Below are 237,335 nucleotides of genomic sequence, written 5' to 3' on the forward strand. Positions count from 1 at the left end.
CACTCCACTTCTATTGACACTCGCTACCCTGCAGCTCTCCAAAGACCCGAGGAGAATCCACTACAGTGATTGTCTGTGCGAGGGGAGCCTGCAGAGACAAAGGGGATTATATAATGCACAGGCATAAAGAACCATAAGTGATCGGATTTAGCGGCTGTTTGACTTCTTTTCTTGACAATCCTCAATGGGCAAAAGAGGAAAAAGATCACGGAGGGAATGACATCTGAACGGTTTGAACCTGTCTTTCAGGCCTTGAAAAAAAAAAAAAGAATCCTCAACATGCATCAATATGTAAATTAATTTTCTTCTTCCTGGTTTTTCTCACACCAGGAAGTGCATTGGATCTGTGCCCACCACTGTCACTGGCCAGTGTAAGTGGGGTCAGGAGCTCAGGGTCAACTGAGAAGAGGTCAAAGGTTGTAGAGCAGTGGGTCTTGTTAAAATACCTTTTAGCCTCCTTCAGGGATATTATGTAATGGCTCTGGGAATAGGTTAGGCTCCACGTTGGCTGTATTGTGGTGGAAGTCAGTGATATATGCAATCTACTTTATGCCAGATGTATATTCATTACCCTTTTTAAAAAATCAGAATGCAACGGAAGCGCCGGAAGGTCAAGAGGGCTCACATATAAGAGGTCACATTTATGTGGGTTTTTTTTAAGTATCTTTGCTTTGGAGGAAGTATCTTGTACGAAAAACACCTCTGAGGGGTTCTCAGCTTGTGTGGAGGGCCTTTTTATTCTGTCACAAATCAAAATCTTTAAGAGGTCCTTATGCAAAACATGCCTTTTTTCTTCAGGGTTACAGCGAAGGCTCATCGAGGTTAGGGTAAAACTGGGTTGTGCTGATCAATATATTGGAGACATTTGAATATCAATACAATGAGAGCACTGTCTTCAATCTTAATTTTTAATAAGGTGATAATAAGTGTATTAATTTTCATAACTTTTGTTCAATAACCTTGGGATATGAGCGATGGTGGTCCATTTTTGCACAGCGAATATGCATCTCCCTCTTCTGTGTTGCCATTGATCAGTCCTGCACCGTTTCTCTCCCCCTCGCTTTGTCCTCCAGACTCCTTCCCCTCACACCCTTGCACTGTAAAATTCATCCTTATTCTCCGCTTCAGCAACCTAACTGTGCGCACTACCTTTTATCAGTCCAGAACTGTTAAATTAATAAATTGATATTGACGAGCTATCAGCCGTGGGGATAAATTATTTGGGAGCAGAAGGCGAGGGTCACATGACTTTTAGTACCCACGATTCTGTAATTATTCCCCATGAGAAGAATCGTGGTGTGGTGCATTGCCCTTCCCCCTCTGAAATGAACCAACATGCATACACACACACACACACTATCACATGAAGAACTATAAATTTCCTTACATACAGTAGATTGCAGGGGCCATGGGAATACTCACGATCATTACTACTATCATAACCGTCATGATACTGGATGTTAGCCTGCTGCTGATTGCATTTTATCATCACAATTTGCACAAAACTGAGGTGTGAAACCAGGAGCCTGTAGACGATGTAGCACTGAATGCAAATTATACTATATTGAGCTTTGCATTGCCGTGAGCATGGAGTAGACTACCTGCTGAAGCACAATATAAAACTGCAGGATGAAGCCCCTGCAGCTGATGGTCTCCTCCCGATAACAAATGCAAATAAGAGGTGCAAACTAGATGGGAGGTGAGCCCTGCAGATGAAAGCGGCAGCGAGCATGTCAGAGTGCCAATCATGAGAGTGTTCTTGTTGCCCTCCGGCCATCACTGACCTTTTGGCCCTGGCCAAGGCCTAAATGTCAGAGGTCACCAATCAGGGTCATCGGGGATCACTGCAAAACCCTGGCCTGGGATGCATTGCCATGGCAACACTCACTATAAGAGAAGAGATGGGGGTGTTATGCATTCTGTATGCTAACATCATGCACACGGATACACACGTATACACATCAAGTTGAGCATCACTTGTGTGCAGCTGTTTTTGGACAAGATCCAAATAAGCTTGGCATGAACGTTAAGAAAACTGACTGGTTTGTCACATCTTCACCTACCCTTTCAAGGTTGATGGGTCCCCAGACTGCGAGCAGGTAGATTCTGTTTAGAAAACTATAAAAAGTGCGGCACCCCATGAGCGACTGGCACCACTGAGAGCGAAAAGGTGAAGGATTATTTTGCTTTTTTTCTGCTGCATCGAGAGCGCTGACCATTTTGGAAACATATATTAAGTCTCTCATTTAGACTTTTGATGAGGCTAAAAATGAATGTTTCAAATCTGAGTCTGAGTCTGAAAACTGGCAAAACTGTCTGATCGATGGAGGAGCATGGTTGTTCAGTTACAACTAACAGGTGTTAAGCTGTTACTGACTGAATTTGTATGTTTTTTCAGGCGGAAACTGAGAAAAAAAAATAGCCTAAGGGGTTATAGACTTATGGACCTATTTTATCTGCTATGCACATGTCTGCCTTACAGCTCCATTTCAAGGGTCCATGTCAGTGTGGATCTCAAGGGTAGGACGATCCATTTAGAAATTATTTTTATGAATGAAAATAGAGCAAAAAATGTACATTCATAGCCAGTTCAGATTAAGACTTCTGCTTATTTAGAATAAATGTATTATGCTCAACACAATATCGAACACATTATATTCTAACCGGAATGCGTGGACGTGATCATGGGGTAATCGAATTAATTGGCCAAATAACTGTAATGATAAAAGTTTTCCATTCACTTGAGTTGAATAGTAGAAAACGCTGCTGAAAATATTCGCTTGCACCTTGCGTCATCTAGTGGTGGGATCACGCCTCCTCCTCCTCTTCCTCGATGCTGCCGCTCGGCTCCTCTGCGCGGAGGAAGAAGGGGAAAAAACCCCACTAGTCTGCTTTTGTCCCCGGGGAGCTCCGGTCGATGCCTCGTCCCACCATATGTCTGATCGCAGCTGCCAATCAACAGGTCAACGCGACCCCGGGGAGGCAGACACTGGTGGGGAGAGATCAAACAGTGGACCTCGGGGATGACAGATGCAGATGGAAGAAAAAAAGAAAAGAAAAAAAGGCAATGAAACATTGCTTCAAAGGTGGCAACGGTGCACTGGGAGGCAAATTATTGTTAACAGTAATCTGCAGAATAGCGCCTCGCATTCTGATCGATTGACTATTACGGAGCCTTTGAAGCCGAGGTAACACCAGGCTATTGTTCATAGTGGGACCCAACCAGAAAATAGTGGCTGGTTTTGGTTCAACTGTAGCGCTTCTTAAGCCTTAAATACTACTTGCCTCTATGCAATCATGCTTTCTAATAGACCTGCAATTTGGGTTCCGCCAGCCCTCAGGCCTATTGAAAGTTATTCATCTGCAGCCGCATCACGACGAAACTTCTGAGATAAATAATTAAATGAATGTGGTCCTGCAAACACTACCCAGTTCTACAGTTCAGCTCAGCCTGTTTTACAATGAAGCGTTTTCATAACCATATTTCTTCTTAGAAAATCACTCAGAACCCTGTTTGCATTGTAGAACATTTGTTATAAAATTTCTTTTATTTTTTTCTTGAACGAAAAGAATTTCTAATGTGGATAGAAAATTAGTGATGGACTTGAACGTTTGAACTGGCATTATTTCTGTTGGATGGCCCAGAACTCAAGGAGATGTCATTTCTTAAAGTGTTTAAAGTGTTTTTTTAATGTTTAAACTAGGTACAAAATCCTTTTTTTTTTCTCATTTTGTTCAAGCTTTCAGGTTTGTTTCTTCTTGAGCTGAGATCATAAATTGTGTAAAACTGAACCGACTTTTAACTAGTGTGACGTTAGTCAATGCGTTGTCATTTAGACAAAAGCAGGGACACTGCAGTGAGTCATTCCCTTCGACTGATTAACTGAGCTGAATAGTCATTCAAAATGTCATTCATATCACACACAGCACACACACAACAGAGGTTACAAGCTGAAATCCAAGATCCACCTTCACCCAAATCAAAGCAGAATCCCCTCTTTCAAGTGTCCCTCTTTCATCTGTTTACACACAGGTTCAGGCTGTGCTATCTGTTGTCTGCGGCATCTCCTCTCAGATCACAGAGTTACATGCAAGTTAAAGGGAATCAGCTTTGGAATGCTGCTGTAAATGTGGTGTATTAAAACATGGCCATAATGTTTTCATCGGCAACTCAGCAGGACTGATCTTCTTAGCTCACTCTCTGCTAATCAGCAAAAAAATCTTTTGGGCTTTAATCTACGGCCCCCCAGCACCCCTCCACCCATCTCATTAGATTAACAAAATAATACGTTTGAATGCACACACTCACAGCTCTTGACCTCAATCTGATTCCCCTTAAAAACAAAAAAAAAAAGGTGACAAGTTTGGTGTGATCGGGATGTTGTTCGTGATGTTTCAAGAGGAAAACACTCAAAACATTTGCTCAAGTGCCTTTGTATCACTCCAAGTGCACATCACTTACCAGCTCACAGCTTTAACATTTTCCCATTTGAATAACTATGTTTAGTGTGTGTTTGCTTGAGCAGAAAAATGACCATGTGTGTGAATTGGACGTGTTTGTACGCCTGTGTGTGTGCGTGTGAGTGTGTGTGTGTACAGCAAACATATGCAACCAAATTAAAGCCGTAAAGCTGGTGAATTGAAGAGGATTTCACGCAGAGACCTGTTCATGGGAATTAAGCAAATTAGGTCTTCAATTAGCCGCTGACATTGAATAGGAAGATTTGGCGAACAAAAATTAATTAGATGGATTTGTCATTGTTCTAATGAACATCACCAAATACTAAGTGTTGTTAATAACACCCGATCTCTCTGCCTTTATCCCTCTGACATATTGTTTGTCTATTCAGAATCTAATTTAATGTCAAATACTCCCTTATTCAAATATTCAATAATTTGCAAATAAGAAGCCCACATGAGCTGAGACAAACAAACTTCAGAAAAGTCAATGTATGATCTAATCCTCTTAGGCTGCAGCACTGTGGATGTAAATGCCAACCTTTCCAAGTCAGAGAGGAATTTCACTATTGATGTAGAGGCAGATAGGTGTGGATTTCCTCTTTCAAAAAATATCAGGCACTGAAGGCAAAAACAATATTTTTTTTAGCACTGGTCAGTTTTTAGATTTTTGCAACATCTTCTCTCTGACCAAATTTGGAGCTTGTAAATAGAGGATTCCAATGAAAATGTGTAGAATCTTACAGCTCGTGTCTTTAGAGGATGTTTTTGAAGAATTTGTTGAACTGTTGGGCCAGAAATTTGCACTTCGGTAGCACTTATATTTCGTCTTTTGATGACTTTGTACATATTTCATTCAAACCTTGATTAATGGAATATTCTATTTCATTTTTGAAAAATTTGATCTTTTTTTTTTTTTCAATGGTTGTCGGCAGTATTCATCGGTTCTATGGAATGATTTTTTAAAAAAAAAACAGCTATAAAAATCCCGCTCTGTGAAAAACTGACTCTAATATGTCCATATAGAAAAAAGGAATTTTGAAGCAGCCTTTAATCAGTGCTCAGATTTCTGTTTTGGGTATGTGATTGACTTTGGTCCACATCTAGCAACATAGTATCAAAGTAAATTTAAGAGAACCTATAATATGAAAAATAATTGTCTTAATTATTAAATTATTAATTATTCGGAAATCTTCATGAGGATTTCTATTTATTAATCATTTATTCCTTTCCACCTATACTGCTTCCCCTTAAACAGTTCAATTTATAAATATTGATATTGTTTCTGCTTCCATACTGTACTCACTGACTCTGGCTATTTGTTTATATCTGTTCAACAAATAAGTTGAACCTATCAGTTATATTTATACATATCCTTTAAAGGCCCTCTCCAATAAATCAGTGCTTCCTTCCCTCCCTCTCTCCCTGCCCCCTTCCCTTTCCTCCACTCCCTTCATCTTGGACCACCCGTGGTCCCCCTCTTTCTGCAGCAGCGGCTGCAGATTACACAGTGTGATAAGCTTCCTATTTCTTGAAACTATTTGGGATTGCTGAGATTATCTGGCCTCATTTCCGTAGGAGTCCTCTTTGGAAAGCCCAATTTAGTCTCTTAAGGCACAAGATTTTGCATCCCGACAGATTTGATTAATTAGCATCTAACGCCGGGTGGTATTTTAGCAGTGGGCTCACTTTTAGCTAAATCTGCACACATGGGCAAGCCCCCGCACACATCTTTGTCCAAGTGTCTTTGTGAGGACTTTATGCTGACATAATCCATACCTTAGACACTTACCCTAATTTACAGTTACAAGTGAATCCTTTACCCAAACCCAATTCTCAAATGTACAAAAATCTATTGTAGAATTGATGCAGATGATTAAGAAAAACAAAACACATAGTGTTAGATTCAGTATTTTTGTGAGATTGTGACAAAATGTTCAAAAAACATTCAGAATACAAAAGAAAGAAGTGCATCAGCTTTAAAAGATTCATACATTTTATTGTATTTAATCATTAAAAGTCCTGAGTTGAGGAAGAATGTAATGTCATACTGACCAAATCAACTAAATTTTAACGTCAACTAATGACACAGTGATAAAAAAATAAGATAGTAAAGCAGTAATTTTGGTTCAGAACTCTAAGTATTTTTACATCTTAGCAATACAAGCACTCTCAGGGTACAGAGGCATTGAGGCTCAGGTGGAGCCCCACTTGTGGCTGAATGTTGGACCAAGGCCAGTAGAGTCTAGGCATCAAGCAGGAGAGTGCCGGGACCTGAGGACAGCACCAACAGGTTGTTCTGTTGGGGACTGTGGTGGGATGGTAGGAGGTCAGGGAGTGAAGGCGGAGTTGTCCTGCCATCCTGCGTACTCTCCGCCGTGCCCTCCGGCATTGGTAGTCCCCTTTAGAAAAGTCTTGATAGTTTGCTGGGTGAATTGCCCAGAAGTGGCCTTTACCGTTGTCGCTTCGGCCTGCTTTGATGAAGCAGTCGTTGAGTGACAAGTTGTGGCGCACGCTATTCCTCCAGTTTTTATCCTGTTGGAGCGATTAAAGACAATAGGTCAGGTTAAGACAAAGTCTAAAGGCAAACAATGGGTGTCTCCAACCGAAAATGAACCTGTGAGGCCGCTAAGTGTTATTGATCACCTTCAGGATGTTCTGTAGTGGGCAGCGTGCACCGTTATGTGCTATGAGTGCATATGATCGCAGTAAAACACGACACTCGGAGTTACCTTTTTAGCACGTCAAGCAGTGCTCAGCTTTAATCCACCAAGCTACATCCAATCTGTTGTAGCACCTGGTGAAGGCAGAGGCAGTTTGCGACCTAGCAACAGGATTACTTTATTCGTGAATTTGCCAACAAGGAGATCATCTACTGCCCCTGTGAACTACTAAGAGCCCAGACAGATTACCTGAGCCAACAAGGTTGCTTTGCCTCAGAAAACAGTTGCTACGAATTCTCCACGTTTACGGCTTTGTGCAAACATGCTCTGTCGTTTATTGTCCTACGACTGGCTTAACCGTATTTTCCATCAACAGAACATGCTTCATTTCGGAGACCTCCCAGACACACACCACTCCCCTGTATTGTTAACCATGCTTCACATAATCACTTAATTTGACCTTCTTTCTTCACAATAAAGCTTTCGATTTTACATGTGGATTTCTTCCTGCCATATAAACAGAGTAAGACAAGGCATCGACGTACCTTACTCTTGAAGTAAGGGTAGTGGTCCATGATCCACTGGTAGATGTCACATAGCAGCAGTTTCTTCTCCTCAGACGCCAGAATTGCCTTGGAGATGAGAGCTATGTAAGAGTGGCTGGGTTTGTTCGTAGATTTTTCTAGATTGCTGCTTGTTGTGGCAGTGGTCACTTCCTCCACCTCCTCCCCTTGTTGCTCTTCATCCCCCTCTTCTTTACTGGCTTTGCTTATTTCAGTCTCTGCCCCTGACTGCTGTTGACCATTCCCCTGTTTCTCACGGTTGATCCTCACCTTTTCGAGTGTAGGATTCTGATGATTTTGCACGTTGCTCTCTGTCTGCTCTGCCGCATGGCTTTCTGTTGCTTCTTCCTTAGAACCTTTGACTCCTCTATTGAACAGAAGGTAGTCAATAGTGAAACTCAGTCCCAGCCTGTCTCTGCTTCCGTTGCAGCCGCTTCTGCTCTCCGTCGTCATTTCTGCATTAAGATATTTCAGACTCATTGCAGAGCTTTGTTTGGTTCCACGCTGAAAATGCCTCTTCCGAAAGTCTTCTTAGAATTGTGACTCAGTGGTTCACAGCATGGCTTTTTTCCTTTAAAAATAGGACCCTTAATCAAACGAATGCCTCGATGTCACTTGACTCTCGACAAAATCTTACTGTTTACACGATCACAGATAAGATGAGCCTCTAAACTGTTGTTAACCTTGACACGCTCACGTCTGACACAATCACAACCTGTAGAAATGACGTCAGACTACAAAGCTAATACGGTCACTTTGTTTGTCGAAAAAAAATGTAGTTAGATTTGAGGGTGTTTTTTTCTCTCTGGTAAACCTGCTGATAATAACTTCTCTCTAGGTATCCAACTGCCTTTTTTCCTGCATCAAAGAATTGTGCTTCACGGTTGTGAAGGTGTCTATTTATATGACCGTGAATTTATCCCTTCACAGAAAGGGGCAAGAAGGCACAGCGGAGGTCCAGGTAGGGGGTCTCAATTGAGGCGGATTATTTTTATTAACCTAAGCAAATCTTTGTAATTACGGGAGATTAAACACTCAAGATTTAGTAAGACGTGGTGTGCCAAGGATGAATGTTATAGAATCAAAGACCTTTTAGATGCCGTAGTTATCCTGTTTAGGATGCTGTCCAAAGAATTACTTCAGTTACCATAGAGCACAATTAATGGGTCAAGTTCAGTGACTGGGAGTTCATTCATGCCTATTTATCAAAGAGAGCATAAATAGTATTTTGCTGCCACAAAGAGTTAAAAGCAAAAACTATGACTCATTAAGATTGACTAATTTCCTGTTTTTGACAAGAACCTTTGTAAATAAAATCTCAGGGTTATTTTCATTACAGATTTGACCAACAAGGTATCATTATAAAGATGTTGTTTGTTTTGCATTAGCAATAAGATATTGGGCATTTTTCATTTGCAACACAGATATTCGTTTTGTTTTTTTCACCTACCCAAAAAATAATTGGGGATATAATTACTGGTTGAAAATAAACAGCTCTTAATTCTACTGTATAAGTCTATGATTCTGTGTGATATTTTACTGCTGATTTACTTGAAAAACACTGATTTTATGCCCCCATTAAAAAGTTGCAGCACCCTAAATTACTTTAGCTAAACTTTAGCTAATTCTTTTACAGAATTTGAAATGTTATAATAATAGCAGTTACTTATATTTCTTCAATTCTAAACACCAAAGACTCCGCTGTTCCTTTTTAATGATCACTTTATACTGTTCAGAATATTTAACTTTAATAAAGTAAATTTCTTTATGTTAAAGTGTCGAGATCAGAAATCTACAACTAAAAGTCTTTTAAATGGTAATTCTGCATGATGACAGAAGTTGAGGATGTCTCTTTAAACTCTTCAAAAAGATATTCAACAATGGAATTAAAGCCAATGTCCTTCATGTGATTTTGACAAACCTTAAGAATCCTTAATGCACTTCATCTGCTTTTAAACTTAGTGTTAGTTCAACCACTTGATTTTGATTTCCCAATCAAAGTCACAGAAAATGTCCTTTAAATAATTTTACCCCGGTACCTGCATATTATCTATTTGCTTTGTGGAAAGGACTGTAGATCCTTAGGTCGCTGGTTCGGATCCGGCTTGAAGGAGCGTTATGTTAGAAAAATTCTCTTAAAATTAGGCTCAGAGTCGCTGGATACGATCAACACAAAACATTTATTTCTTGCAAGAAAGAGACAAGTCCTCACAACCTGTCAGGAAGATGGCTCAGAGTTGTCTCCCCGACAAAATGGTGCTTCAGATATTTATGTTGTTTATTCTTGCTGATCACACAATGTTATGAGAAAAGGCGCTTTTCTCACCATTCATTATTATGGGAAGGAACATTCAATGTTATGGGAAAAGGTGCTTTTCTCCACATTCCTTGTTATGGGAAGGAACATTCAATGTTATGGGAAAAAGGCATTTCTCACCAGTTAATATTATGGGAAAGACAAGTACAAGAGTCAAAACACTTTTGCTTGAATCTTAGAAAAAGAAAAGATGGAGGGACTCTTCTGTCATAGTATAACTATATAATTTTTCCAACAACAGCACTTCTTTGAATCTGTGTCACACTTGTGTGCATGAAATGTTTAAATCCAAGATGTCACTTCATAGATTAAGTTTGCAACAGTTTCAAAACAATTTTCAAAATACAGTTTATTTGTGTCTCTTATGTTCTCTTAGCTCTGACACAAATAAAAGTCTAATTTTAATTGTGACTGTGTCCAAGCAGCCTTTACTGATCGACTTACTAACTGTGTAGTTGTGGAGATGTGAAGAACCTCCAAATTACACATAATTGACCCACACCATGTGCCTTGTGTCATCACTTGCCGTATACAATAGCACAGCGTCTAGATAGATCCGCTTTGTTCAGTCAGTTTAACAGAGAAGGTGAATTAAATCACGGTCAGTTCAAATCATGGACCATGTTGCCCTCTTCTGTTTAAATAATGGAACAAGAAATGTATGCACAATGCAGAGCACTACTATTTGCTACCTTGTAAGAGCTTTCATAATCAGTATCCTATATTTTTATGCTGGCTGTTATGTTCCAATAATGAAAAAATAGGAGACAATGTTTAAATTAAATTATTAAAAAAGCAGAAATAAATGTTAGTCTGTACTTTGAAGTTGTGATTTGGATGTGCATTGATTAGCCACAAACAGGTGTGTAAGCAACTAAACTACTAGAATCTTACTTTTGGTCTATAACTTTTAACTGTAGATAATGTGAAGCATAAATAACCTTTCCCAGGAAACACCAAAGCTTTACTTTTACTAAAATTTAGGGTTCTTATTGACATTTCACGTCCAAAATGAAGCCCATAGAAAACACACCACTTTATTACACGATAATGCAATTTCCTCAATTGATTTTTTTGTTTCCATGAGGCTATTCTTTGCCCAGATATCAAGAGCTGTTACAAAAACAGGGCTGGATCATCAGGGGGATTGTACATTTTCCTTAACACATTTTTTCAAATGACCATTTCAAGATGATAAAACGTGATAATTGTGTTTTAGAGAGCATTTGGTTCCCATGCACTTTGACGTGCGTGTGCGTGTGGGTACGAATATTTATTCAGACGTTTAAACTTAATTGTGAAGATATCACAAACAAAGCGTTACCTTAACATCGGACGGCTGGGTGTAGAACCTGAAACGGAATTTTTGCTTGAACGGGATTTAAACGGACCATCCGACCTAATCCACTTGACACCCCATACTTTACATCTACGTTGAATTTAAACGGTCTCTAAGACATGGGGTCAAAATATCTCAATATTATAAAACTGACAAGTGATTATTTTCAAATTACTTTCACACGTGGTTTCATTAGGGAACACTGAGGCCTATTAAAGAAAGCAGACCTGTCTCTGAGTATTTTTTTAAAAGTTGTACTGTATCTTTAAAATTTGATAGCTCCTCCTATTTTGAACGTCCGTATTTAGTTACTGATGGAAATTTCGCTCTGATTGGCTAAGATTGCCCGTCAATCAAAGCAGTCTTAGTGTTTCATTGGTGAAAGACTAGTCGTCATTTCTGACTCTCGCGGTACTGCTGCACGAAGATGGCGGCCGAACTGGTGGAAGCGATGGTAGGTAGAGCTTGGATGGCTTTTGCTTGATGTGAGACGGGTGCGGGAGTGTGAGTTGAAAGTCACACCGGTTGTGGGATAACTGGAGGTGGTATAAACGTATTGTTAAAAGTATATACCCTTACAAATGTGGTGTATTGTAAACACGACGAAACGAACTAGCCTGTAAGGCTAATGTAGCTACCCTGCTAGTTAATGTTAACCAGGCAAGTGCGTTGCTTCAGCTAGCATCATGCTCTGAAGGAAGACAGAAAATGAATGATGCCACTCTACAAGCATCTGAGTGTTTGCTGCTAGCATACCTCCTGTTGTGTCACCATTTTACGCTATTTGACTGACAATTATGTATGTCTTTAGTTAGCGGCTTTGTTTTTGAAGCACCTGTCAAAATGTTCATTAGCCATTATTGAGCACCGACAGTCCAGTCTGAAAAGAGGCTAGCCTGCTGATAGCGCTATGTACATGTTCAACTGAGACTGAACAGACGTAAGTGATGCTGACTTTATGACACAGTTCGTCCATCAGAAGCCGAATGATAAACATAAAGCTTGTTGTGCAGATTTGATCTAGATACAACACAGTTATCCACTGATGTCCAAGTGAACACAAGCAGACAAAGTAGAGGCATGTCAAAGGTTCAGGATTTTCCTGCCACAATAACATTTGGAGTTTGGCGTGCGCTCCACTTTACCTCTCCCTTTTAAATTTACACCCTCAGGCAGTGCTGGTTTTTTTGTTTTGTTTTGGTCTCATGTGAAGATAAGTAGATGGATACTTTATTTATCCCGAGGGAAATTGAAGCTTCAGCTGCTCCATGTACCTTTTGTGGCCTGCTTTGAGATGAACTACTCCACTTACTCTAGAAGTATTGTGCCTTTGTATAGATACGCATTGATTACTGCACATTTAGGGTACTTTTTCAAGAATCATTATAAGTGTTTACTTTTCATTTGATTGTGCCAACTACACTTTCACTGTTTTCAGGCTATAAACATCTGTGCTTGTTCTTCTTCTGTATACATTTTGGCTGTTAGCTGCATACAAACAGGTTAATCGCTATCTCGCAGCTAAATTCCATTAGTGATTGCTCAGGATTTAGCTGACATGCAGGCTAACAGTTGTGAAAGTGTAGATTGTTACATGTAAATAGTGCTGTCATTATCATGAAATATTTATTTGTTTGGTTGAAATACAACATCTCTGTTAGGTTTAAGTTAATGGTGTTATTATCTACCGACAAATGGTATACATAATAGTCCAACAAATTGCTTCATTCGCGGCTTACCTTTGTCATCTGGCTCAAAACCAGAATCTCCCTTCATGTGGTGTTATGCCTAGCAGCAAGAGTATGATTGGATGCTGTAGAAATTAAAACGGCTCAAGAGAAAGACTTGGTGTTGTTTAATTTCATTATTTAAAATGAACTGACATCTCATCTCATTTAACCTAGCATTTGTGCTTAAGTTGAAGATTCTAGTTTTGAGTTATTTGACTCATTTTGATGCTGTTTTCCAGGCGTATAAAGTTTAGAAACTTGAAGACAACTACCAGAGAAACCAATAGCTTATCAAGCAAATGTGGTAGATTGTATTTTTTCATACTTGGAACATACGGTTAAAGGGATTTTTGTCGACTTAATGAGACTCCAGTCATAGAAAATCCGAGTAATCTAAACCAGTAACTCTGTAGCAATTTAGGGCTTTGCATTTCAGTTGGGCACCTGTACCCCAGTTGAGATTAAGCAATTGAAAAAACGCAGGCTTGTTGGTTTGGTCATCATGTAGTTTCTCCACATCACCTAACTTTATTGTCTCCGCGATGCTTTTTGTCTTGTCTTCCCTCTAGAACATGGTCAAGAGTTTCCGGGTCTCAGACCTGCAGACACTGCTAGCCTCAATGGGTCGCAGTAAAAGCGGGCTGAAGCAGGACCTGGTGGGGCGTGCATTGAGGCTGGTGCAGACCGAGTACAGCCCAGAACTGCTCAAGAATGTCAGGCAACTTTATGAGTCACGGTTTCCCAAAACCTCTGGTTGGCTGGCGGCGCGGCGTCCAGAAGGTGTCCCAGTTGCATACTCATCTCTCAGCTCCTCCCCCACTGCCACCTCTCAGGGCGCAGACTACCTCAACGGCATTTCCAAACCGCTCCCCGCACCTGCAGCAGAGGTCAAGCTGGTCCCACTGCCCTTCTACCAAACTCTAGAGACACTGCTGCCACCAACAGAGCTAAGTGAGTCCAGACCATTTGTTGGTTCTTTGCTCTTGTTTTTAGATTTTGTAAAAATGGTTATTTTGCTGCTCTTTGTGTTGTTTTTATCATGTTTTTTTTCCCCACATTTTATTTCATGATATATATATATTATTTTGTAGTTGCCCAGAACAATGAGAAACTGCAGGACAGTCAATGCATCTTTGAATTAACACCGAACCAAGCAGACCAGATCAGAAATGCAAGGTGAATTTAAAAACCGCAAGATCTGCATTTTTCATTCATCCTCTTTTTATTTACATTTGTTATAGCAATGCTTAGTTAACTTGTGACTGTTTACGTTCTTAGTGAGCTTCGTCCAGGAATCAGGTCAATCCAAGTTGTTCTTAGGTAAGTATCCGGATATTTCTCAATCCTGTTGTCTGGAATGTTGTGATGCTGTCTGTTGCCTTGCTGTCAGTAAGATTTTCTCTTACACACACGGAAGAAAGGATAAAGCAGTTTTCTTCATACTTATTCTCTATTGGGCAACTAGTCATTTATTTGGTGCCATGCTTTTTCTTTCTAATCACTCTGTACAGAATCTGCTACTCAGACTCCATCGGTGTTCAGGAGGACCAGTATCCTCCCAACATTGCTGTCAAAGTCAACCAGTCCTACTGTCATGTGCCGGTGAGTTGATTCAGATATATGCCACACTTTCAGACTATAGACTAGACTAAAACTTTGTTTATTTTTCTGTTGTCAAAGAATTTCCTCCGTCATGAGGCACAGAGCTCGCTCATCTGGAAGAGCATACATATTGTATATTAAAGACGAGCCTGTGACACTATGGCTCAGCTTTAACTCCAACCTTTGCTGCACGATACATCAACCTTTCCTGTCTGCCTTAAACAGGCTCTATGTAATATAAAGCCCACATATACGTCATTTAATGTCCTTGAGTGCATAGCTACTTTTCCCATATGAAAATCAAAGAGGGGCTGAAAATTCTCCAGTTGCTTCTCCACACGTGTACTTCACATGAGGTGATTATCCACTTCTGATGCGTTTTCACAGCTAGTCGTACTAAATCATGGTACTGCTGGGTTGTTGTCCCGAATGTAGATCTGTGTAGAATAAAGATAACCAAGTTCACACAGATATGCGCACACGAATGTATCAACAAACGAGCAAGACTTCAGCAGAAAGTTGTTGTTTTCTTCTAGCTGGTAGTCGCTCCGGGGCTTACAAACTGTTGTGGTGGGAAGCCTAAAGATCCACACAAAGGTTTGCTTTGTTGTGTTCACAAGGAGTGTTGTCAACAATCAAACCAGAAAGACAGCAGTTAAAAATCATTGCTGTGAAAACAGGAAAGGGAATTAGGTAGTTTCTTGTGTTGTAAAAGGTTGCTATTGAAGGCAACCACACACCTTTGATGTCAGTTTCCCACCAACACGAGCGTTCTGCAGTTAAACCGTGTTGCTTGATGGCCTTTTGTTTTTGGGGCAGATCTCCCTGACTTGTTTGGGATAGAAGAAATGGAGATAACAAAATTACTCTGAGCCATTAATAAACATTTATTTAGCTGTCTTATTACAGAGCTAAATTAATAGGGTGATTAATGCAGACATTAATCTAATTCATTCCTTTTTAAATGAACAAAAGAGCTGCTTCTCACTTTGTCAGATATTCCATTTTCTGCTTGAAGTTTTGGACTGATGGCCAGCTAAAATAAACTCTGATGATATGACAACAGGCTCTGGAGCCCTTTTCTCAAATATCTTGTGCTGTTATTTCACCGCCTCTTTACACTGTTGTCACTCGCCCTCATTCATTCATGCTGTGCAAACATAGACCGTCTCAGTTTGTGCATGTTGATAACACACTGGCATCGCAGTATTGGAGATTTGACCACTGGTGACTGATGCCTTATGTTCTGCTGTGCCAGCTCTTGCCTACACAGCTGTAGATTTGGCTTTGTGGCACCTACATCAGGTGGCTCTGTTGTGCATCAACTTTGCCCCTTCATTTCGTCTCTGTTCCCTGCAATTGGGCAAGTAAAGCACATCAGTCCTCCATTAAACAGGCTTCTAGAAACAGAGTTAAAGACTTTATATCTGACTGTTTTCTGACAAAGAAACAACTGAGAAAATATTGAGTGCCAATGGTATGGTTGGAACTAAACATCCTGCAGGTAGACTTACAAAGTATACTCTTACATTTGTGTAACTAAAAGGGATTCCTGCAGAAAGGCTGAGGAGTCCACATACGATATGACCTGTTCACCTCACATTCGAATGTCAAAATAAACACCAGCCAGATGAGAACCAGAATTTTCAAACTCCTGCAAGGCTTCTTTTGTTTGACGTAAAAATAAGGCGAATAACTGCTCATTGTTACCACTGAGTGACCTCACATGAATTCATGGACCATCACCGGGGGATTTCCACCACCCATCGAAATAGATGCGTCTCATATACCGATCGGTAGTCTGTGTTCTTCTTGCACTTAACTTACACGCCGACACAAATTCCCCACAACTCCTCTCTGTGAGCCACAGAACAGATGAGAGCTGCCGAATGCCTGCTGGAAAATAAGACTTCCCTCTTGAGAGGGATTTGAAACCCCATCGACATTATTAAAAAGAGTTTTGATTGTTGGTAAATCGTTTCTGTTGTGTTGGATGTGTTTATGGTCATTTCTGTTTCTGTGTATTTGACATTTCCATTGTGTGCTTACAGGGATATTACCCCTCTAATAAGCCTGGCGTTGAACCCCGTCGTCCTTGCCGCCCTGTAAACATCACTCCCTGGTTGCATCTCTCCAATATCACCAACAGAGTCACCATCACCTGGGGGAACTTTGGCAAGGTCAGAGTCAGTCGTCTCATAGCTGTTATCTTTGGGCAAAATAGTGGTGCCAACATAGTAAGCAGAGCACAGTTTTTTCCCCCAGCACCTCTTCACAAATTTCATGCTGCACCAAGGCATGTTGGGACTTGCGCATATGTCAGTATTTCTCGTGTCTTACCGAGATGTGTTAAAACTCTTCAGGGTGCTGACTTGTAATTCTGTGACTGAAATATTGGATTGTGAACTGAGCAAACATTTAGATTATTGCTTAAAAGTTGAGCGAAATCACGTGGAACGGATTGAACAAAATGTCAACAATCTCACGTAAACTATGACTTGATTTAAAAAGGTTGCAGTTTTAGAATTCAAACTATTGATGCTCAGTTTTGGACGGCTACCTTTTGAAAATTAAGGCTCACAGCGTGTGACTCCTCTTGTTTCAGCGCTACTCTGTGGCCGTGTATTTAGTGAGAGTCTTCACTGCAGCGGATCTCTTCAACCAGCTGAAGCTCTGCTCTGTTGAGAGCGCAGAGCGCTGTCGCGAACGCAGTGAGTGACACTTTTAACGCCTAACCTTCCAGTTGCTGTGTTCAGAGCACTGATTCCACTTTTCTTACAATTTATCCACAGTCCAAGACAAACTTCGTTTTGATCCGGAGAGCGAAATTGCGACCACGGGCCTCAGAGTTTCCCTCATCTGTCCAGTGAGTCTGTCTACAGAAATCTACAAACCTGATATGTTTAGAAGCAAAGAATTCAAAATGCACAGTGTTTTAATGCGACGTCCTGTACCTCTCTCACGTCCCAGCTGGTGAAGATGCGGCTCGGTGTACCGTGCCGAGTTTTGACTTGTGCCCATCTTCAGTGTTTCGACGCAGTCTTCTTCCTCCAGATGAATGAGAAGAAGCCCACATGGACTTGCCCCGTCTGTGACAAACCTGCCCCGTTTGAGCTGCTCACAATCGATGGGTAAGAGACGTGCTCTGACTCGCCCTGCTTCAGCAACACGGTCTCACTTTTTGGTGTTTTTTTTGTAATTTAATATAACCACGTGTTGAAGCCCGCTTACATTTTTTTCATCAAAACAGCACAGATGCCTTCAGAGCTTTTTATAAACCACACACCAGACTACTATAGTTTAATTTTAAAAGGTTTGAATGGCCAAGACTTCTGATCCTGTAAATGACTTTGTTTGTTGGCTATTCAATCTCCATGTTGTAATGGTGTTATAATGTGGAGAACCATGTAATCCTGGGACTTGAGAACTTGTTTTGCAAATTTGAGACCTTTAATCTGTCAGAAGTGTTTCTAGGTTCTCTCTATTCCTTCTTTTAGGCATTACATCACTAACACGATAGCATTTGAAAAATAAAAAAACTGTGATGTAAGCAGCCTGAAAAATCTGTGACGGACACATTAACTTAGGCTTTTAATTTCCTTTCCATTCTGAGCTCAGATGCCTTCAGTTAGACTCTGTTACTTTTCTAAAGAATAAAATTTTCTCTTAATACGAGGCAAGAAAGAATATGTCTTTATCCCAATTGTCTTCATAGAGATTTACTAACAGTGTGTAGAAGCGTTCTGTGAGTGAATCCAGTCTGTAGGCAGCAGGAGTAAGAAAAGCAAAGAATTTGAACTCAGCTGACTTCTGCTTGGGAGCTGTATTCGAGTGGTATCTGCTTTGTGATGTGTCTCTTGCCTCCACTGCGTATTTCAGGCTGTTATCTGAGATTCTGAAAGAGACGAGTGAGGAGATTGAGGAGATCGAGTACTTAACAGACGGTTCCTGGCAACCCATCAGCGATGACAAGGAGCGGGACAAAGAAAGAGAACGCAGTCACACACCCGAGTACCGTGTTGTTGATATATGTGAGTGTTCAAACCCTGTCAGTGATACCCTCCTCTTCTGAGGAGGAGGAGGTGCAGTAGTAGTTTACTTTTGGCGATCATGTTCTGAAATGCGTTCTCCTTGAACAGGCATTCCTGAAGCAAATGGTCATTCACCGGCCCACAGCAGCACCAGCCTGTCGGGCAAATCTGGCAGCGGCTCTGTTGGGATGGCTGGAGTCACGGGAGGACCTGCGGCGGCACCAGGAGCAGGTGTAGTGGTAGATCTGACTCTGGACTCCTCCTCTGAGGAGGAAGGGGGCGGGGCTGGAGGGGACAGCGAGGACACAGAGGACAGCGCCGACAGTCCCGCCCCCAAGAGGGGCCGATACAACTACGACAAAGACCTGGTCACTGCGTACTGACCCCGCAGCTCTGTCCCCTCATAGACTGACACGCAGAGACAGAGAGGCAGGGGGCTTAAAACTTGAGGACAGGAACACGGTAATCCATTAGATGCAACAAACCCTCCCTTATGCCCAAACATCAGAGCCTTTTAGCAGCTCTGGTTTAAATCCAGACAAAACAAACACATACTCAAACCTGCTCTGTCAATGAATCTGAAGTATAGAGTGATGAGGATTCCTCTTTTTACTGTACACCACTGGAAGCAGCTCTTTTTTTGGCCATTTGTCACCTTACAGTGAGTATCTATACTGTCCTGCCTCTGCTAAGGAGGCTGAATGGGTTGGGCACCCCACCACCACCACCACCCTTGCTCCTCTCGTCCCAGACTATTCCCTCTCACCATCCCTCTTTGTATAGACTTGAAATGACAGGCTCTTTTAGCCACGGGCACTCGTTGTTTGCATCAGAGCTTTGTCACGTTAGTGATGAAACAGGCAGGTCGAAAAATGGAGGCTCCTCGTAGTTTTTGGTTGAAGGTGGAAAAACAACAAATGAAAAGGCCTGAAAAGATTGGAAGGACAAGGCAGAGATACCTGGAATGTAATGAAAATTCTACAATTCAATTGTTTTCTTTTATTCAAAGCTTGAAAGGTTTTTTTTTGTTTTTCAGGATTTCACCCTCTTAATTATGAAACGGCAGAACACAGTAGTCGGCATGTGACGCCTTCCATTTTTATTTTGTCCTTGGATAAAAAGCACCTACCTCAGTCATAAAAACTTTGCAGACTGACCAGGGAGTAGCTTTGAAAGAAGTGGAGGACAGAAGAATTGACAAGTCTTGAAGCCAATTTTACACTGGAGATTGTTTTCCTGCGTTTTCTTTTTTTTTTTTTTTTTTTTATATTTTAATTTAATTTGTTCCATTCATCTGTGTTCCCTCTGCAGCAACAACATGTCTGAAGGATAGTTAGTTTGCGGATTACCAGGTTAAGTGTAAATGATGCCAGCAAGGGAGGAAATGTGGTCACTCTGTAAGACATTACTGAAATTATTAAAGATTTATCAGGGCTTGATAAATCCATGTGGATATAACCGATCACAGTTACTGTGTGGCTCCTGTGCCAAGGCAGATATTTTAAAAATCCCCTTCAATAAGATGGTTATGAGGTCGTGGTGCCTATTATTTTGTTTTTGGTTGTTTGTTTTTCTTTACTTTTAAGCGGAGGAATTTGGAGCCCATTGTTTAAAGGCTAACTAAACTTGCCAGTTGGTGAAAAGTCGGTAGGAGGAGTTCTACTCGATTCGTGATCGTTTTTTTTTTTTGTTTTGTTTTTTTTTTTGAGTCAGAGGAATGAACAGGGCAGGATTCAGAAATGCTGTTAATCCTTTTACACTGCGTTACAGAATCCTCATTTGAGAGAGTCGTATTTATTTAATTGCTTCACATTCTCTTAACAGTTGTTTGTGGTAGTTTACATAACATTTGGCTGCAGCTCCGTAACTGTTGTTTGCAGACATCAGGGCACCCCTGCTGCTGAGCGTAGACATGTAACTGATCCAGGCTCACGGCTCTTCTGTTAGTGAATGCTGCTTTTCTTCTCCTCTGAATGGCTCCGACCTGGGTCAGAGCACCATTCGGAGTGTGTGTGTTTTTTTTTTTTTTTTTTTTTTCTGCAGTAGGTTCAACACAGCTGACACAAAGAAACGTAATGAAGTGTCGGTAAGTGCAACCCATCAAATTTAAAGTCACTGATTTGATTACAAATGGGCTGGTTTGGAACAAGCAGGCATGCTTTGTCCAGTAATCGCTCTCAGCTAACTCTCGGTGTCGAAAAGGTCGTATCTATTCGCCGGTTGAGTCTAACTTTAATTGGTCCACGCTGTAGGTTAGTGACCTATATTCCTCCCCACTTGAAGTAAGTGTAAGTACGTGATGGATGATCTTGACTAGAAATGCCGGCTTCGGATTCGTTTTGTTATTAAAACTTGTTACTAGGGCTGCCAGCACTTTCCTTTTGATACTTTCAAATGGTGATTTGTTTGAAAAGCCTTGGTGTAGTAAGTAGAAATCAAGGATCCAAAAAAGCATCAGATTAAAAGAACAACAGCCCTGCTCCACTTTAAGAAAGCACGATGGGTTATAACGCAGAGGAATTCGGTTACGGTTTTCCTTTTTTCGCCTCATGTACAGAGGAATGACATTTCAGCATCGATCTGGGGCCTTCTCGCATAAGTACACCCTCGGACACAGCTCATGATTGGAAAAAAGCAGACGGAGTCGAGTCACGTCTTCCGTTCCTTTGACATCGTATAAATCAATAAAAAGATAACGGTTTGGGAATCCACACGAAACTGATGGGACTTTACCTGTCAAACAGAAGTCCGCCCCCGACTAAAACCTTCTACATAAGGAGCTTTGAAGCAAAAATAGATGTACAGAGCAAGGCAGTTTGAATTTGGAAGTACTGGTAATACATGTTAAAAAAAAAAACGACACTTTAGATTGGTCATTATCTGGGTGGGTCTAACCTTTTTATTGCCTTGTGACTAAAGATGAGGTGGTGCAGGTTGCTACTGTGGAACTGAGCCAGATACATTTGCAGGTAGGTTTGGGAGCTAGCGAGAGCTAAGAGTCTGGTCTTTCTTTTTTTCTTTTGTAGTGACATCTCTTCTTATGATAATGCATAAGGTAGCATGGGCAGAGGCTTACAATCCATGATGTACATGTTTTGTTTTGTTTTGTTGTTTTTTTTTTTTTTTATATGTTCATATTAAAAGACAATAAAATTTAAATAATATTTTATTAAGCCTTCAATTGCCTCCAGTTCTTGTAGGCAAATGGACAATAAAAAGCTGTTGAGGGCAACGGCACTGGAACGCTGATGCCACTGAGAACTGGGAGGACTGCTCAAAACATGGATTGTCATGTCCTGTACCGAACGCTGAGATCTGGGGACACATTTGATGCCTGTTGAGGATGAAACTGTAAAATTTGAAATGATCGTATTCTAACAGCTGTTATTGACGTGTTGAAATAATTAAAATCGGTTCTTAAAAACCTGCCTGTTTGTATTTTTTATTTGAGCTTGGTCAGTCTTTGGTTTTACTCCACTCTCCAGTCAGAGTGGCTGCTTCTCTGTCACTTATGGCCTTGTGTCAGGATGATGGAAGATACCCATTTATCACTGTGACCGCTGTCTTGTATCAAAGTCGGTCCCACTTATAGCATCAGATTTCAAGAGAGGCATGATCCCTCCTTTTGCTTTGGGTCAAAAAGCGTCTGCCAAATTCATAAACATTACCTATAAAATAGCTTTACTGAACAAGGATATCAGCAAATGTATTGTTTTGCAGAAAAAATTGCAAAAATAGAAATGAGGCAGCAAGTCTTAACCCTTTCAGTGATCATTGTAATAGTCTGGGGGACAGGATATGTCCACTCCTCGTCCAAAATTTCTCCAGCTGCAGCCTTTTCTGCAGAAAATTTGTTTGCAAAGCACTCTGGCTTAGTGGGCAGACATATTTGTGTATAAAAGTGAGACAGATTTCATATTTGTTTTGGAGTCTTTGCCAGGAATTTAAAAAAAAAAGGGGCACATGACACGTTCAACAAATGCAGTGTAATGCAAAAATGTTAATGCTTTGTATTATAAGCTACATACAATGTGAGGTGACAGACCTATAAGAGCAATTCCACTTTGAACTTAGTCTTGATGCTTTCTGTTTTAATTTTATAGAACTTTTTTTTTTTTTTTGGATAAATTACTGGTGGTTCTGGTGGTTAAATCAGTGGTTCTGTGCTGTTAGAGATATTCAGTTCCCTCTGGTCGCCAGTGGGTGGCAGTAACGTACCTTGCTGCGTGTGCATCAACTGATATTAAACGCATAAGAAAGCTGCAGAGAGAGAGAGAGAGGCTCAGAAACGGTTGGTTGAACTGGGCTTGCACGTCGTTAAAAAGAAAAAAAGAAAACTTTACCGGAGCTGTTATAAACCACACATATCGTACATCCCTCGTGGGATTTATTTTATTTGACATAACTCGCATGAACTTGGTTGACAGTTTCAGTCTCGCGCTATTTATGCAGGGCTCATACTCCCTGTGGGTGTCGCACAGGTCTGGTGCTGTATGTGCTACAGGCAGCTGTAGTTTCCTGTATTGAGGCTCCAGCGGTCAGTAGCAAAGCCCTGTGCGTTTCAGAGCCGCGCGCCGAAACACGGAGAGATTACTGTCCGGACGCTGTAGGGAAGTCAACAGAGTCAGTCTCCTGGTGTAGCTGCCGGTAAAACCGAGGCGCACAGTGGACTCGTAGAAGCTCATAGGCGAGCGGGCTGCAGCACAGACTGAGAGACGCAGAGCACGATTTTTCCAGGAGCTAGCACTAGCTACTAGCTGCTAGGTGGCTAATGGGTAGCAGCAGCAGCAGGTAGATAACCCTGAAGAAGCCGGATAAAAGAAACGTGTTTATTTAAAATTTATTAGAAAAGAAGACTTTTAAAGGGCTTATCGGCATGATACCTTTGACCAAACTGGCAAACTGACATGCTACCGAAAGTACATTAACTTTGCTAACGCTAGCTAGCATCCTTCCCTAGCCACCTGAAGCGGATCCTGTTGCTTTTACAGACTGACTTTAGAACAAGGAACAGGTTAGATCAGCAGCTGCCCAGCTCTCTGCAGGAAAGTGTTTTATTGGGAAAGTCGTTGAGGCCAGGTGTTATTATAATGGCTCCCAAAAGAAGACCCGTTCCCCTGAACATTACGCCCATTGGCGAGGGACAGGCCACCTCCAATACCATCGATGCGGCATCTGAGTAAGTACCACGACTGTAAGTTAAAATAAGTTGTGCTCGTGTTACACAATGTGTTTTCTTTGGTATGTCCATATAAGTTAACTTTATCTAGAGGGGACTGCACAATATGGTGTTAACGAGGTGCATAGCCTCAACAATTGAGAAGATGTAAAAGAGAATACATCAAAATGTAATAAAAAATCCACCAACTTAATGAAATGCTACTGTTTTTTTTCTTTTTGTGTATATTCACTCGTCCTGTGTTTTGGACCCCAAGGCTATTGCAGAATAACCAGTGTCCACCTGTGTATTTACCTTTATTTATACAAATGTCTCCTCCTTCAAAGAGCCAACCTCGAGGCCTTACAAAAGAAGCTGGGTGAGTTGGACCTGGATGAACAACAGAGGAAACGACTGGAAGCCTTTCTCACCCAGAAAGCTCAGGTCGGGGAGTTGAAAGATGAAGATTTTGACCCCATATGTGAGCTGGGTGCCGGAAATGGTGGAGTGGTCAACAAGGTCCGCCACAAACCTTCGGGTTTGGTCATGGCTCGAAAGGTGAAGCTTGTCGGTTTTTGTACTTCACCAACATGTATGAGGCTCCTTTGACTTGCAAAGACAAACTCATCAGCAGGAACCATGTATTGCACAGAAATATGAAAACAATAGAGGTTAATTTTAATCTATTAAATATAAAATGTGAGCTTTAAGTTATCTGATTACAACATCAAACTGAAAACAACAGTAGCTGTAGTTGTAGCTAATACATATTCCTTTTTTTTTTTTTTTTTGCTTTTGTGATGAATAAGAAAATTGATGATGGAAATATAGCACATATATCTTGAGGGCATTTACCAGCAGTCATATCAGGTTTATTTCCTACTGTAGGGTGTCAGTTCTCATGTTAAAAATAATCAAACCTAAAGCTACATGTGTAACAATGGAACCCCTAAAACCTGCCTGAGCGGCTGATTTGATGATAAGTTATTTGACCTCATACACACTCTGCTGCAGCAACTCAAGCAAGCTCAGACTTGTAGGCTCTCGAGTGTTGGCGTGTGTGTCGGCATGTCAGTTGAGTTTTTTTTCCTAAAAATTGTGGAGATGCTGGGAAATGATTTGGGAAATGTGGGAACTTGTTTTTCGTTAATTGTCATGAGACATCCTCAATGCAGATTGATCAGTGTGTGCGCTGACATTGCTAACACTAGGCATGATCTAGCTTAGCTTGACACCATTTCTTAAGTTTTTAACTTCAGATGCAGTCGCGTCATTCGTGACCCCAAATTGAACAGCGTTTCACTTTTTCAAAAAAATTTTTTTTTTTTTTAATTAATTAATTTATTTTTATTACCTTTTCCCTCCTCAGTTGATCCACCTGGAAATAAAGCCTGCCATCAGAAACCAGATCATCAGAGAGCTGCAGGTGCTGCATGAATGCAACTCTCCCTACATTGTGGGTTTCTATGGAGCTTTTTACAGTGATGGAGAGATCAGCATCTGTATGGAGCACATGGTGAGAGACACAAACAGCCATTGATGGGTTTGGGAATAAGTGTTTTGATAACAAGAAAAGACTATTATTCAGCTGTGAAAAGCATGTATTCTGAAAAAGCCACGTATTGTTTCTCATCAGTCCCATTAAGTCACTTTTTGACCTCTACAGGATGGCGGATCATTGGACCAAGTGCTTAAAGAAGCCAGAAGAATCCCAGAAGATATCCTTGGAAATGTTAGCATAGCTGTATGTACATTATTCATGTATCATGAATATTTCTTTATATTTTTTTTGTACATTTTAAAACTATTTATTTTTACCAGATATAGATTTGTAATTTTTAAATGTTGTTTGCAGTATTTTAAACGTTGTTGCTGAATTAGGTGCTCTTGCAAAGATTTCTGCTTAACATTTGAGATTAATATATTGCTGCGTTTGCATGGCACAGTGTGGGTGTGTGTCTTGTAGGGTTGCTTGACTTAATGTGAGCTGTCCAGTCGTGCAGCAGGACTTGCCATATTTTGCGCCCTTTACTCTTGCACCATCTTTAAAGTGTAATAGTGGAATCACCAGAATGTTAATTATTTATTGTTATCAGTACAAGAGAAAGCCTCGACGTTGTGCCTCGTGTGTACTTGTTTGAAATGTTCTTTCTCTGGTTTATAGGTGTTGAGGGGATTAGCTTATCTGCGGGAGAAGCACCAGATTATGCACAGAGGTAAGAGCACTCTCTGATCTCAGGCTGTGTTTGCTATCACTCGCAGCCTATCTGGTCTTTATAAAGAGCTAATGGAGAGACGGGGATATATGGCTGCTGATTTATTTTGGACACTACTGGAACGCAGCAGTCCTTCAAAATTGTTTGTCAGATTTTCGGTACCATTACCAAAACGCCTGCAGGGTGGGAATGTGCCAAGTCCGAGATGATGGACAACACAAGTTTGGTGTTTTTGATCAAGAGCATGTTGTAATTGGCCTTTTTTTCAATTACGGTCTCGGTAATTTACATTTCCCTCAAACTTCTTTCTGCAGCATCTTATGGCGGTGCAAAAGGAAACAAAACTGGAGATCAATTAGTTGCGAGCAGAATTACTTGGTTGTGATGATAGACATTCACACATTCAGACAAATTTACTGTTTTGATACATTTATATTGTAGTAGGTCAGTTAAATCTCATGAGAAATGCTTTCGGAGGGAATGATGTAAAAAAAAAAACAGGGTGCTGTATATTCACCTTGTATGGACCGTTGAGTCCATTATGAGCACGACAGAACACACAAAGAGCAACATTTGTGGTTCATGCACTCTAAATGATATTTTATGACATTTGCAGCCTCTGTAGCATTAATGCAATCTAAATACTTTCAACGATGTTTGCTGGGGGGAGCATGATGATTCCCAATCCTTCTAATAGTGGTGAGACAGCCAACAGCAGTTCTGATCATGTTACATTGCATTTGGGCGGTTAAAAGTAATGAAAAAGAACAAATTATCCTGCTCTTTTCTGGTCACTTCTTAATGGCACTCTTGCTACTTGGTGCCAATACACAGACTAGTTGTGTGACACAAACCATTTGATGCGTCAGGTTAGCACATTTGAACTAATAACACATACTGGATCGATTCCAGTGTTGCCTTTTCATTCAGGTTCATATTAACTTTCTTCCTTTGTTTTCCTGGATATCTGTTTCGACTTTTTTTTTTTTACCGCGCTCACCACAGTGCAAGCTTTCGTGTGGGAGTGTTGCCACGTTTGTAGCATATTACATCTGTGCATTCAAACTAAATCACAAGTCGCACCTCGTGAAGTCGAAGGCCGGGAAGTTTTTCCACAACACCAGCGAGGAGTCATGGGTGTGCTGTTTTGAGGAGCACTGTTGAAGGGAGCGGTCAGACGGGCACGGTGCAGGACTGTGAAGTTTGACTGCTTCAGGGTCAGTGGTACTCCAGGATAGAGTTGTCTGCGCTCAGGCGGTAATTACAGCCTCTCAGATGTGATTATAGAGCAGCCGCACCCTGTTGACCCCTCCCTCTGTGTCTCTCTCAATCCTTCTCCCACTCTTTTATGCCTCCTTTTTTTTTTTTTTCTCAGTCACTCTTCGTATGTCCTTGGTCAGTAAAGGGGGGGGGGGTTACACACACACACACACCGCAGAGGACAGATTACAGGGCTCAGCCTTTCTTTTTTTTTTTTTTTTTCCTTGAAGGATGTTTTTTTGGTGATAAATGTGGTATGTGGAGGACTGGGCTTCTCTATAACAGGGACTCAACAAAAGCAGTGGGGGGGTGTTGTGTATGTCACCTGCAGCAGTCATGGTCGGCTGGAGTCTTGCTCTGAATCCTCCAGTGCTTTTTTTTTTGGTTTGTTTTTTGGCTCAACGTGAAAAAAGCGCATCGCATCATTTGGATGTAGTCACACGTAATCTCATTCATATACATCCACATATCTCCACCGGTTCTTCCATACAGGAGCTGAAACAGTATTGTGGAAATGTTTTGTTCCCTTTGGAGGTTTAGATTCTTACCCGTTACACAGTGCCATCAGAGAAGCATCTGATTGGTCCCCAATGCATTTGTAGCACGGAAGAGTTGACCTGCAACAGACTCTATGGCCTCCTATAAACCTGATCTCAAAATCGCAGCAGTTTAGAATTAGAATGGATTAGAAACTGAGATTGCAAAAATCCAAAGAGGAAATATTGCTAGAAATCCAAGATGGATGAACACCACACCTGCCAAGCACCCTGCAAAACTGTATCCAGTTTGTATCCATGATGTACCCTAGATACATGTGCATGTACAATGATGCGCTTTTATCAAAGGTTGGAAGAGAAAAATAAAAGATGCTTGATAGTTTGTTACTAATTGATCCGAAACTTTAGTATTTTTCGTTCGATATGAGTTTGCCACAGCATCGCCACCAGTGTCGCTATCTTCGCTGAGCTCTTGCAGGTGTCAGAACTTCCAGCCCCGCTGCAGGCAGACGGGCTCACAAACAGTTAAAACTGCCGGCTGTCCGGCGAGCTGCCGGGTGCTCCCACTTCACCCTTTGAACTATGTCGTATTTTTCAGGTAAATGATCGTTCAGGCTCTTTTGTGATACAAGAGTTAATGGGGGTAAGTTGTGGAATCAAGCCTTTTGGATGAAAGGTGAAACGCCTTTATGATCCAAGAAGAAGTCCAGTTGTCCTTATTCAAGCTCTGACGATTAACCATGACTGGGATAACTGGGAATCTTCATCAACGTCTTTTGCAGACTTGACCTCAAACAAAAAAATGACTCTCGTGGAAGCACTGAACAGCAGGACACATGAACTTCACTGATAAACTGCATCACTCCTCAGTTTTCCTTTTAAAATACAACATGAGTTGGGTCATTCCTGCGAGTTGTCTGTTTATGACCAAATAGTTGATTTCATTGCTCTTGTTTGAAATGGGGAGAACCAGAACTGCACCGGGGAAATGTGGAGGTGGAAAGTGTTTTTATGCCTCCGTGCAAGTATTCCTTTATTATTGGTAGCAGCTACTATCAAGACAAGCCGACCTGCATTTTGGAGAACTTGGCGCAGCTTATATGAAGTTGGGCGCTAAAACTATTCATAGCATCGTTTTTAATTACAGCCTGTTTTACTGGCACTGTGGTGCATTACCAGAAAAGTTAAATGATGTTTGTTTGCTGCTTCTTTAGTTATGTCACCTTCCTTGTACTGCTCTGTTTTGTTTTTTTTCTCAGTAGAGTATGAAAGTGTGAGTTTTAAGTGTCTCTCTTGTTTGTTTGTCCCCCCCCCCTGCCGTATAGACGTGAAGCCCTCCAACATCCTGGTCAACTCTCGTGGGGAGATCAAGCTGTGCGACTTTGGTGTGAGCGGCCAGCTCATAGATTCCATGGCCAACTCCTTTGTTGGAACGCGCTCCTACATGTCTGTGAGTCAGCACTGCACGCCTGCGCCCCCACCCCTTTTCCTCTGGCCCTATCCCCACTTTCCTTCTTCACTCCTCTCACATTGCTCTCGTTCACTGGTTCTACCCTCCGCCTTCCTTTCCTCTGCCCCTCCCTTACTCAACCTGCCAAGAAGCGAGGGCTGTGCCCAGGAAAGGGCTCTTTGGCAGTTAGGGAGACAACTGTTCTTGCGTTCTCGTTATTCTATCTCCCCAATCTTAAACACCTGGTGGGTACAGTGCCACAAGCTGCTTCTCTTTCTCATCCTTTACCCAGAATCATCACTGGAGTAGAGGTCTTTGCCCCGGGATTGTAATTCTTAACACGCCCATACCTGTCCTTGTTCAACCTTCTGACTAAATCTGCTCTTCCCTTCCTGCCAAACCTCCTCATTCTCTGTCCTCTTGCCCTAACCACACCTCACCTCTTCTTACCATATCACCCCCCCCTCCCCCCTCCTCTCCCCTTCCCACTTCTCTCTACTTCCTGTACATTTTTTTCGCACACGCTCTCGCCTTCCAGCATCTTGGCTCTACCTGCTTTCTCTCTGACGTATTTGCGTGTTTCTCAACAGCCGGAGAGACTGCAGGGCACTCACTACTCAGTTCAGTCTGACGTATGGAGCATGGGGCTGTCCCTGGTGGAGCTGGCGATTGGCCGCTACCCCATCCCCCCACCAGACGCCAAAGAGCTGGAAGCCATCTTCGGACGTGCCGTTATGGATGGGGCTGAGGGAGAGCCTCACACCAACATGCAGAGACCCAGGCCACCTGGCAGACCTGTTAGCGGTATGAAATGCAAAAGGATCGGATGCAGAGTTAGCAGTGACAATGTTTTGTTTGTTTAGTTTTTTTTAAATCAGGTTTGGAAGATAAAAGTCCTCTCACTTGATTGAATAAAAGAAGCTTGTCTTACATCTGATTTACACTGTTTTTTCATGATTTTAATCATTTAAAAAACCAAACTCAGTGATGTCTGTTATATGCAAACTCACCGCAGGACATGGGATGGACAGTCGACCTGCCATGGCCATCTTTGAGCTTTTGGACTACATTGTGAATGAGGTCTGAGACATAAACTGCTTTGAAAATATTAACACTTACTGTCAGTTGTTCTATTTCTGATGTTTGATTCTTGCTTCTTCCTCAGCCGCCACCGAAACTGCCGCACGGTGTCTTCACCAGTGACTTCCAGGACTTTGTGACAAAATGGTGAGGAATCCATGGAAGTTCTCCGGTCTGCTTTTAAAATCTGAGTAAAACATAATTTCCCTTCTGAGTCCGTCACATCACAGAAAAGTGTGTGAAGCGCTTTGCTGACCTGATAAACGGATCTCGGGTCACGTGAGCCACGCTAATGAGTCAAACTGAGCTCGTTTTAACCAAAGCAAACTCTCAGACGTCAGATCATGGACACACACTGAAGATATTAAATATTTCAGTCACCTTTTAAGCTTTGTTGCCAACGTTGTTAGATTGTGCAGCTACAAATTTATCCACCAAGCAGTTACTGCAGAAACTTTTAGTCTTAGAATAGGTGTGCAGCCTTAATCTACGATGTGCAACTCCAGGGATTGTGTTCCCGTAAAGTTTCATAACAACCACGGTACATGTGGTTAACCTGCCTCTATAATTCACCTGCTGCAAATCTGAGTCTCTCAACTGGTGTGTCGCCAGATCTGCGATGGTTACCCCATTTCAGCCTTTTGTTTTTTAACTAAATGACTTCATTTTTTAAAAAAAAGTTTTTATTTTTATTATTCACACATTACTTAAGTGGACAGACCAAGTTCTGGCATCCAGGCAAGACTCATGTCTGCGTTGAGGAAGACCTGTTAGCTAGCTAGCTAGCAGCTAATCTGAAGCTAAAAATCAGTTTAACAGCCCAGCACAATTCAGAAAAACAGTTTCGTATTTTAACATGTTTTAAGGAACTATTGTCTAACCTTTCCATGCAAATCTCTGAATTTGCTTCCCTCTTGTAAAACAAAATAGCATAATAATTCTGAATATAGCATGCTTCAAATTTCCACAAGACTACATGTAGTGGACTTCCCAACTACTTTGGATGTAACAAAATCCTCTTACAGAGTCTGTAAACCTAGAAGTGTGCTTATTCTGTACGTATGTTTCACTGTACAGTGAAAGTAAAACGATCAAGTAACAATGACTAAAATACTTTCTTTATAGTGGATGTGAATATTAACAAGATAAATGAATGTTTGACTCATATGTTTGGTGTTCTCTGTGTCTGCAGTTTGATTAAAAACCCAGCTGAGAGGGCAGACCTGAAGATGCTTATGGTGGGTAACTGAACAGTCTGATCATTTGCTCTCTCGTTTATTTGGTGAACCAACATAGACGGTGCTACCTTTGCAAACACAAGTTTCCTTGTGGTTTCAGAGTCACACGTTCATCAAGCGAGCAGAGGTGGAAGGAGTGGACTTTGCCGGCTGGTTGTGCAGAACGATGGGCCTGAACCAGCCCAGCACTCCCACCCGCACCACTGAGTGACGCCCCCCCCCGCGCCCCCAGCACTACCCTTACACATACATATACTTTGCGTACACAAGCCACACCACACTTTCTGGCACTTTTTCCATCTTGCTCTTGGGTAAAATGGTTTTGGCTTCCTTTTCATTTATTTCTTCACCAGCAGCAGGGCCCATTTAGTCATTGTATCGTAAGACCACAGCTCCACCACAACAGTGTCTCGAGCTGCCGCAGCTCATGTTTTCACACTGGTACAGAAAACGTAAAGCACTGAAGGGCTGCCATTGTGTCAGCGGAATCTGCATCGACAAACTTGTTTTGTATGGTTGAATATTCTGTATTTATGTTTCCTATAGTAACGGTTGGTTGTGGCTTGTGGGGCCTTTTATTAACCTGCTGAAGAGATTTGTCGGGCGGTAAATGAGAGGGAAATCTGAACGCATTACTTATTCGCAAACTCTGTATAGGTTTGCTGGAGGCGAGTGCAACTATTTTGATTGAAAAGTCATTTTGTCTGAATTATTCATGCTAAAATGGTCTCGGCAGAGACTTCTCAATCCCCTCCAGTACAATACTGTAGTTTGCGAGCGGAGTGCAGGACACACGTTTAAGAAGTCGCGTCCACTTTTTGGCAGATCGGCGCTCACTCTGAAGATAATTTCTTTTTCGTAAAGTGTCGCAAACCAAAGAGGGCACTCGTGACTACTAAAGTTTGTTAAGTTAATGGTTGGTCTTTTTAAATTCCTGAGCAGTATATCGGTGTACTTTGAACGTTCTGAGTTTTCATTCAGTGATCTGTATACCGGTTGTGTTGACATGCTTGTTTCCTTTTTCCCGTGTACATTTGAATTCACATCTTGCGCTGTATGTCTCACATGAGGAGGGGGAGGCGTATCCTGTGGAGGCCTAATATATGCTAGAATGTCATTGACATTGAGAAAACAATGATCAAAATGTATTCATGGGATGATATAGCATGGTTTATTATCTCTAATACTGTATGTGTATTTTATTTCCCAAGATCACGATGGGGGGGATGTAAGCTGGTGTTTTTATCAAGCCTGAATCTCTGCGATGTCGATATGAATTTTCAATCACGTTGACGATTTGACTTTTTTTTCTCTCTCTCTTTTTCTTGTTGTTCTGTACTTTCTCTTAAAGCGTATTTGGTTATATTTTCATCGTTCTGCTACGTGTGGCGCTCCAAGCTATTTCTTGGAACACAAGCAACCTTAGGGGGCTCGCTTGTGGAAAAAGACTTGGGTTCAAATACTGTTTAAACTCCCTTCCATGTGATTTAACCCAATTAATTTTGGTGAAAAAATGCGGATTCTGAAGTGAAATGTCAGATCTGCCAAAAAAAAAAAAAAAAGAAGGTACAAAGAGTCCGACTGAACATTTTAACCCAGGTCAGTGTTGGTCACATGGTGGTGGTGTTACCTGCTAGCCTGCCGTCTTGCTAGAGCTCTTGTATTCTCTTTGCTTATGGCTGCCCTTTCTTATTCCCTCCCCTCCGAAATGTGCATTCGTTAAAGGCAAATGGATGCGTTGTCACTTGTATGTGTACAAAGCTATATACAAAAATTACAGGAGTACTATTTTGCAGTCTTAATATACAAATTTTTGATTTATGTAAAAGACAAGGAGAAGAGTCATTTTATGATAATATAAAATGTGTTGGATATGGTTATGTGTATAAAAAAAAATTTAAATAAAACTTATTTGTGAATGTATTGCCAGCTGTGCGCTCGCCCCACCAGTATGAATCCATACGCAGATCTTCTGTGAAACTTGAATTGAGTCATTGATGTTGTCATCACTGCTGTAACCTTTGGGTGGAATTTGGGTGTTTAAGCAAGGAGGATTTACCGTAAAACCCTTGCATAATATACAGAATCATTCCAGTGATTTTATACCAAATTTGCTATTTTTTTTTTCTCTTTTTGGACCTTTAAAAAAAAAAAATGTCTCAAACATTCAGACAGTTGGAAAAACTAATTTGGACCATGAACAGGGAAATATGTAAGGCCTGCGGCAAGTTACTGTTAATATTAAGCAATTGAACAAGAAACAAAGCATCCAAAGTGGATCATCAACATGTAGCTCAGGCCGTGCATGATTTCAGACAGCAAGGCGCTGCTGCAGGTGATCAGAACTGCTTGGAAACATCATCAGGGAGCATTTACTGAGCATGTCTGCGGAGTGTCCGTGTGGAGCTGCGAGGTGCTAAAATCCACACACCTGGGACAGCTGGCCATCACAGGCGAACACGCACAATCACAATCACTTCTCAAGTTTTCAGGGTTTTCTTCGAAATCCTCATGGTATTAGATTTGGTAACATCCTGACTGCACTTGGATGAAGAGTGTGGAACCTACTTGACGGTTTTTTTTTTTTGTTTTGTTTTGTTTTATGCCAACTAATAATATGTCAACAATGCGCGCGTGGATGCGCGTCTGTGATTGGCGGATGTTCGGCTGACCTGCGCTGTTCCGCCGCACCACTCAATTCATTAGTGCTTCGAACCATAGCAACTAATAGCGTCAGGCAGCTATTTTTTCTTTTAATGGACGTTGCCAGCACATTTTGGAGGCGAATAACGGGCTGAAAACGCCGTATAAAACCTAAAAAGGGTGAGTGGCGTTCTTAATGTTTGCAGATGAATCTATTGAAATTTCCTGCCTCTACGCTCTTTGCTACACTGAGAACACGGACCACGAAGCAGGCTTGATTTTACATTTAATTTACAGTCGAGACACTTTATGGACTCACTTATTAGAGTGAATTTTAATTGTGTATGTTTTTTCCATTATTTTATGTTATTGGGCCCTTGCAGTCAACACATTGGCGAATACGTGAGTTAAACTTTGGTCTGCTACAATGAAATTAAAGTTGTCATTCACACACCAGTTATTTTTTTTTGTTTAAATGTATTATTATTATTATAAAAAAAAGTTTTCACTTTGACCTGGTCAAGCACAGTATGCTCCCTGACTTTAGCCAACACCTTTGGCAGAACTTTCTTTAGATCCAGGAGGATCAATTGGGTCATCAGATTTAAATAGTGAACAGTTAAAATACTTCTGGGTGAAGGGAGGTACATACAGATTTATGTTGACATGTTCCCTTGTGAGTTGTACATACAAAGAGCCAAAGAGAGTGTGCTTAGAAATAAAACATGCTGTCAGAGTGTCAGGGAGGAGTATTATTGGACATTAACAACCACCAGCACTTATTTGTCACTGCTAACATAAAGGTAGGCCAGCAGTTTTATACACGTCTTTACACTCATATTGAATATATCATCCATTTTTTTTAGGAGGTAATGTGGCCGTGTCTTTACAGGGACTGTTGTTTACTGTCTTCTCTTTCGGTTAGAATTAATCAAAACCATCATTCAGACAGTAATGACAAATGCAGATCACACGTGGGACGTCTGGCAGGGAAGTGGACCAGTTCAAATTGGGCTGAAAGGCGACGTTGCTATAAAAATATCTGACATCATCTCAGACAGCCTCCTACCGAAAACAACTCATTTGGACTTTGGATAATTTGGCATAACTGAACAGAAGGCATCCTGTAACGATATGCAGTTCATGAGAACATGTGGAGTTTGAAGTCTTCATTTCACTCAAGCACAGCTTACCCACCTGCATCCTTTTCACTTACTTTTGTAGATTATAGCAACTGCAGACATCAGAAGTCCACACAATGCAGTTCATGTGCTTTTCTAAGAACCTAAGTAAAAGAAACCCCATTGTGCCTCTGCAGAGACAGAGCTTAACAGCGCCCTCTAGGCAGACAAAGTGTCACCGCCTGTTCCGGCTAAATAGCACTCCATTCCCCTGCATGATTGTCCAATGCGAAGGCAGGCCAGTGTCGAGATCTGCTGCACCATGGCACTGCTGTGGCTACCTGCAAGATTGAAGCCAGAGACTAAGTGTGTACAAGCAGCAACATTCTGCAAAGCATCTCTTCAAATCTATACTTAAAATATTGCTGAAAAGTGCAGACAGAAGGTCAATTGCACAGCATTGGTTCATATGACTTTGAAATACAGTCCGTTGCAAAAAAATTGCAATTTATCTGTGAATAGTGTTTGTATTTAGTGTTTGTATAACTTGATGGATTGCGTTTCTTGCGTTGCTTCCGTTTTAAATGTACGACCACACAGAGGACTTTGCTCTTCTAATGCAAGATGAGCCTACGACTCAAAAGGTTTGTCTTCAGGAGGCAGTGCAAGTAAAAAAGGTACGCGAAGTCCATTAACTATGCGTCAACATCAAAAAGGAAACCATTTTAAAGTTAAAAACAGTAAAACCTCATCGAAAAAACTAGCATTAAAGAAACATGCAGGCATACATTTCTAAAGATGAGTTATTCAGTGTTCTGCAATGCAAATATTTCTTAAAAATGCTTTTGGTGTAACTACAATTGTGTATTTTTTCAAATGTAATCTGATTGATTATTGTGATCTGATTACCTGATACAGATTATATGTAATCTGTTACCACCAAACGGTGGTGGTGGTGCAACTTAACTATCAAATAAATCTTACTTTCCATTCCCTCCCCCCACCCCCTCCCATGGCACAATGGCTGGCTTACAGTCACTGTGGGGGCGTGCGGGTGGGCAGTTGGAAGTGGCGCAACATCAAATGTACTGTAAATGTGCACATGGGAACTTGCCGTTCCCCACAGTGGGTAAGGAACTTTTCGATTGAGTAATGTCCTCACCTGTTGGAGCTTGGCAGATACTGTGAAGAGAGAAGGTGCCGAGCCAGAGTGTGTTTCGAGGGGGTTGCTGGCAGCCCCTACTGTATGTGCTGGAATGTGCCAAGACTTGCTTTTTGGGGTGGGACACCATGACCTCAGGCAATAGGATGGGTGGGTGCGACTTTCATAGAAAAAGGAAAGAAGTAGTGAGAGATGAGGCGGGTGAGGAAAGACAAGACTTACAACTCTGTTTAGCCTTTAAGCATACGTACCGGTGTCCATATGGAGGAATGACAGTCACTGAAACTGCAGAGTGGGCAGACATGGGTTAATGATTTGTGTCGTATCTGATTCAGTTTTTGACTTTTACAGCCGTCCACTTTATGGTGCAAAGAAATTTCCACTTTACTTTTGCTTTACGGTGGGAGGAGGGGGAGAGGCAGAGGGTGAATGCTGTGTCTTTAAGAGAGAGAGTGTGAGTGTGTGTGAGAGAGAGAAAGGGAGGGACCTCTTTGCCCTCCAGAAACCAGGAAGGGAATTGAGTTGATCTGCTGCTGCTTGGTTAGCGCATACGGGGCTTTAAGCTGCACAACAGTGAGAGGGAGATAGAGAGCTCCGGAGAGGAGGAGAGGAGAGGGCTGAGCTAACCCACAACAAGCACCACCACGGCCATCGCAGGTGAGCTAAATGCACCCTGTCATCCCCCCTCTGTCTGCCCTGGGCCTGTCGAACACAGGGGGAGCAGGGCAGAAGAGGACAGGAGAGAGGGAGGAATGAGGGAGGGGGCCAGAAAGGAGAGCAGGGTGGGGGGGTTGGCCGGAGAGGAGAGGTGGGTCGCAGCAGTCCCTAGTCAAGGTTCCTCTTTTTTTTTTTTTTATTATTCTTCTTAAAGTACTTCCTCTGTACAGCTCTTTACCTCTGGGGAATCTTAAGATAAAGTTTATTTGATGTTTTCAAGGCATTAACTTTTCAGGCAGGTGGAAGCACTTACAGGAGGAGGTGGGGGCAGGAGTGGAGGGGTTCTTGAGAGAGGGGGGGGGGGGGGGGGGGGGTGTACTGAACGAAGGGAAGGAGGAACCAAAAATAATTATATTGGTACAAGGCACATGCAATGACAACAACTTTTCGGGACAGCAGTGACAGAAACGCTCAGAGTGGGGAAGGTTGTGTGCTGTGTGCGCAGGGCATGTTGTGGTGGTATTATACTATTTAGAATGGAAATAAGTCAATTTAGGTCAGGAGTTTTAAGTATGTCTGAACTGTCTCAAGAGTGTAAGCTGATGGAGGACTCCGTGTGTAATGTTTCAGTACTCCTGAAACAGTTGAAGCCAAATGTATTTTGTTTTGTTTTTTTTCCTAGCAAAGCTTTGCCCTGTTTGATGGCTGGTCTGTACTTTAATACCTGGCAGCCTGCTAGCAACATACTGTAGTGTATAATTCAGTCCTGAGTGCTTACGTTAGAGCTGACTTCGAGATAGTGGGGGTGGTAAGGGCAGAAAGAGTTGGGACTCGTAGTCCACAATGGGGGCTGTAAACCAGGTCACATGGGGTTGCAGAACTCTGTATCCCATAGTGCCTTGCCCTCGGCCATCCAGGAAAGGGAACAGCCGCCAGCCTATCCCAACGAGGAGGTGTGGTGAGTGAGTTGCAGACAGGCCAATGAGAGGAAGGGATGCGGAGCTGAGTTGTGGGCTGAAAATAGATGGGGGTAGGGTGGCGGTGGTGGTAGATGAGATGGGATGGGATAGGATGGGGGGGTAGGTGTTTGTGTGGGATCAGGCAAGGGCTTGCCTGTATGACTAGGGCCACTCACAAGTTTCCTGTCTGGTAATGCTCTAGCCCTGCCCAGAGACGTAGGCAGCAGAGCTGGCCGGCAGGCACAGGGAGGCAGATAGAGCCCGCTAAACATTTTCTGCCTATTTGGTAAGCACATACACACACTGTGTCTTTAGACTGTGACTGAGAGACAGACCAAAAAAATACCACTGCATGTTGTTGGTGAAGGAGGGTGAGAGACAAGGGGCTTGATAGAGTTCAGAGTTCTTGACCCAGTTGCAAATAAAAGAGGGAATGACAAATAGGTCAGTGCAGATAGTAAGGTGCTGCATGAAACACTGCTCAGTGAAACAGCCACTGTGTTGAAGTTTTTCTTCACGTTAGGACAACTTTCTTTTCTTAACTCTGGACATTCAGGCTAATTGTGCTTTTGCGTTTTCTGTCAGTGTTTTAGTCTGCTACTGTGATTAAGCGGCATTGTTGCTCTTACTAGTTCTGTGAGAGGCTGAAGACGTCTGCACATCCTGTACTGTTGCTTCTGTCGAGGCATTAAAATAACACCACAAAAACCACCAAATCGGATAGTTTGCTGGACTGTGGCAGATGAACCATGCTTGTAGCTGACAGGATACAGGTGGAGTGCTGAGTAATAGTTTGAGACACCCCACTAAGTGACATCTCTTCTTAATGAGAAGGAGAATATGTGACACATCTTGTGACAGCTGCAGTTCACTGGTAGGGTAGGTAAGTCCATGCATTGTTAAAATAAAACTTAAGCTCTGGTAACTTTGTGCACCACTCAGTTTATTTGCGTGCAGATGAATTCAAGTTTTTCTTAGCTATTCCCACCACAGTCAATCTTATGACAACTTTTCCTTGGAGTGAGCTCACCCCCATCCTCAACAGCATCTTGCAGAAAGCAGATAGTGATCTCGGCCGCCATGTAAAACGCCTGTTGTTTGGCTCGTCGTTTAAAGACTTTGCAGCAGTCCTGACTGCACTCCTCGATAACCAGATGCATATTTTTTTTGGCTTTGCATACTTGTTAAACTCGTTTTTTAAACGTGCGGGCACAGAGAGGGTAAAAGAAGAGCACAGTACATGAAGACGCCCAAATGCTGGGAAAGCGTTCACAATGCTGCTCAGAAGGAGGCAAGAGATGAAGTTATTCCTTTTTTTTTAAATTCACTTCAGTGTCACAAAGTATATGAGCTACAGTACAGACTGTCTGCTACATGTGCTACACTCTTAGCCCTTTCTTCTGTGCCACTATGAAAGAAAAAATTTCAAGTACATTCCAGCAAGAGGTTAAACTAGGACGCCATATGCGTTTCTGCGAGTGTGTTTGTGTGCGCACATGCGTACACGTCAGTGTTACCAACAATAGACTCCAGTGGAATTGCAGGGGACTTCAGTGGCTGTGGGCAGGTCCAAGACACCACCCATCAATTTGGCGGTGAGGCTGAATACAGTTTGATATTCCTGTATGTTTGTGCCTACACCACTATGGCCTGAAACTAGCAGGTTCAGGCAGCCTGAGAGGACAGGTTTCGTTATGTCGCCGTGGCAGTTTGAGGCTTTATTTTGGGTTTAAAAGTTGGCTGTATACAATGTGTACATGTATTACATGTAACTGTCAGATTATGCTTTCTCATGTTTTTTTTTTTTATGTGGTTAAATGATCTATTGTGGCTCACGTGGTGGAATTCGGTTGTATTTCATAGCAAACGGCGGCATTTCTATGCTGCTGCTCTACACACAAATGTGCATATGTATAGGTTGTAACATTTTCTTACAGTTTGAATCATTTCATCAGCCTCTTCCTTAGTGAATGCAGCTTCACTTCCCCCTAATGTTTGGTTCCCCTGGTCAGCTGCTTAGTATACCACAGCTTCCAGCCTGGCTAGACAGACAGACCCCTCTCTGTTGTTTTTCTGTTGTTGTGCTGAAGACTAGGGGGAGTAAAGGGGCTTCTTCTGTTCCCTTCTGGGACATTTATTATGGAGAGGCCAACACAACCTGATCAAATTAGAGTAGGAGAGTGAGGTCTGGGATGTTTTTCACAGAAGGAATAAAACTTGAAATACAGGTCATTGACGGTTTTCCAGGATATGGGGGGGACCCATCAATTAGTATACAACATTTGTGAGTATTTTATTGTTACAAAATAACAACAAATGTTTATTGTTATAGTGATATGAAGCATTGCAGCGCAGAGCTCCTTTTAATTTAGAAGAAAGGCAAACCAGTCAGGGAGGTGATATGTGACCAATCTGACAGGCTACGTTTCTGTTAAGTGACTTGGTCTGCAGTGAAACAAAAGAGAAGATGGGTGGGTTGCGTTGAAGGATGGCGAGACAGGGGAAGGTGGGTGGGTCGGCGCAGCTTTGCCTCCTCAGCAGTGGAAAGGGGAAGTGGGTGATGTGGTGGATACTATGCTGTGCAGTCTAAGACAGAGATGGAGCAATGATGAGATGAGAGCGACAGATGAGAGGAAGGGGTGGGGGGGGTCAGACAGTAGGGACAGAGAGATCGAGCAAGCAGAGAGCTGGTCATCTGATAACAGAGCGGGTTCTGTTACATGCCTGCCACAGACTCACAGGAAGTCCTCTTTCCCTGCTGGACTGCGCATGCACAGAGTGGTGCAGCTGGGCCACACGGGGTTGCAGACTGACCAACTAGCGAGCTGGAGCTGTGCTGGGCAGCACTGTGTCGGGGTGTATTAGCGTTTCTGAGCTCATATGTTTTGTTACACTTCCTGGTTGGTAACATGTGCTGACTGATTGGACCAAATAGTCAGCTGGACACTAAAATGTAACTGTCATAAAAAAAAGGAGGAAAAGAAAGTAGTTTAGAAGTTAAAGCTTAATGTATAAAAAAAAAAGGGTGATAAGGCATTTGCATCGTGTACATATGGAAGAGAAAATGAGAGAGTAAATGTAGTTACATGCAACATAACATCAAACCAGAGCCAGAAATTACTCTTAAAGTGAATCATTGTGTGAAGTATTTTTTTAAGACTGTTTGCCAAAGCAGTAATTTACTTATGTTGTACTGTAGTGAATGCCAGTGTTTTTGTTTATATTCCTCTCCACCCTTTATGTTTGCAAGCTTGTGACTATCGAGAGGGTCTGAAAGTCATACAAATTCTCAAACAGATTGAGAACCTTTATCAGTTGCAGCAGCTATCTGGTGGCACAGAACTTACTGTAAGAACACCATAAACCCCCCAGGCAGTTTCCTCAAATTAAACTTTGCCCAACCAGAGGGCTGTTACCTTTCCCCTTACTGTAGCAGGTTACACCAGGTACCTGAAGGAGATGTCGTGAGTTTATCATTGACATCTGAGCTGGATTCCTAGGCCGCCATGTGCTCAGGAGTTATGAGTGAGCGTGTAAGTAAGCTTAATGCCCTGCCTCGCCCACTACCTTTTCTCTGGCTTTGTGTCTGTGTTTTGGCAGCACTTCCTGGTTAGTTTCTAGTGAAAGCTGCCAGGGCAAGACCAGCCCTGGCAACTTTAGTTTTATCAGTCACTTGCCCTCTTCCTGCTTCACTCCCAATATGTCCAATCAGGTTTCCTTCCACTACTGGCAGCAATGAGTCACTGAGCTGTGGCACTTACTCAAAATCCACTTTTCCTAAGAACTGCCACCCCCCCCCCCCCCCCCCCTCCCAATTCTACTTATCTTCAAATATCCTCTCGGTCCAACCTTGAACCTACTTGACCTGAGCAAGATGATTCTCTTGCAACCAGTGGCGAGCTTGTTGCCAGAGAAAAGCAGTTGAGTTACTTTGTGAGATGAAGACAAAGGAGGAAAGAGAAATAATAAAGAGATTGTTATGCAAGCATAGACGAGATCAGAGGGCCAAAAAATTATTTTATTTTTTTAATATTTATATTTTGGGGTTTTATTTACTTCTGGTGTTGTTGTTATTTTATTTGCTAGCAAGTGAGTTACTGAATGCATGAAGTGACATTTATTTCTTGGAAATAATATAAGCTAATAACACTTGACAGGGTGTTTGTTTTAGAATTAACAACTGCTCTGTGTTCATCGACTGCTTCATTAACTGGTCAGGCAACACTGATCCAGGTGCATTTGCTGTCTTAGTTCTCTTAAAGTTTGTCTTTGAATGCTTCGCGATTTGCATAGGCAAATTGCACATTTTCTTGCATTTAAGTTTGAGGAATTAGAAAGTGAAAGATGTGTAATGGTTATAAAGGACACAGGGAGATGGAATCTTTGCTTTAGAATTCTGTCACTTCAAAGGGTGCTTTTCAATGTAAGTTTAGATTGTTATGTGTTCTGAAGAAAATTTTCATAATCCATTTATTTCCTTGTCGAGGAAACATCTGAGGTTGTACAGGGTTAACACAGTTTGCTCTGTTGTATTTAGGTATGACTGGTATGTGTTAGGCAAAGATAGAGATACTTTGAGAGTGGAAATTCTGGAGACCTTCCGTAGATGATACATGTCAGCCAAAATAAAAACGACTCTTACTAATTCCCACCACATCCCGTTGTCTTGCTTTAGTCTGTGAATGACAAGCAAGTTTGGTGCAACTGTCTCGGCAGATGTCGACACGTGCTCTGTGTGGTCAGCTGAAATAACTGCAAAACAGAAAGTGCTATTACACAAGACTGTTGATCTGATGTATGGGAAGGGGCAGAGGGACGTTGCGGATGCGTTGAAGGTGATGGGGGTGGAGAAGGGATAGGTTGGCCCTGTGTTAAAGCAGTTTGACTTGCAAAGCAGGCCTGGGCGCTCATGGACTGAGCATTGAGAGAGGGCCTTTTCCTGAAAGTGGAACGCCACAGAAACGGACAACTGCAGTACTGCTTTGTGCTGGGCTGCAGGCCTTGTCACCCACAGGCATGAATTAGTGATAAGGAATGTTTTAAGCCATGAGGAGGTGTCAGGATCAGGTTTGTGGCACTGTGTTTCCTTATTCCTAGTGATCTTTGCAAGTTTATATAGGGACAGGTGGCTCCTGTATGCAGTGTAGTCCCTCCATGCTTCATTGGCATTGAAACAAGTTGTGTATGTGTGCATGTTGATGTTTGTGTGTTTTATCTCCTCTCAGCTCAGAGTCTTTACCACACAAAGCCGTAACCCAGGGTCAGCTGTGTACACTAGGGGATAGTGTGCAACGCAAGCTTGCAGTAATGCCTGCTCCGATGCAGGTGCTGTAGAGCTTCGTGTTTAAAAAAAAAAAAAAGCAGGTTGGCTCGGGTCTGCATGGTCTGACAGAGATCTGTTTCCACCTGTGAAGGACATGACCGGTAGCCATGTGGCCGCCCTGTCTCTTGCTGTTCCTTCCTTCTCACTCTGCTCTCCCTCACTCCCGTGTCATCTCTCTTTGCCTTTGCCCTCATCTCCCCTCCCCTCCCCTCCCTCAACGTATTCAGATGAGAGGTTGGGTAATAAAATTTGCACTTGCCATGCCTGACAGTCTGTTCTCAGTAGAGCTTTGTAAAAGTCTTTGGCAGCGTTTTCAAGACGTTTTTGTGGTTAGCTGCCTGACAAAACTGAGTTAAGAGAAACGTGGAACAATTAGACATTTCACTGTGAAATAACACAGCTGTTCATTTGCGTTACCATGGTTAGTCGAACGCACAGGCTTGTATCTGTATGTTGTCTCCATTGTAACATTGGGCTGAATAAATATATTCTCTGACCCATTTAGTGAACGATGAGAAGCTGAAACAAACATCTGCTCCACTCTCCTGCTTGCCTAATGACAGAGGTCAGGGTAAACCTAACTCTGACCTGTGGGCAAATATGACATGTTGCCATATCGCAGGTGCGGAGACAGATAGGCACTTCTTTGTAGAGGGCAGAACAAAGCACAGCATAGGAGAGAAAAGATGTTAACGCCGTTGAACAAAAGAGGAGGGGCAGCCAGGTTAGGCAGGTTTGGTGGTGGGTTGTCGCGCACCAACATACCAAGGAAGACTGATCTGAAGGAGTGTTTCGAATCTTGTCGAGAGCAACACATTTAACGCATCCCTGCAGTGTTGCCCCCTGCTGGGTCTGCCTGGCAGATGGAGAAGGGGGGAGGAGAGTTGGACAGTGGGGATGTCCCATTTGTGTTTATGTGCGTGTGTGCTTTATTGATGTTTCTGTATTCATTTGTGTGGGAGTGTTCTCATAGACAAATTGAGGATGGCTTGTTCTAACGAAACCCCCCTCCCACTCCGAAGGGCTTCAGTCGATCATTTTAATCCCACCACCACCACACGTACACACGTGAGCTAGGGGACAGGCCTTTTCTGAAACTTGGCACACAGTACAGGGTGGGGTAACCAGCTCAGACCGGATTGACAACCTCCCTTTTTAATACTGTTCCCTTGCAGCTTGTTGCGTGTCCTCTTCCTCCTCCTGTGGAGTTTTTCCACAGGGTCTGCTCTGGCAACCCCCCCCCTCCTGTTCCTCCACCTCCCTTGCTTCCCTCCCTGGCTTTCAACTGACACAGAGTGCCTAGGCTGCTCAGCCCAGCTCCCAGCATGCACTCTGATCCCCACAGCCCTCTGCTTATCTTTCCTCCACGACTTCTTACTTGATTTCTTACACGAGTGCATGAACACACCCACGAATGTATTCATGTATACAAGGAAACAGGCACCCAGACACCTGCACACACATATGTGTATGTAGCACATAAATATCTTCACACAATGATTAACCTCCTTATTATATTTTTGCCTGGCTAAAAGCCTGACCAAATGCATGGTGTGAGCTATTTATTCAGAAACTAATTTATTACAATTTGTTATCTTTCCGTAACTCCTGCTGCATCAGTCGATCTGTTTTAAAATAAATTCTGAGCAGTTGTGATGTGCAGAACTGCGATGTTACCATATGGCTTTTTTCCACTTACCTAAGACACTGTCTTAAGGCTCTTGAGTCCAGCTGAAAGGAGTCAAATGTAAAATATTTACTGTGAAGTTCAGTTGCGGGTCAGGCACACAGAGTATTAAATTAAGCTTCTTTCTTAAGGCAAACTGGGTCTTTTTTCTTTTATTTTTTTTAATTTTTTTTAAAAGGAACATGTGATAAAGGGTTTTGTTATAGATGGTTTGGCTATGAAAGAATATGTTTTCATCAGAAATGTCAATTTCTTTTGTAAATTAGAACAGCAGAAGTTTTTGCATTGCCAAGAAATAGATGATTAATGACAGATTAATTTATGGACTGAGGAAATCACCACATAGTGTAGCTGGATGGAGGTCATAAGGATGTAGTAGTCACAAATATAGATGGGAAAATATGTTAATATAATACCAGTTATCAGTATTCATCAATCACCTGCATGCTGTATGTGCAATATTATACAGCTGTTGTCATAGAGATTTTTATTGTTATTGCAGTTTGGAAGATGTTGCCAAAATAACATTTTCGAATATAGTTCTCGCATATATATTCTTCAAAGCTCATTGTCCAGCTACTTTATATTCATAGATACTATTTGGTAATCATCCTGATGTTTGCAATTTTGTCCAGAGATACTTATTCAGCGTGTGTACTTGTTCTGCCACTGAGAGCTAGAACCTGTGCACTTACTACCTTCCACATACTTCATATTTTATTTTTCAATTGTGACTTACATGAAATTTAGTTTACTGTGCATACTGGTGCATATTTCAGAGTCAGTGAATCAATATTCCCTTCTCTTACTGTACCCACATAAAACAAGTATTAACTGATGTGTTATTGATCCTTTCCTTGTCTCCTTTCCCTTTCTTAAACTATTCTCCCCTCAGAAAGGCAGACGGACAGACGGCAGGACGGATACACGGGTGGGGGCTGTGCTAGGCGGCTCGGCGGCAGGCTGGTGGAAGATGTCGTCAGGAGCCGGCGGGAGGGGCGGAAGGAGACTCAGGGGGACAGCGAGTGGTGGAGGAGGGGGAGGGAGAGGAGGGGCAGGAGAGGCAGAAGAAGGCCCTGTGGGGATCCCTTTCCCTGAACACAGCGCAGACGTCCTGGGAAGCCTGAACAAGCAGCGGCTCAGTGGGCTGCTGTGTGACGTGCTCCTGGTTACCCAGGACCGGGAGTTCCCAGCTCACCGCTCTGTCCTGGCATCCTGCAGCTCCTACTTCCACAAGCTCTTCACTTCAGGGGCCGCCGCTGACCAACAGAACATCTACAACATCGACTTTGTGGCGGCAGAGGCGCTGGGAGCTTTGCTGGACTTTGCCTACACAGCTACATTGACAGTCAGTCACAGCAGTGTGGCTGACATCCTTGCTGCTGCACGCCTCCTGGAAATCTCACCCGTCCAGGATGTCTGTACACACCTGCTGGACACCAAAGTGCTCTCCCCGCCGGTACAACACTATTAAAAAGCTAGAAGTAGCACGTGTTAATAGTTTATTTGTCGCATGAACAATTCTGAATCTGAACATGGGAACTCTGAGTAGATGTTTTGTTGGACCGGATTGATAATGTTCCTCTGGCTTATTCATGATAAAAACGGGGTATACAGTCATCGTACCATCCACCTCATTAAATAGTCAGCATACCCAGGCTTACATCATGGCCTTTATCAGTGTCTCTCACTATGCCAAACACACACCCACAGCTCGGGTTAAGTTCAACACTTACTCATGCTGAGCCAACAGCATTTGTGGAGAGACAGCATGCTCTTTCACAGACCAAAGACACAGCAACTCACAGCTCCTCTTCAACACGATCAAGCATAGCTGTGATATGCTGCGTCCGAATACATAATACCAGATATCATGTGATAATCACACGTCAGGCTCTAATATCACAGTTCATAGTCCCACTGGGTCAATTTGTCCAGTTATCTGTTGTTACAGTTTATAAAACACACAAGTTTTCTACAAGTTAGGGAATGTACCAGTGAAAATATTACATAGGCCTCTCTTGTATAAATTGTCATGTGTTTTGCTAATTATTTACTTTTTCTGATTATACATGCCTATACCCTTGAGCCTAGTGGCCCCTTTGTTGCACACACAGGACACCATGATTGTGATCTGTCCGTGCTGAATTGCCTTACAGTTGGAAATTAAGGTCTCTCTGAGTTAGCCTTCCTTAGCTGATGAGTTTGGTGAATGTTTTTTTTTTCTCTTTTCTACTTTGAGACTGTTTGTTACTTTCCGTTTTTTCTTCATCCTTTCGTTACTCTCAACCCATCTCACTCACTTTCTTTGTTCACTGTTATTTTTCTCTAGGCGGGTAGTGAGCGAAAAGATGGAGATGAAGATGCAGATGCAGAGGGTAAAGGCAGAGGAGGCAAGGAGCAGGGGAACCGGGTGCGGGCCCGGGAGTATCTGGAGTACTTCCAGAGAGGGGCACACTGGAGCAGCAGCTGCAGCACGCCAGAGCTCAGGGACCTGCCCACACACCTGCACTTTAATCATGGTAATGGGAGCACCCCTAGCAACGGGGCTCCTACTGGCCCCGGTGAGTACTACTCCCCTCTGGCACTTGCCTTGTCCCAGCCCCGAGCACAAGAACCAGAGGAGGAGGATGAGGATGAAGAGGAAGATGAGGACGGAGAGGCGGTGCAGGGCAATGGAGCATTCCTGGGGTCATCATACTACCCTCCATCTCAAAACGGTCACTTCTACCTCCCCTCTGAGTCTCGGCAAGGGCAGGACACAGAAGGGGAGGACGGTTGTAGGGAGGTGATGGTGAGGGAGAGGGGTTCAGCCAGTGCCCTCCTACAGCAAATGATGGACTCCATCGAGAGGCAGAAGGAGCGCGCTACAACTGGAGAGGAACAGGGAGATGGGGACGATCCCGACATGGAATTTTACTTGAATTATTTTAGCAGCACACAGCATGAGGATGCAGCTTCTGCCGCTGTAACACAGGGAGTGCCGTCGCCATGGTTATCACGAGGCAGTACAGGCCAAAACAGAGCAGGAGGAGAGAGGGGGGTTGGCGAGAGAGGCAGCGGGGGTGGAGGAGAGAGGAAGATGCGCTCTAAGGCCTTCCAGAAGTGCCCCATATGCTCGAAGGTCATTCAAGGTGCAGGCAAGCTACCCCGCCACATCAGAACGCACACAGGAGAGAAACCCTATGAATGCGCCATCTGCAAAGTGCGCTTTACCAGGTAAGCCCATTTAATGAAGGGACTACCTCATGTCACATGTACTAACAATCTTGGACCTGGCAGTGTAGGCAACCTGCCCAGCAGTGGGAAACACCACAAAGCCAAGTGCTGGAGTATTAGCACTAACCACCTTAGCTGTGCATTAGAGGCAGTGCAGTTTGTTTCCAAATGTTTACCTTGGTCATAGACTGACTGCTCGCTATCGAGATTTATCTATTTTTCACCAATTCCACATTGTTGTCAAGTGCTAGTCGCAATGACGTGTTGAATGATTCTACTCTGAAAGAGGGGGCCTCGTTGTTATAAAAGTCTGTTTTATGGCGACAGCCCACATGGCAAAGTCCTGGAATCTTAACATAGGGGTCCTATAAAAGAAGGCTGTGCCATGGTAGTGTTATCTAGTAGACAGCTGCCATAAAGTGCTGTGTTCTGATATAGAGGGGGATTACAGGCCCTAGATGGTGCCTTGTGCTTCAATACAGTAATGTGAACTTTTGATCTGTAGTTATGTTGATTATTGCTCACAGCAGAGTATCTACACCACCCTATCCTTTCTCTGTGTCACTCCTTTACCATTGTAATGAAATCTGCCATGTGCCACTTAGAAACCACAAAAAGTGGCTTGCCAACATATGGGGACTTTGTGCACAGCATTTCCTCGTATTCAGTTGTCTTTCCCTTTCCCTGAAATCATCCCTTTAATTAATTGATTAGCTGGATTTTGCTGGAAATAGATACAATGGTCTTGAAATAAACAGAACCTTGTTTCATCATGGCAGGTAGGGAAGACCAATCTAAATTAACCCTCCAGCTAAATTTGGCCAGCCGTGGGAAGGGGCCTTGTAATCTTAATCCTGTTTGATCAGGGTTAAGGGTTCGCCTTGCACAGTAATAAATCACTCCTTGTCCTTTAAATTATTCACGTCTGTCAGTGTGCCACGTTGTTCCGAGTCTTCAGTCTGAGCATATGTGTGTTTCTCTTCACCTACACACGTGCTTCTTTGTTATTTTTCATATCTGGAGCACAGTTAGCACAGACCAGCGAGGGTTGCTTGTGTGACAGCTAATCCACTTACATGACAACTTACATAGCATGTGTGTTCAAATGAAGTTGTCTAAACTACACTTGTTTGTTTAGGAGCCCTCTGCCCTCGTTTTAGAAGGGTTAGATGATTTAAGAGCTCAGAAGCTAGAGAGATAGTAAGGGCTCAAAGAGGGAAGGGAAGGACAAGAGTCGGATGAAGGCCAAGGTGGCCTGATAAAGTTAAGTGGGTGACTTCAAGTTAAAGATATTCCAGAAACTAATAAGATTATTCTCATCCACATAAAATGTATCCACATAACAAGAGTCAAAATGTGGCTCTGAGAAATCAAACTAAGCTGCAGAATTGATTGTGTTTTCCACACTAATTTATATTTCAGTACTTCTCGGTAATAGACTCAAAGTTTGTTGACCTGTCAGTTATTATCCTGTGGTCCTCGCATTAAGGTTAACAGAAATAGTAAAAATGCCAACTGACGCGGCAAACATTGAGCTATCGTGTCGCTCCACCATTGTGCTCGTGTGTACAGTCACATAGATAAAAATATAAAGTTTATGGCCTCACCGAGGTTGGACCCGTTACCTTCACAGAATTGGAGGAGATCCAAGAGATGACTGTTAATAGGAAATTAAATGAGCCAAAGTACATTAAACTGATCGCTGTATCTGAGAAAATGAACATTATATATTCGTATGTGATGAAGTGAGTGATTGCCTGTTAAGTGATAAAGGTGTGAATGTGTACAGTCCAATGGAAGGAATTTGAACCTCAAGTGCATTTGAATTTTTTTTGTCTGTATTCTAATTCAGTGTTTATTTTTCTCCCTCAAGACAGGACAAGCTCAAGGTTCATATGCGGAAGCATACAGGAGAGAAGCCTTACCTGTGTACACAATGCGGAGCTGCCTTTGCTCACAACTACGACCTGAAGAACCACATGCGTGTACACACTGGCCTGCGCCCCTATCAGTGCTCAAGCTGCTTTAAGACTTTTGTGCGCTCAGATCACCTGCACCGCCACCTCAAGAAGGACGGCTGCAACGGCATCCCCTCCCGCCGGGGCAGAAAACCTCGGGTGAGAGAGCCAGGGCTCCTGGAGGCCGCCCAAGGCCTGCTGAGCCCCAGCTCCGACACCGGGCCAGAGCCTCGTACCATCAGGGGAAGGCGACGCTCTGAGGCGTCCCCAGCAAGCGAGCTGGAGGGTGCCGCTGGAGCACTTGCACACAGTCCTCAGCTGCCGGAGCTAGCAGGGGAGGCAGGGCCCTGAGACTCCAGGCTCCACAAGAACACTGCTGGACACCACAGTCACTCTGCATGGCCTGTGAGACAGGCCAGCAAACAGAGGGGAGAAAAAACATGCAAAGGCAATTTAGAAAACAACAAAAAAAAAAAGACAAAACAACTAACTATTCCTCTATAAACCAAATCAGGGTGTCACAAAAATCTAATCTTTATATTTCTTTCTCCTTTTACTTTAGGAAACAGAGTAGTCTTGCAAGCACTTGAGTTGGTTTATTTGTTAAAGAGCAAAGAACGCTTCAAATCACACACCCATGACATCCACTTTCTGGGCCATTTCTTTCTTTGTAATAGGGGTTTTATACATTGGCATATGAGCTTAGGCAAATGTATGATAGATACAAAGAAACTGAGCAACTATGCAGTTGATTTAAGATTTTTATTGGTTTTGTCCTCACAGCCTTCAAGCTCTTAGAAAGGTGACTGTCATGCACCTTCTGGCTGCTGTACGGGTGAAGCGAGGACAAATCCTCCCAGTGATTATAAAAAAGAAAAAAAAAAAAAAAAGACTCTTTTTCTATTCTTTTGCAGGTCTGAAATGTACAGTTACCATAGAAACAAAATTGCCGCAATATGGTATATGCAAGGAAAACTCACCACAGTTTTGATGCAACAGATTTTCTTCTATAAATGTTCCAGAAAGAATCAGGCAAGGGTTTGATTGAAGTGTTACTTACTCTTAAAAAAAGAAAAAAATGCATTTTAAAAATCTATAGTTTGTCTTATTGAAAAACAAATTCTTGTCGAGTCAAATCCAGTTTAATGGGGGCTCACCATTCGCAGGATTAGGGAATACGAGGGGTGGAGGGTTTGTGTTTCTGAAGCACTACCATTGTCAATGTATCTGTTGGCTTTACTACGTTGCCTCTTATCCCTCACAACCCTGCAATGTCAGCATTTTCATTTTTTCCTTTTTGATTTGTCTTAATTCTTTTTATTTTTTGGTTCCATTTTGTTGACTGCTTTGGGTACTTGACACTTTATAATTGTATACATGTGTATATATATATAACAGGTGGTGATGTGACATTGGCCCCCTCTTGCTGAGGTGTACTTACCAATCACATTTTTTCCTATTAGGCTTGATGTCATATTTCTCACAGAGTGAAGCTTGTGGATGAATGGGAAACAAAAAAAAAAAGCTGTGTGAATGTTTGATGAGAGAAGAAAAAAACATTTAGTCACCCATCTGTCCTAAACTTAACACTTGATATGTACAGTTCCTGCCCAAAGGATTAGGATGTCGAATGAATGAATGTGCTTAACTTTGTGCAGTTTTTCGGAATCTGTCCTTGTGCGACAAGACGCGGGTAGCATTTAACCAACCGCAGGTTAAAGGACTGGCAGGGAGCGAGAGTGACAAAGAGTACGAAGAAGAGATAGATGAGCACCTTTTTTCTATGTTTGCACAGCTTTACTAAAGATATCCAACAGAGCTAGTGAGGGGTATATTTAAAGGTAGTGGGTTGGTGTCGGGGAGGGAATGAAAGGCGGTTTATGTATCATTCTTATTCCAATCATTTTGCCCAAGGGACCACACAACCATAAGGCAACCTGTATGATGAAGAGAGCAATAAATACCTGTCCAAGTTGAGAGGCCAAATAGGAGTGCAGCTGCAGCTGGTTGATGGGGGAGGGGAACAAGGGAAGGGGAGGGGGATCTCACAATGTCTGTTGCATTCCAAAAAAATAATCTCCCCCAGCTCAGCCACGATTCCAGGCAGGAGGGGATCAAATCAGGCCTTTACTCTCCCTCTCTCTGCCTCCATAGTCCTCTAATGCCCCCAAACCAGCCTGGAGGGGATATTATTATATTAGAGCCTGGTGTTACTGTGTGGAGGACGCCTGGTGCTGGCAGTTTATCGTGGGAGTGTGTTTACATGTACATGTGCTTTGCGTGTGTGTGTGTGTGTGTGTGTGTGTGTGTGTGTGTGTGTGTGTATATGTGTGTGTGTGTGTGACAGCCAGGGTCCCTCTGGCCACATCATCATTGTGTGAGTCAGCCACAGCCTGTTCAAACATGCACCCTGAGCTGCCAGCCCCAGTGCACTTTCTCTATCACACACACACACGCTCGGTCCAGGTATCCTGTAGAGAGGTGGTAGACATCAGAGCACACGTATCGGTCTGAATATTGTCAGCGATTCCATCGATTTTTGGGTTTGTTAGTCTTAAAAAAAAAAAGAAAATACAAGCTGTCTTACTCCAAATCCAGTTTGTTTTTTTGTGTTCGTTCCACATTATCACAGCAAGCCTTTGAGTCGGGGCAGTATGCACATGATCCCCCTCCTCGCCCACTTAGTTAATTCCATGGCAGTGCTGTCAGTCCTACTGCACCTTGATTGGTAAGAGGCAGGTTGTGAATGCACTTTGTTACTGGGGAAGGTAGTTTTGTCAATGAAACGGGTACTTTGAAACAAATCGGTTGTAAATGAGAGCGGCCCTTTTTTTTCTGTCTTTGTTGTTGAAGTTAAGTTAGTTTTTCAGCTTCAAAAACAAAACACGGTCCAATAAAAAAAACAAAAATACAAAAAAAAATGAAATACAAAGGATCAAACCAGTATGTTATACAAGTTTAGATCGCCACACAAAAAGAATCTTGGCAGGTTCACATACACGCATTGGGTTTTGTAACTTAAAAAGACTAATCCATGAAACTGAATGCACTTGAAGTTAGCAGTTAGTGATTGTCTTCATGTCTTAATGTACAGTTGGGGGACAAAAAGGAGCAGGTAGACGCAGAAGAAGGGCCAGTTTGTGTGTGTCTGTATGTGTGCATGCGTGCTTTTCATTTTTGCGTGCGTGTGCACAAGCATGCACTGCTGGCTCGCAGGCTGCAGGGCTTCAGGACAACCCTGGATAAACAAACTTTGCGTCTACTCCATCTGTTCGCCAGCTACTCTCAAAACTATGTGTGTTCTCAGAGGAACCACAGTGATAATGGGTCCACGGTACCGCAGAAGCAAAAATGCCATATTGTAAAACAACACATTGGAAAGTTGCCCGCTTACTTCGCAGCCCTTTTGATGTTGCTTTTCAAAGCTCTTTGTTTACCCTTCTCGGTCATTGTCAGGGGTTGGCTACGTCTCGGGAGTTTGAGTTTCTATTTTTGCTTCTTCGTTACAGTAGCGGCCGGGGTTGCTGTTGCACGGTTTTTGCTCCCACGTGCAGGCCAGCGTAGGCTGGGTGATCTAACGTCTGACTGGTTCCTGATCTTTAGGAGCAGTGGTACTCGGCGTGGACTGTTTCAACCCACTTTTTCTTGGTGTGGCAGAATTTTCTACCTGACAAAGAGTGTGAGCCATCTTCATTGGACCTTAAATGTTTCCCCAAATGTTGTTTGTTGATTAACCAAAGTTTTTTTTTTTTTTTTGTTGTTCCTCTTCTTCTTAGTCCACTGCAGACGAGAGATGTTGAAAGTACGTCTGTTGTTTAGCCAGTGTGGGCCTCCTCGACTAAGCCACACACAGATGCCCTCCTCTTGAATACATATGCAGAGAAATGTGTGGAATAATACGGATATTTACTTGAGTTTGCGTCCTCTCACTCTTAGTATCTTTGTGGACAATAGAATCAGAGGTTTAAGGAAACGTAGCTTTATCTGTCCGTCGACATTTGTTTTTCTTAAAATAACATGTTGTGCTACAGCTGTTTTTTTTTTTGTTTGTTTTCTCTTCCAATTTTTCATGGCTGTACGTGTGTGTGTGTGTGTGTGTGTGCGTGTGTTTGCAAGCGTGTGTGTGTTAGGGGTGGGGTTGGGGGTCATGGTTTTGGGATGCTGTGCCAGGAGGGTGGGGTAAAAGGGTGCTTGGGTGGGGTTATGGATAAAAAGCCTGATAGCACTGGAAATGGTGCTTTAGCTGAGAGAGCAACAGTTTGCACTAATGTTAAAATGTCCTCGTCCTGCTTATGGGAGAAGGACAGGAGACCTCAGAAAGGCCTGCGAGTTTCCATGAGCACAGAGCTGTGTGGTCAACACTCAATGGTCTCATAAAGAGTCCATCCAACCCCTCCTTTAAAATAATCATGTACAATATATTAGATATAAAGACATCCAGAAACAACAAATACCAAAGCAGAAAAAAAAAAAGAAAAGAAGGCTTTCATTCACATCACTGGGCATTTTAAGCTACCAATCTTATGTTGGATTACCAGATTTATTGTTTCCTCTGACGACTGTTGAAGAGATTCTCGGTGTAACAATAAATGGAAACAAATCCCATTTCTTTCCATTTTAAGAGATATCGCAAATATACAACATTTAAACAAACGGTGAAGCTTCTCTGAAAACATTTGAGTTTTTGTGATCCGATGGCTGAGATGTTCCGTGTCAAGGCGACAGATATACCGTCACTGATTCTTTTTAACGTTGGAGATGAGAGTTTTGCCGTACATTCAGACCGCTGACTGATAACTATTGTAAAAGAACAGCTTTGATCTGAAAGGCTGTTTGTGATTTGGAGCTTTGTTGAACTGCTTAACTTCCAGTTTGCTTTCTTAGAAGGTTAAATGGTCTCAAATTGAAACAGACTGTTACTTTGTGGCCTTGTCCGGGTGGCGCTGTGCTTGTCATGTTACATGTTTCCTGACCGTTGTATTGTGCAGTGTGGGGCTGAGGACAGTGCAGCGTCAAGGGCAACAGTGTGCCTTAAGAATTGGAAAAGCTCATTGCTTTTTGCCAAATTATTTTTACTGAAAACATTTTCGCTGCATTTCTGATTTAGAACAATGGAATTGGCTTTCTTAAACAAATGAGCTGTCTCTTATCACCTTCCATGGCTCCACAACTGGTGTGTCTCCAGCCTCAGCCCCAGACTAAGGTTACTCTGACACAGGCTACACTGAAGCAGTCTGAACTTCAATGCAAATGTTTTTTTTTGTTGTTTTTTTCCCCCCCAAATTGACCTCGATATGTTATTTTTCCTGCACTGTTATCAAATATCCTTGCTGAATCTATCTGAGAAAGCCGCAAAACAAAGAGTGAGATACCACGGTTTATTGTAATAATCAAACAAAGCTGGATAGGGTGACTGTTATTATGGCAGCAGGAATGGACTGCTTGCTTTGCTTCGTCATTTCGCTGCACACCTGATTTCTTGTGCCGTTTTCCATCAGGCTGTTGATCCACAGCAAGCCGAGCACAGCATATGCAGTACGGCACTATGCGCAGCGTGGCTCTGGCACTTCCACAGGCAGCCCTGGGTCCTTCAGAGAGGCAGGCTTCTGTCTGTTGGCTGCTCTGAGCCAAGAGAGGACAGTTTGCACTTGGAGTCTTGCTCAGTCTCTGGGGAGACAAAGGTTGGCATACAGGCAGGAGGATTAAACACGGGTGGTTGGGGAAGGCTGAGTGTTGTTTTCAGGGATGCATTTAGGAAGCCCGGGTGATGGAGCAATGTTTGCTGAGCAATGGTTCAATGTTGGTTCGCCAAACTAGGAATTGCATAGCCACAATAAGAAATGTAATTCAAAGGAGGTTACCACGGATTTCCGGAAATGCAACAAAGAGACTGTTGCTGATCTCTTTTGTTAATAAGTACTACTCAGGTGGAAAATACACTGCTATGCATTGGGTTTAAGTGTCTGCTCAGTTTATGGTATCTGTCTGTCTTTTCCTGTCTGGTTCGTACCAATATTCAACTAAATAGCCCCTCCAAAAAAAACAAAACAACTAACATTTCCATTGTTGTAAGGTGGCTGTGGCCAACCTTTTTCTCCACCTGTTATTGATCCAGTGAATTGTTTGTCGGAGGAAAGGAAGCCACTTGGGATTCAGTCTTATTCAGAGTGTAATGTTTTTGAAAGGGGTGGGAAAAGCACAGGGGGAAGGGTTGTATGGTCTCTTACTTTCTTCTCCCATCGCTCTCCCCCTCTCTCGAGTCAAGTCTCCATCTTTGCTGCAGACTGGCCTTTGATCAGAGATCATACACCCCTCGCAGGGGAACTGACGAGAGAGAGCGGATGAGCTATAGAGGATGAGACACTCAGTTTATAGTCACCTGAAACCAATTTTAGGATACATTCCACGATTTCATACTGTGATTCCCACTTATTTTCGGCACGTGCAAAGGATGCGAGTCTGAGGCGGCGAGAGGAAATGGTCCACATTTTGGTTCGTCCAGCCTCACTATCCCTCTAATGTGTAAAAGACGGGCATGTTGACAGACAGCTCAAAGGGTCCCCCAGCGTAGCGCTATAAAACTGCCTTTTTTTCAGCTTCTGCGATTGTAACAAAAGCACTTTGCGAAAAGGCCATCTTGAATTTTCTTTTGTCCACTTTTATGTTATGATGGTTATCACCATTTATTTTCTTTTTTCTTTTTTTTTTTTTCGTCCCTGGCGATGTTCTTTCGTTTCTGGTTTTTCAGTGCTGGTGATTATTTAAATGCAAAACAGAAATAAATAAGAATTATGTTTATCATTGAAACATATATATATATATATATATATATACACACAGAGAAAAGTCGTTTTGATTTTCTTGAAAAAGAAACTTGTATAACAGTTGCAAAGCTTTCTGAGAAGGCTGTCTGTGCTGAATGTTAAACATGCAGTGTTTGTATGTGCCGCGGATTCTCTGCATTCACACCCCGACAGTGTGGGGAACGGCTGGATCTGGTATCCTTACAGAGCTTAAATGATTATGAAATGACCGTAGCTTACAGTCGCAAATCAGTACAGAAATGTCTTTTTGGCCTTAACGTCCATGACAAATAAATCATTACTGCGGTAGAGTAATACTGATCATAGTAAGCACTTCAGTAAATGGTTTAACTTGGGAGAAAACAAACAGGCTACTATTTATAGATTAAGAGGTAACTGTGATCATTATAAATGATTCAATTCAGAGGGTTTTTTTTTTCTTCCCTGGTAAAGATTTTTAAAATGGCAGAATGTGACCCGGTTGTTAAATCTGGACATTTAAATCTACACTGCTTCACATAAGGCAAACAAACTGCTGACCTACATGTTTCCCTCTTTCTGTATTTTTCAACCTATTTCTTGTTGCTGAGCTGTCCACACCCCTCTCCGTGTATCACAAATGTATCCAAGTGGCAGAATACTAGCTCACTACTCAGTGAATGGACTGCAGCCATACCGTGTAACATACTGTAATGGATGTTTATACCTACAGAGGGCAGCAGACTGTTTTCCCCTTAAGTGAGTCGGTGTGGATATTTAAATAACCCTTATTTTTGAAAAGTTGAATACTTCTTTGCATATTTTTTTTTTCCTTGTGTTAGTCTGTATCTTTTGGAAGCTGCAGGGGTTAAAATTGGTGATTTTTGTTTTCAGAGAATTTGCACTTTTTTGGCTATGGAAAGTAATAGTATTGTATTTGAGACCACTAAATCCACGCAGTCTAAACCATATAATTCCATTTTGTGTCCTTTTGTTTGTCCCTTTTTTTTTTTTTTTAAATATATCCAAAAATGTCTGGCATCTGGTTGTCTGGTTTAAAGAATATAAAAAAAATCTTTCTATTAAAAACAATGGTTGCAAAGTTTTGTGTGAATCTTTGTTTCTTAACATGCTCAGACACACAGTTTGAGTGGTCTTAGTGACCTTTTTGAGCCGTGACACCCCCACAATGATCCTGTTACTGGCCGCGACCCCAATTAGAGACTTCCTAGCACACTCTGTCGCCTATTCTTTAAATAAATGATACATTATTGCACAAATTTAGTAGTTTTCGTGATATTCAAACTTTTTTTTCTTCTCAACAATGTCGTGACCCCCAGAAATTGTCTTGTACACCCTGTGTTCTAGTTCTAGTGTTCACCATGTCGCATAACTGTGTCAAATAAGCTCATAAAGTTACAAGAGTGGTCGACATAACATAGCGTTTTTCATCACAGTAACATCAACACCACCAAATCAAACCTAAAAAAAAACCAAAAACCACGATGTAACCTTTACAAAGGTATGTAATCCTATAGAGCAGTGTTGTTACTCTTGGGGATTACGTGATTTTGATGAGTTTTTGTTTTCTGGACTCAGACATGAGCTGCCTTTTTTAAAAAAAAAAAAAACAGTTCTCCAGATTAACCAGAAGATGGCAGTATTATCTCTGCTATAATCCTGCAAACATGCAGGCAGGAATCCCGTCTCTTGCATTCACCCGATTCAACTGTTTATCGAGCCTGACAGCACAACGCGTGCATTTCTCTCGCATGCGCGCGCACTAACAGTGACGTTCAAATCATACCTCACGAGAACCAAAAACACAGGTAAATAAATAAAGCGCAGCACAGGCGATCAAGAATTGTCATCACTGTGTTTTGACCCGGCATATAGTTGGATCTGAAGAGCTTTGATTTGGTTTCAAAAGATACTTGTGTGGAGGTGAGGCCACCTATGCTGCCTCCGGACTTCTTCAGATTCGCAGAAGAAGTCCGGGGGCAGACTACAACCACAGGCTTGTTGTCACCCTGTCTTCCTGTTTGTCTCAGCCTGCTCCCCTGAGGCGATCCAGCGGGGTGACAGAGGTCATAGAATAGCTCATTAACCCCACCCCAACAGCCCACACATTGCAGCAGTCTTCAGGCCTTGCCTGCACTCACACACATTTTATAATGCTCCACTAATAGCGGCTAAGTAGACTTAAACCCGCTCTGTATGAGTATGCTTTCAGGGCTGCAGATGAGAAATACATGCGTCTTTCATGTAGCAATGCTTGTCCTGATAAATGGGCAATGCTGTCATTTTGACTGTTTGCATGAAAAACAGCCACTTTGACTTTTTCTTATTGTAGAACCAACTTTCCACACTTGTGACAAAACCACACTGAGCTAAAGATGGTTTATCCAGCCATCTTGAACCTGTTGTCCAGATGTTTTTGGGCTCCAGGTCATTAATTGTTATGTTTATAAGGTGTCTAAAAACACAGTGGGATATGGTGTTATTTTCCATGTTCAGACACCATTGTTGCAGTCAAAACATATTGGATAAGAGGAGGAGCAGCAGCACTTCGGGGGCCAGGAGATGCCTGGGAGCTGTTGTCTGGCCTCTCTTGTGATATTATTCCCTCAGTCTGTGCATGCAAACATGCACAGAATCCGTGCGCGTGTACACATGCGTGTGCAACTATTTCTGCCTGCGTGTTGTGCACATGAGCGAGCATCATTAGCATGCACACTAAACGAGCCTCTCGATTCCCGAGCGTTTGGAGACGGGCTGCCATGTGAAGGGGGGAAAAAAAAAGAGGCAACACTCACATTTTAGCCTAAGCTTCACCATCACACACCCTTCTCCTGGGATATAAAATGCCCCTGCCTCTGCACGCCGTGGGACATGAGTTTCATCCAAACTAGCTGCCGTCCTCAATAAAGCCCACGTGAGCAATCTCTGCAGTATAGATTTCCAGTCTCTCTCGAGGTATATTTTGCTCAGATCAGGTGCTTAAATTGCTCAATATGACAACAATTAGGGAGTGTGGAAGACATGTGTTCTTTCTTATGTTGATAAGGGACATTGACCCTTAACCTGTGCACCCCTGTCGTCCCCCTCACCACCACACCCCATCCGTCCCATATGCCCCCAGCCAACACAACCCCCCCTCCTCCCACCTCACCCTGTTCCTCACTCTGTCCAGCTCCCATCAGGAGAGATCGAGGGGGGATTGGACAGACTTGGAGCCTTGCCTCTGGCCATCTCTCCTCCTCCCCAGAGAGCTGAGGACTGAGGTGCCTTTAAACCACTGCGGCAAAAACCCTACCAAAACCCTGCAGTCATTAATATGCAAAAATGCAAATGAGTAGGTAATTAAGAACCGGAGCTCTCTGGAGGCTCTTTGATTGCTAATGAATTCTAATCTGCAAAGAAAGGGGGGAGGGGAGGAGAAAAAGAGATGAAAGAAATAGAGAAAACAACGAAAAAGAGAAGCTTCAACCTGCGTTTTTTCATAACCATAAGTTTTCATATCTGATTTTCCTTCCCACCTGAGAGCTATAATCTAAATAATTAGCTCAGGTAATAGACACAGCTATACAATAATAGCAATGCAGTTTGAGAATATTTCAGGAATTTTAAAATGTGTGATGAACAGCCGTCAAAACATTGCGTTTGACGATGTATTTGTTGCTATTTTTTTCAAAGTAAATCCCCCAGAAAAAGAAGATTATACAGATGATGCGAGTGTCAATAGGCAGAAATCTGCTTGCAGTGGACACATTGGAGTCACCTTGTAGATATAGCTAATTAGATGAGAACATGACAAGCATTCAGACACTTCTGACTAGCAGCTATCAAAGAAAATAAAAGGTCAGATATCTCAACAGTGTGTTCCTTGCTGCAATAGCAGCTGTGAGCTGAAGTAAAGGAGATGTCATTTCATCACTTTTGTAAGCCATAACACATCCCCACTTCCACTCTAACTCATTCACCCTGTCACTCTCTCGCACACACATGCACACGCATGCACACACTGCTGTTATTGTTGTTGCACTGCTCCCACGACACCAACAATCTCCGCTTCCCTCCCCCACACAGGCTCGCATCTATCTCCCTTTCACTCCCTCTCTTTCCACTCCTGTCCTGGGCAGCCCTGACATGCCTACTTCAATTGATTTAGAGTCAATTCAGCCTCTGATCTGATTGTTATCATGTGACTTTTCGCACACCTCCCTCTCGATATATGACTACTGTATTATTTTCAGAGTGGAGCAAGAGATTATTTTTTTCGACAGAGGTAGCCTTACTCCTCTCTTCTTTCCACTCTCCCTGTTTGCTTGCGACTATCTCTGAGTCTTACTCATTCTATGTTTCCAACTTCCTTTTCATCTATCGAACCCTCCATCAAAAAAAAAAATTGAAAATCTACCTCAACCATAGCCCCCAATCTGCTTTTTTCCACACCTCGACTGCCGGGTGGTGGGTGTCTCAATTGTCCAGCTTTGTAAACAGGAAGCCGGTGTTCTGTTCAGCGTACCTGAAGCGTGGGTGGCAGAACAAGGGTACCCATACAACTACACAATAATGGGAATCCAAGATGGTAGGGAGGGGTCCCATAAAATCACCAGAGAGAACAGAGGAAGGCAGGAAAGTCATTGTCAAATGAGAGCAGACAGAAGCCAAAAAAACATTGTTGATTCAGTTTTTCCTTTAGTAAATAGATTGTTGATTTGCTTTTGTGTTTGTCTGTCTGTATTGGATCCTCTCTAGAACTATGGTGTACGGGAGGATTAATGTCACGGACAATCCCTCAAACTCATTTTCTTTTGAACCGTGGAGCTTGGTGGGAATTACAGTTTGAGGATAAGGGAGAAGGACACTGCATTTTCCACAGACAATGGTCCCATTTGTGATGAAGTGAAATCTTGGTTCGTCGTGTTCCTTGTTTGAATTCAGAAAGATGTGCTCATCTAACTTGTTCCAAAACAATTGGTGTGTTTCTCTTAAGTTGTCCAACTACCGCGGAGCACGGATAGCATAACCTTGTGGGTTATTGTCCTCTTTAAAATCACCCTCCCCACACCTCCCTGTTGTTTAACATGTTGGAATTCTGTGTGAGTTTTGGTATTTTTCTGCCAGGCAAGCTGTAATAGGGAGAAGAAGCTTGACGGGAGTCAGTTTATCACGAGCACAGAGAGCACAACAGATAGATTCCCCCTGTCTCCTCCCCTTCAGCACAGATAGACTCGGAGCATGGGCACTCAGCCAACACTATCAATCTATCCGCTCCTACCCTCGGCCTCTAACTCTTATTGGAGGACAGCTTCCAAAGGGGCAAGAAAGCATGAATCATAGCCCGGCTATGAGAAGCTGTTACGCCTCTAAATACATGTGTTGTGGCTGAAAATCACTCGCCATTAATGACAGTCTGGCAAGTGATTGTCGCAGCCCTGTAACAAAGTTGCAGCATTTAGGAGGGGCTGAGGCTCCACAGGGAGAGGGATTGTTGGTCTTGGCCTAGTTTTCTTGTCTGATCAGAAACCTGTGCACCTCTGCCCTTCCCCCACCCAAACCTAAGCCTCTACTATTACAAGCTGAGAGGGGCTCTGTGTGGAGCGAGGTGAGCAGCTTGCCTCACCGCTGAGCTCTGTGTGTGTCGTGCGTGCCGCCTATATAGTGCATTTACAGGCTTATCCTTGTGTGTGATATAACCCGGTGATGTGGTCTAGCCTGCATGACAGGCTTCCTACGAACTATAGCAGCAATCAGACAGCTATTTGACAGGAGGTATGAGCTGCCACATTCAAAGGTTGCATATGTCATGATAATACGCTATGATGCAGGATTTCCCCCTTTGTTTGCTCTCTGCCAAGCATTTGTTGATTTAAAAAAAAAAAAGATCCAAAGAGGATTATGCAATTAGTGCACGTTATTACAGATTATCACAGGCAGTTGTTTCTTTTTGAGAAATTATGTAATTCAACATACATGTACATAGACAGAATATTTCATTAGTATGCACAAATATATGACCGTTTAGTACCAATGTGCCAAACATATGCTAATTATCTGTGTGCATCTGTTATTAATTACAGATATGAAACTGGGAATGGCTCGAAGAAATCGTCAAGGGCCCGTCTGACACCCCTGCTACTCATTCAGCCTTTAAGAATCCATTGTACTGTGAATGTATTTCAAGATTAGAAATGACATATTTGTGCATTTTTTTTGTCCTTCCTGCATGATGATGCCATGTGCTTTAAGGTTACTACGTGACAGATTAGCCATAGTTACTGTGGAGAGTAAAACGCAATTTGAGCATAAAATGGAGCTTTTAGGGGTCACTATCTGTTCTTTTATGTCCAAGACAATTGTAAAACAAACTAAATAGTGGATGGCAGCGCTATAATTTTGACATATTCCAGGCGGAACCAGTTATTTTGTAACAGCTGAATATAAAATTGGATTCCTCAGTATCAGGAAGAACACATTAAATCAGCTCTTGGCTTAGCTTAAAGCAGAAAGTGGTGCCATCCCACTGTAAATCACGTACATATAAAATGTGTATGACGTTAACGGTCCGAGAGAAGATAATTTTTCAAAACACATTTCATACGCCGCATTGTCCAATCCTCAGCTGCCTGTTCAACAATTTGTCTCTGTTCAGCCATGTGTCACCGTTAGATGCAGTGTCTTCACTAAGGTGAAGATCCTCGGTCTATATGTTTTTTCAGTTCTTTTTCTTCCGGCCCCCTCCCTCTCTTCAGACTGGCTGCCCTTGTACATGCTCTCCATGTCAGACCCAGCTGTTACTACAAACTACTTGGAGAGCTTACAAGCCTCATTGCAAATACTAACAACAGCACTATTCTTACTCAAGGCCGAACGTCGATTGGAAAAAGCAAGAATATGAGAGATTCTTCTGACTCCGCAAGATGTTTGTTTCCCTGAACAGATGTTTCCATCTGTTCAAATCTCATCTTTTGGTAAATACATTCCAAGATACAGGGATTCTATATAGGTGTTGCCTGACAAAAAACTTAAGATGACCATCTGTTGATCATTGAGATTACTTTCTAATGCTACGGCTGTTTTCACTTTTTTTTTCTTTTTCTCTCTTCTTCTTCTTGTCTGTACGTCTGTGAGTGGCATACCTGTGTAACCAAATGTGAATGTGTGCATGGTATGTTTGTGAAGGTATTTATGGCCCATATGTGCGTTTGTTCCTCGCTGTAACCCCATTACATTCCTAAGACGGTCCACAAAACTAATTAATGTTCTGTGCCAAGGCTTTTCTTTCACCCACGGGACACTCAATGGATTATTTACCTATATGTCCTATTGACAGCAAATCCCCCTTCCCGTGCTTTAAGGCTTCGGGGTGGATAATAACACTAAGACGCTGTGTATAATTTGCATTTGCCATGTCTTACATTGATAGAGCTCACACCCAAAGCATGGGCATCTTGCCCATACTGCAACTCACATGATAGCCTACTAGAGTTGCTTCAGCTTTTATAAAAGTTGATAAGCAATGACTCTGTGTTGAGAAAAAAAAAAAAAGTGTTTTCAGTATTTGAATTTCTTTTATCAATATATATATATATATATATATATATATATATATATATATTTATATATGGCACGATAAATGCGTGATAATAACTATTTATAACTATAATAACTATATTATAGTTAATAACTATTTATATATATAAATATATATATATATATATATTTTTGTAATATATATAATTTCTCTTTGTGTTTCTCGATAATATTACCCAGAAGGTATGTGTATATGTTATGGTAACTAGACAGGAAAACAGAGAAGGGTCATCTAAACTTCCCTTCTCTTTGACAAGGTTTGCCCTCAGGTTAAATACAACAGCTGTCTAACATCTACATAAACTTTTAAAATGCAAGGTTATTGTGTGCTTTCAGGTGAGTGCAACAACACTGAGGGAGTGCTGTGCATGTTGAATAAAGGCAGAGTAACATGTGCAAGACGGTCGTCTAAACTTATTCCATTTTAAGCGTAGCGTCATAATCATGGTTGCTGAACCACATGTTAATTTCTAACATAAATCTAATAGTCTTGTGCACCTCATAAAATGAGAAATTTAATATTGCAGGCAAATTCATGCAGTGTGTCCTCACTGCTTGAACTGTTTTCCCTGAACTATTTCTCTTGCCCCCCTTCTCTGTGATCCTATACTCTGCCCTCCCTCTTCTTCATTCTGCTATGGAGAAGGCAGTTACTAGGGGTATGTTGGTCTTATGTTTGCCAGTTCATTCTCAAACGAACAGAGTAAATGAAAGGCAACACAGAAACTGGAATAAAAATCATTGTTATTATTGTTATTCATTAACACTTCTAATGTGATTCATTTGCTGGTAATATGACATACATCTGCTGTTTAAGTTTTTTGCTATTATATGATATATACAAGAATATTTTGAGCATGGGACTTTTGGTCTGACAAACCGAGCATTTCATTTTTTTACTCTTTTCTGTAAGTTAACTATACTTTATTATCATTTCATTGGTAGCGACAAATTTGTTTTAATGGTGGAGATTGTTTTTTTGTTGTTGTTTTTTTTATCTGAACAGTCTCTGATTTCAAGGTAATAAGAGAAAAGAAGGTCACATTTCGCATTAACTCGTGCATAAAGAAATAAACAACTAACTAACAGACGAACTAAATAAACAAACGAGATATCGAAAATTACCCATCCTATAACGCACTCTTGTAATGATGTAAACAAATAGCTAGAAGTTAAACTAATGTCACATACCGCACAGCAAAACATTGATAAAATACATGAATTATGTTTTATCTGCTAGTTGCTGCTGTTGTTTTTCTCAAAACAAATAAATGTAATAAAACGGCAAGTAGTGAATTTTACCCTTATAAAAAAATTACAAGAAGACATACCAACCCATATAATAAAATGATGTCAACGGGCATGTTGGAGCCCCCCTAAACCAGCCTCCCAGAGCACACAGGGAAAGTGAGCGTCATGAAGAAGGCGGAACTACATTGGATTTCCTGCTTTATACTGGTTTTCGTTGCTGTCAATCGACCTTTTCTACGTTCCTATTGGCTGAGGCCGTTCGCATTTATCGTGCCATCTCGTCAAGCTGCTGCTGTGTAATCGCAGGTAACTTTCTTACTGTAGCCTTCCGCTGCGCGACCTAGCGCTCATAGCACTCGTGCATTTTGAGGACTGTACATACAGTACTCAGTACCCACAGTCAGAAGGAGATATTTTTGTTTCTTAGAACATTGGAAGGCGTAAAAGTAGCATTTTTTTCTCAAGAAAAACACCCCGTCTCTCAAAGGCGTTTGAAATCGGACACCGCTGGCGTTGAGGCCCTCACTTTAGCGCGGAAGGATACGTTGTTGCGTCTGACAATGTGGACGGAGGTGGTGAAGATGTCTACGAGAAGAATGAAATCATCTCAGTTGTAACAACAAAAACGGAAGACGCGAGATTAGTTACTATAATAGAATTGTTTGCACACAGACTTGTTACATTGAAGCAAACACGTGGGCGCTGCGTGAAAAGCAGGCTTCCCCGGACAAAAGGAAGGCATCTACTGTGCTCCAATGCGTTTCATGCAGTGAGGTCGAAATTCTCTTGAAGTTTTATGTTTTTCCCCTCGCGAGTCTCCGCTTTTCTTCTTACTGTTGGATATCAGACACTTGGAGAGGAGAGGTAAAAACACACTCGCACACTTCACGTTTCGGGGGAAGTTGCATGAATTCGATTGGTTTCATTGACACACATTTTGACGCCTGCAATTGTCGAAAAGTTTTCGGGAATGTGCGGTTAAAGCGGGGGATGTAAGTTTTTGTCTGGTTTGAGGTGGCGAGCCAAGTGTGTGTTGGTCTCCGCATCGACCACGGAGAGGAGGAAATTACTCCTTTGTTCTGCAAAAAGGCTCCATTAACGTTAAATGTTAGTGCCGCCTAACAAGCCTCGGTTTGTTTTTCACCGTGTGTCTCCGCCGCTAGCTTGAGGCCAGCAAGTGAAGATATTAAATCTTAACGTTGTGTAATGTTGGCGAGCATTTTAGCTAAACTTTGTGAGGACGACCCTGCGTGTATTTTCCGTACAGACGTGAAGCAAACTTTCCATAAATCCCCCATTGGTGGCCCTTAAAACGTTACTTTATGAAAGTGTCTGGGCCACCAGTTAGACTTATTTTATTGCACATTTGGCAGGAAATTCCTCATGCTCCAACCCCCACCGTCTCCTCCGCAGAACTCCCTCATAATGCACGACTTGAACCCTAATAATATGTGAAAGACTGGGTTCAGAGTTTGCTGTGGAAGTTTGGAGCCTCGCTCCTTTTCTGGACGGTCTCGGCCGTTGCACTTGCTTTACACGGTGAAGACACAACTAAAGATTATGCTTTTTGTTGGTGTTGAGGATGATGTCAACATAGTTAAAAATAAATAGAGAATGGGTTAGTTGTCAGCTATAGCTTGGCCCTGAATGTGGTGAATAGCCTCTATCACGGTGCCCTACATGGTTACTGACCCTGTTGTTAACAGTTTGACCCAAAGTGTTTATTTGAGTTTTATCTATTTGGGGGGTTATTTTTGCTAAATGTATTCACTTAGCGCGCAGATTTGAAGCAACAGTTGAAACTGTATTTTCTTACGGCACTTGCTTTCCAGTAGTAGCGTTGAGATGAACACTTTCCAATCATGTATTTTTTTTTTATAGCTTTTCTTCTGTTTTATTGAAATGATTAGAGCGGATACATGTGCGCACACACATACACACACACACACACTACTTTTATTTTACATTGCCAGTGGTATCATCAGCCACAGCCATTCTCAAAATGACTTGTTCCACAGATGTTCAAAATGCACTGACACAGGCATCTTAAACTCCAGTTTCTTCTTCTGAATGTATGTCAGACATTGGGATTTAGGTGTAAGGCATCTGTTATGGCAGCGGTTTGTTTTAGTAGAAGTGGAGACTCTTTTGTGGGGACTGACCTGTCTTCTCTGCCTTTTGTGGGGTGACAAAGGCCCCCCTAATCTGCCCGCTTCAAATATTGATCCAGCAGTTGCTGAAGATGCCATTTTGTTACATAAAGGTCCTCTGTGTGCTCTGCTCCATTAAACTTGTGGGTAGATGATGTTTTTTTTTTTTTTAGTTGTTGTTGGGAATGGTAAGTTTATGTCAGTGGTGTGTGTGGCCTTAGGTGTCCTTCATAGGTCATCTTATCATAAAGTTTGGGATAGCAATGATAGTTATGTTGGTAGTCTATTTACAACTTGGACCATGTTTTGAATGTACTTCCTGATACTAAAGTTAACTTAGTTTCACTTGCCTAAGTTGACTAGAATTAGACTGTAATGTTTTCAACCCTTTTTAGGTGGAGAAGGATTTATTACTTTGTTTGCTTTTAAGTAGTTTCAAATTAGCACTATTGTTTCTTGAAAGAAATCTGCATGCTTTGACTTCCCTGTGCTTAAGTGCTTGTGTGTTCTCTAAGAAATGCATCTATTTTGTTTGTTTCTTTCTGTCTGTTTCCTATCGCATCAGTCTATGCAAGTTCTGAATTACAAAAGAGGCTGTAAAAGCACACCACCTGTTGGTGTCCAAGTGCCTCTATTCTTCCACTTGCTCCCCTCACCACTAGCTCCCTGAGAGGCTTGCAGAACCACCGCTCAGCATCAGACAGCGGCCTTGGGCTTGCACTGGAATGCAAAACGTTGGGTAAATCCAGTATTCGTGCTCACTGTGTCTTTTGACAAGCTCCTTTCTGAGTTGACATATGGTAATTCGTTAATGACGTGTTTGCATACAGTCATTAGCTCTGCCTTTCACCCCCATTTCCTTGGGCTAACAATAGTCCCAATTATGTCTGTAATTGTACGAGTATTACATTCTCTTTTATGTAGCAATGATCGACATATGGTTGTGTTAGTTGCCAGGGCTGCGTAAAATGAAAGACAATTTTTAAGTCATTAGTTGGTTGTGATTTGACTAAAGGCAGAGTATTCATCAATTGGTGGCATGTCTTCCTCTGCCTGGATGGCAAGGCAGTGTCTCAGAGGAAAATAGCATTTCCAAGTATACGGGTGTGTTGTTTTTAGCAGCAGTGTGTTGTTCTATCCCTCATCTGTCCATAGTTTAGCCTTGTGGTAATTTGAGGTGTATCGTTTGGCCTGCTGACAGACACGTTATCTACCTCTCAAACACAAGACATTCGCGTACGACTTTCCTGCACAATTTTATGAGCAGGTAGAGAAAAAAATCAGATTCATTAGGCATGAGAAACTTTTATTTTCTTTAAACAACAATGCAGACATGCTGCTGTTGCACCCTGGCATTGGTATCTAATGGAAAACAAAGAATCTTTTTACTTTTTAAACGTGAATCTTCTCATGGGTTACAATAAGAGGTGTGATGTTAGCAGATGTAGTTTCAATCATTAGTTACCATCATCATCTTTTTATTATTTTTAAGTAACATGTGACTTCTCGTTGTGCTTGCTAGTACAATTAAAATCCTGTATTTGCAAATTTCTCTCGTAGGGTTTATTAGAGACTGAAGGGTATGAACGAACAGCAGCAAAGAATGGCTGCAGTGGGAACTGACAAGGAACTCAGCGACCTCCTGGATTTCAGTGCGGTAAGAGAGTGGGAGAGCAGTCTGGGTGGTTCTGGGTGGCAGTGGTGCTGTAAGTGGGTGGCTTTGCGATACAGGTCTGTATGTGCAGCAGAGAGATGGAGGTCTGAATAGAAGAAGTGGGTAAGGGGCAAGGAAAGCAGCTTAATCTCTCAATCTGAAGAAGACATTTTGTTGTTTAAGCTCAAAATGTTTACATTCCTGGCAATCGGAGGCAGTGCTCATTATGTTGAGGTGTAACGAGTAAGATGCTGCTATACCTCAGGGTGACAGGTGAAAATGAATTCAGGCTTCAAATATAGGTTACTCAATTATGTAGACGATGCAGGGATGCGGGCCCCTGAGGAAGAGGATCATGGTACAATCGACCAGCATCCGATATAAAATGTAAATAGTGAATCAGGAACAACTGCAGGCAATGGTAGAAGAAAAAAGAATCACCAATGTTTGTCTTGTTAACAGGATCTTAGGGGAAAATATGATGCTGTGTGAACTGGGCTGAGCAGACAGCCTCTGCATTTGTTTTTGTCATGTTTTTAGTCTTTAGTAAGACATTTTCAGTTGTTTTCAGAGTGTTTCTCTTGATATTATCTTCAAAGTGGATAGAGGTGTTCTGTTCAGCTTTTTGTTTACCTGCGTTATATTTTGTTGTGAAGGCTTCGGCAGCTTCCTGCCGACATAGCCCCAGTGGAGCTGCGTTAGTCTTCCATCCGAATAAACTGAAAAGCTGGTATGCTGATATTGCCAGCTCTGGATTATTATTTGTTGTTCAGCAGACAATTTTTAATTGATAAGGAATATTGGTCAGTACGTTTTAAGAAATTTATTCCCAACTATGTATATATTTGCAAGAGAAATTGACATTAATATGAGTGCTACTCAGCGTTGTGGAGCGAGACTATTGGTTAAAAATCTGTTATAGTTACTTGCACAATGATTAGTTAGTATTGGTCTTATTAACCCATGAAAAGTAAAACATTTCCTGATGTGAGAGGGGTTTGTGGAAAGCTCTCATAGATGGCTCAGTTTGTTAGAAGAGCTCAGGTTGACCAGCTGCCAGTTTATATCACAAATGTTCAGTTTAAATGCACCATTGATAATTGAGTGGAAAACTCTTGAACATTCGGCTAATGAAATTCTTCCTCCTAGTTTAATTGATGGCTGGTCACAAAACGGCACGCGGAATAAAGCGAAACCAAACATGATTGTAGTAGATGCAGTAAAATGTGTTTGAAGCAGCAGCTGTTGATTGACAGCAGTGACAGATTGTGTTATAGTGTCCTAGTTACAAAAATGTCAGGGATGTACAGCAAACGTTCGATATCGGTGAAAGATGCCACATAGCAGACATGGCGACTACACCATAGCCTCGCGGTAAAGCCCACAGTGGCTCGTGACATCATCGTTATTTCAAGTATTGAATACTGAGTTTCAATATGTCTAAACTGAAATTCTTTGCTTCTGGTTTGGGTTGACAGTGTAATTGCAGGAAAAAAATCTATATTTATAATGTGATTCTTATATTATTATGCTTCACTTTATGTTGGAAGTTATTCAAGGTGATATCAACTTTACTTTTTCTTTTTTTTTCTTTTTTTCTTAATGAACAGTTTAGATCTTACTTTAGACATTCAGAATTGAAATGTCTTTAAGGAATTAACACAAACACAACTGAACGACATGTGTGTCATGTTTGTTAATAGTGGAAATGGGATGTGTGAAGTGTGCCATCCCTGGCTTTGTTAGTTATGGTACCCCTATGCTTTTGTCTTGTAGATGTTCGCGCCTCCAGTAGCCAATGGGAAAAACAGGACAATGACACTGGCCAGCACTCATTTTGGTGGATCAGGTAAGCTTTTTAAACCTAATCTCAACACTTGTACGTCCTTTAGGTCGTAGCCTCGCTGGGTTATCTGTACTGTGGTATTTGTTTTTTTTCGATGTGATCTTTAAATGTACTTGACTGTGGCTGCTTGTGTAGGCAAATTAGGATAAACAAATATAATAATTTCAAGATCATCTAGGGTCTTTAACTGTGAAGCTGAATGCAAAAGAGATGAAGCACTTGAAAGGTTATCTCACCAAATTCAGATTAATTTCTTTTTCTTTTAAACTTTGTCATTTTTTTGCTCTGTCAGTGTCTGGAACAACAGGGGTGCTGAGGGCTACGCAGAATTGGATTTGTAAACACTTGATAATAGTTTATCAGAAGTAACACTCTGACTCTGGATAATCCAGACTGGTAAAGGCATTTATTTATTTATTTTTTTTGTAACATTCTGAGCAGCTTCAAGAGGATTTACATTTATTGATCTGCTACAGCTCGCTTTAGTCCTGTTTAGCCATTTCTTTAGACTTTACTTCTCATTTTAAAGTGCAAAATAGCTGCACATAACACACTTGCGCACCTGAAGGCTCTGAGTGAGCATTTCTCTCTTCCTGAAGGTTATTAGTAAGTCGTGTTACTTTCGTTCCTCTATCACCCTTCCAACCTGGCGTGTGAAATCGAGTCACACTCCCAAGCGTTCCCCAGAGTGAGAACTTGGCCACTGAGGAACAAAGGCAAAGAAGGGGGCTTATGGACTTGAAATGACTCCCCCACACTGAAGTGTAAAATACTCCTCCCCCAACACGGCACAGGGCTCTTACCCCCACTGATCTGCAGGAAATGGCTCGGGTCTGAGACAATGTCCCTCACCCCCAGCTCACAGCCTCTTAAACTGGCCCAGCATGCAGTGAGTGGCCAAAGTGGAAGAGAGAGCTTGTTGAATAGAGGGATCAGTCTGTGGAAGGCTAGATTCTGTTTGTTTCTATTACAGCAGGCAATTACTAAGCAGTGAGGAGTTAATTCCTCCCCCTCCTTGTGTCCTAAAGTGTGGCCCTCGGTCATTGACACCCATTATAATGTGATACTTAAAGCTGTCAACTTTAACTTTGGGAGAGCCTGCAGGTACTCTCTAATAGCACCGGAGTCTAAATGCTAACATGTGCAAACTCCAGCCAAAAAATGTCTATATCACAACACTGAAGGTGAATAGAATACGTTACTTTAGGAAGAAGATTATAAGCTTCAGGATGCATTTCCGTGGTATGCAAATGGATACAAATGGATGCAAATGTGTGTTTTTATTTATTTATTTTTGGAAACACTTCCTAAAATATGCTCCTGCTCAAAGTGATATATCACTTGAGGCCGGTGATACCTATTTATAGTAGAAATGACAATCGAACAACAATGTCCATCTTTGACGTCATTTAGGCAGCTTGTATATTCAGGAACCCAACAGCGCGGGAACGGTAGCAAGCAGCCTAGTGGCCCACCAGACCACCTCTATTCATCAACACAAAAGTGCTCAGAGGGGTGCTAATTGCATTAGGCGTCCTTCTCCTTTCCTCAGTGGCCGGAGCGCGCACGTGTGCTTGTGTGTGTGTGTGGGGAAGAGTGTGTCAAGTAGAATGAAGGGAATAGGCAAGGAAAAGAGTATTGGCAAGATGTGTGGGATGTCTGAGAAGTAGGGGAGGCAGAGTGTGACGGTGTGTGGTGGGAGTTGGCCAAGCCCGCAAGCCTTCAGGCAGGCGTCCCCTCTGTCACCTCTGCAGCTGCTGGCAACGTCTCCAACCCCCTTTCCAAACACACTAACACAGGAGTACATGGGACGCGACAGGCTTGCTTCTTGTAGATCACAACAAACACTGAATTTACACATGTGGTGGCTTTTGGTGGCTAACTTAATCGCTCTGCTTTGAACTTTTGCCCACCCGCTTGTTCGTTTGCATCATTGTCATGTCATTCTCTGAGCATTGGTGAGTCCTTGTAGAGAAAAAATCTAAACCCTCGGAAAGAGGAAATCTGAAAGGCGAATGGCTTCCTTCTTCAGCTAAATTAGATATTTTCAGACCCTGCAGCCGTGAGAAAGCTTTTGTGGCTCAGAAAATAAATATTTTTCCGGGCTTTGGATGTGAGGCAGTATTTGTCTTGCCATGTGAGCACATTGACACAAGCCTGAAATCTTTAGAACCTGTTGTATTAATGCCAACGCTGACTTTTACATTTCCATTAATGTATCATTTGTAAATATTCCAGGGTGTTCGTGGTATTTAATTTATTTGTGAACAATTTGCTTGATGAAACATTAGTTTAAGTTACAAGTGGCATAATTTCTCACAAATGGTGCTAATGAATGTGGACAATCATTGTAATGTGTAAATAATTTGTTACAATACCCTGTTTATTTATGATGAAATCATCGTAAACCTCTTTTCTACCTCTAGCAGAAGCCAGAGAAGAAAACCATTCAAAGAACTTTAGGTGTTGTGTCAGCACGGATATGCCAGTGTCCCATTGACTGGTTATTATGGCATGACACATGAGTCGATGTCTGATATTTACAGTATGAAAGCTCAAGTTTTTCTAAGTATTAGCTTGATATCAATGAAATAGGGATGAAACAAAGCCAAGATCAGGATGATGTTTTTTTTTTCTCTCTCAGAATTCAGATTCTTTAGATAGACTTGATCAATACGATGAGCTGGCTGAGAAAGTGGTGCTAAATGTATTTTTGCTGGTCAAAATAATTGATGTAGATGTACTTCCTGACCTACTTTGAAAGGAGCGTTACTTGCTTTTACAGCTAAACTTTAAAATGTTCTTAACTACTTGTGCAAGATCATTAACAGACTCTACATTGAAATATCTTTGAGGTAGAGGCGTGTATGTATCTGACTCCCAATGATACAATATACAAAATATTACTTTGTAAAGCTTTTGGTGACAGTGATTTTATCTTTGATTTGACATGTGACAGCAGATTAACAACAATAGGAAGATCTCGCTTAGTTGGGGCTCTCGTAGGCGTCAGCGTCACCTCTGCAGCTCGCCACCTTGTTTTAATTGCTTTCGAGTTAATTACTCCAGTAAGTGTGAAACAATGTTGTCAGACTTCCCCTGCACAGCCGATGCTTTCACTCTATCCTCTGCACCCCTGTTGGCCAAATGGAGGCATCATTGGTGGATGAGTGACGCTTTGAAAATAGCTGTGAAAAAGAAGTCGCTTGTTTACCTCGCAGGCCAGCACAGTGCAGGTTATTGTTGACTGAGATAATGAGATTTCCTGAGCTGCTTAATACTTTTTGTTAAATTAGGTGTGGTCTACGTGCAAATTTGTGGAAGCGGAAGAATGTCATGCTAGAGGTGACAGGCTCTTTGACATCTTTCCTCTTAAGTGGATACTCATCTTGCTAATTCGGTATTACTGTATTTCTCTGGGCACTAAGCTTTTTTTACTAAAATGTCTCCATACTAACTCTGTCATCCTTATTTAGCTGTGAGCTTGTCAACAGTGTCCTGTGCCATTGGACATGGTTGACGGTGGTGCACCGCTTTATTAGAGCTGTGGCTTTTCAGCGGGGCTGATCTGACAGTGGGCAAGGCTGATCTTTTGAGGTCCCCTCTCCTCCCTCCTTGCATGATTCTCCATGCCACTGGCATCAGCTCCATAGATCACGGCTGTCGCAGCGTGTGTAGGTGCTTGCACCGCTCTGTTAGTCTCATCGCTCATTCTCACTCGTCAGCCAGGCTGCTGATCTCACCCAGACCCCTCTCACTCTCGTTCCCTGCTCTCTCGTCTCCTTGCTTTCTCCTTCCACTTGCTCACTCGGTTGCTTTCTCACACACATTTTTTTAATTAGGCGAAATCAAAGGCGAAATATGAATATTCATAAGGAAACTGCATTAATATGCACAATTATGCAAATCAGCATGCAATTAAGCCTTGTGTCTCCAGAGAGCCTGGATAGCATTAGTGCATTAGACAGGGAGAAGGGGATGATGGGGGTATTTTGGAGTTTTCTGCTCCACTAGTCTTTGGCTGTGTTGTCTTTGTGCCACACATCAGTTCTTTCTCTACCTAAAGCATAGAGGTTCTGTTTTTTTGGCTATATGTATTTTGTTTTAGTTTATTTGTTTGTGGCAGATTCACTGAATGTATTTCAAACGTGGCTTAGATGACGTTTTTAACCTCATGGATTGCATTAGGAGGTAAATTGTTAATTTTCTGCAATTCCGTAACCATAATGAACCCTAATGGGAACATTGCACAGCATTTCATACATGTTTTCTCCATTAACGGTTTAACATTGCAATGGGCCATGAAGAGAAACATCTTTGATCAATAGTGTCTCTGTGTTGGTCCATTTTGTTACACTTACTGATTCCTTTGACCACAATACTGAAGTGCCATTCATATGTTTTACTTTGGAGATAGCTGATCTTCTATCGTTTAGTTCAGTTTGTGTTTTGATTATTTCTGCTTCGTCAGACTAACATACTGTCCTTGCCTACCTGTCATTCTTGCCTATGTACAGCGATAGATGAACGCAGCGGCTCTGGGTCTTGGGCTCCCACAGATCAGAACAGCCCCTCATTCAGCCAAGGACGGGTAAGATCTAAATACACATACACTTGAGCTCTTTAGCTGCACTTGATTTTAAGTCTGCAGATCTAAGGAGTGACACCAGATGCCACGTTATTGTCATTCACACTCACATATTCAGTTCATCACGCTGCCAGAGCTGAAAACGCATATCCTCTCTCCCCCAAACACCACAGCAGCTTAGTGCTTTTTCCTGCCGTGAGCCTTATTTGATTTGAAGTGCTAGTTTTTACTTTCTACCTAATAACCTTGGCCCAGGATCCTGCATTGGCAAGCTTTCTTGTAGCTTAGAACCTCTGTTGAAGCCCAGCCGTAATTGCAGATTCACATCTACCGTAACGGTCTTGGCACAACTTTGTGTAAATACATGGAACAGGGGGGTGAAAAAGATGCAGAAAGCTTTGATTACCACAAGTTGATAATTAAGAAAGTCGTTTTGAATCCCCCGAGCTGATGCAGATTTGTTTGGCATGGATCCTGTCAGACAGAAAAGCAGAGGGAGGGTAACCACAAAGCCATATAGGAGAGCTGACAAGATGGAGATGGCTTATGTGTAATTTTTGTGAGTTGCTACTGCACTCGTGTGTTTACGTAATGTTAGTCTCTACATGTTGTATCTATTTTTTATCATTTTATTTTATTTTATACATGTTTCTTGTGTTGTTTGTGAGGTGGTCACGTTTTGTTTGTACCGTTGTTTCTTCAGGGTTACGGAGAAGGATCCCACTTCAGTGAACATGAAGGCTTGTCTTCTCCGTTCATCAGTTCAGGGATTGCTGGTATGTTCTTCAAAAATGACTATTTTCACACGTTAATGTAGATGTTGCTCGTTTTTTTTCCTACTCTACATTTAAAACAGATTTTGTTTTCTGGATGGCAAAATGTGTATGTGTGCCTACAAATATATGTGTGTGTGTGTATATGTATATGTGTATATATATGTATGTATGTGTGTATATATATATATATATATATATATATACACACATACACACATGTGTGGGTTTGTGTGTTCATTCGTTGAGTGTTGGGGATGTTAGGGCGCTCAAGCAGAAACCCTCCCTTGGGTTTTGTCTAGCGGGCGGCTTTATGCAGCTGGGTGTACTGAAAAAGGGGAGGGCCTCTCTGGACTTTTTGCACTGATGAAAAACCTACTTTTCATTTGTTTTAACATACACCATCGCATCTTAATATGTGTGAACAACCAGTGTTTATCGTACACTAATGCTCAAGCAACCATCAATTTCACCTTGCAGGCAAAAACGAGAGGCCGCCGTATCCTCCCTTTGGAAGCCAGGTATGTTGCCACAATGCTCATTCCTCACATTTCACTGCAATGTTACACGTGTGAAAGCTAAAATCAAGTTGTGTGTCACTGTGAAGGAAGCCATCTTCTCAGTTCTCTTTTTAGGCACTTTGAATTTACAACGCTTTTAGTTTCTTAGCAGCGAAGTTGTTGTTTTATGCTACGCTTTCCCACTCCCCTGCTTGTATAATTAGTCAAACGTTGTGTTTGTTTGTATCTAGCCTGGTTTTCTTCCAAGTGACATAGCGATGCCCAGCCCAGATGCCATGTCTCCCTCTGCGCTGAAGTCTGGGTCTCAGTTTTATCCGTCATACCCCAACAACCCCAGGAGAAGGCCGCCTGATGGAAACTTAGGTAAAAGACATCGAACATGTTGTGTCATCCGCCTTTATCGGTTTGTTACTTGTTTGGTTTATGGTATGTCCAAAATTGTCAATTTTGACCAATTGACCAATTTCCATTGGCCAAGTTGATTTCTTAAAATTGTTCACATTGCTTATGCAACAAGTGGATATCTTAGTTTGTTTTTTTTTAAGTATCAAATGTGCTCAGTTGATGAATCTTTTCAGTACACATACAAACATTCTGCTCTGCATATGAAATTGGAGCAAGAACACAATTATGTCGCACCTGAACCGGCAGAACGTTTGCAAATGTGTCTTTGCACAGTCACATGTGTTTATTTATCATTTAATCTTTTATTTATTTATTTGCTCGCCTTTCACATTTTCTGTCTCTTCATCGCCTGTACATAGACACCCAGCCAAAGAAGATTCGGAAACCCCCTGGCCTGCCGTCCTCGGTGAGAGCTTATTTCTGCTCATCTTCACAGCTCACAGCCTGCCTCCTCTCTGCTTCTGTGTCTCTCTTTCTCTGCTGCTTTCCCCACTCTGCTTGAGCAGTTCTGTGACAGACAGGGGTAAAGACCCTCTGCTCAGTAAGACTCTCAGGGAGCTGACAGTTGGGCAACTCAGGCCCCAGTAAACATCATCACTACGGTTGTTGCTACAGTCAAGTGGTCTCAAGTGATGTTTGGGGTTGACTGTCACGTAGACAAGCAATTTAGTAGGATTTTGGGGTACTTTGTCAAGTCTGTAAACTTATCTTCTTTAGGGACCAAATTTGAATGAAACATTATGTGAGAACATGGAGAATTAAGGTGTGTTACCCACTATAATGCATGAATGTCAATTTAGTTCTGAAGGTGGTTCCTTTCTTAAAAAGATTTTTCCCAAGTTTGTAAATGGATAAATGGTTTTAACATTGGAGTCTCGCATGTCTTCTATTGAATCTCATTTGGCTAAAGTGAAATTTTCCTCCCTTAAGTTTCACTTGTTCGAAAAGCAGTCTGTAATTTCCATCATTTGCTTCTCAAAACAATCTCAAGCTAAATCGAAATAAAGCCCATAGAGTACATTAGATCCCCAACGCTGGTCCAAGCAGTATTGAGTCTCTCATAGTGCTAGCGTTTACTGGACCAAGCAATTTGTCTGTGGGCCCAGAGTTTCAAGCAGCTGATGTGAGCACGATGGCAGCCACACATAGCTGGAAATGCTAGTCATCATAGTTGCATGCATGGTTCATTCAAGTGGGCCACTGTCCCTGTCCCAGTATACATGCATAGGAGCTAAATCTAGTGATAGACTGAAGTATGTCTGGCCCTGTGACCTTGTGGACAGTGTGAGAAAACGTTGAAGACACTCTGCCACTTTTAACTTTCTCTGCGGGAGACCATCTTACTCCAAAGTACAGCTGAATTCATTGTCTTTAAAAGTTGATTTTCTTAAATGATGCTGCGGTTATAAAATCAGGGTTTTATTAGAGCAGAGTTGCAGTCTGGAAATATTTGAAGCCACTGCAAGTTTACAAATAGTCTTAATGGCCTAATTTTAAATAGCTGTTTAACCCAAGTAACAGAAAAATGTGTGAACAAGAGCAGTTTTATTGGGGATTCGGCTGTATTTAGCTACATTTACTGTCTTTACAAAAATATGCAAATACAGGCAGCAGTGATAGATTCCCAACCACTTTACCTAAAGCATTAGTCCGGTTTTGAGAAGCTCTATTTTGGTGGGACTAAGCTGCTCTGTTTTAGTTGGAGTAGCAGAATATATTTTTTATTTTTTGATCTTGTTATGAAAGTGTGCTTACTGTTCCACCTTTAAATGTACAGTTTATGAATATGTTGAAGTGACTACATAAAGCATTGAATAAGACTCGAATTGCACACCTCATGTCCATTTATGAATCATTGTCATAATCGAAGTGGGAATCTTGTGTGCTGATCATCAGTCACCCAAAGATCAGATGAACCTTGGACTGTCTGATCGATTTTGAATACTGCATAAAACAATACCAGCATCTTTTAACATTCTAGTTTTAAAAATGGTTAAAACTATTAGCCAGGTTATTGCTTTATTTGTAAGATGGCAGATGTGATTATTTTCAGTCTGCACTTGAATAGCAACAATAACAGAGGCAACCACTCACTCTCAGTCTTGATGCTTTAGCTGCCACTGGATCATCACTATGAAATATTGCCATTGCTCAAACATTTCTATAACCTTCGCCTCATGCTACTGTTGTTCTCAGATAACACAAGTGACCTCAAAGATTAACCGGCTATGAAACCTTTACATCTTTACACTTGTGGTTTCCTCATTTTGCTAGGTCTCTTAAAGCCACACAGAAGTAACACAGGCACAGGAAATTAAAACCAAGTCATTTACCATTTCTAGTTCTTTTTCCAGTAATTTCATCAACTTAGTAGAAGTTAAACAAATCTTAATGCAAGTTTGAAATACAGAATTGACTCGTGTTTATGCTGATGTTTTGTTTTTTTCTTTTAAGCACATGGATTAAGTAAATTCCAGGGGTTTATATGGATGATGAGGTCCACATTAGAGCTATGGTTGGGATTTTTGCAGGAAATTTAGTTAAGCGTGTGTTAAGCACAGTGTTGTATTCTTCGCCTTAGTTTGACAGTTGTGAGTAATGGAACTACTATAGCTGATTGCATTGATTAGTCATGTGTTTATCATATTGACTATGGTTAGGATGTACTTAAATCAGAGTTGAACTTCATGAACTCTGCCCTCTGATTTCTTGTTGGTTTGGAAAGTTAAGCAGTCGTTGAAGACACCGCTGCTGTCCTCCACCTGTGCGTGTTGGCATTTTGAAGTGGTTGCTGAAACCTGTGTGTGTAGACGCACTTAATCTTAGTGACTACATCGCAGAGATTGAGTGTGAACACGCACTCTCTGGCTAAGGCCCTGTCTTTTTCACTGTCTGAACCTCAGCCCTTCCCTGCAGTGTGAACGATGCCTGTGTGGTTTTAGTGCGAATGATGAGACGTCTGAGTGTGAACCCCCCTCCCCCACCTCACCCAGTCCTCCGCCTACACTTCACCACATGATGGCCTGGGTGGGCCTCCCCCTGTGAGTGACCCAGTTGTGAGGCGCAGTGCTTGTGAGGCCTCTTAGCCCCGTGTCTGAGCCCAGATTAATGACTGCCGATGATGATCCTGTGGTCTTTCCTCCCTCCCACACTCCCTTCGAGCTTTTCTTTACCAAATTCATTTTCCCTTATCTACTTTTTGTTACTTAAATCATGGTGATCTAAATGAGGAAATAGACAAATGCTATCTGCTACATAAAAACTTAAGTTCCCATCTCTGATTTATGTTCCCACCGCTACCTGTGCGTAAGATGGTTGCCCTAACCCTACGAACTCTCACCTCCACTTATGTTCATCAAACCAAACAAAAACAGAACGAAACATGCACTGGCTTCTCTTCAGTCCCCTGAATGTCCTACAGACTGCCCACAAACCCTTGTGGTTGAATATAAGCACTCGGAGGTTAGTTTGATGTTAATCTTCATCTACTCCCCAGCTCTTGCCACATTGCGTTTTTTCTAGCGTAGGGACCTTTACACAGTCATAACCTGTATTACATTAAAGCTCTATTAGATGAGGATTTTACCGTAGAAATCCCATTCTTCTTGAGAATACAATTATCCTGCAGCAGTAGTCATTGTGTGGTTCTGTGTTCCCATCTCGAGCAGCACGACATTGTTCCCCATGAAAGAACAACTCAAAGCCTATTGTTAAATGAAGCCATCTCCATCATGTTTTCCCCTGAATTAACCGTGATCATTTTAAATCCCCTGTTTCCTTCACACTCCCCTGGCCGTATCAAGCTTTGTTTAAGTCATTTAGATTACCTTCTCCTGTCCCCCTTAACACCCCTTATCTCCCTACCCATTTCATATATCATCAAGGCCTTCACCCCCCCCCCCCCCCCCCCCCCCCCAAATCCTCCCCCCTTGCCCCTTTACCTCCCCCTACCCACTGCAGTCTCTCCCTCTCTGCCTCTCTTTCCGTCTCTCTTGCTGACTAGATCCCAGCCCCCATCCCTCTCTCTGTCTCCCTCTCCTCGTTCCCTCTCCTCAGCCCAGCTGCCTGTGGAGTTGGATGCGGTCCAGGAACAGGCAGATGGCTCTGTAATTAGAAGTGCATCTCTCCATTCCCTTTCCACTTCTCCCTGTTAAATCAAATTACAGAAAAAATCCCTTTTCTGGATTAGCATTCTTTGCAGCATAGCCTCCATTCTCTCTCCTTCTCTATCTGCCATGTAGTACAGAGGAAGGGAGGAAAAGGAGGAGTGAGTGGGGTGTGATGGTGTCTGGAAACTGAGGGCTTCTCTTGTCCATCTTCAGGCTGTGTATTTTGAGTCCTAGAATCCAATTCTGCCACCGCTATATTGAAAGTATGCCTGAACTCTGGGCTCTCATGTAGACTTGAATCACAGCTGTTTATTGTCATACTTTCGATTATCTATGGATGCCATATAGAATATGACGGTGCCAGTCTTTGGACATTGCTAATGAAAGGGTGTGTTGGCTCACTGAATGCATGGTATGTGTGTGAGCTGACACTGAGCATGTTATAGGGAGGGGCTGCAAGCCAGGCAGTGCGTTGTCACTGGGGTCTTAGGAGCTAGAGGAAGTGCTCACTGTGCACTGGGATTCAAGCCGTCGCTGTGCCCAGCATGCCATGGCCACTGTGTTCTCCTCTACAGGCAAGGAGCCGGCCTTCCTCCCACACCACCACAAGTCTCCCTCTTGCCATCTTGTGGATGCTTAAAGCTAGTGTAAATAAATGTTTTTCCATAGTTCTACTGAAATGAGATAGTTCAACAGATAAGGTGAGAAATATGTTGATAAATGAGGTAGCTCTCTACTGTTCAACTGAATTTCTCATATTCCGATCTATGTGACATATTTGTTTGTTCTTTTTGTAATCCCAGAATTTTGCAGCGTCAGTGTCACTGTTAAAACCACCTACCTCGTATCGTGTTGGCTCCCCCTCTTGTTTCACCAAAACATGGACGTGGGACCTCTGTAGGTGTTCATTAAAAAAACAAACAAAAAAAAACCTGTTCTGATAGATTGTGTTAATGCTGGGTTGAATTTGGGTCTGGATGGTTTAGAGGCTAGCTGAATTTCATTGGCTCCTTGTCGTTTCCTGTTGAACTGCTCCTGGGTGAATTTTCTAATGTGGTGAGGTGCTTTTTTTCCCCTGCTGACTGAAGCCCTTGCTAACGGGTAGTTTTGGTGTACAACAGTAAGCACATGATGGTGAAAAAAAGACAAATAAGTGCCACTCTGTCCAAAACTGGAATTTTAAAATGCATGTAAATATGTTAGGCTGACTGAAATTGTACGAAATTGAGCTTTTCAAACCTGCACTCGCTAATCCAGATGTCTTGGTTGCAGATCAAATCCATCCTGCATGTATCAGCTAGACTCAAATTGGCGTAGGTGCTCCACGCATCTTCAAAGTTTACTGCACTTTATTTATTTTACTAAAACAGTAAAGTGTATATTAGCTAAACTATGCAGTTTACAGTGTGACCAGTGAACTATATATTGATACGCACGCTTGCATATATTTTCAGTATCTCTTTTCAGACAGCTAAATTTGTCAAAAACTGTGGTTGACAATCAGCCTTTCAAGACTTCATGTCATGTCACGGTCACTTAAAGTGTGTAACTGTAGTGTCATCTGGTAAAATCTCCATTCAAATAACTTAAAGACGAGGCCAGAGCAGTGAGTTCAGTTATACTTGCATGGCAGCAGAATTTCTTGAATGCTTTCTCATACAGCCCGCAGCATCACAGGCAATCGCTCGATTTTTCTTCATTGCATGTATACTGGGACAATCCAGTTAAATGGCCCTGTTGACTGTAGCTTGACTCAGCCGTGCCTGTACATGTGTGTGGTATGATGGGTGGCACATGGTTATAACCGCATATATTCCAGTAGAACCTTGTATTGCAATGACAGGATCAATGCTGCTCACCTTATTGGTTTCTGATGGTCCAGCTGTGTAGTTGTGTGAACAAGCTATTGCAAAAATATCGGTTGAACTGATTGTTGGCTGTGTGTTTGTTTAGGTATATGCTTCCACATCTGGTGATGAGTTTTCCAGGGACAATGCAGGGTACCCCGGTGCAAAACCTGGTGCTGTGTACCCAGGCTCTTTCTACATGCAAGGTAAGTTCTCCCAAAATCTCACCTGAGTACATTTACTCTTGTAATTCTTTTTGAGAAACTTTTTATTTTTTCCCACAATTTCAAACGTGCTTCCATTTTCCTCAGAAGACCCCTGGTCATCTTCTGGCTACTCTGCCATGCTTGGCAACTCTCCTCACATCGGACAGCCAGGCTCCTTCCCTGCGATCAACCCACAGGAGAGAATGGTGAGTATATTAGGCCAGAATCCAATCTTCACTCTTAAGTTTGCAGTTTTTTTCTGGGATTTGTACCTTATGAAGCTGCTTGTATCCTTTTTCAGAAGCATCACACCCTTCCTCTGTCCCCACAGAACTATCCTCTGCATGGCAGCGAAGTAAACGGCTTCCACTCAGCCCCCACAACCTACAACCACACACCCACCATCAACGGAGAAAGCATCATGGGTAAGAACCCTTTTAACTGAGGTTGTTGCAAAAGTATTTCCAAGCATCTGTCACTGATTCAACAGCTGCAGTCATTCTGTTATTTTATTTTTCTCCAGATTATCAGCTCATCTGACTCACTTTATGTATATTTTGTCTCTGCAGCCAACAGAGGCACCACAGCAAGCAGTTCAGGAGATGAGATTGGGAAAGCTCTTGCCTCAGTGAGTTCTTTTCAGTCTTGTTTTCATTCACACGAAGCAGTAAAACATCTATGATAGCTTTCCAAGGGTTTTCTTCAATCAGACAGTATAAATATTGCATGACGGCAGATTATTCTTAAGAAAAGAATTAAATTGATGATCAGCAGATCTCTTTAGTGAATATTTGGGCTCTGGAATATTTTCAGACAGACCAAAATAACAACAACTCTTGACACAGTTGGACTGATTGGTGGAGTTGTCATTTTAAGCCATATTCTCCGGTACTTGTTTGAACCCAGCAGTAAAACACCAAAAAGCTCTGGTCTGTTAAATGATGCGTTTTGCTTTACATAGTTTAAGGTGTTTTGACGTTTGTTTTTTCTTTCAGATTTACCCATCGGACCACAACAGTAATAATTTCTCCTCGGCTCCTTCCACACCTGGATCTCCTCAGGCCATTGCTGGTACGGTTAACGTCTCATGTAGACGTTCTACAAATGCAAGACTCTTCATTTGCTTTTGGTGTTTAACTTGTACAGTTGAATTGATCCTCTGCATTCTTGATATTGTTGCAAAAATGTGTCTGCAGCTCCATCTGCTGTTTAAGAGTAAGCTAAGAATGAACTGTTAACACAATTCACTGTTTCTCTCTGCAGGAGCTCAGTCTCAGTGGCAAAGACCCACCACACCCAACTATGAAGGGCAACCACACGCACTGGTAGGTTAAAAAGTTTCTCTGCTACATCTGAGGTGATTAGAAGTTACCCATGTGCTATTATTCCTCTAGTCTTCGTATGATGTTGTGCCTGACAGTGTTAAAATCTATTGTTTAGATTAAGACCATTGTTTCTGGTGCAGCTCTTGCTTGGACTTGGACTCATCTCTCATGTATTTATGTAGCAGAGTAAAATGGAGGACCGCTTGGAAGAGGCCATCCATGTGCTCCGTAGCCATGCTGTGGGCCAGAGCCCTGCCTTAGAGGGGGCTCACGCTGACATGCACAACCTGCTGTCCTCCGTACACAACGGGAGCCTCGGAGGCCTCTCTCCAGCCTTTCCCAATGCCAGCCTTGCCCTCAGCAACCGGCATCCTGCTATGGTGAGTCACCTGCTCTCCCTCAACTCGCTGTGTCTTTTGAGTTTGGGCTTTTGATTGTGTAACACGGAGCAAGCGAGTGTTCATTTGCGCTAAAACTTTTTTGCAAGTAGTTTTGTCAGAATGGTTTCTCGGTGCATAAATGCTCAGCAGGTTGGGCCATTTCTGAGGAAGCTGTGTCAGAATTAAGGTTTAAATGATGTGCGTTACAAGTTAAAGATTAATGATAAAGACAACTTTAGTCTGTATTGTAATTTGAGTTGTTCAACAAATAACTTTTTAGTGAATTAAATTAAGTTGAATGCCCCAAAGAAAAAATCTTTTAGTTAAAAGACCATATAAATGGTATGAAAAAAATCTAGACAAAAATTTAGATGGCATTGATTAGGATGTTACTTCCTGTTAAACATGTCCTCATTAGTGCCATCTGCTGGCTAAATGTTATATTGAAGGAAAATAAATTCAGTTTGAATATATATATATGTAAACCAATTCCACAAATGTATTACCAAGCAGCCTTTGTGCTTTGTTATGAAAGTATGTGATTGTTTTCATTCATATACATACATACGTTGGATCCTCAGTATTTGCGTGCTTGATCAATACACTTTGTGTGGTGAGCGTTTGCATTGTGGTTCTAAGTCGAACAGTTTCTCCGTTCTGATTTGTGACATGATTCTTCATCTTTATCAGCAGGGAAGTAAACATGAGGAACCCACAGGCCTCCCTCCCAGCAGCACTCTCCTGCATGGTCATCATGCATCTGGATCTACACCGTCAGGTGGCCAGCCAGAAGGCTTTACAAGTATGTTTGACTGTGATTGTGTTTAATGTGCAGTCCTTCTCAACATATATATTTGAACTTAGCACATGATCATTCATGTCTCAGTCAGAAATAAAAAAAAAACTTTAGTCTGTTAGAATGAAATGTTTCCACTTGCTTGTTTATCTCTAGGTCTCCCTGGAGGATTGGCCCGTTCCACACACTCCTCCAGCAGCTCAGACATCAAAAGAGAAGACAAAGAGGATGATGAAAACTCATCTAATGCAGACAAGTCGGAGGAGGAAAAGAAGGACTCCAAGGCAGCACGCAATCGAGCAAGGTAATGTGCTTACTGGGTCTTCTACTTGTAATTGTTCCGATGACAAACTTAAGCAGCTTTACCAAACTGTAAAATTTGAATGCAAAGATTATATGGCACGACAGCGAAGGCTGTCTTTTTACTAATGGTACGATGATAAAGGAAGCCTTTTATTTCAGGAAATTTTCTTTCCAAGGCTCTAGATGTTGGTCACTTTTAAAAGATAGCGTAATTCACCAAAGACAACTCTTGATTCCTGTTTCCCACTGATTGTTCAGGCTATCTTAGGTGTTTTAACAATTTCAAAATCCCCCTCCCTTCATGTCACATTTTCAGAAAGGAGGCGTTGACCCTCCAGATGTTCTCTGGCCTATCAGACCAGAAAGATGAGTAAGTTTCTCCAATAGGGAATCTGTTTCTAGTGCTTTGTTGGCTCTTGCCAGCTTTCACTCAAAGCACATTAATAAAATTTCACCTTTGATTGGCAGGCTGTTGATGAAATGATATTTGGAACCTAATTTCCAGTCGTTCATATTTGACATTTCTGCACATTTGTTTCCCTTTTAAATCTCTCAATTTGAACTTAAAATGTGTTTTCTTCCCTAAATAATTAGGGAAAAAGCGCTCTGGGGACAATATTTCAATAGTAATAGATACAGCACACAAAAGGTTTTAATCACAAAGGATTTAGGGACAATAAGGTGAAAGTTCAATCATCACACAGTACAGAATACCACCAAAAGGGAACTTATCCAGCTTGATATAGTCTTTATCTGAGGTGGGAGATGTTGCTTCTAGATTGGATCCAGTATTTCCTATAGAATAACATTGACTTCTCACAGATGTCTCTCGCAGTGCAGTCATTGCGTACAAAACGTTTCTTTTTGTAGTGACAAGTTTGCAGTGAGCTCTTTTGTTTGTGGTGGGTTGTTTTTAAAGTTCTTCACCACTTCCTCTCTGTCTGAAAGTAGTCAGGACATCGAGGATGACGAGGACCTTCCCCCCGAGGTGAAGATGGAGCGTGAAAGGGAACGGAGAGTGGCCAACAATGCCCGAGAGCGTCTCAGAGTACGGGACATCAACGAGGCGTTTAAAGAGCTCGGGAGGATGTGTCAGCTGCACCTCAGCCATGACAAACCACAGACCAAACTTCTCATCCTTCACCAAGCGGTCAACGTCATCCTTAATTTAGAACAACAAGTCAGAGGTAAGTCTACAGACAGAATGTTTACGGTGGGAAGCGAGCTCTTTTTTTTTTTTTTTTCTCCCTCTCATACTAAGAATCTCTGCTTTTTCTTTGTCAGAGCGCAACCTCAACCCCAAGGCAGCATGTTTAAAACGGCGGGAGGAGGAGAAGGTGTCTGGGGTGGTGGGAGAAGCACCCATGCAGCTCTCAGGAGGCCACCCTAGCATGGGAGGAGATGGCCACAATCCAGTTGGCCACATGTAACACCAGGTAGGCCTTAAAGTAACAGATCTGACCAAGTTTTTTCCCTTCTGTTAAAGTATGGCTGCATAATGTTTTGATCCTTCCTTTTTACAGATCTGGTGGTGTTTCCCTGGCTGTCAGAGGATGTGGCCTTAACAGATTTCTTCCACCCATTATTCTCAGTGTGTGTGTGTGTGTATGTGGACATGTCTGTGTATTGTCCATTCAAGTTTCAAGATGCACGTTCACACACTTGTACACACATGCATACTGCCAAAACTGACACAGCCTGTTTGTCGCACTCCCAACCATGACTACAAGCGCAAATGTGAAGAACTTTTTTTTTTTTCTTTTTTTTTTTTAATTTTAGTTTTGCTTTGTTTTATACATGTAATATTTTTATTTTCATTTTGGTTTCCACATGATGATTGAACGCCAGAGTACTTTTTGTCCTGCCACTCTTTTGGGACTACACACACTGCCAAGAGGTGCTCTGGTGGAGGGAAAAAAGAAAAAAAAGGAGACCTAAACAAACACAAATTAAATCAAGGATTTGTGCCTAATTGTTACATGTTTTCTATTTGACATTTAAGCAAATTGCTTTACATTTGAGGAACATTTGTGAGGGATTGCTTATGTGTATGAGCAATTATTTTTAATGTATGTCATTCCCAGCGTGATGGTACAGTCTTACATATGTTATGTAACCAACCCCATAGTTGAAGTTGAATTGTCAAAATTCAGTGACTTTTCCTCAAGCGTGCGGACGGTGGTGGAAAGGCCAATCATGGTTTTGACAGTTAAAACACAGCTTACCTGAGAAATGGGAACTCTGATCTAGAGCCAGTCTCTGACTCAGGCCCGGTCTCATCCCACAAGGCATCTGGAGACTTGGAATCAAAGACTTCTTCCTTGAAACTTATGAATTATCCAAGTTGTAGAATTTGTCAGCAAAACAAAACTGTTCTTCCTCTTTGTTGACGAAGAATTCTAGTGTTACTCCAGGGGCCCTTGTTATACATCCAGGTTTTTGTACTACTTTATGTACTAAAGCATACTTGGACAAGACAAAGCACAGTTGTATAGATTAAAGCTGGAGCAGAAGTGTTGACCTGTATCGCATTTGAGTCCCGGAAAGTCTTGTATAAAAAAAAAAAAAAAAAAGCCATTTGAATCACTTGCAAGTGATCGGCACCACGCAGTGCTGATACTTTTCTTCTTTTTTTTTTTTGTTTTTTTGTTTTTTTGTTTTTAAATGGTTTACTGACAGTGCCAGCAGACTTAACAGCTTAAGTCTTTCCCCTTTATCGATGCTCTATGAAAGACACAAATCTGGGTTCCTTTTTAAAGGAGGGATCTCATCAGCCGCAGTTGTTAAAGCAGACAAGCCTTTGTGTTATTGAGGCTTTCTTTTCCGAAATGAGCATTCCCACTGAATTGCAGCCCCTCACCTTCCTCCTGAGTTAAGCGTGTTTTCACCTTTCTTACAGAGAGAAGTGTGACGTGTAAATTCACTTCATACATTATTCTGTTTCATTTTTCAAAATTAAATATATATAAAAAATATATATTTTTTGTTAGTCTATACATTGTAGATTTTTTTTTCTTTTTTTTTTTTTTTTTTTTACATAAATGGCAATATTAGTTTGAAGTTTAGAGTGTATTGTAGATGAGCTGTATAAGGGGATATTTGACATTTAAATAACGTTCAGAGGTTAATTCAAAATCCTACTGGGATGACAAGAAAAGGATCAACAGATGATAAATAAAAGTGTTTGGTATATCCTTTTTTTATTCTGGTTGTAGTTGTAAGATGCACCATCAGATTACCCAGATGAACTCCAGCTTTCCATTTGGGACAGAGTTTGTGCCGCTGTCCCGCTGAGGTGGTCTCGCCTTCGCAAAAAAGGCGCGGGGAAGGGATTTTGTCTAAAACAGTAGTTATTATGCAACTGGTTTTTGAATGTAGCTACCATACAAATGTGGATCGCCTTCATATTCAAAGTTGTGTTCCCGGGTTTTGTCAGCACAGTGTAGTAAGTTTCATTTCACATATTTTTTATTTTTTTTCCTACGTCTGCCCTCGACAAAGTGGCTCTCGGTGCACAGATCACCATCAGGTTTCGTGCACACTCGGATGTTGGCGGCAGACGTCTGTATTTGGGATTAAGGTAATGGATAATATGGAGAACAAAAAACAGTGTTATTGTGATGTTTATTCCCGAGTCATGTTGTGAATGGTTTCTTTTTACCAACATGTAATCACAAATGGGAGGTAGAGTATTTTGTGTGTTTAATTTCTACAAAAAAAAAAGAGAAAAAAAAAAAGATGAAGAAAAAAGACCTATACAAATCAATAGTGTGGCCTTTTCATTCTCAAGACTTAAGATGTCATGATGGGAGAGTGATACCTTATCAGTGCCTGAAACTTGTATTTTTCATTTAAGACAGTTTTATTTTGTGAACCATATCATTTCATTTATCATGGAGATTAAAGAGGTACTTGTTCATTCCCCCACCCTTCCTTCTCCTAATGCTTTTTCAATTTTGAGGAAGAAGTTTAAATGGTATAAAAGAGATTTTCTTTCAGTGTATCTAGTTAAATAAATAAATGTTACGTAGATCTTGTTTAGTTCTTTCCTTTTTTTCCCCTCCTTGATTATTCAACTGGATTACATTGTCCAAACTGCTGTTTTGAATCACCTGATGTGACTGGGTGTCAAGAGAGGCTGCTTTTGAGCTCCTATTGTCAGCGTTGGATGCTTATGAACATTTTTCAGTATGTGTTACTTTGGTTTCAGTGTAGGGAGTGAGTTTTATTTCCCCACGGTGAGCATTTTTAAATTTGTGTATATATCAGATCACAAGCCCTTTGCTGCAGTGACTTTCAATATATTTAGTCATTAGTTATCTTTGTTGGGCCCGGCCTTCAGGCTTCCTGCTCTTTGGTAGCACTTGACAGTGACTTTTGGGCAAAGTTCTAATCACGTCTTTTCAAAGAGCTGTATTGAACATTTTGTCTATTACTACAAAATCAGTGGCTGAACTAAATATTGTTGGTTTATTTTAAGGGAAATCCGACTAAATGTCATTGAGTAATCTGTGAGCATCCCAGTAGTCTACAAATGACAAATTATGCATTCGTAGTCATTTAAATTCTTGACTTAAGTCTGACAGACACAGTTTGATCACTTCAGGAGCTTGTAAAGATTTCAGCTCATGGGCTTTGACTTCTTTCAGTAATAGACAGCAGTGATTTAAAAAAAAAAAACTAAAAAAAAAACTTGCTTCCAACAATTTTGTCATATCTTTGTGGAGCTTAAAAAAAAGAAGAAGAAAAAGGTGTGAGACCACTGAGTGTTAAATACATTCACACTTACAAACACACTTGTAATCTTGGGGTGAAGACAATGTTGACTCATCCTGGGTCCTCATAGTGCCTCACTAAATCTGTCTCTCTCTCATATATATACATATATGTATATGTATATAGTTGAGAACTGTCCTGTATATAACAGTAATGTAGCAATAAATGTGCCATTTTTAATAACAGATTATACCTTTTCCAATGTCTGGCTTTTGAATATTGTATACATAAAAGCAAAAATAAAAGAAACCGTTGTAATAAAGGGTTTATTGTAGTGCGGGAAATCAATTTCTTTCCAATTTTGCATTTAGTAAAGCTTTTTGATTATGCAAAAAAGGCACCAGATTGAATTTAGCGTGTGATACCAGCTAATGTTTTTAATATATATTTTTTTTTAAACAAAACAATAAACTCGCACAGTACTAAGGTCGTAGCTGGCTGACTGCTAAGATTGGAGCGTCCAGATTGTTTCAAACAGCGTCGTGTCTAAAGTAACGAGCTGTTAAGTGGTAGCCTGAGACAACCCCGAGCTAACGTGGATGTTTTCGTCGTCGGTTATTTTTAACAGGCATAAGAAGAGCCAACCCTAGGTAGGGGTCCTTAACAGTCATCAGCAGGGAAGCGTTTCATGTTGTCAAGAGCTACGAGAAGGTCAGAATGGTCCAGAAAATACTCAATAAATTCGTTGGTGCAAAGTACGTTACTATTCTAAGGACGTGGTAAGTTGATATAGTTATAGTTTGAGTTTTGGGATTAATTTTCAGTGTTCTTATTGTGTTTGTTGTGCTGTCAACATCTCGGTGTCCTTCTGTGTGACCTGCTCTGCTTATAAGCTAACTTTAGCTTAGCCTGTGCGTTCATTTCCATCGGGCTGAGCTAACTGTGCCGTTCGTCTGTCTTACTATTTTTAATTAGCGCCTCATTTAGTGGAGAAAATGAGTGACCAAACGGACCCTGCAAAGATTTAAGGAATTGGGATGTTACTGACTTTAAAGTAAACGATATCGAACTTTCCAGACTTCTGGCCGAGCACAGATTTGTTTGCCCTTTGGAAGATTGTAAAGCTGATTAACCTCATACTTGGAGTATGCACATTCGTAACTAATATACAAAAAAAGTCCTACATTTTAAATGATACAAGTATTCTCTCCAAAACGTATTTAGAACTATCAAGAACTCAATACGTTTTAAATGACTGAAAGCAAGTTGGATTTAATTGAAATGAAACTCATAAAACCTGTTTTAATTCACTAAATTATTCCACGTCTTCTCGGCTGGAAATGTAGATTTCCAAGTCACGACTCTTCTTTCTTGATAAGCAGCCTACTCGCCAAGATCAGTCAAACTGAAATATGTGAACATTCCCGGTGAATACGCACATAGACGCCGCCAGCAAGTCTAAAGTGCAGTGCAAACTGTTATAATACTCAATTGTGATACATTTTATTACACTCTGTCCTTGTTGTCAAAGTAATTATTTAATTCCCGTGTACATCATTGAAACACGAGCTCTTGGTTTGCTTTACCAACACAGAATTTCTCGAATCCAGTAAACGTGCTTTGGATTTTGTTCGTTCGCAAATTTCGTTTTTAATTTTTTTTTTTTTTTTTAAATCCAACTCTCTGGCGCCCCCTTCGGCGGGCGGAGACCTCAGGTCGAGAAGCATTTGATATTTTTAAAAAAGTCTTATCAGTGGATACAGCAGGTATGCCAATCTTGTATATCCCTTGTTTTTATATATGTTGTCCTGTTTTTAATTTTTTTTATAATCCTTCATTTGGAAGCAACTATTAATTAAAGCTGTCAGATAAATGTAAAATAAAAAGCCTCATATTTTTTGTTATTGTTTCATGAATTACAAGCTTGTTGTACAAGTAACTACATTTAGCACAGGACTCTTCACAAGCATACTTGCATTTATAAGTCTCCATAAACCTACTTGTAATTTTTTTTTTAAAGCTAATAATTAGAAATCCAAATTGATAGTGTTAAGTTTCCACCACCTTTCTTCAGGTTTTTTTTTACCCACAACACCACCTTGTTCCCTGAATAGAGAAGAATAACCCTCCCAAGTTGCTAATGATTTACACAGTGTTTGTTGCATTTGTGTGCTAAAAGTTCTGTCTCACTTTGGGATCCCATTGTTTTCTTCCATCCAGGGTACCAAATATGGTTGCATGGGGAACAGTTGGCGGCGTGGCGCTCATTCACTTCACAGACTGGCGGTTAATTCTAGACTATGTGCCATACGTTAGAGGAAAGTTCAAGACGGATGACTAAAGGAAAATTTATGAATGTGAGTCACTTGTACCCCCCCAGAATGTGTAGCCGAGCTTTCCCGCACACGCTTTGCTTGCATTGTTCAGTTGCATTTCTCCTGAGCTTTAGCCCCACCCACGCAGCTCAGAGGCGGTGCAGGCGTTCGTAGGCCATGCCAGGTGCCTCCGCTGAACGTCAGGTAAACCGTCTGAGTCAAACGTTCCGTCACTTTGCTCACATCTGGCAGTTTTCTGAAACTCTCCAGTGTCTGCAGAGGCTAAAAATAAAAAACGCTGCTCACTTGTTAGTTGATGCTTTGTGCTTTTGTTTGATATAAAATGTATTAAAAATTCAGACGATTTCACACAGAAAAACAGTTTATATTAAAAAAAAAAAAAAAAAAGTTTTTAAAAAAGTTTTTTTTTTTTCCTACTTTGTACATGTGACTTTTTGATATGACAATATTTTTGGTCACGTCAGTTTTTTTTCTTGGTGTACCATCTTACTAAAATACTAAAACTGCAACGGAAATTTCCAGATAACATCCACAATATTTTGTCTGTACCACCACCCTGAGTCAGACCGAAGTGATGTTTTTTTTTTCTTCTTCATACATGAGACATGTTTATATGCATTTTGCTAATGAGGCTATGTGTCTGTCTGCAGGACCACAGCTTGGGGATGGGCACATGGGTGGATTGCTTACACAGCACAGACTTAAGTGGGATGCTCTGTCTCAACAATCAGTCACTGAGGGCTTGTTAAGAGTTCGGACTTCAGGATGCACTCTGTAAAATAAATAAATAAAATGCTGTTTTTGATCCAATGTAACAAGATGTGAATAAATCTTTATTTTATTCTAATGTGTCCAAGTATTCTGTAAATTTCCAGCTATTAAAATGTTTTGATTAAACTGCATGGTGAGAGGTTTGTATGTATTTGATTGATTCATAAGCAGTCCCGTTTGTTTGCACAGACATTTTTAAACAGCGGGATATGCTTCAGATCCAACCTTTAACCATAAAAGTACTGTGAAATGTTCTGAAATGATGATGTGCAATATCTGGCTATGTAACTGAAAATACGTGCTAAATAAAAGTTATTCTCTGAAGTCTCGTGAAGTCCATGCAGACCTGTAGTGCCGGCACCGTGCGCATTTTATGAGGTTCACTGCGAAATTTGCGTGCATAATGTCTTTCATTTCTAACATCGGAGGGGGAGGGGACTGAAAGAGGAGAGGGGAGAAGGGATTTAACATAGCAAGAGGCAGAAAGCGAGATAGTGTCCTCAAGATGGATAAAAACGAGTAAGTATATAATTTTAATGGATGATACAGCCGCAAACAAGGAGTCTTAACTATGGCGTTTGATGCTCTATACGTCGTATTCGTCAAAAATCTGGAAAGTGTGTTTTTCATCGATTAGGTAAATGCATTTGCGGTCTCGTTGACTACAAATAGCACTACTGTAGTCTTTATTTAGGACGTACGTCAGTCTCTTTAGCATCATTGTTGCATGGTTCGATTTTCTTGCCATGGACTGCTACGTTCATTTAAACCTGGACTGTATTGCGGCGATACTGTGGTATTTCGACGGGGGGGCGGGGGCGGGGGGGGGGGGGGGGGGGGGATTAGCCATACAAGTGGGTGCAATTGTTTCTATACGGGTCCTTTTATAGCGTACATAAAGCTTTATTAAACGCATGACATGCTTCTGGAATGAGGCGCGTTTGATAGACAAGAACTACTTTGTTCATTGATAAAAGCCGGCTCCAAGTCTGAATGACAACGGTCGTCATTTTGGTGAAACGGCTCTCCGGTCTTACGAACCTTACGTAAAAACTTGCGCATTTTAGTTTATACGCGTCAAGTGACGGTGTTCATTTGCTGCATCTGTCAGATTGGATCATTCGGCAGCGCTGATGGATGTTGTCACTACCGCCCCGTGATTATGGTCTATATGTTGTCAAATGTATGTTCCCCATAGGTTAACATTGATGTGTCGTCGCCGCGAGCGTTCAGACAAAACAGGAAGTCCAGTTCCCTGGTGATTTCAAAATAAAAGTCTGACAACCAAAACAAATCTAGGTTACTTGCATTGCTCAAACACTTGTGGTATATTGTTGATTCCTTGACTCGTCGCGTCACAGATCCGATCCCAACCCCTGCCGTTGGCCCGGACCCTCCAGTGTGTATGGATAAGGTGCCCCTTTTACTTTTTTAGATCTAGGAGTAGTGGTCATCTAGCCATCCTAAGGTCCCCTTTATTTTTGAAGGGCTAGATGACCACTACTGCTAACAGTAGGGGTGTCACTTAATTCATACAGAATGGAGGGGTAGGTCCATTGGGAGGAACTGGGATTGGGTCTTAGTCCCCATTACCAAAAAAGATTTGATTTTCTTGCAGCCCGTAACTGTATTTTCTTTCTTTACTTCGTAACGATTCCAATTCAAACTAAAGACTTCACTTCAAAGCTTGTTATATTACAGGAAAAAGTTGACCTTGAGTGTTATTCTTTTACCAAACTATTCTTTGTGAGGCCAAAAGTAAATTGCTATGCCCACCACGTTTATTAAAAGTAAGTTTCTGTATTTTAAGAACAGTAGTTGAAGTCTTGATCCAGCAGTTATAAATCCTCTAAAAAATCATTTTGAAGTTTGTGTTAGGAAAGAAAAAACAAAACACTGAAAATTGTATGTATTCACTTTCAGTGCATTCAACAATTTAGGTGCTGCAAGGTTAAAAAAAAAACAGGCTCACTCAGAGCTGCCATCTCCACCACTGAACTCATAGGTAGTCCAGTCCCTGGTATTACGGCACACAGCAAAAGCACTGCAGAGCAGGAACCCTAGGCAGTTGGGGCACTGACCAGAGGCTCCCCTGAAATATCTGCGGGTTCACAGGTCAACTAGAAGCATGTTGGCTGATAAGTTTAGGACCAGGACTAAGTCCTGGAGTTAGCAGCTTCTGTGGCAAGTGAGTCAATTGGAGGCTTTGCTTCTGACGGTTGTTCTGCTAGCTCCCAGGTTTGCCTGGTTTCAGACCCCATGTAGCCCAGCACTCTTAAAGCTAGTGGCTTCTGCAGTTAGCTCCCATTTGACTGGGAGGCAGTGAGCAAGTTCGTCCCCACCTCCCAATGCTTGCCAAGTTCGGTTTTGCTTTTTGCTGTTTTCTCCACCTAGCTTGAGCTAATTTCTCCTCAGCTTGCTAGCTTGAAATTGAGTCTGTTCCTTACAGTGCATGTAAACTAGGCTCACTTACAACCACTAAACATTCAAATATGAATACGAAATCGTTAGATTGACTTTTACAAATGAAGTGTTTTGTTATTTGATTGAAAGGTAGATGTTATAATTGTCATTAATGTTAATTAAGGTTTGTAAGAAAATACATATGATCTCATCACATTCAATATTCTCAGCCATTAAAGAAAGTAGGTTTCATGGAAATCAAGATTTAAAGGCCCATACAACGCATCACAAAAACTATATACATCTACATGAGATTAAACCTGAGATAATTTTAACCTAATTTTATTACAAGTGGTAGTACTATAAATAAGTTGAAATTGAATATAAACGTGGAAATATAAAGGGGAGGAAATAGTCTAATAAGAATGTGGAAATAGAGAGAGTAAATGTATAGAAAATATATCTATATTTTGATTTTTTTTTATTAGTTTATTCTTTCTTTTTTTTCCAAAGAGACTCAAGTAACTCCGTGATATGCTTACCCCTGATAAACATGGTCGATGACAGGACAAACCTATGCTTATATTCTGAAATCGGAATTCACAACTTTTCTGTCCCTTTCCGTATACCTCGCGGTGACTTTACGTAGCCGTGCTGCCCCGTTTTCCTTGCGGATGTAGCCGTCTTGCCCCGGCGAGACATACAGGTGGTGATGCGGCTAAGCTACGCGGCGGAGCGATCTGCGCGACGACAAAGAGAGGTGGTGTCGTTCGCTGGGAGATCCCATTACAGGGGACGCACGTTTTAAAATGGTCGAAACAAAAGCGTAAGAGGCGATAGGCCTATCATCCAAACAATCGACACATTTTCTAAAGTCCTATCTGGTTATTTGCAGTAACTTTTAGCGGATTCATTGGCTACTTGCGTGGGAAATGGAGAAGAAAAGGTGGGATTGCACTGCTCTCCCCAAAGGCTGGAAAATGGAAGAAGTGACCAGAAAGTCGGGTTTGTCAGCTGGAAAAAGCGATGTCTATTATTTTAGGTACTAAACGAACCGAGCTTGCAATACCTACAGTTGCACGATACACCGACCTCGCGGACGGAAACAGACAGGAGTATGATCAGGCGGACGGTGGTTGTTATAAAGTTTGGGAAGGGAAGGGGGGGGGGTCTGTTTGCGTTAGGGCAACAAGGCCAGCAGGCCACCTCCTCTCGCAGTTATAGAAGGAGTTCATCAAGTCTCGCAGGCTAGTGGTAGCAACCTGTCACGGCCTTCTGATTAATGCAACCCTGTGTAATCTCAGTCAATACTCTTTTTATTTCCCACTGAAGTGAACCAACAACGCCAGATTTGTTTTCATTTAGCAGAGCAGAAGAACAAGATGAGGAACAGAGGCAAGAGAGGGGGGAGGCGGGTCGGTTGTATAGTTTGTGGTAGGCTAACTGTACTATCATACTGGTGTTGACTGTGGTGTGTGACGTAAAGATACGTTTGCATGAGCTCCGAGCACGAATCCACCCACAGTTGTGCCTTTGTTGACCATCGCTCAGGCTAAAGATGCTGCTCCCTCAAACGGAGCTACAATGTTTCCACTCTTGAAACATTTGGTAAAGCCATGTTTACATTGTGGAGGTCAATCGCAGTGCTGTGTATGACGTGTATTTCCTGTAATGTTTTCCCAAGCCGTGTGCAGCTTCTGATAGATGGCAGCGCTTTGGTTGAGTGTTCCTGAAAGAGTGCGTCCATTTCACAAAGTGCTGTGTTGTGATGTCAGTGTCATCGCTCAGTTGGATGTGTCCTCTTTCTCTATGCTTTTGACTGGTTTTGCACGCAGTGGTCCGTGTTTTCACATTTCTGCCTTGTTCAAGTGTGATATGTTTGACTTGTTGTGCCCTGCTGTCGTCTCAGTCTCATCCCTTCCGTCCCTTTGTTTTGACGGCAGATTACATGATTTTATTTTGAATTAAAATGTACTAAGATCGTGATTTCTCATGCCTCCATCTGCCTTGCCAGTCCATCTGGGAAGAAGTTTCGGAGCAAGCCTCAGCTGGCCCGTTACCTCGGTAACCAGATGGACCTCAGCTCCTTTGATTTTCGCACGGGGAAGATGCTGATGAGCAAGCTGAACAAGAACCGTCAGAGATTGCGATATGATAACAACAACCAGAACAAGGTGAGACAAACGGGTTAATTCAATACTTTGGCATGTTGTGCATGTCCTAATTGTGAAGTCGGTGCTCTTATCTTCTTGATCTCTAGATGAAGGTCTCATTTTTAGCGTCTTGGAATGATCTGTAACTTGGCTAGATGCTTTTAATCAGCACACAACGTATCAATATGTGTAAAATAGTTGCTGTCAAAACTTGTTTTTTTTTCTCCCAAGCGCTGACACCAGCCTCTAAATTCTTTCCCGTGGTTTTCTCTTTACTTCTCAGTGGTCTCATCCGCCTCTTTCTTTCTGTTCACGTTTCAAAGGGCAAGCCTGACTTGAACACATCACTGCCAGTCAGGCAGACCGCCTCCATCTTTAAGCAGCCTGTTACCAAGGTTACAAACCATCCCAACAACAAAGTAAAGACCGATCCGCAGAAAGCTGTTGATCAACCCAGACAGGTGAACTTTTTTTTTTTATTGCTGACACGATGCCGTGCAAACCAGAAAAGCGGGTTTCTGATGCTGTAACCAGGAGGGTCCGGTTTCAAACGTTAAACGGGCCGCGCTGTTTCTGTAAAACGGCACAAACCAGACTTTAGACCGAGTATGTTGGCGGCAGATTTGTTTTGACATTGTTCTTCTGTCCACAGCTGTTTTGGGAGAAGAAACTCAGCGGTCTTAATGCTTATGACATCGCAGAAGAGCTGGTAAAAACAATGGAGCTCCCAAAAGGCCTGCAAGGTAAAGTAGTGGGCGTTAACTCGCGTGCCATTCTGATAGCTCTTAAAATGACAGCATGGCAGCCGCAAACTGTGCTGCGCTTGTTGCAAATTGTCCGCTGACGTCTCCGCTGCTCCCGCAGGCGTCGGTCCAGGCTGCACAGACAAAACTCTCCTGTCTGCGATAGCAAGTGCTCTCCACACCAGCGCTGCTCCCATCACCGGGCAGCTGTCTGCGGCCGTGGAAAAGAACCCGGGAGTGTGGCTGAACACCGCCCAGCCGCTGTGCAAAGCCTTCATAGTCACAGATGAGGACATCAGGTGGGTCCTCACAGAGCAGCTACCACATGGTGACCACCGTGATGTCTGTGGTAATAGTTCAGCTCTACAAGCTGCTTCTTAGGCTGGGTGCCTGGTTTTTGCCTTTGTATGCGGAAACCGTGGCAACAAGCCATTTTTATGATTCTTTTGAACTACCCTGATAGAAACATTTGTCTTTTACTAAAACCTTGTATGTTATGTAGTTGTTACATGTTGAATTGTGCCGGTATGGTCCTGTCAATACATTGTAGAGATGTGGATAACCTTTGTCTGGCAGTTTTGTTTGGATTTTTTTCTGAAGGGAAGAAATTTACGTCACACCGGCCTTGCACACTATAGATAAGGAAATGGTTAATTGCCTTTGACAGTAGGCTCTGAAGTTAATTTCCTGTTTAAACATTTGGATAGGTTGATTTAGAGCAGAATTTCCAAACATGTTTGCTGGAGAAACAGCTACTATTAACAAGTCTGCCTTCAGTTATAAACAGGAAATAACAGCTCTGGCAGTGGGAATAATACCCAGTGTGATTTGTGTTCCTAGTTCTTTCATACATCTAAACACAATATAATTTGTTTAAGAGCTAAGAGTGAACTTGTTTACGGGGGATAATTTTTGCTGGAATCTCCACAGTCCACAGCAAGTGACCATCACTGCGAAAGCACACCTTCCTCTTTGTCATGGCTTCAGTTTTTTCGTTGAAGGCAGCTGTTACTGCCAGCTGTAACCACTTCCTGTTGCGTTTCTGTGCAGAAAACAGGAGGAGCTTGTGTACAGTGTGAGGAAAAGGCTGGAGGAGGCGCTCATGGCTGACATGCTGGCCCACGTCGAGGAGGCTGCCAACGAAGGAGAGCCTCTGAAGGAGGAGGGCAACGGCAGCGAAGACATGGAGAGCGTATAGCACAGGTGAGCGGAGTGATTAAAGAGCAGTTAAGCCTGGGACGGAGTGGGGATGCTGAAGGAAAAACTGTTAGGGGGATCGGTTTGGTTAACCCAAACAACTAAAAAGAACTGCAGAATAAATGCATGTAAAAGCATTTAAAAGAACTGCAGAATAAATCTGACATTATTGCTGATCTGCCTTCTCTTGTAGGTTTTGTCAAAACTCGAAGGGGTTTGTTCAACGCCTGCTCACAAGACCGTGAACAGTAGGAACCCATTTCCAGTCCGGCCCTAAAGAACTGCCCCCCCCCCCCCCCCCCCCCCCCCCCCCCCCACCTGCCGGTGTCGGCATCCAACTTATCCAACCGTCATCCTAAACCCGACTCACTCCAGTACAACCTCAACAGGACGGGACTCCTTCATCATATTTGAGCCCATGTGCTTTTTTTTTTTTTTTAAATCAGGAAACTTTGCAAAGAATTAAAAACAACCAGAAGAAAAAGAAGAAGAGACACAAATGAACTTTCAGATGTAAAAAGTGATTTACGTACAGTGTGTCGACTTCAGTGTTCAGCATCGAGTGTAATTTTTTACTAAAAGGTTCTGAATGGGTTTGAACTTAATTTTTTTGCGACAATCATGTCAAATCCAAACATTCATTGTTCGCAGAATGTCAGTTCGGTTGCTTTTCAGTCCTGGGCAGATTGGGAGTGAATGTTTTTGTACTTTTGGCCTCTCTCTCTCTCTCTCTCTCTCTCTCTGGAAACCCCACAGTGTGCTCCATGAGCAACTCAACACGGCAGTCGTAGATCTACTTTTCTAGACCGATGTGACGTGGGACCCACCTGCAGGCGGCTGATGCTGCTGATGTAGAAGGTGTAGTCTGAATGCTTGTGTGTCTGTCGGAGTTGACTAAGAGTTTTTAAAGTAATTATCATCTACGTCGGCTGTATTGTCTGAGTGGTGTTGACCAAACAGAGGACGTGTCATTTTAAAGGCTTTTAAATGTGCATATATGCCGTGAGGCAAAGTGGGAGAAAAATGACTTGAAACCTCTTTTTGTTGTTCATTTAGTGTTGTTTTTATTTTTCATCATCATTCTAGGTGCTTAGTGATGTTACAAGACATTGCTTTTGTCCGTTTTTGTAAAAAATAAATAAATAAATAAATAAAAATTATTCCTTTTTTTTTTTTTTCGTGTCAATGTTGCCACACACATGCTGCCTCCTCTTAAACCCACGCACAAAACTGGCGACAGCAAATTACTGTTAGTTTTAATCCTTCATCTGAGGAAGATTTCTTCTGTTGGGTTTTTTAAATTAAATTTTTTTTTATTATCCCTGTTGGATGAGCAGTGAATAAAGCATCCAGCTGTAATCCTGAAATTCCCCTCACAACATCAGCAGGCTGATTGCTGAAATGAAATTGATTGTTACTTATTAAAATGTGTCAGTATGTCACAGAATCTGCTCATTGTTTTATTTATTTTTTTATATGAAAAAGGCTGATTAATAAAAGTGTGCATTCCCAGTGGGAATAAATAAACCCATAAGACAAATTTACACGGAGCAGCCCCGAGTGGGTGTGACCGTTTGAACTGTGCCCATCCAGTTATGGCAGCCTCCCGCAGATTAACTGTTAACCTAAACGCGTCTTTATTTGAGTCTGGACAAAGTGCAAAATGCTGTCAGTTGGACAGAAAGCGGCTCTGCAGAGAAACGGGATACCGGTTGTCCTCCTGAAAGGAACATATAGACCTTACCTGGGCTGAAGTCTAAAATGGTGCCTTCATATGTGGTCTAAAGGATAAAACATGACAACTCTGGAATTATACACAAAGGTAAGAAGCATACACACACATATATATATATATATATATATATACATATATATTTGTATATGTATGTGTTATGTGTATTTATGTTTTTTTTTTTTTAGCGTCCTTTGGGAAATTGTATTTAGGGTAAATAGTAATGATGTACCTGTATGTCTTGTACATATGAAGTTTTTCCAGGTAAGAAAATTGACGCTATCTGTTTCAGGTCTCAAAGTTACTTTGTTCCCGATTCAGTCGTTACTGGACGTGAAAAGTCTGCCCCGACTTAAATCCTTATTTCTCAAAGCTTGGAGGTGTCACATTTAGCTGTCAAAGTACCTACTGAATGTCTGCGGAAGGTAGAAACTTATTCCGTATGTGCAAAAGATTTCTAAAAAGAATAGCTGATAATGGCTAATCCATGCAGGGCATTCAAAGAAGAGGATGACCAGTGTTAATTTTTAACACCGTTTAGAAGCACTTTATGCTGATGGGTGACAAATGTTTTGACCGGGTGGGGCCAGGAAGTGTGACATCTGAACAGTGAGATTAAAGTTGTTTTTTTCAACATTGTGTCCACATCCTGCAATATTTACTTCCCACTTACCTTGACACAGTCGTGTAGATGCACACCTGTAACAGTCTGCTCCTTTGTTAGGGGGCAAGTGTGTGGGTCCCTGACCCAGATGCCGTCTGGGCCTCAGCCCAGCTGCTGCGGGACTACAGGCCTGGAGAGGAACAGCTACTGCTGCAGCTTGCTGATGGAAATGTGAGACACATTTATCTAAATGACAAATATGAACGCTCAAGCTTTTTCTTTTGTTTTGGCAGTTTGTAATTTTGATAAGCCAAGTTGTTCATTTCCATACGAAGTCTACATGCCTGTAATCCTTTTTGAATATGTTTCTATAATTCTGAAACTCAGAGCTGGCCAAGGCTCCCCTTAAAAAGAGATTCTTAATCTAAAGAGTTTCACATACTGGAAAATAACGGGTAAATGATGATAATAATCATAATCATAAAAGCTTACTTGCCCAATTTCTCAGTAAATATAGATATATTTGCTTCACGAAAGACCTCTAACTTTAACAACCGTTGATAGGAGGTCCATTACCCTGTGGGGTCCCCATCTGATCTCCCACCGCTGGGGAACCCAGACATCCTGGAGGGCGAGAATGACCTGACAGCCCTCAGCTTTCTCCATGAGCCTGCTGTGCTGCACAACCTCCAGGTTCGATTTCTGGACTACAGCAGCATCTACACATACTGCGGTGAGCAAAGAAGGATCAGATCAAAGCAGCCCACAGAGGGAGACGTAAAGAAAGCTGATGTGGAGACACGGATAAAGTAAACTGCAGCTACTGTCTGCTTCTGTTTGCATGATAACAACACATAAAGTCCATAAGTCAGAGGCTCAAAGGTTGAGACAAGAATACAACTCCCTCACTGCCATGCTTTATAGAACTAGTTTAAGATTTACAGTCATTCAAAGATTTTATGTCAGGACATTACATTTTTCTTTTTAAAGAAATCATCTGGTTCTCATCAGATCATCAAAATTAGATAAACACAACCTCAGACGAACAACTGTGTAAAAAGTGAATCACAGGCAGAATTAATTCCGTCCCACTGTGCATTATGGACAAACATCTCCACTGCGTTCTGTGTCTGAATGATAATGTTCCAGAAGTCTTGTGCCTTGCTCAGATGCAACTTTACAAACATGCCACATTGCTTTTAGAGAGAAGAGGCTCTTGAAATCCTTTCCAAACAAGCCATGTTAGTTTATTAGTGTATGTAAAACCATAGAACTGACAAACGAAGCACTATATTTTTCACAGGACTGTGACTGCACATTACCTGCAAAGATAATGTGCATGTTTCAAGAAGATTTTCAGGGTTTTTTTTCACAGTTTTTTGTAAATTTTTAACACTTCTGAAAACAGGGTTTGAGCATTCTGTGATGCAACCTGTTCATCTGTGGCTATTCATTATTTTATCATTCATTTATTCATTTTAGTTTTACTGAAAGCGGAGTGAAGGATTGAAGATGGAACAGCACTAATCTGCACTAAGATTTTGTCATGAACACTATTGGTTCTGCAATTTTAAATTTGATCTATATTTTAATCTATATTTTCTGTTTGTTTTAAAAGATTATACTGCTAAGATCTGTCTTCAACATCAAGGCTCCAGTAGTTAGATTACTTGCTTTACATGTCCCTCCAGGTATTGTGTTAGTGGCCATCAATCCCTACGAACAGCTGCCTATATATGGGGAGGAGGTCATAGATGCTTACAGCGGTCAGGATATGACTGACATGGAGCCTCACATCTTTTCCGTGGCAGAAGAAGCATACCGCACCATGACCAGGTGAGGAGGTAATCTCATGACAACCTGATGTCTATGCGGGTCTCTTTAGTAACCCGATCTGTGTGTCTAGGGAAGAGAAAAACCAGTCTATTATCATAAGTGGGGAGTCAGGCTCGGGGAAAACCATCTCAGCCAAATTCACCATGCGGTACTTCGCTGTGGTTGGAGGAGCAGCACAGCAGACCAGCGTGGAGGAGAAGGTCCTGGCTTCCAACCCCATCATGGAGGTGAAGGACTAAGGTTTTTTTTCTTCCTGGTATGTTTTTTTTTTCTTTCTTTTTTTGTAAAAGTTACAAACAAAATCATGTTTTTTGTTTTTTTTTTTGTCTGCAGTCCATAGGGAATGCTAAAACCACTCGAAATGACAACAGTAGTCGGTTTGGGAAGTACATTGAGATCGGCTTTGGCAGGAAGGGGGACATCATCGGGGCAAACATGAGGACATATCTGCTGGAGAAGTCAAGGGTCGTCTTTCAGGTGAGTTTTCCCCCACTGCTGCCTCCTGGAAAAATCAACCTCTAATTAGTCTAAAAATGGAACATTTTTCTCTTGCATTGTTATGCAAATGTTCACGAATGCTGTCACTTTATGCTTATTTGTGTGTGTCAGGCATCAGCAGAGAGAAACTACCACATCTTCTATCAGTTGTGTGCCTCCAGAGAACTGCCTGAAATGAGATCACTTAAACTAGGTGAGACACAGTCACACTGACTCCTTCAGCCTCTCCCCAAAAGACTGTCACGTGTACAACGTCCACACTGCTGGCAGTCTAAGTGTGATGTGTGGTTCTTTACAGATGCACCTGAGCAGTTCCGCTACACTAACCAGGGAGGAGAGATGCAGATACCCGGCACTGATGACATGACGGACCTGGAGCGTTCGCGCAATGCTTTAACCGTTCTTGGTAAACTGAGCCTGGACCCGCACATACACAGAATGAAAAGAAGAAAATCTTTTGACTTTTTTTTTTTTTTGCAGGCGTACAGCCTGACCAGCAGATGGAGCTTTTTAGGATCCTCTCAGCTGTTTTGCACCTGGGAAACGTCAACATTCAAGCCAGTGGGAGAAGTTCGGACCGGAGTTACATTGATGTAACAAATATTCTGCTTTTGCTTCTCTTAAATTTCCTTAAAATAGCAGAGTAGTCGTAATCCTCTTCTTCTTTATCTCTCTTCCTTCCTCAGGCGGAGGACCGCTCTCTGGCTGTCTTCTCCAAGCTGTTGGGAGTTGAGGGATCTCAGATGGCCCACTGGCTGTGCCATCGCAGACTCGCTATAGGAGGAGAAATGTTGGTGAAGCCTATGTCCGGTCAGCAGGCCTTAGAAGCCAGAGATGCACTTGCTAAACACATCTATGGTCAGCTGTTTACGTGGACAGTCCAGAGACTCAACTCAGCCCTGCGGGCACAGAGGGCACAGGCCAAATCCTTTATAGGGGTGTTAGATATCTATGGGTGAGCAACTGAACTGTTGATTGTGGTAATGTCCAGTGTAGGGTTGATATCTTTTGGTGCGTCTTCAAAATGAATTGACAAGTGTCTCTCTTGGAGCAGATTTGAGACGTTTGAGCGCAACAGTTTCGAGCAGTTCTGTATAAATTATGCCAATGAAAAACTGCAGCAGCAGTTTAACAGGGTGAGTTATGTGACACTTTTCCCCCTCTGTGTTTTTCGGGCAGTCTGTGTGTTTGTGTCGCGTGTGTCAGAGCTACTCTGTCTTGTTAAGTTCTATTTAACGTAACAATTTTCAAAATCTAAATTCAGCACTATAACTTCTGTGCTTTGTTGTCAGAGCGTTTAAAAAATGTGTTCAATGATTACAGTATAAATGCTATAAATGTAGTTATGTTAATTGTTTGTGTTCGGGAGATCATTCAGCTGTCTCTGGCACAATGACAGCTGGGATGGGGAGGGGGGCATCTATTCATCTTTTTATATTGACATTTACCATACAGGAGCTGCACAGTGTTTATGTTAAAACCAAATGTTGGAACTCACCTTATTGTTCTATTACTGTCACTTCGCCCTGACAGCGATAGAGAGACAATAAATTCATACGAATAAATTACAGTTCCACTGTGCCTGAATGAAAAGAACCAATCAGAGAGAGGAAGAGTCTCAACACACGGCCAATCACTTATACTTTTAGAGTTCCCAAGGTTACTAGCCTGTTCATACTTGACAGTGTCTTCTGCAGAGAAGAGCTTTAGAGGCAGAGCTGAAGCCCGGCAGAAAGGGAGAGTTGCATTTGTTCATATTTTCAGAAAACATCAGTCCGTATCAGAACTAAAGAATAGACTAGATGTTTTCTTTTGCTCAGAGGGATAAGGGCTGTGATATGTGCCATCAGGTCATGGTAGATACCAGACATTATTCTAACAAAAGGTAAATACTAAATACAAAGTGAGTGCATGGCACAGATTCTCCCCCGGAGACAGTTGCATTAAATTTTGTCTCGGTTTTTAACATTTAAATGTGTGTGTTGTGTTTGTTTGAAGCACGTGTTCCACTTGGAGCAGGAGGAGTACGTCCGGGAGGCGCTAGAGTGGAACAGGATTGAATTCAGTGACAATCAGCAGTGTATCACACTCATAGAGGGACAACTGGGCATGTTTGATCTGTTAGACGAGGAGTGCAGGGTCGGTCCCTCTTTTTCCTCATAAATATTTTATCTATCTTTTTGTCTGTGTATTGTTTCTGTTCTTTTTTTTTTTTTTTTGCATGTTCCAAACTGATGATCTCAAAAGCTTTAGTGCCTGTGATGATTGCTCCTCTGTTTCATCTGATCCAGATGCCAAAGGGTTCAGATGAAAGCTGGGTCCGCAAGTTGTACGACCAACACCTGACCAGCAAGCCCCATCCTCATTTTCGAAAACCTCGCATGTCCAACACCGCCTTCATCGTTCTGCACTTTGCTGACACAGTTAGTGACGAGCTGCTGCATCTCTTATTTGGCTCTCCTTAGTTAGTTTACAGCTTAATGAAAGTTACATGTAATTCATTTCAGTATGTCTGCTTGAACAGAAAGTTTTCCCCCTTAAATCAGGTGCAATATGAATGCGATGGATTTTTAGACAAGAATCGAGACAGAGTCTTCGAGGAGCTCATTAACATTCTCAAAGCAAGTCAGGTAGATATATGCTCAATAAGAAGCTCTCACATTCCCATACGACTTGTATAAAGTGAGCAGCGTGTCACCAACATATGTATGTGTGTCATCAGTCTGAGCTGGTGGCTGAGCTGTTCCACCAGCAGGGAAATGGGCCTTCTGTAGCCAATGGAAGCGTTCGCTCAGGGAAAAGAGCCACCAGAGAACATAAGCTAACTGTTGGCTTCCAGGTGAGATGTTTGTTCTTTCTTCCTTTGCTCACCGCTGTTTGATTCAGTTTCATCAAGTCTCACACTCATGGTGCTTTGCCTCTGTGTCTGTCAGTTTCGTCAGTCCTTACAGATGTTAATGGACACTCTGAACAGCACAACCCCTCACTACGTCCGCTGTATTAAACCTAATGACCTAAAAGAGCCTTTTATGTGAGTCCTCACTGGGCTTTCCCTCACAGCTACTTGTGTCTTAGAAGGTGTGTTTTAGCATTGTGCACACTTAACAATAAATCACATCCTCTGCTTCTAAGGTTTGATCCTAAGAGGACAGTCCAGCAGCTGAGAGCTTGTGGGGTGCTGGAGACCATTCGTATCAGCGCAGCAGGTTATCCATCCCGGTACTGCACACTACCTTAGACATACATCTTACTCTCTTACAGATGTTTCATTATTAGCTGAGCAATGTAGCGTCCTGACAATCAGATGAAGGAAGATATCAGAAGTTAAAAGTCTCAATTCAATTCAGTTCAGTTTTATTTATATAGCGCCAAATTACAACAATTGTCATCCCAAGGCACTTAAATAATAGTTCAATTCAAGCCAATTGGAATTCCATTCATTGTAATCATAATCCAATGAAATCCAATTAATTAATTTCAAAATAATCCAATTCATTCATATAGAGCTAATTAAAAAAACAATATCCTAGCTAAGGAAAGCAACAGATTGCACTGAAACTTGTCTTCAGTCCAATCTCCCGTCCTGAGTGTGCCTGTGGCGACTGTGGAAAGGAACGACTCCCTTTTAACAGGAAGAAACCTCTGGCAGAACCAGACTCAGGAAGAGTGGCCATCCGCCTCGACCAGCTGGGGTTTGAGAAGACAGAAAAGAGGGGGGGAAACACCATAACACCATTCAAAGGACATCTGTTGGAACAGGGAAACACAAGTTAATAACCACAATAATGTCACATGTACATAATATCATGTGAGAAATTAAACAGGGGGAAAAGAGAGGAAAGGTAAGGCGTGACAGATGAGGTCCCCCAGCAGTCTAAGCCTACAGCAGCTTAACTATGGGATGTTTCAGGATTACCTGAGCCATCCCTAACTATAAGCTTTGTCAAAAAGGAAAGTTTTAAGCCTAATCTTAAAAGTGAACATCTACTGGCAGCTTATTCCACAAGAGAGGGGCCTGATAACTGAAGGCTCTGCCTCCCATTCTACTTTTAGAAACTCTGGGAACAAGAAGTAAACCTGCAGTGTTCTGTTTGGAAAATATCTTACAATGAGATATTTAAGATCAGATGGAGCTCGGTCATTAAGAGCTTTATATGTGAGGAGAAGAATCTTAAATTCTATTCTGAATTTAAAAGGGAGCCAATGAAGAGAAGCTAAAACATGATCTCTCCTGTTAGTTCTCATCAGAACTCTGGCTGCAGCATTTTGGATCAGCTGGAGGCTTTTCAGAGAATATGTGGGACAGTCCATTAATAAAAAATTACAGTAGTCCAGTCTTGAAGTAACAAATGCATGAACTAGTTTCTCTGCATCACCCTGAGACAGGATGTTCCTGATTTTAGCAATATTACAAAGGTGACAGAAGGCAGTCCTAGAAACCAGTTTTATATGTGCGTCAAATGATAAATTCTGGTCAAAAATAACTCCAAGGTTCTTCACTGTAGAATTAGAATCCAAGGAATGATGACACAGTTTCATGTTTCAAATGATTAGAGACTAAAGGGTGCTAAAGTTTTTCTTGGAGATTCATGTTGTTTAATCTGTGTATCCAGATGGACATATGAGGAGTTCTTCAGCAGGTATCGTGCTCTGCTCAGAGGGCCTCAGAATCAGGAGCTGGCCCAGGCTTTGTGCAGACAGGCCTTGCCTCACCTCATCCCGGACCCGGACCAGTACTGCTTTGGAAAGACCAAAGTGTTCTTCCGGGCAGGTCAAGTGGCTCTTCTGGAGAGGCTGAGAGCTGAGAGGCTGCGTGTGGCTGCTGTGATCATCCAAAGTCACGTCAAAGGATGGCTGGCACGCCTCAGATACACCAATATCTTCTGGGCTGCTGTCACCATACAGAGATACAGCAGAGGAACTCTGGCCAGACGGTGAGGACAAATTTTTATCTCTGTCTATATATCCCTGCTGTGCTTGTAAGTTTCTGCATTTCTGCATAACATTATTGCTACACCAGATAAAGAAAGCAAAGGTGCACATACTTTGCGACTTACAGGCTGAATAATTTTCCTCTCTAAATTGATGTCCAAGGTTTTGTGTGTCTTTTATATCTAATTTATTTATTTTTGTTTATCTACTTTTAGAACCGGTGAAAAAATCTGGCAATTGTTTTGGTCATATATTTGCAGAAAAATGACTTTGCTATATAAATTAGATAGTAATGATTTATTTACTATGTCTAACTGACAGTGACTAATGTTTTGATTCAGCTAACGTACAGTGTCCATTCTGTGATTTTTTTGGTACTACCTCAGTTCCATAAAAATTGAGATGTGTGCAAAATTCAAATTACAACGAAATGTGAGGATTTACAAATCTCATAAACCAATATTGTATTCACAATACAGCATAGGAAACATTTCAAATGACAACAACACATCAGGTAAGTAATATGATAAGAAAGGTGTAAAGAGAGCACCTTAGAGAGGCAGAATCTCTCAGAGGTCAAGATGGGCAGAGGTTCAGCAATCTGCAAAACACTGCATCTACAAATTGTGGGATTGCCAACACAGAATATCCAATCATGTACAACACGTAATATCAAAAGATTCAAAGAATCTGGAGACATCTCTGTGCACAAGAGACATCAATATAGGATGTCTATGGACTGTTGTTAACAGAAGAGGGGGATGCTACACAGTGGTAAACATGCCGCTGTCCCACCTTTTTGAGGACCTGTTATTATAGAATGTTTCTGTAGAAAGTTTTCAATGTTCTAGTGTGAATAAAAGGTTGGTTTATGAGATCATTGCAGTCTGTTTTTCTGCACATTTTAAAAAAGGTCTCACTGTATTTGGAATTGGTGGCTGTATTTTTGTGAGAAGTTCATCGTTTTACATCACAAACTGACATCCTGCACTAAACTTGGGGAACTCTTTGTCATATGGCCGCAGGCTGGCTTTGACGCTGCGCTACACTAAGGCTGCCTTAGTGATCCAGAAGACCTACCGTATGGCAGTGGTGAGACAAATGTTCGTCATGATCCGACAGGCCACCCTCACCATTCAGGCCTTCACCAGGGGCACACTGGCCCGCCGCAGATATGGACAGGTCAGCATTCAATGCCAGCTTTTTCAACCTGTTTACCTGCAGTTGATCCTTGACAAATGAAAAGCAGAGGGTGTTTTTACTCACTTTTTTTTAATGTTGGAAGTGCTCTGATGTGATAAGACTGAATGCACATATCCTGGACCGATTTGAAGTGCTAAGTCCACGTTCTTTCACCTCAGTTGTTGGCGGAGAGGGCTGCTGTGATGCTCCAGGCGAGTGTGCGTGGGTGGTTGGCGAAGCGGGCGTACAGGCGGGTGCGCTCGGCAGTGGTGTTCATGCAGTGCTGCGTGCGCCGCAGGGCCGCAAGGAGGGAGTTGCTGAAACTAAAGACTGAGGCCCGCTCAGTGGAGAGGTACAGAGAGCTCAACAAGGGCATGGAAGTCAAACTGATACAGCTTCAGCTGAGAGCGGACCAGGAGGTGGGTGAGAGTTGTGGATGGATTCAATTCTGAAATCGCATTTTAGTTTTGCGTCATAAAGCTGATTTTGTGTTCGTCCAGGCGCGGGAGAGTGCTGCTTTGAGAGAGACCCTTAACATGGAACGAGAGGCTGCAACTGCTGAGCGGGAGGCTCTGAGGGCGATCATACAGAAACTGGAGAGCCAGAAACAGGAGAAGCCTCCACCTCCACCTGTTATCAGTGAGAAGGAGGTGGAGGAAAGGAGGAGAGCTGAGGAGAAGGCTACCCAGGAGATCCTCAGACTCACACAAGCAAGTTCACCAACCTGAGATACACGATGCATTTTTCTGCACTCATCCACCATTTAGAAATTTAGATTTTTCAAATATTTTAACTGCTCATCTTTCTGTGTCTTTATTTAAGGAATTGCAGGCTCTGCAGAAAGAGAAGGACAATGTTTACAAAGAGAAAGAGGATCTTTCTGCTCGCTTGCTTGAGCAAGAAGAAACACAGAAAGGTTGGCCTCCACTTCGCCATCAGACTGTATGATTCTCCTTGCCAATTTTATTCCTCGTCACATTTTGTATCTTCTATCTTTTTTTTCTCCCAATGTGTGTGTGTCCTTGTGAGTGTAGAGTGTGTGCATCAGGCTGTGTCGCAGTCCAGTGCAACTCTTCGGGCAGAGCTGGATGAGGAGAAGACCAAGTATCAGGGACTCCTGAGGGAGTTTACCAGATTGGAGCAGAGATATGACAACCTCAGGGAGATGAGTCTGCTCACTGAGGTTTATAACTGCCGTTACAGACGCACTTAAACACGGTTTTGCTCTAAAACTGCAGCTTGTTTGCTTCACGTCCTCTTCCTCTTTGCTACGCAGCGTACCAAGGGCCACAGAAGAAGTGACTCCACCCAGAGCCTGAGCTTGGAGCCTCTCCCTCCCTCCCCGACTGCACTGTCACCCCAGTCTCTCACCCCGCTCTCGTGGTCACCCTTTGCATCTGCTTTTCCTTCCCCGGAGGAGGTGCGCAGAGTCAGCGTGACGTCTCCCGGTCTGGAGAGGAGATTCTCAGTTTGGAACTCTGAAACAACACTGGTGAGTAAATATAAGGACTGCAATAAAAAAAATAAAAAAAACACCTCTTTTCTTAAAAGTTTTGCACAGGACATTTCATGAAGATGCATGAATCTAAAGCCATCAGCAGAAGCATTACGCTGCATCATGTTTGCATTGACAGGACCAGCTGATGGAGAGGATGGATGTGGCCAAAGAACCGGCAGTGAAGATGAAAGGAGAAGACTTGGAATATGCTTATGATGCTGTACGAGTGGCCAACAAGTCAGTCTGCCGCCACTCACTTATTCATACGTGTCGGTTCCTTTTCCTGATGATTTAGAATTTGTGCAAAAACTCACCTGTCCTCCTGTTTTCGTCTGTCCTTCTGTCTGAGCCAGGTTTCTGGAGAGCCAGCTGCGGAAGCAGCACAGTCAGTGGGAGGAGGAACTGGAGGCTCTGAAGTGTCAGCTGGGTCGAGCGAGCTCTCGTTCTTCCTCTGCTGCACAGACACAGGTGTAGATTTATTGAAGTCACCAGATACTCATGTCATGTTGTCACAGCCTGTGTTAACCAATCTCTTATGATTTTTTTCAATGTTTTCATAATACATCATGTTCTTATACTTAGCGTAATGCTCCCAGTACCTTAAAAAATGACCAATTCCTCTCAAGCAGGGGCAATGTGGTTCTGTATTTTCTTAATTGTTAAACCTGGAAGTTTTGAAAACTTGTTCAACTTTCTGCTGAATGAAAACACTGACCACACTATGATATGAGACTAAAGTCCGCAATATAAACGTGTTTTTGCAAAAGGAACTCCAGAAGCTTCTTGAGGCCAGAGAGCACGAGTGTGTGCGGCTGAGGAGGGAGCTGAAGGAGCTGAGAAACACTGCGTCACTCAGACGACTCCTGACACAAGGTGAGGTTCCAGCTCCCTGGCTGTCTATGGATTCAATGAACTCCAACTGTTCACGCAGTCACGTTCGTGTTGAGGTATTTACTTTCTAGTTTTCCCAGCACCTTTGACCTCAGAGGCCTCCTGTCCACATCAGCCAAAGCCAGCAGCAGTTACCGGTTTGCTGGAATGCAGGAAAAGAGATGAAACCAAACTCATCAAGAACCTCATCACAGGTGAGACTCTTATAGAAATTAATTGAGGGATGTGTCCTGTTAGTTGCTGTTTGTCGTTGGTTAGGTTTTCAAAAGGAAAACACTGAAGCTTTATTTGTTTATTAGTTAGGCCTCTTGTAGAAAGAAATATTTGAACAAGCTCTTACAGTTGATGCATTGTATTCAAGATCGTGCTGAATACAATATATCAGGAAAAAAAAATCACAAACCATTTTGCAATACAACATCACTGGAGGAAAAATATTAAGTGGCATTTGAGAAAGTTAAATGTTTTGAAATGTAATGTGTTCTTTTTAGGTTCGTTTTCTGAAAGTTTTCAGATCTTATTTCTGAACACTGGAATTTGTGAAATAAACATTTTTTTGTCGTTTTTGTTAGAAAATTAACACATTTTTACACTGTAGCCCATGTAGCTTATCAGGTATTGTGATAGGGTTTTTTTTTTTGTCACTTTTAAATCACTCCTGGAATCACCTTCTATAATTGTAGCCTCATCACTTAGGATGATGTGACTCACAGGAGGGAATTTCTGTTGCAACTGACTCCTCTGTACCGTTGCTAACAAATCTGACCTGGCCTTGTCGGCTCTGCCACGGCTGCTCTCGCTTCAGACATCCGTGTTGACAGCGCGCTGTCTCTACCTCCCGGTCTGCCTGCCAGCGTGCTCTTCCTTTGTGTCCGTCAGGTCGACTGCAGCGGAGAGCAAGCCCGTGCTCGCTCGCTCTGCAGCGCTGCTGTCACCGCCATGAAGGCCGCTCTGAAGGTAACCTTACCTCTGAACCCTCCACATGCGCCATATGGTTGAAGTTTAGTGCGTGAGGGCAGTTCACATCATGTCAGGCAGATTGCCACAAACAAAAAGACATCAGCAACTAACTTTGAAACACTTCTCAGTGATTGTGTCCTCCTTACCGTGCTCATTCTCAACAGTCTGGCTCACAAGGGAGAGTCCATGTGCCACAGATACACAGTTTATACAAAGTATACAAATATCGTCACTGAGATGTTTTTCTTTAAATAGCTACCATATTGGTTTAGCTTTATTTCATGTGAATATCTCATCTCATTTTTCTCTGCAGAAACATGCTAACGATGTAGAGATGACAGCTCTGTGGCTGAAAAACATCTGTCTGCTGCACGACCTGCTGACCCACCACTGCCCAAAACGGGTAGCACGAACTGTCTTAGATGAACAGGTTCCACTGACTGTCGACCTGAGCGACTTGATCCGCACCCTGAGTGACCTCTGCATCCAGGCCTACCAGCAGCTTCTCTCCATCACTGAGACACGTCTACAAAACATAATCGGTAAATTTACAGAGACCACAATTCTGATGCTGCTTACTTACTCTTCCCTCCATGGCTCCTTATTTCTTCCTCCTTCTCATCCTCAGTCCCTGCCCTGCTTGAGAGCGAAACCATCGCGGGTCTGTCGGGCTCGGGGGTGAAACTGGGAGTGTCCAGGAAGCGAGCGGGCTCTGACCCCAGGCCTGTGGGAGTGGATGCTCCCACTATGGCCTCTGTGCTGAGGGAGCTCGGAGCCCTTCACACCGCCCTGACCCGCCAGTTTGTGCCCCAGAGTCTGATAGAGCAGGCATTCCGCAAGCTCACCTACCTCATCTGTGCGAGTGCTCTCAACAACCTGCTGCTGAGGAAAGACGTGTGCTCCTGGAGTCGTGGCATTCAAATACGGTAGAAAACATTACACAGATAAATGTGCACATAAGCAATAACTTCAGCTTTGATATCTTAGATAATTTGTTCTGGGTCGGTCATCAGTCAGTGTTGATGAATTTTACCATGATGCCTTTTGAATAAGTACAGTAAAAAACAGTTTGCTCTCACCTTGCTTGATTTGTCTCCATTGAGAAAAGTTGTGTGGTTCGACCAGAAAAACTCCTAATTTACATCATATTGCACAGTTAATTCCTTTACTGTCACATTTTACCTTCACCACAAATAGCTTTGTCTACATTAAAAATCTAATTAAGTAAGTTTTTCCAAATGGAGCTGATTAAGCAGAGTTAATAATATGCTTTCCCTCTCCTTTATGTGCTGTTGTGCACATTTTTATTCACATAAAATCCCCTTTGTCTTGTCTGTTAGCTACAATGTGAGCCTACTAGAAGAGTGGCTGCGGAGTCGAGGTGTGCAGGCAGGGGGCGCTGTGGCCACACTGGAGCCCCTCATCCAGGCAGCTCAGCTGCTGCAGGTGGGGAAAAAGACCGAGGCGGACGCAAAGGCCATTGTTCAGACCTGCACCGCCCTCTCCAGCCAGAAGGTGGGTCTGTTGCTCAATTTTGGGTTGTCCTCGCAAGAATTAGGCTTTGAGCATTGTACTTGATGTGTTCAATTGCCTGTCGGTGTCTTTATTTTGTTCCACAGATTGTGAAGATTTTGACCCTCTACACTCCACACAGTGATCTCGATGAAAGGGTCACTCTGAATTTCATCCGGACCGTCCAGGTACTGTCTGCAGCTGTGAGGTTTGATGTGTTCATTCATTTTGAATAGTGTCACAGTGTCAGTGGTCTCTATCTTTACTGTCCTCAGGCGCTTCTAAAAGGCCGCTCTGACAAGCATCCTCCACAGCTCCTGATGGACCTGAGGAGAGTGTTCCCTGTCACATTCCCTGACCTGCCTCCACCCGTCCTCACCGCCGAGGAGCTAGTCATCCCAGACTCTCTCAAGATCTCCTTCCTGCGCAAAGCTTAAAAAACATTAGATGCAAATGCACACTGATTGTGCAAATTTAACACCTAAACTATGGAATTTAAATAACTTTCACAAGCTGTTGTGAATTAAATTAGTTTCTGATTCTTGGTAGCACAAATGTTTTGAAATAAACAGCTTATCAGCAGATTAGTATGCATAGTACAGAAGGGTGTAGGCTCTGTCTACAATGCACATCTAAGCTATCCTAACGCTGGATATGGGGATGTAGATAACTTATTCTAGAAAAGGTAGAGAAGACTGGAATAAAAAGCAGCCCCGTAATGAAATTCAAGACTGCAGCTTAATTTCTGACGGACAAGAGAAGACACGAATATCCTTTTTCATGTTTTATTGGAAGCAGAAACACAGTGAGACTGCAGTCTCAGGAACCTCAACCCCCAGTAAGAACATACAGAATAAAAAAAAAAAAAAAAAAAGAAAGAGAAAGAGGAAAAAAAAAATTAGAAACATTTCTGTATAAAAAAATCCTCATGCGAGTACTTTGTACCACTACACGTCATCATTAATACATATTTATATATTCACAAACAGTTGAAAAATAGAAAATAATGAAAAAAATATCAAAATAAAGGAGACAACAATTGGCAGTTAACATCAAATAAGTATCCGTGCTGGCACAAAACATTTTTTCTTTTTATGTTTTCGTTGTTCCTATCATGCACCGGTTCTGGAAGTACACGACTGGCGCCGCTGCGTGGCCCGGTCAGCTGGACAGAGCGGGACGGATCATGCGTGCCTGTCCGCCTGTGTGCTTTTCTTTGTGCTTCATCTACTTTTGCCCTCAACTTCTGAGTGTGTTCCTGTTCCATGCAACAAACTGATGGCCCAACAGGCAAAATGAGCCTCCTCAGCTAAAGCATCATTGTCAACGGCAGTGAATAAAGAGTTTCGTGGCATTTCCAGCTCTGTGACAGTAATGTACCTGTTTGTCAAAGTTATTAAAAGTCCTCTCTCAATCAAAGACCGTGTTCGCATCGGAGAGTTACATAACATGTTTACATTAGTTTTCATTTGTTGTTTGCACAATGTAAGAATGATATATGATGCCAAGGTGAAAGTCAGAGAACTGGCAGATTACTTACTTGGTTTATAATCAGACCAATTAAGTGGATACATATGGCTTGTTATTCATCTCAAATGTGTACACGGCCCTCCTATGTCTTTCAGTAAGTAGCTACATGTCCAGATTGGGCACCCACCCGATGGAATAACCACCTGCCCAGTCATTCGGCACAAAATTCAAGTCTACAAAAGAGCAGCAAACTTCACTACACACGGTCTGACGTGTCTGTCGTATCTGAGCTATTTACAAACAATCGATCCCTGTTCCGGATTCATTTCCTCCGCATAAGCTCATTTCAGCCTCTCGTCAACTCCACTACAGATTTGATATTTGGCCCATTAAGACACACAGCATTCACCACATATCAGACAAACACTTGTGCTGATATAATTAGAATAATAATCCACCATGTAAACATTATAAGACTGCTTCAAAAATGACTCATCTACATAGAATTTATAGATAAGATGCATAGAGTTCAGTTCTTACACCTTGTTCAAATGAAGGGGAGGAGAAATAGAAAAAAAAAAAAAAAAATCACCCTGTTATTTTTACACTTCGCCTCTTTTTAAGTCTGGAAAATCCCTATCAATCCAAATCCCTTACAGACAATGCAGCAATCTCAGCAGAAGTGGCATTAACAGACATGCAAGATTGCAGATAGTCAATCTAAAACACTTAGTTTCACATGAAAGTGGCTGTAGGTTGAATTGAACTGTTTCGATGATTTTAAACAATGAGTAATTCCTTTAAGCTCTTCGAAAAATTACTGAGAGACAAAAGAAGATCAGAGTAGAAATGTGTTATTACGGGCACAGCAAAGACTCAGTGCTTTTAAATCTTAATGCATTTCTGTACTCTACTGATGAGACTCCATGCCCTCTTTTAAATGTCAGAGCCAGACCTGTTGCGGTCTGGATCTGCAGCCCTTTAGCAGAGGTTCCACTTCCCAATCTGGATTTAGGGACGCAGCAACCTGTAGCTGGATCTTAAAGAGACCACAGGTGCTGGATCACAGGAGATTTGTGCGGGTTTGTAACCCCTGACCTCAGAGAACGTCGCTTTGCATAACGTTTCTCAAGACACTTTTTATTTTTTTTTTAAATCAACCTATACATCAGGGTTTCATTTGGCAATTACTTTTTTTTTTTTCTTAAGAGGAGGTGGCAGTTAATTTCCTCTTCCATAATGCACTGCTGACCCAACCATGATAGAGCTGCTAGGATCCTTGCAGTGACAAACACACTCACTCACTCACACAGAAAAAAACCAAACAAACAAAATGTATAGATAGAAGTTTTGGCAAGAGTAAAAAAAAAAAAAAAACATTTCAAAACAAAAAGAAATCCCCCAAAGTCTGATCTGTTTGTGATGGCTTCTTTCTGTGATTACTCTCTCAGGTAACAGGCAACATGGGCGGCTACATGAGGTCGACATCAGAACTTATTACAAAACACACATAGTGCTCAAACACACTCGCGTGCGCTCATTCTCACACGTATATCTATACATGATATGATGAACCGCAGTGCTTGAAGGTGTGTTTTCGTCAGATTCATCTATTCATACAGTCGTAGTACGCAAACAAACTTACAAGGGTCAACAAGACAGAAGGCATTGAGGGTGTCAGGCAGTGTGCTGTGTTTTACAGGGCAGACGGACAGAAAGACAGACAAGGACAATCTTTCAAGTACCACACGTCCATCTAGTAATCCTGTATCTTTTAGTATATCTTTTTATTTTATATATCTCTATATATGGTGATATATAGAATTATTAAATACAAATATAATCTAGAAGAAGGAAGTAAATAATCTCAAACTATTAAATAAATAGTGCTTTGATCCCCCACCCGATATCTGGAATGTTTGAGGCTGTGCAGCCGTTCTTGCTGTCTATGGACAGTTGGTCCTGTTGTGCTTGGGGCTGGTCTTGGCATATATCAGCGATTATCTGTTGGCACTTGCGGTCCCTTCTCTTAGTGGTCACAAATCAGGGAAGGGGCGAGAAGACGTTGAAAGTACAGGGGAAGGGAGAAAAAGTTAAAAAGGCAGAGAAAAGTTTGAGAGAAAGCCAAAATATTAAAGGCTACAAGATATTACCCTGACCTGTCAAATGAGGTGTGTGTATGTGTGGTTGTCTCCTCTATGACTAGAGGGAAGTAGAAATATGCTCCATGATTAAACTCAACATAGACATTGTTGCTTTTCTTAATAAAAGTGTGTGATGCTTTGCTTTGCACTGTCTTCTCCACTCAAATAAAAGGTATTTACAGCATTGGGTGAGTAGCGACTGTTGTGTTATCTGTGCTTTTACAACACTGGATATTCCAGGCAGGGACAGGGCAGTAGGCTATGATGTCTGACCTTGTCTGAGCTTCAGACGGGACATTTTAAATTCTGCTTCGCCTCTTAGCTGCGGCCCTCCTCTGCAGAGCGCTGGTCCGACTTGAGCTTGACAAACTCCTTGGCCACATCGTCGTTGTTGCGTTGGGAGAGGATGCGCAGGACAGTGAGGCCCGTCTCATCCATGTGGATGCGTTTACCCAGCGGCAGCCAGCAGGCGACGCTGCCCTTTGAGGCCAAGTCCTTCAGCTGCAGGACGGCCATGCCCACCGTGCGGTCCTCTCGGGCAAAGCAGTAGTCCTTCACACACACCTGCAACTCGTAGCACTCGGGACCCACCTCATTGCTCAGGGTGCTACAGAAGCAAGTAAGAGGAACCGGTGTTACACAACCATCTCCACATCACACACTCCTCCTAGAACCCCCGTCATTATCACCAGCTACTCACAAGGTGAAGGTTTCATTGTATTTGGGAGCCCAGCTGTTGTTTTTCGACTTGGTGGCGTACTTTCTCTTCTTGTCGCTCAGGTGAGGGCCAATGATAAAGACCTCCACAAATGGCCGGAAAATTCCCTGCGTCTGCCACCTCAGGTCGTTGGCAGCCACCACTGAGGCAGAGAGGGAAAGAAGAAGAGAGGAAGAGGAGGGACAGTGAGTGGGAAGGCGTGGGTGATTGTGAGAGAGAGACTTGTGGAGAAAATGTGCGACACTGGAGTGATACGAAGGAGTGAATGAACAGGACAATACTGGCTCTCAGTGCTCATATTCAGCTTCTTGGAAAACACAATTATCATGCAACTTTTTGCTAGGTCATATGTTTATTTAGAAGTTTTAAAATTTGCTCAGTTATGGTGGAGGTGAAGCTGTGGAAACGATCAGTATAACTTGATTTGCAACCATTTTTATTTTCGGTGAAACTCTTACTCCCTGTGTCAAATAGTCTTCCTGATTCAGCTTCCAGAAAGAGGATAACATGGTCTTTGCCTTTACCTTTGACTGTGACTTTGTGCTCTCCAGTGTTTGGATGAGTGAAAATCTCCACATGGATGGACACCTCTCCCACAGCATCATCCACACCGGAGCCTGGAAATTGAGGGTTACATTACTACCTTGTATACAAATACCTATAAGACCAAGGAACATTAGTGCTCTAATCACAGACCAAACATTAACAGATGCCACTGTGCTCCCGATACTACCTTCTCCCCCACGTTTTATACAAACATAAAGTTACAGACCAATTCCATTTCAGTTTCACACACTGAACATTGAAAAGGGTTTGGCCTTTCTTTAATCTACCAGGAGGAGATAAGGTACAGCACAGTGACCTGTTTGTGCACATGTTGTGGTCTGAAAGTGGAGAATCATTCAAAGTTGCTATAAGTGGGCATAGATTTTTAACATGCTTTACTTTTAGACACTCAAGCTCCACAGCTACAATTCAGTGAATAGTTTCACTTATTTCTATCATACATTGTTTCAGCCAAATTGTTTCATTCAGCAACACATCCTACATTATGATGAGGAATTTACTTAAAGAAGCAGCCTCTGAACGCATTCAGCAGCTGAGAGAAAAAGTGCCGAATTCAGCATGGAAGTTAATTTGTGCCCACTCATAGATGCATTGTGTCTAAGGATGCAGAGAAGAAGACAGGAGATAAGCTGGAGTAGCTCAACTGACTGTGTGTGTGTCACACCCCCCCCTCCCAACATAGATCAGGTCAGGGCATGCTCAGATGGATACAGACAGGAAGAGATTCATCCATTCTTGGTAAAGACTTATCCAAGCATGGAAGAGGCAGGGTCAAGACAAAGGAGGGCAGTCTGCTCTCAGATCGGTTGGTGAAGAGCAGCACTGCTGATGCCTTTATCACTGAATAGACTGGTTAATCCTCTTCCTAGATGACTCAAATCTGGACTTGGGAACAACCTCAGGTCTGTGGTGTCCTTGGCTCAAAACCTCTATCTGCGGGACTGTTTTAGGACGATGATTAAGACCTATCGCAATGGCTCGAATCAGGCTTTTGTCTGGGAGGGAGATGGGGGACAAATCCTTTCCATGTGTGGTTTTGTGCAGCATGTGAACAAGTGGTTTTTATCCACATAGAAATGCAAAAGGATACAGTGACAGATGGACATTAATCTTTAATGTTTTAATTAGTGTCTTCACTCTATGAACGGTGTCTTTGTGGCGACCACCAGAGGCATGTGTGTGCCTGTGTTTTTAACCAGCCGCCCACTAAACAAGGTGTCTGTGGGAGTTAGACGGCTGAGTGTTCCTGGCGTGCAGCTCTCTGCATCTCTCTAGGGAGCATTATTGGATTGTTGGTGTAGCTGCCAACAGGACCAAAGAGAGCAGCAGTCCTCCATCTGGCCCTGTCTACTCTGTGGAGGACGTCTATGGAAGATGAGAGAGAAACTCAGACTTGAAAAACTGCCGCATTTTCTTCTCTAACAAACACAGCAATCAGAGGTGCACAAATCTTCACCAGAATAGATGTTAAATCTCAGACTCGTCTTGCCACATTGACACACGACTTTCACTTATTTCAGTTACCAATAATCTTGCAGTCTGACAGTTGTCCCTGCCATTGTTGAATAGTCCTTCAACCGCGGACGAGTTCATACTGTGCTTTGCTCCTTCATCCTGCACTAATAATCCACTCTGATGTGGTGGAAAAAATGTGAAATCAGTTTGAACAGAGTTTATTTGCTTCCTTGTTACAGTCAAGGACATTCTGTTTCTAGCAGGAAAGCTGGAGGCACACAGATTTGTTTCCTACATATACAAACTGGAAGACTGAAGCTTGAATGACTTGGGTTTTAACAGTGTTTTAACACATTCTGAAAGGGTTTAGAAACTATCCCAACCTTCGATGGCATTAGCTTTAAAATGAGTATATATTTTTTTTTAAAAACTAAAAAAAAAACATCATTCTCAACATTTTCAATGATTCAGCGTGTAAATCATTTGCAAATCACTACGATTTTTCCTAATACAGACATTTAAACGACAGTCCCAACAGACTACATAAATGTAAAATGTAACCACTATATACCGTTAAAGGTTGAAGCTAAAATGTTTCCCCTAAAAGAATCTGCAGGATGCAACTGGACTGGGGAAATCTAGACATCACAAGTCATGATTACAAATTCAAATTTGAATTAATTTTAATCCTGGTGGAATGAATCAGTCTTCTGTCGCTTTATGCTCCAATCTGTCTGTCATATGATCCAAGAAAGAGAAGCTCAGATGAGCAACTAAAAATCGCTGGTTGGCTGAGTTTTCTTGATGAATTTTTGATAATAGAAAGTTTTTAAAAAAAGATCAAACTCGAATAATGGGCATCTAAATTTCAACATCCAGTGGTCAGTAGTGGTTATATTTCAGAAGTAGTTATTTATCATTGTGTCTCTTTCCTTCCCATATCCCTTCCTTTCTGGCCTCTTTCCACGAGAGAACAACACAACTTAGAGTGTGAAAGACTCACTTTGAACCCCTTTACTGGCGGGTCAACCATGTCACACTCAGCTGTCCGTCTGAGACGACTTTCGACTTTTTACGAACTTGTGTTGCATCAAATAACCGTCAAAGCTTTAAAAAGGGACACCCAAACATTAAGGTGGATGCTTCCAGCTCCAGCACTGCCTGTGCCCATGCGAGAAACAGTCAAATCTTTTTATCTTGATCAAAAATGACAGAGATCAGACCACCTGACCTGAGGGATTATTTCTGGTTGGCTCAGTCTGTGAGGCTTGGATGAGTTGAGCACCCTCTCTCATCACTGCTTTGGGGAGGGAGCTGTGTGGGTGTTTCTTTTATGTTTGTGTGTGATGATACAGCAGGCAAGAGCAGGGAGCCCTCCCAGACAAAACGAACAAACAGTCATCAGCCTCTTGATAATAACTCTACTCCTTGTCATCAGCGCTTTTTTTTAAAAATTTCCAATACAGTGGGAGGGGCAGTTATGCTGAAGAAAGGGGACTTCCTCTGTGGTCCTCGCTGGAGACAGAAAATACTCAGTGCTTCTGCTTCTATGACCTTAAGGGAAGTCTCCGTCAGTCACATTGCTCTGCACAGTCACTCATTTGTTCCCATGTACGCACACTGGCTTTGCCCTCCGGCATCTCTTGGCCACATCATGCTGCATCAGAATTCTTCCACACTTTAGTGCATTTCCATTATTTCTGTCTGATGTCTGCATCTCATGCTTAAGCGTCTGCTCATACATACTGTCCTCGGCGTATGTATTCTGTGCAGCTCTGTGCATACAGACATCAGTGTGTACATCCCATGCATGAATCTATAAAGTTCTTACTGTTGTAATGGGCATGTTTGTACATTTGTGTGTGTTTGAGTGTGCAAAAAGACAGAGAGAATGTGAGAAAAATAAGAGTGCGTTCAGTTGGTGGATTGCATTTGTCTGTTGGGATGAGTTTGAGCAGGCAGGTGGGAGGGGTTCAGGATGCATATGGGGGTTGAAGGGTGGAAGGTGGAGGGAGCTGAGCTTTGGTCTGGAGACTTTCTGGTAGTCCTGCTTGTCTCAGGCCCTCACAGCCTGAATGCCACATACCCTTTTCTGGGTAAACATCCTCACTAGTGGTGAATCTCACCCCCTTCCCGCCGAACACTGGCCCACAGACGGGACAGGAGGAGGGAGTGGACGGAGAAAGGAGAGACATTAAATTGAATTTAAGAGTTACAGAGTGGAAAAACAGACCAACATGTAGAAACATTTACCCTGTTGTGGTTTCAGCTCAGTTGATTTTGTCTTTTTCTTTTAGCAGGAGTGCGGTGGTGGTCTTCCAGCATGCAAAATTTCACACAGATCTATTGCTGTAAAATGCTCTTATGAATGCTTCAAAGGCCTGCATGGCATTTTGCCTTATTAAATTTTAAACGTTCATCCACTGAAATGGCATCCCTCCCAGCGGAGCTCAGGGACGGTGTGTCGGCATCAGTGCCTCCACAAAGATGACGGCTTTTATGTAGCTATTTAATGATGGAACGAAGGCTAAGCAACAGAATCAAAGTGTGAGAGAAAAGAGGGGGTTGGTATTTATTTTTCTCACAGCAAGTAGCTGTCAGATCATGCAAAGACTAGTCTCGATGTTTTCACAGGCTGGCTACCAGGAGACTTTGCATTTTAGAGAAAACGTAGAAAATATTGTGCTGCCACACTTTATGTGCCAAAAAGCACGGGAGACATCCAGGACATATAACTCATCGTTTGGGAAATCTTAACATCAACAGAGAACTGAGAGTGCAGAAACAGAAATACAGTGACCTAAATCAAAGAATAACGTAAGAAGTTAAGCTCACACGAAGCAAATAAAGATACTAGAAAGAAAAGACAACAAAGAGAAAGTCAGAGGGAGCAGTGTGAGAGTAAGTAAATCATTAGATTACCTTGTGCGTTCTGTGACTGTACAAAAGTCTTAATTAGTTTGTCAGTGGCCTGCGTGTAGAGGGACAGCGCATAGTGGAGCGACTGGAGGTCAGGACTCTTCTCCAGGAAGGTCTTCTTCAGACCGACACCACCAGCATGGAAGTATTGCTAAAATACAAAAAGGCAGACAAACAAGCAGAGAAGAGCTGTTTACCTACATCTGACTGCTGGAAGGGATTGAAGCAGAGTAATCATCTGACAGTGTAAGCTATTGTACTGTTGGGTTTACTTTTCAGGAATCCCACTGTTAATTTCATTCACACATTAACCTAGAGCAGCAACACATAATCAATTAATCTATTCAATTAGTCAATTGTCAGAAAATTGGATTCTGTTGGGAGTTTTTCATCATTTTAACAAGCCAATCTAACATTTTTTGTGTCTAGGCTCCAAAAAGTGCAGCTTTTATTTACTATTGGTTAGGTATGTTATTACGTCCCCCGGCATTTCTTGGTGTTTACTGATTTACAGAGCCTCTTATCAATAAATAACTGAAAAGTAATTTTCAAATAATTCCAGTGGGTTAGCCATCGCAGGCACAATACATGGCAGCGAATTAAAATTGATCCGACAAAATTTCCAACTTGTATTTCGTTCCTTATTTCATTCACTCTACATAATGATTTATAAATGTATTCTATATTTCGTACGATTTGCTCTGTATATCATATGTGCTTCTAAATGTAATGTAAGATGTGAAAACATTCCCCTGCCTTGATGGTATCCAGAGCCAGCTCGATCACAGCACATTGCTTGGGTGTTAGTGCCTTGGCCTCCTCACGAACCATGTGCTCCTAAAGATTACAGCAGCAGAGACACAAAGCAAAATGACCAATGTCTCTATTCAATAGTCATTAAGTGGTTAGACACACAGTCTAAAACATGGGAGCCTGACCCAGAGCATAACTGCGTAGAAACATACAATACCTTCAGCTTGGAAAGCTGACCGAGCTCTTTGGCAGCGTTAAAGATGAGCTGTGTGCCCTGGAAGAGACAGAAAGAGAGGAGGAAGAAGAGAGATAGGCAAGAACAGGAAGAAAAGAATTGTTATTATCATGACTGAAAAGGGCAGCACTATACGGCTTAGTGTCACACAGAGGACAGCAACGTTTCTGACAAACACACACACTCATAAATAGTCACTCTAAGCCACTTTACAGATGTCATGGTACTTTTCCTTCAAGTGCTGCTATCACACTTTCTGTTTTATTCATTCCATAAAATCACACTCTGCAGCACAAATACACACAAACAGTACAAAGAGAAGGGAAAGTGGCTCAGCTCGGAGCGAGGGAAGGAAAGTAGATGCAGTCGTGTACTAAAGAACAAACACATACGCACGTGCACGCACACACACACATTCACTTGCGGCAGCTATACAGTTACACTGAGGTGTGTGAAGGGATTTACTGGAGTTTAAGCCTAATGCAATACTCTGGTAAGAGAATCTATCTGTAAGTGCTGCAGACGGCACTTAATATCTTTTTTTTTTTTTTTTTCTTACAGACTTTGACTTAAGATAGACAGTTTTATATTCCACTTCAATAGACTGTAGCTTTCATAGTCCCACAAAAAAGTATACACATTTAGTTATAATTCTGACATTTCCAAGGAATCAGTGCTTGTTCAGGTAATGTAAAAGTAATGCAGCTTTCCTCCACTGCTGGACTCAGGTAAATGGTTAAAAATGTATGCCTCTACAAACAAAGTTTTGTGGATAAATAAAACTGCGTTCCAATCCAGAGTCATCGCTGGCTTGCAGCCTTGCATTAAGCTCAGCTTTTCTGATTTGACTGATGTTACTTGCTGCTCAGGAACTCTCTGTTTCATAACAGCCAGTCCTAAAACAAAAGGGATGCCGATTTAAAATCCAAATCAAATTCACCTAATGTCAAACTTCTTCTGGTTTGCAGTGTGCGCATGTTTTAATCTGTGTCATTGTATAACTTGTAGTTAAACTAGGAGAGAAGGTATTTTTATGACATGCAAACAGTACCACTGAATGTTGCATGAAAGCAGAAGTGGGGAAAAAAACAGTCAATATTTCCACTGCTTTGTCTGACTGAGAGACAGAGACACAGAAAGAAGACGTAGAGGAGAGAGACAAGACACATTGATCTAATGGGGTTTAGTCCTTACATCACTGTGAGAAGCACTCTTCAGCCTCCCCTGGAAAGAGAGCATGTGGTTAATACTTGAAGCAGCGGCCACTCCCTGCTGTCTGAACTCACTCTCACTGGCCAGGTAAGAGTGTGCAACAAAACGTGCATGTGTTGCTTTGCCAAATGTTTGCAAAAAAGACACTTGTCACTGCCAGAAATGTCACCTTTTTCCAGTCAATTAATAATTTTGCTCTCCCCAGCAGAATGTGTATTTTGCATCTCAAAAGGCAGACAAAAATGTTTGACAAATTACTGGCTGGCAAAGCATAATAGAGACATGATGACAAGAGTAATAGGATGCATACAAATATGCAGATGACATATTTGCTTTTTCTGCGGTAAAGGTCCTTTTTCATGATGCATAGATAATCTACGATACAAAAAGGTGTTGAAATTCTGTGGTCAGATTGGAGCCAGGTTGCTTGCACATAGTTTAACATCCTATTTAAGGTCAAAAGAGAAATGGGAATATTAGACATTAAAATTTTAAATAGAACTTAATTTAAAAAAAAACAAAAAAAAAAACGGATTAATTAATTGAATTATATAAAACCCATGACCCAAAGTCTAAATAGTAGTTAAAACTTTTTCGGAAGCACTAGAGTAAATTATCTCTATGGTAACTAAAGCTCATTAAAAAATTTGCTTGCTGTTAGCATACGTTAGCATTACCAAGCTTTATGGCTGCAGTGAGACCAACATTATTCCCCTGTGAACAAACAAACAAAAATCTATTTGAACACTAAAGACGGAAGAATAAACTTTAAAAGTGTAGGCAAGCAGATACCTTTAAAGCTATGCACTTATGCAAGCTTGCTTCTTCCCCCCCTTTCCAGTTTTTATGCAAAGCTGGATTTAGCTCCATATTTAGTGTACAGACATGAAAACTTTGCCAAACTACTTCTGTATTTCTTGGCAAGGGTTTGCAAAAACATTCAAACTCTGTAACACTTTTAAGTGCTATATGATGACTTCTGTCCAAAGTGCCCCTTGGTAAACCTGACACCGCTATGATGTTTGATAAAACATTTTAACAACATCTTAGATCATGTCTGAAAAACAAAATCGCGATCATCATATTTTTAGAAAAAAAACCTTCCAATGTGTCACTATATTCTTACTGTAGTAGGTGCACCAGTTACAATTTACTGCAGGTCAGAATAAATATATTGACGGCTTCAAAGCTAAAATGAATCGCGCTGTTACATCCTGAAGGTGTAAAGAAAAGTATGAATCAAACTAAAAGGTGAACATTAAGGAAGATGTTTCATATTCCAGTTTTAAGACAGTATAGATATTTTAACACATAACACTGAATAAAGGCTGTTTTACCAACAGCAACCCAAACCAATAAACAGCCTTTTATAAAAAGTAACATTCGGAGCATCAGGACTGAGTATAATAGTCAGATTACTCATCATTACAACAGAACATGAAACCAAACCAGGACAGACCAACAGGACAGGTCTGAGGAGACATACAGTGCAGTACAGTGTTGCACGGTATACTGAGAGAGGACTGTGGTGTTGAAATAGATCAGATGCAAGCAACAAACCCACAGTAACGGGTAGGAGCGCAGGACAGAGCTCAAACAGGTAGGAAAAGTGAGGACAGTGTAGGAAGAGGATTAGAGGGGGCAAAAGAGACGGATTGGAGGTGGGTTAGGACACCAGATACCAAGCCACCGAGAGATCAGAGTCACCCCACCAGAGTCCCAGTAACAGGACACAATGCATGAGAAGAAACAAGGCAACACCAGACGCAAAAGAGGAGTACCACTTCCTGTTTGAGGAGAGGAAGAAGAGACAGCAGAAAAGGGAGCATTGGTTGGTGAACATCGCTGAAGGGGGTGTGGGACCTATCAGAACGAGTTAGGAATGCACCATGCTTCTGCCTTCTCAATGAGAAACAGAATCGGAGGAGAGATGGGACAGATCAGAGAGCTGGGGTTGTGAGAAAGGGGAGTATGTGGGGAACAAAACAGGGGAAGAACAGGGGCAGCCACATATAGCAGAGAATCGACCACCGTGGACTGACAGACAGACAGACACGCAGGAGTGCTGTACTTACAATCATCTGTGGAGGGAGAGCGGTGGGAGCAGGATGTAATAGTAATCACAACAACAACAACAACCAGAGAGAAGGGTCAGTCAAGCTGCAAAGAGCCGCACATCAATCAAAAACACAAGTCTGGGCCCCAGGGCTGGAACCACATTGTCCAATTGACACCTGACTGGAGCCTTGACTGAGTGCAGGTAGAGAACTGAGCAGGCAGTCATAACTAACTTAGTTTACTGCAGCGAAATCTCGGTCTTACATAATAGAATTTATAGTTCAAAATTTCACAGCAACTTCAATTAAAGTAATTATCCCAGAGACAAACATATGACCATGGTGTTCATTATTTCATTTTACTGTTTTCTCTTGCATTCTTTCTTTTCTCTTTTCTGGAAAGGCTGCCCTCCTGGACCGAACCAGTAGTTGTAATAATGCAAAGTACTGTGCATGATAAATAGAGATTTCACTTTATTAGCAGTGATATGAGGCTCTTTAGATAATAACCAAACATAAATAACATGTATATAAAAAACAAAAGAAAAAAACAAAAGAAACAACAAGAGGCTGCTTTCCATAATGTATGAGTCTTTTGGAAAGTGGGCCAGATCCTCAGGGCAAGGAAATCTCTGCCAATCTGTTGTGAGTTACTCATAAAGCAGGAATCTCTCCAAATAATTGTTGTCTGACATACTGGAGAGCAGCCATGAACTGATGTTAGAATGATATGGTGCAATCCTTTTTTTTCCTTTTGCTTTATTCTAAAGGGTTTCACCTTTGATTGCTTGAATGAATGAAGGCACTGGGGGGCAATGTTGAATATGTTGACTGTAGGGGCTCAGAAGAGAATCAGATGGCATGTCAATGTTAAGTACAAGCGGTTTGACCCTTGTTTATACAAGAGCCACTTTAACTGCAACACACACAAAATGTCTGCCTTTATATTCACTTTCCCTGTTTGCCACCTCCTGCTCCCTCTTTGTTTGACGCTGCCTTGGTAGTTTGTGCATGTGTAGGCTTACGTGTGCTACATGGTTTGTGTGCTGTCTGCTTTATGTTGTGGCGCTGTTCATAGAACCATTTAGTCTGAAAACGTTTGCTGGATAGTGATGCAAATGTTTAATGTCTGCATATGCATATTTATCCAATTTAAAAACCCTAACTAGGTGTCGGTGTTTAGCAGGCCGTTTATATTGTATGCATCTGTATACATACAATACACATGTATAGATACACATATATATGTATATAAGACTCTGTTCATGCACCAATAATTGTGTTGTGCTCTCACCGTTTGGTCTGTGAGTGGCGGCAGGACAATGGTCTTCTCCATGGTGTTCATCACCAGCTTCCACAGCTCCTTCAACACACGTTTCAGCACCGTCTTCTCACAGATCTTAGCAAACAAAGTCAGGCTGACAGAAGGAGGGGGATACAACAAAGAGCGAAGAGATATACCCAAGAAAGGCTTGTGAGAACAGCACAAAAACTCAGATTTTTGCTTTTCTGACTCTCCAAGCAGCTTGAATCCACACGTCAGTAAAATCAAGTAGAAATTTCTCTCAAAAGTATGAGAGTTGCTGCGTGTGGATCGCTCATCTTTTACAATCAACTGAAATGCCATATTGCCTTACTTGCTGTCCAGAAACTCCATGATTGGCTGCAGGACATTGTCGGCATCTTGGGCCACACTGCTGGCATTTCCTACATTTGACGTTCCCTTCACTTGAGCCAAGATGTCTCCCATCTGCTTCACATTCTCCTCAATATGAGGCTGGAAACTATACAGGAGAAGATGCATCTCTTCAGGATTCATGCACTGCAAATACGTAGTTTGCAGAGTATGTTTATGAGCGAGTGAGTTTCTACCTGACGGCAAAGACCCTGCTCAAATCGTCCATGACGTTGTTGAGCTTGACCTGCAGATCTTTCAGGAAATCACTGGCTTCCACACAGAGCTAAATTACAAACATGAAAACACACACACAAACATATCTGGATTGCTCAAATTCTTAAATACTGTACAAAAATGTACAGCTGTAGGAAACATGCAGTTCAGCAAGGCACAGTCAAAGAGTTTTAAAAGTCCCTCTGAATAAATTTAGATGTTTAGATCAGTTTAGATGATGATTGTAAAAAACAAACACATTTCTACTGGAAACAACAATTACTTCTTTAAAGCAAACAAATGAAAAGGTAAAGAAAACAATTTTTTTTCCTATTACGGCGCCCCCTAATGATCAAATGTCTTTTGTTTGTGCTCCCTCAAAATAGGATTCCAAGTAAAGCCCCGAACACGGCTACTTTGTTAATTCCACTTCGTCTGGATTTCTCACCATTAATCCGCCACTCCTGTACATTCTGACCATTCACAAAGCAGTTACACTGGTTTTGTGCCATTTCCCATCATCCATATAATATGTGAAACATTTATTCAATATGTACAGATGTGAGACTCACCTGCTTTGGTTATAAACTAGCATAAGTTCTACTTTAAGATTCTTCTCAACTGAATTTGTTGGCTCAGTCATTATGGTTAAAGCTAGCTAAAACCTGGTTCTGTGGGATCTCAATTCCAATGCCAATCCCAGGTCTATGTGCAAACTTCGGCTTTGGTAAACCAACCTGTTGCTGATACAAGGCATCACTTCCTGTTCGGTGAAATCCGTGTCAAAAATCCCTGCCACGGATTTTCTGAAATTTGGTCTGGAGAGCGACAATTTTTGTGTAAATCGGGAAAATGTGGCAGCAGCTGACTTCATAGTGTTGAACTTGACACGATCCAAGTGCCTCATGTTTGAAATTGGGCAAATGGTTTTAAAGTTATTTGCAAGAATGCACCTCCATCTCCGACTCACTGCGCGTATTCACTTAGAAAACGTGAAACTTGGTTAATAAAATTGGGGATCTAAGCTAGTCACAAATATGGACAGCTTTTTGTAATTAAATACAGAATTACTCACGTCTTTTCCACCCATGGCCTCAAACATCTTCTCCAACTGAACCCTCAACTGTTGGATGTTGTTAATCAGAATGCAGGGCTGAGAATAAGAAGACACCAGTACATTTGAAAAAAGATCTTTTAAAACATTTCAGACAGACCTGCTTATCTACACAACCACTGACAAAATGAAAGAAATCATCAGACTTGGAGGATGTTCATTCAGTTTTGTCATATTGTTAAAACAAAAAAACAGATATGACAAAAAAATATTTCATTCAATAATAGAACATTCTGGCTTTGTAAAACATACCTGAAAATTCTAAGAATTTTAATTTTTTTTTTAATTCCTTTCCCAGATCAGGTACAGCAAAAGAAATACAGATTTACTCAATTGTGAGGGAAAATGATGGAATTATCATAGAATTTGCATTTCTGAACAAGTCTAAATATGCGCATGAGTGTGGCAAAAGATGTTGGCCGTTCCCAGTCAGCTGTGACCACAAATGTGGAGCAGGTACAAACAAAATGAGAGGGTTGTAAAAGGAAAACATACGGGTTGACCAAGGAACACGTCAAATCGAACTCAACATGTAACAGTAACGTGCCTTGAGAACAGAGACTACCCCACAAAATTAATTAAACATAAATGGGGAGAAACAGGAGTTACTGTTTGTGACAGAACTGTAGGAAACCCGCAGAAGGAAATGAGCACCGTCCAAGTGTTGTGATACCACCATTTTTGTACATTTGAAACAGTGTTTTGCTAAATCAATTACAAGGGACTGAAAGGCTCATACAGAGGTTCACCATTCCACTCACCACTTTCTCCATGGAGACATAGTTGGCAAAACACTTGGAGATAATATCAGCATAGGACAGAAGGACATTGCTGATGGTCTGGAGAAAAGAGCAAAACAGGAGCATATGGAGTTCTCTTTGTTGTATCTTGACTTTAGCCGTGATGATCAAGCTTCTAATTACGACGGCATTAAACCTACCTTGGCAAATCGCTTCATGTAGTGTCCAACAATCTGCGGGTCTGGACACTCTAACTTCCTGATGATCTCAAAGCTCTGGTTGAGCTGGGAAAACACGTCCACCACCGAACAGGAGAAAAGAGCATGTTCTGATGTGACCTGGAACTGCAGGGCAGAAAACATGTACAGGGACATTAAACTAGGGGGGATATAGGGGATAAGCTGAAGAAAGGGTTAAATTTAGCAGAGAGGAAATGGGTTTGGGTAGCAGGTGAGAGTCTGGGATTCAGTAAAGGTGAAGAAAACATGACTTTTTGTCAAACTAAGACCATGTAGACAGAACATGTCAGACTGTTAGATGGGATTCTGGTGACAGGTGTGAGCTCCTGTCTGTCTCCTAGTAATAGGCTGCTGGTTAGCATCTGGTCCCAAATTGGCAAGAGGTGAGTGTGTAGGTGCAACTCAGGGGAGTCTGGGTAATGAGGTAAGGACAAAACTCAACACTCTAGAATAAGGCCATTAATTCACAACATCCTGCTGTAGAAGGGCCATCTTCCTCTTTAAGCTCACACATGTTGTTTTTTAAAACAGTCTACGTCTGTGTTGCTGCCGTGTGTGCTTCTACTGACTGACTGAAGCAGGCAAGAGGAGGCAGGCGGGTGCGTGGGAGGCAGAGCAGTGGGGAGGACAAAACTTTGGGTGACAACCATGAGTTAGACAGAGGAGGCACAAAAGGATGGATTACAGTAATCCTGCCTGAGCAACAACAGCGCTTCCAACGCACTGAGGGGCAGATAAGGAAAAAGCTGGAAACTTTTACCCCATCTTTTTTGTCTCTTTCCAAAGCACCGTGCAGAAAGTCGCGAGAGACTTCTTCGTTTTCGTCCAGCCACTGGATGACAAATGGCTCAAACCACCTGTAGAGAGCAGCAGTTCATAAATCAGCAAACCACAATGCCAACATGGTCTTTTAAAATTATTATTTTTTTTTACTTCTTCATTTTCTGTTTTCTAGATTTGCGAGTGTGTCTTTGCAAAACAAGATGCTACTCACGCAGGATACTCAGGCACTCTGCTCTTGAAGAAGGGCAGGTCTTTGCAATATTCGTTGTACAGCCACTTCACCTTGAAATGCAGGTTCATGTAATCTGCACTCTTGCACAAGCGGTTTTTTTCATGTTCTTAAAAAAAAAAAAAGAGCAGAAGATCGAGCACATAAATCCATGAGGAGCTTGGGTTTGACCTCTCCTTCTGTGGTTACCACAGATGTGATGTGTGTTGTACAAAGATGCAGCGAACCGTTTTCTGACACACACAGACCCGCTGAGAAAAGCGGATCTTTTTTAAGTTCACGGTCACATTTGCACACAGAGGAGAGCAACCGTGGCAACGACTGATATTCTTACGAAGTCTTTAAAACAATGATAACTTATAACAATTTTTTCAACTACTTTAGATGAAAATATGTCTAATGTAAGTTGTGTGTGATTGTGTACATGGGATAACATGAGACTAACTGTGGACCTTTGCATGATCTATGGCACATTTTATTCAGTAGAGTCAAACAGGTTTTTTACTGACTATATCAGCATAGATTAACTCATAGGAAGCCCCACGAATGCGTAGTGAACACTACACCTATGCTCCTTACATACAGTGAGTACTTAAAAATAACACCTTAGAAATCAAACTAAACAGACTGCATTATACAGTGTTTTTTTAAAAACTTTTCATGGTTATAAGTGCATGCAGTTCTTAAATGACAATATATTTGTCAACATGAACACCCGTATAACAAGCCCACTTAGTTCAGAAGACTGATTTACACTCACCTTCCATAGCGTACTTCATATCCTGAGCAAACAGGTTCCACATCACTTCAGCACTGATTTTTCCCACATTGAGCTCCTGGGGAAATCTTGATGGATAAGGAGAATGTATATGAAACAGAGCAAGTGGATGAAAGCCTGAGCGTGTGGTTTTAGAGGTACTAACAGAAATAGTGAAAAATTGCATGACCTGAAAGTGTCATAAACAGGACCTTTAGTCAAATTTGAAAGGTTTTAGGATATAAAGAAAACATTGATACATACTGATTTAGACAGGGAGTGTAAGAGTTCTTGTCCTCCTCGATGATAGAGACAATAAGTGTGATTAGTTTGGACCAGAAGTCCAGATTCTTGATGCTGGGTCCCTGCTCCTCTGGAGGTACAGCACCCTGCTTAGCCTGGAAAAACACAACCAGAGTCACTGTGGAGGTTAATACTTCCTTTGACTTTTTTTTTTAGAAATATTTGCATGCTTTCCATTTCTTTCCTATCTGTAAAACATGCTGAGAAGATCAGCAAAGTTTGCAAACACTGCTGAGCCGCAAAGTTTGCAGATACCTGTATTTTGAACCCCCTGTCAGTGAGATCAAGTATCAGATCAAGTATCAGATTGATACAGATGAGATCTGTATCAATTAGTTGTTTCCATGTTTGCTAGCAGGATTACTCTGGATGCTAAGGTTTTGGATGTACATGAAAAATTGAGCATAGGTCAATTAGGGCATAAGTCGATTACCAACCAAATTTAGAAGTATGGTCTGAAGGATATCTTGAACAATCATTCAGGAAAATTAGTTTTCCCATCAACAGACTTCTTTTTCCCTCATGGAACAGGCTGGAAGATGACGACACCGTGATTCATCAGGCTAAACTTATGAAAGAGTGGTTCAGGGAGCGTGAAACACCACAGAGTTCAAACCACAGAGTTCAAACCTTTACGTCATTGAGAGGTTTCTCTTCAAGACACAATGCAATATAGCGGTATTTGGTGAGGTACCTAATATGCTTTACCTAGGAAATATTCAGCTGTATTTTCTCTACTGCAGACCAATTACCTACTTATTAAAAGTGGGAATTCTTGTTGCGGAGTGCTTGTTTGTATTTTCTCTACCAGCTTCTTTAATGTCATGATATATTCCACCAAAGTTAAGGAAAAATGTTTAAGAAAAGGCATTGGAGTTCCTTTTTTGACAATTCCACTGAACCACATGTCTGAGAGCCTTTTATGTGTTTGTTGGCCTTCTGTGTCAGCCTTTTTTAAGTCTCTGTATGGTTTTATTGAAGTTACTTTAGCTAATTTGACCTTTTGGAGTCCAGATTCTCCATTATGGTTCTGTTCTGAAACAACAACAACAACCTCCAGTACTGAAAGAGATAATCAATGAATCAAATAATTCAATGAGAAATGTTGTTAATTAAAAAACTACTGAACATGAACAGCTTTAAACTGGCCCAGAATGACTTCTTTGAATGAGTTGAAAATTTGCTGTTCGACAAAAAAAGCTGCAGGGATTGAAGAGTGAAGAATGATCTTGCAGACACCTCAGATAAATATTGCCACGTCCCTCGGGATGAAATGTCTTACTCAAAGGGAAAAAATATTGTTTGAAATTCGCAGGGGAGTCTGAAGTGGTTGGTGCTTTAATGAGGGCTTCAAGCAAGTTTAAGAGAACTCTGCTGAAATTCATTGCAGGAATGATGGATGGCAGAGCCTGACCTTCCCAGACTACAAAGATGATGAGAACTCAACCCACACAAGCATTCGTATACATGCCTAAGAAGATACTCTACTAACGAGGACTAATCTTTCTGTTCTTTGGGTTGAGGCTAAACCTCCTGGTCAACTTATAAAACTCATAAATCAGTGAGTCAGAGAGACTACACCAAAGTGGAACTAAAGAAAATGTTCACAAATTTATTGTAAAACAGCAGACTGACACGTAACTTTCTAGTTATCATCCTGAAAAATCTTCCTCTAAATGTTAAAAACGTGTTTGCAATGGCTTTATTTTAATATATCTGTCTATCACTTGTTACTGTGCCAGTCTTTTTCTGTAAAAAAAAAAAAACAGGCTTTAGTGCTTGCCTCTACATACAGTACATACATCATTTTAATGCTTTCCATCTACTTTTATGTTTTGGCAAGGACAAAAACAGAGATGCGCACGGACACACATCTAAACACACATTCAGTCCTGTGCTGCTGCATCTTACCGGGTCTGTTTGGTACTCGCGACTGTAGAGCTCATGACAGTTATTAAAGATGTACTCATAGGTGGAGTTGAGGCAGGCTTTAACGCAGTCCTTCACTACCTGACTGGCTCTCGGTGGAGACTGGAGTTCTTGGACCTAAAAGCACAAATAAAAGGAGACAAAACACAGAAAATAATCACGTTCGATATCTCGCACGTGGAACACGGGGCACTAAATGTCAGTCTGAGTGGTTGGTGTAGTCGATTATATGCAGAGGAAAGCTCGAAAAACAAACTGACAGATGAGGACGGTGGAAGAGACTGTACCTTCATTCTGAAGAAGGTAATACTGGTCAGGAGGTCTACCGTGGACTTGAGGTCCTGCAGCCTCTCAGGACTGCTGGCTGGGAAGTTGTTCTGCGGTGAGATGAAAGAAAAATATTAACTACAGTGAGCCATGACACATGGCTTTACATCCACCCTTGTCCCGTGTGTCCATGGACAAGATCCAGCATGGTCAGACAATCTTCACTATCTTGTCTTACTGTGTGGGTGTGCAGAGTTTCTTGAGTGCGTCTGTGTATGTTTCAGAGAAGCTGCAAATTCTAAATAACATGTCAACCTCTTTTGTTTATAGTGTTTCTCACAAAGGGAGATCTATAAGAACAAAAACTAATAAAAATCTGATTTTACTGAATACAATAGAGAGGTTAATGTGAGTGTGCACAGTGAGATGAAAAGCAATCTTACTCGGTACATGGACAGGTCGATCCTCAGAGAGTTGTGCAGCTGATCTAAAAGTTTCACGAATCGCTCTTTCTGTGGGTCACAACGATACATCATTGAGTCCGTTATTCAAAAATAACAGACAATCTCCATTGATTGATATCAAAGTTCAGGTTATTTAGCAACAAGACAAGAAGAAAACACATTTAATGACTAAACCTGTTCATTATAGATCTGTTGAATGAATGTAGTGACTCTCTTAAATGTATCGACAGTGCCTCACCCCAAAATTCGAAGCAGCAAAGCGGTCAGATGCGGATACATTGTTGGTTGCCTGGGTGGTGTGTGCGTAGTAGGCATTGATGTTGGCCAGCAGGGTGCTCATCACAGCGGGCACTCCCGGGCACATGTACTTAGATGACAAGCAGGCAAAGTGGCTGCAAATGAGGGACAAACATGTAAGTAAAATATGGATATTAGTAAATGAAAGCAACTAGCACTAAACTCAAGCACGCTGGGTACTGTCCAAAAACAGCGACACAACGGTGGGAGTTTTTTTTCTTTTTTTAGATGTAACATACGTCATGGCCTGGTAGATGGACTCCACTCCATAGCGCATGGCAAACTCATCTACTATCTCCTGGGGAGTCTCCTCAAAGTAGACTTTCCATGCATCATCCCCTTTAGCATCGGGGATCTTGACCACACCATTATTCTGGATATCGGTCACATAATGGAAGAGGTTCTATAGCAGAGAAAACAAACGAGAGATGAGAGAGGGGAAGGCGGGAGGGAGAGAAGAAATGCAGAGAAATCAAAAGAAAAATAAACATAAAAGACAAAAATATAGAATAAAGGTTTAAGATTACATTTTTTTGTATCGTCTTCAGTTGTAATCACATTTTGAAAAATCCCAAAAAACTAAAATTGCACAAAGAGCTCATTATAAACTCTCAGTCCATAGAGTCTGTTGGCTGCGCTACATGAAAAGACATAAAACTACGTTACGGGACCAGCACAAGACATTGTCTCGACCATAAAACATTACATCACTATAAAACACTATGAGCGGGGTTATGGGCACTTATGTGGAGCAATAAAAGTGGGCATTTGTCAGTTAAGGTTCAGCTAATATGCTCTGTGGAGTAATGAGCCGAGGTAATGACTCCATACAAATCTGTGACTGGTCTACAATCAATCAGCAGTTTTCTGCACTGACCCAGAGCAGAAATGTGTCTGATGTCTTTGCTGTTGGTAGTGGTACTTATCTTTGTAGAGTAAAGCAAACTTCACAGAGTATTAACTTGGAATGGATCAATTACGGAAGTAACCAACTGTGAGGTAAATCAGCCTGTTTACCATGGCTCATTTGGTAAACTAAGCAAAGAAATACACACACATGCACTGAGGGGAAGGAAAAGAGGGGTTCTGGTAAGGCTTTTCTCACCATCAGGGAACATCTTTGGTTCTCATTGATACACCAGCTCTGCGCATTTTGACCAAAAAAATTTGTTGGGTGAGAACATGAAATATTGTTCCCCCATGAGAATCAGATGCCAGTTGGATTTGAATGAAAACAATGGTACTGACATGAGGAGTAGGCGTCTACTAAACCTGTTAAAACATACAAGTAAAACAGCAAGGAAGTGTGTTGCTAATTCATCTGAAGACTAACCAAACTTTTAGCTTCTACTTTTGACATCTGAGGGGAAAGCAAGCTATATGCTGAACTGGTGTGGCAAAGCAGAACCAAACTGGTCCCCTTGTGGTTGAAAAGCTCTGAGTGTGACATGTAACAGACCGCAAAGCCTCAAAGAGCCTCAAAGCTGCTCATTGCTGTTCATACTAGTATGCAGCGAGAATAAAGTCATTGTTGTACTGTTATACTGCAGATTGTCTCTTTACGTTGGAGACAAAAGTTGCAGACAAAAATATTAGCATTGAAACCCCTTCAAAAGTCTCTTTCAGAATGAAAATCGCCATCAGAATTGTCATTGTGTCATAGTCTGCCAGGCTGTGAATTACTTTGTAGTTTGAATTTTTACATCTTGCGCAACTAAGGCCTTATTTTGAAAGCCTTAAAAGAGAAGATTGAGATAAGAGTGATGCTTCTGTATTACCTCAAAGCCATATTCAAGTATAGACTTTTCAAAATGAAAAGATACGTACAGAAAAACTGAGATTACCTCATGCAGACAGGTGTACTGAACATGATACGGGGCGACCGTCTCCTCTCCTTTGATCTCTACGCTAATGTGCATGCGGATAGCCCCAGACACAGCTGACTTGTCCGTACGTTTGTCTGTGGAAAGCACAAAACACATGGCAACATGGTCACTAAGCTAGCCATGGAAATCATTTTCATCACAAACGTTAACTGTATGATGGGATTAATTGATCAAGGCAATGAGGAGCTGTGGGAATATTACACTGTGACCAATGTGGAATAAAAGGTCAACTGACCCAGATTGTACCAGACGTCCATTTCTCCACTCAGAGTGCGGACCTCAATGATGGTTTGCCCGAGAAAGTCATCGGACTCTCGCTTGAACTTTTGTTTCACGCGAGACTTAATGTCATCGTCTTCATCCCACACTCGCACCTTAATGCGGTCTGAGGAGTTGTGACATTCACTGAGTAGACGGAATGAGAAAGTGAGTCACGGTAACCAAACACAGACAGTTATACTTGCAATTAGATAAGCTAAGCAAATTGATTATGCTCACAGTATGCACAGCGCTTTCAGTACACACACACACACACACACACAAAAACCCTACATGCCATACACAACTCCAAAGACGTTAACTTAATCAAGTTATGGAATATATAATCACAAAAGCTGGTGTTGCCGACAAACACTAACTCAGTTTGCTGCAACAGTTGACAGAAAATCAACTGATTTATAAGTTAATGCACTTATTTGACAAAAATATCTTTATTTGGTTTTCGAACAAATGGATGTTCTGCTTTTTTACAGTTTTGTAATACTGTAGACCAAAAACTTTATCGACTTTGACTGACAAGAAAAAATAAATAGATAAATAATGAAGTAGGCTGGCGCTGTGCTGGGGACTGCTCTGGAGCCCCTGGAGCTGATTGTGCAAAGAAGAATGTCTCAAAAGCTGAATACCATCTACATTATATAATCATCAAACAGCAAAGCGTGTTCAGCCAAAGGCTTCTACAGCCATCAAAGAAAATTATCTTCCTGCCCACAGCAATAATTCTACTCAATGAGTTATTCAAAATGTCTAAAAAACTAAAAATTCCTATTTTCCCATTCCCATCATTAAATTAAATTCAAGAAATTTTCACAGACTTTTACACATTTTACTTTTTTTTTCTCCAGAAAAATGTGACTCACAAATTAAATGTTTCCTCCCAGACTGGGTTGAGGTTACCGTAGATGGTCTTGGTCCGCTTTTTTGTTTTTCCCACCTGGACAGTCACATAAGGATCACTGGAACCAGTTTTATCCTTGGCTTGTAGACCCTGAGCACACAACACTGGAAAGATGGAGCAAAATAAGCCAAGCTGGTCAAGCACTGTGGCGGTGGATACAAACAGATGCAACTCATCTGACTTTTCGCTCTACTGCTCTATAAACGCCACTCGTGTTACTTGCGTTCAGATGATTGTTTGTCTCATTTTATAGACCATGCAATAACCTCTGATGTTGATACTCAACATGCTAGCCAGCTCCCTTCAAAGCTACTGTACGGAGACAAAAGTGACTCTCCTCCCACCTGTGATGCTGATCTTGGCCGACCATTTTGAGGTTCCATCGAGCACACTCTGTTTGATCTGCTTCATGTGGGTGACATGGGTGGACTTGAGGACAGTGAACACTTCCTGAATGAGCTCAAAGATCTCGGGCTTGTTCCTCTCGCGGATCTTCATACGGTCCTTAAGGACCATGATGATGTTCTGGGTTCGGTCCTCAGCACCATGTTTAGAGCTCTTCTCTGCTGCTCCTGGTTAGCAAGAAAACCAAGACAACAAATGTACAGATTGGATACAAAGAAGAAATAGATCAAACAGATGTGATATCATATGAGATGTGTTTGACAGAAGTGGGAAATTTCAAAATTCAACTGAGAATACATCTGTTGAAAATATAGGACTATAAATCAAATTATAGTTTAAGCTCAAGGTTAGAGGGGGAAGCATGTGTAGGTGATACAAAAATTAGATTGATTTCATGAATTAGAGGTAAACAGACCTCCAGAGTAATAAGATGCTGAGCAAAAGCAAGCTGGACAAAGAGGTGGATGACAACAAAAGACAAATGGCTTTTAATATCATCCAAAGAAAACAGGGAAAATTTCAAAAAGAGGGAGAGGAGGATGCCTTTGTGCTTGACAGTGACAAATAGACACAAGAGAAAAAAAAAAGTAGAACTGACACAGAATGAAGTCTAAAACATATAGTCAGTACAAGCATGTTGTATGCTAACTGAACACAACATGAATACAGAGACATTTAACTATGATAGAATCATTGGTAATTTAAAGCCCTCTAAGGCTAAAGATACAATAAGATAATAATTATGATATGAATATTACCAGGAGGTAACTGAAGCAAATAGGAACTACTTCTAGGCTACAACGAGCAGACAGAAGCTAAAATGAGCCATTGTGGCCCAATTGGAGCTAAGTGGAACTAACCTGAATAATCAAGACTATTCTCAAAAGCCTGCGCAGGGTTTTAAGACAGAAAACATGAAATAAAAAAACAAAAAAAGGTCAGGCTCTAGAAAACTACAATTAAACCTTGAAGATCCTTGAAGAAGATGTCCAACTATTCTTTTAAATTAAACACAAAAAGCTTTAAATAAACAAAAAACAAGAGAAAGCATTAATTTTGCACCCGTTTGAGGTAAATAGTGTTTGTTAGTCTAATTGATGTTATGTATTTAATGGCTATATCTGTATCTGCTTTAATGTTTACAACCTACAGTGCGTGCCCTAATTCAACCTTTTCATATGAGTATATAGATATACACACACACCATGGGTTGCTTCAGTGGAGTTAATAACATCACAATTTTCGAGCAGTTTCTTATTGAAATCGTAAAAGGGTTTCCGAACACTTCTCTTACTTTGCAGACAGTCGGCATTGAGCAGGTCTTGGCACTTTTCGTGGCACTTCACTCCGCATTCAGTACAGCGCATGCCTTGGCGAGCAATACCCCACAGCAGACCCTCACACTCATAGCAGTAAGTGGGAGTGGTGGCTGTCCACACCTCGAAGTTGTGCGGTGTGGTGCAGGAGATGGGATATATCAGGGCCTGGAGAGTCTTCTTATAGACATGACTCTTCTATAAACGTACAGAAAAGATTAGTTCAAGACCAGCACATTAATGCTTTACGTTCAGGATGAATGACTTTTGACATTATGGGAAACTCTTGAAATAATGCAAGTGACAACTGACCAGTTCTTCGTTATGCAGGGTGCTCGATGTCAGGGCTGAAGTGATGCCTGCCTTCCTGGAGTTCTGGACCAAGGACTGAGTGAAAAAATAGGAAAAGTTAGTCACTCTCTGCTCCAAAATTTAGCATAATTAAATATTTAGTATAAATATATTAGTAGTACTAATAGTCCATCCATCCATCCATCATCTGCCGCTTATCCGGGGGTCGGGTCGCGGGGGCAGAGAAACCCAGACGTCTCTGTCCCCGGCCACTTCCTCCAGCTCTTCCGGGGGGACCCCGAGGCGTTCCCAGGCCAGCCGAGAGACATAGTCTCTCCAGCGTGTCCTGGGTCTTCCCCGGGGTCTCCTCCCAGTGGGACGTGCTCGGAACACCTCCCCAGGGAGGCGCCCAGGGGGCATCCTAACCAGATGCCCGAGCCACCTCATCTGACTCCTCTCAATGCGGAGGAGCAGCGGTTCTACTCCGAGCCCCTCCCGGATGACTGAGCTTCTCACCCTATCTCTAAGGGAGAGCCCAGACACCCTGCGGAGGAAACCCATTTCGGCCGCTTGTATTCGCGATCTTGTTCTTTCGGTCACTACCCACAACTCGTGACCATAGGTGAGGATGGGAACGTAGATTGACCAGTAAGTAGAGAGCTTCGCCTTCTGGCTCAGCTCCCTCTTCACAACGACGGGTCGGTGCAGAGCCCGCAACACTGCAGACGCCGCACCGATCCGCCCGTCAATCTCCCGCTCCATTCGTCCCTCACTCGTGAACAAGACCCCGAGATACTTGAACTCCTCCACTTGGGGAAGGATCTCATTCCCGACCCGGAGAGAGCATTCCACCCTTTTCCGGCTGAGAACCATAGTCTCGGATTTGGAGGTGCTGATTCTCATCCCAGCCGCTTCACACTCGGCTGCGAATCGCTCCAGTGAGAGCTGAAGGTCACGGCCTGACGACGCTAACAGAACCACATCATCTGCAAAAAGCAGAGACCCGATTCTGAGGTCGCCAAATCGGACACCCTCAACGCCCTGGCTGCGCCTAGAAATTCTGTCCATAAAAGTTAGGAACAGAATCGGTGACAAAGGGCAGCCCTGACGGAGTCCAACTCTCACCGGAAACGTATCCGACTTACTGCCGGCAATGCGGACCAAACTCTGGCACCGGTCATACAGAGACCGAACGGACCCTATCAAGGGGTCCGGCACTCCATATTCCCGGAGCACCCCCCACAGGACTCCACGAGGGACACGGTCGAACGCTTTCTCCAAGTCAACAAAACACATGTAGACTGGTTGGGCGAACTCCCATGCACCCTCCAGGATCCTGCCGAGGGTATAGAGCTGGTCCACTGTTCCACGGCCAGGACAAAAGCCACACTGCATCTCCTGAATCCGAGGCTCGATTATCCGACGGATCCTCCTCTCCAATACCCCCGAATAGACCTTACCAGGGAGGCTGAGGAGTGTGATACCCCTATAGTTGGAACACACCCTCCGGTCCCCCTTTTTAAAGAGGGGGACCACCACCCCAATCTGCCAGTCCAGAGGCACTGTCCCCGATGTCCACGCGATGCTGCAGAGGCGTGTCAGCCAAGACAGCCCTACAACATCCAGAGCCTTGAGAAACTCAGGACGGACCTCATCCACCCCCGGGGCCTTGCCACCGAGGAGCTTTTTGACCACCTCGGCAACCTCAGCCCCAGAAATGGGAGGCCCCGTCTCCGAGCTCTCCGACTCTGCCTCTTCCGAGCACGTGTTGGTAGGATTGAGGAGTTCCTCGAAGTACTCCCCCCACCGACTCACAACATCCCTAGTTGAGGTCAGCAAAGCCCCGTCCCCACTGTAAACAGTGTTGACTGTGAGCCGCTTCCCCCCCCTGAGACGCCGGATGGTGGACCAGAATCTCTTCGAGGCCGTCCGGAAATCGTTCTCCATGGTCTCACCGAACTCCTCCCAGGCCCGAGTTTTTGCCTCAGCAACCGCCGAAGCCGCAGCCCGTCTGGCCTGTCGGTACCTATCAGCTGCTTCCAGGGTCCCACTGGCCAAAAAGGCCCGATAGGACTCCTTCTTCAGCTTGACGGCTTCCCTCACCACTGGTGTCCACCAGCAGGTTCGAGGGTTGCCGCCACGACAGGCACCGACCACCTTACGGCCACAACTCCGATCAGCTGCCTCGGCAATGGAGTCACGGAACATGGCCCATTCGGACTCAATGTCCCCCACCTCCCCCGGGATATGGTTGAAGCTCTGCCGGAGGTGGGAGTTAAAGCTCCTTCTGACGGGGGATTCTGACAAACGCTCCCAGCAGACCCTCACAATACGTTTGGGCCTGCCAGGTCTGATCGGCATCCTCCCCCACCAGCGGAGCCAACTCACCACCAGGTGGTGATCAGTTGACAGCTCCGCCCCTCTCTTCACCCGAGTGTCCAGGACATACGGCCGCAAGTCCGATGATACAACCACAAAGTCGATCATCGAACTGCGGCCAAGGGTGTCCTGGTGCCAAGTGCACATATGGACACCCTTATGTCTGAACATGGTGTTCGTTATGGACAGTCCATGACCAGCACAGAAGTCCAACAACATAACACCACTCTGGTTCAGATCGGGGGGGCCGTTCCTCCCAATCACACCCCTCCAGGTCTCACTGTCATTGCCCACGTGAGCATTGAAGTCCCCCAGCAGAACGAGGGAGTCTCCGGTAGGAGCATTCTCCAGTGCCTCCCCCAGAGACTCCAAAAAGGGTGGGTACTCTGAACTGCTGTTTGGCGCATAGGCACAAACAACAGTCAGGACTCGTCCCCCCACCCGAAGGCGGAGGGAGGCTACCCTCTCGTTCACTGGGGTAAACCCCAATGTACTGGCACACAGCCGGGGGGCAATAAGTATGCCCACACCTGCTCTGCGCCTCTCACCACGGGCAACTCCAGAGTGGAAGAGAGTCCAACCCCTCTCAAGAGGACTGGTTCCAGAGCCCAAGCCGTGCGTCGAGGTGAGTCCGACTATATCTAGCCGGAACCGCTCAGCCTCGCGCACCAGCTCCGGCTCCTTCCCCAACAGAGAGGTGACATTCCACGTCCCAAGAGCTAGCTTCAGTAGCCGAGGATCAGACCGCCAAGGCCTCTGCCTTCGGCCGCTACCCAGCTCACATCGCACCCGACCCCCTTGGCCCCTCCCACGGGTGGTGAGCCCATCGGAAGGGGGACCCACGTCATCATTTCGGGCTATGCCCGACCGAGCCCCATGGGCACAGACCCGGCCACCAGGCGCCCGCTGCCGGGCCCCACCCCCGGGCCTGGCTCCGGGGGGAGGCCCCGGTGTCCCATATCCGGGCAAGGGATCACGAGGTCCAAATTTTTTGTTCATCATTTTGAGGTACTAATAGTATTCCTGTGAATATGTCTTACCGTTGATCACATACAAAGCTCTTAGTTACTCTAAGTTCAAATCTGAAACCTGATTGTTCAACAAAGTATAAGCAACTCGTCCCTCCCCTCAGAGGAATATACAAAAATGTTATTGTGTTCATGCCTAAATAGCTGAGCTATTTAAAGAGTGTTGCATCCAACTAAAAGCCACTTCTAACATTTTGACTTTTCATCTTGTTATAAGATGTTAGCCACATTAATGACTTACCTCCCTAATCACACAAATACATAGCCTAATGATGACTGACTCCAATGGTTCCAATACGAAATATGAATAAAAGAATACAGGTAAGAAAAAGTGCCTTGTAGTTGTGCGCATGTAGTGCATCAGGACCAAACTGAGTGCAACCAGCGAGCAGTATGTAATACTATTGTCTGGAAATGTTTTCCTTCACAAGTTACGAGAGGTGACTTAAGGTAATTAATACCAATGGTTAAAATTTTCATTGATAATATAACACCAGTACATCCTCACAACTTACAGCAAAAGTTTCTACTGCAAATGATACTCACCATAGCCTGTCATGGTGAAGAGGGGAGAGAAGAGGGAGAGATTTCATATTAGAAAAGGTAAAAAGAGAAGAATTGATAAAAAAAAATGTAAAAAATCAAATGTGGGAAGGCTGCAGTCAGATGCGGAGACTTGAAGATCAGGGAAGACTCAAAGAACTCACCACCTCAACCAGACTTGATTGTTTGATACCTAAATTAAATCAGACTTACTGCTCATTCAGCGAGCACACAGCTCTGTTAATAAATCACCTGACACTCTTTGACAAATCATCAATGTGTGTGTTTGTGTGAAAGCCAGAGGCTGTGAGAGACAAATAAAGCAGGTTCACCTGCCTGTGTCTGCCTGTCATAGTGTACTGGATGATTATTAATTAATGGAGACGGTCATTCAAGGTAATTAATGTGTGTAGTACTGCTTGGATTGGATGTGTTTAGGGAAATGACACACAGAGCTTTTCCTGGCAGCTGATATTGAGAATCAGAGTTTGGTTTGTTCCCTTTTCACAGAGCACTTTTGCATCAAAATAAGGGTTTGACATTTTGAGGTTCTTCTTATTTGCTTTTATGGCACAGATTAGAAAAGTTTCATTGAACAGCCTGAATCTTTTTTTTTTAATCTCTTTTCAAAATATAAAATCATTAATTTCCTTGAAAATAAAAGTTTTGTGGTACCGTCAAGCTTTTTTTTTCTGAAAAAGGGAATTTTACTCCATCTTTAGTCACATGTTCATATATTAGTATATTTTGAGCTTCTTTTCATATTAACTGAGGTAGAAAGGTGACATGTTGAGCAGCAGTATAAGTATTCACAAAGAAAGGGATTTTACACAGGTTTGTGCAGAGAATTTGTGTCTTTCACAGTCACATTTCTAAGTTGTAGGTGTAATCGAAGGTCTCTTATATGGCAATACAGCAGGGAAATATGTTATATATTAGCTAAATGGATGGATTAGAATGGGCTGCAGCAAGAAGAGAAGAAGAAAGTTGGAAAAGTGGAAGTAGGCGATAAGAAGGTGAACAAAGGTAGCTTTTATATATGAGAGCACTGACTGCAGAGCTAAGAGAGAAATGGCACTGGGGAGATGGGGAACACTTCGGCAAGGGAACATAAAAAAATTAGTGTAGACTCACCAGATCTCTGACCAGAGGCATAGCTTTCCTCTTCCTGAGGTCTGGCATGCTGTCGATGCTGTACAGAGCACCACCCATGCTGGACAAAAAAAAACCCACAAAACACATTACATCAGCTTTATTTCCAGCTACAGCTGTCAATTAAAATCTGGACACAACAAATCAATTTCACAATGGGCTTGCCTTTTGTTTGGTAAGTTATAGATTTTCAATAGCCGTGGTGGTGTCAGCACCATGGTTACTTACCCCGCTGATAAAAGCAGAGAGGCAATGCCGACACTTTCTCCTCTGGCCTGAGGGGAAACAGGGGGATAAAATGGAAAAAGCGAGAAGGGGCAGGTGCCATTAGAGCATGAGCTGGAAAAACGGGAAGCATACTTTATTACATTATTGTAGTTAATGCTTTTATTTGGCCTTTTTATTGACCACAAAGTCAAGAGACGCTGAAGGGTGTTCCTTAGCGAAAAGCTCGAGTACATGTCAAGTTTCAACGTAAGCTGTTCTGAGAATTTACTATAAACAGCAGAGATTACAGGTGTAAAACAGTAAGTAAAGTCAAACAGAAGTGTAGCATGAACAAAGGTGAAGACTAGGAGAGTGGAGTAGTCTAGTTGTGTCTTGTAAAGAGTATTTTGGCAATTATTGTCAGTGTATTGACAATACAGTGTATTGTCAGTGTTTTTAGCAATGTAGGAGCAAAAAAAAGATCAGAGCCAGATGGCTATCCATGTAATCACTCCCCTAATTCTATCTACTCTATTACTGAAAGACATGTTCTTTGTCTGCTTGCCTCTTCAAAGACTGGCACACAGTGCTGGTAACAGCATCACACTGACGCACAGAAATAGTCCTGATTGAAATGAATGGCAGGATTTCAATTGATAGACGTACAGCAACTTCCAATGTGCTTCTTGGCTTTCCATAAATATCTTTGTTCCGAGCAGGATACGCACAACAGCAATTAGAGCGATTAACACACTATTGGCCACACCCACCTGAGTGTCTTTCTCCAGCCATGGGTAATCAGAAAGGACTACATGCAAATCGCTACGAGGATGGCAAACAACTGAAAAGAAAATAATGAAATGGCAAAAACAAAACAAGGGGTAAACAGAAACTATAATAAACAAGAGACATTATAATCCACAGCAGAGACTAAAAACTGAGAAAAACAGCAGACAGGAACAAAAAAGAAATTAAACTAATAAATCAAAATAATTTATAAAAACACAGCAACGGTACGGCATGCAGGGATTGATGCAAGATCAAGTAGACATGGATTGAAAAGAAGCAACAACAGGGATGACATTCTGTTATTACCCACCCAGGCATTCACCTGGCCGGTGGGGAAGCAAACCCCCAACACAATAATACACTGAGACACACATGCTCAAGCTGTACCTCTTGTAACTGAAGTCGCACTCTGCTGAATAGCCTAAGCCAGTTTGCCTTTGCTCTGGCAGGACCTGGCTCCATAATTTCCCTCTTTGGGAAGCTGAAACAAGGTTTGAGGTAGAAAGAAAATCTTTGAAAAGCTACTATATACAAAACGTTATATATATATATATATATATATATATATATATTCAGGGCACCGTAGTTATTGATCAATATGGAAGTTTAGCTCTAATTAGTAAATGTGTGCATGCTAACACATTAAAGCAATATGGTGAACATGTTATTTCTTCAAATCATGGGCATGTTGATGCTGTCACTGTGAGAATGTTAGCAAACTGGTATTTGGACTGTGGTATTCGCACAGCTGAGTCCTGTGAAACTTTCTTTGGTTATTTCATTTAAGTGTCACTAGTTGGACTCCCACTGGTAAGCATCAGCTGAAGCATATGTATACATAGTAAATAGCTTAAAGTGCATGGTAACCTAAAAAGTTATACCAAAATGTTGAAAATTCTACTCGTTTTTTTCATCTTTTGCGTGGACAATCGTGTAACCAGCATTCACCTTGGAACAGGAGGTTCCTCTGCTTTCTCCGCAGAAACTGGTAGCACAGTCTCTGTTCCCGGAAGCTGCTCGACGGGGCGAGGTTCCTCCAGAGGCACCTCACATTTGGGTTCAGGCTCCAGGGTTTTGGTGTCCAGAACTGGGACCTGTGGTGTGGATGCTGCTGTTGGGGGGGATGTTGTTGCGACAGACAGATCGTGCTGTGAGGGTGCAAATGGAGGCTTGGTGGAATCTGCAGCGACGGGGGGCAACGTGCTGTCTTGTGAGACAGGAGGTAGTTCGGGAGCTGTGCTGGGGAACTGGACCTGATTATGGGCATGCTGCTGTTGCTGATGCAATGATGCCTGCTTCTCCAAAGGTGGTCTAGTGGAATTCAGACCATCAGAGGAGGGCAATAGGGTGGGTGCAGTGCTTGAGGGTGTTGGGGTGTAGGGTGGCTCCTGATCTTCACTTTGCATACCGTCTGGTGGATATACATTTTCATCTTCATATGGCATCACCTCCTCATCTTCGTAGTTGTACTCTCCCTCCCCCGCATACATTTCTGCTTCCTCTTCGTCATACAGTGCACCTTCTTCCCCTCCATCTTTGAGGTAGCCCCCCTCGTCACTGTAGACGCCTTGGTTGTCCTCACCATCCCAATCTGGGGAGTCTTCTTTTCCGTAGCTGACGGAGGAGTGGCAGGAGTGGTAGGAATCGTTTTCATCATAGAATTCTGAACCTCGCAGGCTTTCACCATCCTCAGGAACGAACTCCTCACTGAGCTGAGAGCTGCCTCGGCTCAACTCGCCTGACGAGGCATAACGACTGTCTGTGGGACTAAAGCGAGCGGGAGAGAGACATGTTAGATAAACGGACCAATACAGACTTACAATTAAATTACCAGGGATCCACACATTAGCACAGTAAGGAGTTTGGGTGTCAATGTTAAGGGACTTAAGCTGGACCAAGGAGGGAGACCAAAATTAAGACTTAAAACCAAACAATAGGTAAGATTGGCTTTAGGTTTGATGTGCATTTACATAGGAGAAAAGGAAATCTTTTTAGTAACGGGAAAGGTTTTTATGGATACTACATTAACTCACGTGCTAATTCATACAGAATTACAAAATTCTGGCATACAAAAGCACTCTAGTTAGCAAAACCATAAGATATTTCTCCAAAATGGAACAACTGAGCAGATCAAAAGAAGTGAACCATAAGTAGATTTTTGCAGATATATATGTGAATGACTTTTACTCACAATAATCAATGAGGCAGCTAGACACTGGGACAGACCATGAGTCAGAGAGAGATTTGAAACACACTGAAAAGCCACTTCTAAAATACACCCAGACAAGCACTCACAATTCATCGTTTTGTCTCTATTGATTACAGTCATGATGGTTTAATAACGCACAGTGCAGGAGCAGTAAAGGAGAGAACTATATTATAGCTTTGGGCTGTGAGCCAGAGGGAATACACAACTATGGATGAATGGACACAGAAACACTCAATCACAGCACTCCAGTTTTATTTTGTATTCATCACCTGTCTCGTAGTTGCTCTCTCATTTAACACAGACTGACACAGACAAAAGATAAAATGCTTGCATAATGATAAAGTCTCAATACACATATGACCTCATTTTTTCCCCCTAAAAAAAAAAAAAATCATGATGAAATTAACATGAAAATTAACGCAATCTGCCTTGGCCTTTCTGCTAAGGTGGCGTTACTGAGCTGACAGCCTCCTGCTGCTTCATAAGTGGGAATTAAGTGTGTATAATTACAAAGTGTGGAACACCCAGAACAAGACAGGGCTCTTCTTAAAGTCTCACATCCAGGGTGAGGCTGTAATAACAAGCTGTCATGACAACAGACGCATACAGACTCACAAAGGCGGTTTCACCAACTCCAACCAACAATTAACCTCTCTGTCTCCGACTGTTACAAAACAACACGCACGCACGTACACGCACGTATCCTGTCAATCGATCACCCACACACATAAACAGAACACTGCACAGAACTTCTAACAATGGAGGAGATGAGTATGACACATTATTTGTGGTAGGCACAGTAACTGATTCTTCACCAGTAACACAGTAGGGATATTTGCAGGACCAATAATTTTCTATAGAAATATATAGAATATACATGTACAAAGATAGGGTAAGAGCGCATGCATGCAAGCACAGTGAGCGAGGAGGACGGGACAAGTCCACCACTGACGTCACAGCTAGACGGAGTCACAGGCCGGAGCAGGAAGAGGAAGAGGAAGAGGACAACTTGCAGAGGAGGCACAGAGACCCACCTATCGGACAGTGAGTGCCTACTGTCTAGAGAATACTGCCGACTGGTTCGTCGGCTCGACCCTGAGCCTGAGTCGATATCGCTGCGCCCGTTGGTGGCGGAGTCTAAACTATCATAGTGTCTGGTAAGAGGAGCAGGGAGGGAGGTAGGGAGGAAGGGAGAGGTGGGAGAGGAGCATCAGTAGAGCTCAGTGCAAATCTTTGAAAGAATGATCTAACCAAACTGAGCCTCTGACCTGCCTGGTAAAGGTTTGGTTCACAATTCTGTTTTGTAACAATAGTCAGGTGTCCAAATGCACAGGTGGTGCTTTCTGTTATCACTCGTCATGGTCTCTCTGACTATTAACAGATCCATTCCCGAGTAACCCACAGTCCTTTGTCCAAAGTTAATATGAGGCAGTAGTATGAGATATTCAATTCAAGTGGTATATTTCTGTCAAGGTAAAACAAAATCTCGGCTTCTATGTTCTCCCTCAAGAAAACACAAATGCGTAAAGTAAGAATTTTTACATCAAAAGACTGTACATGCAAGATATCCATAAAATATTCTTATAAGATGTTTGAAATTTGGTTCAGACGAGTACAATTGAGCGAAAAGTGGAAAGTAGATTTTTTTTCCCCCCACATTGTACACACTGGCAGCGCGTGATAACAACAAACAGAACCTGTTTAAATTGTGAACCAATCCTTTAGGCTTCTGCATAAAGACCTCTCAGTGAGGCTGAGCTAATAAAGGGTTATTTACCCCATCTAACTCTTACCAAAAGAAAAAGGTCAGCTTCTCTGAGAAATGCTTGAGTTTTGATTCTCTGTTGCCTCGATAACATTTCTAAAAATGTTCCCAGTAACCGCTGTGTCCACAAAGTCATTTATTTTCTGCACAAGTTGTGAAGAAGGAATCATATGGGGTTTCTGATGCTCACACATACCCACGAAGATGCAAGCACACACACATACACGCGCTTTCACACAGAAAAGATAACCACAAAGGCCCACTCCACACATGACCTGTATACAAGAACTCTGTGCCCCAGGATGCTTGTATACACTGAGGCCTGGGTTATTCTCTAGAGGAGGCGAGCACAGTGGGACATGTTACCGTGTACAACACAGTGAAACAAAACAAGGCCACAGTGGCTCTGTTGTGTAAGAATTCCAATGGGATTTATTCATTAAGGAATATCTTGTTTAGGGTGGGGAGTGTGATCAAAAACAGACTTCATTCATCTTCACAACCCTTAAAAGTGCATATATGATCAATTAAGACTAAATAAATAATCCACCCTTCTTCAGTCTCCATTGTATCGACAGTAAACAGTGGCTGTAGCCCACATGTTACCTCATGGCTCTGTGATCGTAGTCCACCTCATGGACGTCCTCGTTGTAAGAGTTTCTGTAGTGTTGATGTCTCATAGGGTACTGGTGCATGGAAGCATTGGGCTGGGAGGTTGTGTAGTAAGGAGGTGGGATGCTGTTACTGGTCTCACTGCGGTAGTCGCTGTCCCTGTCATCAACAGCACTATCTGGGTCCTCGTCTGTTCACACAAACACAGTGGGAGGCAGGACAGAATAAGGAGGCGAGATAAGGACAGGGTGATCAAACTTGTCCATTGAGAGGAGTCACTGCTAATAATTAAAAGGTACAGTGTCTGATCCTCTCCAACTGCACTTTTTGTCAGATGTGGTGGCGTTCTCTTTACATCCCGAGAGCTATCAATGAATTTCCATGAAAAAAAAAAGAGAGAAAAAAGTCAAAATTCGTTCTTCCTAGGTCTATCGCAGGCATTTGAAAAGGTCAGTCAATCAGTGCACCGGGACGAATTAAATGAAGGGATAGCTGTTTGTCTATTGTGCATGTTGGTCATTCATAGCAGGTCACCTAAGTCTACAGATCGCAGCAGGGACTGGGAGCGAAAGCAGCTAGAAGCCATCAGACAGCACATTAATGGCAGAGAACTTAAAACTTCCACACCAAGCACTGCTGAAGAAGGCAAGAAAAGGAAGGCTGGGATAGAAAAGGCGACAACTAATAAAAATCTGTAAAAGGAGAGAGGTCAAACCAGAGCTAATCTAAAGATAGCTTTCACAGGTAATACAGGTCATGCTTTGGTTTGTTTTGTGGGGAATGTGGTTTTCATTACTACACAACTAGCTTAGCTATGTAGCTACATTGTGTATTAGTCAATGACTGCATTTACCGTGGTTTCTGGTATTAACCCATGGGTGACTCGCTGCTGTGTTTGGAGGGAGCTCTGAGGGGAGGGAATTTTTTTGGCTGTATGGTTTCAAAATCTACCATTGGGAATGTACAGCCCACTGCAGTTTTACTCTTGTTGTTTAGAGCTTAAATTAATATAAACTAAGATGTCTAACATATTAATTGAATATTCTCTCAGACTATGAGCCAGACGGTCTATGGAAAACTTAAGCAACTGGGGTGTTAAAAAGCTAATGTTAAATGTATATGTCTGGGGGCGCGTGCAAATATTTTTGTTGTTCACTTGGTATTTGTCAGCTTAATGTTTGTGTAGATGGTGATCTGTGCAAGCATGGAACAATGTTCTCCAAGCAGAAATAAATAATGAATGTAACATGTGTATTTATAAATAATGTAAAATATACGTAAATGTAAATCTATAATACAAATTAACAGTTATTGTTTTGGATTCCATCTTACAAAAAAAAGGCTTTGAGCCGAAAGGAGGTTCAGAGCGGATGTGCATAGAATATTGTTTCATGGCAGCTAATGATCTCTGAGGAAAACTGTACAAGAAGATTATTATGTTGAGGCATGGACAATAAAAACAGAATTACTCCAGTCATTAGCAGAAGTGCATGAAAGAAACCTACTCTGCTGATCTCCCCACAGACTCCAATTACCTGCAAAGAAATAAAGAGATGGAGAGAAAAATTGGTTTGGCCACAAATTAAACACATTATCAGTCCACAAAGTCAGCTAAACAAATGTTTGAAGATTTGTTACCCTGGCAATGATCCTCTTATGGTGTAGTTGTGTAACTATTAGCAGAAAATACATATACTGAATGGTGTCAACTTTGTACAAACACAAGAATCAGAGCACCAACCAAAGCCTCTGTAAGTTCATACACTTGTCCACCTGTTCTCTGTGTCACCAGACCAAGAGACAGACAGGGGAGCGCGTGTCTGACACCCAGCGTAAGTCAGTTCACATTCATCACACATCTATCAAGTATAAGTCATTTTAGTGTTCAGGCTGGCATGCCTTCATGATTAATCAAATCGGCTTCCCTCGCCCCCCCCTCTGTCCATCCTGTGCTTCATCTGTTAGACTTGTATCTACCTCCTGCCTCATCCCGTTCTCAATGAGTCAAGGTGACAGAGCAGAGGGAGTGCGGAGAGGAGAAAGAAGAGGCACGAGAGGGACATAGCAGGTGTCGGCACAGGAGGAGGGGGGATGCACAAGAGGCTGGTGACACTCACAGCACTGCGTGGTTGGTGCATGAAGTGGTCGCTCCTGTTCTTCCTGATAGGCATACTGAGAATGAAAAATGAAAAAGAAATATCAACAACAAATGTCCAATCCAATTTTGCTGTTCTTGGTAGCTGCAGAGAGGAACTAGAGTGGGAAAATGTCAAAAGGAGTCTTAAAAGATACAAAATTAGAAACGGATTATTGAAGAATATTCTATAAGCAAGATTGAATTAAAAAAAGTAAAGTAGTACTGCACACGAGACACAAAGAGGTGATTTCACAACAGGTCTTACATCTTGATCTCTCATTGCATTGAGCTGTTCAAGTTTCTTGGCCCAGTATCTGGCCTCCTCCTCTGGAATGTCTGCAGCACAACAGTAACACATTACTCCTCTCAAAACATGATGTGGTGATCACTGCACACCCCTAAGCTGCAGGCTCTGTATACTCCTCTTAAAATAAAAATATATAGATCTATGAATGTCATTTTAATAGTATTACATGTTGCAAGAGGTATTAAGGGCATCTATCAAGAATTGGTTGAAGATGGTTTGACTAAAGGACATCATATTCACTGTCAAAAAGCTACTGGATTTAGTGGTGGAACTGTTTCCCTTACTGCTGTTCCCAAAATCAATAATGAACTTCCTCAAGTTAGATAACAAGAGATAGTGTTAGCATTGTAGCAGTTACAGTAGTACAAGGGGCTTTAGTAGTGGGACTAATAGCAATAATAGTATAACAAAGTATCAGCTAAGATATTAGTTTGATAGGACAAAGTTATTATATCAATACTAGCAACAATCTAAAAATAGAATGGATATACAAAAAGACATTTAAAATGGATAGAATTAGAATAAAAAGGCAAACCTAAAGGCAGTTCAAAGCGGGTGTCGAGGAGAAGCCTGTGAAAGGTCGGGTCTTTGGTTCCACAGATCTCATTCTCAGTCATGATCACATTGGAGTCCAGAGTCAGCCACTGACCTGGGCCCTCCTGAGAGAGACAGGGGAAGAGGTGGAGAAATATGACTGCACCAACAGTGTGTCTTTTATTTGAAGTCTCTGACTAACACTCTGACTCTAATTCTGTAAATGGTCGTCCACAGTGTTCATCCATTCATTTTCTATACCCACTTTAACCTGTTCAGCGTTATGAGAGGGCGCGAGGCTCCCAAGACGGGTCGCAAGTCCATCACAGAGCCAACACAGAGATAAACCAGACTAACAACCATGCATGATCATACTCACATCTATTGTCAAATGTTTGGTGTCAGAAATGTTAGAATTAAATTAGAAACAGCACTCCACACCTGACAAGATGAGTGAGACATCAACCGTCTCATCGGGCTGTTATAAAACTGTTTATAGAGAATTTGAAGGCAATGTCACACATTGGTGTATTCCCACTTGCTAAATGTGTTTAATATATTTCTATGCTTAAACTATAGGATCGACCTCTAAAATCATACTCATTTCTACTCCTCCTCAAAACCAGATGCTTTTTATATCTGTCTACTTACAAAACAAACAAACAAATACATTTCAAATGAGTTTCAAGATCAAAACATACCTTGATCATCTATAGTTGGGGGAAGGGTCATATTTTGTGAGGGGTCAGATTTCAGCACAATACCGGCTTGTTAATTAGTAGATCCTACATTTAGTAGCGCAACTCAATTTTGGATTGGATTTGACTAGCTTAATTTTAGGCAAACTAAACAAAAACTATCAAAAATCTACAAACATGAACTTCAGTATTTGGAATAAAACTATCAAACCGATAATGGCAGATGATGGGAAGAGCAAAATGTGATTTTAAAAAAAGGGGGAGGAAAGAAAAAAAAACAAAAAACGGCTCATGACCGAAAGCTGTGGTTTATTGATGATTTCACTAAAGACTACAACATCAGGAACAGTGCAGAATCCCAAATGCATCAAATCCTGTGAGAGGAGAACATTTCATCTTTCACTGAGAGAAAGGTCTTAAGGATACAGCCAACCACTCAGCTTTTCAGCATGAGAAAAATCACACAATGGTCAAATCAAGTCACCCCATCTAGATAAAGCTGATGACCAGCATAGAAGAACCAGAGCTAACTCCCAAAAGTGATGTGAAGGTACAAAGTGTGGCTCGATGCAATGAGTCAAAGATTTATGGCAATCAGTGACTTTCAAGAATTTTCATGAAATATCTAACATGATGAATTAGTTTGATTTCAAATGAACATATTTAAACTTTTATGCTGGTTAGAAATTTGTAAAAATTCATACAAAACACGTAGTTCTTTAAACTTTATTGCTACCTAAAGCTGAGACTTTAATACAGTCATTATTGTTAATCTATTGTTATATTGCAAATTGGATTTAAATGACAGAATTTGGGGAATACCAGTTTGTAACCGTCCAAATGTCCTTAATCTGTACTGTCTACAGGTGCACCTGTGAAAGATTGACTTATATTGTAAATACTGATTTCTCTCCGTTAAATCATTTTTTTTACAGAGGCGTATATTTCTCTTACATTAACACATGGTGTAATCAGACAGATCCACACATAACAAATGGTGTCCGCCTCCAAAATGAAGGATGACTCACCATTAGGTGAAAATCCCCAATAGTTACAATGTATGACTTATATCAAGCTCTACAGTCACATTCGATTGGCTATAACTTGTGAAATAATGAGTTGATAAATAAACATATAAACTACAATACAATGTATTGTATTGTATTGTACAATACAATTGTACAATACAATACAATACAGTAAGAACCTTTGACATAATCATGGTGTGCATGTGCAATAACCATAGCCGATGAAAGCTAAAGTGGGAGCCGGAGTACCTCATTGGATTGCCGTATGCTGCGCAGGGGGATCCATAAGGTGCCCACCATGGTGTCCCAGATCAGCCCTTTGTTCCACACCTCCACTGTGAGGCCCAGATCCAGGCGGTTTATTTCGCTGCTCGGCAGAAAGAGGAAATAGCGGGATGTGAAATTAGAGAAATAAGTTGGTGAAAATGCGAAGACAAGAGACACGGTTGAATGGAGAGGGTTTTCGGCTGGAATACAGTCTATGCCATCAGGAGTACCATTTAAATCTGGTGATGGATATGCACCATGATTCAATCTGCTGAGGGAAATGAGTCATTCAGCATGAAGAGTAGGTGATTGTCAACAAGGATGTTGGCAAGATATAAGAGGCAGCACAGACAGGACAACAGCAGAGACTGTTTAAACACAGCAGACAACTCAAAGCCTTCATTTTCCATCAAGCAGCACTCATATACATCATACATACATTGTGTCTACCTGTAACAAGTTTGTGCACCTATGTGTCCATTGGCTTTACTCAGTTAACATCAAACATAACCGATGGCTTTGATGTGAAAGTTTATTCTCAGTTTCCTGTGGAGCTGAGGAAGTAATCAGTCTGAATGCAGAGCTCATCTATGTGATGTTTATGAGGAGTAGAGCAACGGAGCCAGAAGCAGAAAGAGTAAGGGATTTAATGAAAAGTGCTGCTCTTTAAAGTCTATCCTACCAATACATCTGTGTCAGATTGATACAGCTGCTAAACAAAAAAGAACTCTCATAAAGGAATTCTCAAAAAAGAACTCAATTGTTTTGTGCAAAATTTCAGTTTTGTTGAAGGTCTGGAGCTATAAGAAAAGTTGAAAGAGTAGAAATCCTCTTTACAGGGAGTGGACCACTGCAAAGTTTAGCAGAGAGTGTTATACCATCCCTTCGCTCCTCAAAGGGATAGAGGCTGAATGGAAGCAAGAGGCCAAAAATAACTCAGGAAATAAGGAAAAATAAATGTCACAGCTGACCCTGCTGCCCTGAGCTGCACAACATCTGTGTACTGTAGAACTGAGCCCCTGAGGGGACAGCTCTTTTCATGTGAAATAACAGCATCTTATTACTTACTGAATGACAATAGGTTAAAAACTAATTGTATGACTATTTGGGTAGATCTAGACTTCTTATTATAGAGCAATATGAAATATATCATGCTTTTATACTCCCTTTGTTAAGACTGAAAAGAAATGGTTGCCTTAGAAAGACAAGCAACAAGTCAAAAGACTCCTAAATAAGATGTCTTCACAGGCGGATTTACAGATAATGTGAGGAGCTAAACAGGGATACAGAAATAAAGGGTGCAGAGGCTGGAAGAAGAGGAGATACTCACAACATGAAGTCCTGCTCCCAGCATGGTTGGCTGCCGCGCACAGCGATGGTTGTGCTCTTAACATTCTGCACCTTCAAGGTCACGTATGTGTTAAATTTCTCTGTAAAAGTAAAAATACAAACATCACAGTCTGTTGTAACGGCTTGGTTCAATAAATGGATACATTCACTGGTCAAAGCTCACCTTGGGGTCCATCCAGCTTGGCTTTCTTCACTGCAGACAAATAGAGAAAACAAAGATTAGACATTCTTTCGTTTGTCCTGGCAGATTTCAAAGAGTTTCAAAATTTCATAGAACTCAGTGATTCCATGAATGTTTTTCTCTTGCCTATGTCATAATATATGCCTAACTTACGACCCAGCCAGGCCTCTGCCTCTGCCTCTAGCTCGCAGGCTTGGTAGTACGATTGGCTGGTGATTGACAGCACTTTGGCACCTCAATATGAAAGACTGCATCCGTTCTGCAGGAGACGTCAGAGTCTCCAAGTCTCTTTTTGGAAGATGGATGGACAGTCAGTGGATGTTAAGTTAGGTGACACCAAAGAGGAGAGGGACCACATGCCCTGTCATCTCTGAATGATTCATATGTGTGTATTCCTTCAAACTTGTAAATAGGAGTTGATGGATTCAAAGACTGACCAGCGCTGCCATTTGTCTAACACAAGAAACAAGGTAGTGCTGAGATGCCACTGCCATTCTCTTAACACAGATCCCTCTGGAGGTACCACACCAACATTTTAAATCCATGCGATGTCAAAAGCTCATTCATTATTCATTCGATCTTGCACCCTATGTTTGGCTTTGAGGTATTAATATGCAGGGCGCTGGTTTTTAATTCCTACTGATCGCCTCTTTTTATTGATGTTACATTGAAGGAAAGAAATACAGGGAAAAGCATTAACACAAAGAGATCTGAAAGGACATTAACATCATGCACTTGAAAAATTCTTTCAGCATGTGTGAATGACTGTAGGGAAACTGTTTTTACAATACACGGCCTACAGCCTAACTGTTAGGAATGAAGGACTAAAAACCTGCGTGTAATTCAGTAAACAAATGCTTAAAAATGAGCAATGGAAGTGATGATGATATAGCAATACATTCTGAGTAATTTCCTTCGTCTGTGACAGCAGAGTTGGGACGATAATCATTGTGGACAAATTTGATTCTAATAATAGCATAACCCCAGCAACCCCCCAGGAGGATGCCCATCTCTTAAATACCACTCTGATTCACGAGGCAGGTGCCGGAGTGGGTGGTGTGGTGAAGCATGTGCTTCTTCGCCAACTTCAAAGTAAAATCCCCTTCTCGATATGTTAGCTTTAGATAAAGCATTCCCACCAGAGGGGTGAGGAGGGTTCATTTCCATAGAAGCGCTGAACATACATTCGACAATCACGCATTCCAGGTGGAAACTGACAGATGCACGTCGGCTGCCCGCTTGCCCACCCTCGCATCGAGTTTCCTTTCCTAACCCAGTCATCGGTCCTCCCTTCCCCACTCACTCAGTCACTCACTCCTACAAGCTGCCCCCTGCCATGTGGCGAGTGTGCACGTGTGCTCCCTTTCCATCTCTTTCACTTGTGCTCCATTAATCTCTCTGTGGAGCCGGATGCAGGCAGAGTGAGCTGCATCCCCAACCCTAAAAATAACCACTTCAGTGTGACAGGGGTAGAGGGGGGGTGCTGGAAAGAGGGGAGACGGATGTGTGTTTGCGTGCATGCGTGTGCGTGTGTGGGGGGGGTGTTACTTGCTCACAGGCATGAAACATAAACCAGCATTGCTGCAGTTACAGTGCAGAGGAAAGAGTGAAGGGGAGTAGGTAAAAGAAAAACAGAGTGTTGCATATTTTCTGCACAGCCTCAACAGAAAATGTTGAGCTGATGCAACAGCAATTGTAGATCTCAGTTTCTCTTTCCTCACTGAGGAACACTGAACAAGTACAATCACTCATGCCCCGATACAGGGAAGCTAAAGGGGCTTTTTATTTCTTGAGATTTTCCAATCAAAAGCTTCCAAAGAGACCACACTTCAGAGCAATTACAGACACCAGCAACCAGATAAACCTGTAGTCATGCTGAAGAAATACAAGGAGGAAAAACGTTTTAAAAAGAGAAATGGTTTGCATGGACAATTAAGTAATTAAGTGACTGAGACTTTGATGTGTATCACTGTGTGCTGTGTCAAAATTCACGGACACTTGCAGAGTACAAACGTCAATGCATCCCTGATCTTTTCAGCAAAAAATTATTATCTCTTCTCTGATGATCGACCACACATGCAAACAGTGCTAAAAGAAGGTAACGCTCATGCCTCCATGTTACAATTTCCAAATATGTGCACTGGCATCTTGCAATAGGGTGACAGTGAGAAAGGTTGCCAGATTTGAGTAGGCTTACTCAGATTCAGTGACACAGTCCATCATTTCACAGATTACAACTAACAACAGCAGCATTAGAAGTAGAGTATAAACATCTCTGAGCAGGTAATGCTACATGACTGCTGCAGCAGAGGGTGAACAGCTGCATTCTTCATTCTCTTTATCCTGTTTGTCTCTCCATTCCTATCACAGCTACCATGAAAATATATGGAACAGATACCACCATAGGTGCAGGTCTATTATTGGGCCTTAAGAAGTTAATGAGAAAATGCCAACAGAGACCTAAAATATCACTTTGCAATGTCAACAAAGCTATTGGGCAAATCCCAGTTCTGACGCCTGTGTGATTAGCTCCAATGCTCCAGTTGCTTTAAATTGATTCTTCACTTTTTGCTAGTAAAACTGACATTGCGCTCTTAAAGAGTCTCATATCAGGATTTCTGCCTGAACTTGACCAAAATGTTCAGCGGGCGCAAAAAAAAAAAAAATGGCACAGATGTGATCCTTGTTTTAAGCTTTGTTGTTATCATAATTGGTAACTGTTGCAATTTAGAAAATCTCCCTCTGGTTCGCTGAGGATCAAACGAGAGCTGCTCCTCTGTTAAAACCCAGTTAGGATTATTTGGGAAATTAGGTTTTATGGTGCCAATGTATTGTGTGCGTTTCAGCTTTTTGCAAATTTCTGCACAAATATGTTGCACTAGTCTTAACTAAACTTTTTATATCACTCAATTAATCCTATACATCAGCTTTCAAGCAATATAAGAACATTCCTCTTGAGAGAACAGCTTTAACTCTGGGATGTTTGTGGGTTTTCTCACGTGAACCGTTTGATTCAGATGACAACACAGCATTTCTATTGACTTACAGCGAGGCTTTGACTTGGCATTAGCTTTCTTCTTCTTTAATCATTCTGTGACAGAATGATGAGTGCTTGGGACCCTCTTGCTGCATGGCCTAATCTCTGCTGAGATTCAGCTCAAATGCAGCAAGTCAGGCCCAAACCATGATACTACCATCACCATGTTTCACACATAGGATAAACTGTGTGCAGGAATATAGAGTTTTCCCTCCTCTTCTCATAATGTTCATAATTTTAACCAGAAAAGTTCTATTTTAGTTTCATTTGTTCACAAATTATGTCCCTAGCCGCCTTCTGGCTAGTCTACATGATTGTTAGGAAGCTGTATTTGGGCAGAAATATTCTTTTTTTGGGGAGCAATGTTTTTTTTCGAACTGCCCTGTAATGCAGGACACACAGTGGAGCAATGATCAGCACCATCCCCTTACAGCAAAGTGGTATGGTTCTGTATAGAGCTTCCATGTTCTGTATGTGTGGGTTCTCACCACGTACTTCATCTTCATCAAACAGCCCTAAAACATGTATAACAGATTAATTGGTGGTCCTACATTGACCCTAGGAGGGGATGTGAGCATGTATGATTGCTTGTCTGTGTGCTGACCCTGTGATGGACTGATGCCAGTCTGGATGGGTTGAATGATTTATGGAGAATGGATGGATGCCCTGCAATGTTGTTCAGTGTTCTCCTGATGGTGTCCTCATTAATCTATCCATTTAGATGCTCAATTCATTGATAGATCCCTGTTCTTTAGGTAAAGCAGGGTGCTCACTCAAACCCATTCAATGGAATATCATTTCATCATAAAATTGTTTACATAGTTTTGCCAATCACACACAGGTAGTATTGGTTCACTTACATCAATAAATAATTGACCCTTATCCCTCTAATCCATTTAGGTAGTTTCTCCCGATCAAACACTACATCATATTCATGCAGAATTACAGAAAATGCCAAAGAATCACACAGAATCTAACTCTATGTCAGCCGCTTCTGGGGAAAACGAGACAAAAAACCCCAAACAAGGCTGATTTCTACATACATTTCTATTTGCAGAATAATTGTCAACAATAACTTCTCATTTCTGAGAGGTAGTGTGAAAAACTTGAGATGCTCTTCTGATTTGGGGGTGACCTTTCTATCCCACTGAGACTTTCTAACTTCATGTTTCACTCAAATACTTCATAAACTGTTATAACTAATGGTCCCAAAGTGGCATTTAGAGTTGTCCAGTACTGCCATGCCAGAACATTTAAAACCCTCCATCTGTTCCCATCCTGGCACTATTCGGATTAGTTCGTGTTACATAAGACTGCAAAGCAGTTTGATTAGAAAGAAACTCAGATTTAGTGTACAGAGGTCTTCTGTTCTTTATCTACAGATCAATATACATGTTACTGAAAAGAAAACCCAAACAAAACCAGGCAAATAAAGCAACTACGTCATGACCATGGTCGAATTTTTCCTGTAAATGAACACTTGTTGCGGAAAAAGAAGGGCTGTAACTGGCTCACATTTGATTATATTCAATTATAACTATACTATATTTAATTCAATATATATTCTATCACCCTCAGTCTTAACAGAGTGGACCTCTTGTGGGTCCAGTTTTACTGACTTCTCAGTAGACAAACGTCAGACACGCTTAAAAGACTTCCTCAAAAAAAATTAAAGTACAGTTACAGTAGTTGGATCACAGTGCAATCATTAATGGATAATCTAGCCCTACTCAAGGACAGAACAGGTTGAGATTATGTTGCTCATTCAAAAGCAGATGTGTAAAAATATTGCAATGAGTCATGTGGTTTTCCCGGGTTTTTTCCATTCCCATTTTTTTTAATCCACTAAAAGAATAAAACCAAGATCATATGTCCACGGGCATCATTTAAATGAAACTCTCTTCCTCCACATAAAAACAATCTGAGAGTGGGTTACATCTAGCTTTACTATGTCTGTTTGACAGAGCCTGCCAGAACCGTACACCTACTCCATAAATCGATCCGGTTTGTAGCAGTGCCAGGTTTTGTATACATAAACCTGAGCTGTCATCAGATATAGTAGAGCAGTAGTATTTCCGCGTGAATTATCGCAATAGCCGAAAGAGCACGACAAAACGTGTAAAAAATAAATGCAGACGTGACGTGAACATTTTGATTTGTTGACGGGATTTGCATGGTAGTATGACCCACCGATCCTTGTGGATGATCGCTATTCTCAAAATGTTGTTAGATTTTTAGTAATCTCAGGTGAATCCCAAAAGCTGTAAAGATACTAACGGAAGCGGTTTTAAATATTCATACCAGCAGGTAAAATAAACGGAGTCAGTCTTGCCAAGACAGGAACCGTCAGTTTATCTCTTACCTCCAACACAAAGTAATGACATTTCTTTCGTGCTCCTTTAGTCCAGTGTCCAGCTTCTTCACCGGTTTCTTCACTGGCTGAGCTAATCTGTGCAATATACAGGCGAAGGATGGACGGCTGTGCAGGAGACAGAGACGCTTGCAGTAGCTGTTTAGCGGGACCAGACACTAACGGGTTCGTGACACGCGACGATAACGACGCTCGGATAGTCCACGCCAGCCTCGTAGTCGTTCCCGTCTTCTTTTGTGGCGTGTCTGACAGTATTTGAGACTCTTCACCCCCTTCGTTCTCAGCTCTCCGGTCCCCAACACACAGCCATCTTGTTCAGCTTCAGCACCACCAGCTGCGTGGACAGCTCCTGGCAGTGACGTCAGAGCGCGTGGTGATTGTGTGGGAGGCTCAAGCCAAGACACATTATTAGCTTCTCTCTTCACATTTCCAAAAATTAGGAAACATATATTTACAACTGATTTTTAGCACATACCAGCACGCTTAAAACCTGAAGATATTAAGTAAAAAGGAAACTCTGGATAATTATTTTTCAACTCTTGCTTTATAGAAACGCTGAAACTCTAACACAGGATGGTTATTTACAAATTAATGGCTAGAAGGAAGATTGTCTGGGGTTGCTCACAATATACCTTTTCAGCTGGATTTAAAGTATACAAAATGTTAATAGAGTCAGTAACAAAACTCAAAACAAATGTGTGCTCTCAATTGCAGGTTCAGTTGTGTGACAGGCTCTGATATTGATAATCATAACCAACAATTATATCATGATTGTGGTCATTTTATAGGCAGCACAAGTGTCAGATTCTACATCTTTTTCAAAAGATTCAGGGGTTTTTCTGCATGAAGCTAAAGATGATACACATACCTTTGGCATAACAGAAGAAAGGCAAAACAGGTCAGTAGTTCAAAATTCCACATTTTTCAGACTAATTTGAGTTTCCCCGAAGCAAAATCTCTCATTGGACCCAGTATCAGCCTGTATACTAATACAGACCAACAAATTGGCTCAAAAGCTGGCAAAGGGTTGGAAAAGTCATTCCTGACTCAAGGATGGATCAACAGCTCCCCCTGCTGTTAGTCCGTCTTACCCTCTGAGTTTCAGCTGCTCAGCGAGTTGTTTAGTGATGCGATTTCAAGTTGAGGATGATGATTTGAACTATGTCTCTTGCAAAGATCAAGAAAAAAATAAAAATGGTAAATATGACGCTTTGGCTGGAAAAGGTATGTTCATTATGGTTTAATGAACATTTGTAAAAATACAAACATACTGCGCAAGAATATAATGTTCTGACAACATTTGAAACAGCTTGTCCATCCCAAAGCCAGGCAACAGCAATGTAAATTCAAACATTAACACTGAAACATTCAATTCTACCCCTATATAATATCATTATTGTGTTGGATCTGTGGGCGACCGCTGACAAAAAGCTACACAATGAGGTACGGGTCAATCCGAATTTACTAAATTGGGACAGTTAAAAAGAGAAAAATCACATCAAATCTGATGAGATTCTTGAGCCGTTTAAAAAGCCTTAACAATAACAATTGAACAATAAAACGTGCAGAAGTACGTGTATCGTACAGAACACACATATCCATGACAGAAAAAGAAAATGCATACGCGGACTGTGTGTTTTGAAGGGTTTGTATTGTCTCCTTTGCTGACCTTACCACACCCATGTGCTCAGCTGAATGGCACTGACTGGGGCTAATACCAACAGCCATTTCTAGTGTCTCTATGACGTGAGAGTTTGCGGGTCTCTGTCTGGAGTCTCCTCATAACTTCTCACTGGCAATGAATGAAAGCATACAATTAGAGAAAAGGCGACACTCGGAAACACATTCTGACAGATCAGTCTCTGTGTAGTGGACAACGGTTTCCACAACAAAGAGCAGTGAGGTGACATTTCTACACTAATCAGCTGTTTTGCACTGCTGTCATTTTTTTAACTGAATGGGTGAGAACATGATACGAACCCCCGTGTGGAGATTTTAAAGATGCGATATAATGGACACATTTGCATAGTTACAGAGTTGACACGCTCAAATTAAATGGCAGCCAGTAAATGTTGATAATTACATGGACACAGACGTGGTGTTTGACACTTGAAATGAGAAGAATATATGAATAACTATAATTAAAAGCAGCATTTGACTATAAAAGAAAAAGGCTTATTTGCCTTCTGAATGACAACACTGGTGTCACTCTCATGTATGTGCAATAAATAACAAAATGTCAAAAAAACTCCCAAATTAACACAATATGTACTTTCTTATACAGACAAAAACTAAACCAGCTAGCCAGCTTTCATAGGGACCTTGGTATCTATCACACAAGCTTGAGTCTACAGAGAAAGGGTCGTCAGGGCAAGAGCAGTAGCGTCAATGCCACCTGTGTCCGAAGTGAATGTGTTCAGGCTTAGTTTTGACTTGTTGTTGAGTTGGTCACCCATGTTAAAGTAGTGCTCAGAGCCCAAAGCACAGTAAACAGTTATTCCATACCCAAAATTAGGAAAATTTATTCAAGCCTTACAAAATGCACTTCCGGGTTGTGTACATGCACCTTCAGGCATGTTGCGGGAGAAAAGCACTGGCTGTTATTGTGCCTTGATATGGCATTTGTTGTAATTTAGCAATACATAAAGTAAACTGAATTGAATTTAACTGAATTATGCCCTTGTAATCCATTTGATTCCATCTCCAACCCTAGCACAAACACTGACCAGACTTATGCATCATTGTCTGAATGGTTGTCAGCGAGGTTTACAGTAATAACAGCAAACAGTCAACATGTTACAGTTGATAATCTATTTTGTAATAAGTGACAGTTTCCCTTGCGTTGCACCCAGAATTTGTCCGCTGCACTGAATTCCATGTGAAGAAACAAATTCAAACCCCTCTAAGGATGAGATGTTTTAACCCAGTTCAAAGGCTATAACTTCAAGACTGAAAAGGTTACTGCGTACACATCCAACCCTACAGGAAGGTGAAGGGTGAGATTCCCTGAAACAATCCCTCTGCTGTGTCAAAGCTCCCAGTATTATATCTGAACGTTTCCGCTCCATGGTATTATGTCATAGATGTAATAGTTACCTTTCGATATGAGAGAGAACCTCATAAAGTTGGCTGGCCAGGGCACGGTGTTTATGGGGGTTCCCCTCAATCACTCCACTGAGACGACTGAGGTATGAGTCAAGGTTTCCAAAAGATGCCGTCTCACCTGTACCTGCCGGAGGGAAAAATAAAGAAATAACAAGAAAAAAAAAGAATACTCATAAATACTCATTGCAGTTACAGCTTAATAACTAAACGCAACTACGTCACTTAAAAAGGCGAACACCATTAATGGATTTATAACTAGAGATTAAATGGACTGATGCTCAATTGAAAAAAATAAAATAAAAATATCAACAAGAATTCCAGATCATAACATACAGCGGTATTCATGTTCATCTTTTCCTTCCCTCTCACTGAATAGAGGCAAATCAATTCCCACCTGGCAGTGGAACTGATGAGAGACTGTTGACCAATGTGTGTTTAATGGCCAGCAAGTGTTGGTGAAGAGCCTGTGTGCGCTTCTCGTCTTGCCCCAGTTCGGCCTCCAGACGCTCTTTAGCACTATTCATGTCCTTAATGTGCCGCTGCAGCACTGCGTTCTGCTCTTCAAACTCTATGTTGGCCTTCCGAAGCCGTCGCAACTCAGCCTCTCGTGCTAGAGGCACAAAGAGTGACACAAGATGGGGTTCGACAGCAGTACAAAATCATCTCTTTGTGTGCTTTTATATGACCAAATAATAGCTCAAATATGCCCAAACATTAGTGCTTAACTTTGTTAAACAAACTGTGCTGTTTTTTTACATGAGAAACAATAGAACGTTTGTTTCTCTCTCAGTTTTCGTTACCTTTGTTCTGATCGAGGAACTCCTCTGTGAAAATTGGGATGTCAAACCTGCTTGAGAGGTCAGCAGCCTAAAACAGACACATTCCGAAAAAATGACAACTTGCCTCTCCGCAAATTAAAGTGAAAGTGACACGGCTGAAGATAAAAGGTTAAGTATGCTGGTGGTTTCGCACTAACCTTTGTGAAAGATGCTCCTGAACCAGAACTGACTATGACTGAGGGAGTGTCCTCTGAAGGAGATAAAATATGAACGATAAGCATCTCACGTGGCACAGCGCAATGCTAAACAACACAGGGCTTTGAAGTGGTTAAGCAGTGAATATTTCAGTTGAAATAAACCAAAAGAACAACAAAAAAGACAGAACATGAGTGAACAGGTCAGCTTAAACGTGTGGTAAGCTGGGAGCAGGCCACCTTTTTTGATTCTCTTGTCGTGTATCTTGGCACTGCTGATCTGATAGGCCTCGGTTTGCTGATACTCCTTCAGTTCCTGGGCGTACTGCATTTTCTCTCGCTCCGCCTCTTCGAGGTAGCGCTGCAAGAATACAAACAATGTTGTGATACCCAACTGAAGGTGAAGTGTAGCCCATTTTAATGCCAAGAACAATTTGTGAGTCAACCATTTTCCAGAATCTACATTGTTAAAAGCTAAGTTCTCAATACAGATTGCGTCAAATAAAATGTGCAGACATAGAAAACTGTCAGGAAAAAAACCCAACAAACTACCTTTTTGTCAGTTGGGGCTAATCGTGTCCACTCTGCTCCGAGTCTTTTGGTGATTTCTGGAAAAGGTAAGTCGGGGTATCGGGCCCTCATGTGTTCTCGCCGTTCATTGAGAAAGCGGACATATCCTGTCACTGGCGCCTTGGGACCATTTGGTAGCACCTTTTTTCTTTTCTTCCCCTTCGGCCAGCCTCTCTTCTTTGGCTGCACGGACAAACAACACTCTGAGAAAGGCAGAGGCTGCACACTCATCGGTGCTTCTCTTTCCCCAGACAACTCAGTACAAATAGGGTTTGCAAATGAGTTTTTATTTTGACGATTATTTCAAATCAGCAGTTTCATTTTCACTAACCCAAATGTTAAAATTAACCACCCAACATGAACACAAATCCAAATTATTGCCTGAGTTTTTAACATTTTTGCCTTAAAAAACAACAACAAAAAGTATTTTGAATTCTTTATTAACTAACTAACTTTTTTTTGTTGCTATTTTGTTTTTATTGTTTAATCCAACTATTTAGATGTTGACATTAAAGGCATATATGCACAGTCGACTTTGCCAATTGATTGAAACGTTATACAACACCATATAAGTGTGAGTTTCCTTTAGCTTCCTGACTTTGTGCCTAATAAATGGCTGTATCAGTGCATAGCAACCTCGTCCACCTTGTTTCTCCAAATAAGAAAACTAAATTGAAGCGCTTTAAAAATAAATAGTTTACCCTGGTCAGATGCAGCAGTACCCACCTCTTCTTGTGGCTGGTCCATTGAATGTGAAGCTCTTAGCTGCTGCGATGTATCACTCTGCTCTTGTTTGATTCCCCCCATGATCCCCTTGCATGCAACTGACAATATAAGCGTGAAAAGGAGTGTTTACCCGTCAGGGGTAATTCGTGGGAAGGAGTCTGTGGGAGAAGCAGCACAAAAAGATGAGAGAAACCGTTAGAAGACTAGGATTCAATTACCAGCAGAGACGCTGCTTTTTAAGCTAACCTGACTGCTAACAGTTAGTGGCTAACATTAACTGGTCTGTGTTACAAAAACACGCACGCACGCACACAACGGATAAAAATCATAAAAAAAGGTAAGTGCCCACCGATTACATTAAAAAATGCATTCATACATTAAATAAAATGAATCCACAAAGGGCCGCGGTAATTTACTTCTGAAGTAATCGATAATAAGTATACTTTTAGTATAAACGTTTATTTCTCACCCGATGAGTCCCACGACCAAACAGGAAGAGAAGAATGCCAGCGAGCTGATTGGTTGATAGAAAGACTGATGATTGGTTGGTTGAAAAAAAAAAAAACCCACCCATCTCCTCCCCGCGCCACTAAAACCAGTATATACCAGACTTTTAACGCTGACTACAAAATATATACGGTTAATGCAAATATCTAGAAAGTTTAATCAGGTTTTCAGAGGTGTTTCTTCTCATTTTACGTATTTATCGTCGTGGAACTGAAGTATAACATGGAAATACTTAGGTAAGGTGCGAACACGTCAGTTTGTGTTAAATTCCGGTTACCAAAATTACTCTGGGTATATCTTGTTTTTACAAAAACACTAAATTTGATTTATTTCAAAGGTGTTTGTATTCTACTATTTATTTATACATACAAGTACTCCTGTATATCTCCACATATCTTAAGATGAGCATATGTTTTGTTTCCTGTTATAGTAAAATTGATGTACTTTTACAAGAAGTTAAGAAATCTGTATTACTGTATTAATCTGTATTACTGATTTATGTATATAATTAAATTCAACACAAAAGTTACAATGCAAGATGAATTAAAAGTGATTCCTTCATTTCCTTCAGATACATTTATTTAGTATGTGGCTCTTTTTCCTGTTCCTCTTTATCAGTGTGGATCTTTCTTGATCAACTACTGGCTCTCTTCAGATTAATTGAAGGTAAAAATTCATTAATTAAATTTTTCCTCTTGTTTTTGATTAAGTGAAGAAGCATTTTGACAGGTAATGAGGGTGGGACCTACAGATCCTGCAACTGTACATTTAACGATGCTTCTAATTAAATGTATGTATTCACAAATAGTCATGTAAATACATTTAAAATATATACACACACACACACTCTGCATAAATCCCTGAATGGATCAAAATTGCACTCCTACTACAGATAAAGGTCTAAGGCTTTTTAAGTCAAAACAGTAGAAACATTGTGGTACAGTGAACATTTGTGTGCGTGTGTGAACCTGTGCATGTCATCAGGTTCCAACCTGGATGTGTTAAAAGTGGAGGACAAATTTCATGTGTATGCATGACAATAAATCTTAATCTTTGTAAAAAATACCTGCAATGATAAGAAAAAAAACAAAACATTTTCCATAGAAATTCCTCATGACTACCACGCCCCCCCCCCCGTCAGTGAATATCTCCCTCCAATCTTCTGTTTCTGCTAAGCGACGGCCACTTTCAACATCGGTATAATTATGCATCGAGAGCCGATGACGTCACCACAATCAGTTCAAAATATACATATTCAGCTATGTAGGCAGGAATAATACAATAAAGTGTGCACATAAGTATGATAGTATTCACTTTCTAAAATAAACAAGTTAGGTGATGCAAATTCCAGCACTTGGGCTAAATCAAAGCCATTGGTTAGTGCTGCACTTGCTGGGCATTCGGCTGCAATTAGCAATACACAAAAGAAAGGCAAAGCACCTCATTCTCTCCCACAGCTCAACTTGTGCTGCCACTGCCCAGCTCCACCTTGCCTGTGCGACGTTTCTCACTCAGCATGCAAATTAGCCATACAACCCTACCCTGCAAGTAGTCAGAGTTTGTTCTGGTTCTTCCAAATAATCTACATAGACGTTTGAAATCCTCAGCCATTGCAGTGGTGGCTGATACAAAAGCAACCTTATAGACATGATTAAAAGGAAACAAAATTTTTAAGTTGTTTTTTAACAAAGGGCTATTTGGGCAAGTACAACACACAATCATCACCATGAAAGAAAAACAAATACCTGATACTTGAGTTTTTATTTTCTTTTATTTATCGTTTACAATTTTTGTGGTCATTTCTTTTATTATCGTCGATCCTTTTGGCAAACATTAGTGCTCACTGTGCTCTGTACAGTCCGGTCCCACAACATAAAACTTAAATTTGAAGGAATGACAAAAGAGTAAAGTTGGGTCCAGGCTTTTACAATTTGTCCAGGTAGTTGTCCAAGGCTGGAACACCTTCTTTGAGACCCTTGCGTTTACGTGTCTCAAGGACCACTATGCCAGGCTTGCTTGTAGGTTCCAGTGGGTTTCCGGGGAGGATCTGCCAATGATCGAACACGCACTGTGGGAAGGCCTGGCCGCCAGTGTTGGAACGAAGGTCAGCTGTGAAACCTGTTAACAGATGGGAGATGACTTTATAAAACCTACTTGGCTAGAGTCGAACTACAATATGGGTATGAGGGTCAAAGTAATGGTAAAATAGTGGCAAATGTAAAAGGAAGCATTTGCTCCAATGTCAATATGAAAAGGGTGGGGGGTGATGGCGGTGATCATAGCGCCAGTGTTCTCAATCCAAAAGAACCAATATCAATTTATCTGTAACAAATGTTTTCACTTCCACCCACCTTTGCCAGGTAAACAGTTAACAGGAATAGTTAGTGGCACTTTTTCCAAAATAAACCCCTGTAAGACTAAAGCCATAATGACAGTCTCCATTTTCCAAGTAGACTGAATGTTATACCTCTAATGTAGAAATGCTTGCTTTTTAAAAAGAAATAATTTTTTTTTTTATATATATAATCCGACAAAAACGTGGATTCTTACAAAGTAATATAAGGCCATGCCAAATGAAAGATTATTTGTTTGCTCTTCTTGTTAAGGGGACTTACCAAATGACTCCATGACAGGCAGGTAGGCTTTGATGACATACATGGGTGTTCCCATGACCCTTGACTCCTCAAACACATGTCCACGCCTCCTGGTCAACACACCGTAGATTCCACCCATTGCAGTTTCAGGGCACTGCAAAGAAATCATGATATCATTAGAACTACTGCTTCAAGATTTATATATATATATGTATATATAAAAAAAATTATTATTTTTTTTTAAAAATTACAAACAAGCTAGCTATAGGATTTAAAAACAAAACAACACTGGCACTTGAAAGTTTAACGTAAAAAAAAAAATTGTGGTCAAGACAAGAATGCAGGCTACAGTTCCCATGAAACTGACCTGGATCTCCACCAGGTAGACTGGTTCCATGAGTCTGGGCTCAGCTGTAAGCTCACAAGCATACAGAGCTCTGCGGGCTGTGGGAATGATCTGACCACCACCACGGTGGATAGCATCTGTGTGCAGGGTCACATCATGGATCTCAAAGCGGACGGCACGCATGTTCTCTTCACAGAGGACTCCCTATATAAAAAGGAAAGATTTGTAAATGAAATGCACTGATCACTTGGTATAAACTAAACTTTCATGCAAATCTGGGGGTCTTACCTCCTTGGCTGCCCACTGGAATCCTGCAACAACGCTATCCTTGATCTCATTAAGGTACTGCACTCCCTTGGTAACATCTACCAGCAGGTTAGGGCCGTTTCCATCAGGTCCGAAGCACCAGATCTTTCTGGCCTCACCGACATCCCACTCGTACTTGTCGGCAAGGTAACGGGCGCGGGCTTTGAGCTCCTGCCTAGCGGTAACATCACCCTTATCTATGTCTTCTGCCAGGCCATCTTCGCAGGGACGGGCCTTCATGAATAGACGGTTGTGCTTGTTGGGTGACTTTGACAGACACAAGACACTTGACTCTTCGCTGACGGTCTCTCTGTAGGACACCACTGGATCAGATTTCTAAAAAATAAATAAAATAAAAAGGTTTTATTGCAGTATTGTTTATGTCAACACCTTAAACCTTGATTTCTATAATGCATTGAACTTAGCAGCATAAATTAACTTATGTTTACTAAAGTAATTCAAATTTATCACCTTGATTGGAATGCAAGCATGATCCTCTTCCAAATCTTTCAGACAGATCTCCAGATGCAGTTCTCCAGCTCCAGCAACAATGTGCTCTCCAGACTCTTCAATGATGCACTGCACCATAGGATCAGACTTCGACAGACGCTTCAAACCCTCAACGAGCTTGGGCAGATCTGCAGGGTTCTTTGCCTCCACAGCGACTCTCACCACAGGGCTGACACTGAACTTCATCACTTTCATGTTGTGCGCTTGTTCAAAGGTGGTGATTGTTCCCGTCTTGACGAGGTACTGGTCCACTCCAACAAGACCCACGATGTTACCACAAGGCACATCTTCAATGGGCTCAACATAACGACCCATCATCAAAATGGTCCTGTAGAGAGGATTGTAAAATATTAGGACAATTCAGATGAAAAAACAAAAGAAAACAAAACCAATCCCTCTCACAGGTGCTGGACAGGGCAGATATAAAAACTAACCTCTGAATGGGCTTCAAGTAGAGATCGTCCTTCTTTCCGGGGACAAAGTTTGGTCCCATGATGCGCACCTTCAGGCCAGTCGACACAGACCCAGAAAACACACGTCCAAAAGCGTAGAAGCGACCCTTGTCACTGGTGGGGACCATCTTAGAGATGTACATCATAAGTGGAGCCTTGGAATCACAGTTCTTAATACCTGGGAACCAAACATGTTCAATTGCATTAGAACAAAAACCAAAAAGCTATATCATGCTATTTTGTCAAGTGTCATCACAGGCAACAGATAACATTATGAACATGCTGAACACCGTTATTATTTCACTAAAAATTCAGTTTTGGCTTCATACCCATGGCAGCTTCATCATCTCCAGGTCCTTCATAGAGCAGCTCACAACGGTATTTCTGGGCAGTGACGGGGGAAGGCAGATGAATGGTGATCATTTGCAGGAGGGCTTCTCCAGCAGGCAGCCAGCGACGCATCACTGCCTTCAGGAGAGGTTTACCCTCCTTATCCTTGTCTTCAGTATCCAACTTGATGTCCATCTTCTGGATCAGCTTGGCAGCTTCATCCTTCTTGAAGTTCATGATGGCATCAAACACCTACAAGAAAATGTCAAACTTGTGTTATACAATTTAATACATGCCAGGCCATGAGAAAATGGTGCACTCTGCACCTGCTCAGGTTGAAGCTTATCATCACTGATTAGTCAGGTCAAAGTGAAGAATAGTTTAATCATCACTTGCAGGCATACAGAGCAATATACATTTCTCTTTTCTTTTTTAAATGGACTAAAATTAAATTAGTTAACTCAATTTCAAATGCAACTGATCTTGGTACCTTGAAGATGGGGTCCAGGATAAGAGCACAGAAGGTGCGAGAGAATTTCCTGCCATCAGCACCAATTGCAGACTTGACGAACTTTCCATTTTCAGTGTCGTAGTACCTAGAATGGACAGCGTTGATGTTAAGCATTGTTACATTAATAACAGCAGATAGGTGCTTCCACATTCACAGGAATCATTGGCGTTTTAAGTAGTAGTAGAGCACCATGTCCTAGACGCACCTATCACCCCACAGCTTTTTCATCATGTCCTCCACCTTTTTGCAGCGCTCAGCTGCTGTCATCTGGGTGTTGCCTTTGGCAGCAAACTTGGCAGCATACATCTCAGCAAACTGCTTCAGGGTGAAAGCCCAGCCATGGAGCCCAGAACCAAAGCCAACAGTACCAATAACTGGATCAATCTAGCGGAGATGAAACCACAACATAAGAATATGAATATATAATTAAATACACTTACTGAAAACTATTAAGCATAGCAAGCACTACCAACAAAATAATCACAAGTTAACATTTAAGTTTGAAACAGAAGCTTCAAGTCAACTTGAAGGTTACATTTCCAGTAGTAAAGTGTTTTGGTAGCAACTTACCATGATGTTACCCATTGGTCCACTGGATTCATCCTCTCCATAAGTGGAGATGATGACATTGACAGACTCAACAATACGCTGGAAAGTCTGGTAAAGGTCCTCAGGTTCAAGCTGCAACTCCAGCAGGGCACGGTCCATCTTGTTCATCATCAGGACTGGCTTGATACGCTCACAGATGGCCTGACGGAGCACGGTCTCAGTTTGCACACACACACCTGGTACACAAACACACAATTATGATGCAACCTATGCTTATTTGAGAATCTTATCTTGCATATGCAACATAATGGTAAACATGAAACATAGAACAAGACTGCCTACTTAAATATGGGCAAATCAGTTAAAAGCGATGTGTGCACTCACCAGACACGCAGTCGACGACCACCAAGGCTCCATCGGTGACACGGAGAGCAGCAGTCACCTCAGAGGAGAAGTCAACGTGCCCTGGTGAGTCGATCAGGTTGATCAAGAAACCGGAACCATCCCTGCTCTGCTTGATGAAGGCCAAATCGCTTTCCCCCAGCTCATAGTACATGGAGATAGCGCTGCAAGATAAGAAAAAACAAAACAAAACCGAGATGTTAAAAAGGTAACATCTACTTTTACCCTAATCTTGGTGACCATGTCCAAATATGAATTCATCACAACTTATTATTGGATGTTATAAAAAGGCCAGGGACACAAACATGTTACCAAATAAATAAGGACTTCACTTGTGTCCAGCCTTAAAAATGTTGGCTTTCACCTACCCTAAATTCCGGACTATAAAGTGCACCTGAAAAATCAGCAGCATCCTCTAATTTTAAAAAGAAAATACACTTTGTTCTTGTATAGGCCGCACCGGATTATAAACTGCGGGTGTCCACATTGTAATATGAGATATTATTATTATGCAAAAATATATATTAGCCCCACCATATTATAAGCCACGGTGCTCAAAGCCAGGGGAAAACAAAATAGCGGCTTATACTTGAAGTATGATAATTGAAGGTAATTACAACTGAGTAACAATTTTGAGCCACCTCAGGGCTCCTATTCATCCGGTAACTCAGTACAGACCAAAGTCAAGAATGCATCCACAACATCAATAGAATATGAAAATCCAGGATAACACGGAACAACTACACAACTCAGATGTTGCCGGTCCGTTTGTTTGACAGTTCAAGTGTAGACAAGTCCACTGAGTGAGATAAGATTTGCTTCATATTACAATTATGACGTACAAAATAATTAGCTTGAAAGGAACATTTATACATTTTTAGGACTTGTGTAAACTCTGGTGGAAGCATAAACTCCCATTTGTATGTTTTACACCCCTCAGGAAAAGAGACTCCTAAAAAGAATCTTAGGGAACAGATTTATTCAAATAAACAGTTTGGACAAGTTTGAAGGAATCATAACAAAACCATGGCAATGTTTAGTGGCAGCAGTGGGATGCAGCTTAAGAATAAGTAATATACTTACGTTGACTTGATGGTAATGCAGCGTTCTTGTTCATCTTTGCGTGTGTCAGTGAAACGTGTCTCTCCAGCACGAGCTGAGGCAATGATGCCAGCTTTGGACACCAGTGAATCCGTCAAAGTTGACTTTCCATGGTCTACGTGCGCAATCACAGACATGTTACGAATGTTGGCCTTTTTGTCCATGATGGCACGGATCTGGTCTACGGTAAAGTTCACCTGAGAGAACAAAGTAAAATTAGAACATCCAAAACAATAGAAAACGCTACTTGCTACTTTCTCTCAGCTCAGTCATACTATCCTACAGGTAGACTGTGACTCGACAAGATACTTAATACTTGCAGAAAACATACATGTAAACTTGTTATTTTAATTTTTTTACACTCCCAATTCTCTAATTGAGATGCAGACCCTAGAACACAACAGCTAAAAAGGCACTTCCTTTGTATCTCCCCTTTCCAATAAACAGCGTCAGAGCATAGGTAAACAATTTTGAGAAATATGGTTAAAAAATGGTACACAAAGTCATTCATTTTAGTATGAGTGAGCAGGGGCCAATTCTTGTTTCGTTACATATGGTCGCAAAGTCCTCTGCAATTGTTGCTGACGCAAGTTAAACTGAAATGCTATGCAGATCCACCCTGGGCGTTGGGAATCCGCCATAACCAAAGATGACGTTATCACCATATACCGAAAGACTTCAAATTCAAAACAGCCTTAAAAAGACTAACATGCTCCTAGATCGTGGCTCCATTTCACTTGCGTAAGAGAAAGCATATTCGATGAAACCTGACAAAAACACCTATTCCAATCAGTGACAACCGGCATAACATGTCGGCATGAATAGGCCACGTGTACAGACTTTAAAAACTATGCTAAATGCTAACACTGGCGAACCCAATATACCGGCAAGTTTATCTTCAAACCAAACACAACGCCAAAAAGACAATCTCTTCATTCTTCTCGCTCTATTACGGGTATGTTCATGGGAAGCCAATGTTGTTCTTGTTCCACCACGTTAATAACAAGACGAAAAACAATTTTGTAAGGCAATAGCTAACGTTAGCACAAGAACCCAACACAGTCACAAGTTAAACACATCCATGGCAGCTGATGTTAGTCATTACGAACTTCCGCTGACTAGCTCAGCATACAGCCAACTCTGTACCAAATGTATTTATTTAAGTAAAATTAAAAGAATAAGCCTCGAAAACAGATCAGAATCGCTTTATGTAAGACTTGGGGCCCCCATCAGGTTAGCGGCGCAGTTAACAAAATGGTAGCCATTTTGATTTGAGCAAATCATCGAATATAAAAGTCTCCATCTATTCTTTCAAAACTCATAAGAACACTTTAATATTAGTGGAGAAGATGTCTAGCATGTTCGACTTTTCAATAATATGTCAGAGAAATAATACAAACTTACCATTTTGACGGATGGTTCTGGATTCTCTTGATGGAGAAAAGAGACAAGAAATTTTACGCTGCCCACCTCACGAGGGCATAGGCAGGGAAGAGGGAGCTGACGTCAGAAAATCGGGATTTATATCCCATGCGTCAGTTTTGTGCGTCATCACGTACTGATGTTACCTAAACTGACGCTGTAGCTGCGATCACCTACAGTCAGAGGATGACCACTGTCCACAAACGGGTGTGGAGTTGATGACGATACTAAGGACTCTTCAAAGTTTAAGTCGGTGACTAATTGTTATTATGCTAAACAACATTAAGTATACCAATCATGAATTGCTATTTTTCCTTTGCACATTATACTTGATAACTGTTTAAGAAAGTTGTTAGCATGTTCTCGTACAGACTTCTGTTTTTAAATGCATCCTCATTATAAAAGCTCAAGTTATTTGTCCATAACTTCTGTAGGATTATTCATTTGTAACTTTTACTTGACTGGCGAGTCCTCATGTTGTGATCCAATCTTAATCTCTTCATTATTCAAATTGGTGAACAAACTATTAAGACTCAATCGCATATGCTTAAATCCTATAGCATTTCCTGTTCAATCCAAAATTGATGCAGTATACACAGTGGTGTAGAGATTAGCCACGTCACCCCACAGCAAGGTTTCTGGTTTGAATCTTGGCAGGTACCTGTCTGTAGCATGTGCTACTCTGACTTCCCCTCACAGTCCAAAAACATGAATATATTAATTCATTAATTTCAATTGATTAAAGACACATATAGGGTCATATAAATAAAGAAAAATGTCAGTGATAAAATGATGCCTGTAGAGTTAACTAATCTACACATACACAAGGTTGCGCAATACAGCATCACAAGTGGAGATGTCAACACGAGCAAACAATCGACTTGCAATAGTTCATCTTGGCATCTTAACCAGCATCTTCATTCCACTTTAAGTTTCTGCATACTGCTTTGTCTATAGCGCCGCCACAAGTGAGTACAGAATGCTTTAAAAAGTGCAACCTTTACTGACTTTGAGCACATTTAGCTTGCATATAAGCATATTAGCTTGTGCATACATTAAGCGACACTGTCCATGTCATCAGCCAGATCATCAGTCATGAATGTTTGGTTATTTGGTGGTACTTATTTATGTGCATTGAGTTCTTCTGGTTGGTGAGGTATGGGTCCCATCCTCTGATGATGTTGCCGTACAGCTGGGTGTCTTCCAGGTAGCTGCTCTAAACACATAAATCTGCCTTTCAAGGTTCACCGGCATCTCAGCGAACTCCTGTTTCCTCTTCACTAAGTCCGCCTGCTCTGGGATCTGCAGCGGTCGCCTTTGCATGCTGGCTAGAGGCCCCAGCACCCCTGATACACTGGATAGGATAAAGATGTGATGATATGCTGTAATAGCTGATGAGCTGTAATAACCAAGGAAGTGCTCATTATCAAAACTCATAATTTCAATAAACAGTAGCACTTTAGAGTTATGGTTTTGCCAGCTAAATGTAAATAAAAAAAACATAACCTGCTTGTGTGGATCATTTGCGAGCTTGAGCTATTAATGAATTGTTACCACCTGATATTACTTTGTATTTTTTGCTTAAGTGAGCCACCTCCTCACAAATCCATGCTTTCTGTGTTTGACAAAATTTCACCAAAACATTACTCTGCAGACGGCCAGTTATCACTACAGGCATTTACATTTATACAAACCTATTGACAATGACTATAATTGTGGACATCATTACCCAGTATTATATACTGTATCCCTGTGTATGTGACCCAGATATGTAATCTTTTTTGTGGGCAGTGGATGGAAACACCAGAATTATTTCTTACTCATATTCTTGTGGGCCAGAGATTTTTCTTTAATGAAAAGAGATCTTCATGTCATGCAGTTTAATTATTATTCCAGTAGATGGCACCACAGTTCCAGCATTCAACTTTTAAAAAATGACTAATTATAGAATACTGTACATGTATAAGGAACATTTGATTTACCCTACAGAAAATTAGTTGTCTTGAACTCACCTACAAGAGCCTAAATATATCTATCTGTAAATTAATATGACTTTTTCTAAGGGATGGATAGAGAGAGGGAGGGCAGGTCATTTTTCTGTTATTTATTCTGCCTTTGCTGGTGAGCCAAGCAGCTGGAGTATCTGGTGATGTGATAGAGTATTGCTCTTCATAAAGATCAGAATCTTATTATAAGCTCTGGGCATCTACTTGTATTGAGTTGCTCAAAGAAAGTGTCTTCCAGAAACTGGCAGTAGGTTTCAGAGTTCATTTTCAGTCAATCTGAAGTCCTAACAGGTCAAACTAGTTCATCTTTTGTTTAAAAAAAAAGAGAAAAAAAAACTAATTGGTATTCCCTCTTCACCTCCTTGGGGCTTAACCAGAAGTGGTGCTAAGTATCTATCAGTGGTCTGATCATAGGTCGATTTATCAAGGGTCACTCTCTGTCCATGTGTCCAAAAACCCTTAAAAAATCTTTTGTAAAAATCATATCTTCATATCTTGTCATTTTATACAACATAGATATCACAGAGCCTTTAAGCCTCAACATAGCTGCATTGTTGTACCACGTTTTTACATTTGTGTTCAAACATGGTTTATTATAAGAATACTGCACGTTATATACAAGTCAGTCAAATATATATAAATATTTTTAAAAAGATCTTATAGATTCAGATAAACACACTTATTTACTTTTACGTGGAACACCATTTTTAGCTGAAATATTACATATGTAATGCCCGTGTCTCTCCGTGTGGAGTCATGATTGCTGTGGGTGTGAACAGCCAGCAGACCTGATGATCAGCCGACCAACAGACGACCCTGCACCATTCATAAATAGAGTAATAAAATAAAAATAAAAATTTCTCCCAAAAAATATACTGAGGAGTAAAAAAACATTCAGGTAAAAAAAAAAATAATAATAATTTTAAGCTGATAAAATCATTGTGGATTTAATGGACTAACTAGTCCCCAAACAAACAGAGTTCTGACCTTTGAAGCAAATGAAGAGCTACGTTACACAGTCCTGTGTGAAAGGTTTTGAGCCAGCTTTATTTCTTCATATAGGTCTACTTTGACCTCTTTGACCTCTTTGCTAAGTTGTCTGTTGTGTGTGGATTTAACATTGCTTCATTCCTTTTTTTATGCTTGAATGATTCATAGGTCAGTGTTCTGTGTCTTAACAAATACAAAATCATCTGAAGTAGTAGGTAGGGATAACCAAGTTCCCGACAAGATAAACAAGCTGGACTGCCCCTGAAGTCAATTCTCCTATTTGAAAATTTGGAGGAAACTAACAGGGCTCAAAATCCAGGATGGCTCCCTAGAACAGAAAAAGTGGTGATAGCTGCAGTAATAATCTGTTTATGGGCACTTCTATCAGTTGATGTCTCTATAAATCAATTGCACACATAGTACTGTCAATCAGTGACCATATTGCAACAGTGTTTGTACGCTGATCATTATCAGCTTGCATGACTAAAAATAGCTTGCAATATTTGCAACTGGAACTTGGGTGTGATGTCATTCTCAGCTCCGAGGTCCAAATTGGGAGGTCAATGGGACAATGCATAACATCCTCTAAAGAGGGTATGCACATAATGTAATCAGACAGGTCACAGTACTCTATTGTGTCAGGTCATGCCCCACTGAGTGGCAAAAACACAGCAGTTTCGATTGGCTGGAAAACACAGAAAATATTTCTAAAATGGGGAAAAGCTGTCGTGCAGGCAAACGCACCAACAGATTCGGAAAGAAGTCAAAGACGTTTCCTTTGTACACGCTTACAAAAAGTCAAGAGAAAAGGATAAAAGGGTCAGATAATTCATTGAGACAACTGGTCTGGAATCCAGGCTTGGAAATATGTATTTGTAGCAAACACTTTGTCTCGCAGTCATTACTGTAGGCTTCAATATTTTGACAAACCTACATAGACATTTTGCATCCATCATTAGTAATCTTTGTAAATGTGACATTTTTTTTATTTGATGGAAAAAAACATGAGCTGCAGTGCTGCTTTTGGTCTGCATTGTGGATAAGGGTTAGATGGCCGGGAAGCATGGAAACTTTACAGCAACCTTTTTTAATGTATTCTGAAAATGCTTTATTTGAAAAGGAATTGATATTAAAAGTTTGCTCCGGACATTTCAGATAAAGTTTATTATTGTTGTTTTGAGTTGCAGACTTCTAGTTTGCCTTTTGTTTTTTTTTAATTACTGATCACTGGCTACAAGTTAAATGTTCTCCCAAAGTTAGAAATTCAGAAGGTGGACAGGAAATAGATTATTAGACACCATGATCTTCTTCTTCTTCTTCTTCTTTTGGCCTCTTGCATCATTGACTTGGCACATGTTTTACTCCGGATGCCCTTCCTGACACAACCCTCAACATTTATCCGGGCTTGGGACCGGCACTAGAAATACACCGGCTCGTGCTCCCCAGTGGCTGGGCGCACACACTCACACCTAGGGACAATTTTGCATCATCAATTAACCTGACATGCATGTTTTTGGGATGTGGGAGGAAGCCAGAGTACCCGGAGAGAACCCACGCATACACAGGGAGAACATGCAAACTCCACACAGAAAGGCCCCAGCCGGGATATTAGACACCATGATAAAGAGGCAAAAAGTTTGCCTTTAATGTAAACTATGTCATGATTTTAGACTGCTCACATTTAACATGGGCTGCATGGTAGATTCCACACTATTATCTAATCCATACTTAGTTTTCATTAGAGTAATTTGAATGAAATATAAACCTTACGGACTTCTCCGTATTCAATCAGAATGTGGACTGGGGTCTTTGCCACCTTAATTTATCTGACAAATCCCACTGTGAAGTTCAAACAGACATAAAAACTGTCAATATTTCAGGTTTTGCTTTGGGATTTTTCCCAATATACAATGAGACAAGTATGAACAACAAGAGACTGAATTTCTGGCCAGATGTTGATATCCACGGTCCACAAATTCCTTGGAAGATTGCGAAAATCCTTCACACCTCCAACCTTTTATGTCCGATTGAAGTCGACTAGGAGTGGGTACACAAAGAGGAGAATTAAAAAAAAAGTTTAACTTGTACACATACACACGAGAACGAAACTCACACAGTAAACTGAACAAATCTGACAGTGTTAATTACCTGCGAAGACAGGCAGAAATGTGTGTGAAATGTTTGTCATTCACCACATCTGATCCACTTGGCTACCCTTTTACTGTTGCGCTCATTGTCTGAAGCAAAATGACAGGCAGGCAGCTGACTAATTGTCTATGGATTGAAATGACAGCAAATTTCTAACAAAGCATGATTTCTGCCGCAGCTGCTGTCTCTGGCATTGTTGCAATCCCACAATGTCAAGCTGTACAATACGACTGCATGTGACTGAAAGAGTATGCCTGACATTCATCAGATCTGCATATTTGCTTCACATTGATCCTCAAAAAATGCAGGCAGCTTTGAAAGTCTTCAATGTCTGTGATTTAGCCATGATTTCCAGCTCCCTGCTTTCTTGCCTTGATCCTTGTTGCTCCCCATAAGAGAGCCTGAACATCAAAAATAAACATCAGTGGCCTTTGAACAACACCCATTATGGAGATGCAATCTTCAAAGGAAAATCTATTTAATTTTGTCAGCTCATGTTCAGACATGTCTTTCTGGGAAGCAGTTTTTTTCACACAAATCACAACACATATTCTCTGAAAATACAAACTGTAAAGAAGTACAGATATAATGTTCTGCTTCGGAGCCCAAATATGCATTCAAATTATATTTCAAATGTTGCTCATGCAGAGTTCATATGCACATGGACCCTGGAGCCTCTATAAGGTGTCATTATTATGGCAAACAGCATGCAGAAACTATTAATAATAGATGAAGCAAGCAATAGACATTTTCTTTTTTTTTTCCTCGTTATAAGTCAAAACACATATCTTCCTTATCACATGACTGTTAAACTCTGAAAGTGCAGGAGAGACATGTATGTGCTGAAAGGGAATCTCCTACAACGTCCACTTCCAAAAACACAACACTTAGGTCTGTTATTCAAGTTCAAGGTACTTGAAGTTAGATTCTTTACATTATTTACAAAGGTCTTTTTAAAAAAAAAAATCCAAATTGACTTACAAGTGACACTCACAGTGATAAACACATTGGGAGTGATGTGAGTTTCGGTATCTTGTCTGAGGAAGCCAGGAATCGAGCCATCGATCTTCAGATCTGTGGACAACTGCTCTGCGACAATATGAAAAAAGAGAGGTGAATCATTTTTGGCACCGCCAGGTGATCCAAAACTTTTTTCGGTCAGGCGTGGGTGAGGATCAAAAGTTTTAGAGTTCAGGTCAACGCAACTGTCTGCAAACACCTTTCGAGAAAGCTTTTAGTGAGCTAAGGGACAGCTTGGATAATCTCTTTGTCCTTCAGGTGCTGCTCCCTTGAGCATGTAATCTACATTATTGCACCACTCAAGCAACACTGTTCATGTGAACTCAAAGCCAGTGGGGACAGGCTGCAGACCTCATTGATGCTGCAAAGGATAAGTGGGTCTAGAAAATGGATGAATACATTTCTGTTGATGAAAGACATGAATGAGTTTGTTTTTTTTGGACATTAAATTATCAACAAGCCCATGAATCACTTCACAAGATTGCTCTACTTAGAACTATACACCACACAAGATTCTTTTGATCTAATTGTAAAGTGAGTTAATTGGTGTCGGTTCTAGATCTATAAAAAGCATATTGCTCTGATCAAGTATACTTAGCTGCGAGCTGCGGTTGGACCATACAACTCCACCCACATCCGATCCAGTCAGTCGTATTGTAATGTCTTAGATGCATAACAAACTCCTGCCCATATCCATATCCAACATACTGTTGTTTCATGCTGTTTCAGCGTCATCCTCTCTCACGAGACTATACAAACTGGATGAATAAGGCATTACCTTTGCCTACAGGTAACTTTATGGAACTTTACAAAAGAAATACATTTCAAACCCGCCGCTTAGCTTAGCAACTGTCTCCAGTGCGGCCTAAATATACATTTCTGGGTTCATTCCCTGGGGGAGTCCACCTCTTATACCTATTATATTATATTAGTAATAATATTACATCAGAACAATCCTATCGTTACATCTACTGTGTCAAACTATTTTCACATAAAAAGAATCTGAAACTAATTTTCTAAAAAGACAAAACTCTGATTATCATGTGATTGTTTTTTATTTGTAACCATGTCTTTTCTTGTTTTTATAGATCTTAAAGCCCTGAGTAAATTGAGATACACTGTACTGCGCTGCTTGTAATAAACGTGTAGTTTGTAAGGCCATGATAAGACTGCGGTATTTGAACTTAACCACAATGGCGTTGCTACTTAACACAAAACCTATATACGGTGGCGAGATGTCATTTGAACTTGCGCAGCAATCTTTGATGATGCACGATGTTCAAAAAGGCCTACGTTTGCTGCTCTTACAAACACACACATCTCATGTGTGTGCTCTTAGAAGCACACACATTTGACTTTGCTGTAGTTAGTTTGTGAGATGGCTACTGCTGTTGTGCAATAATATAAGATGATTACATTTGACGAACCTGAGCAGCAAAACCTCTACACACCAACACATTTAAATTAACTGAAGGCTATATCAATGGTAAAAACACTGATTACTTCAAAATGAATGGTGCCGACAAAATTCTATCTTCTCTTCCTGTTTGCGTATATTTGATGTGGGTTGGGCTTCTTACGTAACAACACGGCCAGCTTGGATGTGTGTGGGGGGAGCTGGACGGTCCTCCTCCACCTACGTGCAGGTTGCAGCGTGAGGGTACTTGCTCTGCTGTCACTGCGAGACTGACAAGTGATTAAATCAGTAAAATGCATTGCACTGATTGTTGCGCAGCATCGACAGGTTGCGTTTTACCTGAAGAAGACACCTGTACTCCCACTGTCACATCTTCACTTCACTCATTTCATTATTATTTCATTATTCTGCAAGCTAATTTTTGTTTCATGCTGAATTGCTATGCCAACCACCTGCTGTGATGAACTCACTTGGGGAAAGATGACAAGAACACCAAGAAAGGTACAAATCCAAAAGTTTATTTCCAGGCTTTGATAATGCATGTGGAGGCAGTCAGGCAGCAGGCAGAGAAAAATAAAGCAGGTGGCAGGAATGAGCAAAATCCAAAAACAGTCCAGAAGATCAAGAATACACATGGAACGATATCAGGCTGCGAGGAAACAGAGGGAAGTAAATCCAAGAACAAAAGAGGAGAAAACCAAGAGGATGCAAGCTTGACAACAAAGACAATCTGGCAGAGGAATAAAGAGAGTGGGAGTTATGCGACACTCCATTGCAAAAGAGAAATCAGAATTTCAATTAGGATACATCAAAGAAAATGCCACAAATAGTTGCTAATTCTGATTTGTTTGCCAACAATTACCCCAACTTTTGTGTGAATCCTCAAAAAGGGAGCTGGCCATGTGAACAAAAAAAGCTGGCTTTTTGTCATTCTTCTAATGGTGCAAGACAGACTACTTGCAGAGTATTTTTGGATCTCTCTCTTCATTTTAATGGAATATACAACCGCTCAGAATCCTCAGAATCAGAGCTGTTAATAACATAAAAAACTTGGAGACAGCCAGCTTTTTTTCCACCCCTGCACTTACGTTACGCCTCCTCATTCCCTCTCTCCTCCAACCTGTGACCCAGAAATCATTCACAACCAAATATTTTGAAGGATGTCTCATTTCCTAAAATGCACCAGGAGGAGAGAAGACCAAGGAGGGAAGGAGCACCATAGTATTACTCATGGAAGTTTATTTGGCCACTGTGACACCTGAAAAGAGCATGGCACATTAATCTCACACTGTAAATTGAATTATAAGTTATTATATGTTTTGTCACAACAGATTTGATGCTCATCTGACGGACATAATTAAATACAGTTGTATACTGCAACAAAACAACGGTTGGTGCAGATTTTTTACATATATTTAATTGACACCAGGTTGAAATGACAGTGCTGAGGCAAGGCTGTCTCACTTTGTTAAATGCTTATCCCTTCCCCTCCTCTCTCCTCACGTCTGTCCTTGACTCTCTTGCTCAGATCTCTGGTGGGAGGGACTAAGGCCCACTAACCCACATATTTAGCAAAAAAGTATGCAGCTCTCATCCATGCAAACAGAATTACTAATGGGGAAAACATATTTTTACTAAAGCTCACCAAAGTGAAGATTTTTAAAAACTCTTCTCAGTATAAACATGTGTAGACCACTAACAGTGTGTACCAGTCAATTTTCTAAGTATGCACTGGAAACCAGAACAGCAATCAGAGCTATACACCATTTTATTTCTTAATTTTCTAATGTTTTTCTGGGCTTTCTTTGCATTGTGCTGTAACGTCATGTTGCGCCACAGTTCTAGTCCACTGTCTGTCTACACAACTGATTTGCACTTGTCTTTGGCTTTCACCATTGCACAGACTACTATTTCGGTTCCAAATTATTCATACTCATTAGACACGCTCGGAGTGTTCCTCTCTTTTTGGCACATAGTTAATGTCGACATCATCTCCACCCACTGCCGTGGCATGATTACTCCAGGGCTTTATGGAATTTCTGAATTATCTGGATGGTGATATTTTTCCCACCGTGATGGAAAAATATCCAGAGTAGCGTAGTCAAGGCCTAAGATGCAGGGAGAGGAGTTAAATGGTAAATGGTAAATGGACTTGTACTTGTATAGCGCTTTTCTAGTCTAACTGACCACTCAAAGCGCTTCACTACATGGATGTCTTTGAGGTGAGCAACTGGTTAAGCAAACAAAGATCAATCTAAATTCTCCCTTCTGATGGTGGTTAACTGAACATGTGGAATAATCAGCTAGCTGAATACAGGTGTGTAGGAAAAAAGGCACGGAGCAAAAGGGAGAGAGCATTTCGAAATAAAACAGGAAGGAACAACAAAAACTGGAAAAGGTGGAATAACAAATGTTAACCATTATAACAAGCTGATGTTTAGTGATATCATATTCATTATGTTTCTCCTGTAGTTAGTGTAGGCTTACTGAAGCTTGTGAATTTGCATGTGAAAAAGTATCAGCTCTGTGTTTTTTCTAATTAAACAAAACATAAATATGTTTCAGAGTCAAAATTTTAGACTCAAGCTATGTTTTATTATAAATGGCGCTTGCGTTCCAGCCCCAACTGTTACTGTTAAGTCATAACAATTACAAAATAATAAAGCGTCATTTACACCTCAGTTGTAAACTTATGTAACCTAAATATTCCAACACAACATCATGGGCATTTATTCTGCTCCTTACATTGAAGTTACTTCTTCTACTAAACCCAAATTTACTCACATTACATGTTATTTAAACCTTCAGTTTAGCAAACATTTCACACCATCTGAACATTCACCCAACAAGTATAACTTCGCAGGTCTTTCCAAAACATTAGTTTTCATTTGAACAAATACACGTTGAACAAGTCCATTTGAATCTGGACAGTCCTTTCAAGCTTCTTATGAGAACAATATCTCCTGGTTTCAGATTTTGTCTCGTTACTGTCCACTTCTGTCTCACTTGTAGAAGACTCTTTTGTCCAGCGCTTCCAGAAGATGTCAGAAAGGTGCTGCACCTGCAACCCAGGAGTCAATACTGGCTGGCATTAATGCAGAAGCAAATGGTTGGGTGTGAGTGCCTCTACATCAATGGCTTCCACTTCACAAAACTGTCTAAAGGTGCTCATCATCAAGAGGCTGCTGTTTCAGCACCTGGAGAAGAATTCCTCTCACAGAACGAATCTGTCTTTCTCAGACGCCCCCAAAATGTGAACCCACTGGTGTGTTGAATGTTCTTCTGCATGAGCACATCTGAAATTTTTGAATGATTCCAGCCTTTCATTGCTTCACGCATTTCCCTTTCAACTCCCAACAGATTTGTTCCATTATCTGATCTCATAACAGACACCTGGCCTCTTGTAATCAATCTCCTACATGCATTTATGCATCAATCAGTCTCAAGTAAATGAGCGACTTCTATGCGTATGGCTCGAATTGTTAGACATGTGAACAACACACCATATCGCTTGACTGTACTCCGTCCACTTTACATCAAACGGTCCAAAATAATCTATTCCCACATTTGTAAATGGAGACTAAGGACACCAAGCTGTCTCATTAACTTCTCTGAGCAAAATGTAGCTTGTCTTCCATCATCCATGAATACATAAGTCTATCAATTTGTTGCTTTTCTTGAGTTTAACACGAATGGGCACAATTGACAAAACACGACTGTCCTTTCTGGCTCCTGTAGCTCCACAAGTTCCTCCTGAAATGTGTGGTGACTCACTGTTTGCACTGTTTGATTTCATTGTTTGTGTGGCTACTACCTACTGCCTTGTTCTGCTGTTCTTTTGAGACATGGAGCATGGTTTGATGTCTTTTGGAGCAATCAATTAAGCATCAAGCTCGTTTTTTACAATCTTTGCTTAAATGTCCTTGTGTCAAGCATGCAAAGCATAGTCCTTTTCCTTTAAGAAACTCTAGATTTTTTTTCATGTGGCTGACTTCTGATTTTATTGCAATCAGCCAACATATGTTGTTTCTCGCAGAATAAGCATAACTTCTGGGAGCCACTACAAGTGTGCGAACTCTCACAAGTGTTGTGAGCAGACACTTCATCCTCAGGAGAGTATTCGTTTGCAGTAAGTACAACACCTGTAGCGAATGTGCTTCCTTCAACTCATCCTCGCGTTAACATTAGGTTTTGCCTTATCTTCAGCATCCTTTATGTGTCCAAACACAGGATCAGTGGCTTGCCTATTTATGAAACTTACAAGATCTGAAAATTTTTCTCTTCTTCCACATTTGTCTTGCATGTCAAAGGCAGTAACTCTCTACATTTCTCTTAGTTTGTCGGGAAACTTGGAGACAAAAGTTCTGAAATTTGTTGGATGCTCTATATTCTGAAGCTGACTAATGTCTTGCATTGCATTGTTGCAACCAGTTAGAAAGAGAGAATAGCTATGAAGAGCTTTGACATCTTACGGTTTAATGTGTGGCCAGCTGAAGGCTTTGTTCATATGTGCTGTTGCAATTTTTAGTTTGTTACCGTAGTGATAAACCAGCAACATTCTTGCTTCATCGTAGCCTTGTTGAGGATTCATATGCTGGCAACTTCTGACCAAGTCTCTTGGCTCGCCTCGTGTTATTTTTCATGAATAGTGAGTCGAAAGCGCTTATGAAAGGCTTGAACTCAAGTGGAGTAGCATTAAAACTTCTTCATTTGCACTACTAAACTCACTTGACAGTCCTGTGCACTCCTTTAAATGTTCTGCAACAGCATCTGGACATTGTCTTTCTTTAACTCTTTAGTTTTATTTGTTTTCAGCTGGCATCTGTGATAACTTGGATCTTCTTACAATATGTGCCTGCAAAACTGTTCCTCCAAACTATTTTCGGTTAACTTTAGAGCCCTCTTGTGTCCACATGTGGCACTGCAGCCCTGTGCTCTTGGTCTTTAAACGTGCGTAATGTCCATAATGTTGTATAACTTTTTCCCAGCTTCTTACGCAACAAGTGTCCTTTAACATTGGTCTATGACACAAAGCGCTCCATGCTTTCATAAGAACTGCCATCTTCTTCAGACCAAAATAACCTTGTTGTCTACTCTTCCCAGAAAGCTGAGATGCACGTTATTTTCTCTTAATACTAATAATTGTCGTTCTCATCGCGAGGATGTAATCTTCGTCGGAGCAGGTGGTTGTTTTATTTAATGTAGGATCTGAATGGCACTTACACTTGGGTTAAATGCCACACATTATCATGTTAAACTAGACAAACAAAAGACAATCATTAATTGGACTTCAACATTGAATAGGCTTAGTTGTCTTGTTTTGTTCAAGATTGGAGATGGTTGAAAGGAAACAGGACAGATCGTTTGTAGGAGACACAAATTCTGGTCTCTCACGTCAAAGCCTTGGTCTCTGCCTTTGATTCCCCCCACCCCTACAATTAGGTGGGATTAGCTCTTTGAAATCTTTTCTGGAGAAGAGTCATTAAAAGGACACACACTGGGCTTTCTGAAATGTTTGATTCAATGCTGTTGTGTTTTTGACCATTTTTTCAACAATGCTTTGATAATAAGTAATGCTTGGTGTGTGTTTCAGGGAACAGGTCATATAATTTCACATCATTAATGAGCACACATGACATTTTAGTTAAGCTATTTTCCTAAAATGATATTCATTGTGGCTCCATGAGATAAGCACGTTATGCATGTTGCATTGATGTAGTCTGCAGATAACTAATTCTCACAGTTTAACCTGCGTTTCATGCAAAATGGATGCAAAACATATGAGGATACAGGGCACAATCTTTAATCCATATTATTTTTTACTGTTTTATAGTCTACTCTGTTTTGACAATGTCAAGTTAAAAGCCTACAAAACAAAGGACTCAAGCTTACTCTCATTGGAAACATAAAACCATAGATACATTTTTGCAGTTGAGATGGTAGACCCCTCCCTTCAAATTAATTGTTTTCTCTAATTGTAGGTGGCTGTCTGGATCCAAATACATGGTGAGCTCAGGTACTGTATAAAAGCTGGATGTAGTCACCATGATGTCACCTGTTGGTTTGTGAATTGCCATTTCGAGGCCTCAAATTGGGGTTTTGGCAGTTGCCATCTTAGTTTTATTGGAGCAAGATGGTGACAGCCATATTTAAACAAATGGGTGGAGATAGAGATTGATACTTGAAACCATTTTAGACACAAATGCATGTCCTCTAGTCCTTATTATCTCTTTTTTTTAAATAACCACTTACACACTGATCAGAGGGAGTGTCTCTAGCTAATGACACCAAAGTGACTTGTATGAAAAATGTATTGACTTAGTATTTAAAAGATAAGATATTGTGGTAAACAATATAGACGTTTCAGCATCAACTGAAAGACCTTTGTGTTGGGCAATTGAGCCATTTTATCTCATAAATGAAGACTAAATAGGGTATTAGACGTTCAAATAAATGATCATGGATCTTTGTCTTTGCAATGCTTCAAGGGAGCAGCTACAACTGTTTTAAAGAAATTAATTAGTGGTTCTTTGTCTCTCCCAAGCCCGCAAACAAGGAACTGAAACTGTAATTTATGGGTTGCAGATTAATGGGCTCTTAGTTAAAGTGTTCAAAGCAGATCTTACAGCAGCCAGCAGGGGTTTTTCCATAGCTTTGCATACCAAAGTGCTAACCAGCAGGGGTGCAGTGTAATCATTTTTGCATGCGTATAACCTTTTCACAACTGTTACACACCACAGTCTGATTGCAGGCAGATGTGTTTGTTGATGCATTTGTCTATAACAGTCCCTGTGGGCAACTTATTCCCTCATCAATGTCGCTGTTTGAGACTTTAGAAAATAGGTCACTTTTATACAACATCAGTCATGCTTGCTGATTTGAAATCTTAAATGGGTGTTTTTTTGGTTGCTTTTTTTCCCCTTTGCCATACACCAAATAAAGCTGCTGCCAGTTTTCTCTGCAGCTGATGCACGACGACATGGAGCGTTCGACAAAATGGGTTAACAAATGTTTATTTTGCTTAAAAGTTTTTATGAATTTCTTATGGAATAAGATGTTTAGATAAAATCCGAGAGGGTTGATTAGGCTGAATGATTTTGATAGTTGATCAATGAGCCAACTAGAAATAATGATTTAAAAAACATTGTATACAATGTACATAAAGAACATTCCACATTAGTGTGGAAAATTAATTATAAAAACACAGGCACAGGCAGTTCGTTGACATTTGTCCAGGGTCAAGCCTCAAGTGTCTTGCAGAACAAAACTCACCACCACCATTAAAAGTATGAAAAATTATCAATCAGCATTCTATCGCCTCTATTTTATTCTATTTTATCCATCCTGACTGATTAAACTCAAATTGTTTCATATCAAGGTGAAAGTTTAACTTTTGTGAATGTTTGTTGCATTTTCATTTCATGTTCTCTGTCCAATTAAAATGGCCAGTAGTACGGTGATTTACGTCTAATATCTTACATTTTTTCATTGCCTTCTTTTTCGTTTGAGAATAAACGAATGTCCGAAGTGTATCTTTTGAGGTGAATTATGAACGTGTCCAACAAGCTGTTGAAACTAAGACCCAAAAGGCCCAAAAGCTAATCATTGGAACAATTTGTTATTTTGTGTTGATTCAAAGCAAAAAAGATTTTTTAATCAAAACCGATGGATGAAATATTTCAAGGAATGTTCCTGGAGAGGATTCATGCATACCATATCTCCAACAGCTTACACCACACAATGAGTATGATTACCAGTAAGTGTGTATTGATACAAATCTGAAGGTCATAGATTAGATACTTTATTGTGATTGCATATTTTTACACAACAAAATTTTGTTTGGCACGATCATGACTTAGCAACATTGTCAAGAAATAATTGAATTGGCAAATGAATAAATGGAAACACAACAAAAACAATTGTTCTCAATCGTTAAATCCATAAAGCACAGATCCTTAAAGTGCAAAGTCCAGCTCAGCCTTTCATGAGTGCTTCACAGCCCTTAGGAAAAAGTGTTTCTCAGGGAGTTTGTGTGCACCTCAATTATTCTTAACCTGCTGGAGGGAAAGATCTCAAAAAGACAATGGCCAGGGTGTGTGCAGCCCTCCTTGATGTTTTCTGCTCTCTGCAGGAAAAGGTTGGAGTAAACATTCTTCAGGCTCGGGAGTGGGGTGCCAACGATCCTCTGGACTGTGTTAATAATCTGCTGCAGGTCTTCTCTCTCCTCAGAGTCGCAGCTGGAGAACCACACAGTGCAGCCATTTGTCAGGACACTCTCTATTGTGCATCTGTAAAAGCATTCCTGCCGTTTGACTGGGTTGCCCCAGTTTGATTTCTAGGCAGCATATTCTGTAAATACTGATGTTTCGATTAAACGTTTTGTCCAACAATCGAGAAAAGGTCCAGTAGAAAGGTGCCAAACAGTGAGATGGTGTCTTATATCCATGTTCTCTGCATGTTGTATGTGCTGTATGTGCTTTATGAAAACAATTTTCGGAGATCAGTGACAGTTGAAATCAAGTATCACTTTGTAGTGAAATGACTCAGTCAAAAGAAACAGACATGCTCCTCCATTTCTCTTTGGTAAAAAAACAACAACATTATTATGCTGTTCTTTTAAACATACTAAACCTGTGTGTGGCATGGGGAAAGTTACCGTGACCAGTCTGTGCTCCTGCTGAAATCTTCTGTGAGCAATGACATAAATGCTAAATGTGTGATTAGCATGCAATGCAGAAATCACATTGAGGATAGCAGGTGGATTCATTATGAAGGCAAATATGAGTGAGCTTATAGCGAGAACGTGCTTATTGTAGTGCTTCGGCTAACTATGCATGGTGAAATAGAAGGTTCTGATATATACGTTATGCCAGCTTTTGTTGACAGTGAAAGGGGTTTTGATGACATGCTGTGCCAGTTGGTATCAAATGTGCCATAACTGTCACATTTGACTGACCTGATTTCTGAAATGTCCTCATCCAGATGTTCACTCAGCTAGTATTTTTTCTTTTTGCTCGTGCATTTCATATTCCCTATTCTGTTCTCCATGTGAAAACCCAAGAGGACTTTCATTTTCGAATTAATTATTACTGTAGGATCGTGTTATTAATGTTGTGCAGGGGAGAGTATGCATAAATACCGCTGGGCTTCCTTGAAATAATCCAAAGCCATTTCAGTTAACACTATCTGATAAAAGTCATGATACGTCTTTTCTGACACTATTCATCATACTTTCTTTCTATCGTCACATCACTTCAGTAAACACCATCATATATAAAAGCATATTTAAAAATGTTTAGAAATATGCCGTTTGATGCTGTTTGCATTGAAAGAAGAGGGAAAAAGAGTTTGTCACCTTGAAAATGCACTAACGTTTGATATTTTGCTTAAAGTCAGGTCGGCAACTTTTAAATAGCTAATCTTGTTTTAGCTTTTTGGAATCAGGGTATTACAAAATGACTCCAATAAGATTTAATAATAGCTAAAAGACATGCAAAAAATTAGGAAAAAAACTGATTTGCAGAAATTATATAGTAACTTACTGCTACACTATGAGATGAAATTGATTAAGTGGCAAATCAGCTATCTGATCAACGGCCAGTGTGTTCTGATTTTTTTTCTCTCTTTAGAAAAGGTTGATGGCGTTAAATTACTGATGACTATCAGACAGCTAATAATAAATGTAGAACATATTCTCCCTTTCCAGTGGCAATGTAATTAATTAATTGTGTTTGAATAACTGTGTACACGAGCATGCACACCCTTGTAAAGTCATAACAGACTTTAATTTAATTTTAGTATTGATAGAATTGCAGTTGGTTAAAAGTCTGCTGGCTCATGAAAAATACACACTAGAAACAGGAGACAAAAGTTGCATGTTCTAAAGCATTTTAAAGTAATTTCTTTACTGCTTCCATTTCACGGTACTCGTATCACATGTACTTATCTAGATAAAATGCTTGGATCTCTTCATCTCAGCATCGTCTCTGACCAGTGCAGGCAGAGGCCCTGCCTCCAGCAGCTTCTCTGTTGGTCACAGTGTATCTTAGAATTGCACCCAGTTTGAAGCCATCCTATACTAAAGCCTAGTGGTGTTGTCTGCCAGCTGTTACACTTTCATATGATCAGTGTCCCTGACCAGAAGACATGGATTCATTTTCCATACCCCATTTTCCTTTGCAAAGGAAAATGGTGAGCTGTGTGCGAGGCTCAAGACTAAGGAATTAGAAAATAACTCATATCGATGAGGATGAGACGGGGAAAGGCTGTTAGTCCAGATGACATACCAGTAGCAGTTTGTATTATTAAAGATTTATCATTCTATTATTATTTAATGTTGGAGAGTGAAACAATGGAGAAAAAGTGATCATTAAGTTGATCAGCCATGTCATCAAGATATGAGAAAGTGTGGTTGAGGCTAGATTAAGAGAGGTGACATTAAATGAGCAGCAGTTTGGCTTTATGCCCAGAAACAGAAAAAGCAGCAATGTTTACTTTGAAAATCTCGATGGAGAAGTACCGAGAAGCACTGATGGAGTTGCACTGTGTCTTTGTGGATTTGGGGAAAGCATGTCATAAGGTACAAGAGAGAAACTATGGTACTGTATAAGAATAGAGCTCTATTTTGTTGGCAAAGGTGATAGAAAGATTGACAGATAATGTCATGCAGGAGACTATGATGTTCGCAGATGACATTGTCATATGTTGTGAGAGTAGGATGAGAGCGTGTGGATCTGGACGTGTACTCTGGGGGTAGGAGCAATGAAAGCCAGTAGAGGCAAAACAGAACACACGAGTGTGAGTGACAGAAGGGCAGGTGGAATGGTAGAGGTGCAAGTGTAGCCAGCACACGCTGGTCATTTTTCCTCTGCGTTGTATTGTGTGAATGAAAAACAGGGACTTGTATCAGGTAACAGTAACTGGTTTATTGTCAAGAGAAATGATAACAGCGAGCTCCATGTGTTGGTGTGTGGCTCAACATCTGACACTAAAATGAAGCAAAGGGCCTCATGTTAAAATACCCATGAACTACTTTGTAAGGCTTACGCTGCATGCTAATGCTAATTTAAACTAGCGGTCATTAGCGGTGGCAGAAACAAAGAAAAAAAATATTTTACAAGTCTGTGACACAAAGCAACCAACTCCACAGATATCCCGTTTTCTGATAGAAAGGTAGAGGTGTAAGGAGTAGAAGTAGTGGTTGAGGTGGTTAAGTTTAAATAACTGGGGTCAACTATCAAAATAACCAACAGCGCACAAATGAGGTGAGGAGTAGAGTGCAGGCATAGTGGAGTGGGTGGAGATAAGTGTCAGTGATCTGGTGATCTGTGACACAGATAGCAGCAAGAGTGAAAGGGAAGGTTTACAAACCATAGTAAGCCCAGCTTTGCTCTATAATTTGTAGGCGGTTGGACTGACTAAAAGGCAGGAAGAGGAGCTGAAGGTGGTATATAGTGGACAGGTTGTTTCTGTGATGGATAAATGATGAACAGGCCAACATTTGTCCATCACAGAGACAAATAATTAGGATCAATTTAAAGCTACCAGTTAACCTGATATGTACACTTTTAGATTGTGGGTAGAAGCTTTAGCATCCTGAGGGAACACTCTCACGGGGAGAGCGTGTAAGATTTGAACCTGGAATCTTCTTGCTCTGAGACGACAGTACAAACCCCCACACCACCATGTAGCAGCTATATCACCTCCAAACAATACATCTGAAACAAGTAGCAGCAAAAATCAGTGTCCATCCTTGTTAGCTGTCAATCACCAGGTGGCTCTTTAGAAAATCTTGCCATTAATTCTCAACAACAAATCTGAAACAAGAAAAAAAAAGGAATACAAATGCTACAGCACAAATATAAACAATGTAATATTGTTTTATTTTTAACTCTAACTTTGACATTTCATGTAATTTTCTAAATGAGCTTATTTCACAGTAAATGCACAATCTCTCCTTTGTTTTTCCATTATCTTTTAAATCGTTTAGCAAAGTGCCCTAAGCACACATTTAAATCACCAAATTCTTCAGTTAGCTGCATGAGCGTTAGCACGATAATAAAGTCAATCTGGAGGTGGCAATGTTTTCCACTTTTGCAGTGAATGCAAGAAGGTAGTAGTAGCTGTAGTAACCTTTATTCAACCAGGAAAAAATTGTTAAGAAGGCATTTTTATTATGGCAATGGCCTGGTAGGAGGCAAAAGACCTACGGGGCAAAGGGAAGGGGGTATAAAGATTAATAAAGGAGTATAAAGATAAATAAAAATAAATAAATAAATTTAAATAAAATTAAAAAAAATATATATATAAAATAAATACATATGTATATATAATAAAAGAACATGACAATAGTGAACATAGAGACCATAAGTCTGACATGACATACACAGAGAGATAGATCATTTGACTTAGTGTGACAATTGATTGACATATAGTAATGTGAAAGCAGTGAAACTGAGCAACCATATAAAATGTAAACAAGAAGCAATAACAAGCAGTGAGGAAGAGGCTGAAAGGTGACAGGATCAGCTTTGGCTGGGACAGCTGCAGGTATACTTTAGGGATTTTGATATGACATGTTTAAAGGAGTTGACAGAAACAAGAGTTTGTAGCTGTAGGGGTTTTTGAAGTTGATTCCAGCTGTCTGCAGCTGCAACCTGAAAGGAGAAATAGCCCAGGGAAGAGTGTGCCCTCGGGGCATTTAACAGAATGAGTGGAGCAGATTGGGTGTTGTGTATGGGGGGCGGGCGCAGATGCAAGAGCTGGGTCAGGTAGGGAGGAGTAAGACGTAAAAGAGTTTTGAATGCCAACATCAGCCAGTGAATGTTGTGCCTGATTTCCAGGGGTGGCCAATTTATCAGGCTGTAGAGGTCACAGTGATGGGTCCTATAGGGGGCGTTGGTTGCAAAGCGAATGGCGGAATGATATTCGATGTTGAGCCTTTCGAGTGCTCCTTGACTGGCAGGCCTGTAGATGACATCGCCGTAATCAAAAAGTGGCATTACAGTAAGCTGGACCAGGGAGCGTTTAGAAGTGGCAGTGAACAGGGAGCAGTTGCGGTAGAGAAAGCTCAGTCTGGCTTTCACTTTTTACTGCAGAAAGGACAGGTGCTCACTGAACGTCAAGCTGCTATCTATCCAGACTCCCAGATATTTACAAGAGGATACCAGATCAAGTTTTTGACCGTCAGCAGTCAGAATGGTACCATCTTGGGCAGCATGCTTACGACCAAACCACATGACCTTGGTTTTGCTCGAGTTCATGGACAGGCCAAGGGCAGCGAAGCCAGACTGCAAGGAATGAAAGCTCTGTTTGAGTGTTTCCAGAGCGATGTCAGGGGAGGGGCTAGTGGCATAGAGCACTGTGTTGTTGGCATAAAGGTGAATAGAAGAATTGCCAGCTGATTTAGCTATATCATTTATGTAAATTGAGAATAGGACTGGGGCTAAGATTGAGCCCTGTGGAACACCTTTTAAAATAGACAGCAATTGTGACAAGATGCAGTCAAATTTTACAAATTGGGAGCATCCCATGAGATAGCTATCGAACCAGGCAAACGAGCTGTTTGAAACACCAATGGAGTTTAGGCGAACTAGAAGCTGTTTGTGAACTACGCTATCAAAGGCCTTAGCCAGGTCGATGAAGATGGCTACACAGTAATGCTTTGAGTCCAGAGCACTGATGATGTCATTCAGAACTTTGAGAGTCGCAGTCTCACAGCTGTGGCCTGCACGAAACCCAGATTGAAAAACAGACAAAATGTTGTTGGTGTTTAGGAAGCGTACCAGCTGTTTACAGACCAGCCTCTCCAAAACTTTTGCTATGCATGGTAGAATAGAGATAGGATGATAGCAGTTGGGGTCAGCTTAATCTCCCCCTTTAAATAAGGGGCGTACTGAGGCCGTCCTGCAGGCAGATGGTTGTTCAGCCGTGTGTATGGACAAGTTGCAAAGGAGGGCAATGGGTTCTGCAATAATGGGAGCTGCAACTTTAAGAAAAAAGGGATCCAGGCCATCCGGTCCTGGTGGTTTTTTAGGGTCAAGCTTGCTCAGGATAAATAAAGGTGAAGGTAAAGAAATATGTGATTTTGAGGGTAGTTTGTAGGCCATGTTGAATGCAGCATGATAGTCAGCATGCTCATTTTTATGACCCATGCTATTGACTCACTTCTATTGAATTTATTGCATTTATGTTGTGGCTCTTGTAAATTTGTTTTCTGATTGCGGATCTCATTGAAAGCAGTGTGCCCTCCAGTGTGTGTCCCCCCCTGTCAAATTGAGTTATATTATTTATTTGGATGCTCTTTCCCCCAGATTTTGCATTCAGAAAGTGAAACTCCTAAAAACGTAAAGGCAAAGCGACCAACCAAAATGTAACATTTCACTGATTTTATGGTAAATATTTGGAGCCTCAAATCTATTCAAACTTGTTTTAAATGGTCATGGATGATTATAAACATGTTGGAAAAGCTTTGTAAATGCAATAGATTCCACACATGTGCTTGTAATGCAATGTACATATGACACAGTGCTGTCACTTGCTTGAAGGTATTGTCAGAAACCGGCAGGACACAGGCGCAGGATCAATTTCAGAATAAGATAGTTTATTAATATAAACTTTCTTAACAGATCTCCGAACAGAGAAATAAACGCTATGAAAATTACTAAGGATCTGATCACTATAACTATAGCAATGACAGATGCCGGTATAAAACTTAATCAAAAGAAACAGTCTCTCCACTCGAGGAGGAAAACGAAAAGCCTATGAAAAGATTAATACTTAAATTTAACAACACTCTTCTAAAGAGGTGAACAAAGAAAACTCTCCTTCTACTGGAGGAACTACAGAATTTAACAAAGAACAAAAATCAAGCATCCACTCCAATAACATGTTCAGGAATCATGACAGGTATAAAGCACTGATAATGCTGAACTTATAATACACAGATCTGCCACATAGATTACTATAAAACCTATTTAAAAGTCACGCATTGAAGATATTTATTAAGAGTTTTATATAGTTTTATAAAGACTAAATGCAACATAATGTTTCATAAATGTGTTTGCAATACATTACATATCAATACAAGTTGTATTCTGCTTTCCCAGCAAGGCCTCCGCCAGAAAAAGATTGATTCAGTCCACTTCCAATTCACGCTCATTGTGCCTGTGGTGATGATTGCACCCTGTCCATTTTAACTTCCTCATTTGGATGAATGGTTTGTACTTGCATGTGAAAATGTTTGTCAAAATGTGTGGTTACAGCTATTCAGACAAAAATTTGTTTTACCGGAATAATCAAAAATCTAGAATTCATCCTAGAATACAATGTACCTAAAATGGGTAAGCAGTTTTTCTGTCAGAAGGCCTTGATGAGGGCACATCAAAATACATCAAATTCTAAATAAATGGAAATGTAGAGTTGCAGAGAAAATTAAGCCTTCCAGGGAGAGGAGATTAAGTTGAGTATGACATATTCACATTTCCCCTCTTGTAGAAAGCCAAGGAAGATTTTCACTCACCCAATAACTTGTACTTATTTTCCTTTAACTCAATAATACAATAATGCAAAGCAATGTAGTAGTGGGTACTGAAATGAACGCAGAATTATTTAAATAGATTACACAGTCATTAATTCCATTATAAATGTATAAATAGAGATTAGACCAGTAAATCAAGTAAATCAACAATATATTTTGTCATTCATTCCTTTTCTTGTCTATGATCCTCCACTGCCGCATATTCTGCTTTGCCTGCTGCATCACCAAGAGTGTGAACAAAGTGTTTTTCTCTGCTGAAATGTTCCCAACAGAGGGAGACGAGCCTAAAATATTTCTGTGAGAAGACATGAGAAGAGCAAGAAAAAAAACACATTTTCATCACGGAAAAGAGCTCTAATGCTACCCTTATCTCCTTCAACACAGAACCATCCTTTATGAAAATGAAAAGTAAAAGTGGTATCCTTTTATTAATTTTTTGTCACATGTGTATTTTGTTGCATTTACTTCCTGTGTCACACTTAGTTTTCATCACTGATTGTCTCACCTGCTGTTCATTTGGGATTTTCTCCCTCATTATATATTTACCCCTGGGTTTCAGTGGTTCCCTGTCGGATCATTCACGTCAGCAGGAGCTGGACCCCGGCACAGCCTACAGGGAGACACCCAGAAGGAGGCAAGGATGCAGGTGGACTTTTCTCACCTCTTCTTCTCCCTCAGAGCCTAAATCAGCATCCCTGCCAGAGCCAAAGCCAAAGCCAGTGTCCATGCCAGAGCTACAGTCCGTGCCAGCTTCTCCTGCCCCAGTTCCAGCACCAGCTTCGTCCTCTGAGGATCAGCCCAGCTAGAGCCCAGTGGTTCAGATCACTCTAGAGGAGTTTCAGGTGGCTCATAGGATTGTCAAAACTTCCTGTGACACTGTGGCTGGGACATAGGCGGCACTAATGGTGTAAGTTTATGTTCTGGGGTTGGTACATGCAAGACCACGACTCCTCTCATCTCCAGGTGTGGTAGACCATGAAGATGAGGTTAACACAGTGCACAGCTTTAGCTGAGCTATTTAATTGACAGTCTTTGTCTTCTCAAGAATCACATATTTCTCCTGGGGAACAGACTTCTCCAGTTCCTGTTCCAGGTCCTATTCAGCCAGTTCCAGGTCTGCCAATGCCAAACCTGTGACATTAATCATGGCTGACACATGTTACAGCTAAATGTAAGCAGTATTGGATTCTCATTTTAACATGGCTTTCTTTCCCTTACAAACACTACCTACTAAATTTCCTTGAACTTGTGATCGTTTCCACTGAGGCAAAGAAGTGGCTTCAAGAGGAAATTTTCTATGAATACCTTACCCAGTTCTTCTACCCAACTGTTTTTCTTTTATCCATCCTACTTATCAGCTCCTCTTAGTATACGGACTCCAAGCCGTACATTCACAGCATGTTACACCTTCAACTTATGTTTTTTTCTTTCTTTTATGGAAAAATCCTGACATTTAACATCTTTTGTCTTCTTACCTGGAGTGTCACGCCTGTGGGTCCTCATTACTGAGCGCTGACAAAAGTCTTGACACTGAGTCTTGTTGTTTCTTTCTTCAGCAATGTTTTTTCTGCTGAAGAAGTTATAAGCACGTTGTCCTTGTCAGCATATTGATAAATCTTTTTTGTGCATTTTTTTGTACAATGCAGGAAAAGATGTGAATGCCACATAAGACACTGGGTTTCAAACATTATCTTAACCAGAGGGCAACATTTTGACATGGCTACGCACCCAGCATATGTGCAAGCACCATCCGTGGTGGACTAAGAAGCAATTCTATTACAGCTGGGATTGTAACCAAGGATTATATATTTTTATGAATATCAAATGACATCCAGTACAAGGCTGTTCTCACATAGAAATTCAATTTTCTCATGTCAGGCACTCAGAGAAATGAAATCACCAGACACCCAACTTGACAAGCTTTCTGGATGCCAGAGTTTCTCTTCAGATAATGGAACTTGTTAACATCTGGTTAAGTGAGAGTAATTATAGGTTTGAGCAATAGCTCGACCCCCTCCTTTTTTTTCTTTTCAATGGATTCTTTATTCATGACAAACTCTTCACATCAAATTGCCACATGGCATGCTCACCAGAAGCGTACTCACTTGAAATCGTCAGCAGTGAAGTTGATAAATGGTAATGTCTCTGATCCTGGACACAATTACAATCACTGATTAAGTGTTCTTTCTAAGAGGATATTGGTTAGACATGGGAGCAATCTGACAGTGCTAAGGAGGCTTAGATTTACACCCTCATTCAAAATCCTAACAGAGTAAGTTGAAAGAAGGTTAAAAGCAGGGTGTGAGGTATTAGTCATCACCTTTTTAGAGGGGGTTAGGGTTAGAGGTTAGGGGATAGATGATGAACTGCACAAGAGTGCTACCAACTACTGTTTATGGCTTTGTAATCACAATAATTAATTGTGTCTGTTGTGTACGATTCACATTGCAACCTTAATGTTTTCCAATCATTCTGTCAAGGTTCATTCACAGAAAGAGAAAGCCTATTTGCCCTGCATTAGTGTTTCCACTGAACTCAGGATTTGCACCAGAACATCCAATGGAACAAATGTACTGCTTTGGTCAGCCAGCAAGGTAGCATCATATTTTATATGATTTCACCTTGAAATCATTACATTTTCCTCTCTATTACATTCTGGAGGCAAACACAATCCTGGCTTGATTATGTTCACTGGTAGTGTTATTCTGCATAAAACACACAGGAGTGGGTGGGAGAGCTGCTGGACTTTGATTCCGGAGACTGTGGTTCCCTTTCAAAGTACCAACTGAGGCTTGGTCTAAAAATAGGATTATATTGCCAAAAGTATTCTCTCATCTGCCTTTACATGCATATGAACTTAAATGACATCCCATTCTTAATCCATAGGATTTAATACGACGTCAGCCCACCCTTTGCAGCTATAACAAAATATTTAGTAGCGAGGAAATTTCTCAGCTGGACTTGTTGCATAGGTGGCATCCTATCATGGTATCACACTGGAATTCACTGACCTCCTGACCCATTCTCTCACAAATGTTTGTAGAAGCAGCCTGCATGCCTAGGTGATTGAATTTATTAACCTAGGGTTAACCTGTGATTGGAACAGCTGAATCTAATTATTTGGATGGATGAGTGAATACTTTTGGCAATAACTATATTGTGTATATATGCTAATTTTTTCTCCCCCAACAACACTCTTTTCTTTGGCAGCTCTCTGATTAATCAGGAAAGCTATCGAAATGGAGAAGAACTGTATTTCTTTGTACTTCTTTTCATTCAACTAACATTTCATGCCGCTCTAATCTCCTGCAATCTCATTTGAATGGGAAAGTAATTTGCACATTTTCATTTGGTGCTGCTGAAACCTTGAGAGAAAGGGGGTAGAGTTTGAGTGTTTGAACAGTTTTATTGCTTCAGCTAAGATATCCAGTCTTGTTCATTTTCATTTCTCTGTTTTTTTCTCTCACTGTAGTCATATGCTTCCAGGATTTCTTGAGCATTAATTGTTTTGACATTTTTTAATGTTGGCAATCTAATTTATTAACTGTGCTATTATAATAATAATTTAAAGTGTCCAATACTCTGAGTTAATACCGTCCACAATTAACTGAAAAAAAGCCTTTTTGTGGGATTTTAAAAGCAAACATAACAACTTGTCAGTTTGAAAAAAATGCTACAGTAGATATTTCAATAAATAATGAAAAAAACAGATCGATCAAACAGGAGATAACAGTTCTATCGCTCTATACTTGTGTGAGAACAGATTGATTTACCAGTCTGCAGCTATCTGATGGCTGGGCAATGTGTCCTGGGGCATTTTCCCTGTTCTCTTCTGCCACTGCTATCTAAAAAATAAGGATGATGGAGTAAAACTACTGATGATTATCAAACTTCCAACACCAATGTAGAGTGCATTACATGTTTGAACCATTCAATTGTCATGCAAAGTTTGACATGCCTCTGTTTCTTTTTTATTGTCTAAATGTGTTGTGAGAATTACATTAAACTTCTCACAAGGTTGATTGACACATAAATTGTTTGGTTTTAATGGACCTTTTACAAAGCGTCATTTTATAAACTATAAAACCAAAACGAAGGAACAGATGATGACATAATGACACAATGTTTTTTCTCTTTAACACTTAGAAGTATTTTAACTGATTAATGATATATGCTCATTAAAAGAAAATCACAATCAAATCATGTCACATCGCAATGAAGTCCCAGCAATCTTCCTTGGATGGTACAAGATGACCTTGATAGTGTGTTTCCCAAAAGTGAAAAAAATTATATTTGGTTTAACATTATCTGATAAGGATCGAGAAGACTGGATATAAGGATGGTGACTGCCAGGACATGTGTTTAGGATGTTATCCAATATTTGTAGAACTGGCTGACAAAATGTTTTTTTATATGTCGATAAGTTGATATCCAGATAGTTTCTAAAATCTGGAACGTTTTTCTCATCTGCAATCGACTTAGCAGTGGAATGGCACTGCTTAGATGTGGCCAAGTGGGACTTCAAAGTTTACTAAATCAGAAACAGAAATTGTGTGATTTGCCAAAAGTGCCAAACCATTCTAGGACTGTCCTAGTAAAAAAAAGAAACAAACCAGAGCAGCAGCCTCTCAATCACAACATTTGGGTAAAAAGCCACAAAACAATCTAGCAGTGCATTAGTGCCACTTTAATAAAAACAGGCAGTCCAGTAATACTGTTTAAAATCTGAGTGAAAGTTTCATGATGAATTTTTATATGTCTAAGTTGTAGGGATGCAGCCTTCAAAAGGAGTGAACATTGAAAGAAAGAACATTGTGACAGGATTTTGAAGTAAGTGGTGGCACGCAGGCAGTTTCAAATATCCTTGGATGTAGCCCGAGAATAAAGAGCTGTTAAATTGGAGGGGAAAGTCACATCCATTAATACTTTGAATGATAATCTTAAGCACTGAAAGTACAAGTAAAATTTTCCAAGCTCTTATGATTTGGTGCATATTTAGTGGCTATGTTTAACCTCATCTTTTTTCCCCCAACATATTTATTTATCAAGGCTAAAATATGTTTGCGTCTTTGAGTCATCGTTGAGTCAGTGGTGCAGTGCAGGGTGTACATGGGTATATGAAGTATATCTACTTATTCTTTAGTCATCAAGGAGCATACACCCTTCTAAATGTCCTCTTTATATGTGCATCAAATTCAGCTGAGTGCAAGTTAAATTTTTTTTCCTACAAAGGCAAAGACATGACCTCCCCGTCTCCTCCTTTCACTGGATGCGCTGATTAGCTTCACGCACCAGATTTAGGGCACTCATTTTTGTCTTGACTCGTTCTCCTTAATGTTAAGCAACTGAAGATCTGAGAAAATGTGGAAAGGGTTTACAAAGTGGACGTTGTTACATACACAACCGTATTTCAATATTAAAACTTTACTTTGAATAATACATTGCTATTTAAACAGTATTTTCTGATCACCTTAACAAAAATAAGGTTATACTCAGAGCAAGCAATAACTAAATCCATGTTTTTTAAATTTGACAATTTAAACGCAATCAGCAAGTAATATAATGGTAACAGAAGGAAGTAATGTCAGCATGGTGTAGTGACTAACAGGATTTTTGTACAAGCGCATCATCTTGCACCTTCATTCCAGTTTACATCAAAGTTCATTTCTCTTTCTTTCTCGCTTCTGCAATGGATCCTGGGCTCTCCTTAGACACACTACATTGCAGTGTACAACACAGCGCAGCACAGCTGATGGATCTGGTTCTTCAGCAGGAGAAAAGAAACCCATTCACAAGGGTAATCCAAGCAACTCATGTGCTCTGTACTTATTTTTATCCCCATAAAATTTTTCTTTGTCTTTTTCTCATTTGAATGGCAGTGTTGTTCTCCATGGTGCAATAGTGCAATATGATCCATGTTTTATTTAGCAGAATGGAACAGAAAGAATATCTTTCTGTGTTTCTATCTGACACTGACATCTGGTTTTATCTGCTTACTGAAAACAACATAAGTGACAAATACATTTGATTGTCTATGCTCCCAATTCATCATAGTTGCCGTAACAGCAGTTGTTTTATCACAATCTTTTGGAGTGAAAACACTGAGATAGATGATAGATAGATAGATAGATATAGATAGATAGATAGATAGATAGATAGATAGATATATATAGATAGATATAGATAGATAGATAGATAGATAGATAGATAGATAGATAGATAGATGGATAGAGCATCAAAAAAACATCTGACCTACATTCTACAGCTTTTAGTTTCTCCCGTCTAACCTGTAACCTGTAATCTTTCCTTATTTTCAGAGCCCCGTGAAGAAACCCCAGGATTCTCAGATCTCTTTTGAAAAACATTGTCAGGGCAAAGGTTAGGTCACTCAATATCAAATGTGTCGGTGTAAATCAAATGACTGGAGACACCCCATTGTTTTCCACTTTGATAATCAGAGGTACATGGGTGTGTGGTCTGTGAGAGAGAATGTTGATAAATGGGAAAATATGAAAGCTGTATGTTTGTTTGAAATCTTCCTGTCAGTGTTGACTGAACATCTGAACATCTGAATGCACACTTGGCCTGTAAATAGGTCAACATCACTGGAATATGTTGGAAACAAATAAAAAGCACTGAAGATAACCTACAACTGCTCAGAGTTTCAGCTGCCATTAAACATGTGATATAAGAGAATGTCCCGACAACACAAAGCATGTCTGTGTGTGTATACAGTGTGTGTGTGTGTGTGTGTGTGTGCGTTTGTAAATATGTTTTAACAGGACAATTGGTCAGAATACACACCACACTAGAAGAACATTTTGTATTAACAGGACAGGAGCAGTGTCCTGCTAATTTTGACAAAATTCTAAAAGTGTAGAATGGTTTCTATTGGTCCATTAAACCTAAAAATGCAAAAAAAACAAGATGTCCGTTTAATACATATAAACCTGATTTTGTGTACAATCTGTGTATCACCACAGCGCCCCCAGAGGCAGGTTGTGTACTAGCAAGACCTCATGAATATTCACACAGTGTCTTATGGTGATTGGCTGTCTGCCGGAAGGTCCTTCTTATTACTACACTGTCCTTCTAATTCACGTGTCGCTATTTACACTGGGGATGAGTTGGCAATATGATTACTCTCTATGCTATAAAATGTAAGATTTTATAAAGGTTTGCTGGGTGCTTAAACCCAACCTTTTGTTCAACCTTGAAATTTATATGACACCTAAAAATATGCACAAATAGATGTACATTTTCATCAAATATTATTATTTTGAAACATTATGAATAATACATGTCTGTGATAAGTGCATGGATGACAAGAAATGTAACCCTGAAAAAGCAATCAAACTATTTTTGTGCTCCACTGCTGCGATTTTGTTAACAATGTCATTGAGAGAATGAAAAGTGCATATTTAAGCCCAGATCAAGTAGAAGAGGTCATTAAACTTGTGCAAAATGCTGCTGCCCGTCTTTTAACCAACACTAACAGACGTATGCATATTACTCCCGTTCTTAACTCCCTTCATTGGCTTCCTGTCCTTTATAGAATTGATTTTAAACTTTTAATGTTTGTTTTTAAAGCTCTTAACGGCCTCACCCCATCGTATTTATCTGAGCTTTTAACTGTCTGTAACCCTGGCAGAGCTCTGAGGTCAACAAATCAACTTTTGTTGAAAGTGCCCAGGTCAAAATACAAGCACTGGGGTGACCGAGCCTTTTCCGTTGCTGCCCCCAGACTCTGGAATAAGCTCCCCCCCCCCAGATGTGTCTTATTTCTGACCTGGGCCTCTTTAAATCTAGGCTAAAAACATATTTATTTCAGATGGCTTTTAATACCCAATAGTATGGTGACTCTTTTATATTATCTTATTCAATTTTGCTGTATTTTATTGCGTTTACTGTTATTTTATTGTTTGTACTTATTCTTTTCTTTATTTATTATCTGCTGTAAAGCACTTTGGTACACCGAAATGGATTGTTGTAAAGGGCTGTATAAATAAATTACATTTACATTTCTTTTTCAAATTCTTAATACCTTAATCTATTTGTTTGCAAGACATCTATCTTATTAAAATGTAATAAATAAATGTTGAACATGGATTTCTTCATATACAGGACCAGTATTTAAAGGAAAGACTTCTAAACTGTGATTAAAAAATAATAAGAATTATAAATTACATTCTTAAAGCCACAATAGAGCAGATCATTTGTACGTGCATCACCTTCTCGCCAATCGAGACTATCACAGTATGATGGAAAGATTGCTAAAAAACGACAGGATTTGTGTATGAAGTGAAAAAAATAGCACTTCCATTACTTCCAGCCAAGCATGTTTCTGTATAGCTCTCAAACTTCTCTGAGTTTTTATCTGCTCACTTTGTTTATTACTTGACCGAGGATGTCTTTTGTGGATTTGAACCACAAAGAGTGATTCTTTATGCAACACTTGACAAATGCATGGGGTGTCTAAAAATATGTTTTCACAACTGTATGATCTGATTGTTCTAGAACAGCTTGAAAAATTAAAAATGCTCATAAAGTTAAGACAGCTGTGGACTTGACTTGAGCAGATTAGTACATATTTATCTGCCATGTTGACCATGAGTGCAGGGCTTGTGCAGAAATGGAGGCAAATGTCGTGGATTTTATTCAGTAGGTGAACAGTAGAGTGAAGGAGCCAGTCCTCTTCACGTTAAGCGAGAGTCTATGCACAGCCAGTACAGTAGATTCCAGTAAACTCTGTCACTAACGTAGAAGTAAGAATCATTGGAAATTGAAAAGCTCCATTAAGTTATATATATATATATTAATGAGGCTGTGGAAACCAAAACCTTCAGCATTTACCAAGGAGATGCTGTTCTGCTTGCCCTCAGCCAAATAATGAACAAGACTGTTTATATATACTGACTCAGAAATGGGGCCACCATGTATAAGGCATTGATTTAAAAAATAGTGCAAATATATCACGGTTACCTGTGTTGTTGTTAGCATAAAACTATAAAGATTGATAATTTGTCATTATTCCCAGGTAATACTGCTACTCTACATACATGCAGATTGTCTAGTCTAGATTGTCTATAGGCAGGTACATCAGACAATGTTTTTCTGATGGTGTTGTGTCTGCCAATAGACAGCAGTTTCCAGAGGAAGGAAAAGTTAAAAAAGGGTTTAAGCTACCTCATTTGGGTGAAAATTAATAATAACAAATACCAATCACAAAGTGTCTCTAAATAAACATGTTTTTAAAGTATAGGTGCTGTGACATCATATAGCATGTCATCAGAAGTGATCAAAATTAGTCACTTGTAAACATTGCTGGCGGGAGATACCATGTGACTGTTGCAACCTAATAAAAACAAAATGTATAATAAACTATTTATCTTGAAATATTGAATTAAATTAAAAAACTATTACGCAAGTAAATTTGTTTTGTTCATCCTGAATAAATCAAACATTATGCTGTCATGAAAAAAAAGGAATTCTTCTTTTGTCATATCCCTCCTCTTCTATCAACGTGGTACAGTCCGTCAAGTTTTGGTGCGAACGATTACTCTTTAATTGAACACCTTTCATTCCATTGCGCGGAGGACCAGGTAAGACCCATTTAATATATCTTACACATTTAGGTACATATTTTTATATAATTATGCAGAATGGTGTAGGTTACTTGATGTTTGGATGTACCAAAACATCTGATCTGCGACAGTTTAGCTAGTTATTGCAACTGACTGGCATGGTGGCTCACTCCAGAATTAGAATAACTGAGACATGAAGGGCCCGTCCATACGAGTACGCTGCCTCACCCAATACGCTGTCGTTTTGAAAAAAGTAAAAATACGGCGTCGTTTCCAGAAATATCTGAGTCCACACGGATTCACTGGAAACGACCCAAAATGCTGTCGTACGTTTATGCCAGGCCTGTATGTGGCGCTGTGACGACGCCACACCAATACACTAAAAACGGAAACGAAGCCATGGAGCATGCAGGCATAGACATATAAAGAATCTTACACGTCTATATATAAAGGTAATACAAGCGTGTAGTCCTCCATTGTCGTTGTTGTTATGACCATAGACATTATAAAGTTTGGAAAAATACAAGTACAACGGACTTGTTAAAGTTTTATTCTTTATGTCTATGGTTATGACGCGTATAGTGACGGCGGCTGAAGTTAATGGTTAGAGAGGCGGGGCCCATACGTCATCGTTTCGCCGTCAACACTCCGGGCTATCTGGCGTTTTAAGATTTTAACACTCTGGGACCCGTTTTCAAAATTTTCACATACAATAACATTAAATCATATTGTATATGTTGTTGCTCAATTTAACAACATCTGATCTTTGCAGGAGATGGCAGGAACAAGGCCACAGAGAGCAAAAATAAATCCCAAACATGATGCCAGTTATTATTGCTCCTTAGGTGAAGATAAGAAAGGATTTGATGTAAAATATATTAATTCATTTAAAGGTGAGTTGTAAGTTTATTTAGCATAAGTTTCCAGAGTTTATTACACAAAGATTTATTTTTAATTTTTACTTATAATTTATTTTTAAACTGCACATTAGGAGCATAGATCTTGTTCTATGATCATTATGATCAGAACATCTTTCTTATTTCAAAGGAGACAAGCAACTGCTCAAAATAGAAGCTGTTAAGTTGTTTTTTCTTGGGAAGATAATCGTATATGTAGATAGATGCTTTATTTAATAATTGTTTATGGATTAATCCACAGAAACATTTTAGAAGTGAATGAGTCATTTTTTAAACTAATCAAAGAAAGACATCAAATTAAATAAATGAACAGATTTTGAAAAAGTTAATAATCTCAATTGCTACTATTTGAAAGCTCTACATTGTTTGAAGTTTATTATTCTACTTTGTTTATTATATGTACCTCCAGGTCGGGGTGTGTTCAGCTGCCGGTGCTTTCAAAAAGGAGATTTCCTCATTGAGTACCGAGGGGAAGTCATAAGTAGAAAGGAACAAGAAAACCGATTGAAAGTTTACCATGATGCACTCAAGGTTTTTATGTTTGACTTCCAGTTCAATGGACAACAGTTATGGTATGTGACTGTTTTAAAGTGTGTTTTTTTTATATATTTAATTGATATCTTAAGACAGTGATGTAAACATTTTCTGCCTCATCATCAGTAAAAGTAGTTTCAGTTATGGCATGCAGTGCCAGATGAATATTTTGAGTTGGTGGAGAAATATTCTTCAGTCATGCTAACACTAAATATGATTTTCCTTACATCGTGTAATTATTCTTATTGCATACTTGATGTTTCAGTGTTGATGCTGCCAAAGAGGATGGATCATTAGGTAGACTGGTAAATGATGATGAGGCGAATCCAAACAGCAAAATGAAAGTTACAAGAGTGGATGGAAGACCCCATCTCTGTTTATTTGCACTCAAAGATATTGGTCCAGGGGAAGAAATCACTTATGATTATGGTGATTCTGACTGGCCATGGAGAAGCAAGGTATATAGAAGTGTAACAAAACTGTCAAGAATCATTCTACCAGCTTTGAACAGAATTTTGAAGGGTATATCAAGTTGTAGTACACAGTATCAATATAGTCAAAAATATAAGAAGTGATGAGCATAGTGCCTAAAAAAAAACGATTTTTGCTGAAATATTAATCAGACGACACTATTTCAACTTGTTCAGTACTATTCAAAATGTTACAAACTGTCACATGTAAATAGATTTATACTGATCTTATAATTAAATATTAACTGGTATGTGATATATGAGTGTCTAGACACAGGTCCTGTGTAATACTCAACATGTAAGGTGCAGGAATAAGGAGGACTGAGTTTTCTACATGAGAAACAAACTCCCATTCAGTGATTGTTCTTTACATTTCAGATCTCCAAAGAGATGCCGTGTCCGGCTGAGGATGTTGGTGCATGCGGGTCCTTTTCAGGCAACACACCAGAGGTAATTTGAATCTTTGAAGGCATATTCATTGTCTAATATAAAGTAATGAGAATGATATTCAGCAGTATTCAGACACACAGTTACGATGTAACCTTTATATGTAAGATGCAGGAATCTGGAGGGCTGAGTTTTGAAATTACACATAGAAAGGAATGAAAGTAGATTTAGAAGTGCGCAGACACACAGGTCCTGTGTAATACTCAACATGTAAGGTGCAGGAATAAGGAGGACTGAGTTTTCTACATGAGAAACAAACTCCCATTCAGTGATTGTTCTTTACATTTCAGATCTCCAAAGAGATGCCGTGTCCAGCTGAGGATGTTGGTGCATGCGGGTCCTTTTCAGGCAACACACCAGAGGTAATTTGAATCTTTGAAGGCATATTCATTGTCTAATATAAAGTAATGAGAATGATATTCAGCAGTATTCAGACACACAGTTACGATGTAACCTTTATATGTAAGATGCAGGAATCTGGAGGGCTGAGTTTTGAAATTACACATAGAAAGGAATGAAAGTAGATTTAGAAGTGCGCAGACACACAGGTCCTGTGTAATACTCAACATGTAAGGTGCAGGAATAAGGAGGACTGAGTTTTCTACATGAGAAACAAACTCCCATTCAGTGATTGTTCTTTACATTTCAGATCTCCAAAGAGATGCCGTGTCCAGCTGAGGATGTTGGTGCATGCGGGTCCTTTTCAGGCAACACACCAGAGGTAATTTGAATCTTTGAAGGCACATTCATTGTCTAATATAAAGTAATGAGAATGATATTCAGCAGTATTCAGACACACAGTTACGATGTAACCTTTATATGTAAGATGCAGGAATCTGGAGGGCTGAGTTTTGAAATTACACAAAGAAAGGAATGAAAGTAGATTTAGAAGTGCGCAGACACACAGGTCCTGTGTAATACTCAACATGTAAGGTGCAGGAATAAGGAGGACTGAGTTTTGAAATTACACAAAGAAAGGAATGAAAGTAGATTTAGAAGTGCGCAGACACACAGGTCCTGTGTAATACTCAACATGTAAGGTGCAGGAATAAGGAGGACTGAGTTTTCTACATGAGAAACAAACTCCCATTCAGTGATTGTTCTTTACATTTCAGATCTCCAAAGAGATGCCGTGTCCAGCTGAGGATGTTGGTGCATGCGGGTCCTTTTCAGGCAACACACCAGAGGTAATTTGAATCTTTGAAGGCATATTCATTGTCTGATATAAAGTAATGAGAATGATATTCAGCAGTATTCAGACACACAGTTACGATGTAACCTTTATATGTAAGATGCAGGAATCTGGAGGGCTGAGTTTTGAAATTACACATAGAAAGGAATGAAAGTAGATTTAGAAGTGCGCAGACACACAGGTCCTGTGTAATACTCAACATGTAAGGTGCAGGAATAAGGAGGACTGAGTTTTGAAATTACACAAAGAAAGGAATGAAAGTAGATTTAGAAGTGCGCAGACACACAGGTCCTGTGTAATACTCAACATGTAAGGTGCAGGAATAAGGAGGGCTGAGTTTTCTACATGAGAAACAAACTCCCATTCAGTGATTGTTCTTTACATTTCAGATCTCCAAAGAGATGCCGTGTCCGGCTGAGGATGTTGGTGCATGCGGGTCCTTTTCAGGCAACACACCAGAGGTAATTTGAATCTTTGAAGGCATATTCATTGTCTAATATAAAGTAATGAGAATGATATTCAGCAGTATTCAGACACACAGTTACGATGTAACCTTTATATGTAAGATGCAGGAATCTGGAGGGCTGAGTTTTGAAATTACACAAAGAAAGGAATGAAAGTAGATTTAGAAGTGCGCAGACACACAGGTCCTGTGTAATACTCAACATGTAAGGTGCAGGAATAAGGAGGGCTGAGTTTTGAAATTACACAAAGAAAGGAATGAAAGTAGATTTAGAAGTGCGCAGACACACAGGTCTTGTGTAATACTCAACATGTAAGGTGCAGGAATAAGGAGGGCTGAGTTTTCTACATGAGAAACAAACTCCCATTCAGTGATTGTTCTTTACATTTCAGATCTCCAAAGAGATGCCGTGTCCGGCTGAGGATGTTGGTGCATGCGGGTCCTTTTCAGGCAACACACCAGAGGTAATTTGAATCTTTGAAGGCATATTCATTGTCTAATATAAAGTAATGAGAATGATATTCAGCAGTATTCAGACACACAGTTACGATGTAACCTTTATATGTAAGATGCAGGAATCTGGAGGGCTGAGTTTTGAAATTACACAAAGAAAGGAATGAAAGTAGATTTAGAAGTGCGCAGACACACAGGTCCTGTGTAATACTCAACATGTAAGGTGCAGGAATAAGGAGGGCTGAGTTTTGAAATTACACAAAGAAAGGAATGAAAGTAGATTTAGAAGTGCGCAGACACACAGGTCCTGTGTAATACTCAACATGTAAGGTGCAGGAATAAGGAGGGCTGAGTTTTGAAATTACACAAAGAAAGGAATGAAAGTAGATTTAGAAGTGCGCAGACACACAGGTCCTGTGTAATACTCAACATGTAAGGTGCAGGAATAAGGAGGACTGAGTTTTGAAATTACACAAAGAAAGGAATGAAAGTAGATTTAGAAGTGCGCAGACACACAGGTCCTGTGTAATACTCAACATGTAAGGTGCAGGAATAAGGAGGGCTGAGTTTTCTACATGAGAAACAAACTCCCATTCAGTGATTGTTCTTTACATTTCAGATCTCCAAAGAGATGCCGTGTCCAGCTGAGGATGTTGGTGCATGCGGGTCCTTTTCAGGCAACACACCAGAGGTAATTTGAATCTTTGAAGGCATATTCATTGTCTAATATAAAGTAATGAGAATGATATTCAGCAGTATTCAGACACACAGTTACGATGTAACCTTTATATGTAAGATGCAGGAATCTGGAGGGCTGAGTTTTGAAATTACACAAAGAAAGGAATGAAAGTAGATTTAGAAGTGCGCAGACACACAGGTCCTGTGTAATACTCAACATGTAAGGTGCAGGAATCTGGAGGGCTGAGTTTTGAAATTACACAAAGAAAGGAATGAAAGTAGATTTAGAAGTGCGCAGACACACAGGTCCTGTGTAATACTCAACATGTAAGGTGCAGGAATAAGGAGGACTGAGTTTTCTACATGAGAAACAAACTCCCATTCAGTGATTGTTCTTTACATTTCAGATCTCCAAAGAGATGCCGTGTCCGGCTGAGGATGTTGGTGCATGCGGGTCCTTTTCAGGCAACACACCAGAGGTAATTTGAATCTTTGAAGGCATATTCATTGTCTAATATAAAGTAATGAGAATGATATTCAGCAGTATTCAGACACACAGTTACGATGTAACCTTTATATGTAAGATGCAGGAATCTGGAGGGCTGAGTTTTGAAATTACACAAAGAAAGGAATGAAAGTAGATTTAGAAGTGCGCAGACACACAGGTCCTGTGTAATACTCAACATGTAAGGTGCAGGAATAAGGAGGGCTGAGTTTTGAAATTACACAAAGAAAGGAATGAAAGTAGATTTAGAAGTGCGCAGACACACAGGTCCTGTGTAATACTCAACATGTAAGGTGCAGGAATAAGGAGGACTGAGTTTTCTACATGAGAAACAAACTCCCATTCAGTGATTGTTCTTTACATTTCAGATCTCCAAAGAGATGCCGTGTCCGGCTGAGGATGTTGGTGCATGCGGGTCCTTTTCAGGCAACACACCAGAGGTAATTTGAATCTTTGAAGGCATATTCATTGTCTAATATAAAGTAATGAGAATGATATTCAGCAGTATTCAGACACACAGTTACGATGTAACCTTTATATGTAAGATGCAGGAATCTGGAGGGCTGAGTTTTGAAATTACACAAAGAAAGGAATGAAAGTAGATTTAGAAGTGCGCAGACACACAGGTCCTGTGTAATACTCAACATGTAAGGTGCAGGAATAAGGAGGACTGAGTTTTCTACATGAGAAACAAACTCCCATTCAGTGATTGTTCTTTACATTTCAGATCTCCAAAGAGATGCCGTGTCCGGCTGAGGATGTTGGTGCATGCGGGTCCTTTTCAGGCAACACACCAGAGGTAATTTGAATCTTTGAAGGCATATTCATTGTCTAATATAAAGTAATGAGAATGATATTCAGCAGTATTCAGACACACAGTTACGATGTAACCTTTATATGTAAGATGCAGGAATCTGGAGGGCTGAGTTTTGAAATTACACAAAGAAAGGAATGAAAGTAGATTTAGAAGTGCGCAGACACACAGGTCCTGTGTAATACTCAACATGTAAGGTGCAGGAATAAGGAGGGCTGAGTTTTGAAATTACACAAAGAAAGGAATGAAAGTAGATTTAGAAGTGCGCAGACACACAGGTCCTGTGTAATACTCAACATGTAAGGTGCAGGAATAAGGAGGACTGAGTTTTCTACATGAGAAACAAACTCCCATTCAGTGATTGTTCTTTACATTTCAGATCTCCAAAGAGATGCCGTGTCCGGCTGAGGATGTTGGTGCATGCGGGTCCTTTTCAGGCAACACACCAGAGGTAATTTGAATCTTTGAAGACTTTTTTACTTTTACTTTTTTTAAAAATATGAATTCATAAGAATTGCAATCAGTTTCGTATAGATTCACATGTGTTGTGTAATTTTGAATTTGACAAGTTAATACATTATGAAGACTATAAATCCACTTCAATATTCTAAAGCTCTGTATGTTAAGATGTACACTACCAGTTAAAAGTTTAGATCCACCTTTTCAGCTTAATGAGGATGAGAAGTTGGGTCCGAACTTTTTACTGGTAGCATAAGTCCTCAGTGAGCGCATGTTTTTTTTTCTGCTCAGTTTGTTCTGTTTAAGAACAAGCTCTGTTGAGTGTTTTTTTAATTCTACACTACACAAGTGTTTGTTAGGATCAAATTCCTGTCTTACAATTACACTTTTTTTTTTGTCAACAGGACTGTGATCATGTTCTCATCCCTGACGAAATGTCAAGTTTAGAAAAATGTGTTACATGTGGAGGACCTTTTTCACCTCTGAAATGGAGTGGTGTGAGATGTAAAGGTAATTTTTGAGAATGGAGGGGGGAGTTTATCTGTATCTTTTGAACGTGATTCCACAGTAACACTTATAAAAATAAAAAAACTATTCCATGTGTAGCTGTGCTATATGTTCAAAATGAGCCATTTGCTGCTTTTTCAGTACTTACCATGTTACCTTCCTTTATAAATTCTTACTTTTCTCTGTCTAGTTTGCAATCAGTCCTGGCACAAAAAGTGTTATGTTAAACACAAGGAGGACATCACTGAATTTCTGCAAGTGGTAAGTTTTTTAGTAGAATTATTCTCCGTGAAATGCTTTCCAAGTATACAAAATATAAATGTTTTTCTAATCATTATCAGGTCTGTACAGAACAAAGTTCAAGTGAGGCGGCATCATCAGAAGAGGAGTATGTTCCTGATTCCATAGATGATTCAAACAGCTCATTGGATGACAGATCAGAACCTTTAGAAATCAGTCACAAACAAGTACAGAATTGTGAGGTCTCCACCAGCAAGTCTGCTTCCAAAAAGAAAAGACACCACCAAGAAAGTTTTGTAGAGGAAGACAGAGAGTCCATTTCTGAAGCTGCAGAATCATTACCTGAAGATATGATCAGCACAACTCAGCTTGACGTATCAAGAGTTACTGCCAAAGTAGGAAACGCTGAAGCCGAAGGCATTATTGTTGATGATGGTGCTGATGCTATAGCGGAAAACGTCTCAAACACATCATCCTTGCTCAGAAATAGAACTTACTGCTACATTTGTGGAAAGATACAGACAAAGTTTACACGTCACTTAAAAACTCATGAGAAAACACATGCAGATGTTGCTCAAGTTTTAAGTCTTCCCAAGAGGTCCAAACAACGTATGAAGATGCTTATAAAGCTTCGCAACAAGGGAAACCACAGTCATAACTCAGAGGTCTTGGTGAGTGGAGTTGGATCACTAAAACTAAGACGCACATCAAAGAAAAAGTATAATGCAAAAGACTACATTCACTGCATGTACTGCCAGGCATTATATCTCCGGCGAGATCTGTGGCGACATGTTCGAAAATGTTCTTCAAAACCAGTAGAAGCTACTTCAGAGATTGGAAGAAAAAGAGTTTTGTCTTTGGCCTCTATGAATGAGTCAGCTCTGTGTCAGCAGATATCACCAGGGGTTTGGAACATGTTAGCTGTTATGAAAGATGATGAGATAACTTCTACTGTGCGAAGTGACTTCTCCATTCTTCAGCTAGCCCAATCGTTCTTCAACAAATACGGACAGGATCCCACCAAACATGAGTACATTCGCCAGAAACTCAGAGAATCTGGAAGACTTCTACTTACGCTTCGCAAGGAATTCTCAATACATACTCTTGAGGATGCTGTGAGACCTGCTAATTTTGATGTGGTCATCAAAGCGGTCAAGAAAGTATCTGGGTATGATCAAGAAAAGCACTTCTACCGTACTCCAAGCCTTGCTCTAAAGTTAGGTCACTCACTACAGAAAGTCAGTGATATTTTACATTGCAGAGCACTCATGGCAGAAGACAGTATGCTGATAAAGTCAATCCAGAGTTTCAAAACTCTCTATGCTACAAAGTGGTCTGAACTCATCTCACACACCGCTTTAACTACGTTGAACGAGCGGAAGTTTAACAAGCCTTCCACTCTTCCTTTCACAGAAGATGTTCAACGTCTTCACAGACATCTGGAGAAGACTACAGAACAAGCATTGAAAGATTTGGAAGACCATAGTTCATCAAAATCATATAGTGAACTGTGTAAAGCCACCATGGCAAATGTAATCCTTTTTAACAGGAGAAGAGGGGGGGAAATTTCTAAGATGACGATGAATGGCTTTCTGGAGAGAGACACAAGTGCCCTGCATAAGGACGTCGCATTTGGACTGACAGAATTTGAACTTCACCTTTGTCGACACTTCAGTCGTGTTGAATTAAGGGGTAAAAGAGGCCGGAAGGTTGCAGTGTTACTTTCACCAGACATGGTGAATGCCATAACGCTCCTAATAGAAAAAAGAAAAGACTGTGGTGTTCTGGCAGAAAACCTGTTCCTTTTTGCCAGACCTCACTGTCTGACTCCCTACAGAGGACAGGACTGTTTGAGGCTTTATGCCAGTGAATGTGGGGCCGAAAACCCTGAGCTCCTCAGGTCAACACAATTACGCAAACATGTTGCAACTTTGTCTCAGATCTTGAACCTCAAGAATCACGAGTTGGACCAAGTTGCTAACTTCCTTGGCCACGATATTCGCGTTCATCGTGAATATTACAGACTTCCTGAGGCTACTACACAGCTGGCCAAAATATCCAAACTGCTGCTTGCCATGGAGAAAGGGTCTCTCAGAAACCTTCAAGGCAAAACACTTGACGAGATTGAAATTGAAGGTAATGCCATTTAAAGTTAAAAATTAGACCTGTTTCTAGCAAATGTATGGTAGCAAAATGGAACACACGTGTAGATAATTTATTAAGGCAATATCATTTATTTTATTAGACAATCTACAGTTGACCGATTCCGATGCTGAGAGTGAGGTCGATGCTGAGAGTGAGGTCGATGCTGAGAGTGAGGTCGATGCTGAGAGTGAGGTCGATGCTGAGAGTGAGGTCGATGCTAAGCGTGAGGTCGATGCTGAGCGTGAGGTCGATGCTGAGCGTGAGGTCGATGCTGAGCGTGAGGTCGATGCTGAGCGTGAGGTCGATGAAGGAAATCTCACATATTCACAGACTGGTAAGACTGATTTTTTTTAAATTTTTTTTTATGGTGATGATAATGTTAAACTTTATTACAGATTCTGCAGAAATTAAAAAAAACAAAGGAATCTGTTGAGGAACCTAGCATGTATTTATTGTCACCAGATGGTTAGACTTTTAACAGTGTAACTACATGTTATGTTGTTTCCTAACCAATTTTAATTTCACTGTCAAGTCAGTAACCAAAATTTCTTACTGTTTTCTTGTATTTCAGACATATATTAAGGGGGCATTAATTGGTATCTGAAATACTAGAAAATGGTAAGGGCCCGAATGACTTATGTCCCAGATAGCAATTGAGTGCCCATGCAAACAGACTTCCACAGTTGGTTTGCGTTTTACTCGTGGACGTCTATGAAGTCACATACAAAGATGGCAAAGGGTGCCGTATGTCAATTAGATTTTTCAATGTTTCCTGGTTTATTCTGTGAAAGTCTGCTTTTGTCCAAACTTGACTGCATGTGTCAAATGAAATTCAGTCCCAAGGAATTAAAATTTCAGTGGAAAAGGTATATAACCATAAGATATATCATTATTAATATTATTAGTTAACCAAACTTTCTCTGTAATACTCATCGTTTTTATTTCCATGTATGTAATGAGTTATATTATATTTTATTACTGGTTGTGCAGGACTGTTGGCCGGGCAACCTGTTGAGGAACCTCCAGGCATGTCTGTGCCATTATCACAAGGTTAGCCCTTATCCTCACTCTACTAATATGTCACCTTCTTTGATCGCTTTTAGGCTATGAAATAATGCATTGTGGATTCAGACCTTCTTCACTTGTTTACATTTTGTTGTCATGGCAACAGTTCAGATAAATGGGAGGCATGTAAGCTAACTTTCAAGTGATGTGAATGTAGATTACAGAAGTAGTAGCTTTAACTGATGACCAGGCCATTCTTTTCAATCTAACAATTTACTCATTGAATATGTTACAGTGCAACAATGAACATATAGGCCTGGCTGCTGCTTTTTAGTACACACAACGGCAACTACAGCGCCTTGGCTTGCACTTAAAAATAAAAGCACTTCTTATCATATCATTCACAATGACAAATCAACTTCTAAGCAAATAATGTTTGAACAATTCCAAAAAGCTGTTCCAGCCTAAGTGCTTTACAGTGAATTTATTTATTTATTTATAAAATGTATTTATTTATTATTTCTCCATCAGTTGCTTAACCCCATAAATGCTCATCCATTGTTATTTTTGTTTAACTTTCTTTCTTTCTTTCTTTCTTTCTTTCTTTCTTTCTTTCTTTCTTTCTTTCTTTCTTTCTTTCTTTCTTTCTTTCTTTCTTTCTTTCTTTCTTTCTTTCTTTCTTTCAGCACATAGTAAACACACAGATGCTAAGGGGAAAGAACCCAACAGAAGACTAAAAAGGAAGGACAAAGAGCCCAACAGAAAAAAGAACACAAAAAAACATTCTGGTAAATGCTACCACACAAGTCACTAAACACCAAGTTACTTAAGTTAAACTGAAGAATGGTAAAAAGAAATGATCCATACCACCCAAAGGCAATATGATGACCATTCTCTTCTTTCTGCAGGATACTATGAGATGACACTTTATCTAATATATCATCTGGCTTAATTAGATAAAGTACCACATGCATACCATGTAAAACTGTACCTTGTAATAAAAATTACAAATTTTCACACTGTCAATGTTCAGATGCTAGAAAATAAATGTAATTTAGTGATCAGTAATGGGTCTAATGTTTATACTACTTTCTCTATGCCAATTTTAATCCGTTATGCATTCTCAGTTATATTTTTTCAAAATAGCAAAGCACCAAAAAACTGTCATAAGCAAAGCAATGGGAATATGTATTTTCTGATTTGGTTATTAAGTTAGATTTAGTAAACCAGGGTTCTCAACCATTGGGCCGATGATGCACCTGTAGAGAAACGTCTTTTGGTGAAGTCAGTAAGATGATACTGAGTGGGATCTCCTTCACTGGGAAACGAGACTCGGGACCAGCATGAGAAGGAGGGGAGAAGGAGAAGTGTCCTTTGGCTTTGGATGGTTCTTCACAAGCAGCTAAAGCCTGTTTGTCAAACAATCTTTAATTTACGAAAATTTATTTTCTTCAGAATTCAATCATATAATCAACGGCAGAATAAGCTGTTTGGCAGAAATTAATTTTCATCTGTGCAACCCACATGGTCATTTCTGTAGCTTGTCCCACTAATGTATGTTCTTTATGAATGCACATTTTAAAAGGGGAATAAACAGGCATTATATCAGTACATCATTTATAGCAAAGAAACATTGTTACACAAAATGATAAACTAAACATAAATTTCTTTATTTAAAAAAATGTTTAAAGTGGAGTTGGTTTTCATTAATGATTTACTTGTCTTTTTTCTAGTATCTTTGGAAAGTGCCAGGAGAGCAAAAAAACATCTATGGTCTCCCATGGAGGTTGCCGCAGTCATGAGACATTTCGGCGGCCACATCAAAAAAGGAAAACTCGCCACTATGATTGAATGCCAGCAATGCAAGAAGGCTGAAGTTCCTGCTCTGGCTGGTCGCTCTATCCAAAACATAAGAGATTTTGTCAGGAATCGGGGCGTAACTTTGAAAAGAAAAGAAAATCCTGCATAGCATATGGGGATGTGATGAATTGTCCATCAGTGATATCATCAGGACACATGGGATTTTAAGGTTGAGACCAGAAGTAATCTCTGTGTACTGATGATATCACTGATGGACAATTTAAATATTTAATCTTGTTGAGGCAGGAGGAGGGCTGTTCCAGTTATAATGGCTGTTCAGAATATGTAAACATGCTGACATTTCATCTTGTTCACCCAATTTGTTTGTTTAATATATCTTTTTTTTTAACAGTAGACATGCACAATTTCATTTTGCCATTTATAAATTTTCCTTTCTGTTCACAAATTTAGTGAAGGTGCTGTAAAATCCAGTCTACTTCTTTCTGTTTAGTTGTATTCCATTTATCCATGTTTGGCCTTTTTAATACACAGAAATTTCACATTTGTGTATGTGTATGGCTATGGTCCTGATAAATAAAGTTGACCCTGGCAATTGCTGTTTGTGTCATGGGCGGAGCTAAGTACCTCATTATCGTTGTCCTTCTAATACAGCATTGCGTCAGGTTCTTGTATCTTGACTTCTGATGTGTTTATCTAAATTTTTAAGTGAGATTTGTGGTGTATAGCTCAAAAAGGATTTTTGAAGATTTACTACATCTTTCTAGTATAAGTGGAAAGAGGTGTCCGTTTATTGTTGCAAAAAACTGGTTTGAAAAAATTGTCCCTCTAATTCCGCAATACCAGTATGTGTGTGCGCGCATGCGTGCTCATACAGGATTTACAATCTTCTCAATTAAGCATACTTCTCAATGTAAATTGTATACATATTAATAACAGAGGCACAGTTTCGGAAACAGTATCATTTTGCAGATCTAAGAATGTTTAATTATAAGAGAAGCCAAATTTCTTTCTTTGAGAGAAGCAGCTGAGGTTGTTATACATCTTAAAAGGCTCACTGTTTTGTCAACTTTAACCGAGCATTCAACCCTGTGGTGCCACAAGAAAACAGTCAGTAGGATTCTTTTCCTACTAACCGTGAATTAAGGATTCTATTTGGAATAAAGTGGTGCTAAAGCTATGTTGCAACCGTGGCCATACCTATAAATGCAGTTGTGTCTCTTCAACATAATCACATTTCCCATCAATGAAGTGTCCAAATAGAATGACAAGATGTCAGGAGAGTGTTTTTTTTATGTCTGGCAGTCATACCTTCAGGCATATGTGATTGATGCGCCCTCACTCCTCTGCCTTCCCCTGCATAGCCTGGTGAATGTGATAACGGTGGCCCCAGACATGGGTGACCGGAGATCTGTCCCATTTTGGTTGGATGTATCAATAGTTTAATTGTGTGTTGTTCTGGGCTTTGTTAAATGGCGGAGGAGAATAGATAAAGCTTGAACCACTGGCTGGTATTTCAGTTAATCTATTGTTTCTTAAGGCTTGGCGAGATCATCATAAGCAGGGAAAGGTCAGAGAGACAGCAGTGTGGCTCTGTGTATCACTGCTGCTGTTGCAGGTGACACAAGACTTTCCGTGAAATGAAAGTAGGTCACTGGATCTGAGTTTTTAAATGTCCCCGATCAATGTAAAGTTAAAAGCTTCAAACTGTCGTCTTACAGTGTTTGCAATGTCACTGTGTTCCACTGGAAACACCTTTCTTTTTGGATTTTAGCTAAATGTCTTGACATCTAAGAGATAGACTGACAAGTCTTTGTAGAACCTTCATAGTTTCTTGAAAAGACTTTTAATGTTCTTTTCTTTCCCTAACTTTTTCCCCTAGCTTCAAAATGAGCTTGACATTTCTGGTAGGATAGTGACAATATGAGAGATTGGCTCATTTTCCACATTCATGCCCCTAAAACTTTTGGCTTTTTTTGTCGATCCCTTTTCAAAGATCCCCATCATCAAGTAAAACTCCTGTGAATCTAATGTTAATCCCACCAGCTCCTGCTGTACTTTCAGTTCACATGCTACAATAATTAACAGATGTTTACACCACTAAATAAAGATGGCCACGTTAAAGGTTGCAGATGTTAAACATCAGCTGTCACGGTGAGCATTTTAGTATCATGGAAGTAGATGTTAACATGTGCCACAGAGTTTAGGAGCAGAGTCGTACAAAAGCTCTTTCATTTGATTATGAGCATTTTTTCACAGTTTCAGAAATAACTGCTCTATGAACAGTGAAAAACTAGACCACATTCAATAGACATGTGAGCAGGGGGTTGGTTGCAGAAAACACTAGAAGATGACCATCCTCATGAAAGAGGTGAACTCTTGCTCTTGTTGAAAAATCCTTGGAATTTTTTATTGTTATTATTTTGTTTTAGGGATGTCATAATTATTGACTGTACGCTGTGATTGCTCTTTGCATGGACATCTTGTCAAACACTGAAAAACAGATTCTGCCTTTTCCACTTACACATGAATATCCACATTATGCCACAAAAAGTTGTCACTCAGCACATATGGGATTCTCGTCTTTTTGACTTTTATGAATGTAACCCCCCGGCTCACCAGGGGAATTTTCTGATCTATTTTCAGGATGCTCACTGAACAACACCATAGCTCAACCTAACCTGTTAATATGCAGGGATTTCAGGTTCAAATAGACCTTGCTTGACATGGGCTGCATATATATATATATATATACACACACACTCACATATATATTTGTGTATGCATATGATTAAATCTATTTGGAATCTGGGTTACTCTGGTAAGATGCACACAACAGAGAATTTGAGCTACCGTCATCGTCATGCTCTTACTGTGGTAAGAAACAAGATGAGTTTGCTTGATGAAAATGGTAAAAAGTGCCCTCCCCCCAAATACACACACACACACGGTTAAGCAATACAATTACTGAGCAAGGAAGCCCCAGGGCAATAAGTGGGGCAGTAGAACTGTAAAACGAAAGGGGAGTTATTATAAGAAAGCGGGAAGATGGGTAAGAGGTTCAGCCTCATGAGGTCTTCCAGCAGTCAAAAAGGTAAACACATTCTACTTGTGATTTTATGGGTGTGAGTGGATTTGACCAGAGAAAAAGACGCCACTCAAAGATAACTGAACAGAGATGAGATTGAAATCCCATATGTGGGACAAGTACGTCTGGGAATTGAAAACACCCTCACAAAGACCAAGTTGTGGGTTTCAATGACTTTTTATGACACAAGAGAAATATGACTTGTTGGTTTGTGGGAAGACAAATGTTTTTCCGATAGTGCCGTTTCCATACGAATGCCCACAACTAAGGGATTAACATGCATCAAGGCAACTGAAGGCTTTTGTATGAATAGATGAGTTTTTTTCTCTTTTTAATCATGAGAGATAGGGAAGCAAAATGAAGAAGAGAGGGCTCCTGTAAGAGAAATCAGCAGCAGGAAAACAGTGTGTAATGATGGTGTTTGTATACACTCACAATGGTTAATGGTGGCTTTGGTCTCATTTGTTTTCAGACGTTTTCAGCAGATGTCTTCTTGTGCTTTGCACTCCTACGGTGAACAGAATAAGCCCCCCATCTCCTACAAATTGTCACTGTCAGGTGCAAATCTTGTAAATGTAGAAACCTCTACTTTTCAATAAATGAAAAAAAAAACTAAAAACTAAAGAATAATAAAACCCAGAGCTTGTGTAGTCATCGAACGCTGACTTTGTCAAAATGTAATAATTCAGATAACTGTCGATACCTTTCATTTGTTATATATTTATCAAATTTAATCCTAGGCACAAAGGTGGAGCAGTGTTCTTGCATATGAATATGAAAATCCTGCAAACTGAAAAAATATGAAGATTTTATGTTACGCCCGACTGCCACAAATGATGACAAAAAATGACAGCTCTTTTTGTGAACTGCCTGCACACATTTGTACTATGCATATGGGGTCTATTTTTCTTTTTTTAACCTGAAGTGCTTTTCGAACATGTCATAGACCCCAAGTTCACCTTTTGAAAATTTTGCATCCATGTTTGTAAAAGTCAGCTCTGTCTCGGCCTGAGCTTGGTTTCCCTAATGAGAGTCAATTAAACAAGCTAGAGACGCAAGTGTCGTAAGGCTGTCATTAGTCCTCTGAAAGGTTATCACCAGGGGTGTCATGCAACCTTCTACTACTACTTCCTTTCCCCAGGGACATTTAGATGAGTATTGATCAAACAGCATGGCATGAATGCTAGTTACTATAAGTACATGCTAATGAATGTATTAGCTTTCAGTTAAAAACCCATTAACTTCTTTTGCAGCAGTTCACTTCCATGAATCTCTCATGTAGTGAGAAATAAAAAAGAAGACATATGCTTTGGAACGCTGACGTGACTGCATTTTCAGAAAGAGCAAGAAAATCACACTTTTATTCTGCAGTGAAACAGAGAACAATATAAAAGATAAACGCAAGACTTCAGTGATAAAAGGTCTCTCTCCTTCTTTAGCTCTCTTGCAAGTCAAACAGTCCTTCATGCCCTGGACTGCAATCAAGGTTTAGAAGTTCATCCATTTCCCCATTAGTTATTTAGTTTTCTTGAGTAATAACTGCTTTTGAGGCTTAAGCGATATTATATTATATTATATTATATTATATTATATTATATTATATTATATTATATTATATTATATTATATTATATTATATTATATTATATTATATTATATTATATTATATTATATTATATCATATCATATTACATTATATTATATTATATTATATTACATTATATTGTAAATTGGATTGAATTGGATAATAATGAATTGGACTGAATTGCTGAATTAATTTAATTTGATTTAATAGCACTTATATCAGACTTGTTTATCCTTTGTTTAAGGTACTTTTTTATAATCTTGGAACTGGTGCTACATATATAAACTGAACTTAATAAAATTAGAACATAAATAGAACATAAATTTATAGAAGACTATGATGGAACAAGCTCGCAAATGGTACCAAAGCTGGGACATCCCTCTTTACCTTCAAGAATCTCTTGAAAACTAATTTCTTATAGAGATATTAGAACAGTGAAAAATAATTATTCTTTTTACCATTTAAATAGAGAAAAAGCAAAATGTACATGACAAAACATGAATGCAAATTAGAATGATTTTTTGTGTATGTGAGCACCCACCAGACAACAAAAAAACAAAAAGATAACTTTGATAGGTCAGATGGAATAAGAGAACCTTTTGTACTTTCTTTCAAATGCTAAATATATTTTGTCTATGTGGCACTTGTTTATATTCATTTTATGAGCTTTGCATGCTCAGGATTCATTATGGGTCATTCGGCAGTTGGCCAGGAGACCATGAAAATGAGGCTGACCATAAGCTGTGATTTGCACAGCAGGGACTAGAAGATACACATGAAGGGGGAACAAATCTTATAAATCGCTATAAAAAGAAGTGGTTCTCCACAAATGAGAGTAGATGAGGAATGTGAGGCAGACAGACTTTTATCTGTTGATGGCAGAACAGGGGGTCTGGTCTAAAAATAACTTACAAGTCACCTGACTGCCCATCCATTCTTAAGGGAATTCCTATCATTTTCCGATTGGCATAAAAAGTCTTTTGTTCTGGAATGTGTAGGCTGAAAAGTTTAGACTTGCAGAGTATGTAAGAGTGGTTAACTTGTGTGCCAGCAAGTTGGATAACATATTTGTGAACGGGCTAAAAAAACTACTAGCCTGTTAGACGAAACTAAAACAAGTTACAGCAAAGAGCCAGTGAAAGGTAGAGAGAACAGTCTGAGAGCCAGATCATACTCAAAGTGATTTTCCATTCTCTCTTTACTGGACAGAAGACAGTATAAAACACACACAGATACAAGAAATGGAATGCCACAAAGTGTACACTGATCACTGCCTTGTGTACACATTTTTGAGTGAATGTATGAAATGCCTTTCAATGCGGTATATACGTTTTTCAATCTTTCCCAAAATGTACTACAGGCTCAGCGGACCAGCCTCTTAGCTTTTTTCCCCGTGCTTATATCATTAGTCTGGTTTTTCTCTTGGTAATTCCATACACATATTCCATAAAACAAAACTACAACAAAAGCATACTCACTAAAAAATGGCGTGAGGTGAATTAATAATGACAGAGTTTGAGGGATCACAAGGGGTCGAGGACAAGAGATGAGAGGATGGGATGAGAAAAATCGAGGAAGGAGATAGAATTCTGCTGAGGAGAAAGCCCTTGGGGTAAGACTTGGGTGGGGGTACCCGAGTCTCGGGTGGGGGTTTTGGTTGGGGAGGCTTTAGCTGAAATAATGAGGCAAACGGCGGACAGATGTGTTTGACATGCCCACATGGATCGGTACAAGAAATTGACTTTTTATGGCATGGTCTTTAATTCAAAATCTGTGATGAAAAAATGTCACTAGATAGCCTCTCTTCTTAATGTTCTAAATGTCATTCTTTTATGACAATGATATTTCCTGAAGCAAGTCGAGAATAGCTATCTTTCCCCATTGACTGTGCTGCAGAGAATACACAAGTCCCAAAACACACAGGGTAATTAAATTCAGTAAGACTGTATAATAACAGTATGGTAATAATGATGAAAACAAAACAGACCGATACGCATGAAAAAAAAAAGACACTGTATATTTTGTCAAAATAACATCGAAATTAAAAGGAATATTTATCAACTTAGACCGAATGACCAAGTTCATATTATTATTATTATTGACATTGACATTGGCATAAAGACCTCTACAATAAAATTTGAAACAACAAAAAATCACCTCATAAGATGTAAGTTTGTATTTATGCTAAAACATCTTCAGTGTAACCCCATATAAGAAGCTAAAGAAAGAATATAAAATCCTTTCATTTACTGCTCACCCATATTTGGAATAAGAAGAAACCGCCCCTCTTCCTGCTTGCAATTCTAATTAACTGCCTGTCCGTGAGTGCCTCCCTTCATGGATTGCGCAGCACAGTGCCGGTGTTGCTATTGCTACGCAATAGAACTGAATGAAAGAATTACATCTCATTCATAAAAGATCAGAGCAGCAACTGTCAGGCTTTAGTCTGCTGCCCTGCTGCCAGTGTAGGATTGTCTTTTAACAACATCAGTGCCTCTGGTACCTTATTTATCTCGCCATGTATGTACTCCGAATTCTAACTTCACTGAGACCAGTTATTCAATATGTGTAGGTGAGATTGAGAGCTTTTGATTGAATCTTTGCTTAATTTCAATTCCAGTGTATTAGTTCTTCTGTAAAGATCCTGATAAAGATTACTGTCATGAAACCAGAATAATTATGGAAATACACATTTTACATCATTTCACCTTGGTTCTCCTTCAGTTTCCATGTAACTGACTTTAATTTGACAGAAATGACCAAACTTGCGAAAATGATAGGAATTTTTCATAAAACTAATATTTTTTTTATGAAACAATGGCCAGATTTGAAAAGGCTGCAGATTTTATGCAAAGTCTGAATTATTCATGACAAATCTAACACATCTGCAGCTATCCAAAGACCCCCCCTCCATTTGCATATGTGTGGCAGTGCACCATCAGTCAGACTTAGTGGGATGGAAATCGGTAGCACAGATTTTTCGACTTGTGTGCATCCAGCACTGCATACGTGCTTAGTTGAGCATCTGAGCAGTGTAAAATTTGAGATCTAAGTCTCATCTGAATCTTCTTCAATTTTTTACCTTTTTTAAAATAATTTATCTCAGTAGCTATATGCTCATTATACTACCGTGATTCATATGATCTTGCCTTCAAAAAAGAACAGGAAATTAATTAATTCTCATTTCTTTTTTGCCTTTTATTTTTCATTATTCCAGCAGAAGCCATTTTTCCAAGACAATGCACTAAACAACTCTTTTTTACAACCAGAAAAATAAGTGACATAGATGCTTTTTTTGTACCATTTTCTCAGGTTTACCACAATTAGAGTATATATTTATATACATATTTATATATATAAGTGTGAATATCAATAGGATTTACAATTACCCAGCTCCTTTATTGTGTTTGAAATAAAGCAAGTACCCCCACACACCAATGGCTTTGTAGAGATTTGGTCTTCTCCATTTATACACAATAACATTAAAGAACAAGCACAAACACAGCAATAAGCCAGGATACAAGAAAACTGTATGTACATCACACATTACCAGAGAGCAGAACTACCTGTCAGGAAACAAGAGAGCCACTGGTACAACAGAGGGATTTGCAACAGAGTGAATGTAATGAAATTGGGACATATCCCACAATGTTGTCCTCTGTGATTATGATCTTTCAACAGCCAAAAAGAAGTGAGATTTTCTGTCTTGGCAGGGGTGAGGAAAGTACATTCTCATAGCAAGCAGCTCTGGATCAATACAGACAGTATACTTTGTGAGTTAGTTATGTTCTCGTTCAGCTCCTTTGTCTCAGTAGGCTGACCATCAAAGTCAGACATCCATTTGGACCAGCACCAGTACAGGTGGTGCCTCAGCCACTTTGGTCTTGCGACGCAGCAAGTGAGTCAAGCTTCTGAAAGATGGCGTGGCATAGACAAGAAGCTCCTTGAGGCCTGCCCGAAACTCCTGCCGAACCAGGCAGTAGAGTACAGGGTTGAGGCAGCTGTTGGTGTGTGCCAGGCACACAGTTAGGGGGAAAGCATAGGCCTGTACATTGTAGAAAGCCTTGCTGAAGGGAACAAGATCAAACTTTATGAACACTCCCCAGAGCGTCAGTGCCTGATTAGGAAGCCAGCACAGAAAGAAGGACAGAACAACAATGACTATTGATTTGGTCACTTTGGAGCGGCGATTTTGCCGGCCTTGTTTTATTTCTGGACTTGCTGCACCTGTGATGCGCCGGCTGAGGATGACACGGAGTAGAAGTAGATAGCAGACAGTGATTATGATCAGAGGAATGAAGAAGCCCAGGAGGACCTTTTGCAGCTGGTATAGACCCAAAAGAAGTTGTGGATCCCAGCTGCCTGAGTCTGGGAAGCGCACCAGGCAAAGTTCCTCATCTGATACCTGAGCACTGGTAGAGTAGATGGCATGAGGCAATGTAGCCAGCAGGGACACAGCCCAGATGCCAAGGCTGGTCCACTTGGCCCTGGTGGCTGCTGCCCTCCGGCTGTGCATCTTCAGAGCAGAGGAAATAGAGTAATAACGTGCCACGCTCATTGCTGTGAGGAAGAATACGCTGGCATACATGTTCATGGTGGTGACAGAGCTGATGATTTTGCACATCACACGGCCAAATGGCCAGCGGAAGTCGAGGGCTGTGTCCACAGCCCAGAAGGGTAAAGTCAGAACAAACTGCAGATCGGTGATGGCCAGTCCCATCACAAAGCAGTTGATAGATGACTGCTTCTGCCTGTGACGTGAGTGCAGCAGATAAAGAGCCAGTGAATTTCCGACAAGTCCCAGTGCACAGACTATGGAGTAGACACATGCTATCATCACACGCACCACAACACTGGAGCTGTCTCCTTGAAATTCCATGATAGATTCCCTTGTGAGGAGCTGCAGCCAGCAATGCAGCGACAGGTTGCTGTTGGAACCTCCGTTGCTGTTTCCACTGTTGTCCTCCTGTAGTATTTGCTGTTCACATGGCTCTGGAGCCAGTGTTTGAACTCCAGTCTCATTCAGCTGCATGATTGGACTTTTCCTCTCACATATCACCTCAAATGGCAAAGTGCTGCAAATGTGTTGCAAAAGACACATATAAAAGTTTCTCTTGATGACATTATCAGCAGTCCTGTTTTTTTTTTTCTCTTACAGGTTATATCCTACAGTGCTTTGGAAGCCATCCTCTGCCGCGATTATCCTCCTCTCATTTTTCCACATGCTCTCAGCTCTTAGCGCGCCACCTCTGTTTATAGCTTCCCCGTGAACGCGCACAGCTCAGTCTCGCTTTTCTCATCTCAGCAGCCCGGTGATTGGAAGAAAGCGAGTTCACGCTCTGACAGCTGCCACACCAAAGTCTCAATGAATGTTACGGATGAGGCTTGATGTATTTTCACAGGGCACCGGCCCAACTTGATCATGTTCATATTGAGCATGACGGTGCTTTTGGAGACGTAAAAAGAATGGTGCGCAAAAAACATGCAAAAGTGAGAATGTTTTCGTTTTTTCGACTTGGAGGAAATTTTTCTGGTTACTCTTGACTAAATATCAGTTTTAGTTGTTGGGTTACCTGCAGTGAAGTGAGGAAACATTGCAAATTATGCAATACTCATCCACAAATGTAAATAGACCGAAGTCTACTTTTTTAAAAGGTTGACTTAGTATAAAACTGAATGTCGTCATGAATTCATTGAGTTCAGCTTCGGAAATAATCAAATTGTTACAAGAAGAAAAATAATTACTGTCCGGATCCCTGCATAAATACCTAGAAGTAAATATCTTCTAAAATATCCTTTAAATATTAAGAAAAAAAGTAAAATCATAAGAGTTTTATACAAAGGTTTAAACAATTCTAACGTATATC

General features: G+C 41.1%; 12 protein-coding genes and 1 non-coding gene across 27 annotated transcripts; 7 read left to right on the forward strand and 6 right to left on the reverse strand.

Moving 5' to 3' along the window:
- Positions 1-6,630: 6,630 nt before the first annotated feature.
- On the reverse strand, positions 6,631-8,137 carry foxq2 (forkhead box Q2). The gene is made up of 2 exons (XM_072390277.1): positions 7,667-8,137; positions 6,631-6,993 (listed from the first exon to the last, which is right to left on the reverse strand). Exons 1-2 carry the CDS (start codon positions 8,135-8,137, stop codon positions 6,631-6,633), a joined length of 834 nt encoding a protein of 277 aa, XP_072246378.1.
- A 3,581-nt stretch (positions 8,138-11,718) lies between these two features.
- Positions 11,719-22,131, forward strand: pias4a (protein inhibitor of activated STAT, 4a). Its single transcript, XM_072389725.1, has 12 exons — positions 11,719-11,794; positions 13,640-14,021; positions 14,162-14,246; positions 14,349-14,390; positions 14,582-14,672; positions 16,724-16,852; positions 17,278-17,383; positions 17,465-17,538; positions 17,643-17,803; positions 18,552-18,703; positions 18,812-20,379; positions 20,413-22,131. The coding sequence occupies exons 1-11, from the start codon at positions 11,768-11,770 to the stop codon at positions 19,084-19,086; spliced, it is 1,524 nt and encodes a 507-aa protein (XP_072245826.1). The 5' UTR covers positions 11,719-11,767; the 3' UTR covers positions 19,087-20,379; positions 20,413-22,131.
- Positions 22,132-22,984: 853 nt separating this feature from the next.
- On the forward strand, positions 22,985-33,525 carry map2k2a (mitogen-activated protein kinase kinase 2a). The gene is made up of 11 exons (XM_072389736.1): positions 22,985-23,882; positions 24,209-24,419; positions 25,231-25,377; positions 25,528-25,605; positions 26,026-26,077; positions 29,160-29,284; positions 29,875-30,088; positions 30,300-30,364; positions 30,450-30,511; positions 31,557-31,602; positions 31,703-33,525. The coding sequence occupies exons 1-11, from the start codon at positions 23,794-23,796 to the stop codon at positions 31,811-31,813; spliced, it is 1,200 nt and encodes a 399-aa protein (XP_072245837.1). The 5' UTR covers positions 22,985-23,793; the 3' UTR covers positions 31,814-33,525.
- A 431-nt stretch (positions 33,526-33,956) lies between these two features.
- On the forward strand, positions 33,957-95,013 carry LOC140312076 (cytochrome b-c1 complex subunit 10-like). Of its 2 annotated transcripts, XM_072389744.1 has the most exons (4): positions 33,957-33,960; positions 92,267-92,361; positions 93,803-93,939; positions 94,569-95,013. In XM_072389744.1, exons 2-3 carry the CDS (start codon positions 92,300-92,302, stop codon positions 93,921-93,923), a joined length of 183 nt encoding a protein of 60 aa, XP_072245845.1. In that variant the 5' UTR covers positions 33,957-33,960; positions 92,267-92,299; the 3' UTR covers positions 93,924-93,939; positions 94,569-95,013. The 2 variants fall into 2 exon arrangements, with proteins under 2 accessions (XP_072245845.1, XP_072245844.1); XM_072389743.1 differs by lacking the exon at positions 33,957-33,960 and having other exon boundaries at positions 92,213-92,361.
- On the forward strand, positions 37,014-53,461 carry zbtb7a (zinc finger and BTB domain containing 7a). Of its 4 annotated transcripts, none has more exons than XM_072389726.1 (5): positions 37,014-37,185; positions 43,370-43,469; positions 46,050-46,613; positions 47,487-48,373; positions 50,247-53,461. In XM_072389726.1, exons 2-5 carry the CDS (start codon positions 43,452-43,454, stop codon positions 50,680-50,682), a joined length of 1,905 nt encoding a protein of 634 aa, XP_072245827.1. In that variant the 5' UTR covers positions 37,014-37,185; positions 43,370-43,451; the 3' UTR covers positions 50,683-53,461. The 4 variants fall into 4 exon arrangements, with proteins under 4 accessions (XP_072245827.1, XP_072245828.1, XP_072245829.1 ...); XM_072389729.1 differs by lacking the exon at positions 37,014-37,185 and adding an exon at positions 38,360-38,430; XM_072389727.1 differs by lacking the exon at positions 43,370-43,469 and having other exon boundaries at positions 37,015-37,185.
- Positions 66,318-90,896, forward strand: tcf3b (transcription factor 3b). 5 transcript variants are annotated; one of them, XM_072389735.1, is made up of 21 exons: positions 66,318-66,827; positions 69,674-69,770; positions 71,544-71,616; positions 76,131-76,204; positions 76,905-76,977; positions 77,455-77,495; positions 77,726-77,858; positions 78,260-78,306; positions 83,963-84,062; positions 84,168-84,268; positions 84,364-84,487; positions 84,632-84,690; positions 85,058-85,133; positions 85,326-85,387; positions 85,570-85,767; positions 86,461-86,569; positions 86,720-86,867; positions 87,183-87,236; positions 87,815-88,053; positions 88,151-88,302; positions 88,390-90,896. In XM_072389735.1, exons 2-20 carry the CDS (start codon positions 69,696-69,698, stop codon positions 88,294-88,296), a joined length of 1,932 nt encoding a protein of 643 aa, XP_072245836.1. In that variant the 5' UTR covers positions 66,318-66,827; positions 69,674-69,695; the 3' UTR covers positions 88,297-88,302; positions 88,390-90,896. The 5 variants fall into 5 exon arrangements, with proteins under 5 accessions (XP_072245836.1, XP_072245834.1, XP_072245831.1 ...); XM_072389733.1 differs by having other exon boundaries at positions 66,319-66,827; positions 84,171-84,268; positions 86,458-86,569; XM_072389730.1 differs by having other exon boundaries at positions 66,320-66,827; positions 86,458-86,569.
- Positions 95,014-95,118: 105 nt separating the features above from the next.
- mbd3b (methyl-CpG binding domain protein 3b) lies at positions 95,119-102,304 on the forward strand. Of its 6 annotated transcripts, none has more exons than XM_072389738.1 (8): positions 95,180-95,208; positions 98,458-98,526; positions 99,107-99,266; positions 99,569-99,706; positions 99,898-99,988; positions 100,110-100,287; positions 101,039-101,191; positions 101,379-102,304. In XM_072389738.1, the coding sequence occupies exons 1-7, from the start codon at positions 95,195-95,197 to the stop codon at positions 101,184-101,186; spliced, it is 798 nt and encodes a 265-aa protein (XP_072245839.1). In that variant the 5' UTR covers positions 95,180-95,194; the 3' UTR covers positions 101,187-101,191; positions 101,379-102,304. The 6 variants fall into 6 exon arrangements, with proteins under 6 accessions (XP_072245841.1, XP_072245839.1, XP_072245840.1 ...); XM_072389739.1 differs by having other exon boundaries at positions 98,458-98,487; XM_072389740.1 differs by lacking the exon at positions 98,458-98,526 and having other exon boundaries at positions 95,119-95,208.
- A 676-nt stretch (positions 102,305-102,980) lies between these two features.
- On the forward strand, positions 102,981-117,767 carry LOC140312440 (unconventional myosin-Vb). The gene is made up of 34 exons (XM_072390278.1): positions 102,981-103,007; positions 103,642-103,752; positions 104,086-104,254; positions 105,213-105,357; positions 105,428-105,584; positions 105,691-105,834; positions 105,967-106,048; positions 106,154-106,261; positions 106,336-106,448; positions 106,542-106,810; positions 106,910-106,991; positions 107,854-107,994; positions 108,147-108,278; positions 108,402-108,485; positions 108,578-108,694; positions 108,789-108,886; positions 108,988-109,074; positions 110,469-110,789; positions 111,813-111,969; positions 112,149-112,388; positions 112,470-112,679; positions 112,792-112,885; positions 113,004-113,152; positions 113,246-113,461; positions 113,604-113,704; positions 113,821-113,935; positions 114,235-114,340; positions 114,439-114,552; positions 115,164-115,315; positions 115,632-115,860; positions 115,947-116,244; positions 116,659-116,833; positions 116,938-117,018; positions 117,106-117,767. The coding sequence occupies exons 1-34, from the start codon at positions 102,981-102,983 to the stop codon at positions 117,265-117,267; spliced, it is 4,986 nt and encodes a 1,661-aa protein (XP_072246379.1). The 3' UTR covers positions 117,268-117,767.
- A 33-nt stretch (positions 117,768-117,800) lies between these two features.
- On the reverse strand, positions 117,801-167,388 carry unc13a (unc-13 homolog A (C. elegans)). Its single transcript, XM_072389745.1, has 41 exons — positions 167,034-167,388; positions 161,617-161,646; positions 161,434-161,533; positions 160,086-160,203; positions 158,112-158,235; positions 157,535-157,605; positions 157,250-157,304; positions 156,638-156,667; positions 155,127-155,322; positions 151,495-152,313; positions 150,934-151,027; positions 149,779-149,825; positions 149,533-149,611; positions 144,470-144,544; positions 144,136-144,355; positions 142,781-143,008; positions 142,399-142,540; positions 141,495-141,664; positions 141,218-141,333; positions 139,613-139,776; positions 139,315-139,468; positions 139,056-139,124; positions 138,633-138,722; positions 138,328-138,462; positions 136,378-136,511; positions 136,117-136,202; positions 135,339-135,465; positions 135,105-135,201; positions 134,306-134,449; positions 134,127-134,204; positions 133,327-133,404; positions 132,233-132,321; positions 131,998-132,144; positions 131,655-131,778; positions 128,286-128,315; positions 127,074-127,130; positions 126,860-126,940; positions 126,107-126,254; positions 121,687-121,779; positions 121,145-121,304; positions 117,801-121,051 (listed from the first exon to the last, which is right to left on the reverse strand). The coding sequence occupies exons 1-41, from the start codon at positions 167,053-167,055 to the stop codon at positions 120,763-120,765; spliced, it is 5,310 nt and encodes a 1,769-aa protein (XP_072245846.1). The 5' UTR covers positions 167,056-167,388; the 3' UTR covers positions 117,801-120,762.
- An 879-nt stretch (positions 167,389-168,267) lies between these two features.
- Positions 168,268-172,920, reverse strand: hmg20b (high mobility group 20B). 2 transcript variants are annotated; one of them, XM_072389747.1, is made up of 9 exons: positions 172,886-172,920; positions 172,417-172,574; positions 171,673-171,873; positions 171,361-171,481; positions 171,124-171,176; positions 170,948-171,014; positions 170,542-170,757; positions 170,139-170,271; positions 168,268-168,834 (listed from the first exon to the last, which is right to left on the reverse strand). In XM_072389747.1, exons 2-9 carry the CDS (start codon positions 172,495-172,497, stop codon positions 168,822-168,824), a joined length of 885 nt encoding a protein of 294 aa, XP_072245848.1. In that variant the 5' UTR covers positions 172,498-172,574; positions 172,886-172,920; the 3' UTR covers positions 168,268-168,821. The 2 variants fall into 2 exon arrangements, with proteins under 2 accessions (XP_072245848.1, XP_072245847.1); XM_072389746.1 differs by lacking the exon at positions 172,886-172,920 and having other exon boundaries at positions 172,417-172,722.
- Positions 172,921-174,675: 1,755 nt separating this feature from the next.
- On the reverse strand, positions 174,676-181,532 carry LOC140312079 (elongation factor 2b-like). The gene is made up of 13 exons (XM_072389748.1): positions 181,429-181,532; positions 180,007-180,221; positions 178,906-179,087; positions 178,543-178,757; positions 178,178-178,356; positions 177,952-178,057; positions 177,461-177,713; positions 177,114-177,309; positions 176,641-177,007; positions 176,152-176,505; positions 175,885-176,067; positions 175,539-175,671; positions 174,676-175,041 (listed from the first exon to the last, which is right to left on the reverse strand). The coding sequence occupies exons 1-13, from the start codon at positions 181,429-181,431 to the stop codon at positions 174,848-174,850; spliced, it is 2,580 nt and encodes an 859-aa protein (XP_072245849.1). The 5' UTR covers positions 181,432-181,532; the 3' UTR covers positions 174,676-174,847.
- On the reverse strand, positions 177,790-177,857 carry LOC140312486 (small nucleolar RNA SNORD37). The gene has a single exon (XR_011916979.1). It is a non-coding gene; the product is annotated as a small nucleolar RNA SNORD37 (small nucleolar RNA).
- A 53,186-nt stretch (positions 181,533-234,718) lies between the features above and the next one.
- On the reverse strand, positions 234,719-236,501 carry rxfp3.2b (relaxin family peptide receptor 3.2b). The gene has a single exon (XM_072388711.1). The coding sequence runs from the start codon at positions 236,498-236,500 to the stop codon at positions 235,298-235,300; it is 1,203 nt and encodes a 400-aa protein (XP_072244812.1). The 5' UTR covers position 236,501; the 3' UTR covers positions 234,719-235,297.
- Positions 236,502-237,335: the final 834 nt, after the last annotated feature.

Source organism: Leuresthes tenuis, unplaced genomic scaffold (genome assembly GCF_036924035.1).
Source record: "Leuresthes tenuis unplaced genomic scaffold, fLeuTen1.0.hap1 SCAF_7, whole genome shotgun sequence".
NCBI classification, from domain to species: Eukaryota; Metazoa; Chordata; class Actinopteri; order Atheriniformes; family Atherinopsidae; genus Leuresthes; species Leuresthes tenuis.

Bases quoted from the DNA above. Each gene is read 5' to 3' on its own strand.
- pias4a (XM_072389725.1), top strand. From the start codon at position 11,768: ATGGCGGCCGAACTGGTGGAAGCGATG. The intron at 17,384-17,464 runs GTGAGTGACACT...ATTTATCCACAG, and splicing joins AGAGCGCTGTCGCGAACGCA to TCCAAGACAAACTTCGTTTT. The intron at 18,704-18,811 runs GTGAGTGTTCAA...CTCCTTGAACAG, and splicing joins GTACCGTGTTGTTGATATAT to GCATTCCTGAAGCAAATGGT.
- LOC140312079 (XM_072389748.1), bottom strand. The intron at 177,310-177,460 runs GTATGAAGCCAA...TTTGGTTCCCAG, and splicing joins AGATGATGAAGCTGCCATGG to GTATTAAGAACTGTGATTCC. The intron at 176,506-176,640 runs GTGATAAATTTG...TTTATTTTTTAG, and splicing joins ATGCTTGCATTCCAATCAAG to AAATCTGATCCAGTGGTGTC.
- tcf3b (XM_072389730.1), top strand. From the start codon at position 69,696: ATGAACGAACAGCAGCAAAGAATGGCTGCAGTGGGAACTGACAAGGAA. The intron at 76,205-76,904 runs GTAAGATCTAAA...TTGTTTCTTCAG, and splicing joins CCTCATTCAGCCAAGGACGG to GGTTACGGAGAAGGATCCCA. The intron at 86,868-87,182 runs GTAATGTGCTTA...TCACATTTTCAG, and splicing joins GCAGCACGCAATCGAGCAAG to AAAGGAGGCGTTGACCCTCC.
- LOC140312440 (XM_072390278.1), top strand. From the start codon at position 102,981: ATGACAACTCTGGAATTATACACAAAG. The intron at 106,449-106,541 runs GTAACAAATATT...TTCCTTCCTCAG, and splicing joins CGGACCGGAGTTACATTGAT to GCGGAGGACCGCTCTCTGGC. The intron at 108,486-108,577 runs GTAGATATATGC...GTGTGTCATCAG, and splicing joins ACATTCTCAAAGCAAGTCAG to TCTGAGCTGGTGGCTGAGCT.
- hmg20b (XM_072389747.1), bottom strand. From the start codon at position 172,497: ATGGGGGGAATCAAACAAGAGCAGAGTGATACATCGCAGCAGCTAAGA. The intron at 171,874-172,416 runs GTGGGTACTGCT...TTGTCCGTGCAG, and splicing joins TGGACCAGCCACAAGAAGAG to CCAAAGAAGAGAGGCTGGCC. The intron at 171,482-171,672 runs GTAGTTTGTTGG...GTATTCTTGCAG, and splicing joins TAGCCCCAACTGACAAAAAG to CGCTACCTCGAAGAGGCGGA.
- zbtb7a (XM_072389726.1), top strand. The intron at 46,614-47,486 runs GTACAACACTAT...ATTTTTCTCTAG, and splicing joins CCAAAGTGCTCTCCCCGCCG to GCGGGTAGTGAGCGAAAAGA. The intron at 48,374-50,246 runs GTAAGCCCATTT...TTCTCCCTCAAG, and splicing joins TGCAAAGTGCGCTTTACCAG to ACAGGACAAGCTCAAGGTTC.
- mbd3b (XM_072389737.1), top strand. From the start codon at position 98,025: ATGGAGAAGAAAAGGTGGGATTGCACTGCTCTCCCCAAAGGCTGGAAA. The intron at 99,267-99,568 runs GTGAGACAAACG...CACGTTTCAAAG, and splicing joins ATAACAACAACCAGAACAAG to GGCAAGCCTGACTTGAACAC. The intron at 100,288-101,038 runs GTGGGTCCTCAC...GTTTCTGTGCAG, and splicing joins GTCACAGATGAGGACATCAG to AAAACAGGAGGAGCTTGTGT.
- LOC140312076 (XM_072389744.1), top strand. From the start codon at position 92,300: ATGGTCCAGAAAATACTCAATAAATTCGTTGGTGCAAAGTACGTTACT. The intron at 92,362-93,802 runs GTAAGTTGATAT...TCTTCCATCCAG, and splicing joins GTTACTATTCTAAGGACGTG to GGTACCAAATATGGTTGCAT.
- rxfp3.2b (XM_072388711.1), bottom strand. From the start codon at position 236,500: ATGCAGCTGAATGAGACTGGAGTTCAAACACTGGCTCCAGAGCCATGT.
- unc13a (XM_072389745.1), bottom strand. From the start codon at position 167,055: ATGTCATTACTTTGTGTTGGAG. The intron at 135,466-136,116 runs GTGAGTGTAAAT...TTTTTTTTTAAG, and splicing joins TATGAAGTACGCTATGGAAG to AACATGAAAAAAACCGCTTG. The intron at 128,316-131,654 runs GTGAGAGCACAA...CTCTCTTTCCAG, and splicing joins CGCCACTCACAGACCAAACG to GGGAGGCTGAAGAGTGCTTC.
- foxq2 (XM_072390277.1), bottom strand. From the start codon at position 8,137: ATGACGACGGAGAGCAGAAGCGGCTGCAACGGAAGCAGAGACAGGCTG. The intron at 6,994-7,666 runs GTACGTCGATGC...TCGCTCCAACAG, and splicing joins ACCCTTACTTCAAGAGTAAG to GATAAAAACTGGAGGAATAG.
- map2k2a (XM_072389736.1), top strand. From the start codon at position 23,794: ATGGCTCCCAAAAGAAGACCCGTTCCCCTGAACATTACGCCCATTGGC. The intron at 24,420-25,230 runs GTGAAGCTTGTC...TTCCCTCCTCAG, and splicing joins GTTTGGTCATGGCTCGAAAG to TTGATCCACCTGGAAATAAA. The intron at 30,365-30,449 runs GTCTGAGACATA...CTTCTTCCTCAG, and splicing joins TGGACTACATTGTGAATGAG to CCGCCACCGAAACTGCCGCA.